This window comes from Balaenoptera musculus, chromosome 8 (genome assembly GCF_009873245.2).
Source record: "Balaenoptera musculus isolate JJ_BM4_2016_0621 chromosome 8, mBalMus1.pri.v3, whole genome shotgun sequence".
Taxonomy (NCBI): Eukaryota; Metazoa; Chordata; class Mammalia; order Artiodactyla; family Balaenopteridae; genus Balaenoptera; species Balaenoptera musculus.
In genome coordinates, this window is record NC_045792.1 from 101609631 (window position 1) to 101855026 (window position 245396).

A 245396-nucleotide genomic window follows, 5' to 3' on the forward strand; every position below is an offset into this window, starting at 1 on the left:
AAATATTTAGAAACATGAATCAAAGTTCACGTGAAAACTGCTCTGTCTTGAAGCAGGGCAGGGTACAGGCCGGGTCGACAAGCAGGCCTGGAAGAAGAGCCATCGGAGTTTGAGAGGTAGGTTCAGAAGGAGCTGGTGGTGGGTGAGGTCAGGGTCACGGTCAACACTCACCAAGTCTCAGGGCAGAGTGGAGCGGGGAGGAGGGCAACGAGCCAAGCCCGGGGGGGCGGGGCCAGGCAGGGCGGAGTGGCAGAGCCCGAGGGGAGGAGTTTCACCAAGGAGGAGGAGCCCCAGGGAGACCCGAAAACTGGGACTGCTCTCCACCAGCCTCAAAGCCGATGGAACAAGACAAAGCAAGTCATCAGAGGCACCCTGCCCCGCCACACACGGAAAGAGAATGAGCCGCGCAGCCACCAGTATGGCAGGGGATCACTCCCCTTTCTCCCTGCGGCTCACAGTTCAGATACCTATTCTAGACCAAAGGGGAACCCCAAATCCACGACTGCCTGGGGATGGAGGGGCTGCCCTTTTAGGCACCAGAACGCTATCCTACCCAAAGCCTCCAATAAGTATCTCTCATACGTCATGCACCTATGGGCTGTTACATCCTGGGCAAACTGGGCAGGGGTGGGTGGGAGCGGGGACCCTTAGCATCCTCACTGTGGGGCACGTGGGGGGGAAGCAAGGACCAGTAACCTACATCCTTCAGGCTTTCAGCAAAAAGGGGGGCTTTACCGTCAGGATACAGGTAGACTGGAATGAGACTGGACAACGATTGACGATCCGCCCCTCTCTGCAGACCATCTGCTCTCACAGCCCACGTGGTCGTGTTCCCGAGGAGACGCAGCCCCTCTCAGGATCTCCACTCCATTCTCCCCTGGTTTCAGGGGACAATCTTGGAAGTATGTCTCATCCTCCATTCTGGAAGGAGATAGCGGGGTTGGCTTAGCTAATTACCTCCCAGACCGTTGGCCAGAGCCCTTTGGGCCAGCCCCCACTTGAGGACGCTGGACACCTTTTGAGTGGCCAGCCTGGAGTCATGTGATCTTGCTTCATCCAATCAGTGCCGTCCCCTTGCCATGACGTCACAACCCTGTTTCCCTGAGCAGGAGGGCTCGCTGTGCCCTGTCAGCTAAAGGAGCTTCAGATGAGGCCAGCATAGTGAGTAATGCAGTCGTGCATGGTGGCAACAGGAAGAAACGTCACTGTAACCGTGCTGCGGCTTGTGGCTTCTCACCTAATCCAGTCTGTTCAGGGTGTCAGAAAATCAGACCCAAGTGCCATATGACAGTCATCAAAGCCAGGGCTGGCGGGCTGGGGATTCTGCTTGTCCCTGTACTGTGCATGAAGCTGCTGGGCAGGAAAGAGGCCAAAGTGCCCCCCAACTGTGCAGAGAGTGGGGCAGGGGCAGGCCACACACCAGCCTGCTGGCAAGCAGGACCACAGCCTGGAAGACATACCTTTTTGGTCTTAACTGTGTTTGTGTTTATGTATATGTAATTTTTAAAATTTATAAAAGGATATAAAATGAAAGATAAGCCTCTATACTCCCCACCCCCATCCCCTAGCCACCCAGGTCCCCTACCTAGAGGAAACCTTATCAATTTCTTTCTTTTTTTTATAAATTTATTTATTTTATTTATTTATATTTGGCTGTGTTGGGTCTTCGTTGCTGCGCGCAGGCTTTCTCTAGTTGCGGCGAGTGGGGGCTACTCTTCACTGTGGTGCACGGGCTTCTCATTGCGGTGGCTTCTCTTGTTGTGGAGTACAGGTTCTAGGCGTGCGGGCTTCAGTAGTTGTGGCATGCGGGCTTCAGTAGTTGTGGCTCGCAGGCTCTATATAGCGCAGGCTCAGTTGTTGTGGCACATGGACTTAGTTGCTCCACAGCATGTGGGATCTTCCCGGACCAGAGCTCGAACCCGTGTCCCCTGCATTGGCAGGCGGATTCTTAACCACTGCGCCACCAGGGAAGCCCAACCTTATCAATTTCTGATATCCTTCCTGGAATATCTTAGACTACATATACTTTTTAATGAGTTTTCTTAAATCTTATATCTATATAAAAGAACAGTCATAAGTGTAAGACATAAGAAATAACAATAAAATACCCACGCACCAACACCCAGTTGAAGAAATAGAAAATCACCAATATCTTAAATAAGCCCCATGACACAAAAAAGTCTGTACACAAATGTTCACAGCAGCATTATTCGTAATTGCCAAATGGTGGAAGGATACTGATGAATGGATAAAAAACATGGGTAGGGACTTCCCTGGTGGTCCAGTGGTTAAGACTCCATGCTCCCAATGCAGGGGACCCAGGTTCGATCCCTGGTCAGGGAACTAGATCCTGCATGCCACAATTAAGAGCCCGCAGGCTGCAACGAAAAAGGTCTCGCGCACAGCAACGGAGATCCCACGTGCCACAACTAAGACCCAGTGCAGCCAAATAAATAAATAAATATATTTTTTAAATGGGTATATATCCATACAATGGAATATTACTTGGCCATAAAGAAGAAGGAAGTAATAATTCATGCTACAACAGGGAGGAAACTTAAAAGCATGCTGGTGAAAGAAACCGGTCACAAATGCTACATATTTTAAGATTCTATTTATATGTAATGCCCAGAATGGACAAATATATAGAGACAAAAAGTAGATGTATGATTGTTTAAGACTAGAGGCACAGGCAGTGCTCGGAGGTGATAGCTAAAGGGTATGGAGCTTCTTTTTGAAGTGGTGAAAGTGTTCTAAAATTGATTGTGGTGATTGTTTCACAGCTCTGTGAATATACCAAAAACCACCGAATTATAGACTTTAAATGGGTGAAGTGGATGGTATGTGAATTCTATTTTAATAAGCTGTTATAAAAAAATTAACCCAATCACTCTCCCTCCTAGTACTGTTGTAGCCACTCTCCTGAATTTTGTGCCTATTAATGTCTTGCTTTTTAAAAGTTTTTACAAATAAAAAGGTATCCCTTAACAATATTTTTTTAATTTGGTAAAAACAGAATCAAACATCATACATTCTACAACTTGATTATTTTTGCTCACGATTAGGTTCCATGCTGACGGATTGTAGCCATTGTTCATTCACGTTCACAGTATTCCCTTTGTAGAATGCAGCACAGCTAATCATCCTGTCTCGGGTCAATGGACATTGGGGGTGTTCACTGTTGCTGACAAAACTGCCACGAGCGTCCTCATGCAAGCCTCCTGGAGCACCGGGCGGCTCTTCTCTAAGCAGAGGCTTTCAAACCTTTTTGACCAAGACTCACGGTGAGAAATACACTTTACAATGCATCAGGATATTGATGTATACAAGCAAAAGTCTTATCAAAAAATTTGCCAAAAAACAGGATGAAATTCACTCTGACAAATCCTATTCTCTATCATTGTGTTTCACTGAATGATTTTTAAAATATTGACTGTGACCCACTAAATAGAAGTTATCACTCACTAAAGGAGCACAGACCAGAGTTACTGGGTTGTAGGGTATGACCTTCAGCTTTATTAGAAAAAGAATGGAAAATTAAGCTTCCTACCAGCAGAATACCAGAGATGTAACTGCTCAATATTTAAATATTTGTCAACATGGTAGCTGTAGATTAGGATCTTTTAATTCACATTTCTATAATTACTTATGAAGTGCCCCATTTTGTCATGTGTTTATTTGACATTTGTATTCTCTCCTCTGTGGAAAGCCTGTTAATATATTTGTCCACCTTTCTGTTGGGTTGTCTTTTCCTTATTTATTTATTTATTTTTAATAGATTTATTTATTTATTTATTTTTGGCTGTGTTTCGTTGCTCCCCGCGGGCTTTTTCTAGTTGCAGCGAGCAGGGGCTGCTCTTCGTTGCGGTGCGCGGGCTTATTGCGGTGGCCTCTCTTGTTGCAGAGTACGGGCTCTAGGCACGCGGGCTTCAGTAGTTGTGGCACGCGGGCTCAGTAGCTGAGCCTCGTGGGCTCTAGAGCGCAGGCTCAGTAGTTGTGGTGCACGGGCTTCGTTGCTCCGCGGCATGTGGGATCTTCCCGGGCCAGGGATCGAACCCGTGTCCCCTGCATTGGCAGGCGGATTCTTAACCACTGCGCCATCAGGGAAGCCCTCTTTTCCTTACTGATTTGTATGAGTTATTTATATATACTAATCCTTTGTCAGTTTTTGTGTTACAGGTATCTTCTCCCAAGTGTTGCCTATCTTTTCATTTACTTTATTATCCTTATTTGATGAATCAAATTTACCTTTTGGTGCTTTACTTTTTTCTTCTGTATTATTTTGTGCTTATGAACTACAGAACGGTCATAAAAGTGTTCTCCTATATTTCCTTCTAAAAATTTTGTACTTTTGCCTGTGATGGTGAATTTTGAGTCAACTTGACTGGGCCAAGGTATGCTCAGATAGCTGATAAATCATTATTTCTGGGTGTGTCTGTAAGGGTGAGTCTAGACGAGATTAAGCATTTGAATTAGTAGACTGAGTAAAGATCAGCTCTCACCAATGTGGGTGGTGTGAAATGTGAAATAAAATGGGGTCACTTATGTCAAGGGGTTTTTAAATGGAACCAGGAGGCCATTAAGGAGGTGGACTTTACCCACATCCTCCCTGAGCAGAACCTGAACTTTTGAATTGGGTGAAACCACAAATATTCCAAGGACTCTGCAAAAACACTTGCAACTTGTCATAGCAACGGGTTATTACCTCGCTCTAGTGATAGCCTTAGCAATCCTGTTCAACCAAGACTAGCTTCTGCGTCCAGCTCCAATTAAAATTCTTTGCAATGCAAACCTTCCTTCTTTGCCTTTAAAAACCCATGACATTAACTCCCTGGTAGGACACTGTTTAGGTTGCTATCCAAATCTGTGTGCCCTGCATTGCAGTTCTTTGATCCCAAATAACTGCTTTCTGCCTGAATATGGCCTCCTAGTTTTATTTAGGTTGACAGTGAGCATCAACCCATCCGCTGAAGGCCTGAATAGAACAAAGAAGGTGGAGGAAGGACAGTCTCTCTCCTTGAGCTGAGAGGTCCATCTTTTCCTGCTCTCAGATATCAGAGTTCCTGGTTCTCTGACCTTTAGACCCCAGGACTTACACCAGCGCCCTACCCTCCATGTGCTCAGGCCTTCACTGGGACTTAGACCATCGGCTCCCTTGGTTCTCCGACCTTCAGACTTGGACTGAATTACATCAAGAGCTTTCTGTTCTGTGCTTGCAAATAGCAGATGGTGGGATTTCTCAGCCTCCATAGCCATGTGAACCATTTCCTATAATAAATCTCCTCTTGCATCTATCTATCTATCTAGCTATCATCTATCTATATCTTCCATCCATCTGTCTATCTATCTATCTATCTATCTATCTATCTATATCCTCCACCCATCTGTCTATCTATCTATCTATCTATCTATCTATCTATCTATCTATCTATCTATCTATCTATCTATATCCTATTGGTTCTATTTGTCTGGAGAGCTGCAACTTATATATTGCCTTTCACATTTAAGTCTGAAATCCTCCCCAAACTGACTTTTTCTGTACAGCGCAAAGTCCATATGATTATGCAGTTTTTTGAGTACCGTTTATTGGTTGAGGATCAGCAAACTATGGCCCACAGGTCAGATCCAGCACTTTCCCTGTTTTCATACAGCCCAGTAGCTAAGACTGGGTTTTGCATTTTTAGATGGTTGAAAAAAATCAGAAGTTAATATTTCATGACCCATGAAAAGTACATGAAATTTAAATCTCAGTGTACATAGATAATGTTTTTATTCTTTTACAAATACAGTTTTATTAGATACACACCCATGTATTACAGTACATAGACGTGAATTGACTATGGCGGCTTTCCTGCTACAACAGCAGAGTTGAGTAGTTGCATCGCTTTGAGGCCTACCAATATTTACTCCCTGGCCCTTCACAAAAACTGTTTGCCAACCCTGAATAGTTCATCCTTCCCCACTGATCTGCAGTGTCACCTTTGTTGTAAATTAAGGTTTCATATATTTGTGGGGTCTGTTTTAGAGGTTCTACTCCATTCCATTAGTCAGCCTAACTATCCCTGCACCAAAAATGCACTATTTTGATCACAATAATAATTTATAATAAATCGATATTTGATAGTGCAAGTCTACCTGCCTGGTGTTTCTTCTTGGTAATGAAAAAGCTAACCTTGCCTCTTTACTTTTTCCAGGTCCATTTTAGAATCTGGTTGCAAATTTCAGGAAAGACCCTGTTGGAATTTGGTTTGGAATTGCACTGAATCTAGAGATGAATTTGGAAAGAAACTGACATATTTATGATATTGAGGTTTCCTAGCCATGCAAAGTCCTTCGATATTTTCTCCAGAGAGATCTCATTCATATATTGCTTGAATATTTGGGGAAACTCCTCTGTAAAACCATCCAGGAATGCCATTTCTTTGTGGGACAAATTTTAAATACTGATTTAATTCCTTTAATGGTAATAGGACTACTTAGATTTTTTTACTTATTCTTGGTTCAATTTTGATAACATGTTTTCCTTAGAATGTATTAATTCCATCCAAATTTTCCAATTTATTGTCATGAAGTTATTTATTGATTTCTTGTTTTTTGATCTCCTTAGCATCTGTAGTTATATCCCCCTTTTAATTCCTAAAACATTAACTTGTGTATTCTCTTTTATATGCTTATTTTGATTCATTTCTTTTGGTTCATATCTTTTTACTTTCTTCCTATTTTTTTCCTTTTGCCTCTTTCTCTCTCTCTTTTTTTTTTTTTTTTGGTATAATTGACATACAACATTCTCTTAGTTTCAGAAGCACAACATAATAATTTGATATTTGCATATATTGCAAAATGATCACCACAACAAGTCTAGTTAACATCTGTCATCATACATAGTTACAAAAAATTTTTTTCTTGTGATGAGCACTTTTAAGATCTATTCTCCTAGAAACTTTCAAATATGCAATACAGTATTATTAACTATAGTCACCATGTGGTACATTACATCCCCATGACTTATTTGTCTTATAAGTGGAAGCTTGTACTTTTTGACCCCCTTCACCCATTTCACCCACCCCCAACCCCCAGCTCTGGCAACCACCAATCTGTTCTCCATATCTATAAGCATGATTTTTTTGAAAGATTCCATGTATAAGTAAGATAATACAGTATTTGTATTTCTCTGTCTGACTTATTTCGCTTAGCCTAATGCCTTCAAGGTCCATTCGTGTTGTCGCAAATGGCAAGATTTCATTCTTATGACTGAATAATATTCCGTTCTATATGTATACCACAATTTCCTTATCCATTTATCCATTGATGGACACTTGGCTTGTTTCCATATCTTGGCTGTTTAAATAATGCTGTGACAAACATGGGGGTGCACATATCTTTTCAAGTTATGTTTTCCTTTTCTTTGGATAAATATCCAGAAGGGGGATTGCTGGATCGTATGGTAATTCTATTTTTAATTTTTTGAGGAAACTTCATGCTGTTTTCCATAGTGGCTGCACCACTTTACATTCCCACCAACAGTGGACAGGGCTTGTCTTTTCTCCACATCCTCACCAACACTGGTCATTTCTTGTCTTTTTTTTTTTTTAAGAAATTCACGTTCTTTTATTTATTTATTTATTTATTTATGGCTGTGTTGGGTCTTCGTTTCTGTGCGAGGGCTTTCTCTAGTTGTGGCAAGCGGGGGCCACTCTTCATCACGGTGCGCGGGCCTCTCACCATCGCGGCCTCTCTTGTTGCGGAGCACAGGCTCCAGACGCGCAGGCTCAGCAATTGTGGCTCACGGGCCCAGTTGCTCCGTGGCATGTGGGATCTTCCCAGACCAGGGCTCGAACCCGTGTCCCCTGCATTGGCAGGCAGATTCTCAACCACTGCGCCACCAGGGAAGCCCTCTTGTCTTTTTGATAATAGCCATGAGGTGATATCTCATTGTAGGTTTGATTTGCATTTCCCTGATGATTATTCCTGTTGAGTATCTTTTCATGTACCTATTGGCCATCTGTATGACTTCTATCTTCTTCAATTGGATGATTAACTCATTAATTTGTACCTTTTTCTTTCTTAATGTAAGCATTCATGCTACACATTCCTTTCTAGGTATCCCTTTACCGGAATGACCCAAGTACTGACCTCTAGTATTTTTGTTATCCAGTTCTAAATATTTTCTAGTTTCCATCATGTTTTCTTCTTTGACTCATAATTGATCTAACAATGTGTTCTAAAATTTCTAAAAGGATAGAGTTTTTCTAGCTATCGCTCTCTTATTGATTTCTAACTTAATTTCATTATGGTTAGAAAAGATGATCTCTATGTTACCAGCCCCTTGAAATTTGTTGCGACTTGCTTCAAGGCCAAGGGCGTGGTCAGTTTTCATGAGCATTCCTTTGTGTGTGGTCAGAAAGAATCTATATTCGACAATTGTACTATATGTGTTCATTAAATCAGCTCATTGGTTTTTCAAAATTGCTGTATCTTTTGTGTCTCCTTGATTTATCAGTTCCAGAGAGAGGTGTATTTAGATCTCCCACTGTCATGGGGAATTTGTCATCTTCTCCTTGCAATAGGCCAAAATTTTCAGTATCTATTTTAGGACTTTTATTAGGTGCAAACAATTTTAGAAGTATTATACCTTCCTAGTGAGTCGAAACTTTTTTCAGAAACTTTTTTGGAGCCTTTTTCAACACCAACAACTAATTCTCTGATTTCCCAGATACCAACTGGGTGTTCAACAATTCAGTTCAGTTTTGACACTAACCACTGGGAGCTGGCACAGACCTCAGAGCTTAAGTGCTCGGTCCCCTAAGACTGCCCTCCTTCACCTTTAGACACCTTTCACCATTCGCAAGACCCAGGCCACCTGTACTTCTGTCAATGGGCTAAAAATCAGGGGTTCCCACAACTCTTCCTGAGGTTCAATAATTTGCTAGAACAGCACACAGAACTCAGGAAGGCACTTTAATTATGCTCACCGGTTTATTATAATGTACGGAACTCAGGAACAACCAAATGGAAGAGATGCATAGGGCAAGGTGTGTGGGCAAGGAGCTTCCATGCCCTCTTCAGGCAGCCACTCTCCTGATACCTCGATATGTTCACCACCAGGAAGCTCATCAAGTCTCCTTGATCAAGAGTTTTTATAGAGCTTAATCTTCAGCTTGCCCACCCCTCACCTCCCCTTCTTAGAGATCAGTAGCCTGAAAGTTCCAACCCTCTAATCACTTGGTCTTTCTGATGACCAGCCCCACCTTAAGGTTATCTTAGTGTCCCCACCCTAAGTCACCTCATTAGGACAAACTCAGGTTGATCAAAAGGGGCTCCTTAGGAACAGGAAAAGACATGCCTATCACTCAGGAAATTCCAAGGGTTTTAGGAGCTCTGGCCAAGAACCAAGGATAAAGACCAAATGTATTTCTTATTATGCCACACCTTTTATCTTTTTTCTGTCTAGTTATCATTTTTGGTTTAAAGCCTATATTGTCTGATATTGATATAGATATACCAGCTTTTAGTAAATTTGTATTAACTAATTAACCAGTTTTTAGTTAGTATTTGCCTAGTATATCTTCTTTTAATTAAAAAAATTATTATATGATTTATTGAAATAATTTCAAAAGTTTCATTTTATTTAAATTTTCAAGTTCAAATTTCAGATACTTTTAAGATGCTTACTAGGTAAAAATTTTAATATACAAAAAGTACTAGAAAGACTAGTACAGTGGTTACCCATATACCCGATGCATAGATTAAAAACTTGTTTTGTCATATTTGCTGTATCTGCATCTATTTTGTAATAAGGTCATGTGTTGTACATAAATCTCATACCATTTTCACACTTCATAAGATTCATAATTTCTTAATATTCTTTTTTTTTTTTAATTTATTTATTTATTTATTTATTTATGGCTGTGTTGGGTCTTCGTTTCTGTGCGAGGGCTTTCTCCAGTTGTGGCAAGCGGGGGCCACTCTTCATCGCAGTGCGCGGGCCTCTCACTATCGCGGCCTCTCTTGTTGCGGAGCACAGGCTCCAGACGCGCAGGCTCAGTAGTTGTGGCTCACGGGCCTAGTTGCCCCGCAGCATGTGGGATTTTCCCAGACCAGGGCTCGAACCCGTGTCCCCTGCATTGGCAGGCAGACTCTCAACCACTGCGCCACCAGGGAAGCCCTCTTAATATTCTTAAATACCCAGTCCATATTCAAATTTTCCCTATTATCCCGAGTTGCTTTTATAGTTGTTTTTCACACTTAGTTGTTTTGTCTCCAACATGTCTTTCAGTCTAGGACAGTTTATACACACCGCCAATTTTTCTCCTTGATAACATTAATGTTTTAAAGACATCAGATGAGTTATCATGCACAATGTCCATCTTTTTAACTTCAGTCTTTGTGTCCTTATATTTCAATTGGATCTGCTGTAGACAGTGTTCCCTGGATTAGTTGTCTAATCCAGCATAATGTTTGTCTTATACTTGGCAAATTTAGTCCATATATACTTATGGTCATTACCAATATATTTGGAATTAGTTCTTCCGTCTTCTCTGGTCATTTCTACACACCCCACTTTCTGTATGTAATGTTTATTTTTTAATTGAACTGGGTGTTTTCGTTTTGCTTTCTTGTGTTTATTCTACTTCATTCTTTTTTACTCGATAATTAATTTGGAGGTTTATGCTCCACGCCTCTGCATCACCTTATGCCATGCGACAGAGGGGGCTTCAAGAAACCCACCCTTTAATTTGGGCCTGTGTCCCTTGGGTTTGGGGAGCTTGAGAACTGGCACGACATGTGACATCAATAGAACAGAAACAAAAAGAAAGAAAACTACACTGGGAGACACTACTCTTACATCAACACTGGGACATGAACGGGCACAAGCTTATCCTGGACCAGGTGTGGGCCAAGCAGGAGGGAGCTGGCCAGGAGCCATTTGTAAGTCCTGTCCAGGATTCCAAAAGACTGATGGTCCCCAGACAACCAGGGCTGACGAAGGAAACATTCGCAAGCAGACAGAGGAGAAGACTTGCCCTGTGGAGGGAAGGACAATCGGCCCCAGCAGGGTACTTCTGAGGAACCCACAAAAGCCCCTTTCAGGAAAATGGTCACTTTGAACACCTGCCAAGCCCAGCGAGCAGCAGCAGGAAACCTCAAGCGACCAACCACGAAGGGTCATGCCTTCTCCCCCAGACCCTCCCCCGAGGGCTCAGCAGCACCTGCATCAGTCATGGGACCAGCCACACCCCCAGCCCGAAAGCCCCGAGGCAACCTTGTACCAGGTGACCTGGCCCCACTGGGCAGAGCTGATTGGCCTAGTGGGGCCACCTGACCCAATGGCAGCCAATCAATCAGTAGGCTGAGTTAAGTGTGGTGAGCTGAGCCAATCAGATTCTCTCCCAGGAGCTTGCGCTGGGAGCACCTCGCAGGCCACGGGGAGGGATGAAACTGAGCAGATGTGGGGAGAGAAGCCGCAGGAGCGGGTGTGGGATCAGAGACTTGACGGGGAGGGGAGAGGGGGAGGGGTGTCGTGACAGCCCAAGTGGAGAGGACGCAGGAGTGCTTCGGGGTGGAAGTGATAAGGCTGGGAAAAGCTGTGGAGATCAGGGGGAGATAAAGGAGGTTTTAACAAGATTGGCAAGAGCATATAGTCTTTCCTTATGGCTGAGGTTTGAACCCCGCGGACATAGACTCCACTACTGAGTCCTGGAAGCCAGCCTGGGTCTAGCTCCAGGCCAAAGGTCCTGGGTGTGCAGTGGTCCCTGTTCTTGCATATCAATCGGGTTTGTCTGTCTCCCTTGCTGACCACCTGTATCCTCACCACTAGAAACCCCCATTACTTGAGATAACCGGAGTTGGACTTTGTTTCCTGCACGTAAAGAATGCAGCCCACAAATAGAAAGTGGGAGAAAATCACCAAAGAGGCAGAGAACAACATGGCATCAGCAGGAACAGAGCGCAGCTGCACCCTCAACAGACTTCACGCCAGGCAGTTCTTGCTGCATTTCCCCCAATAAAATCCTCCTTCATTGGGCTTTATTTTATTCTGTGAAAATAAGCCTTATTGTAAAACAGAATAAATCCACAAACCAAACCTCAAACCCTCTAGCAAAGAAGGCCCCTTTAATGTATAAATTCACTGCTGACAAGAGAGTCCCTTCAAGTCATTGCTTTTGTTTCTTGTTTCTTGAGAACATGATTCCAATGAGGCCCATGGCTGCCAGGCCCACTCCTGCGATGCCAGCTACCATGATGGCATCTCTGACCTGGAAGAGAGAGGAGGGTGGATGAGGTTGTGTGTCAGGAATCTGAGTACACGCCATACATTCAACAAGAACATCCAGCTCAGGGAGCCTCCTGTGCCCCTTGGCCTTCTTGACAAACTCAGGAGTCAACTAATATTGGCAGGGAAATGGGGAGAAGAGGGCAGGATGGGGAAGGAGTGGTGGATGGGGCCAGCTGGCCAATGACATACACAGGTCTGAAGAGGGAAACTCACTTCACCCTGTGAGTACTTAAAGCACACATCCGCAGAGGGTGGCTGTGAAAAGGACAGGGAGATGAAGCCAGATGGCTGAAATCCTGGCTGGCCAACAGGGAGCTCTCGAAGTAAGTGTGAAGTTGAAGAGTCATTGCTATTGAATCCTCAATAAACTGTGACCTCCGTCAGAGCAAAACCCTCACTTGCCTTCATCTTCGCTGTATCCCCAGCACCCGGTCCTGCCAGGCACAGAGGTGCTCTTTGCATGTTCTTAAATGACTCAACTACGAAGAGTAGTAATGTTATACTTTAAATTATTAAGATATCTGACTTGTATTGTTTGTACTAGAAAAAAAAAACTGTTGCAAAAGTAAGAATAAGTTTCAGGGTAAAAATTGAACATGTATCAAATTTCACTCTTTCCTAAATCCAACTAAAAGTAAAATAAGGCATTTGTTTTAGGCATAATTCCACTAGGACCCAGAGAACACTAAATGCAGTGAAGGCACAATGCCCGAAATCATGAAAACTGTACTTTTTCCCACTAACGGTATCATGAACATGGATCAAGAAATCTCACCCTAAAACCAAGCCAAGCATTTAAGCAGAACCAAGAACTGCAAAGGAAAAGATTCTTAATGATTTTACGCCAAGAAGTCCAATGAGACAGTGTACTAAAAATCCCAGTAATAAAAAGGATGAAAATGTGGACTTGGTACCCCAAACACACATCCTTACATGACACCGCCAACTCTGCCCTTGGTACCCTAAGCACAGAGCTTGCCTAGGTTGTGTATGTTGTGGCCGAAAAATTCCCACATGCCCACCATAGAGAAGACTTTGAAAAACTTCAGTGGTTAAAAAGAATATCTGTTGGCACTGCCCAGGCTTATCTGAGCCATAAACGTGTCCAGCATAGCTGTGTGAAATGCCAGGAAATACACCAGTGTAACTAACATCACAAGGTACCCAGAACACATGTCAACAAAAGTTTGAATGAAGCTACTGACCTAAGGTTTGACTGCCGGTCAGTCTTTAGACCTTCCTGTTAAATTAAAGGTAATTAGGCTTGGCTTTGCAGCAACCGTGGTCCTGTTGGGTTCTTGCTAGGGAGCCTGCATAAAACCACTTGTACCCAGTGTTTTCCTTGCTAAGCTATGTGTCAAGGTGGGAGAAATGGTTTGCAGATAATGGAGTAGGAACAATAAGCCCCCAGTTCTTTACAGAACCTCATAGTGTGAGGAGAAATGCTGATGGAGCCGGTTCATACAAAAGGTACTTTGTCAAGGAAAACAACAATAGCCTCATTGTTTGTGCTCATGCTTTGTACAGAGTCAAAGTGTGTAACTGAATACAAGAAAGTAGTATTTAGTTAGTCCTGAGAGTGCAGATTTTACGGAAGGAATGATCTTCCCAGGAGAGGCAGAGCTACCTACAGATGCCATTGATGATTTTCTTGTTGTAAGGCTGCTGGGTCCACCCCGGCCACTGTGCTGAAACTACAACAGTTCTGATCAAGAAAATGGGCTACATGGTGTGCACCAGAGGTCTTCAATCAGAATATTATGAAAGAGAAAAACTGCCCCTCGTTATCTTTTCTTTAAAGTGGGCAAACAGTAATCCTATCAGACTGCGGACAATTAGCTGTTTATGCTACACGTCTACTATGAGTTAAGCCCTGGAATTGTTTCTGGGAAAAAAGACAATTCTAATGTGCTTTCTTCACTTTCAGCAATGTTCTAAGTGGATATAAGAAGAGTAATATTATTCAGAAAGCAATTGAATTCAGACTATGAGAGGTTATAAAATAACAATGGTTATAAAATATGTGTACAGAAAGTTGGCTTTAATATTTACAGTAATTTTTAAATAATACCCTGTAATTTATCCAGGTTTATGTAATATACACAATACCATTGGCCACATCTTCAATTTCTATTTATCTTAAAATTTTATCTGACACAGAGTAGACTTCAGCATGAGTGTAGCTCCTAGTTGCTTTTTGCTAGAGTACTATTCAGTACAAGAGCTTACTAAGTATACATTTTTTGAAGCCTGAGTATTTTTAAGTAGGTAGGTGGAAAATAGGACCATCTTGATTAGAATACTCTTAGGCATGGAAAGCACACACAACATTTTAGTTTAAATCCATTGTTTCCTTTTCTAACTGGAAACTTAGATGAGTCACATATAGTCCGTTGAAGGAAAATCTAGTCTGCTTCAAAGAGCTGAACACAAATAAACATAATGACCAATAAGATCCTTTTCACACAGAAAAATATCCTCATGAGTTAAGTGAAAAAGAGAGCTGCTGCTTTGATGGCTCTTACAAAAAAAAGTACTGCTGGACGTTATCCAGCACCCACTAAATCCACCCTCTCTAGTGAGATGGGAGAAGTGCAGAAGCTACATTATAATTTGGCCACGCCGTGTATTATGATCATTACTCACCTCGGCCAGTACTTCCCAAGGGGGTACAGGCTTGCCCTCTGGGGGAAATTTGGCAATATCTACAGACATTTTGGTTCTTACACCTGGGGGCGGAGGGTGCTACTGGCATCTAGTTGGGAGAGGCCACGGATGCTACTAAACATCCTGCAATACACAGGGCAAGTCATAACAATGAAGACTTATCTTCATTGTTAATGACCCAAAATGTCAATAGTGCTGAGGCCGAGAAACCCTCATCTAGGCCAAGAAATGAAAGAGGAAATCTTTGGAAACAGTATAAATGGCACCTCTTTTTGTTTTGTAGTATGTTCTGGTTTCGTGTTCTGTGAGGGGGTCCAGTAGAATTGTTGATGCTGTTTTATCATTGTTGTGTTGTCATGGTTTTGCCTCTTTCAGGTGGCTGGCTAGTGCATCGGGCTAAAGCCTCAGGAAGAGAATGGGATGTGCCCAATTTGTATTGTTTCATTTTGCAAGAAGGTGCTTGTAGAAAGAGGAAATGATAAAAAATATTTCTTGGTTCTTTCAGTATCTCAAGGTTTGGAATTGTATTTAAATGCTCTAAATATTATTTGTGCAAAATGGATTAAAGACCTAAATGTAAGGCCAGACACTATCAAACTCTTAGAGGAAAACATAGGCAGAACACTATATGACATAAATCACAGCAAGATCCTTTTTGACCCAGCTCCTAGAGAAATGGAAATAAAAACAAAAATAAACAAATGGGACCTAATGAAACTTAAAAGCTTTTGCACAGCAAAGGAAACCATAAACAAGACCAAAAGACAACCCTCAGAATGGGAGAAAATATTTGCAAATGAAGCAACTGACAAAGGATTAATCTCCAAGATTTATAAGCAGCTCATGGAGCTCAATAACAAAAAAACAAACAACCCAATCCAAAAATGGGCAGAAGACCTAAACAGACATTTCTCCAAAGAAGATATACAGATTGCCAACAAACACATGAAAGAATGCTCAACATCATTAATCATTAGAGAAATGCAAATCAAAACTACAATGAGGTATCATCTCACACCGGTCAGAATGGCCATCATCAAAAAATCTGGAAACAATAAATGCTGAAGAGGGTGTGGAGAAAAGGGAACCCTCTTGCACTGTTGGTGGGAATGTAAATTGATACAGCCACTATGGAGAACAGTATGGAGGTTCCTTAAAAAACTAAAAATAAAACTACCATATGACCCAGCAATCCCACTACTGGGCATATACCCTGAGAAAACCATAATTCAAAAAGAGTCATGTACCACAATGTTCATTGCAGCTCTATTTACAATAGCCAGGACATGGAAGCAACCTAAGTGTCCATCATTGGATGAATGGATAAAGAAGATGTGGCACATATATACAGTGGAATATTACTCAGCCATAAAAAGAAACGAAATGGAGGTATTTGTAGTGAGGTGGATGGAGTTAGAGTCTGTCATACAGAGTGAAGTAAGTCAGAAAGAGAAAAACAAATACAGTATGCTAACACATATATATGGAATCTAAGGAAAAAAAAAAAAAAGGTCATGAAGAACCTAGTGGCAAAATGGGAATAAAGACACAGACCTACTAGGGAATGGACTTGAGGATATGGGGAGGGGGAAGGGTAAGATGTGACAGGGTGAGAGAGTGGCATGGACATATATACACTACCAAATGTAAAATAGATAGCTAGTGGGAAGCAGCCGCATAGCACAGGGAGATCAGCTCGGTGCTTTGTGACCACCTATAGGGGTGGGATAGGGAGGGTGGGAGGGAGGGAGACGCAAGAGGGAAGAGATATGGGAACATATGTGTATGTATAACTGATTCACTTTGTTATAAAGCAGAAACTAACACACCATTGTAAAGCAATTATACTCCAATAAAGATGTTAAAAAAAAATTATTTGTGCATACTGACATATGTATTTTACTAAATTACATAACAATTTTGTGAAGAAATGTTCTACTTATATTAACTTGTGACTCTCTTCTTTAGTCTATTAATAATCACTAAAGGATAACTAAAAATGAGATGATTTGGAGATATTTTATAAATCTACCAAATCTTCTTAAAATAGCACCCTGAATTTGGTATCTTATACTTCCCAAATTTGTATAGTAATCTCTATTTGGAGTTTATTGCTGCATAGCAGGGTGGACATTTACCTGAAGTAGAAGCCAGGTGTAATCAACACCTCAGTTGTTATGCAGGATCACCCATGAAATCAGATTTATTTAGCATATGTTTCTCTGTTTTATGCTGATATCATCACTGAACTTCTACTGTACCCAGATCTACCAATAAGTGTTAGTTTTCTCATTGAAAAAGATAAATAATTGGAAAACAGGAGAGAGAAGAAAAGAAAATCAGAGGAGCAGTCTAGGGGTACAACCTCTGAATAATCAGTGTTCCCGAATGAGAGAAGAGAAAATGGAAAATTTCCCAGAATTGAAGGAATAGGGTTTCCACATTGAAAAGTGTCATCAAGTGCCCAGCACAATTCATGAAAACAGATCCACACAAGGTTTATCATAGTGAAATCTCAGAACACTGAAGATAAAGAGAAGATTCTATAAGCTTCCAGAAAGATAAAATTGATCACATACTAAGGATCAAAAATCAGAACCAATTCAGACTTCTCGTAAACAATAGCATAAACTAGATGACAATGGAGCAATACCTTCACATTTTTTAAAAAATTCTTTTCAGCCTAGAATTCCATACCCAGCCAAACTATCAATCAAATACGAGGATAAAACGAAGACATTTTCAGGCATCAACAGTCTTTTTAAAATGCATCCTTTCTCAGAATCTGTTAGAGGTGATATTCCACCAAAACAAGAGAGTAATCCAAGAAAGAGAAAGATGTGAGTTGCAGAGGATAAAAGCATTAATACAGGAGAGAACTGAAGGGCATCTCTAAAGGATGCTAGTAAAGAGAGATACCAGGATGACAGTATGCATCAAATGTGACTCAAAACAAATGTTTTGAAGGCCATTATCCCCCCTAGATAGATATGTTGAGTGTCATCATCACCCAGATTCCTTCTGGTTGCCTCACACTTGTAATCTGAGTCATGAGGTTCCTCTCATGGACCCGCCCACTGACTTTCCCAGAAGGAGCCTCTTATAAACCGTCAGGGAAACTGAAACTAGACTCTGACTCAGAGATTCTGGGACTCTTCACCAAACATTGGCAGTATTGCCCTATCCTTCCCTAGCTAGGTGTGTACTTGCTACTAGTCAATTTTTGTATTAATCATCTTTCGCATTCATATATATATATACACACACACACATATTTATTGTATGTATGTACATATATGTATATGTAAATATATGTATCAAATATACATGTACTTATATACATTTTTATATATTTACATGCATGTTTATTGAATAATAATAACATGAGTGATTGAAGAAAAAAAATAAGAGAATACCCATTGGAAGATATCTACTGTATCATCACAGAGCATAGGATGAACTAACCAACATGCAGGTCAGTGTAGTAAACACAGCTGATTATCAGCAGTATGAGGAAGGCTGAGCATGATCCTTGTAGGGGGTGTTGGTGGATGCCTCCCCAGCAAGTCACTGTGGCCCAGACAGGCCAGTGGACAAGACACTGGGTGAACCAAGAAAAAGAATGAAGATGAGGACCATTATGACTACTTCAACTATTACAATTTATTAAGTGTATTTTCTGAGTTGCCACTCTGCTAGCCTAAGGATGCTCTTATTTAATTCACACAGTAACCCTCCTAGATCAGTATTATCACTTGTACTTTACCAGGGTTTAGAGAACATGAATCAATCTGTCTGCCAGGCCATGCCCTTGACCACCACAATGACCAAGGAAGAAGAGACCAGATCTCAAAAAATTAAAAAGTACTGAAAATCAACAACCTGATGGATCTTAAACTCATCCTTTACTGAAAGAAAAAAAAATCATACTCTTTTGCATCAACAGGCATCCAAGAACTTTTTCAAACAATTTCTCACACACACACACACACACAAAAATGAGGGGGCTGCAGGGAAGGGCCAGAAAAGGAGAGCAGAAAGTGAGAGAAAATGGGAAGGAATTTAGTTACCCAGGTGAAAAAGCAATTCAAAGAAGAGAGTGGCCATGGCCAAAATCAACTAAGTAAATAAACACACCTGCATCCCCTGGGGCCTCCTGGACTGCCCCTTGGCTTAAGGCAGGGCTAAGCACAGGGCTTTTTATAAGTCCCGGCAGACCTGGGCTTCAGATCCCACCTCTGCTACTTATCAGCACAGTTGGAGACAACTCTCAGGAAAAGAGACAACACAGATTTGTTTGATGAAATGAATGGCCATCAACAAGTGCTGTGAGCCTCAGTTTCCACATCTGTAAAGCGGGATAGTAAAACCTGCCTCTGAGGTTGTGGGAAGGGTACATCTCAGGGCCAGGCAGCCAGGGAGGGCTGGGCACCAGGCTGACAGTGAAGGCTGTGCTCACACCCTCGGCCATCGTCCCCCGACCACACTGGTCCGCGGTGCCCATCTCCCCACCCTCCTCCCCACCCCAATTGTGACATCCTTGAGGGCAGGGTTCTGCCTCTGTTATTCTGTCTTGTTTGTGCCCCTGTCTCCAGCCCAGCCCAGCCCACACTGATGCCCAGGTCAGCTGAGGAAATGGTCTGGTTCCCAGGGATGGGGACACACTGAGGACGCACCTGGTCACTGCGGGGGACCCCGTAGCGCAGCTCGTTGACGAAGTGCTCGCAGTTCTCGCTGGTCAGCTTGTAGAGAACTTCCTGGCCCACCAGCTCCTCCGCCCGCTGGACAATTTTGTTGGGAGGCAACGGCGCGTACTTGCCATCGTGCTTATTGTTGACCTGGTACCGGTCTCTCCCGGCCACGTCGCACAGCCGATCCTTCTTCACTACGGCCTTGTCGGCCAGCGCAGACATGACACTGGCCATACCAGCTCCCGCGATTTCACCTATGGATTCAGGATGAGAAACAGCGGGACTGGTCCTGAGCCGGCCCACAGGGGCTCAGAGCAGCCCCAAGCCTGGCATCCACCACATCCACAAGGGGATGAGCAGATGTGAAAGGGCCACAGCGGTGTGGCTATGAATAAGGCGCTTATGGTCTCTAGGCCTTGGTTTCCTTATCTGAAATGAGGAGGAGTAAAGTTCCATGATTTGTTGTGATTATTTTTAACCTAGAGAAGCTGGCCTCGTACACCCTCTTGTTTGTGCAAATATGGGCCCTGAGCACACCCACCTCCTGGGAGGAATAGAGTGTGAACTTTTTGTGATCCTAAAAATGCTACACTTCCTTGACACATACAAAGCTGATTACTGCAGAAAAGGTAGATGGATTTGCAGAAGTGGATCCCATCCTTCTTGGAGCAAAGGGACCAAAACCCCACAGCTGCTCCCAGAGGTGTGACACCAGGGAGGTCCACGGGGAGGGGCTGGAAGAGGCAACAAGTTTCCAGAAATGAAACTGCCTTGAAGCAAGGGATTTTGGCTCAGTGGAAGGACCAGGATAGTTGGGAGGGAAAGCTGATGCCAGCACAGAGATTGGGCATAGCTCCTGAGGCAGCCAGCCTACACCGTGGGGGGAGGGGCAAGCTTTTGGTATGATGGCTGAAGAGGTGGGCTTGCACTACAGAGGCGGACCCCAGGGAACATCGCAGAGGAGGCTCACTGTTCCTCAAAGAGCCTCTGTGGCCCTGCCGCGATCGATCGGGAACCCCCAGGGCTCTTCTCAGCAGGGGAAACATCCTATTACACTGGGCAGGACCCATCTTCCGCTGTGACACCATGTGACAGCAACAAGCAATGGCAAGAGGGTCTGACCAGAGGCCAGGTCCTGTTCTGCTAGGCTTTCCAAAGAGGACTAAACCCCTCTGCCCTGAGCATAATCCTGAGATTTTAGAAAATCAGAAGAATTCAGACTTGCTACTAATAGGGCACGAGGTGCTTGAGGATTCAGTGAAGTAAATAAAAGATGGTGCTGTGTTTGAGCCCCGAGTTTGTGGAAAGGCTCAGTGTGGTGATCGGATCAGGGGAGCTCCTGAGACCCATCCACCTTCAGCCCCTAGGCGCGTGGGTGGCAGGGCTGGGACTGGGGCGAGGCAAGCAACGTGCCTGGAGCACAGAATTTCAGGAGGTACCGACTCTCAGGGATGCAAGTTCAGAGTCAACACCTAAGAGTGAGGGCTTCCTTACACTTCACACCCTGGGTGCCACCCTGGAGAGTGAGTGCACAGGCTGACAGTCAGAAGCTCTGGGATCTGATTCTGGCCCCATCACTGAATGGTCTTGACACGTCACTTAACTTTGCTGAGCCAACACTGGGAATCCACAAATACCAGCTAAGATGGATTCACGGACACACATCAATATAGGAATTTAAAGTTCCTTTTAAAAGAATTATTTTACTTTTTAAAGTTAGTCTATTAAAGAAAATACCAATTAAATAATTGGAGAGAGGACACAAGGATATGGCAAGCAATCAGTGACTAAATTTTGGGAAACCTCAGACTTGACAGTATAGCAGCATGTGTAAGGGCAGGGAACAGAGAGTCAGATAGCCAGGGTTTGAGTCCCACCTCCACGACTTTCCTGCTATGTGACCTTGGACAAGTGGCTCAATTTCTCTGAGTCCACAATTCCTTGTAGAATAGGGTCAGTTCTACCTGTGCCTACAGTACTGGACGGGGAGCTGCAAGGATTAAAGAAACTGACTAGGTAAGGTGCCTCCACCAGTGCCTGGCACAGGGTGAGTGCCCAGCAAGTGTCCGCTCTCATTAGTATTGGGTTGTTCTCTAAGCTTCCTTCCAACTCTAATTTCCACCGTTTTCTCAGTAGCAGGAGGTCAGTCCTCCTTGCCTCACCTATTTCACGGGGCTCCTGTGAAGCTCGAGTGAGAAGATGCAGATAGAAGCATATTTCCCTCTAAGGAGCATCACTCACCCAATGAAGGGTGTCACACCTGTCCACCCAGATCCCCTGTCATGCCGTTCCCTGCCTCCTGTCCAGCAGTTACACCCACTCAGTGCAGTCAAGCAATCCTGAGGCCCTACTACGTGCCGGGCCTTGTCCAAGGTGCTGAACACAGACATGAACTAGACAGCGCACCTGCCCTCAACTAGTTTACACTCTAGTGAAAGGACACTGACAAGGAACAAACAGAAAAAATAACACACTTTCAGGTACTGGAAATGCTATGGAGAAGATTAAGTGAAGTCACATAGGAGAGGATGACCAGGGCAGGCTGGTCTCACTCGGGGTGGGGAGGGCCACGCCCAGAAACAGGCATTTGAACTGAGACTTGAACGATGAAGAGGAGGCCGCTGTGCTGAGAGCCAGGAAAGAACATCACAAGCAGAAGGTAGAGCAAAGGCAAGGACCTCGGGAAGAAAGGCACGTGGCATGCTTGAGGCTGCGAGGAGGCCAATGTGGCTGAAGTCTAGAGACCCAGGAGGAGAGAAGAGGAAGCTTCAGGAAGGTCAGAGAGGCAGGCAGAGGCCAGACCACGGCAGGCTCACAAGCCACAGCGCAGATCTGACACTTATTCTACGTGTGACGGAAAAGCCAGTCGAAATTAAAAGAAGACGAGTGACATACTCAGATTTATACTTTGGAGTGATCACGCTGGCTGCCCAGTGAAGGAAGGACTGACCGTAAGTAGACAAGAGGCAGAGAGACCAACCAGAAGCTGCAGTAGCATCAGGTGAGAGAGGATGGTAGCTTACCCCAGGGCACAGCAGTGGACATGCTGAGAAGTGATCAGATTGGCGGTCTGCTTTGGAGGTAAAGCCAATAGGATTTCCTGATGGATTAGACGCGGGCTGAAAAGGATCAAGGATGATGCCCAGACTTTTGGCCTAAGCAACCGGATGGTATTGTCCACTGGAGCCCCCCATTTGGGGTGTGTCAAGTTCAACATGCCAACTAGACACCCAAGTGAAGATGCCAAGTCGTCAAGAGGTTACACACGTCTGAAGCTGAGCAGGGTTAAAATCAAGTTAAGGTAATGGTCTAAGGGAGACACCGACAAATAGAAGGTGTTAGAAGCCAGGGGACCGGATGAGGGAGGAGGAAGGATTAGGGGGATGGGAGAGGAGGAGCCCCCCCACACACAGGAGGCCAAGAAGGAAGGGCCCAGCGGGAAAGGAAGAAAGGCAGCGCCAGGTGAAGAAAAGAGAGAGGCCACTCGTGTTAAATGCTGCAGAGAAGCCAAGTAAGCCGTGACCAGGATATTGATTGTACTGATGTAGCCTTGATAAGAGCTGCTCCAGGAGGGGGGCAAATACTCCCTGGTGGAGGGAACGGAAGAGAGGATGGGAAGTGAGGAACCAGCAGGGGCCACGGCAGACAAGAGATCTGCTCCATGGGAAGTTAGCTAGAGAGGATGTGAGGTCGAAGGGGTGTTTGTTTGTTTGATCAGTGGGAGATATTCCAGTGGTTTCTAGGCCAATAGGAATAATACAGAATTATTATTAATTTGAGGGCACAGTGCTTGTGAAAGTAAGAGAAGGGGGTCCAGGGCCCACACCTAAAGGCTGGCTTTTAAAATAAGGGCAGGGGCACATTTGCACTGTAACAGAAGAAAAGGCAGATTATGTGGTTCTAGATGTTGGTGGTTTGGTTGATTAGGGGTGGGGATGGTGACATCTACCCTGGTTACGTCTGATTTCTCTATAAATACAGGGTGAGGTCATTCATTTTGCTACCATTCTTGGTCAGCAAAAGACACATCCAAGAATGTCCACAGCAGCTGCACACAGAGCAGCCCACTAATGGAAGCATCTGATGCCCATCAGCAGAAGAACAGATAACAAACTGGGCGATGTCCATATAACCAAGGACACGCAGCAATGGAAAAGTAAGAACAACACAGATGACCTCACGGGCCCAGGGAAAGAGCCAGACACAAAAGAGCACAGGCTGTGTGATTCCTCTGCTCTGAAGTTCTACAACAAGCACAGCTAACCGACGGCAGGAGAACCTAGAAGAGTGGTTGCCTCTACGGAGGGAGAGAGCACATTGAAGAGGCACGAGGGGGTCTTTTCGGGAAGTGGAAATGTTCTAGATCTTGATCCGGTCATTGTCACATGGATGGATACATTTTTTTAATTCACTGACTATACACTTGACGATATTGTGCCCTTTACTGTATTTCGGTTATACCTCAGTTTAAGTAAAACGTTTGAGAAAATGGGTGGGGAATTCTCCCAATAATCCTCCACATTAAGGATTCTTAACGTCAGTTTACAAATGAGGAAACCAAGGCCGGAGAGTGAAAATGGATTCACAGCCAAGTCTGCTGTCCAAACACCAGTGCTCCTCCCAGGAGATTTGCACTTCAGGATCGAATGTGTTTTATACAAAGTCATAATACATAAAATACATGAAAAGCAGAACTGCCCCCTTGGAAGCCCACCTCAGTCTCTCTGCATGGCCCTGGTGTTCCAAGGTGCAGAGTCTGAAAACCACTGCCTCACACCGAGCTGTCTTCTTGTAGCACCCAGGAACCAACCGCCAGTTGGGGGCGAAAGAAGAATGTTGGGGTCCCCTGTGAACCCCAGCTCCCCCATCTCCCTCTGCTCCCAGCCCCAGCACAGTGGAGCCCTGGGCACCCTTACTTGGGGGGGCCAGGTGGATCACATATCCATCGCCAACGTAGATGGCCCAGTGTCTGTAGAAAGGGCGGAAAATCTCGATCAGGTCTCCAGGCTGGGGCTCTGGCTGCAAAACCAAGAAGAGGACTGTTTCAGGTGATACGAGTGCTTGGAACCAGGGGCAGGGCTCAGCTAGGAGGGTGCAGCTCCGCGGCCTCCAGCTAACAGCTCTCCAGGGTTTCCTCCTGAGCCCCGCCCAGCCAGTCCAATGCCAGTCCGACTTCACAAGCCTGTGTCCCAGACCTGCAGGGACTACGGGCCTGCCCACCTGTCATTACAACCTGCAAAGTGCATGCCTAAAGGGTTTCTTCATTAGCTGGGGTTTCTGCCTTATTGTTCCTCTTTCTAGGAGTATTATTTATTGAACTCTTACTCAGAGCCAAGCACTCTGCTAAGTGTTTTACAGGCGTAGCTCAATAAATTCACACAACCCTCCTATGAGGTGGGCACTGCTGTGAACCCCATGTTATGAACGAGGAAATCAAGGCTCAGAGATGCAAAGGAATGTTCTCAAAGCCACACAGCCCCTGAGTGACGTGGCCAGGACTCAACGCTAGGCTGCCTGATTCCCAGGCCCAGCGTCTTGACCACCACACTGACCGTCAGGCAACACCACAGGTTATTTGATTAGAGCTGTGCATCTGGAGACTCTGCCGGGGGGTCAAATTGGGGGGTGTCACACAGACACTCCCCGACCTGGCCCAGGGCCTGGCAGAGAACTGGTGTCAACCTCTGGCAGTAATGTCCCCCTGACTGCTCATCCCAAGGATAAGAGGGTGTATGTGTGTGTGTCAGTGTGTGTGCGTGTGTGTGTGCGTGTTGGGGTGTGTGTGTGTGTGTGTGTGTGTGTGTGTGTGTGTGTGTGTGTGTGACAAGCAAAGGAAAACTCTCCCCTGCACTGTGCCCGCACCAGTACTCCTGACACTGGATGGTGGGTTTTCCACGCTAAGCGATTCCATCCTCGGTGCACGCTGACCGGCACCCACAGTTTACCTCAGTTCTGACACCAACGGCCCGGAGTTAGCACAGACCCACAGGCTTAGTCCCAGAAGACTGAGGTCCCCCCACACACTTTAGACGCCAACTGCAAGTTGCAGGTTGTTAGCTGTGTTCTGAACAACCGGCTGTAAATTGGGGGCTCCCACAGCCCCCTCCTTGGGTTCAGTACTTTGCTGGAACACCTCATAGAACTCAGGAAAACAGTTTACTCGCTAGATTACCAGTTACTAGAAAATATACAACACAGGAATAGCCAGAAATGCAGAGGGCACGCTGTGGCAGGAGGGGCACAGAGCTTCCATTACCCCTCTGGGGACCAGCACTCTCCAGCACCCCCGTGCTTTCACCAACAGCCTAGGTTAGGGGTTTTATGGAGGCTTCATTATGTAGGCACGATTGATTAAATCATTGGCCATTGGTGATTAATGCAACCTCCAGCCCTCTGATCACCCGGTCGGTTGAAAGGGGCTTATTCTGAATGACGAAAGACATTCCTCTCACCTCTACTGCTCAGGAAATTACTCGGGTTTTAGGAGCTCTGTGGCAGGAACCCGGGAGCAAGACTAAATATCCATTTCTCATTATATCACAGTGAGCGTGTGTGGGAGTGAGGGTGTGCACGTGTGTGCAGGGGAAGGTGGGAAGGATGCTGAAATGCTCCTCGGAGCCCCGCCCTGTTAGGGGAGCACAGCAGCCCAGAGCCTGAGAAAACCTGGGGAGGTTCAAGAACACTTTCATTCAACCTATTGAGGTCCCAGTGCCAGACACTGGGCTAAGTACTGCAGGTGGGGACACTCTGACCTGGACCAGGATCAGGGCTGATGAGCTTCTGTGGTCCAAACCAACCTTAAATCTCTTTAGAACACCTGGAGACAGAGCCCATCGGTGGTCGTTCCAGCCCTCTGTCCTTTCCTGCTCACCTGCTTGCTCTTAGGGGATAGACCCATAGGGGTTTGCCCACATCCCACTGCCAAACTCTGTGGGCCTGACTGAGAGATTCCATCAAAGATGAGGGGGGAGCATGGACTCTCCCTTGTATGGCCTCCCCTGGGATAAGAATGATGGGCAGTGGAAGAGCCAATCACAACTCTATAATGGCTAGGAAGCAGGGTCAATGACAGTTCATTTCTACTTATAGAAACAATAAAACTGCAAACAAACATCCCACGTGGTAAGAAAAAAATCTTTTCACAGGAATTTTACAGATAAATCATATTGTCTTATTGCAGTGATTATAATTTATCTTCCCAGAAGAAGGCGCCCAGAACTTACTGGGAAGCTTTCAGAACACTGGACAATGGTCACAATTGATGAATCCCATTTGTTTTCCAGAATAAAAGAAAAAGTATATATTAATTGTTTGGTGAGAGTTATGGGGTCTTCAAGGATCCCCAAAGGGCAATTTAACTGGACATTTCCATGAATAAGCCAGGACATAAAAGCAAGGCAGAGACCCAGCCCTCAGGGAGGCTACTGATTAGAAAAGGAGACAGTTGGGACATCAGTAATATGACGTCAAGTAATAAGCAGCCAGTAGGTACACAGACCCAAGGAGCTCAGGAGCTCACTGTGTTCCCGACAGATATCAATGAAAGATATTGATATACAGAGAAACATGCTTGCAAAAATAAATAAATAAATATAAATACACACACACACACACACACACACACACACACACACACACACAGTCACAAAAATATCTACAAAGAAACTCAGACTTTATAACACTAAATACTGATGCTAAGTGAAAGAAGCCATACCAATAATCTACATACTGTGTGATTCCATTTACATGTCATTCCAGAATAGGCATCACCATAGGACAGTAAAGTAATCAGTGATTGTCAGGGGCTAGGAGTCAGGAGAGGGGTTGACAAGAAAGGGGAATGAGGAAATTTCAGAGCAATTAAACTTTATGTACTGTCCTGTATTTGATGGTGGTGAATGGTTACTCAGTTGTCCATGTTAATCAGAACTCATCGAACTGAACACTAAAAGGGTAAATTAGACCTTAACTTTTTTAAACACTAATTTTTTTAATAAATAAAAATTTTTAACTTTAAAAAAATGGATATCCACAATTTGAAAGCAAAAAAGCTGTGATTTTTTTTTTAATACTCAGTCATGTTGCCTGTCCCTTGTAAGGGCAAAAGACACATATTTCCAAATATGCACTAGCTTAAAACATGACACCACTCAAGGAAACTTCTTTTAAAAAATGAAGTGAAAGGTGCTGGACTCGCCCACGGAGCCCTGTGCACTAGTTAGAAGCAAGGACTCGATGTTCACATGACCATGTGGATAATCTTTTAGATACAGTGCTGAGTGAAAAAAATGAGATTGAGCTCCGCAAAATACCACTTATACATATTAAAGATATCCACACACAAACCAATAATACATGACTTAACCAGAACCATACCCAAAAAAACAATTTTTAAAAACAACAACAAAAGAATCTAAAGAATACATATTAAATATATTACAATGCTACATAGCCATTGGGAAGATGGAGAGGGAGAGGAATGATGATAAAAGGGAACTTAAAAAAAAAAACAGAAGACAAGGGGTCTTGCAGGGACCAGTGAGAACAGGGTGCCATGAACAGGGATATAAATAATTCACACCCTTTCACTAAACTCTAATAGGAGAAACAACTGCTTAATGATACACACAGCCAACTGAGCTGAATCAAAATTAAGAACTCAAGAAAGCATGTTATAAAATTAGAAATATGAGAACAAAAGTCCTTGGGCCAAATTTGTGCCTCTGCTTATTTTTGTATGCAGGCAAAGAATGATCTTTACATTTTTCAGTGGTTGGGGGAAAAGTCAAAAGAAGAAGAATATTTTGTGACACATGAAATTATATGAAATTCAAACTTCAGTATCTATAAAGCTTTATTGGCACAAAGCCACTCCCATCATTTACCTTGTGGCCGAGGCTGCTTTCTCTCTACAGCAGTAGAGTAGTTGCAACAGAGACCAGAGATAGTAAAATATTCACTCTCTGGCCCTTCAGTTTGGATCAACAGTGATCCTTCTCTCACTCAGCTTGATCCCCAGTCCCAGAAACCTAGTTGTACCCTGTTGTCAGGTGGTTCTTCCCCCAGGAACAAGGTGAGCCAGCAGGAAGCCAGAAACTCTCCAGAGCACAGTAACCAGGGCTCTCCCACACAACACAGCCAATGACAGTGGCAAAGCTGAGACCCTGCACCAGGATTTCAGAACAAAAAGTCTTTATCCTCTCCACAAAAGCACGGTTTACAAAGAGCTGTGTAACAGCCATTTTCCTTAGCAAGCAAATGGAGAACAATACCTGGCCTCTGCAATTCACACTGGAAAAACCACCTAAACGACCGTTAATAAGGACCAACTAAATTAATTATGTTACATTTATATGTACAAACAGCCAATAGAGAGAACAAGTTGGATTTACGTAAGCAGACATAGAAATAATCAAAACAAGTAAGTTGGCAAACATTATCCCATTTTTGTTTAAAAAACATTGTTATACATTCACATGCAAAGTGTATTATACACTATGTATGAGCTGAGGAAAATACACCAAACTGTTGTGTATTATATACAGTGGGGGTTGGGATTCAGAGACTTTTATATTTTGCTATATTATTTTATTATTTTCTTACCAATGTGAATTATTTTTATAATAAAAACTTTTATTAAAAGAGTTTTAGATGGGAAAACATCCTTCATACTGATGAACTTGCAGTTTTTTAATTGAAAAAGGTGGATGTTATCTGTCACCAAAACCTCTTGAAACCATCTCCCATCTGGAGCCTGTAAATATTACCATGTTAATGATGCTTAAAAATCATTAACACTTATATGTAACACATAAAAGCATAAAATAAAATTTAAAATAATATAGATGGATATGTTTCAGATCTTAGAATAGAGGAAGAAATTCTAAAGATAAAGTCCAAAGAAAAAGGCATAAAGTAAAAGATTGAGAGTTTTTACAATTGAAAAATGTTACAGTTCTTATTAAAAGTTTCTATCATTGCCTGTTACGTTCATACTCCCTTTTAAGAGAAAATGACCACCCACAATCCCGACTGCCCAGGCAGCCATATTTTATATCATGTGACCACTTCATCCCAGCCTCCATCAGCTGGACTAGAAAAAGGCACGGTTCCCAAGCAGGTCACCATCCTATGATCCTCCATGATAAGTGGACCTGGGCCAACCAAATTTTCTCTCTCTCTCTCTCTCTCTCAAAAATCTGAACCAAGTAATGAAAAAGAAAATAGCTTTTGGCAGAGAGGCTAAAATTGAAAAGTCATGACAAAGAGGAGGCAAGGGAGACCCCAGTGAACCACAGGCCAGACCAAGGGTTGGAGTTCTTACACCCACTCTGACCAAGTAGAAGACCCCTGTTGACAGTGGGAGAGAAGGAAGCAGGCACATCAAGAACAGCTAGCTGAGTCACACCAGTGGTGGAGCACTAGAGGAGAGATGCACAAACTCCAGCTGCTGAGTGCCTGGAATCACCGTGATCCTGAACTGCCTCCCAGCCCCTGGGAGGCCCAGCCTTAATACAGCTCCTATACTTAAATTTTCAAGAGAATCCCCTTACCGCTCCACATGTGTCCTTAGAATAAACTTTTTTCACTTGAGCTAGCTTAAGTGGGCTGCTGGTTACTTATAACCAAAAGAGCCAGACCAACTGGAAGAAAATGACAGCTTTAATACATAAAGAGTTTTTATGAATCAATAAAAAATGTAAACACCAAAATAGAAAAAAATGGAGAAAGGGTATAATAAATAATTTTAAAAGGAGAAATACATATTACCACTAATACAAGAAAATACATTCTATCTCACTAGTAATCAAATTAAATTAAAAACTGGTTTGGGGGAAGATTAAAATACTAATACTAAATATAGGAAAAGATGCAGGTAAACAGGCACCCTCAGTCACTGCTGGTAGGAGTATAAATAAATACAACTTTTCTGAAGGTCAATTTGGCAATCTGTATCACTAACCTTAAAAATATTCATATCCTTTGACCCAATTTCTATTTATAGACCAGATCTTAAGGAAATAATCTGAAATACCTACAAAAGATGTCACAAAGTCACATCTAATGGCAAAAAATTAGATACCTAAATATCCTACATAAAGAGATTAGTTAAATATTGCCATAATTATATACTAATATACAGTTATGTTTTAAAAGTTATATTTAAAAGAATACTTAAGGACAAGAAATGTCCATAATATAATGGTAAGTAAAAAAGCTTTACAATCAACGATAACTCAATTTTTTTAAGTAAAAATAAAAAAAGCTTTACACAAAACGGTATTTTTTTTAAACTTTGTTCAAAAAAGATAACCAACACATTTTTTTTTGAAAACTGTGGAAATACACCAAAACGTAAACAGTGTTTATTACTAGGTGGTGAAACTTGGGGTATTAATTTTCTTTTTAATTCTGTTCTAGTTTTCCAAATGTGTAAATACATATATATTTGTTTTAGAATCAGAAAACAATGTAAGGCTTGACAAACACCAGTGTGTTCAATCTGGGGTAATCCGTACAATTACTATTATGTAACAAAAGAAATACACACAACAAAAAACTAGAAAGATGTATACTAACATCCTAACAGAGATTCCCGCCAGGGGCTGGGGCTAAGTGTGGTTATTGTGATTATTTTGCTTCCTTCTATTTTTCTGCATTTTCCAGCTTTTCTGCAATGAGCAGAAAAGTTTATAACATGCTTTGCAACACTGTTATGAAAATTATTCAAACATTAGTTTGAATTTTCAAATGTTCAAAATTGAAAGCATTTTTCAGTAAACATCTGTATACCCCACCACCTACATCTACTGTTATGCTACTGAATTTGCTTTATCACAAATATGTCCACCTATTCCACACAAATTACAGGAGGGGAGGTTGCTGGCATGCGTGCAGAATCACCCTGCCCTTAGCAAACACCCTCCCCCACCCCAGGGAAACAGTGTAACTGGTCAACGGCACTCCTTGAGAATCCCTTCACTTTGGGGATACCCACCTCTGCCTGAGAGGGTCAAGGAACTCTTTCATTTGCTCATTCATTCTACAGATGTTCACAGAGCCGGGCACCTGGGCTACGCCTATGAACAAAAGCCGAGATACCTGACTTCACGGAGCTTTTGTTCAGCATCAAGGAGAGAGACAGAAATTTTTTTTCAATTTCTTTAAAGCCTTAGTAAATGAGTAAATCATACAGAATAGTAGAAGAGATATCAAATAAAAACAAAAAGAAAGAAAGAAAAGGTAGGGCAGGGTTAAGGGGCTGGAGTGGGATGGGAAGGGGGAGGGGATTGCAATAGTAAAAGGGGGTCAGGGAAGGCAGAGAGTGGGCCCTGCAGATGTTGAGAAGACCCAGGCCGAGGGGACAGCCTGAGCAAAGGCCCCAGGTAGGAGTATGTTAGGGGAACAGCCCGGAGGCCAGCGTGGCTGGAGTGGAGTGGGGAGTGGAGGAGGGGAGGATGGAGGTTGGAGGATGGAGAGAGAAGCTGATGGCTCAGACAAGATGGGGGGAGCAGGGGATGAGAAGTAATGCATTCTGGATTTCTTTGAAGGCAGAGCCAACAGGATTTGCTGTTGCAATGAGGTAAGGTGTGAAGGAAAGAGGAGTGAAACGTGACTTCAAGGTTTTGGGGAGGCTGAATGGGCAGGCTGCAGACACGGAGGGCACGCTGGGTTGAAATAGCCACCAGGTAGCCACCTGGAGAGGCAGGGAGGCAGCTGCATGCGCGAGTCTGGAGGTCAGAAGAGGGGTCTGGGGTGAGGGTCACTGTCGATCTTTAGGAGAACAGCTCCTGTTGGGAGTTGGAGGCAAAAGCCGGCTGAAATGGGTATAAGAGAGACTAGGAGAGGACCTCCTCCTAGAAAAGGGAGCAGCTGAGATTTTGCTGAAGTCTTAAAAGATGACAGGGAGCGTGTACATGGTAGACACAGAATTCAAACCCAAATCCTGCACTTTTGTTTTGTTTTGTTTTGTTTGGCCACACCTCAAGGCATGTGGGATGTAAGTTCTCCCACCTGGGATCCAACCCGTGCCCCCTGCAGTGGAAGCGTGGAGTCTTAACCACTGGACCACCAGGGAATTCCCCCAAATCCTTCACTCTTTTTTTTTTTCCATATATATGGAATCTAAAAAAAAAAAAAATGTTTCTGAAGAACCTAAGGGCAGGACAGGAATAAAGACCCAGACGTAGAGAATGGACTTTAGGACTTGGGGAGGGGGAAGGGTAAGCTGGGACGAAGTGAGAGAGTGGCATACAATACCAAATGTTAAATAGATAGCTAGTGGGAAGCAGCCGCATAGCACAGGGAGATCAGCTCGGAGATCAGCTCGGTGCTTTGCAATCCTTCACTCTTAACCCTCACACTCTCCTGCAATCAGAGGAGGCAGTGGGGAGGAAGCGGCCGGAAAGGGGAAATATGGAGACGGGGCAGACAGGAGCAAAAGCACAGCGGTGCGGGTGTCTCCAGGTGATCTTGCGGTTGGGTCAGAAGCAGGATCCCTGGGGTGGAACCCAGGCCTGGCAGTTTTGTAAGCTTCCAGGTGATTCTACCGTGCAGCCCAGAGAACCACAGGAGAGACGGGTTAGGCAGAGAGGGGCAGTCATACCTCACTTTGCAGGTGGGGAAACTGACGCTAAGGGAATGAGGTCACTTATCCAGGGTCAGCCCGAAAGTAGCAAAGCAGGAACTTGAACCACAGCCTGGTCCCCAGCACAAGGAGAATCTGCCAGTCTTCTGGCAGATTTCACCATCTGCCCCTGCATGTTAATCCACATTCACTCCTGCAACTCTGAGCCAGTGTGAGACCCTCAGCCGTGGGCAATGGACAGGACCAGATGGAAAAGTAAGGGCACTTCCAGAAGAATTCTCAACCCAAGGGTTGAAACAAAACAAAAAGAATGTTTTTCTTTATTTTTTTTAAATTTTACTTTGAATGGGGTACCTATATTTTTAGTTAATTTTACTTATTTATTTTTTAAAATATTTATTTATGTATTTATTTTGGCTGCGCCGGGACTTAGTTGCGGCACATGGGATCTTCGTTGCGGCAATGCAGACTCTTTAGTTTCAGCATGTGGACTCTTAGTTGTGGCATGCATGTGGGATCTAGTTCCCTGAGCAGGGATCAAACCCCGACTCCTGCACTGGGAGCGTGGAGTCCTACCCACTAGACCATGAGGGAAGTCCCTAGAATGTTTTTCTTTCATTCAAGGCCACTAAGGAAGCATTCCAATCTGCCTACACACAGCTCCATTTAGCCTCCTCATCAGAAGTTTGCAATTTTTTTATTTTAATGAAATATTTCAGGCATACAAAACATACAGAAAGTAGGCTAATGAGCGTTACTGCTCTGCATTTAAATTAGGATGCATTTGGTTTTCAGAAACTGCATACTGATTACAGCCGTGGGGCTCTGAAGCCAGACAGCCTGGGTTCAAATTCTGACTCTGCTACTTAACTAGCTGGATAGCCTTGGGCATGTTACCCAACTTCTCCCAGCCTCAGTTTCCTCAGCTCTAAAATGAGGATAATTATAGCACCTGATTCATGAGGTTGTCCTGAGGATCAAATAAATTAGTACCTATAAAACACTCAGCAAATACTACCTGGCACATAGGTAAACAGCAGTATTTGCTGCCACTGTTCTTGGGGGTGCTTTTATTATTTTGGATTTGGAAAGGTCAGAGGCAGCTCCAGGAGTAGCTGGAGACACTATGGAGGTTGTGAAACCCAGCCTGAGAGCAAGTTCTTGTTCCCAAATCCCATGCTGTGGTGAGTGTGGAAATCCCCCACCTCACCCACTTCATTTCTGATACTCTGGGGAAAGCATCTACAAGCATGTAATTCAAAAACCTGAAGTCCAGGGAGGGTGCTGAAAAGGGACTTTTCCAGCAGAGAGTTGGGAGTTTTGATGCCAAGGCTTTAAGAAGAAAAGAAACCCCCGAAGAGCCCACCATCAATCCTGTCTATCTGAGGCTGTGTTGTCAGAAGCAGGGCCCAGGCCCCCTGCAAGTGAGGCCCCTCTGCTCTATTGCTGTGTGACCTTCAAGAATCATTTAACCTCTCTGAGCTTCTCTGGTAAAACAGCGCCATTAAGATCCATCCAGCAGAGTTTGTGTGAGGAATAAGTGAGATAATGGGGGTGAGAAGCTGCAAAACCCCTTAACGCTTATTAGAGGGTTGAGACACTGTGCCCCAGGCTGTGTGGTTCCGGGGAACTCGAGGTGGGGGGCAGACTCCCCAGCCTCGGGCCCAGTGAGAAGGTAGAGGAGGGGTTGGGCTGACACATCACCTCTTCCCTTGCCAGCCTCTGGGAGAGGGACAGTGGCAGCTCCAGTGGGTACCAGGTCCAGCCACAGCAACCCAAAGGTCATGTGTATCCTGGAAAAAGGAGGCAAAACTCATTCGCCCTCCCAGGCTCTTGACCTCCAAGCCTCAGACCTGTTCTACATGTTGAACCTCACCCCACGGGAACCAGGATTCCCCCTGAACTCATGTGGGAACCACCACCGCTGTCACCGTGCACTCCTTGGGGTTTTCACAAGTTACCTGAAATCCTTACAGCAGCCCATTTTACTGACCAGAAAACAGCTCAGAGGTAGGAAGTAACTTGCCCAAGAGAACTCCCTGAGAAGCAATGCCAGGATTACGCTGCAGGTCTTCCTGCATCCAAAGGCCAAGTTCTGTTCACGCACCCGGTAATTCACACGAAGCTACTGACATCTGATCAGCATCCCCATGGTGAGCTTTGCCTCCACATCACTGTGTTCTAGTCCTGAAATGCCCCTGACTGTTCAATGCCAAAGTCCTACTCATCCCTCACGTCTCCACCTCCTCAGTGCCTCCTCCAGACTCCAGGGCAGACAGTGTTTATCAGCCGCAGCCCTGTTTATCCGATGACGATAATTGTTGGGCTGAGCCCCTGGGAAGGAATGATCAGTTTCCCTGCCCAGCTCTCCAGCTGGACTGAGCAACCAGCCAGGCACATACAACATTCTCAGCAGAGGTTTGTGGGCAAGAGGGACACACTGCTTCCTCCTCAAGCCCCTCCCAGCCTCTGGCCCCACCCCCTCCCTTTTGCACCTTAACTAACCCCACAGAGATCTGTCAGATCATCCGGCAAACCTAGAGGGTCATAAAGAAGTCAATAAGTGAGTCTAGAGTCAGAGACCAGAGCAGGCCCATCGATTTCTGCATATCTGGAGCCTCAGATACCCTTTGGAGCTTCACGTCCCCAGCAGCCGCTGCTCAACAAGCCACAGGTTTAAGGGCAGGGTGGGTGGAGAAGGGAAGGCAAAGCTCCTGGCCCACGAATTCTAAATAAATTTAGAACACAGAGGGGAGGGAAATGGTCAGTGCTGGCCCTGACCAGGAGGACTCAGGGCTGGGCTAAAGGGCTCGGAGAAACGTGGGCCCATATGGTAGACACACAGCCTCTCCGTCCCAGGGAGGTCCAGGCAGCTGCTTTAACAACAACTAACATTTGTCAAGCCCTAAGAGCCAGGGAGTGGCACAGTCAGAGTGGGAAAGTGAGAGCCGAATCCTCTGGGTGCAGACAAATAGGGGAGAGTTGTCCATAGAGAATTTTAAAACCATAAGACACACCTCTGCTGTTTATTATCACCATGTGCCAACACTTTTAAACAATATCAGTGATATTGGTCTAAGTTCTAACTCATGCAATTCCTGTTGAGAGTTAATAATATAGGGACTTCCCTGGTGGCACAATGGTTAAGAATCTGCTTGCCAATGCAGGAGACACGGGTTCGAGCCCTGGTCCAGGAATATCCCACATGCCGCGGAGCAACTAAGCCCGTGCGCCACAACTACTGAGACTGCGCTCTAGAGCCCACGAGCCACAACTACTGAAGTCCGCGTGCCACAACTACTGAGCCCACGTGCCACAACTACTGAAGCCCGCACGCCTAGAGCCCGTGCTCTGCAACAAGAGAAGCCACCGCAATGAGAAGCCCGCACACCGCAGCGAAGAGTAGCCCCCACTCAACGCAATTACAGAAACCTGCACGCAGCAACAAAGACCCAACACAGCCATAAATAAATAAGTAAATAAATTTATTTTAAAAATAATAATAATAATATATATGTGAGCTTTAAATTAGCACACTTTCATTTCTTATTCTTTCAGTCTTCTCTGTGGAAGTTTAATCAGAGAACACCCAGCTATATGGTCAACCTCCAACACACACAGACTCAGCTACATGTGTCTGTTCCAACAGTAAGTTCTGAATGGCTCAGAATGGTTCAAGTTCACTTTCAGCACAGTCTGGGCTGCCAACCCCTGTGGTCCTACATTTTCCTGTGTTTAAACAGAAGACAAGAGTCTGCTCTCCCAGCGCCAGAAGAAAAGTGTTTGAAAGAGAAGTGTTTGGAAGTCTGGACCATTTTCACCAAGAACTAGACTCTCATTCTAAAGCAATGGATTAAATAAATGTCAAAGTTCACCATCATTCAGCCATTTTCTCTGATTTTTGCCAAGGAAGAAAAACTGGGGAGAATTTTGCCGAATAAGATAAAAGCTTACAATGAATTTTCTGTTGAATATGTTTCAGTGAAAATGTTTTAAATGTGGATATATTTAAAAGCCACTAGAATGAGGACTTCCCTGCTGGTCCAGGGTTAAGACTCCACGCTTCCGATGCAGGGGGCCCGGGTTAGACCCCTGGTCAGGGAACTAGATCCCGCATGCCGCAACTAAGAGCCTGCACGTGGCAACTAAGACCCGGCATAGCCAAATAAATAAACAAATGTTTTTAAAAATAATAATAAAAAATCAAAATAAAAAAAATTAAAGCCATTTAATTACAACAAATGTCCTACTGTATAGCACAGGGAACTATATTCAATATCCTGTGATAAACTATAATGGAAAAGAACATGAAAAAGAATGTATATATGTGTATAACTGAATCACTGTGCTGTACAACAGAAATTCACACATTGTAGTCAACTATACTCCAATAAAATAAATTTTAAAAATAAAAATAAAAAATCGGGAATCCCTGGTGGTCCAGTGATTGGGACTCCACACTCGCACTGCCGAGGACCCAGTCCAATCCCTGGTCTGGGAACTAAGATCCCATAAGCCATGCGGTGCGGCCAAAAAAAAAAAAGAGAGCGATATCTAGAGATCAGCAAAAATAAATAAAAATAAAAAATAGAAGCCACTAGAATTAAATTTTTTAAGACATAGGCAGTGTTGCAATTTCTCCAATTTATTATGAAATGGGATTTTTATGAATTTCTGACAAACTTATCCTAATGTTTAAGGTTTTTCCAATTTGCATATCTGTTGTTTCATATGAGAGAAGCTTTTGAAATTAAAATTAATAAAAAGTGTCTTCTCGACATATACACACTACTATATATAAAATAGATAACTAATAAGGACCTACCGTATAGCACAGGGAACTATACTCAATACTCTGTAATGACCTATATAGGAAAAGAATCTAAACAGTGGATATATGTATATGTATAATTGATTCACTTTGCTGTACAGCAGAAAGTAACACAACATTGTGAATCAACTATACTTCAATTAAAAAAATTTTTAGTAAATTTAAAAAGTGTTCTTCAACTGTGAATAAAGATAAATGGACAAATCAAGCTCTACTGAGTGTTGAACATGAATATGCAAAGAAGATCAATTTTGTCAAAGTCAAGGACAACTTTTCAGAAATTAAAGTTCCAAAACAGAAACTGTAATGGCATTATTATTCACTACTGTGACCAACCTATATGTAAGAATACGTTTTCTTCAAAAATAAACTAATGCAATTAAAAATTATTAACCCATTACTTCTATTTTTCTCTATAACACCTACTTTATTTTTCAGTTTTTATTTTTTCACTGGCATGATTTCATATACAAAGCTCAACAGAAGAAACTTGACTGTGTTTCTTTTCTGGCCATTATTACTATTCATTTCATGATTATTACTGAAAATAATGTTGCTAGATAAAGGAGAGGATGTTTTCAAATGACCGCTCCAGACATCAAATATTCCAGGTACACCATAATACCAGGCACTGTGCTAAGCCCTTTACATGGATTAAATCATAATCATAATAACAACATAATCATAATCATAATAACAACAGTGAATTACAGTTGAGCACATAATATGTGTGTGAAGCACTGTTCTGAGCACTTCATAAGTACTAAGTCATATAATCCTCACTCTGGGGAACAGAGTGGATTTGAAACTTGGTCAAAGTGCCACAGCTAGGTGCTCAGCAGGAACACAATCCCGGGGGGAGACTACCTCAAAAGCCGGGCTCAGAACCTCTCTGGAGCAGGTCCAGCTAGGCTGAAAGGAAGCATTTGCTAAGCCCCTTTATGATTTCTGAACCATAGGAAAAGTGAGAGTTGGGAACTTGCTGGCAGGGCTGGTCATGAGGTGCATCAGCTGAGGCCAGAAGAAGCACCTGTTGCCAGACCCAGGCGCGGGGGCAGCAGGTGCAGCCCCAGACACTCAGCCCCAGGAGCCCATCCAGGTGTTCTGGTCTGACTCGGGAAGGCAGCACAGGGCCTTGGTGGGGCAAATCTCTCCTTGCTGCCTCCCCGCTCCTGGGGGCCTGTTTCAGGCAGGGCGGCCTCCCAACCCACCCACGCAAGTACTCACACTGAGACAACTCCAACGGATACCCACCGACGCGCATCTCACACCTGATGCCCACTGGCCAGTGGGGCATCCACATCTGGAGGCCACATCCTCAAGGACCCTCTCTCTTAAGTGATGACTCAGACCCACCGAAACACGGCTCCCACCCCCAGCCCACTCGCGCCCCCCCCAACTTACCGTGGGGGCGCGCATCTTCTTCGGTAATGAAGGCCCTCAATTTCACGCTGGAGTTGGCTTTATCAGCTGCGTAAACGCCTGAGGCAGCGGGGGAGCAGGGATTCATGGTCAGTAGCAGGAAACAGCGTCCCCAAGACCCCAGGGGACTGTGGCTTCTGGCGAGGGAGACCGTGCCCGGTTGGTCTCTAACCCCTCCGAGAACAACGGGCTCACTCCCTGCCAATTCCTCGCCCGCCCCCTCCCTGCCCCTGCACTTGGTCGTGAACGGATGAATCCCTTGCAGGGGGCAGGGAGGTACACCTGATACCGGAGAGCCGGGCGGCGCAGCGGCGGGGAGCGCGAGCCGTGTCACCTACCAGGGCGCGCTGCGCCCCCAGAGAGTCAGCGGGGCCGCCCTCGCGCCCGGCCCTCCCTCCCCGGCCGCTGCCCTCAGCTGCTCCCTAACTTGTTTACTCCCGCCTCAACCAAGCTCTCCATCCCCCACACAGCCTGGAACACCTGAGAGCCACCCCAAGCGTCTCACCCTTCCTTAAGCTCCGGGAAGTACCGCTCCACCCACCTCGAGGACTTGGAATGCAGTGCGGCCTCCACTGCAAAGGGAACCGGCTAAATGACCGCAGAGTCCAGGCCAGCGTGAGGTCACCCGGCCCCTCCCCGTGAGGCTGACTAATTAGAGCCTCGCAGAGCTCCCTGCCCCGGCGACAGTGACAGCCTGCTCCCGCCTCTGGGGCAGACAGACCAGGACGCTCCCCGCTCACCCCGAAACCTCTCAGCACACCCTCCCCGCGCGGAGGCGCCTCCAGAACCCAGCGCAGGGCCACCGCCTCCTCCCCTCGTCTACACACGCGCTGCGGCCCGCTCAACTTAAGTTCTTGTATACACATCACACTGGCGTGTCATCAATCTGCTTATTTCCTCCACTCAAGTGGGCTTATACTGTAGTTTAAAACTACAATAGGCCCCCGTTATCCGCGGTTTCTTTCTCTGCAGTCCGCTGGGTAACAAACAGGGAGACAACACCGTGGGTAAGCGGGGACTATCTTAACGGTTGCGTACTTCCTGCGGTTTCAGGCATCTGCTGGGGGCCTTGGAACGTATCCCCCTAGGAAAAGGGGGGACTACTGTATATTAAGAATATACAGTACTACTGTATATTAAGCTTTAAAGCCATTTAAAGGCAAGGGCATACCAGAGAGAAAGTACTTTTTTTTTTTTTTTTTTTTTTTTTTTTTTTTACAAATTTAATTGTGTTAACCTTTTATTGAGTGTTCACTGAGGCCCATCAACGGAATTACATACGGAAGGGGAAAACAAGTAGAAAACCTCCATAGAACTTTCTGCTCTGTGATAACTATCTGGGGGAAGTAATGTGCCAATTAGACTAAAACAAGAGGGAAGCTTAAATATTATCTGAGTGATTTTGAAAACTGTGCTATACAATAAAATAATAATATACATTAGGTAACCCAGCTTCCAATTCATGCCATTCCATGTTTCATTGATTCTCATCATCCTCTAGAACTCCAATGGAGAACACTCTTCCTTTCAAGGATATGATTTGCTGGTGGCCCAGTGGTTAAGACTCTGTGCTCCCAATGCAGGGGGCCCGGGTTCGATCCCTGGTCCGGGAACTAGATCCTGCATGCCGCAACAAAGGGCGAGGTCATTAAATGAATGCAGCGCAAGGACACAAGGTTTGATAGGGTTAGCCTGGCGGTCTCCGGCCGAGGGGCCGGGCGAGGGGCTCGGGGGTCGCGCGAGGAGGCCGCCGGGCCGCCCGCCGCGGCCCCCACCCTCGCTCCCGCTCCCGCTCCGGCTCCCGCTCCCTCTCCCGCTCCGGCCCGAGAAAGTACTTTTAACTGTTGGGTCTTAAGCCATTAGATATCCCCAAAACCTGGCACCCACCTGGCACACAGTAGGTATTTCATGAATGAATGAATGGATCAATGAATCAGTGAGTGAACGAGTGACCAAAGACAGGCCCTTCCTGTGCACTGGTCTGTGACTCCGCAAGGGTAGAAGCAGCTCCTGTTCATCTCTATTTTCCTGCCCCCTCCCGCCGGCACTGAGCTTGGAATCAGGACGCGTGGGCCAAATCCTGTCCCTGGCTACCTACAGGGTCCAGGGCACCCTTCCCTCTCTCAGCCTGTTTGTTCATCTGTCAGTGGAGTGGTGATGATACTGTACAATATATAAGATAATATTTAAAAAATACATTCCCCAAAGGGAAAGCAACAGATGAAATGAGGCTTATAAAGTGGGAGCCCGATGTCTGGCTCGGGTCAAGTTCTCACTGGGGACCCGTTGGCTGTTGTTAACAGGAAGAAGGAAATGTTCATCAATCACGTTATTCACCAGCTTCCCAGCAAGGAGAGTCAGAGGCACTGTAAATAAGCTTTATATGCATTACTACTCACTCAACAAATTGTTACGTGTATTGAGCAAGACACTACCTGTAAGGCAGTCAAACCCAGGATGGAAAGGTTCGGTTTTGAGGAAACCACACTGATTCTGCCTCTTCTTACTCTCTGCTTTCAGTATTGCCCAGATGTCACTTCCTTTACTTTCTTATTCTTCCTTCCTTTCTTCCTTCCTCCCTCCCTCCCTCCCTCCCTTCCTTCTTTTTTTCCTGTTGCTCTGCCAGGAAAAACAAAATAAAAAGAACACTGAGGGGCGGGGATGTCAAGGAAGTGATTTTGACCTTTCACACAGCTCTCAAAAGTGGAGCTCTGTAAGAAAATCCGCAAGAGAAGATACCATGTGATGCCACCACCATCCCCAGCAAGACAGTCTGCCCTTAAGCCCCATTCCAAGTCTAAAACAATGATTTGGGTGGAGAGCCAAGATCAAAACAGCCAGGATCAAACTGCTATCTGCCCACGAAGCCTCCAGTCTTTTCTGCAACCAGCTGTGGAGCCCCGGTCCTCTTCTTGTGACAGGTGGAAAATATTAATTTTTAATTCTTTGCAATCTCTCCATTCTCTGCCTTCTGACAGTTCTCCTCCAGGAGATCCATTGTCGTGCTGCCTCTGAGGAAGAAGTAACTGAGAAAGTGGGAGGAAATGGCACGAGGCTAAATGCCGAGCAGGCCTAAGAGAACCTGTGGGGATTCTGAGCAGGTGGGGGGCGGGTCTGAGAAGCAAGGCCAGGCCAAGAGGAAAGGGGGCGGGGGAGGAAGAGTGGGCAGCAAACCGCATCTAAGGGAGCAGAATCCACAGCAGGAGCATTTCATGATAACATGAGGGCTCTGACGCTTAACAGCAACTCAAACCTGGAGCACCCCTCAGGGGAAAGGTGCTCCATCAGCCAAGTGAATGCAGGCTTTTTACGTGTATCCAGGCCACTCTGGGCAGGCTTTGAGAATATGCCGATTTTGACAGTTCATCCTGGCTGGAAAAATCAGGATTTTATGAAAGGAAGGTGAAGTATAACTCCCTTGTGAATTGCCTCTCTCTGCAACCCCTCAAGCCCTACTGAAGGGGTGAGAATAAACCCCTCTTGAGAGGCCCTGAAGAGCTTCCACTGCATAAATGCGCAGTATCACCACGTCTATTTCCCCTTAAAAGCACATTCCCGAGATGTTGCAGGCTCTCATTCCACTACGCTTGTTAAAAGGCCAGTCTGGGGAACTGAAAACTGCAGTGGACATTCGTTTTTGTCCAGCAGTCTCTCATCTGGTGACTCCATGTGGTTCTGGTGGAGCCGCCAATCACAGTACCCCCATCACCCTGAGTAGGGACACATGTGACCTACATATGGCTGGTTATCATGCCCCAGCCCTCAGGTTAGGCAGTGGCCCTGGAAGGAGCGTATGACCCAAGCCAGACCAGTCAGTATCTTTCTCTAGGATGGAGGTGTGTATATACATATAAAATACACATTTTTGAATAGGCAGTGGGTCAAAAAGCCTCTTTCCTCTGGGGACTTAAAAGAGAGATGATGCAAGCCTGGAGCCATTTGTTCCTGCCCTCCCCAGCAGCACGGAGGAGATCTATCTGCAAGAGCAAATAATGCAGCCACTGCATACAGGAGATAATAGTCCTGTTGACATTTGAGTCCTTCCAGGGCCTCATGCTAGCTTAACTTCTAGACAGCCAATTATAAGACTTTTTCCTAATTACATTTTTTTTTTTTTTTTTTTTTAGTTATTAAGCTAGTTAGAGTTGGACTTATCTTTGGCAAACTGTTTATGGTCATCAAAGGCAACAATGCCAATGCACCAAAGACAAGCCACAGTTTGCTTGACGTCTCCCCACACACACATGACCACTTTTCCCACCCTGGTCCTTCCTTCCCCCCAGCCTGATGGAGGAATCATCACTCCCCATACTCTTCGTATCACATCTACTTGTGAGTTTGCCCCTTCCCTACTAAACTGCGATGAACTCAGTGCAACACCCAGCCTGGTAAGATCAGGGATGGATGGATGGATGGATGGATGGATGGATAAATGGGTGGATGGATGGATGAATGGATGGATGGATGGATGAATGGATGGATGGATGGATGGATGGATGGGTGAATGGATGGATGGATGGATGAATGGATGGATGGATGGATGGATGGATGGATGGATGGATGGATGGATGGATGGATGGATGGATGGATGGATGGATGGATGAATGGATGGATGGATGGATGAATGGATGGATGGATGGATGGATGGATGAATGGATGGATGGATGGATGGATGGAGGCTACTGACCCCACCCAGTGTATGTTTCAAACTAGGAAATAAATCTTTTTATTGTAGGGCTAAATTGGGTATGTAAAGTGATTAGTCAATATTTGAGAAGTTCAAACCAACTTCCCCATTGCCTCCAAGGTCGTCAGTGAAAGGGAAAGCTTTCAGTAGAGCTTTCTTTACCTCACCCCACTCCCAACAAGGAACCACTAACCAGTTAGCTCCATTTTACCCAATACCTCCAACAGCACAGCTTGCTCCAGCATTATGCTAGTAAGATACTAGTTCAGTATTGTTTTGCAGGACAGAGAAAGCTGACTCAAACCACGTTACCACTGCCGCCTTTGACCCAAGTTTTCATCCCCTCAGAGATCCTATTTGCTTTGCCAAGCCCAAATGTACTTCACAGATCCTCCCATGTTAAAGAACAGAGAAAGAAGAAACACAAGTAACATGGTGCTGTGATCTTTATTCCATTAAATGACCTTAGAACTAAGAAACAGAAACATGCTTTTAATACACTAATAGCATAATCTAATCCATTGCACTTTTTAAAAAGTATATTAAATTTTAAAGCCATTCAAAAAGGGTCTAGGAGAAAGAAAGTGCTTTGAACAAATCATTTTTTTTTGAAGAAAAAGAAATCGGAGAGGAAATTCTATATATGCTCAAAATTAATATTAACTCCTTTAAGGCTTAAGTCCATGAGAGCATTTATTCATCTAAATTGGAAACTTTGGGAATCAAATGCAACCTTCCCTTGATCATAAAACACTACATTTAAATTTTAGTTCTGGCACCTGAAATTCCTTTCCCAGGAAGAAAAATTTCTTCTAAAATCTTTCTGCCCTTAGATCTATCTTGAAAGTCCCTGGTAAGGCCTATTTTGTGGCTAATTTTCAGAGTTAGGATCTTCTCCTTCCTTTTTGTTCATTTTTACTTAGGCTTAAGGTTTTCTGTGCATAAAAGATTTAGAGGTTCAAGTCACAGTGCTGAATTTTGCTTTTTAAAAGAAAAACAACTTTCAAAATAGTTTTTTTTTTTTAACCCTAATTACACCCGTTAGTAAATAGGATACTTGTACATTCATTTCTCAGAGAAGGCACTAGGGCTTCCTAATCTAGAAAAACATTTTCACAGAACTTAGATAATCCTCTAGACTAAAGGCATCCTTATTACTCCGAACACTGTAAACTCTCAGTGATTGTATCTGGCAGTAGACCACCTATTCTGAACCTCAGGCAAAAGCCATCCACTTGCCTCCAGACAATACTGAATTGCACTTTCCCATCCCTCTGAGCAGTCTCTCTCGCTGTGGTCTCTGAACCACCTGTGATGCTGTTTTTAAAAGTGGTGATTCCAGGGCCACAACCCAGACCCAGACCACTGAGGCAATCCCTGGGTATAAAGTTGGGAATTTGAATTTTTTAAAATATGCCTCCCAGGGGTAAGTTTTATGCACTTCAAGATAGACGAGAACCACTATCCAAAACATAGCTACAATAGGACTTAACAGAAGGAAAACAATTCAAATGCAAAATGGTCTCTTACAAATCGGCTTTTGAATGTCATTTTAAAACACCACCTACACAAACAGTTTGTGTTTTAGTAACTGAAGCTTGTCTTCATTATGCCCTTATTCTTGACTGAAATTTTGTTGGATCTAAAGGTAAGCCAGAATGATGCAGCCCATGTTTGCGACATTAGATGGCAGCCATCCTAAATAATCCTAAATTACATTTCAATAGTTCTATGAAGATGTCCATATAAGTTACATTATTTTTAAAAAAAATACTCTAGGGAAAAGTAAAACTGTTTTTTAATCACTTTTGCCTGGACTTAAATCAACTACTTAATTTCTCTGTAACTCATGCATACGTACACACTCATCCAAACTCACCCTATCCAAGACACCATTTTCATAAGCCAGGTGGAACGCTGGGTATGACCTGTTAAAGAAACGCACTGCCAGTACAAGGCAGTTTGTCTGTTTGTTCGCATAAAGCATTTTACTTCATGAAAGAGAAAAAAAAAGAAAAACCAGGTAAAACAAAAACAATACTCACAGGCAACTCTACCAAGTATGAAGTAGCTCTTACTATATAAACCTCTGCGGGACAAACAGATCTGTTGGTATACTGCTAAAATAAGGTTATGACTCTAAGGATGTTTTATCACCATACATGATCGTTTTCCCTCATTTTGTCTACACACCTCAGTGAAACAATCGAAATTTTGATTCTATTATTTTTACTTAGAAGCTAACTGGAAGTATTAAGAAAACAAAAAACTTAACAATATGTAACCTCTCCTAAAATGAAGTCTTTTCATAGAAAATTCTGAAAACCTTTTATATGTTAATAGGAATGTGCCCCATATACTGTTTGGAATGTGCAAATTAAAAATGCTTGCATGGGAAGGCAGGAGTGGCAGAGCAACAAACACCAAGCAAAAACTTAGTCCTAAGTAATGTCCCTGACCCACAAACTAACGGCTGAGGGGAGATATGGGGTAAAAGACATTCTTTTCAACCTGGTTATAAACCTCCCCAGGACTATTTATAGCCAGCAATGAGAATGTACCTTTTATTGGAAAAGCTGACATAAAATCATCAATTTTCTGTTAAAAAAAAATGAGGCCAAAGGAAACTCATAAAAATCCTCACTGAGAAAATTTTATAAACAATTTCCAGAGGCAGAATAAGTTAACTGATAAAGACAAAAAAATAAGGGTTCCCCAGTAATTAAACAAAGTTATTCCTTTAAGATCAAAACAAAAATGGTGGATTTAAACAGTAACTAAATTCTAAGATTTCATTAAATCATACATCATATATTTTTTATTTTAAAAAATCTAATATTTTAGTATTAAAATAAAATTTAAACACAGCATCCTTTTCTCACCATTAAAAGTAGGATAATTCTAGACAATATTTCTGAAATCTATAAATGTGCTTATACAAATGCATTAAAAGCTAAGTATCTCAACATCTGTAAGGCCTTTAGCAAATAAGTATCAACCTTCAGGAAGATGAGAGGCCACCTGAAAATGCACCAAAATTTTAAAACTAAGCTTTTAATTTATTGATAATAAAGCTAAGTATCACTGATATGCAAGTAAACAGTTTTTAGGACAAGCTGGAATTTTTCTAAAATTTAACCACGGTTGAATAAAATAGCAAGAACTTCAGGGCAAGATGGTATGTAAATATGAAAAAATACATAAAACACTTGGAATTAATTCATAACTTGTAAAAATACTTGAGTGGTAAAGTGTTAAAACAGTCAAGAGAAATATTCTTTGACAAAGAGATTACATGCTAGAAGAGACTTTTTCTACCTTCCATTCATACTTCGTGTATAAAGAATTTACACTCAGAATTTGCCTAAACCTCCCTACCTCCCTCCCTCCCACAGCAAAAGTTAAATTATCTTAAGAATTAAGGCTCACATACCTGAATGTTTATATAAATACCTGCAGGCAAGTTTTATGAAGTTTTAAAATCCACAACAATTCACCATTATAAAACCAAAGGAAAAGGCAACTGATAAAATTTTTTATCACATGATCAAGGTAAATGAAGAATTCTTAGATACTTCTAGATATTATATGTCCATATTTGGGTGGGACTTTGGTCCTTACTAAGCCAAAGCTATTTTAAAGCTACCAGACTAGTCATGTATAAAGTTAAATAAGGGATGATTCACTAAATAAAACTGACAGTTTTAGCTCCATTATTAAAAACATTAGACAGTGAATAGGAGAATGCAAATAAACATTGTGGATAAAGACCTGATTTACTGCTAAACCACATGAAATAGGATGTCAGTTAAAGGCAGTATGTTTGGTAAATGTCTTTCCTCTAATCCTTGATAAAGATCTGTTCTCATACAGAACTCTAAAAAACAAAAACTCTCAAATGACAATTGTGTGTGAGTTATGTATAATACATACATGTATATAAACCTACAATCAGTGAATCTGACCAAGGCACAAGTTCAAATGACTTATCAGAGGTCACATGGTTCATTTAAACTCAAGCTTTTTTCTTAAAGTATGAAAGCTCATTCCTTTTATTACAAGCTGCTCTGGTTTCTCAAGCCACGTTTGTCTCTTTTCTAGAAAGAAGCTATAGGAATGAATGAAGGCAAAAAAAAAAACAGAATATGTTCTAACAAAACTGCCAGACTGTCAGGAAACAGACCTTAAATTTCAGTGTACAGTAGAGTTAAATACGATATAATTTTTCCATACTATGTGGCAAAAACAATTCTCTAATATTGTAAGACTTTAAAAGTGTAATGGCATCATTTTTAGTCAGTCTTTAGTTCTGAAGCTTTTGCAAGTTTTGTAAACTTTAAAAAAAAAAATCCTTTTCAAAAGAGTAAGGGACAAAAGAACTGATAATTCACCAAAACAGCATCTTTCATGTGGTTATCCTCAATCCCCTCCCTATTGTGTCCTCAAAAGCATGGATTCAACCTTAAAAGGCACTAAATGGCACATATAGGACAAAACCGCATTTCCATTTTTTCTTTTAGCTTTTTCCCCATAAAGTGCACAAAGCAGAGAGTAATAAGAAGACAGACATAGGCTTGGATCTACACCAGCAAGGAAAAGAAATGCTTCCAAGAGAAATGGAAGTGTGTTTAAGAATTTGAAACCACAGGAAAGGTCTGTTCATTTATTAGTGCCATGTTTCAGCTCTTCCCAGATGGTCCCAGGTCTGCGTTCCTTGGGACCTGGACCTGTGGCCGTGGCAGAAGCCCAGAAATCAGAAGGGGCTGGCCGGGGTCTTGTTGGATCCTCTTGTCAAGATGCTACTGAGCTTTTTTATCCAAGGATGGCCTCCCAACAACTGCGTCCCTCACAGCAGCCTGAGTGGAATTACCAACGTGAGAAGTGGCCTGCAAAAGTCCATTTATTCAACATGTCAGTTAATAAAATACAGCACAGCATCAAAAGAGTAAGCCATTGGAGACAAACTTTCGAAAATCTCTGTCTACACTGTTAGTATGTTATAGAAAATAAGGGAATGAAAATGCAGGGGTCGGGGAGCCTGTGGCAGCTGCTAACTCCCCAGAGAGTCCGTCAGCTGAGCCTTTGCTACCTTACTGGAATGGGGTGGGCAGCTCTCCTGGCTTTACCACAAGCTTCTAACTTAACTGATATGTTCCTGCTACTCAGAGAGAGAAAGCCGAGTCTCAAGGATCTATAAACCTAGAGATCATGTCAATGTCAAAAGCCACTGGCTTACTGAATGATTTAAGTGAAAGACATGCCATCCATTAGTAGGTCTCAAAATAGAACAGTTTGTTAAGTTCATATTTTTCATAGCTTGTGACTTTCAGTGAAGCAAACTAACCTTGGATGGGGGAGAGACTCACACAGGAATTATGTCTGATGAACACGCAGTTAAAAGTTTCCCATGAAGAACACAACATATGTTAAGTTGGAAATTTTTTTGCATTAAAGAGCAGTTTTTAAACATGGAAACAAAATATTACAAATAAACATTAATATCCTAAAGAAGGATAATAAAACGTAAGGCCTATTAGAAAAAAAAAAATGGCCAGGGGAAGTTTCTCATGCCTTCTTTCACTATTGAACTCTTCCAAATGGAGATATTTTACAATAAAAGCACAAATATCTGTCCATTACCAACCGTCAGCCTGCTCAGCTGGCACCACTTACCTGCTCTAATACATATGCTGCACCAGAATCGATAGCACCGCCCAGCTCACGATACTGACCAGAGTACCTGATGTACCCCCAGGTGAGAAGCGCTATTAACAGCAGTCCAACCATACAGTTGAACAGCTGGGCCACCACCTCAAGACCAATAAAGCCAGTGAGGCCTGAGGCTATGTACAAAGCCACAATGCCTGTGAAGAGCACTGCAGGGGTTCGGAAGGTGCTGAAGACATTCTTGCTACCATTGTGCTTGCAGAAGTTCTCATAGAGTTCCTTGATCTCCTCCTCCAGCTCCTGCTGGTAACGAAGGCTAAAATCCTTCCCACCCATCTTTTTTATCTTCTTAAAATGGTCCAGAGCAAGTTCTTTGAATTCACAGTGCTTCTCCTCTAGAATGTCTGGAGACAAATAAGGTTTGTCGCCCCCAGAAACCTAAAAAGAATAAAGACACAATGTGAAGGGTGAAGAACCCTTCAAAAACAAATGCCAAATAAAACAAGTGAAAACACTGAAAAGCTTAGAATATTTTAAGATATTAGAAATTAACTTTAAAATGATGACCAAGACCAATAGAGGTCTGGCTTCAATTCCTCAGAAAAGCACACTTAGTAACCAGGGTGATATTGATTAGTGAGAGCAGTGACACTGTAAGAAAGCCTTGCTTAGAAAGGGCCATAATTAAAAGGCCCCAATAAGCAGGAAGACCTGAATGTTGCCTCATCATCATAAGATACACTAAACGGGATCAAGTTTGGACTCCTGAAGTCAGCAACATGCCCAGTTATAGATATTTCAGAATAAGACAACTGCCCAGCACACCTACCTCTTCCATGTTGTTATAGTACATGTCCTTGGCAGAGGCTGCAGCTGCTAAATTGTTGGCTTCAGCAGTGGCCTTTTAAGAAATGAAAGCATAAACCGTAAATCCTTTCTCTTTTAATATTCCTCCACAAATAACCAAGTAAAAATTTTCTCTCACCCTATTCCCCATTCCCCCTTCTTTATTATTCTTCTGTTTTTCAGCTTTCCATATAGCCCAATTTATGAATTAAAATACATCTTTTCTGCCAAATTTTCTGCCAAAAAATGTTCTCATACATAAGAATCTTTATCATAAAATTAAACCTCTGAAAGTATTTCCTTTGCTTCGATTTTATGTGTTAAAAAATAGATGTAACACAGAAAAGAAGAGGAAAAATTTATCTTTACAACATCAATCCCAATCTCTAGCTCCCTTTGTGAAAATGTTATCCTACTAAAGAAATAAACATTTGGGGTTTCCCTGGTGGCGCAGTGGTTAAGAATCCACCTGCCAATGCAGGGGACACGGGTTTGATCCCTGGTGCGGGAAGATCCCACATGCCACAGAGCAACTAAGTCCATGCGCCACAACTACTGAGCCTGCGCTCTAGAGCCCATGAGCCACAACTACTGAGCCCATGCACCACAACTACTGAAGCCCACGTGCCTAGAGCCTGTGCTGCACAACAAGAGAAGCCACTGCAATGAGGAGCCCGTGCACCGCAACGAAGAGTAGCCCCCGCTCGCCGCACAAGTAGAGAAAACCCTCGTGCAGCAACAAAGACCCAACGCGGCCAAAAGTACTTAAATAAATAAATAAATAAAAGAAATAAAGATTGGCAATAAATGGCCTTATCTTCAGCACATGAAAGTCAGAAATTATATGTTTTAACAAAATGACATCTTGGAAATATCAAAATGTTGGAAATAAAACTATTTGCAAATTAAAAACCTGATTAGTAAACAGGAAATATTTAGATACATCGGACATGTTCTATGAAAAGAGACAACAGGTAACAGGAAATGATTTGTCTAACAGAACTGGGTATGTTTAACCTGGGAATAATAAAACACTGTTTTCCACAGTATGTTTTGGGGGAAGACCAGGCCCAGCAAGAAGCCATTCTGTTCTAACTTCACCAGCATGAATACAGACGAGAAAACCGGAAGGGAGTCACACTGCTGGAAAATGTGCTAAACATGAACGGACCTCAGCATAATAAAAAGGGGGGGAACCAACAGCATTCTCTCTTCTTAAAGGACTCTGCTTACTGTATACGGGTCAACTCAAGTAATCAAAGGATATCATTTAGGATGCCAAAGAACTGCTTACCTGAAGCATGGATTTGGGGTGAGGCAGATCTTCTCCTTGGTAAATTTTAATATATGCCTTAGAATATAAACATAAAAACAATTATGAAAAATGGCATTCTGTCATATTTAACTGGACTTTAATTTTTAGAAACAGTGACCATACAATTGCATTTTCCTAAAGACCTAGATCAACACCCAGGAATTAGCAAAAACACAGCACACCTCTGAGTGCATGTTAGCATTTTTTAGTTAACTGAAAATATTCTCAAAGCAGCACAAGTCTAGGACTCCCACCAGGCTCCCCACGCACACTGGCCTCACCACTACCTGTGGGCAGAGTGACCATCCGCCTTGAGGTAGTCGTGTCACATCTAGGTGCCGTCTCCTCCTACTCACAGCAACTTCCTAACCACCTCCTGTCCACACCATCTTCCTTGAGGAACAATCTTCCTTTAGCCACAGTAATTACTCCTCTAAGAGAGTGCAAACAACATCCATTTGGTTCTTAGACCGATACTGCCACCCAGTGGCCCACTCCTGGGAGGACACTGGAGTCTCTCAAAACGCCTCTCACCATCTCCCCCTTGAAACTTTCCCCCAGGCTTTAAAATATTGAAACCAAGTTAGTTTATAACCTAGATCAGTTTAACCAAAAGTCAAACATTTTAATAATTAAAACCCACATTTACCTTAAAATATTCCAATAGCCCCCGACAGGTGACTTTTGAGCCATTGATCTCCTTTTCCATTAAGTTAGCTGGGTTTAATACATATGGTATCAGTGTCTGTAACTGCTCTTTGAATTCACTGGCAATATCTGTTCACAGGACCAAGAAAAAGGAAACAATAAACCCAACAGATTTATCCAACCAAGGGGAGCATAACGCACAATCTTCACACTCTATCTAGTTGTTCTAACGTTTGCTAGCTGAAAGACAGGGGCGGGGGTCCCAGACTGTGAGTCTGACACTTGCTGACAATGACCAGATTGCTGACGGGTTTCTGTTCTCATGTACCTGTATTGTCTCCTTCCCTTCTGCAGTATTAAGTCCTCTCTAGTCCAGAATAGAATATGCAGAATATCCCTACCCTGCTTTCCATTCTGGGAGATTCAGTCTACTCCCTAGACTTTCAAGAAATTTCACTTTTTAAAGAATTTCATTAACAGGTCTTCAAGAAAATCAAGTATCAACCCCTCAGGTTCTCCCAAGCCAGGCCTTTGCTGTACCCTCACTCTCCCCCTTAAATCCATTAGATTTCACTATTCATCCACGTGCTTTATTTTTGTTCATTTTCTAATGTTAAAGGAAGTAAAAGCACCTGGACCCCATGATATGTATTTTCTATTATCTCCTCAGAGAGGCCCTCTGGGCCACCCCAAAGGGCAAAGGCTACTATCTCAGGGAAAGTGACAGCTTCTACAAAGTTCTCACAGAGGGTTCAGGAGAACCATTAAATAGAGCTCTTTCCTAAAAGTGAGAATTCGCTGGCCCAACTATGAAAATGCAAGGAATCTGATTTATATGGTCCAACTTCTTCCTAGGTTCCCAACTAATTCAGACTATCAACTGAAAAGAAAGTAGATGGGACCCCACATCAAGATAGGAACTCTTTCAACAGTCCATAACCCAAATTTACAAAATTGAGACATTCTTATTTATTCATTCAACAGTTTTGGGGCACCCTTTTGTGGCAGGCATTGCTGTAAGAGTTGGGGATAGCATAGTGAATAAAACAAAGTGGTTTATAAATTTTTCCAACTACAAATATCACCATAAAAATCTCCATAGAAAAAACTTCAGGTTACTTTTACCTCCTTAGATTATAGGGTCAACTAAGAGAAATTACTAGGTATGTGACAACAATGTAGACTCCTGGAAAACATTCAAAACTATTTTTAAAAAAACAACCATACATAAAGCCCACCATCAGACAATCACAATTAACATTTAAAATATCCTCCTTCCTTTTTAAGGCTCTTATATATTGCTAAACTGCTTCTGTAGAAGACTGTACCCATTTATACCCCTACCACCAATGTAGGAGAAGACTTGTTTACTACTCTGAACACACCGAGATTTTTATTGTTTTTAAAACTTTTACTGACTTGATTGGTGAAAAATAGTATCTTGCAGTTTTGCTTTGTTTTGTTTTTAATTTATTTATGTTTTGGCTGCACTGGGTCTTCATTGCTGCCTGGGCTTTCTCTAGTTGAGGCAAGCAGGGGCTACTCTTCATTGTGGTGCGCAGGCTTCGCATTGCGGTGGCTTCTCTTGTTGTGGAGCACGGGCTCTAGGCACACGGGCTTCAGTAGTTGTGGCATGCGGGCTCAGTAGCTGTGGCACACTGGCTTAGTTGCTCCGCGGCATGTGGGATCTTCCCAGACCAGGGCTTGAACCCATGTCCCCTGCATTGGCAGGCGGATTCTTAACCACTGCACCACCAGGGAAGTCCCTATCTTGCAGCTTCTGCTTCTGACAGTACTAAAGACTAGAGAATCTGAAGGGACCTTCTTCCTAACAAGATCCTGCACACAATATATTCCATTACAGTGTAGACTTCGAAGTAAAAGAGAGCTGCAAGGGGCTGAGCAGGTAAGCAGTGAGCTGAAACCAGAGCACTGAGCTAAGTACATGCGAAGCTGTGGCTCATTTGAGGCCATTCACTGCAATGCGGTGACAAACTTTGGGCAAAAATAACTCCTAAATTAAGTTGGATCATGAAATGGGGCTGGAATGGTCCCAGGTGGGTAAGCCCCTAGCTCCCCAAAGGAGCAAACACAGATCTCCTCTGGAGGAAAAGAGATCTGAATAATGTACCAAAGAGCAGCACAGAGAGATGATGATGGGAAATAAGGAAGAAAATTAAGATATGGAAGACAGAATAAGATTATTTAATATATGTCTAACAGGAGTCCTGGGAGATGAAGGAGAGTGAATCAGAGGCAATAAGAGAAGGGATGATGGTTGAGAATTCTCTAGAACTGATGAAGTACATGAATCCACAGCTTCAGAAACCACAGCATATAACAAGGCAGTTAATAGAAAGAAATAACACATATAACAAGTTAAAACTGCCACACGGCAAAACCTTCTGAAAGAAGGAAAATGTTTCCAGAAGGAAGGTGTGCAGGACAAGAAAGTGATAACAAAGAAATTCTTTTAAAAATGTAAGAAAGCTAAACAAATATTATCTTATATAGTAATAATGACAATAATTGATGAGGTTAAAAAGAAAACAAACTGAAACACTAGTTGGAGGAAGGTAATCAGGTTAATCTGTTTGTAAGCTCTGTATTGTTCAGGAAGGTAGATTAAGTTATTTCTTTTACATTTTAAATAAGTACATGTGGTAAAGTTTCAAGGTTAACAACTGAAAGAATTTTTATGGGTGGTATAACTTCTATAAGAGGACGGGACTGGAATAAGAAAACTAACACAATTTGTTTTAAAAAGACAAATAGGAGAGGGAAAAAAGCATAGAAAGAGTAAAACTAATAGAAACCAAAAGGCAAGATGGTAGCTCTAAAACCAAATATTTCAGAAATCAGAAAATGGACTAAACCCACCAATTAAAAAAACAGAGGTTATCAAATTGCATTTTTGTTAAATCCACGTATATGCTGTTTACAAGAGACACACACACCTAAAACATACAGTCACAGAGAGGTTGAACATGACAGAAAAAGATATACAGACAAATACTAAGGAAACAAAGCTAGAATAGCCTATTAATAAAGATAAAAAGCTCAAACAACAACAAAAAAGGGTAGTAGGGATAAAGAGCGCTACTATATAGGCCTCAATGTACCAAAAAGATGTATCAATTCAAAACTTTATTAAAATAGCCTCAAAATATGTGACAGAAACAAAAGGGAGCACTGACAAATCCACCAAAAACAGTGGAACATCAATACATATATGTTATTGATACTCAAGGAGACAAAAATTAGTGAAGATTTTTAAATGAACATAATTAACAAGTATGATTTAGAGATAAAAATGAACCTTATACCCCAAAATTAAACAAATGTCCACTGTGCTCAAGCACATATGGAACATGTATAAAAAGTCTAGGTCATAAAATACATATCAGCAATGTTTAAGACTCAGTGTCATAGCATTCAAACACTATCAAAGTATTCGATAAAATGTGTCAATAAACGCATCACCAAAAGCTTAAGTAGCAGAGAATTAAATTTAAAGTTTTTTACTTCACCTACCATTTGGAAGTTACAACTCATACTTCTAAATAACACATAGGTCAAAGAAACCATAAAAGAAATCAAATACTACATATTTAGAAGTGAATGATAATGCAACTGTCACCTAACACCAACCATCTAAACTGCACTAAGAGAAATTGACAAGCCTTAAAATCTTACATTGGGACTTCCCTGGTGGCACAGTGGTTAAGAATCCGCCTGCCAATGCAGGGGACACGGGTTTGAGCCCTGGTCCCAGATGATCCCACATGCCACAGAGCAAATAAGCCCGTGCACCACAGCTACTGAGCCTGTGCAACAGAGCCCACAAGCCACAACTACTGGGCCCACGCACCTAGAGCCCATGCTCCACAAGAGAAGCCACCACAATGAGAAGCCTGCGCACCGCAACGAACAGAGTAGCCCCCGCTCACTGCAACTAGAGAAAGCCCGCGCACAGCAATGAAGACTCAACACAGCAATCAATCAATCAATCAATCAATACGTAAATAAATAATCTTATATTAAAAACGGAAAGAAAACTAAAAAACTAATGACTAAAACTGAAGATAATGAGTTTAACTGAATCAACAGTGAAAAATATTCACACACACACACAGACCTGAGGAGTTTCAGAGGTTTCTTCTACCACTTTTAAACACCTTAATGTGATGTGAACTCTTCCAGAAAACAGGGTGAGGAGAAAGGGTGAGACCAGTATGCCAAAACCAGACAACGGCATTTGTGACCAGAAAATTATAGACCAATCTTGCTCATAAACTTAGATACCAAAATTCCATGCAAATTATCAGGAAATCAAATCCAGCGACAGATACTTATTTTAAAAAGAAAGAAAAAAGATAATATATCAGGACCCATTTATCCCAGAAACGCAAAAGTGGTTTAGTTTAGCATTAGAAACATCTGTATCATTCACCACATTAACAGACTAAAGCAGAAAAACCACATGTTCATTTCAATAAATGCAGAAGAAACATGTGACAAAATACAATACCAATATATAATTTTTAAAATATTTTTGGCAAAATGGGAATGGAAGGGAACTTCCTTAGTTTAAAATGGATATATACTAAAAACCTACTGCAAACAATAATGGTAAAATGTTAGACGCATTCCCTTTAAAATCAGAAACAAGATGAAGATGCCTATTATCATTGCTTCTATTCAACACTGTACTGGAGTCCTAGACCTACAAGTCAAGAACAAAATTTAAAAATATAAAATCCGATGTGGAAAAAAGCAAAAACTCCATTCTCCATAAATTACGTAGATAATACCTAATATTTACAGATATATTACTAGCAATAATGAGAGTTTAGCAAGATGGGTGAATTTATCATATAGAAAAATCAAATGCATTTCAACATACTAGCATAATTAGGAAAAATAATTTTTAAGATGTCTAACTTCTAAGGAAACTTCTAAAATAAATCTAACAAAACATGTATAAGACCTTAATCAAGTTTTTATATTCTTCATAAAGAAACTAAAAAACCTAAATAAATGGAGAGAGATTACTCTGTTCAGGATAAGAATACCTTCCCATTGTCATAAATACATGCCAATCCCCATCAGACCAATTTATAGATCCAATGCAATTCCAATCAAAAACCAAACAGAGACATTAATAAACTTGATAAACTGATTCCAAAACTTACACAGAAGAGCAAAGACTAAAGCATAATTAAGACACTCCTGAAGATGACTACAGGTAAAAAAGGGAGGGAATCGTTCTACCAGATATCAACTCTTATTATAAAATAACAGTAATTATGATAATGTAGTAATGGCACAGAGCTGGACAAAATGACCAGTGGGACAGAATTAAGAGCCTAGAATCTGACCCATGCATTTATAAAAGGATTTTTTTAAACATAACAGAAATTGCAAAACAACAGGAAAAACAGAGTATTCAATCAATGATGTCAAAAGTATTGGCATCTATGTACAAAAATAGAAAACGGATCTCCACCTCACATACACAAAAATTAATTCCCAGTCGACTAAACACAAATATGAAAGACAAAATTTAAGAGTGTTTGTATGCATGTGTGTGTGTGTAGAGAAAGGAAAGGATTTTCTAAAACAAGACTTAAAAAGTACTACATAAAATCAAAGGTGAATGAATTCGACCACATTAAAACTAAGACCCTACTACTAAAAAAAAGAAAAGGCAAGACACAGGATGGGAGAAGATACCTGCAATGCATAACCAACAAGGCTCATATCTTTTTTTTTTTTTAATAAATTTACTTATTTCATTTATTTATTTTAGGCTGCATTGGATGTTCATTGCTGGGCGCGGGCTTTCTCTAGTTGCAGAGAGTGGGGGCTACTCTTTGTTATGTTACGTGGGCTTCTCATTGCGGTGGCTTCTCTTGTCGCAGAGCACAGGCTCTAGGTGCGGGCTTCAGTAGTTGTGGCTCACAGGCTCAGTAGTTGTGGCTCGCGGGATCTAGAGCGCAGGCTCAGTAGTTGTGGCGCACGGGATTAGTTGCTCCGCGGCATGTGGGATCTTCCCGGACCAGGGCTCGAACCCGTGTCCCCTGCATTGGCAGGTGGATTCTTAACCACTGTGCCACCAGGGAAGCCCAAGGCTCATATCTTAAAGTAGACATACAGGATCTTTACAGTGCAGAGAAAGACAACCCAATTAAAACTGGACAACAGGAATTTCAAAGGAAAGGAAACATGAATGGAAATAAATACATGAAAAGATATTCAATCCCATTAGTAATCAGGGAAATGCAATTTAAGATCACAATGAGATATTTTATATCACTAATTTAGCAAAACTAAGATGTCTGATAATACCAAGTGCTGCCAAGGATATGGATCAATGGGAATTTTTATATACACTGATGAAGGGACTATAAACTGGAACAAGAACTTTGGAAAACAATTTGGCATTATCTAGTAAAGGTGAAGCTATATTACATATTCCAATATCCATCAATCCCGCTTTTAAGCACATACCCTTGGGAAATTCCCATATATCCACACATACAAGAATGTTCATAGGCAGCACTTGTTCATAACAGCAAAAAAAACTGGAGAAAACCATTGAGAATAAACTGTTATATTCACAGAAGGCACTATTATACTACAATGAAACTGAATGAAATACAACTACATGCAATAATACAGATACCTTAAAAATAAAATGCTCAGTAAAAATTCAAGTTGGTCACATATTATATTTTTATAAAGTTCAAAATTAAAGAAACTTAGCAATAGACTGTTAAGTGAAACCAAACACAAGTAATAACTTTTTTTAAATTCAAGGACAGAAAAGCAAAATTTACAATAGTGGTATTTCTGTGGAGAGGCAGGGAGATGGGAAGAAGCATACAGGTATAGAAATAGTACTTGTAATGTTCTGTAGTTCTGGAAAGCTACAGCCCTTGGGCCAAATACGACCTGCTAACTATATTTGTAAAGAAAGTTTATTGGAATACAACCATGTACATTCATTAATACAACTGTCTATGGCTGCTTTCTTGCTACAACAGCAGAGCTGAGTAGTTGTAAGGCCCACAAAGTCTACAATATTTACTATTTAGTCCATTACAGAAAAAGTTTGCCAATTCCAGTTCTAGATAGTAAGTTGGGTAGTGGGTTGATGATGTTCATTAAGTGATGTTTCATACCTTACATATATACATTACGTGTATCCTTTCTTACATGTAATACTTATGCTTTCTTTTGGATAGCTAATAGCATATTTAAAAATTTAATGGTAGGTCATTATTTTAATTTGCTTTTATTTCTTTTATTACTAGTTAGGCCAAACTTTCTCCCATATTTGTTCATCAGCTGATTTCCTTTTCAGTGAACTATTTATTAGGGCCTTATCTTAGAATACAGTCACTCTTCAGCAAGTAAATAAATATGTTATCCTTATGTGTACCATGATAACTAAAATATTTTCTCCAGTTTGTTTGCCTTTTTGTAAATATGCATAAGATTAATTATTATGTATTTAAAACTACAGCACTTTTCCTTGATAATTTCTTTTATTCTTTCTAATTTTAATGAGTCCTTCCCCAATTCCAGAGGTCTAATAAAATTTACTTTTCCCCCATGCTTTAAATTTTATAATTAGAATTTATTTATGGCTCCTAAATTGAAATCTACATGAGATTTTTCTCTAAATAGTAACATATACTTCTAATCACTGATTTCCACCCCATCTTAAATAACTAATCAATCATAAGATCTCTTGACATCAAAAAATTTTTTAAGTTTTTCAATGTCCTACCTAAGTAAATGGGTACCAATCTCCATCTAAATACTCTTAATTCTATAGTCTTTGCAGGATGGCGCCAAAATATGGCCTATATCAACTTTAAAAAGGGATTGATCCCTATATTACACATTGATTAGTAGCCTTAACATTTGATAAAGGTGACATTTCAACCAGTGGGGGAAAGTTGGACTATTCAACAAATAGTGTTGAAACAAATAGGTGCCCACTCAGAAAATAAGCTGGATCCAAACTGGATCATAAATTATAATGTGAAAAAGGAGGGCTTCCCTGGTGGCGCAGTGGTTGAGAGTCTGCCTGCTGGTGCAGGGGACACGGGTTCGAGCCCTGGTCTGGGAGGATCCCACATGCCGCGGAGCGGCTGGGCCCGTGAGCCACAACTGCTGAGCCTGCGCGTCTGGAGCCTGTGCCCCGCAACGGGAGGGGCCGCGATGGTGAAAGGCCCGCGCACCGCGATGAAGAGCGGTCTCCGCACCGAGACGAAGAGTGGCCCCCGCTTGCCGCAGCTAGAGAAAGCCCTCGCACGAACCGAAGACCCAGCACAGCCAAAAAAAATAATAAATAAATAAAAAAAAATAAAAGTAGCTATTAAAAAAAAAAAAAAAATGGAACCGCAAAATTTCAAGAAAAAAAAGTGGGACAAATTCTTTATAACCTTGGAGTGAAAAACACATAGGATACATAAAATGCTATCCCGTGTATATTTATATTTGCTTTGCATATACTAAAAGAAACTCTGGAAGCCTACAAAAATGGAAGAGAGACTTTTTACTAAATACTTACTTCTTAATCTTTTCTGGGATTTTAAACATGTGAGTGCATTACCTATTCAGAAAAAAAAATTTTTTTTATGGTTTCAACGTTCATCACACTGAAAGAATGAGAGCTTCAGCAATTATTTCACAAAAGACGCAGCAGGATCTAGACACCACAGACTGTATTATCCATGTTTTTACCCAGATTTCATAGACCCTCAGCTATTAATGTTTCTATGAAGGCTGTACCAAAATATGAGTTTTAGACTCAGAACAGACAAGAACCCTCTCACGACTGAGACAATCTCAGTATCTCATGGCATCCAAGAAGACTGCTCCCTACAATCTCTTCTGTTTAATTTCTAAACAATTCAGTAGTTACTGTATTAGGTCTCTCTGCCCTAGTAAAAAGGAAGACAGTTTTCTTTATGGTGAAGACAGTCGTCCTGTGTCGGATGAAAAGGAGTCTCAAAAATGAGCTCATCTCCTAGCTAACTATTGTAGGAACAGCAGCTTAGCACTGATTATACCAAAACTGTCTGGCAGGTGTTCACCTCTGAATAAATGGTTATTCTTTTTAAAAAAAAATAAAATAAAACCACTAAAACAATCCCTAAAGTACTTAGGGGAACATTTGCAGGAAAATAGCTTCAGAATGTAGTCTTAATAAATTTAAATGTCCTACAGAAACTACATGAAGATCCTCTTCTGGATTAAACCGTAAACATTCTCAGGCTAATGGTGTCTTGCCCAGGTTATATGGGGCGGGGCTGCAGAACCTCAACCAAGTCATTGTACAAGAATATACTTGAGAAAATATATTGAAATGTCTAGGTATTTTTCTAACTCTGAGAAATGTATCAGCTCTACTTAAAGATCCCCCCCCACAATGAAGTTTATGTGGTTCTCAATCAAGCACTTGCCAAATATTCACAAGTCACCTACTATTTGCAATATAGCATCCTAAATTTACTCTTCACTCAAAACCCTTCAATATCTTGTTTAAAAGGTTCCCTAAAATTACAAACTACCCAACTCCAAAGCTAAAAAGTACATACATGTTTGCAGAGCTAAGAAGAATTCTTCATGAACAATCCTCCTAATGACTATAGTTCCCTAAATAGACACACAAGGGCAAACTAATATTTTTTTTTCTAAGGTGTTTTTTTTTTTTTAAATTTATTTACTATTTATTTATTTATTTGGCTGCTCGGGTCTTAGTTGCAGCACACAGGATCTTTGCTGCAGCATACGGGATCTTTCACTGCAGCGCATGGGCTCCCTAGTTGTGGCGCGCAGGCTCAGTAGCTGGGGCACAGGGGCTTAGTTGCCCCGCAGCGTGTGGGATCTTAGTTCCCCAACCAGGGATCGAACCCGCATCCCCTGCATTGGAAGGCAGATTCTCAACCACTGTACCGCCAGGGAAGTCCCAGGGCAAACTAATATTAACATACTTTTAAAGTGAAATAAAAAAGGAAATGTTTATTTTTCAAATCTTTCCTTTTAAAAACATCCTTATATGTACATATTTTTAGGATCTTACAATATATGCTACTCTGCAATCTTTTTACATTTAATAACATATCATGAATAACTTTCTATATAAATACAAATAGATCCATTTATCTATCTTATCTTTTAAATGACTTCTTTTCATTCCTTTGTGTGATATACCATAATTTAACCAATTCCTCAAAAATACATATTTGGGTTGTTTCCAATTATTCACTATTATAATAATAATGCCACAGTAGTATTATTCTTGTCCACATATTTTTATCTACTTACATATGGACAGTCCCTTAGGGTAATCTCCTAAAAGTGAAATAGTGGATCAAAAGACGTGAACATTTAAAATGTTGATACTGTCACATAAAGACTGTGTACCAATACACTTGTACTTTCTTGATTACTGTTATGCAACACATATTTTCATGAATATGTCTTAACCATTTGTATTTTTTCCTTTGGGACTTGCCTTTTCATGTAGCAAAGGAAAATTTTTAACCCTATAAATGTGTTTTATAGTTCAATCATGCATTGGGGAAGCAAATAGTACATAATTATGAGACTAAAGTTTGCTTATAGAGAATTTATTCCTTATTTTATAAATAAAATACGAAACTTAGCACACTTAATATTTAGTGATAAACCCTTCATATCTGTAAATATGTGTATGGGGTTGAGCAGTGTCCCCCGCCTAAAATGCATGTCCACTGGAATCTCAGAATGGGACCTTATTTAAAAATAGAGTCTTTACAGATGTAATTAGTTAAGTTGAGATCATACTGGATATGGGTGGGACCTAAATTCAAAGAGCAGTGTCCTTGTACGAAGAGAGAACACCGAGAGAAGGTGGCCATGTGACCACCAGAGACAGAACATCAGAATGCTGAAACTAAAAGCCAAGGAATGCCAAGGATTGCCAGAAACCACCAAGAGAAACACAGGACAGATTCTCCCTCAGAGCCTCCAGAAGGAATCTACCCTGCCAACACCTTATTTTCGGAATTCTGGTCTCCTGAGCTGTTAGGGAATGAATTTCTTTTCTTAAGCCACCCCGTTTGTGGCACTTTGTTACAGCACTCCTAAGAAACTAATACAATATGCATATTGTATTACAATATGCATTACATATTGTATTGCAATACAAAATTTCAAAAGTCAGGGTTACAGAACTTTAAAAAGCTCTTCCTATTTCCTGGAATACCATGATAAAAATGAATTTTAAAACAGAATGTTCTGGGGGCTTCCCTGGTGGCTCAGTGGTTGAGAATCTGCATGCCAACGCAGGGGACACGAGTTCAATCCCTGGTCCGGGAAGATCCCACATGCCACGGAGCAAGTAAACCCATGTGCCACAACTACTGAGCCTGCACTCTAGAGCCTGTGAGCCACAACTACTGAGCCTGCGTGCCGCAACTACTGAAGCCTGCGTGCCTAGAGCCCGTGCTCTGCAACAAGAGAAGCCACCACAATGAGAAGCCCGTGCACCGCAACAAAGAGTAGCCCGCGCTCCCCGCAACTAGAGAAAGCCCACGCACAGCAACGAAGACCCAACACAGCCAAAAATAAATAAATTTTTTAAAAAAAGAAAAAAAAAGAATGTTCTGAAATATTTAAATGTTTAATAATACAGAGGAATGTCATTCTGCATGTTTATGCCCGATAACCTGAGACCACCCTAAGACAAGAGGAAAGGCATGAAGAGTCATTCTAACCCACCCTCTCCTAAACATCCTCAGTTAAGAATTCCACTGGGGGCCTTCCCTGGTGGCCCAGTGGGTAAGACTCTGCACTCCCAATGCAGGAGACCCAGGTTCGATCCCTGGTTGGGGAACTAGATCTCGCATGCATGCCACAACCAGAGTTCGCATGCTGCAACTAAGACCTGGTGCAGCATGAATGAATGAATGAATGAATGAATTTTTTTCATTCAAATGAAAATCAAGTACTTAAAAAAAAAAAAAGAATTCCACTGGACATCTTCCCTACCAGTGATGAACAAACCAGAGCTTAGGTTTGGTAAAAGTATGTCTAATAATGGAACGTTATAACCCTAAAAGAACACATCACCTACACACTCAACTTTCTCTCCTACCTAACTCACAAAGTGTTGCCTAAGCAGATTTCTCTGCAAAGCCAGGCCCCAACCTTGGATTTCTGAATTGCCAACCAACAGGCTGTGGAAGTTTCCTGCTCAGGAAAGCTGCCAAACACATAAAAATATCACACAGGTGACAAATAGAAGGTAAAGGTAAGTCTCTCAAACTCGGTTTCTTTTGCAATATTAAGACCAGCTGGAATGTAAATCTTAGGTTGGACAAGCATATTAACTTTCTTGAATCAACTGAGCCAAATAAACTGAAAAAGATGCATTTTACGTTTAATATGAGGCTATGAAAAATTCCCACTTCAAAAGGCAAGTTCTCCTACTAACTAAACAGTATATATCCTCTAAATGACTTCCCCAATGTAACAGAACTTCTAGTTTAGCACAGTAAGGCTTTGAGGCAAGAAGGACGGGGATGTGAATCTCTGCCCCACTACTTACTAGCTGAGTACTTTGAGCAAGTTGCTTAACTTTCCTAAGCCAGCTTCTTCATTTTTAAGATAAAGGAAATACCAACTCCATGGAATTACTGGGAACATAAAGTATAAAAGTAACGAGCACAGTGCTGGTGCTATTGTCTGAATGTCTGTGTGCCCCTAAAACTCATATGGTTGAAATCCTAACCCCTAAAGGTGATGGTATTAGTAGGTGGGGGCTTTGGGAGGTGATTAGGTCACGAAGGTGAAGCCCTCAAGAATGGGATTAGTGCTCCTATGAAAGAGATCCTACAATCAGAACTCTTGAGACCAGAAAGAGAACCCTCACCCAACCATGCTGGCACTCGGATCTTGGATTTCCAGCCTCCAGAACTGTGAGAAATGAATTTCTGTTGCTTATCAACTACCCAGTCAATGGTATTTTGTCATAGCAGCCTGGAGAGACTGACAGTTGGGAACACAGCTGGCCTCTAAAAACGGCAGCTATTATTATTTCTACTTTACTCGGAACCTAAGAAGCTCAGATAAGTTTATAAACAAAAGCACTTAGTTTAACACATGTGTAAACTGAGGACTCGCCATTAAATGACTCAAGGTCTCAGTGAAAAAGGAACAAAAATAAGGTAATGGAACCCAAGTGTCCCCCCTCTGATTTCTCTAAGCTACCATCTAGTCAGCACTTCCTGATATTAACTCATGACCCAGCATCAAGTTTTGCTATAATCACAAATAAGACGAAAACAATAGCCATGCCGTGCATCATGCTACCTTTGGGAATTTAATTTTACATCATAAAAATGAGCTAATGATAAGTTTTCCCTTTTTTAGCACTTTTATCTCTTGTAAACCAGTAATCATAACATCTCTCTTAGAAAGATCATTAATGGGTATTACCACAACCATTCCAGATGGAGAAACTATGGTCACAGTAAGGCAGGAGCAAAAACTGAACTAGATTCTAAATACTGTTCTTTCTAAGAGAACATACTATTTCTCTTAGCATTTACTATTCACAATTGATATTTTCTGGTCACTATTTAATTCCCAACATAAAATCACATGTATAAAATAACATCATTTGAAACACACCTTTCACTTTGCCATCAAAGTCAGGGCTTGTGGCGACCTGGAGCCCTGGATGCGGTAGCAGAAAACAGGTGACACTGGAGAAACATGAGTGAATGTGATTTCGGACATTCTGAATTTCTTCATGTTGATGTTCTTTCACCTGCCAATAAAGGCCGACAATTTACAAAAGACCATTTGATTTTCCTCACCAGCAACCACTAGTATATGACAAAGGAAAAACTTCCCAATTCTAATGGATCGTAGTGGCCTAGGTGTTATCCAGTGAGAAAACTCAGAACCCTAAGAAGCAATAAATGCACAAAATCGATTAACCATGGCTTGGCTCCTAGAGCTATCAAAGAACAGCAACTAAAGAGTTTCTTAAAAAAGAGTATTGCACAAGACTTAGGAAGAATAAGGGAAGGTTTGTGGGCATGAAGCAGGGTCTAACCAATTAGCAGTGATTGACAGAGGCCTCCTGTGTTTTTTTGTTTTTGTTTTTTTAATAAATTTATTTATTTTATTATTTTTATTTTATTTATTTATTGTTTCTGGCTGCGTTGGGTCTTCGTTGCTGAGCGCAGGCTTTTTCTCTGGTTGCTGCGAGTGGGGGTTACTCTTCCTTGCAGTTCCCGGGCTTCTCTTGTTGCAGAGCATGGGCTCTAGGCGCGCGAGCTTCAGTAGTTGTGGCACGTGGGCTCACTAGTTGTGGCTCGTAGGCTCTAAGCGCAGGCTCAGTAGTTGTGGTGCACGGGCTTAGCTGCTCCGTGGCATGCGGGATCTTCCCAGACCAGGGATCGAACCTGTGTCCCCTGCACTGGCAGGCGGATTCTCAACCACTGCGCCACCAGGGAATCCCGACTTCTGCGTTTTGAAGCCTGTTTGTATCCACACCAGAAACAAAAGGCACATATGGACCCACGTGTAAAATGTGAAACGGAAATTGCAGTCAAAGCTTGGGCTTTTGCACGGGGCTCTGCTCTCCAATCCCTGTGAGTTATATACATGGGTTCTCTAATCTTACCATGAATAATATTATTGTGTGCTAATATTCCGGAGTGTTCAACACACAGGGTAATTTTCCATGATGTGCTTTAAATACAATAGCTAAAGGCAAATGAGAAAGTTATCACTACTTTAGGTAATTCCTCAGAAGATTATATTTCTATTTACCTGTAGACGCTTTTCCAAAAACGACATTCCTCCCTGTAGTCCATAGTTGTATTCATAAGGGAAACTCCAGTCTCGAACCAGAAACATCAGTGTCTATTTAGAAAGACAGCAGAATGTATTATAATACTGCATAAATGTATTTTCAAAATAACCATTCAAATACTTCTTTGCATAATGCCAGCTTCTTCAAAGGGGGCAAGAAAATGTGCTAAAGGATTTATCAACTCTGTAATGTCTTAAAAACCTTATAAACACTAGCAGAACATGTATAAACCATATGTGAGGTCAATATCCCATCTGATATTTTTGTTCTCATGGGTTAATAGGAAGAGACTGATGAGAAAATGTTAAATTCGGGGCTCTGCTCGAAACACAAGTATGAGGAATGTGGTGGAGCACAAGAAAAACATATGGCACTAGCTACTCATAAAATGATATCTACTTTTAACATCAGAAAGGAAAAGAAAACTAAAAACAATAATACTTAGAGATCCTCTAATCTACTGAGGTTACTATGCATTCTTACCCTCATAAAACAATTAGCTAAAGCAGAGGTCAGCAAAACTTTCCGTAAAGGGCCACAGAGTAAATATTTCAGGCTGCTGTAGCAAGAAGCACCCATGGACAATACAAATGAGTGTAGCTGTCTGTGTTCCAATAAAACTTTCACTGTGGACACTGACATTTAAATTTCAAATAATTTACACATGTCATGAAATATTATTCCTCTTTCGATTTTTTTCAACCATTTAAAAATGTAAAAAAGAACATTCCTAACTCACAGGTCATATGAAAGCAGGCAGCTGGCCAGATCTGGCCTGTGGATTGTAGTTTGCTCATCTCTGAACTAAAACAAAGATATGACTTAAATTTATAGTTAATATTCTACCTGGAAGGGTTTTTGGAAAATTTCATCCATCGCCAGACGACCATATTCTGTGAAGAGCTTTAAAAAAGAAGAGTTATGGTTTGTAAGGCAATATTACATAAAGTATTTCTATGGCTATTCTATAGCAAATAATTCATTTAACAGACTGAACAGTACTTATATGAGACCAAAATTCTACAGTTTCAAAAGCCCGCAGGAGTCATGAACCTTAAAATAATCTTGACTATTCCTCTCTCTCACATTTCTTATCCCAATTCATTAGCAAACCCAAAATCCAACCACTCACAACTTCCATGTGGCTTACAATATTGCAATAGCTTCTCCCGCGTCAGCCCTTGCCCCCCACAGACTCTTCTCACTACAGCAGCCACGGTGGCTCTGTCATACACAAGGTTAGTCAGACCACATCATACCTCTGCTCAAAACCCTCCAACCTCATTCAGGATAAAAGCCAGTCCCTACAGTGTGATCCAGCCACACTGGCCCTCCTTGATGTTCCTCTAACCTGCAGGGCACACTGCTGCCTTAGGGCCTTTGTTTTCACTCCTCCTTCTGCCTGCACTGTTCTTCCCCCAAACATCTGCACAATCAGCTCCCTCACCTCTTCAGGTCTTTACTCCAAGGACTCCTTCTCAATGAAGCCTCCCATGGCCATCTACCTAAAAAGATTACAGTTTTCCATATAATATTTCCTACCCCATGCCCTTGTGAAATTTTTCTCCTTCACCTGTCTCACTACCTAACATAATATACCTTTATTTATCTTGATTAGTGTCTGTCTTCACTACTAGCATTTAAACTTCGTGAGGGCAAGGACGTTTGTCTGTTCTGTGCACTACGGGACCTCCAGCAGCAACAGTAGCATGTACTGGGCCTGTAGGATGCATGCCATTCAAGTGACCCAATGAATGAATTCTTTAAAGTCAGGGTTTACACATACATTTACCTCTATTTCTTCATGAAGTCTTACTAAAAAGTAAAGCAAAACGAAGTTTAAAAATTGTAAACTCGGGGCTTCCCTGGTGGCGCAGTGGTTGAGAGTCTGCCTGCCAATGCAGGGGACACGGGTTTGGGCCCTGGTCTGGGAAGATCCCACATGCTGCGGAGCAACTGGGCCCGTGAGCCACAATTACTGAGCCTGCGCGTCTGGAGCCTGTGCTCCGCAACAAGAGAGGCCGCGATAGTGAGAGGCCCGCGCACCACGATGAAGAGTGGCCCCCGCTTGCCGCAACTAGAGAAAGCCCTCACACAGAAACGAAGACCCAACACAGCCATAAGTAAATAAATAAATAAATTTAAAAAAAAAAAAGATATAAAGCGGTAATCTTTTAAAAAAAAAAATTGTAAACTCAAAAAAAAAAAATTTGTAAACTCACAGGACAGAGAGGATCAGAAATGATATGAAGAAGAGGAGTTGTCACAAACACGCTGGAAGGAAAACAAATGAGAACTGTCTCGGGTTTTGGCTTTCTCCGCCCTGCTAAGAAATCTGTGAGGCAGGGGCCAGAAAGGAACAAGCAGAGTCTCTCAGCAGAATCCCTGAAAGGCTCAGAAATTAGAAGCACCAGTCACCCTGAAGGAGGGCGTGAGGGAGCTGGGCTGACAGCTAAGGAAATGGCTGGAAGTCTTTGGAGAGATCACCGACACTCCCAGATCCTGCTCCCTCCCCCTGCTTCAATCCCCTTCCTGCCCCCACAGAAGATGGGAAGTGAACCAAAAAGAATTTAGACTTTGAAACCAAACTCAGCTGAAGATGGGAGTAAGTCCCCTACCTTACTGGAAACAGGTACTTAAGTCAAGTCTACATGTGCCACAGTGAGACTCCTTGGGCCTCTCACCCTGCTGGAGCCACAGCAAGCTTTACCTACCCAGGCAGGAGTTTAAAGATGTCTCTGGAGAAACTGACAACCCAAGAATAATAGTCTGCAAATACTGACATTTAGGGGCTGCAACAAAATAACTAAATAATCTGCCCAATGATCTCACTGGTGATCCAAACCAGTACAAAAGGCCCACTCTCTACCAAAAGCTCCCAGTTGGTATTTTAGTGGCTCACTCTTAAATACAGATGACCAGGGACCAACACACCTTTGAGAAAGCTTATAGCAGGGAAGACAAAAACTCATGTCTTTCAATTCTAGAACATCATCTTAATCCTTTTATAATTTCTTTCCCTCCATTTTCTGTGTTCTGTTTTACTAATATCGATTACCAACATGTTAAACCTCTCCTGAATTGATCCTCAAATTTTCCTATTTTTGGTGCCCTCCCATTTTCCCTCTCCTCCACCCCTCCCTCTCCTCTCTTCCACCCCTTTCCCTTCTCTCTCCTCCCCCCTCTATCTCTCTCCTCTCCTCTTCTCTTCTCTTGATGCTCCCACTGCCCCCCTGCTACTGATTTCTACTCTCTGTCTTTTTAGTCAACCCTGTTAGGAAAATTTTCTCCATTTACCTTCTAACTCCTCCTGTACTGAATTTTCCATTTTTGCTGTCATAGTTGTAATTTCCAGGAGCTCTTTCTGGTTTTTTTTTTTAATTAATTAATTTATTTATTTATATTTTTGGCTGTGTTGGGTCTTCGTTTCTGTGCAAGGGCTTTCTCTAGTTGCGGCAAGCGGGGGCCACTCTTCATCACGGTGCGTGGGCCTCTCACTATCGTGGCCTCTCTTGTTGCAGAGCACAGGCTCCAGACGCGCAGGCTCAGTAGTTGTGGCTCACGGGCCTAGTTGCTCTGTGGCATGTGGGATCTTCCCAGACCAGAGCTCGTACCTGTGTCCCCTGCATTGGCAGGCAGATTCTCAACCACTGCGCCACCAGGGAAGCCCTCTGGTTTTCTGAAGGTTGCTTTATACCAGCATCCTGTTATTTCTTGGTTGTAACAGTTGCAACATCTTATTTTTCTGAGGACATAAGTGTACCAAGAATGAAGAAAAAGCCCACACTAAGGTACATAACCATGAAAATTCATGCCAAGAATCAGAAGACCTTAAAAGCTTCAGAGAGAAACAAAAAGGTCACATACAAAGGAATCAGATGATGTGGGACTTCAGCTGAGACACTGGAAGCTGGAAAGTAATGAAACGATGCCTTCAATTCTAGAACAAAATTATTTCCTATAATTCCAGGATAAAATTAACACATGCTCAGACTTATTAGACCTCAAAAATGTTATCTCCTATGCAGCCTTTCTCAGGAAGTTACTGGAGAATGCATACAATGATGGACAGAATAAACAAAAGATTAAATGGAATCCAACTGAGAAAGGAATTGAAAAGAAATTGCCCGGCCCTGATTTCAAACTATATTACAAAACTATAGTAATCAAAACAGTACGGTACTGATATAAAAACAGACACACAGATCAATGGAACAGAACAGAGAGCCCGGAAATAAACCCTCATATATATGGTCAATTAATTTTGGAAAAGGGGGACAAGAATACACAATGGGGAAAGGAGAGTCTCTTCAATAAATGGTGTTGAGAAAACTGGACAGTTACATGCAAAAGAATGTAACTAGACTACTATATTACACCATACACAAAAATTCACTCAAAATGGATCAAAGACTTGAATGTAAAACCTGAGACCATAAAACTCCTAGAAGAAAACATAGGTGGTAAGTTCCTTGACATAGGTATTGGCAATGATCTTTGGATTTGACACCAAAAGCAAAGGCAACAAAAGCAAAAATAGACAAGTGAACTACATCGAACTAAATAGCTTCTGCACAGCAAAAGAAACCATCAACAAAATGAAAAGGCAATGTACCAAATGGGAGAAAATATTTCCCATTCCCAAATCATATGTCAGATAAGAGGTTAATATTCAAAATATATAAAGAACTTATGCAACACAACAGCCAAAAAAAAAAAAAATCTAATTAAAAAACAGGCAGAGGATATGAATAGACCTTTTCCCAAAGAAGACATACATGTAGCCAAGAGACACATGAAAAGGTGCTCAACATAATTAATCATCAGGGAAATGCAAATCAAACCCACAATGAGCTATCACTTCACACCGGTCAGAATGGCTATTATCAAAAAGACAAGTGTTGGAGAGGATGTGGAGAAAAGGGAGCCCTTGTCCACTCTTGGTGGGAATGTAAATTAGTGCAGCCACTACAGAAAACATTATGGAGGTTCCTCAAGAAATTAAAAATAGAACTACCATATGATCCAGCAATCCAACTTCTTGGTATATATCCAAAGGAAACAAAACCATTATTTCAAAGAGATATCAGCACTCCCATGTTCATAGCAGCATTATTCACAATAGCTAAAATACAGAAACAATCTAACAATCTAAGTGTCTGTCAATGGAAGAACAGATAAGAAGAATGTTATATATATTATATATATATACATAATGGGTTATATATACCACAAGGGAATTTTTTTCAGTCTTTAAAAAGAAGGAAACCTTGTCATCTGTGGCAACATGGATGAAACTTAAGGGTAATATGCCAAGTTATATGCAGATTAACCCTCCATGTTGTTCAAGGGTCAACTGTAGTTAATAATACTGTACTGTATACTTGAAAGTTGCTAAGAGTTTTAAAAGTTTTTATCACACACACACACAAAATAATAAAAATAATTTTTTATTAAAAAAAGAAAATAGGGGGCTTCCCTGGTGGCGCAGTGGTTGAGAATCTGCCTGCTAATGCAGGGGACACGGGTTCGAGCCCTGGTCTGGGAAGACCCCACATGCCGCGGAGCGGCTGGTCCCGTGAGCCACAGCTGCTGAGCCTGCGCGTCTGGAGCCTGTGCCCCGCAACGGGAGGGGCGCGATGGTGAAAGGCCCGCGCACCGCGATGAAGAGCGGTCCCCCCCGCACCGCGATGAAGAGTGGCCCCCGCTTGCCGCAACTGGAGAAAGCCCTCACACGAACCGAAGACCCAGCACAGCCAAAAATAAATAAATAAATAAAAAATTTTAAAAAAAGTAGCTATAAAAAAATTAAAAAAAAAAAAAAAAAAAGAAAATAGGGACTCTTCCCTGGTGGTCCAGTGGGTAAGACTCCATGCTCCCAATGCAGGGGACCCATGTTCAATCCCTGGTCGGGGAACTAGATCCCACATGCGGGCAACAACTAAGAGTTCACATTACGCTACTAAGAAGTCCACAAGCTGCAACTAAGGTTCTGCATGCCGCAACTAAGAAGTCCACATGCCGCAACAAAGATCCCGCGTACCACAACTAAGACCTGGCGCAGCCCAAATAAATAAATAAACAAATAAACAAATAATTGTAATAAATAAATAAATACATAAATAAATTACTAGGATGACGGCTATGCCCCAGGTCTAAAAGAAGCACTCCAGACTAAAGGAAGAAAACACAGGCCAAGAAGTCATGCCTCCCCAAGGAAAAAATAAAACAGAACCTAAAGTATTAAGATCAGACTGAGACATTTTTTGAGTCTCTCCTTTGCAGACACATTACTGATAAGCACAGAACACTAAACTAATGAAAAGAGTGATATAAGACACCTCAGTTATGAAGAACATATACATATATCCATATAATAAGGCAAATACAAATACTTTTTTTTTTATTTATTTATTTTAATTAATTTATTATTTTTGGCTGTGTTGGGTCTTCTTTGCAGTGCGCGGGCTTCTCATTCTGGTGGCTTCTCTTGCTGCGGAGCACGGGCTCTAGAGCACGGGGGCTTCAGTGATGCGGCATGTGGGCTCAGTAGTGTGGCTTGTGGGCTCTCTTAGAGCACAGGCTCAGTAGCTGTGGCGCACAGGCTTAGTTGTTCCATGGCATGTGGGATCTTCCCAGACCAGGGCTTGAACCCGTGTCCCCTGCATTGGCAGGCGGATTCTTAACCACTGCGCCACCAGGGAAGCCCACAAATACTTTTTTAACCAAAAATTGCAACGTTAACTACTGGGAAGATGAGAGGAAGGAGACTGAGTGAGGGGTAGGAGTTGTAAAGAGAGAGAAATCCTAATTTTATATAAGAAATAATACTTAAGTTTTTTAAATCCAGAAGGAACAATATAAGCACGTTCTTTAAAACTGTAGACACAAATAGCAGAAGACACAGCCAAAAGGAGTACAAGGGGCTGCCTCTGGAGAAAGGGAATGGGACGTAGAAAGGATGCTCATTATGAACACTGCAAGACTACTGACTTTTAAACTATGAATACAGATCACCATGTTAAAAATAAATGTTTTTTTTAAAAAGTACAGGTTTCCCTGGCGGCGCAGTAGTTAAGAATCCACCTGCCAATGCAGGGGACACGGGTTCGATCCCTGGTCCGGGAAGATTCCACATGCCGCGGAGCAACTAAGCCCGTGTGCCACAACTACTGAGCCTGCACTCTAGAGCCTGTGAGCCACAACTACTGAGCCCATGCGCCACAACTACTGAAGCCCGTGCACCTAGATCCCGTGCTCTGCAACAAGAGAAGCCACTACAATGAGAAGCCCATGCACCGCAATGAAGAGTGACCCCCGCTCACCACAACTAGAGAAAGCCCACACACAGCAACGAAGACCCAATGCAGCCAAAAATAAATAAATTAAATAAATAAATTTATTTAAAAAAAAAAGTACCTGGTAAATTAAAATACTATATATAAAAAAAGACAAACACACACTATAAAACTATATACAACTATGATTTCCTATCTGTAATTCTGAAATCCAAAAAGCTCTAAAACCCCAAGTTAAGCAGCAAACTCATTTGGAGGAAAGTCTGCCTTAAACTGATGTAAGGCTTTAAATAGGTTTTATTTATCCTATTTCATATAATTAGTCACACATTTCACTGCAGAAATATTAATGTGTTTAATTAGAAGGTATTAACCAAATGCCCATTCCTATCCTAGACATCATGCTATAATATATGCACCATATTATCTATCTAAACTCCAAAAACGAGACTTCCCTGGTGGTCCTGCGGTTAAGACTCCGTGCTCCCAGTGCAGGGGGGCCGGATTCGATCCCTGGTCAGGGAACCAGATCCTGCATGCCGCAACTAAGAGCCCACATGCCACAACTAAAAGATCCCACATGCTGCAACTAAAGATCACGCATGCTGCAACTAAAGATACCGCACGCCACAACCAAGATCCCAAGTGCCACAACGAAGACCCAGTGCAGCAAAATAAGTAAATTTAAAAAAATTTTTTTAATTTTAAATCCAAAAAAATTTGAACTCCAAAACACCTGTAGCCTCAAAGTGTTTGGATAAGGACTTGTTGTCACATGTCATATATTTCCTATAGGGATACATACCTGTTTACAGAAACGCAGGAAAAGAATAGAAAGGATATATTCAAAACTGATCGGCATAGTGGTTACCTCTGGGAAGGGGGAGAGGGGGACTTCAGCCTTATCCAAAGTGCCCAATTTTTTGAAAGGATAATACTTCTAATTTCATAAGTAATATTATACATTATTAACTTTTAAAAAGAGAAAAAGTATTACAATGATAGATATCATCTTACCCATTTAGAGAGCTTAATTCTAGGCTCTATGAAGAAGGCACAGAGTGAAGGGAGTATCTCCACCAGGAAACCTTTCCCAATCCCCCAGGCTGGGACCTCTGATACCTGGGCATCTCTCTCCCTCAGCACTTAATAGGTAACGAACTCCTGTTCAGAACCCTGTTTTTGTAATTTACATGGAATCAAATCTAGCCACTTTTTTTCTTTTGTCTTCTTCCTTTTGACATCTTGCTTAAAAAATTCTCCCTCGGGACTTCCCTGGTGCTCCAGTGGTTAAGAATCTGCCTTCCACTGCAGGGAATGTGGGTTCAATCCCTGGTCAGGGAACTAAGATCCCACATGCCGTGGGGCAACTAAGCCCACATGCCTAAACTAGAGACCCCACGTGCCACAAAACACAGAGCCCACGCGCCCTGGAGTCCCTCGCACCACAACTAGAGGGCCCGTGTGCCACAACAAAAGATCCCACGTGCCACAATTAAGACCCGATGCAGCCAAATAAATAAGCAAATAAATATTTTTTTAAAAATTTCTCCCTCAGGGCTTCCCTGGTGGTGCAGTGGTTAAGAATCCGCCTGCCAATGCAGGGGACACAGGTTCGAGCCCTGGTCCAGGAAGATCCCACATGCCGCAGAGCAACTAAGCTCATGTGCCCCAATTACTGAGCCTGAGCTCTAGAGCCTGCGAGTCACAACTACTGAAGCTCATGTGCCTAGAGCCCGTGCTCCGCAGCAAGAGAAGCCACGGCAATGAGAAGCCCATGCACTGCACGGAATAGCCCCTGCTCACCGCAACTAGAGAAAGCCCGCGTGCAGCAATGAAGACCCAATGCAGCAAAAAATAAATAAATTTATTAAAAAAAAAATTTCTCCCTCAATATTGCATATTGGCCTATTTTTTCCAGTTATTTATGGTTTTTTTTTTTACATCAAAATATTTAATCATCTGGAATTTATTTTCGTATATAGCACAAGGTAGGCATCTAATTTCTATTGTATCTAAATACATAGGCAACTATCCTAACATCATTTACTGACTGATCCATCCTTTATGTATTATATATTCTTAAGTAGAATGAAATATATGAAAATGTACTGTATCATAAGTATATATCACATTAATCTATTTTTCCCTGAACCAGTGCCCTGTTGCAGTAATTATAGCCTTATAAGATGTCCTAAGTCAGTTTTCTCTTATTTCCCCCACCCCTTGTAATATTCTTGGCGGTTTTACAATTTAACTTTCCAAATGAATCTCAGAACAATTCTGTCAAGTTCCCAAAAGAATACCTTTATGATTCTGTTTAATGGGAAAGAAGTAACAACTTTATAATACTCAGTCTCATATGAGGTTAACATTTATAAAATACACAGCAGTGTCTGGTACAGAGTAAGCAATAAACGTGTTAGCTCCACATATAGAAGATACATATGAAATATAGATATTTACAGAAGAAACAAGGTGTATTCCTGCATGTGGTTAAATCTTTTATATGCCTCATACAACACTGAAGTGCTTCATACAGGTCTCCTTAAATTTATTCCAAGTTGTTAATATTTTGCTACAGCAAATGTTTTCCATTACATTTTTAAACTGGTTAATGTTGGTGGATAGGAAAGCCTAGCCTACAGATTTTTGTATTTGTACTTTGTGATTGGTACCCAATTTTTTTTTTTAGTTCTAAATAGTTCACCAGTTGATTCTTGTGAATTTCCAGGTACACAAGAAAATTATTGTCTCCTTCATAAAATTTATATTTATTCAATTTCTAGATCTACCATCAATCAGCCTTGTCCAATGAGACAAGGCCTCTGGCCATTAGGCCCAGCGGTCACCCTCCATAGGCGTAAAACCCATCCAACCCACCATCCCTGTTCTCACTGACCAGTGCCCTAACCCTAGTCCCATCCCCCCTCCAGCTTCACAGTCGAAGGCACTGGCACGGTCAGCCACTTAATTCTCCGGTCCCCCCTCCCCCACCCTCAGACAATTCCACCGTTTCTCCTGCAACTTCAGAGCCACAATGAACACTCTCCTAAATTTCCAGCTCCTTCTCTGAGAATTTCTTCTACCTCCCTGCTTTAACAAAACCTGAGGGCACAATTTTCCCCATAAATATCTGAAGTAGCAGCTGTTATTCTCTCACATCCCATGTGTCTCCAGATCAAAAGGTGGGGTTGGTGACTTCCCTGCTCCCCTTTATCACTTCTCAACCATCATCCTCCATCTTCTGGTAAAAAGCCCTACTCCTTTAGGATTTGCGCCATTCTGTAGAATAACCTCTTTCCCCATTCTTTATTGCCATCCATCTGCAAACCATGTGGTCATTCCCTATCATTCATCAAGCACTTTGACACCTGTCCCAGTCCTCTTCATCAAAGCAGGCACTTCCATTCAATCCCTGCTTCAGCCAAGAACCTACGATGAGTAAAGATTTTTTCCTCCCCTACAGTAGGACATAATTAACAGAATCAGGAATGTTTAGTTTTGAAATGATTATGGGAAAGACATGTTTAAACACATCTTGGGTTTGAGGAACCAGAGGATGGTGGAGCTCTTGAGAATAGTATCAAAGGAGAATTGCGTAACTGCATCATAATCCTTATCACCTGTTATGGAGTTGTGCCCACCCCCCAAAAAAATAGGTTGAAGTCCTAATCCCTGGTACCTGTGAAATGTGACCTTATTGGATGAAGGGTCTTCTCAGATTATTCAAGTTAAGATAAGGTCATTAGGGTAAGACTTAATCCAATATGACTAGTGTCCTTATAAGAAGACATAACAGAAACACAGGGAACAGAATGCAACGGGAAGACAAAGACACACAGACACAGGGGGAAGACAGCCACATGAAGACAGAGGCAGGAACTGAAGTGTTACAGCTGCAAGCCAAGGAATGCCAAAGATTGCCAAAAAACCACTAGAAGCCAGGAAGAGGCAAGAAAGGATTCTCCCCACAGGCTCGCAGAGACTGTGGCCCTGTCAACCACTTCATTTTCAACTTCTAGCTTCCACAACTGTGAGATGATACAGTTCTACTGTTTTAAGCCACCCAGGTCGTGGTACTCTGTGACAGTAGTCCCAATACATCACCCATGCCTAGTCATTTAGGTACCCTCTCACTGACTGGACTACAAAATCCATAAAGAATCATGTCTACCTCACATACTATGGTATCTCCAGCACTTGGTCCACTGCCTCACACAAATTAGGCACTCCAAAAAAAGGAGCTTAGAAAGGAATAAGTTTCAGGTGAAAAGGTGTCAAACTCAAGTTTTGAAGGATATGTACTATGGAGCAACAGCTCTCAACCACTGAACGATGGCATTGGTATAGAACCACCAATTATGAAGTACAGGTAACTGCTAATAGTAACATTAAGAACCAAAATTTAGGAATTATTTCCTTTTTTTTTAAAAAGAAATAGAAATTAGAACTAATTCAAGGTAATTTCTATAATAAAAGACACCCCCACTCTGGTATTGATATGTTTCTTGAATGCCGGTGGGAGGAGTAGAATTAGAGAAGCATGCCAAATTGCATCCAACTCTGGAATTCTCAATGAAGAGGATTTTACAAGAAAAATGTAGAAGAACTGCTACTATTGGGACTTCCCTGGTGGCAGAGTGGTTAAGAGTCTGCCTGCCAACGCAGGGGACACGGGTTCAATCCCTGGTCTGGGAAGATCCCACATGCCGTGGAGCAACTGAGCCCGTGCACCGCAACTACTGAGCCCGTGTGCCACAACTACTGAAGCCCGCACGCCTAGAGCCCGTGCTCTGCAACAAGAGAAGCCACCGCAATGAGAAGCCCGCGCACTGCAACGAAGAGTAGCCCCCACTCGCAGCAACTAGAGAAAGCCCGCACGCAGCAACGAAGACCCAAAGCAGCCCAAAAAAAAGAACTGCTACTATGGAGAAGAAGAGACAATGACTAATAACAGTAGCAGTGATAGGTATAAATAATGGCTAGCAGTTATTAAGCACATACTGTTTTCCAGGCACATGATCCTATGCATTTTATAAATATGAATTTATTTAACCTCGCCTGAATTATTGCAATAGCTCCATAACCAGTCTCACTGAATGTGCACTTGTGCCTCTAAAAATCTATTCTAAGCACAACAGCCAGGGTGATCCTTTCATAATATGTCAAATAATATCACTCCTCTGATCAAAACATGGTTCCCATCTCACCCAGAGGAAAAGCCCAAGTCCTTACAAAGGCAGGGCATCACTGGAAGCGGAATGCCTCTCTGACTTCATCACTTGGCCTTCTCCTGTCTCACCCTCCAACCCCACCCACTGGCCTCCTTGCTGCTCCTGGATCCCGCCAAGCACACTCCACCTCAGGGTCTTTCTTCCTGCTGTCCCCTCCCCTGCACCACTCCCCACACCCCTCCCCCCAACATATCTGCAGGACTGAGCCACCCACTTTCTTCTGGTTCCCAGCTCAACTCACTAAGGCCTTCCCTGACCACTCCAGCCACAGATACAGAGTGCAGGATTACCATGAACCCCAAGCCTTCCTCCAAGTTTCAATCTTTGGCTGAAACTACTCAGTTGTAAAACTTATCTTAGCCTTAAAACTTTTAAATGATATGTTAACATTTTTATGAGAAATATATACCTGTAGCTGTTGAAGATCATCTTCCTGAATGTTCTGGGACAAATTATAAATCTAGAAAACAAAAGTCCAGATTTATTCTACTCTAGCTTACTTCAAATGAATCCCAAATAAGCCTAAAGGACTGAACAGAAGCTTTGTACAATTAAAGATCTGCATATAAGAATATGAGGTCTGTTTAAACAGTAATAACATCTGTCTTTTGGAAAACTATGCATATAATGTTGAAATCACATAATCTTTCCTTTACACTTTAAAATATAGTTTTCTTCAATTTTTACCAAATCTACATTTCCTGTATGATGTAAATGATATAATTTCGATTTTCACTTTTCAGACTTTTCTTGGAATATACTACATATATTTATGACCAAAATGGAAAAATAGTTTAGGCTCCTTCTCAAGCTTGTAAGAACTTAACTTATATCTGCAGTCTAAAAAGAACATTTACATATCACCATAGGAATGCTGATAACAGAACAATAACTGAAACTAGATGTATTCTCTTCATCTTATTTCTTCTACAAACTTTTTTCCTAGTCAAATGGCCTTACCTGAACAGAACTAGTCATGGTACTTAGAGCAAAGATGGTAGCACAATCTTTCACAGTGGACTGGCTGTCAAATGCCCCCTGGGTATCCATCAGAACAACTGCAACCTATGAAAAAAAGGAAACACAAACAAAATATGTAAAAGTGAGAAGGGAAGACATGCAAGGAGAAATTGAAAAGTACAGGTAATATTTAAATGAGGCTTAAGCACCCGCTCGTAGGTTCTATCAGAAAAGTACAATTACAGTTGACCCTTGAACAACAGGGGTTTGAACTGCGCAGGTCCACTTAATACGTGAATTTTTTTCAGTAAATGGAAGTAATCAGCTGCCTTCTATTTTTGAACAGAGAACTTTGCTGGAGAAGATTATCTGCTCTCACCCGGTGATATGATACAAAATAGAGGTATACAAAGCAATATGAAAAGAGGGGAAAATCACCCTAACAATCAAAACAGCCAAATGTTGAAGTCAATTAGCTCACTTTCGAAGCCAGTCATTTGGACTGGCTAAGTCAATTAACTAATTGACTTAGTTTAAACTTAGGCATAATCAAAAAATAAATAAATAAAACATATGGTGTGGGATATTTTTGGCATTTACCTGCAAGGCTGCATTCTTCTCTCAAATTTCTAGAGTTTTCTGGTTGTTTGATAAAATAAAATGAACATTTATTTCAATCTTTATGAAAGAGAGACCACACCACAGATGCCAAATGAAAGCAGGAGAAACTAGGCTATCATTCACTCTATGTAATTTGGTTTCATGAAGCCTTAATGAACGTTCCCACCTTAAAAGTTAGATGTATGCAAAATGTTAAATAAGATATAGTACCTTATAATCCTTATACAACTTGCTATAATTTTCAATCATATAATTTAAAAATAAAACTTTTCAAACTCATGTATAACTGGTTCCAAAAGAGGACAGGGTTTAACATGTTCAGAAAAATAAGTAAATTCATCAGCAAGTGCCTAGTTCTTTACCAATACCGAAATTATTGCAAAGGCCAGAAGGGAAGCTTTCTATGAAGCTCTATTGAATACAAGAAGAGAAATGCCATAGTCAAAAACATTTTTAAGTAAGATTTATGATAACAAATACAAATCAAAATTTTTATTCTTAGAAATGACATTTTTATTACTTAGAAAAGTATTTTTATTCTTAGAAATGATAATAAATCATTTTATATAGTTTATATATCAGGGCCCATTAATAACATATATTTATGGATTTTCATATACCCAACGCACTACTGTGATTGAATACATATGACATAAATTCAACCAAAAGAAAGCACTATTCAGAAAAAAAAGATCCATTCAAATGAAAGGAAGTTTCTAGCCTGAATACACTGAAACCTAATGATAAAAGACTTCATCTACCCATACTTTAGCGGTTTTGTGAAGAGGATACTGTCAAACTAAACGACCAATCAAGACTAATCATGGGGACTACCCTGGTGGCGCAGTGGTTAAGAATCTGCCTGCCAATGCAAGGGACACGGGTTTGAGCTCTGGTCCGGGAAGATCCCACATGTCGCGGAGCAACTAAGCCTGTGGGCCACAACTACTGAGCCTGTGCTCTAGAGCCCACGAGCCACAACTACTGAAGCCTGCGTGCCTAGAGCCCATGCTCCTCAACAAGAGAAGCCCACGCACTGCAATGAAGAGTAGCCCCCGCTCACCGCAACTAGAGAAAGCCCGCACGCAGCAACAAAGACCCAATACGGCCAAAAATAAATAAATAATAAATGAATTAATTAAAAACAAAAATAAAACTGAAGGTTTAAAAAAAAAAAACTAATCATGGCTGGAACAAGTGGATTTCCACATGTGAAAGGATGGTTTTGGATCCCTACCTCACATCATATACAAAAATTAACTAAAACAGATCAAGACCGAAATATTAGAGCAAAACCCACAAAACTCATAGAAGAAAGCATAGGTGTAAATCTTCATGACCTCAGATTAGGCAATGGTTTCTAATATATGACACCTAAAGCACAATAAACCAAAAAAAAATACACAAACTGGACTTCAAATAATTGCAAATCACATACCCGATGACGGTCTAGTATCCAGAATGCGTAAAGAATTCAACAACAAAAAGACAACCCAATTAAAAACTGGATTTGATTTGAACAGACATTTTTCCCAAGAAAATACACAAATGGTTATGTGAAAAGATTCTCAACATCATTAGTCATTACTAGTGTTACATCATGGATGGGCCTTGAGGGCACTGGGCTGGGTACGAGAGGCTACACAAACGACCCATATGTTATGTGACTCCATCCGTAGGAAACAGCCAACATGGAGGAGGAAAGTAGATCGATAGTGGCCATGGGCTGGGAGAAGAGGGAAATGGGGAGTGACTGAGTTTCTTTTGGGGGTGATGAAAATGTTCTGGAATTAGATGGTGATACCTGCACAGCCTTGTGAGTGTACTAAAAACTGCTGAATTATATATTTTAAAGGTTGAATTTTATAGTATGTGAATTATACCTCAATGAAAAAGAGAACATCATGGCATCTGCTAATGAGAAAAATGAGGCCAAACAGAGGGAAAAAGAAGACATACTAAAGAGAAGCTCTTTGAGGAGTGGGAGTCATAAGTATACTTAAAGTGCTGCATATTTCAGGGAAATAGTATTCTCATATCATGTAGTGGAATAGTAAAATACCATAACTACCTTCAAGAACAATTTGGCAATAGCTAGAAAAAGAGGAAATGGGCATTCTCAGACCCAGTAATTCCACTTGTAGGTGGCTTTCTAATTAGACAAGCTCTAAGCTAAAACCTCACCAAGTATAAAATAAGACAATCTTGCTAAACTTTTATTTGGCTAACTTCTAAAGAACTGCTTATCAGTATAGCATTTATCCAATATTAATTTTTTTAAATTGAAGTATAGTTAATTTACAATGTTGTGTTAGTTTCTGGTGTAGGAATATTGATTTTTTTTAAAGCACTCCTGATCCTGCTAGATGTCTGAACGTAATTTTTTTTAAAACACATTAGAAACTCAACAAGGTATCCCTACACACCAGAAAATTGACAATACCAAATGCTAACGAGAATATGAAACATCAGGACCTCTCACTCATTGCTGGAGAGCATGCAAAATGGCACAACTAGTTTGGAAGACAGTTTGGCAGTTTCTTACAAAACTAAGCATAATCTTACCATACAATCCAACAGTTGTACTTCTTGGTATTTACCCAAATGAGTTGAAACTTATGTCCACACAATAACCTGCCCATGAATATTTACAGAAGCTCTACTCATAATTACCAAAACTTGGAAGCAAACAAGATGTCATTCAGTAGGTGAGTGGATAAACTGTGGTCATCCATATAGTGGAATACTATTCAGAAATAAGAAATGAGCTATCAATACAAACAGATGTGAGGAACCATAAAAATATGTACATTGCTGGGCTTCCCTGGTGGCGCAGTGGTTAAGATTCTGCCTGCCAATGCAGGGGACACGGGTTCGAGCCCTGGTCTGGGAAGATCCCACATGCCGCGGAGCAACTGGGCCCGTGAGCCACAATTACTGAGCCTGCGCGTCTGGAGCCTGTGCTCTGCAACAAGAGAGGCCGCGATAGTGAGAGGCCCTCGCACCGCGATGAAGAGTGGCCCCCACTTGCCACAACTAGAGAAAGCCCTCGCACAGAAATGAAGACCCAACACAGCCAAAAATAAATAAATAAATAAATAAAATTTTAAAAAAAAATATGTACATTGCTAAGTGAAAGAAACCAATCAGAAAAGGCTATATACTATATGATTCCAACTATATGACATTCTGGAAAAGACAAAACTATGGGGACAGTAAAACAATCAGTGGTTACCAGGATTTCAGGGAGGGGAGGAGGAACAAACAGGTGGAGCACAGAGGATTTTTAGGGCAGTGCACTTCCTCTGTTGATATAGTAATCGTAGCTACATATCATTATACATTTATCAAAACCCACAGAACGTGCAACACAAAGAGTGAACCTTAATGTAAACCATGGGCTTTAGTTAATGACAACCTATCAATACTGGTTCATTAATTATAACAAATGTATCACACTGACAAAAGATGTAAATAATAGGGAGAAACTGGAAGGGGGAACTCTGCACTTCCTGATCAATATTCCTATAAACCTAAAATTACTCTAAAAAATAAAGTCTATTAAATTTTTTTAAAGGGCAGGAAACCAAAATGATGTCAGTAAACATGGAGCTCTATAGAGGAGTCAATTCAACAAGATAAAAAAATGAGGGCACTATAAATGTCAGATAACTAAAAGCAAAGCCTGCTTACTACTAACACTGTAGAGATTTCCTAAACTCTTAAGGAGAATTAATACACCACATTCCCTCAAAATTAAAATGAGGCCCACCAGTTCTGTACAAAGGGATCACAGAGTCAACAATAATTATTTATTCCTAAAAACAAATTAAGAAAGCATCTACCGGGGGGTGGGATGAATTGGGAGATTGGGATTGACGTATATACACTACTATGTATAAAACAGATAACTAATAAGAACCTACTGTTTAGCACAGGAAACTCTATCTGTGGTGACCTAAATGCAAAGGAAATCTAAAAAAGAGTGGACATATGTATGTATAACTGATTCACTTTACTATACAGCAGAAACTAACACAACATTGTAAAGCAACTATACTGCAATAAAAATTTTAAAAAAAAATGCCTACCACACATTACCAGAAATGTAGAAACAGAACATGATACAGAAAACAAGAACTGAAATGAAGGTCATAGGGCCTTGTTGTGGTGCCGTCTCTAAGAGTCGCTATGTTACCCACAACAGGCCCTTAACTCACTGGGTCATTTTACAGTATCTCTAAAATGAAGATTCGACTTCCATTTCCAGTCAAAATGGAATAACAGACTGGATCTACCCTCCCACCTAAAACCAAACATAACAGACGAAATATATGAAACAACAGTTTCAAGACATTGGACATCGGGTAACAAAGGATAATGATCCTTGAAAGAAAGGAAACAGATGAGGTGAGCTTTACAGTTGACCCAGCTAACTGGCCAAGGCACAGGGAGGGGGAACCCAGGCAGAGCCACCAGATTCTGAGTCAGGAAATACAGCTGAGAGTCAGGAAGACCAAGGAAACAGGAGTTCTTAGGCAGAGCACCTGAGAAGAGAGCTACAGAGACAAAGAACACCAGGGATCTACAGAGGGTACCCATCAAGTGTTCAGCTGAGTCCTGACCAGCCCATGTGAATAAGGAAATTACCTGAGGCTGGAGAAAGAGCCATTCAAAAGGGTTAGAGGGAACACTACCTAAGGCTCACAGAGGGCCAAGAACAGCACCTGTTCCCTCCAGTCAGACTACAAAAACCCCATAAAAGCAACTAGACAAAAAGACACGTTAGACACACAAGAACAATGATAAGGATAACAGCAATTTCTCAGCAGAAGTAATGTCAGCAAAAAGGCAGGGGAGGGACTCCCCTGGTGGCGCAGTGGATAAGAATCAGCCTGCCAACGCAGGGGACACAGGTTCGATCCCTGGTCCAGGAAGATCCCACATGCTGTAGAGCAACTAAGCCAGCGAGCCACAGCTATTGAGCCCATGAGCCACAACTACTGAGCCCATGTGCCACAACTACTGAAGCCTGCGCGCCTAGAGCCTGTGCTCCGCGACGAGAGAAGCCACCATAATGAGAAGCCCGTGCACCGCAACGAAGAGTAGCCCCCGCTCGCCGCAACTAGAGAAAACCCGCACGCAGCAACGAAGACCCAACGCAGCCAAAAAAATAAATAAAATTAAATCTTTTTTTTTGGCTGCGTTGGGTCTTCATTGCTGCGTGTGGGCTTTCTCTTGTTGTGGAGCACAGGCTCTAGGCACACGGGCTTCAGTAGCTGTGGCACACGGGCTCAGCAGTTGTGGCTCACTGGCTCTAGAGCGCAGGCTCAATAGTTGTGGCGCACAGGTTTCGTTGCTCCACGGCATGTGGGATCTTCCTGGACCAGGGTTCGAACCCGTGTCCCCTGCATTGGCAGCTGGATTCTTAACCACTGTGCCACCAGGGAAGCCCTAAATTAAATCTTTAAAAAAAAAAAAAAGGCAGGGGAGTGACATCTTTGAGGCACTGAAAGACAAAACTGCCAGCCTAGAATTCTATACCCAGCATAAATATTTTCAAAACAAAGGCAAAATACTTTTCAAACATAGAAAGAAAGCTAGAAGAATTCTGCACCAGAAGAGCAGCACTACAAGAAATATTAAAGAAGTCCTTCAGGCTGAAGGAAAAATGAATGCAAAAAATAGATAAAAATCTGGACACAAAAAGTGAAGAGCAGTTAATGGTAACTGCATGGGTAAATATACGGCTTTTTTCTTATTATTTAAATATCTTTAAAAGATAACTGACCACTTAAACAAAAATAAAAACAATGTTATTAAAGTAAAACAGTGACAAAAGCACAAAAGCTGGGAGGGGAGAAATGGAACATCAATTAAATTTCAGTAAAGCTGTTAAAAAATTAAAGGCTGGATAAAATAATATCTAAAGATCCTTCCATGCAAAAGTTTCTAATGTTATATTCCAAAAACTCCTTATTCTCCTACATTCTCTTCTCTTAAAAAAAAATGTGTGATAATCTCCCCATTTTGCTATGCATTTCTGCATGTGTATCTATGCTAAAAAAAAAAAAGGAGGGTTTTCCAATATACCTTTCTCCTGAAACTTCACTAAAAAAAAAAAAAAAGAGAAACAAATAAAACATTAAAAGAATAAGGAAATTTATAAGGAAAAAACACAGAAGCTGTGGAAACAGTGATCAAGAGTCATTCATCAGGGACTTCCCTGGTGGTCCAGTGGTTAGGACTCCTAGCTCCCAACGCAGGAGGCCCAGGTTCGATCCCTGGTCAGGTAACTAGATCCCGCATGCTGCAACTAAAGATCCCGCACACAGCAACGAAGATCCTGCGTGCCGCAACTAAGACCCAGCGCAGCCAAATAAATAAATAAATAAGTAAACATTAAAAAAAAAAAGTCATGCATCAACTGTCCAGCTCTCAAAATATTTAATTACTTAACATCAAGGAAACGGCTGAAGCTGAACAACCTGAAGGGGGGATATGAAACCTGAAGCCCTGGAAAGACTCAAAAATGAGAGGCACAAACAGCTGTGAAGGCATGCTTTAGGGTGAGGCTAAAAACAGAAGGAATGGGTTAAAGTCTGTTGAAGAAACAGTCATAACCCCAAATCCCCTCTTCCACTTTAGGAGACACATGACTTGCCCCTGCTGACCCTTACAAAGAAACCTGGGGAGAAGCTCTACAACTGAAGCTTACTAGGCTCGATGAGGTGGGTAAGATGCCCTGCTGACAGCTGGAGGAGTGGGGGGAGTGAATGCTCACAGGAGTAAGAGTGTAAAGAACAGAAGTAACATCTGAACAGCTGAGAGCATTAGCCTCTGGGAAGTGAAAATGAGCAGACGGAGGACTAGGGCACCTGACGGCTATTTTTCGTTAGAAGCCTTATGTTACTCTTTGACCTTTTAAACTATATTCATGAATTAGTTTTAAACGTGCACTTATATCATTCTGATAAAAATCATTTTTAATTGGATTATCAGGCTACACATTAAAGTTCTCATTTTGTTGTGTTTGTTAGTTTATAAGTCTTTTTCTTCCTTACCTTCTTCCCATCTGGCTTCTCCACAGTGAAAACCTCACTCCAGATCTGAATCCCAGTGGTTTCTGGGTCAGAGCCCCCTCTCCATGAAAACCCTGTTAACGGTTCTTCTGGGTCACCCAACCAATTTGAACGGCCACCTTCCTTCTATAGGAGAAATAAGAAATTTCCATTAAGTCTAAAATTTCGAGTAACTTTACACATCAAGGATAATTCATGAGCTTAGTTTGCTCTTTTGGACATAACAGTCTCACTTTCTAATTTGAAATGAAATAATTCTACTTTACCTGGAAATATAAGTATCGTAGCATGAAGTCCAGAAAGAAGGACTTGCCCTTTCGGAAGGCACCAGCCACTGACACCACCACCACATCAAGGTCTCGGATGTGTTCCTGTAAGAGGATGCTGGCCAAGGCTTTCTCTTCTAGCTCAAAGGCATGTTGGTCTTTCTGAACCAAAACAACCTGCACTGGACAAGGCTTTGCACTCTCCATAGCATCACCTATGTTGTTGTAGAGAAAAAAAATTAGTTTCAAATATTTTTAAAATATGTATTTTTTAACATGGGAAGAGTAAAAACTTCTTAAACACGGCACAAAGCACCAAACCATAAAAGAAAAAAATGACAAATTCGACTTCATTAAAACTAAGAATTTTTGTTCATTAAAAGACATCCTTAAGGGAGTAAAAATGCAAGTCACAGGCTAGGAGGAAATATTCCTAACACCTAAATCCAAAGGACTCATATCCAGAATCATTATAGAAAAAGAAAAGAAAAAGACAACCATTTCACCTTTAAAAATAGCAATGGGTAAAAGATTATGAACGAGCATTTCATTGAAAAATGATATCCAGGGCTTCCCTGGTGGCGGCGCAGTGGTTGAGAATCTGCCTGCCAATGCAGGGGACACGGGTTCGAGCCCTGGTCTGGGAAGATCCCACATGCCGCAGAGCAACTAGGCCCGTGAGCCACAATTACTGAGCCTGCGCGTCTGGAGCCTGTGCTCCGCAACAAGAGAGGCCGCGATAGTGAGAGGCCCGCGCACCGCGATGAAGAGTGGCCCCCGCTTGCCACAACTAGAGAAAGCCCTCGCACAGAAACGAAGACCCAACACAGCCAAAAATAAATAAATAAGTAAATAAAATTTTTAAAAAAACAAAAAACTACAAAATTCCATGTCCAAATAAAGGAGATTTAAAAAAAGGGATATCCAGGACTTCCCTGGTGGCACAGTGGTTAAGAATCCGCCTGCCAATGCAGGGGACACGGTTTCAATCCCTGGTCCGGGAAGATCCCACATGCCGTGGAGCAACTAAGCCCATGTGCCACAATGACTGAGCCTGTGCTCTAGAGCCCGCGAGCCACAACTACTGAGCCCGCGCACCTAGAGCCCGTGCTCCGCGACAAGAGAAGCCACCGCAGTGAGAAGCCCGCGCACAGCAACAAAGAGTAGCCCCCACCCGCCACAACTAGAGAAAGCCTGCGCACAGCAACGAAGACCCAATGCAGCCAAAAATAAATAAATAAATAAATTACTTTAAAAAAAAAACATAATGAGATACCACTGCCCAACCATCAGAGTGGCTAAAATTTCAAAGACTGACAATATCAACTGTGGGAGAGACTGTGGTACAAACTGTAATTCTCATACATTCTGATAGGAATAGAAAAAACCGTTAGGCAGTATCCACTAAAACTAAACATAACTATGATAAAGCAATTCCACTCCTAGGTATACACCTAAGAGAAATAAATGTGTATATCCACCAAAAGACATATATACAAGAATGTTCACATCAGCTTTACTCAAAATGGTCCAAAACTAGAAATAACCCAAACGTCCACCAATAGTAGAAAGGGTGACTGCCACTGCTAAGTGTGTATTTTTGGGGTTTTTTTTGGCCGCAACACGTGGCTTGTGGGATCTCAGCTCTCTGACCAGGGAAACCCTAACCCTAACCCTAACCCGCAGCCCCTGCAAGGGAAATGCAGTCTTAACCACTGGACCACCGGGGAAGGCCCTAAGCCTTTTAAATACATCATTTTACTTAATCCTCAGAACCCTACGAGGTAAATAATACTGCCCCATTTGAAAAATAAAGAAACTAAGGCTTACAAAAGTTAAGCATCTTTCTCAACAGGTTCTGGAGAAAAGCTTGAAAAGATCTTTAGGTGGCTATGTTTTGCAAATCACTCTTAATAACCTAGTCAAGGTTTTAGGGACAATTAATTCTTTAGTTCAAAATTAAGCACTAACCAGTAGTTTCTCTTCTAGAGTTGAAAGCACAAAGATATTAATTCTTTGAAATTCAGAGCCACTTAGCTATGTGGATTTATGGAAGGTTTACAAAAAAACAGCAGTGGGGCCAATGAAATGAGGCAAAGCACTATTTCCCTTCCCTAAGTGTATGTACTAAAGGAGATGTTTTTAGGTAGTTAAAAGGACACTTGTTTTAATAATTACGTATTTTAATGACTATTAAACATTAGGAAACAAAACCATGTTTTAATGGATTATTGCTTAGAAGGAGGCTAAGTTTTAAAAACTAATCAATATAAAGTAAATTGAAGGACAAATATTAAGTTGAGCATAGAACAGGTAGGCAGATTTGGCCAAAATCATACACATGGTCCCAGAAACACTTTCATCTGGGAAGCACTGAAGGCTGAATGATCACAGCAGGCAAAGTCGACAAAACAGCTTGACTGCCAGACTCTAATCTTTAAGTATGGGAATTGCTGCTCACTTTTTATTTTTTATTTTTTATTTTTTTATTTTTTTTTTGGCTGCATTGGGTCTTCGTTGCTGACCATAGGCTTTCTCTAGTTGTGGCGAGCGGGGGCTACTCTTCATTGCGCTGCGCGGGCTTCTCATTGCGGTGGCTTCTCTTGTTGCAGAGCACAGGCTCTAGGCACGCGGGCTTCCGTAGCTGCAGCACACAGGCTCAGTAGTTGCGGCATGCAGGCCCTACAGTGTGCGGGCTTCAGTAGTTATGGCACGTGGGCTCAGGAGTTGTGGTGCATGGGCTTAGTTGCTCCGCGGCATGTGGGAGCTCTCCGGACCAGGGATCGAACCCGTGTCCCCTGCACTGGCAGGCGGATTCTTAGCCACTGCGCCACCAGGGGAGTCCCGCTGCTCGCTTTTTATACTTACTGTATCAGACAGCAACAAAAGGGTTCTTGCCACTTTTTAATTTTTTGCAAACTGTTGGAAAACAATTTATAAACATTGATTCAATGTCATTCTAGCATTATAATACATATATACTAATACTTTTCTTTCCCATTATTTCCTATTATAAAAAGGAAACATTTCTGTAAATAATCTCTTAGAGTTCTTATTGCCATAACAGCAGGTGCATCCAGGACCTGAAGACCTTCAGTCTTTTATATCAAAGAAGAAATGAGAACAATTTATTCACACCTTATGGATAAGCCACAAGGTTAAGCACTGTGCAGTACTCAAAGCAATACCAAAGTCCCTGAGATGGCCGGTTGCTCCCCCAATATTCATTTTCTCCTCCTGCTATGGTAATATATTTTTAGCTGGGCATATAAATGCTCAGAAGAAACACATTTCCAACCCAACCTTGTATGTAGGGTATCACTGTGTGACTAAGTTCTGACTGGAAATGATATAGCAACTTCCATATCATGCATCTTCCCCCTTCCTGCTCGCTATATGTGAAAGTGGGAGCGAGTCACCCTGGACCAGGCACGTGAGGGCAACACCCTAGGAATACTGGAGCAACAAGAGAGGTAGGGCTGAGGACTTGGTGTAGCAGAACTGCCATGCTGGCTCACTTTCATATGAAAGAAAAATGTCTACCTTGTTTAAATTACTTATTTGGAGGCTCTATGAGATGTAACCAATACAGTAGTCCCCCAGGAGTTCACAATTAAGTTCATGGTACTGGCTCTTTCAATTTTATCTATTTCACTATTAAAGTTTACTGAGCAGTGTAAATGTACTGATACAAAGCAGGCACACAATAAACAACTGTAAAAAGGATGAATGATATGTACCGTAATACAGTTACGTAATACAGTTTCTACAGTTAGAAAGCTACCACCCTAAGGATGCAGGTGATGTTGTCAGGGCAACAGGTATGGAAGATAAAGTTACCTGGGCTACAAACAAGATAGAATAATCACATGACAAAAATGTATGCAGTTGTAGACAACGAATTGCACTTCAAGAGAAGATGAAGACCACTAAGAAGGACAGTTTAAAAAAAAAGTGATAAAGCCTTCCCTCATCTCTTCCTCTTTCTGCCTATAGCAAAGTGAAAAAGAAGAGAACCAGGCTATATTTAGTTGAGGGAGCTGGGGTGATCCTGCATTTCTCTCCGACAGTATACTGGGCACACCGGATTTTAAAAGATCTTGTTCCTTTGGTTTGGATCCACTTAAGGGAAAAATCATTTTAAACTGTACACATCACTAATAATTTAATTTAAACAAATAGAGCTGCTCATTTTTCACCACACTATCTTTATCTCTCACTTCCTAAGACAAGAGAACTATATTATTGATCATCCAAGTAAAAATCTTATTTCCACTCACCCTTTTCTAGATATCATGTAAATTTCCTTTGCTGATTTATCCTCGCATCTCGGACAACCTGCCCCCCAATCTCATAGATCCCTTAATCAAAACCTCAGGGCCCTCTCCTTTAGCCATGTCACCTTCCAACCTTTCCTGCCTGTTAGGTTGATCACGCAAGTCAACATCCCCGAGTGTTGCTTTAAGGATGTTACCTCATCCTTCAGGGATGAATGCCTTCATTACAGTACATAAACATATCATGACAGCAACTACATAAAAAAAATCAAGGACTTCCCTGGTGGCACAGTGGTTAAGAATCTGCCTGCCAATGCAGGGGACACGGGTTCAAGCCCTGGTCCAGGAAGATCCCACATGCCGCGGAGCAACTAAGTCCGTGTGCCACAACTACTGAGCCCATGCTCTAGAGCCTGCGAGCCACAACTACTAAGCCCGCGTGCCACAACTACTGAAGCCCGCACGCCTAGAGCCCATGCTCTGCAACAAGAGAAGTCAACACAATGAGAAGCACGCGCACCGCAACCAAGAGTAGCCCCCACTCGCAGGAACTAGAGAAAGCCCGCGTGCAGCAACAAAGACCCAACGCGGCCAAAAATAAATAAATAAAATAAATAAAACAAATTTATTAAAAAAAAACTACAAAAACATTTTATGGATTGATGGCTGAAAGCTAAAAAATCTCCATCCTGTAAGTCAAAGCCTTTCACCATTCGCCCTACTGCCTTCGTTCCTCTAATTCTTTATTCTCCTCATCCTCCCAGGTAAATTTATACTCACTGGTCTTCCTCCTAGGAGAAAGTTAGGATTCACGTCCTGTCCTGTCTTGATTCCAAATTTTCAAATATACAGCCTATTCAACCATTTGTTCTCACAGCCTGAAATGTTTCTTCCACTTGATTCCAGCAAACACTTGCTCATCCTTCAACAATCACCTTCACCCTCCCTCTGTCCTGATCGCCCACCCCATCCTCTCAGAGTCCATCACTTTGCACGGTACACTAAAAGCGATCAAGAGAGACAGCAGGGCTTAAATCCTTTCTTTCTCACCTCTAGAATGTAAGCTCCATGAAGGCAGAAATTTTTGTCTCTTTTGTTCAATGCTATATCCCCCAAAAACCAGATCAGTGCCCACAGAGAGTAGACATCCAATAAACAGTTGGGGAATAAATGAAAAACTCCACCATTTAGTCACAATGTGACTGTGGATAAATTTCTAACCATTTGTAGCTCCATTTATTTATAAATCTAATACCCATCTCAAAGCACAGTGTCTGACACATATTAGGGACTCAATAAAAAGAACCCACTTTCCTATTTCCACTAAAACCTTTACTATTATTCCACTCATTACAACATAATAATATTGTAATGAGCTCCTGGGAGCCCCTGGGGAGTAGGGAAACCACCACATTCAGCCCCAGTATCTACCATAGAATAATAGCTTCCTAGTACTGTAAACACTAAACCCTACAGTACATGTAAAGAACCTCAATAAAAGTCAGTTTCTTCCCTTTCTCCTCCCAGTCTCCTTTCTTTGTCAACCTCCCTGAAAGTGTGTCTTCATCCACTTATCTACCCATTCCCTTCTTATCACCTTGCAATCTGACTTTCCTCTCAGTCTCTCTGTTGAAACCATTCTCTAGTTCATCAATGACCTCTCCTGCCAAATCCAATAGGCCTTTCTTGATTCTCATTCAACTCTGCACCTGTGATATAACACATTGGCCAACCACTTCTAAAACTTCTTAAAACTTTTGGACTCCACAACAGTGCCCACTCCTAGTTCTCTTCCAGCCTCTTTATCATCCCCTTTCACCGGTTCTCCTTTTCAGCCTCCTGTGATACCCACCAACGCCCTGCTTTAGCCTTCCGCAGTTCTCAACCTCTCCCTGAATAAGCTCTTTATTCTTATAATTTCACTACACCCTCTATTTTGGTGATGCAACTTCATTAATTTCTAACCTGCACTTAGGTCCAAATGTGCAATTGCTTAAGGGACAGATTCACCTGGATATTCCACCATCAGCTCACTCTCGGAGGAGTATTACGGAGAAATATATGGGTATAAGAGTCAGGAGAGGGCTTCCCTGGTGGCGCAGTGGTTGAGAATCTGCCTGCCTGTGCGGGGGACGCGGGTTCGAGCCCTGGTCTGGGAGGATCCCACATGCCGCGGAACAACTGGGCCCATGGGCCACAACTACTGAGCCTGCGCGTCTGGAGCCTGTGCTCCGCAGCAAGAGAGGCCACGATAGTGAGAGGCCCGCGTACCGCAATGAAGAGTGGCCCCCACTTGCCGCAACTAGAGAAAGCCCTCGCGTAGAAACGAAGACCCAACACAGCCAAAAAAAAAAAAAAAAAGAGTCAGGAGACAAGTTCCTGTTCCAGTTCTACCACTAACAACCTGTGTGATTCTGGGCATGTCTAGTCTTCAGTCTCAACAGTAAAATGAGTCAAGATTTAACCTCTAGCAACCCTTTCAGTTCTAACATTTTATAAGTCTACATTTAGCATCATCAAAATGAATCCTCTCAGCTGCTCCACTTCTCTCAAATCTCCACCTTTCAGCCTTCACATCTTCCCTGACTCCATCTTCCTATATGAAACATACCACCAGACCCTATCATTTCTTCCTTCTATGACTTAAGCTCCTGGTTTGGCAAAGACTGTTATAACAGTGAAGGCGTATCTACAGGAGAAAGGCCTTCCCTAACAATCAGGAAAAGACCAGATTTCTGGGCCCAGTTTCGTACTAACGGTAACAGCGTGAGTAAATCACTTTACTTCTCTGTGTCTCAGCTTCGTCCACAAAATCAGGCAGTTAGGTAAAGCCATTTTATAGCTCTAAAATTCAATCTCTCTTGAACAACTGAAAATTTCCTGAATATCTAAATTGGCCAAACTTGCTGGGTAACGTATTCATGCCTTGGCTTAATTTAAAATTGTATAGTCCTGGCTAAAGAACAGATCAAAATTTACGATGATAAAAACATGAAAGCAACTTGCTCAGCAAGGACCCCACCAAAGACTTGGGGGTTTGTTTTAGGAGTTTTTTAAGGGGGAGAGATACTCCATTTGCAGTGAAATTACTCCCATGTCTCAGTAATCTTATACTCTGGAGATCTAACCTCCAGGGACAGTACTAGAAAAACCTTTAAGTGGCAACCTTATATGCCTTCTCCCTTTAGCGAAGCAATCATTTCCCAAGGTCTAGATATGCATTCTGCGATGACAACAACAGTAAGGCTCACTTACATGAACAGTTAATGTTCGATATGAAGAGGTAATGCTCTATTATGTTCATTTACATGAATACCAGATGTGACATTTTATACACATACAAAGATATGGCCTGACCACAGTCACATCTACCACCTGTATTTTTGGCCACACCACGCAGTTTGTGGGATCCTAGTTCCCCGACCATCTGTATACATTTAAGTGAACTTAAAACCTAAGTTTAGGGAAAACCTAAGTTTAGGGAAAACCTAAGTTTAGTGAACTTAAAACCTAAGTTAAAAAAAAAAAAAGTGAGTGGTAGAACTATATCATACTGCCAATTCTGATTAGTGCTGTAAATAGCTCATAGCAATACTGCATCAGCCATCATTTCGAAGTATGTAGAAATGTTGAAATATTTGCATAATTAAAAAGGACTCCAATAGTTGATGTGGAAGCTACAACATTTTTTCTAATTACTTTTAAAGTACTGACGTATCCTTTACTTTGGACACAACACACCTTAACCCAGACTAACCAATAGGTTTAAGTATGCCTATTCAAACAATCGTTGTATCATTGGATTCAACGAAGAAGCTCTGCACTAAAACAAAAACAGACAACCCAAACAGAAGGGCTGAAAGACTAACAAGTGAAATTAATTATTATAGGGACAAATTTGTAGAGATCTGAGCAAATTACAGCGCTGATTCTTCCTAGAATTATTTCTGAATTTTCAAAGGACTGAAAGAAAGAAAAAAAAAAAGCAGCTGCACAGGCTAAATAAAAGTAGATGAGACTTCTGAATTATAATTGGCCTTCCTGCTCCTATGGAAAATGTAAATTTTAAGAAATAAGTTCTATCAGAAAAAGCATTATGGGGAAAAAAGTTTAAATGTCCCTCAAATACTTGAGAAGACCATCTGAACAGTGATAAATTCAATGAAACTAGTTATTTGGAAGCAATTACAATTGCTATTTCAGATAATTCAGACAGAATTTAGTAGATCAAGTCAACAGTTTAGACCAGGGTTTCTCAACCTCAGCACCACGGATATTTGGGGCTGGATAACTCTTTGTTGTGGGGAGCTACCCCATTCACTGCAAGATATTTAGCTGCATCTCTGGCCTCTACCCACTGGATACCAGTACAGCTACCTCCTGATTGTGAGACCCAGCAATGTCTCCAGACATTGCTAAGTGTCCCAACCAGGCAAAATCACCCTGGGTTAAGAACCACGGGGGTAGAGCCAGCCTCAGTACTCATCCTTACTGTCCAGAGAGTTTTGAAAACCAAATCCTAACTACAGTTATAGAAACATTTCACTGAGTAGCGTGCATGACTCAGGGTAAAGTTATGACCTGAGTTTTCCACTCTCCTTTTGAAATACCACATTTTCTAAAGGGCAAAAGCAACACACCCAAAAACAGAAGCATACCATTTTCATGCCTTGTTCTTACTGGCAGTCTTTAAAGTTCCTAATTCACAGAAAAGGCCAAAGAAAACACATCATCATATGTAAGGCTAAGTACACTAAAGCCCTCAGCCAACTCTACAACTGCTGGGTGTGGCTCTTTTTTGGTGATGGTGAGGGAGTGCTTTTATACACTGTTTTGTCTCAAGGCAGTAAGCATGCCGGTAGATACACGTATATTTTTAATGTTGTTTCAGTGAAAATTCTATTTAAATGCAACTTAACAGAATAGTAGGGGAAATTTGTACCTTAGCACAGAATGCTGAACAAAACCACATTTTCTTTATCAATTTAGAATTCTGTAGTGCTTAATGGATTTATGAAGATCAACTATGACTAAACAGTATTAAAGATTCAGAAATGCAGAGACTGGGCTGAATCTAAAAATGATGCCAGGCTATACTACAGGCATCTAATTTAATATAGCCATTTAATAGAATAGATGCCAGGCTATTCTATTAAAAAGATAAAAATCTTTTTAATAGAATGAATTCAATATTCATCTTATTTGACTTTACCCTAAAAATAAGAACACCACCAAAATCAATCTGGTTACCTGAAGGTTTTAATTACCTGTATTCCAGTTGAATAAGACTTTCTTAACTGGCAATATTTGATTTGGAGTCCTTATCATTTCAAGACAAAAAGAGTTAATCTACTTCTTTGCTTAGTCACCTACTATACCACTAAAACCTATTTTCTGATTTGTAATATATTGATACTTTATCTGTGAAACATATGTAACACATTCTAACAATCAAAACATATTCTAACAATCAAAACACATACCAATAAAAGGCATTCTTTAGATATTTGCATGGAAGAGTATCAACTCAATACAAAAATACTGATATTACAAATTATACTTCCTATAAAGTAATAAATCAATTCAAATTAAGCAACCACCTACAGAGAAATTTGTATACGTTAGTATAGAAATTAAATTACTTGGGTTTTGGGGTTTTTTTTTTTAAACTGTTGCTTGGCCCCTCAATATATTAAATCAGAATCTGTGAGTGGGCCCCAAGCATTGGCAGGTTTTAAAAACCCCAAGTTATTCTAATGTGCAGCAGCAGGGCTGAGAACCACAGCTCTACAGCAATTAAAAGACTTTTTTCGTTTAACTAAAATCTTTCCCCTCACTTTTCCCCCTTGATATTTTTTTAGAGAATATGCTCCTAGAATCTCAAAGATAAGTTAGGAAAATGTTCTAAAATTCAGACTAACTTTAAACTGTAGTTTTGTTAAACAATTTCTCAGTATAAGACACAAGGCCATAGAAAGTTTAACAGGCATGCCGAGTCACTGCGGGTAAATTTTAAACAAGTTCACACAACCTAGGGTTCCCTAAGGTACTTGAAAGAAATCTTAGAATATATGACCAAACTGTGAGTAATGACTACCACTGGGGAACTGGGGAAGTAGAGATGACTTTATATTTCTTGCTTCTTACAATTCCCTATTATTTCATTTTAAATAATCAGTGTGAGTATACCTTTTATTTTATGACTTAGGAATCATAAAAATGAAAAATGCATGTGCTACTCCATAGAAAACCAATTCTAAAAAAGCCTAATCTAAACAAGTCCTATTTAGTGAAAACTAAGACAATTATGCTAGTACACATCATCACATTTATCCCCTACTTTTTTTTTTTTTTTTTTTAAATATTTATTTATTTATTTGGCTGCACCGGGTCTTAGTTGCAGCACATGGGATCTTCGCTGCCGCATAGCAGGATCTAGTTCCCAGACCAGGGATCAAACCCAGGCCTCCTGAATTAGGGGCACAGAGTCTTAACCGCCGGGCCACCAGGGAAGTCCCTATCCCCTACTTTTTACTACTTTTCTTAATTTTATGATTACTCCAGTAAGACAGTAAACAACAGCTAATAAAACAACCTGCTCTACTAGTGTAATGCTTCATTAGGTAGAGGTCTTTTTCAATCAAGCGTTTTCTTTACAGGTGTTAAAGCAGCAACAGAGATTTCTATACTATGAGCTGGTTTCTGTGGGGATTGAAAGAAAACACTAATTTGAAATTCAGTACACTGCAATGCTGAATACTTGTCGCGGTTTAAAACTACGTAGGTTTTGCTTCTCCAAAAGCCAGCCAAAATGTGAAACCACGTTTTTGGTCCGTTAGTTTTCTCTCCTTCCCAAAACATTCCATCCAACTTCGTATTCAAATTTGAGGACTAGGATTTATTGAAAGAGTCTTCAATGTTCTTTTCTTCTTTTTTTTTTGCCTTTAGATTTCACAAGTGAAAACTTCCGGCCATTTCAACAGCACACACAGCAAACAAGAATAAAGTCAGGTAGAATGACAGATGAAATTAAAATCCATGAGTTTATGGTGACTATTTGTTTTTTCTTTAATACTTTCACTATGCTTTGTGTCTTCAAGAAAGCAAACGAACAAAGTACTGTACCAAACGTACTAAAATAACTTCCTAAAAATCAATTTAGGCCACATTCTTTTATCTCCTTTAGGGAGATAAGTGCGGGTTGAAAATCGACTTCCCTAATACCTCCTGTAACTCAAGGTCTTTAGGATAAAAATAAAGCTTCCAACTCAAAGACGCTTCGCAGCCCTCTAGAGCTTTTTAAAAGGCTGAACAATAAAGCATCTACCTTCCCCACTCCCTGGGCCCGTTAATACGGCCAGAGCCACTCGGCCCGAGGTTTCCCGGCCAGCGAGCGAGCGAAGCGCCCTAGGCAGGGAGAGGGCAGCAGCCCGGAGCGCCCAGCTCAGCCTCTAAACGCCGCCCCAGGACCACCGACCCTCGGGGTCCGCCCCAGGTCGGGAGGGGAAGGGCCAGATGGGCGGCGGCACCCCCGAGGGGCACTAACGGCCTCCTCCGGGCCCAGGGCCCGACCCCCGAAGGCGGCCGCTCCCAGCCGGTAGCGGAGGAAGGCGCCGCCCGCGTCTGACTGGTCCGGCCCCGCGAGCAGCCCCCGGACCCGAATTCGTCGGCCAAGGGACCCCAGCGAGAGGCGCGCGGTCCCAACACCGGGACGAGGAAGGGCGGCGGCGCGGGCGTCCGGTCTCCTCGAAACTATAGCAGGGAGGGCAGCGGGGGTGGCCACGGAGCGGGCTCGGGGGAAATAGCGCGCCTCACCTGCTCCTCCCGATGCAGCCGCTACCACTCGCTGAGGGGACAACATGGAGCCTCCGCCTCCAGCAGAAGGAGCAGGGGCTCAGAGAGGGGCGGACTGGGGCGGGAACGAACCAGGCCCTGGAGGCGGGAAACGGGCGTGGCCTGGGCTCTACAAAAAACTAGGGAGAAGGAGAGGCGCGCGAAACCACGAGACGGCGCGTAAACAGCGGACTGGCGAGGATCAACCGGCACCCCAAGGTGCAGGGAGCGCTGAGCGGGCTGCAGCGGGAAAGCGCACGCCGCCGAATTCTGCCACCGCCCGACGCGTGTGCGCGTGCGCCGGAGTCCGACACCCGCTGCCGTCTACCTGGGGCTGCGCCCTGGGGGCAACCGTCCGTTGGGAATTGTAGTCCCACGCTCTTTGGGTATCCTCCAAAGGTTCCCATTCTGCGCACTCATCCGGGCGGGGAGGAAGCGGAAGAGAGGGATGGGGATTGCCGCGGCTCTTCGACGACTGAACTACAACTCCCAGCAGGCTGTGCAGGGAGCGGTGGGCCGCCCAGTCATCCCCGCCCTGCCCTCACTTAGCCTTGAGGCCAGGCCCCCCAGCGGAGGCGTTGGTGGAACCGGCCTCAGACCCTTGCCGGCCGCGTTTGAGACGGTTTCGGTGTTTAACGCTGGCCGGAGCCGTAGGTCGGCGGCACTCTGCCCTAAGGACCGAAGGGAGGCCTCAACCCTGGGTGACGTGAGCATCGCTGTTCTTTTAAATGATTTTGACTTCACAAGGAGAGGAGGTCGTGACTTCATCATCACCATCAGCAACTTAGCCCCATATTCCCGTCCCTGTCCAAGCCTGATGGCGCACCATAGCCACTCTAATAGCTAACGTAAGAACTTCCAGGCAAAGTCCTTCCACTGGCTTTGTCCAGTCTAAGCCATGGCCATATTTTGTAAATCTCCGGCTTAGAGGAGCTTGTTTCGGAGCTGCTTTGGCAATCACACTCTTACTTAAACTGTATGGTAGATCAATACAAAACTGGGTTCTCCAAAAATGCTTTTATTCACGCTTCACGTGTGATTGAGAAAATCTCAGTTGTCACAATTGAAGAATATTGTTATTTTGGATTCGTTGGGGTAGGGGCAGTTGTCTTGGGGCTAAATAGCTGGTGGAGCTTATGAGAGGCTAAAGCCTCTATCTCCCTCCCCCCCACTGCTACCACCTCTTGGCATCACCATTGCCTCATTCACTCGACAAATTATTCCACTTTCTTTCTTCTGCCTCTACCTTAACTATTATAACCTACCCAGAACCTCCTTCCAGCTATCTCTAGGCCCTGCCACGCCCTTGAGCTGTTTTTCACTCCCCGAATGATTAGGCCAGAAGTGAAAAGGTAAAGATAATTCTACCTAATCTTACCTGAAGAGGTCCTGTTTTGGTTTCTTTTCCCCTGCACCTTCTGATTCTCTGCAAACTCTCAAGATTATTTGAATACCCTCGTCCAGGCTTTATATTTGAGTCTAGGTTAGATCTAAATTAACTCTGGCCAGCAAGAAACTAGATGAGAACCTCAAGACAAGTGGTTCCTGGGGTTTCGCATTGGGTGTGCAGTAAGCAGGACCTACAGGATGTGACACAAATCCAGGGCATTATGAGGCATGCTCAGAAGAGAAAGGGGCCAGAGGCTAATGACTTGTCACAATTGCAACATGCAGTGTAAGAATTTAAAATTGAGCATACCTCCCAGCATTCTATATTCCCCTTCCCCATCCTTCTCCATAAGACTTCTCACCATCTAACTTTAAGTTTTACTTTTATTTTTGTTTGTCTCTTCCCACTAGAATATAAGTTGCAAATGGACAAGAATTTTTGTTTTGGTTCACTGCTATATCTCCAGTGCCCCCAGACAGTGCCAGGCAGATGGTAGAAACTCAAATATTTATTGAATGGAAGAATAAAGAAGGTATACGTTAGGGACTTACCTGGTGACGCAGTGGTTAAGAATCCACCTGCCAGTGCAGGGGACATGGGTTCAATCCCTGGTCTGGGAAGATCCCACATGCCGCAGAGCAGTTAAACCCGGGTGCCACAACTATTGAAGCCCGCGTGCCTAGAGCCCGTGCTCCACAGCGAGAGAAGCAACCACAATGAGAAGTCTGTGCACCGCAACAAAAAGTAGCCCCTGCTCGCCGCGACTAGAGAAAGCCCACGCACAGCAACAAAGACCCAATGCAGCCAAAAATAAATAAATAAAATAAATAAATGTTTAAAAAAATACATTGCGTCTTTCTCAATATAACATCAAGGTCAGTGCCAGCACATCAGCCTCCCCATACACTGTAGAAGTTTTGGGCACTTAGAACAACACTACAAATTATAGGTACACTTTAGGATTAGTCACAGCTTAGAAAAAAAACCCTGTAAACAAGAAACCTGTTTTGTTATTGTTGTTTCCTTCTCAGGTATCCAGGGTCATCAAAACAGTGGAGGTTCAAAATGCTAAAAATTGATGAGACTGATTTGAGCCTGCCTTCAACCATCTCACTCTGAATTGAGTCATGTGGTATGACCAGAGGCTGAGCTTTCCTTGTGGTTTTCCAGAGTAGGTGACATGTAGACATGTTTGAATGGTCAGGGCCACTGGCTTTGTGGTCAGACTGAGCTGGCTCTGAATTCTAGCTCTGATGCTCACTAGCTGGGCAAACTTGGGTGAGTTCGTTATCCTCTTTGAACTCGTTTTATCATCATCTGCCAAATGATTTGAATACTCAAGTCACAGAGTTGTAGGTTAAATGAGATGTAAGTGTTTGGCAATTAGAACTGATGCATAATTAGTGCTCAAAAATTGGTAATCATTATATTCATTCTGGAAAAGCAAAACAAAGTCATAAATATTCGAGATACTGAATTACGTTACAAAGCACAAAAATAGAAAAATTGTTTTCTGCAATAATATCCACTGTGACTCAGGATCCACAGCTTTCCAAAAATAGGGTGTTTATTGCGTGCCAGGCACAGTGCTAGGCAGTAATGCTGCAACAATGCATAAGACACATTCTTGTCCTCCAGAGACTCACAGCCTCCTGGGGTAAACAGCCAAGTAAATAATTGTCACTCACTGACTGTGCTGACAGCTCAGCCTCCTCTCCTACCACCTACTTGCAGGATCCACATTTAAGCAACAGACTGGGCACTCAGAAAAGACAGACTGGACTACTGGCCAGTCTGGGTGTCATTTAAATACCTTACTTTGCTCGTGTATAAAATGGTGTATAGGGCTTCCCTGGTGGCACAGTGGTTAAGAATCCGCCTGCCAATGCAGGGGACATGGGTTCGAGCCCTGGTCTGGGAAGATCCCACATGCCACGGAGCAACTAAGCCCGTGCGCCACAACTACTGAGTCTGCACTCTAGAGCCTGTGAGCCACAACTACTGAGCCCGTGTGCCGCAACTACTGAAGCCCGCGCGCCTAGAGCCTGGGATCCGCAACAAGAGAAGCCACTGCAATGAGAAGCCTGCGCACCGCAACCAAGAGTAGACCCCGCTCTCCACAACTAGAGAAAGCCTGCACGCAGCAACGAAGACCCAATGCAGCCAAAAATAAAAATTAAAAAAAATTAAAAAGGATATAGATTTGCTATATTCACCTGTGCATTTGCCACAAAAAGCTCCTAACAGTAGTCCTATGTGAGTGTAGAGGGGGAGACCAGTGGGTGGAGAGGGGTTGGTGATAGAATAAAACTTTATAGTATATATACTTTTGAATATAAACACATATATGGCATGTGACTATATTAAAATTTTTAATTAAATAATTTTTTTTCTAAAAGTCAAGAAAAAAAAATAAACTGGGTAATAAGATGGCCTAGAAAATGATGTGGGAAATTAGCTTTGTAAATACCTGTCCCATAAGGATAGGAGCAAGAAAGAAGATTTCCCAGCTCAGTGCCTCAGCAGTAAAAATTGCTCAGAACTCCTGAGAAATGGCTGTACTTCAGTGAGCACTTTAACAATCCCACCTGAGCCCTTCCCTGCCTGAAAACTTATGCTGAATCCCCATTAGCCTTAAGATGAACCCTCAGTTCTTTAAGGCTCTGTTACTGCTTCTCCACACTCTGGCCCCAACCCATCTTCCCCATTTTATCTCCCTCTTGTCCTAATTCAAGCCCTTGGCTCTAGCCAACCTGGGCTAACCGTACCCAAAACATCTCACACTTCTAGGCCTCCAGCCACCACAGAAGGCTGTGTTGTGTTGTGTTGTACTAATGCAGCCTGTGGAGGGGAGGGGCAAGATGGGATCAAATCTAGGCCAAGTTCTGCTAGTCAAGCCAACATTGACGTGCATCATGGGCTGGGCTGGGAGGAAGGGGTGCTTTTTTGTGATTGGTCTGCCCAGAAGGAGGTGTTATTGTATACTTGCACAAAAACAGCCCATGCATTTGCTTCACACCATTCTCCCTTGCCTTTAATGACCTCCTTACCACTCCAAACTCCTGACTTAGCTTCTTCATAAAACCTCCCCAAGTCACTATAACTCCATAGTGATTCCCTATACTCTTAAATTCATACAATTCACTTGTCATCTAATCATAGCATTATAATTTTGTGTTGTTTTTGGTTGCTATTTAATTTGTATTTTTTTTAACTTTATGTATGTTCTAAGCCCCAACTAGCTTGTAAGCTCAGGATAAACATATTTTTTGGATCCCTCCAAATTTCCCAGGATACCGTCATACACACAGCAAGTGACCAGTAAACATCTGTGGAACAAACCATGTATACAAATAACATCCCAAGCAAGAGTCAGTCTCAGGGAAATTTACTGGTACAGCAAATGAGAGCAGGAAGGAAAGGCAGCTTCAAGAATTGGATCTAGCACAAAGGCCTCTTATGTAAAAAATCTGAAGGGTTTGAAGAGACCACCAAGACCACACCAATGTCTTGATTTTTATCTTCTTTTCTCTCTTTCTAGATATGGAAACAAGATTCCTTTCCAGCCAGGGTCTGCAGATCCTAGCAATTGCTGTCAGAGTTAGGGACCAGCCTCATTCATTTCCTTATCCAGCACCTAATAATGTAAATTTTTAAAATTTATGCATTTATCAGAATGGGTAGATAACTGGCTTGGTTATCAGATTGGATTGCATTTCTCTTTGTCATCTAAGAGACAGGTTGCTGCAGTGTCAACTGATGCTGTTAAGTGCCAGAGTTAGATATTTGCCACAAAGTTATTTTGGGAAATATTCTCTGTGCCTTTTTTCAGAGTGTTTCAATGGCCAGGAGTTTTTTTCCTGTCTGGGCTTTACCTGACCTTAAAAACTGTCAAGGACAGATGTAGTCCACTGACTGTTCTAGATTTCCTCTGGTCAGATCACTTTTCCTCTCTGTGGCTGCTTGGCTGGTTACCTCCCCCTTCATGAGGTTGCATCTTTACAGGATCTGCTGATCCTGCAATTGCCCTTCTGGTCATCGATTGCTGCTTTAGTAATAACAAAGCCTACAGTCTTCATCTTTATTACTTCCAGTTTACATTTCCGTTTTTAAAAGAATCAGGCACATTTCAAATCACTTGACCAGACGTAGGGAGAAGGCTTTGAATTTTGCAAGCCGACCAAAGAGAAGCCAAAAAGTGAACAAAATCCAGTATAAGCTAGATATCTGGTTTCAAATACAGTTTTCACTAAGGACCTCTTTTAGGCTACGAATAAAATTCAATTACGTGTCTTTTGTGCCATATTCTCAATTTTTAGTACCCCATTTTACCATCCTCCATAACCACAGCCAGGTTGTCTCCTGGCTCTTCCTTTTTCATTAGCTCAGCTTTTTTTTCACTCAGAATGTGTCTTCTCTATCTGTTAGTCTATTTAGAGGAAAGGACAACCTTAAGACCCAAAGTGGATACCTCTTTCGGAACAGTAAAGAGATAAGAACATGAAGCAGGTTCTGCGGCTGCATTGCAATGTGATTGGAATAAGTTATAGTTTTTCACTCTGTACAGCATCTTTCTCCACCTACCAAATGGGAGATCGTGCCATTTCTGCCTCATGGTGATGAGATATTATGACACATCCAGAAAAATTCATAAAGCACCTTGCAGAGTGGGCCTACACTGTGGTTTTCACCATTGGGGTTAAGAGTGGGAACGCATCAGACAAAAAACATCGGCTCTGGAATCTGTGGGAAAGATATTCTCCACTAATGGAAGCAAAAAGAAACTTCTATCGTTAAAACACATAATCAGCCTACGCTAAAACATTCACAAAAAGAGCCGTGAAGCAACAGTAAGCCGCAGGCCCCCTCCCACTTCGGCCGCAGTGGTGGGCGGGGCTTGATTCTTGGCCACGCCCCTTGCGCCTGGTCCCCGAAGGGCGCGGCCCACCCCAGCCACCGGCCCGGGCGTTGGGCGAAGCCGGTTTTGCCCCTCCTTCCCTGCTAGAGCGCGGAGGGACAGTTCTTGCGCCTGCGCTGGGCGCCTCAACTCGACCGCCTCCCGCCCACGCCGCCAGCCCGAGGGCCCTTTGTGCGCCTGCGCGCTCGCGCTTCCGCCCTCTCGTGGCGCTCGGCTAAGGCAGTCTGTCTGTCGGACTCTGTCCTTGGAGCACAGAGAGGCAAGGCGACTTCGGAGAGCCAGCCGCCCGATTGTTTTCCTTTCCCTCCCTCTCTCCCGTCCCACATCGCTATTCACCCCTCTCCCGCCTTTGCTCGCGCAGCCATGGCGGAGCCGTCGGCGGCCACTCAGTCCCCATCCGTCTCCTCGTCATCCTCCGTGGCCGAGTCCTCTGCGCCCGGTGGCGGCGGCGGGAGCCCGGGAGCCTGCCCCGCCCTGGGGGCGAAGAGCTGCGGCTCCTCCTGTGCTGGTGAGGCGCGCCGGGGGACCCCGACCTCGGGAGGGGGGGTCCTTCGGGGTCAGGGACTGCAAATCACCCTCGCGTACTGGAGGCTTCAGCCCCCGGGAAGGAGCGTTTGGAAATGGGGGTAAGGGGGAGGGGAGCGTCAGGTCTTGCAGGCGGTGAGGAAATAACGGGGTGTGAGGAAAACAGGTTGGGGGAGGGGAGGTACTCTCGAGAGTGGGCGTTAATGCCGAGACTGGGCAGGTGGGGAAAGACACGGGTTCGGGGGGAGCCGTCCTCTGAACCGGGGTGATTTAGTGGAGGATTAGAGAGATTGAGCGGATTGGGGCAGGTTGGTGGTAGGAGAAATGACTCCTTACGATTTTGAGGGGATGGTGGTGAAAGGGTTGGGTTGCATTGCAGGTTTTGCAAACAGGTGTTGACATAATCAGCCATTCGTAGTCTTCCAAAAAGCATGGATTTTTTTGGTTGCCCGTGGGAAAGATGAGGAAGTTTAATGGAAACACTGAGGCCGTTTTCTATACTGTTTTCATCTGCCTTTAATTTTTTGTGGTCAGACACCGAATGCCCGATTTTTCTGAGGCGTGATGAGAATAGCTCAGGGAAGATTTGGGAGGGAGCTGCTGATGGTCCAAGATGGATCCGTGGCTGCATCTGCAACACAGCCTGCTCTTCACTGGCGCGGCGTGGGGGTGGGGACACGAGGGTAGCTGCTTATATTCTAGAAGATAATAGGTAGAGTCATGCCAAGCCATCAACATATTTTAATTTCATGCTTTTTGTCGGCTATGATTGATCCAAGTATAACAAAAGGGGGTGTTTCCCGCAGACAAGGGGGAGGGGGAGAAAAGTCAGACAAAGCAGGGGCTGGTTGAACCCCCTTCTGCCATCTCTGTGAAAGACTAGGAGGGAAGCTGCAGGCCGCTTTCAGTTTCCATTGTATAACGCGTCCGCCTGGTGGTGGGAGCTGGCTGGCAAGCTCCCCTCGTGCAGAGATCTGCAGTGCAGATGCCTTCTTGAGGGGAAAAAAAAAAAAGCACCACGAGCAGGTGGTGGTTCTTAAAGGAACTCAGTCTTCCAAGAAGAAGACCAAAAAAAGCTTTTTGTCAAAAGAAGGGCCATAAGCTTGGCAGAGTACAGATAATTTTGCTGTTTATTTAGTTACCTTAAAGGATTTTGAGACGTTTTAAAATGCTTCATCGTCTCCTTTGCCAGAATCTTGGGTTGATTGTTCTAAAGAACAAAATTGATCTTAGCTTTAAATATATTCTCTACGTGTTTTTCGAACAGTGGATTTCCACGTAAGAGCTTTGGTACTCATTTGGATTTTCCAGTGTGGTTATGGCCATTTCAGTCGAAACAGTATCAGAGGAAGCTTCTGCAAGGCCAAGATTAGCTGTCCAGATAAAGGAATGAGGCAGCAAATTTAGAACCCTTGTCCCCTTTAAACTACCACTGTTTCTCCTCCAAATTTTTGTGTTCTGGGCAAAGGTCCAGATGAACAGCAGCTTCCTTATATATTTAGCAACTTGGTGTTTTGGCTCTAATCATGTGTCATTGGTTACTCTTTGGTCTTTGGCCCTTTTGTGCATACCTTTTGATTTTTCTTGGTTTTAAATTTTTGATACAGTTGAAAAATAAATTAGATACTCTTTCCACCTTAAAGTCTTACCCACTGCAAATATGTATTACTATTATGTGAAAATCATTAATACAGTTTTAGTGGGTTCAGTGCAAGATCCTCATTTGTCAGGTCACTACTGGAAAAGTTTAGCTTAAGATACTGCAGTGTATAGTCATCATTTCATTGCAGAAGCTCTTCCTCCTTGCAGAATGCTTTCTCCATCTCTCAGAGGAAATGTCTCAAGCTTTTGCACCATGAAAATTGAGATGAAGTCTGTTATTCCAAAATTTGACTCATTTAAAATGGATTCTTGAAAAATATACCTTGTTTTAAAAATCTGTAAGTGTTGATGTCAGCCTTTAGCTTCACTTTCATTCACCAAGCTCCTCTTGGTTTTAGAGACTTTAAAAAATAAAAAAAGAAGAGGAAGTGGTCACTTGGTGCCTGCAGGAGACAATTGTGTCTTGACTGACCTGTCCGAATTTTAGAGATTTAGTTCCTACCTAAAGGTGATTAGCAATAGCACTCTCTCTTCCAGTGCATCGGGTGTTAGTGCAGCTGGCAATGATGTACGCTTGGAGAAGGTCGGGGCCAGGATTGGCTTCCCAGATTTCTGCCTTTGAAGTAAAGCGAGGATTTCAAAGGCAGAAATTTTAGGTTGAGGTAGAAAATACGTAAATAATTAGTGCTCTTTTCAGGATGAGGGTTGCCTTATTAGACATCAAGTATAGATACCTGTCTATTGTCTGAAGTTTAAAAGTGCTTTAATAGCTTGTTGTCTATAGCCTTTGAAATTCTATAACTTGCTAGAGACTGTTCTTTATTACTGCTCAGAAAATCATGGTGTCAAAATAAAGCTACATTTCTTGTGTCTGTTTGTGGAAGTTAGCTTAAAGCAAAAACAGCTTGGACAACTAAAAAATATTTTAATGCTTTAAATACTTCTTTTTCACTCATGAAACTGAGTTGCTCTGTGTACTTTTTAAGGCATCATTTTTACGCTTTGTTCTAACACGTCAATCAATCATATGATTATGTAACTTGTATTTTCAGTCTTAACTCTTAAGTAAAAAAGAACTCTGACCACCTGTTCAACACTGACATCTGTATTGTATTCATGTCAGATTAGCAGTGACAGTATAACATCGTGATAAACACACAGACTTGAGCCCCAGAGACACCTAGATTTCAATTCTGTCTCTCTCGTTAATTGTATGACCTTGTGCACATCCTAAACCTCAGGAGTGTGACCTAGACAAATTTGCTTTGCTGCCCTTAGATCCTAACTTTGATTGAATAATGATACCTAGTACTTGATACATCTATTCGCAGGTTTGAAACACATAGATACAAAAAACAGTTGAATTACAAGTGAGAAATCATTTAATCTTCCTCCCAGTAAAGGATGCTCTTATATCTTTTTCTGCTTTCTAAAAGCGAGTCAGTTGTTTCAGCTTTTGACCCCTCATATTAATAAGAGCTGCGACTCCTTTCACTCACCTGATCTGTTAAAGACGTTGGGAGGGAGCCAGGATGTTTCATAGATCGCTTGGCATCAGTATGCTTAAATACTTTCTGCAGCATTCTGACCATAAGTATAGTTATGATACATTGTGAAACTCCTATCAGTGGAAGCAAGAGTACAGGAGACAGCAAGAATGCTGTCAAGAATGGTCATGTCAGTATGGTTCACAAATGCCTGCTGACTAAGGTGGTTTTTATTCCCCAGGAATAGAAGATTTCTTTTAATGCTGTTTTCTTTTAGAGTCAATTCACAAATAGTTTAACGACTATGATCAAACAAACCAGTCTACATATATTTAACACTTACACCTTCCTTAAATTGAAATCTCTTGGGAATTGTTTATATAGTAGCTGGTAAGAACATCAGTGTTTTTATTTTTATTATTTTAGTGATGGTCTGAAAACAAAATAAAACTAATATTATTGCTTCTATTGTATTCTGTGGTGAGGAAATTATATACTGGTCCTGATATAGGAGGCACCTGTTTAATCCTGTGCAGGTTACAAGCATTTGTAAACAAAGCTTGGCAGTGAAGGAATTGGTGACGTGCCATTGAAGGGCCAGGGGAAAGTTAAGGTTTCCAGTTTTGTGTGAGCCAAGAGGTTGTTTGTTCTTTAGGAGGGCACTTCTCTTTAGACTAGCCATAAACCTAGAATTTACCATTTTTGTAATTCTGAGCAGAATTACAAAAGCTCCAAATAAATGGTTAGCTATGCATATTTGTTGCGTGTACCTAGCTTATAGTTTGTGTTCAACTTTATTGTTAATGATGAATTTATAACTGCCTCCTAAACTGTACAGACTTGTGAAAAATATATAAATTTCATAGTAAAACTTTTAAAATAAAATCTACCAAGTCGATATTATGTTCATATCATTTAAGACATTCAGGAGTTGTGCAGGAGACTGACAGCTTTTATTGTTTATTCATAACAGCTATTCTAGAATTAATTTGGATCATTGGGTATGTTATAGGTGTTTTGAAAAAGTACGTATGCTACATAAGTTTAGCTGTAATCAGTATTGCTTGTGATTACATCACTGAAGTCTTTTACTGCATATCTGACTAGTAACATCTGTTATTAGAGTATGACATGTTACTCTAATACTGCAATTTCAGAGAGAATCCCTTTATTTCTTTTTTTGGGGGGGGGGGCGGCGGGGGAGGCTGCACTGCACGGCTTGTGGGATCTTAGTTCCCCGACAAGGGACTGAACCCGGGCCACGGCAATGAAAGCGCCGAGTCCTAACCACTGGACCGCCAGGGAATTCCCAGAGAGAATCTCTTTAAATACTGTATAGGATTTGCATTTCTGTTTTACGTTTTGGTGGGCGGGGGGGGGGGTGGGGGGTGGTGGTAATTGTTACCAGTTAGCCTCCTCTTGTGATGGTCTCTTTAAATTTAAAAGAAATATTCGTATCTGTTTTTTCCAATCTACTGGTTTAGTTTTGCCTGTAAGCACATCATCATAACCTAGTTGGGGAGGCGGGTGGGGGAGTGGCAAAAGGAGCTGTTTGACTTGTTCCTCACTGGCAGTTTGCCCTTGAGGGTATATTGAAGGGTATTCTGAAAAACATATTTAGCAAAACTAATACAGAGCCACCTGAAGGCATTTCAGCAGTGAGCATTGTCTTCTTTTTACATAAAGGTGGAAATATTTGATTTTTTATATCTTACCTTTGTGTATTGCTTTATGGTTTAATTTGTGCCCATACATTAACTTAATTCAACAAATGTTTGAGCATACATTAAAGCTCTTTGTTAGGTGCTGTGCGTACAGCATCTCTCTAAGAGGCTGTATTCAATAGGAGAAAGACTTATATTTTTTATCTGTGAGGTGGGTAGTGAAATAAATCTCACTTTACAGATGAGGAATCAGAGAAATTAAGTGATATGCCCAAAGGTTTGTGTCTGTGAAGTTGAAGATAGGATAAAACAGGGATTGAGGACCAACTCAGTTCTTTCAAATATGTACACTGCCTCTCTTTGAAATTTGAAACAACATGCGATAAAAACGGTTCAGTCACCCTCTTGAATTCAGTTACTGGTTAACTGAGTCCAGTTAACTTAGAAACCGTCACTTCTGGTCCCATGGTTCCTAAGCCGGGTGCCTTTTTGCTCCAAAGTTCTACAGAAACATCTCTTGTCAAGTTCACCAGTTATTTTCCACATTGTTAAATCCAGTGGTTACTTCTCTTCCTCATTTTATTTTATTTTATTTTTTTAAATTAATTAATTCATTTATTTATTTTTGGCTGCGTTGGTTTCTTTGTAGCTGTGTGCGGGCTTTCTCTAGTTGTGGCGAGCAGGGGCTACTCTTCGTTGCAGTGTGTGGGCTTCTCATTACAGTGGGTTCTCTCATTGCGGAGCACAGGCTCTAGGCGTGTGGGCTTCAGTAGTTGTGGCACACGGGCTCAGTAGTTGTGGCGTGCAGGCTCAGTAGTTGTGGCGCACGGACTTAGTTGCTCCATGGCATGTGGGATCTTCCCGGACCAGGGCTCGAACCCATGTCCCCTGCATTGGCAGGCAGATTCTTAACCACTGCGCCACCAGGGAAGCCCTCTTCCTCATTTTAAATGCCCTTGATTCCTCTCTTTCCTTCATACAACAATCAGCAAATCCTATTGGTTCTGCCTTCAGAATATATTCAGTGACTACTAGTTTTCTCAAGTTCCCGTGCTACCACCCTGGTCCAGGCTGTTATCATAGCTCTCCTGGATCAGGAGAGCAGTAGAGGCAGTTGTCTCCTAAGTGGTCTCCAGACTTTCTCCCTTGGCTCTCTTCAGTCTTTTCTCTGCACAGCAGCCGGTGTAAGCCTGCGAAAAATATAAGTCAGATTATTTCACTCATTGGCAAATGCTCCAGTAGCTTCTGATCCCACTCAGATTAAATGCTGAAGTCCTTAGAAGACTTATGAAGCCCTACAATATCTGGTCCCAGCCTCCCCCTTGCTCACCCAGCTTTAGCCACGCTGATCTTGCTGTTCTTCACACCAGGAATACCTCTCTACCGCAGTCTTATTTGCTGTTCACTGTACCTAGAATGCTCTTCCCTCATACATTCTCGCAGCTCTTCACTCTCTCACCTCCTTTAGGTCTTTTCCTGGCCACCTGATCTAACTTGCACAAGAGAAAACACACCTTATAGGCCTTTCCTGCTTTATTTCTCTTACCACTTGTCATAATCTATCTTACGGTATTTGACTTATTTATTTTGTATATTGTCTGTCTGCCACGGTAGAATAGAAGTTCCATCAGAGTGGAGATTTTTGCTGCTTTATCTATAACCCTGAGCCTATTTATATTGGTAAACAGTTTCCTCTTTGATATGCCTTAGACAACTTATTTTTTAGTGGAAATTAATATAAAGAATTTCTTCTCTGTTTCATTCCCCAACCAAGTGGCATTTCATGTAGTCCTTCAGTCCTTTGATTTTTGCTTCTCCAGTCTCCAACATCCAATGACCAAGTCCAGGCCATTCTGTCCTGTCGTATCTATCCCCTTATTCCCATCTTCACTGCCTTAGTTAAGCCCTCATGTCTTGCCAAGATTATGTAGTAGCTTTTCATTTAAGTCCATACTCGACCCTGCTGCCAGAGTTCTCTTTAAAATACATGTGATATTGTGAATCCCTTACCTTCAGTGACGCCTCATTATACATAATGTAATCTAAATTTCATTACATGACATTTAAAGCCATTTGGAATCTGATCAGTTGTTCCTTCTCTCCAGAATGCCTTCCCCTGTCTTGTTCACGTGATGAACATCTCTTCTGCCTCTGCTGCATTCCCATAATGCATACAGTTTTACTGGTTTGTCTTTTTCAGTTGCTTGTGCACAACCATCATCTCTGTGCTAATACAGTGCCTAGACCTAGCTACTTGAAGATAACGTTTGATTTAATTAATAGTATTTGAGCAGTAAGGTTGCCTTTTTTGGGTTCAGTTGCCTGTAGCATAAATATGGCATATGAATACAACATGGTTGTGTAAGTTAGAAGACCTCATGCAATATTGTTGCAAACTACTACTGGTTATCTGTGTTCTGTATCAAAATAGATGCTATTGCATAAAACTTTGTATGTCGAAATTTTCCATTAGGAGGGGTGTCGGGTGGATAGGATCTTTTTTGTCATCAGGCTTATTTATTAGCATTTGGATTTTCAGATTTGTTCAGTTGGCAGAGATTTAATGTTGCAGATAATTGCATACAGAAGTGAACCCATCTGGGGGGCTTCCCTGGTGGCACAGTGGTTAAGAATCCGCCTGCCAATGCAGGGGAGACGGGTTTGAGCCCTGGTCCAGGAAGATCCCACATGCCGCGGAGCAACTAAGCCCCGTGCACCACAACTACGGAGCCTGCGCTCTAGAGCCCGTGTGCCACAACTACTGAAGCCTGAGTGCCTAGAGCCCGTGCTGTTCAACAAGAGAAGCCACTGCACTGAGAAGCCCGCGCGCCACAACAGAGAGTAGCCCTCTCTCACCGCAACTAGAGAAAGCCCGCGCACAGCAACGAAGACCCAATGCAGCCATAAATAAATAAATAAATTTAAAAGAAAAGAGATGAACCCATCTGGAAACATTAAAGAAATAGATAGAAATGCTTGCTTTAACAAGGAAAGGCGAACTGTTTTTCATTTGTAGGAGTAAATGTGATGCTTCATTTTAGGATAATTAAAAAGTAGTGAATTTTAAAATTCTGGTCTTGAGTTACTGAATTACTGCCTCTTGTCCACTAAATTCTGCCTTGGTGTTAACATGTTCCATGTCTGTTGACTAAATAGTTTGCTTTTTTTAACTGAAGTATAGTTGATGTTCAATATTATGTACATTACAGATGCACAATGCAGTGGTTCACAATTTTTACAGGTTATACTCCATTTATAGTTACTATAAAATATAGGCTATATTCCCTGTGTTGTATTTAGATTAGTACTTACAGATATAGTGATGGCCCAGTCCTTTAAAGCAATCTCCTCATTTTAAGTGTATTTCTAATATTTGTGAAAACATTTTTATAATTGCAAGAAAAAAGACGTTAAGTGAAGATCAGTATATTTAGGGGCACTTTTGGAGGGTTTTGTTTTTCACGTGCTGTTTTAATTTTTTTTCCATTTTTACCAATGGCAATTTATATTCTGTTTGATTATTTTTCTTTTAAGGCCAAAGGTTGTAGTGAAAAGCAAATCTCCCTCCTGCCCCAGACCTCAAAGTCCCTTTTGTTGCCAGTTAACAAATGGAGGCACATGGTATGCACTAAAGTACTTTGGGTTTTTTTTGTTTTTAATTAATTTATTTATTTTTGGCTGTGTTGGGTCTTCGTTTCTGTGCGAGGGCTTTCTCTAGTTGCGGCGAGCGTGGGCCACTCCTCATCGCGGTGCGCGGGCCTCTCACTATCGTGGCCTCTCTTGTTGCGGAACGCAAACTCCAGACACGCAGGCTCAGTAGTTGTGGCTCACGGGCCCAGTTGCTCCGCGGCATGCGGGATCCTCCCAGAACAGGGCTCGAACCCGTGTCCCCTGCATTGGCAGGCATATTCTCAACCACTGAGCCACCAGGGAAATCCCCAGTACTTTGGTTTTTAATTTAATATATCAACATATATAGCTGTACCTCATTCTTTTTCATAGCAGCAAGTATTCCATTATTTGGATGTAACTATATAAGTAGACGTTTATTGATGGCCGTTTAGATTATTCCTAGATTTATAACCAGTGCTCTTATGAATATCCTTATATACGTGTCTTTGTACATGTATGCAAATATATCTGCCAAGTTAAAGAATATGTGCAGGAGGTGTCAGAGAAAGTTTATGCATTTAAAATTTTGATATATGTTGCCAAATTTAGAGAAGTGTAATTTAAGATATGGAAGATTTCCCATGTTGGTCCTATTTTCCCAGTGGATTAATTGTGATTAAAAGTATTTAATCATTAAAAGTATTCAGGGTCAATTTTACATGTTTGCCAACTATAATGTTTAGTACTCATATTCGTGACTGACTCCTCAAAATGAAGTTGAAAATGGTTACAAGCAAAATCAGTACACAGATCCCTGTTTTTCCTTTCCCACATGAAGTTGCAGACGAGCATTATCTTTCTTGAGGTTATACTTGTTTAAAAATGCTAGGGGTTCCTCTTTTCTTCCTTTGCAGGTGAGAATATTTGACCAAAAAATTGAATTGATTACCTTTTAGAAATGCATCTTGAAAATGAAATAAGGTTTTGTTGCCAGGTGAGTGAAAACAGTAATTGGAAGTATAGATTTGGATTTTCTCATCTTGCTTAAACCCAGTGAAATTAAGGTGCTTGGCCAAAAAAAAAAAAATGGAAAGTTAAAGTTCAAATTCCTGTGTGAGGTTGTCAAATTCTCACGCTGTATATTTTCTTTCAGATTCCTTTGTTTCTTCCTCTCAGCCTGTATCTCTATTTTCGACCTCACAAGGCAAGTCTGTCATTTTTTGTGTGCATTAATAAAAGAAAAATGTTGAGAAAGAGGCTGTAACTGGGGATATGAGGTGCAGGTTTTCTGTTACCCCCAAATCCCCTAAAATAAAAACCAAATCCAAGCCAGTGCTTTCTATTTAGCAGTTTCTAATGGATTTCCTGTAAAGCTTAATAAAATAGAATGAGGCTAGGTGGACCCTTTAACATAGCGTAAGCTTTAGGTGTAGTTTTGAGTATTTCTTAAAAATTAAAAACTTGCCCACAGAACTTGGAGTAGATAGAATTGTGGCTCAGAAAACACACCACGTCCAGAATGCATTTGACCCATAGATTTGCGGTTATGTAACTGGTTTGGATAGGTAGTAGATTTGGAAAAACTTTTAAAGTGTGCTTCCACTGAACTAATACAGTGTCCTAGCTAGAATACTTTAGTGTGAACCTATCTGAGATTCGTCCCAAGAGGTAGGCCAATTCCAAATTGCCTAGGAACATTGAACAAGTCGGTTGAATTTTTGGCAAGCAGGGCTTGTTTTCCTAGAGATTAAGTTGTGGTGTTTTGGGGGGGTTGTTTGTTTTTAATCTGTCAACCAGTGAGGAAGGGAATCAGAGTCGTTAACTCTGTGTTTGTAGGGGAAGCACTGCCAAGAACCTGGAAGAGAGAGTGTGCTTCTTTGATTTGCGCTAATAATAAAGTGCTGTTTCATTTGTGCTGTTGTGCTCCTCCTCGAGTATAGGTCAGTGGAAAAGCATTATCTGAAAAAAGGTAATTAAACTCACTAGATAGGTCTAAGAAGCCTTGTGCAAAGAGTTTATTGTCCTAGCTGGAATGCAAAGTCTGGGTGCTGGTTTGTTGGGAAGACTTTGACTTTATAGGAATAAAATCATAAATGGGATAAAATGAACATAGTAAATGTTTTTCAGAGTTTCTGCTTCTTAGGAAACATGATAGATAGATAATTTGTTGGTTTTAATTCAGACTGATGACATTCAGAGTCCCCAGCATTTTTATAATGTGCCTCATTGTGTGAATTTGGATATCTTCTGGGTCAGATCATGACCTTTGAAATTAAAAAAAATTGTTTACATTAAAAGATATTTTGTGAATGTTAGAAAGTAACTCAAACATACAAATTGATCCTTGACATCTGGAACCCAACCAGATTTATATTTCTAAGGGTTCTTTTTTTTCCTCATGAGAAATTCAATAATTTAGGCAAATAGGTATTACATTTATTCTACTCTGGAAGATAAATCAGTAAAAATATCATAGTGTAAATAGAACAAATAATTGTATTTTCTCTGTTGTATTTCAGATCTTCTAAAATACATTCTTCATAGTCACTTTTTTCATACAGAAAGGGAATAATTAATATCCTAAATAGTGTAACAGTACAACCTAAGCACAACATACCTAATGTATAGAATGTTGAGAAAGATAAGTGTCAGAGTTTAAAAAATTACTTTAATCCCTGTTAGGAGAAATTACATATACACTCAGGTAAAATGGAGGTAAATAAAGAGGATTTTTGTAATTAAAAATGTTTAAGTAGGCTTCAGTTTCAGTGAGTATGAGAGTTTGTTAAAGAAAATAGATTTGTCATTCTTCCTTTTTCTTATAGTTATTTCGACCAGTGCAGATTCAGGGTAGTGTTATTGTTAAAAGGGTATTGCATTGTAAAGAAGCATTTAAAAATGTCATATCCCTGAAGGTGTTCCAGTGTAGCCTCTATTACCAACATTTTCTCCTGCAAAAAAACATAATGGAAAAGCAACCCAGTTGGTGCTCTACTTCATTGGCAGGTCTAGAGATCAGCCTATTCAGTTTTTTGAGGGTACTCCTTGGCAAGTGATTAGGTGTGTTCTAAGGTAGCCAAGTCTGGTAGCTTCTAGTCTGCCTTAATAAAACTAAGGGAAAGGAAGTTGTTGGTATACTTGGTTAACTGGATTAAAACCCCTGGAGAGAATAGCTAGGACCAGTTCCACCCAACCGCAGGCCTTTCAGAGTGACTGTCACCAGCAGGTACCTTGAGTCCATCATTGGCACTAACCCAACTAATCTGTCTCTGGCTTCCATATCCCTTAGCCATTTAGCCTTGGAGGATTGTGCCTTACTTTTATATATCTAAACCATATCAAGCAATATGTAGCAGTAATTAAGTAGGACATTTTCATATTTAAGAATGACATTTTTAATCCTGAAATATATACTTATCATTATTGAGCTTTAAGGAGATGCATGTACTAAAAGTTGTTTTTTTTTTTTTTTTTTGGCCACACCTTGCAGCTTGTGGAATCTTAAATTCCCCAACCAGGGATCGAACCCAGGCCCACCGCAGTGAAAGTGCTGAGTCCTAACCACTGGACTGCCAGGGAATTCCCAAAGTTGTCATTAATTTGGACTGAGAAGAAAGGGCAGTTAAATCTTTCAAAAGGAAATTATGTAATCTTTATTAAATTGTACTACCTTGAAGTATACAGCTACTTAAGCTAGTAAATTAAGCTTTTTGAAAACTAACGAATAGATTTGTGATGAGAATATCAATGGAATAATCAGTTCCTTCTTAAATAAGTTGTACTCCTGAGTAGGTGCTTTGCAGTCTTTTGCTTATTGAGTCCTTTTTTCTCATCAAGCAGAGTTTAATTTCAGCTTAATCCCCAGGCATCTCAAAATAGGGGAGTAAATTTTAATGATGTTTTCCTGTACTGTTAAATAAGGATATTAACAGAGGTATGGATGTGGTATGTGGCCAATTTTTTTTTTTCCCGAGCTTTTACTGTGCTCAGTACTTTATGTGAATCATCTCATTTAATCCTCACAGCCAATTTTATGGAGGAAAGGTACTGCCTCTTTTACTAATTGAGGAAACTGGGGTTTAAAATGGTGAAATAACTTGCTCAAGGTCACGCAGTAAGTGACACACCTAGGACTCCACCGTCCATGCGCATAACCACTACCTACAGTAAAGATGATATATTAGTTGTATTTTAGGGTTTACAGGTATTTTTAGAGATGTCATTTTGAGGTTAATGTTAAAATCATGAGAGCAGAAGAGGCAGAAATTACTATTTTAACCATATTATTGCTATTAGTGATGTAATTTAGCATCATCTGGGGGATGTACTCCATCAGACACAAAATCAAACTGAAATTTGGTTTCTACTTTTGAAATCTTTGACAAAAACTGGAGGCTGGAAAATACTACAATTTTCTTTAGAAAACATTGGAAGAAAAGTGGGTGAAAATAAGATTAGAAAGAGAGGATCTACCCACCATGTAGAATTGGAAGTACATTTGCAGTAATGAATATTTGCGTTCAGTTTGAGTAATGCAGTAGGCATCTGGAATAGGAAGTTAAGCACTGAACTTTGGGGCAAGCGTTGAGGAGAAAAAATATGCCAGTTACAGCCTTTTTTTAAACAAAAGCAAAACATTTTTCTTTGTACAAAAGAGACTTTTTGTTTAGGATCTAGCTTGGCTGCAAAGTGTCTGCTGGCTAACTTCCTATTTTGATGCTTTGGCTGAAAGTTGCTGATACTGTTTTGCACGATAATTTGTCTTTCCCTCTTGTTTTGTGAACATGAGAAAATTCAAGTGTAGAAAAATCTATACCTGAATATTTCAAGCCTCCCTTGTATGAATATGCATAGTATGTATGTGAAAAAGTAACTTAGTGGTTTACTATAGGCTGGCACCCTTTCTTCGCTGATGTGTATGCTTTTTCCTTGTTACAGGTATCCTTTGAGTTAAAAGAAATGAATTTCCTGAGGGGGGTAGTAACCAAATGGTAACTCCAGTATAGCATAATTCTAAGTTATTCACTCTTTTAAGGAAGAAGTCTCATATAACATTCATTATTGCTTACTTGTTTCTAGATCACATTGTGTTTTCATTATTAAGTTATAAAACACTTGAATAAAAAAGTACTAAACCTTTTTCTAAAAGACAGTTTGGGGAATAAGAAACAAAGTAAAGAGAAGGGTGTTTTTTGTTTGTTTTGTTTTGTTTGTTTTTTGCCACGCTTGTGGGATTTTAGTTCCCCGACCAGGGATGGAACCCAGGCCCACGGCAGTGAAAGTGCCGAGTCTTAACCACTGGACCGCCAGGGAATTCCCTCAAGTTACTGTACTTTAAAATTAGTATATGGAAGTATTTAAAGCAGGCACAAAAGGATCACCCCTGCCCCATGCCCTACTAACCTGTAAGTTGTGCTCCTGGACAAAGAGAATCTGTGGTGAGTGAGAGTGAAGAGTGCCAATCTCTACGCCTGTGGAATTTTTACAGGGCTAAAGTTCTGAAGTACAGCTTGGCTTTTCTACCCCTCGAAAACTAATAAAACGCTGTAAAGCTGTGGTTCCCAAACAGGGTTCATTACTGGCAAACTTGTAATGCAGATTCCTGAGCTCCATCCTACTCAGTCAGAGAGATAGAGCCCATGAAGTACTAGTAGTTGTTCTAAAGTTTGAAAAGGACTATAAAAGATGGTGCCAAGGGCTATTTTTATACTAGGTTGTTAAATTGTTCAGCTAGTTGTATGTTGAACTAAAATATACTTTGATGATAGTAAAGATCATTTGCTGAAACATTTTGTTAAGGAAAAGTTCTTTTATCTTTCAGCATTGACTTAGAATTTTTTATATGTTGGGTTGTACTAAATGTCTTTATCCACATAGTACTTTGCACAGTTCTTGGAATGTCATAGGCATTTGGTTTGTACTAGATGATTCAGAAGTTTCATCACCCCAAATTTTGAAGTAGATAAAAGCTCTTTAAATTACTTCCTTTTATTTATGGCTGGTTGGAGGGAAGTGTCTAAAACTCTAAATGAGGATTTTCTTTATTTTATACCACGTGAAGGTGGTTGTGATTTGGCACTATGCCTTTTTTCTCTCCCCAAACAAAAAGGCATATGGTCTGGAGTCTCTATGTTAGGAGATACTTTTTGGAGAATATGGTGTTTGGGGACATTTTTTGAAGATTTATTAAGTGCCAGATCCTGTTCTAAGCACTTCACATGTATTAACTCATTTAATCCTCACAGCAGTTCTCAAGTTAGGTGCTTTAGTATCCCAATTTTCAATTTTCAGATGAGATTAAGCAACTTTAAGATTAAGGAACTGAGATTAAGGCCACACGATTAGTAAGTGTGATGAAAGGATTTTGCATCTTTTTGGTTTGGTTTTTTTTTTTTTTTTGGCTGCGTTGCGTCTTCGTTGCTGCGCGTGGGCTTTCTCTAGTTGCAGCGAGCGGGGGGCGGGGGGTGCTCTTTGTTGTGGTGCGCGGGCTTCTCATTGCAGTGGCTTCTCTTGTTGCAGAGCGTGGGCTCTAGGTGTGCGGGCTTTAGTAGTTGTGGCACACAGGCTCAGTAGTTGTGGCTCGCAGGCTCTAGAGCACAGGCTCAGTAGTTGTGGCGCACGGGCTTAGTTGCTCGGCAGCATGTGGGATCTTCCCGGACCAGCTCTCGAACCCATGTCCCCTGCGTTGGCAGGCAGATTCTTTTTTTTTTTTTTTTAGTTGTTTTGTTTGTTTGGTTTTTTTTTATACTGCAGGTTCTTATTAGTCATCAATTTTATACACATCAGTGTATACATGTCAATCCCAATCGCCCAATTCAGCACACCACCATCCCCACCCCACCGCAGTTTTCCCCCCTTGGTATCCATATGTCTGTTCTCTACATCTGTGTCTCAACTTCTGCCCTGCAAACCGGCTCATCTGTACCATTTTTCTAGGTTCCACATACATGTGTTAATATACGATATTTGTTTTTCTCTTTCTGACTTACTTCACTCTGTATGACAGTCTCTAGATCCATCCACGTCTCAACAAACGACTCAGTTTCGTTCCTTTTTATGGCTGAGTAATATTCCATTGTATATATGTACCACAACTTCTTTATCCATTCATCTGTTGATGGGCATTTAGGTTGCTTCCATGACCTGGCTATTGTAAATAGTGGGCAGGAGGATTCTTAACCACTGCGCCACCGGGGAAGACCGGATTTTGCATCTTTTAATAGGAATTTTTGGTTTGGTAGTGGTCTAGAAATTTAGAATATGACTGCCAACTTAAATTCCTAGTCTTATTTAAGATAATATACTTAAATGGAGACTTCTGAATATTTAGAGTTTAAGAAGAAATTGAGTAAGCAAGGAGCTCAGTACTGAATACATTTGGGAACATTCTCATGATTGTTGCGGGGTTATGACATTTTTCATCTCTTACCATATATTGATTCCCTTTTTGACAAATCTATTAGATGTGTAACTCTTGCTTGTATAATTAGAATAATGCTATATTTTTAAGTAATTAGACTTTTTGAAAATGAATGTGCACATTAAATTGCATTATAGCAAATAACTAATCTAGAAAATATTCATAATGAGATTTTTGACAGACATTTGTTTTGAGTAATGTTGAAAATATCTTGTAGTGCATGTGAAGGGCTGGATGTTTTGAAAAAGGAAAGGTAGTAGACATTTTCTGAGATGTAAGATAATCCAGAGTTATTCCATCAGGCAGTTTTGCAGGGTATAGTATTTTTAAAAACTAACACCCTTCAAACTCCCTGGAGTTTTCTGCTGTTTTGCCAGGTACAGACTTTGACAACACTAATGACTATTAAGTGTCATACTGACTAATTGGAAGAGTCTTTACTTATGGGAGCTTAGTTTCTAAAGGCTTATTAGATTCTGGTCTTTGTTTTATTTAATGTTTTCATGCCATTATAAGTTCTTTACTTCCAGACCAGTTTTTTCCATTGTCTTTGTACAAGTCAGCTCTGTTCAAGTTTGTGAGGGTTTCAACTAGCCAAATAAACTTCTTTCCATTTGCTGAAATTCTAAACAAGATAATTATTAAAATTAAAACAAAGATGAAGATGCTAACTTATTTTGCTACATGTGGGAAACCTTGATTGACAATCATGAGAGCTAATATCTGCATCTCACAATCACTGAGGAATGAATGCGACATCATACTCTGTTTACCCCCTAAACCTGTGCCCTGAAAACACTATCCACTGCAAGTATTAGGTCACAGAATTGTTAGGGAACATGATTAAAGTTCTTTTGTATATATAATAGTTACATCATATTGACAGATCTTTAGTAAAATGTTTGAAGTCTGTCAAGCAGTCATGGCATTCAGTACAGAACTTGTTATTCTGAGAATATGATTTCTAACCTAATCTTCTAGCTTTACCTCAGATTATTATATACCTAACTCGAAACTTTTGGAGTATTAAGAGTTCAAGGAGGGACTTCCCTGGCGGTCCATTGGTTAAGACTTCACCTTTCAATGCAGGGGGTGCGGGTTCAATCCCTTGTCGGGGAGCTAAGATCCCACATATCTCTCAGCCAAAAAACCAAAACATAAAACAGAAGCAATATTGTAACAAATTCAATAAAGATTTTTTAAATGGTCCACATCAAAAAAATCCTTAAAAAAAAAAAAAAGAGTTCAAGGAAGTTAAAAAAGAAACAAGGCTTAGAAAACGGAAAAGTTTGTGTCCTGACAAAGCAAAACATTTCTACCATGCTTTTTTTTTTTGGCCGCACTGTGTGGCTTGCGGGATCTTAGTTGCCTGACCAGGGCCCACGGCAGTGAAAGCACCAAGTCCTAACCACTGGACCGCCAGGGAACTCCCTACCTTGCTTTTTTGGTTTGTAGTACTGTGTGCATTCTTTCACTAGCATTCAATGTAGGTTGCTCTCTTTTTCATTTCATCGAATCCACCTCCACGTCATCATCATTTTACTTATTGATTTTGCTTATTTTCTGTCTCCCGCTCTGTATTGTAAGCTCCACAAAGGCAAGGATTTTTTTCTGTGTTGTTCACTGCTTTTAATCTAGTTTCTAAAACAGTGTCAGGCACGTGATAATGGCACTCAGTAATTACTAATGAATTATTACTAATTCATTTTGTCCACTTGTTTCTGTAAAATGACAGGTCTAAATCTTCTGAAATCTCAGTCTCTATAAAACATAAGCTGAGCCTTCCCTCTGAGGTGGAGTCAGTTTTGCTCACCTCAAGGTTCCATTCCTGTTTGTTTGTTTGTTTTTAAATTTATGGCTGCGTTGGGTCTTTGTTGCTGCGCGCAGGCTTTCTCCAGTTGCGGCGAGCGGGGGCTACTCTTAGTTGTGGTCCACAGGTTTCTCATTGCGGTCGCTTCTTCTTGTTGTGGAGCATGGGCTCTAGGTGCACGGGCTTCAGTAGTTGTGGCACATGGGTTCAGTAGTTGTGGCGCGCGGGCTCTAGAGCACAGGCTCAGTAGTTGTGGCGCACGGGCTTAGTTGCTCTGCAGAATGTGGGACCTTCCTGGACCAGGGCTTGAACCCATGTCCCCTGCATTGGCAGGCGGATTCTTAACCCCTGTGCCGCCAGGGAAGCCCTGTGGAATATTTCTGATTTAAATGTAGGCCACAGTTCTTTAAATTTCAGGTTTTTTAAAACATTTTAACCTACAGTGGTGAGCTTCATTTATCCTTAATCCAATCTTGCTGCGTAGCCATACTATAGAGTGATAGCTGCAAGCCGTGTTTACTGCATTAGAACTAAATATGAATTCCAGCTTACTTCTGTCTCACTGGTACACTTTGTACCACCAAACTTTATTTTTCCTCAATTTACAAAGACTTTCCCTCTCCCCTCCCCCCTCCCCCCCCCCCCCCCCCCCCCCCCCGCCTCCAATGATTACAGTTACACTGTTCTAAAAGTCAGAGATCCTATTACATCAGATTTCAGTGATGTGTTAGAATAGGGGAACTTTATCTGGCATTTGGAAACATTTTTATAATAGTGGAATTTTATTTCTTGCAATAAGATATTATTTCTTTTCATCTTTATAAAATGGTTTTGAATAAATCATAATTTTGCTTTTGTCTGGTTATTATTCAGCTTCTCACTGAAAAAGAACATAAGCTGAGTAAAAGTAATCCCAAAGCTTTTTCTCTTTCACATCTTCCCAATTACTCATTCACACTCAAGGAAGGCATTGCTGTCCTGAGCCTACTTAGGTCTCATCTGACCAAGCTGAATCTTTGATTCATTCATTTGGAACTATTTATTTAAGACCTACTTTGTTCCAACTCCAGAGATAAAACAGTGTGTAAGAAAGATAGTGCCTGCCCTTGGGACAGTTGTTTTGAGCTTTTCCCCAGTAAAAACTTCCTAGATTGGTTAGTTGGAAAACAGTGTGGTAAATCAGTGGCTACTGTGATATTAAAAACTGTTAAGACTTAATTAGTGTATTGCTTTTAGGGAGATATTTTCTGTTTTAAAAGGATTTCTGAAGTTTACTCTTCTTCATAAAGGAAACCAATTTACACAGTTCAGTTTTGTTGGAATTGGCAAGGTGGTGCAAGAGATTTTGGAACAGACCAACCTTTTCAGTGCCCTTTAGTTTAAGACATTGAGGCCATCTGTACCTGGGGCCCATCTTCCCTGTGGATGGAATAGACTACTTCTAGTCTGATTTTTAGGCTTAGGAGGGGTCCGCTATATCTCTGGTGGTGGTGGGGGAACTCTGGTCACTTCTTTTTTTCCTTTTCAGACTGTCATACTCTAACAGTGGTTTTATAGAAGGTGTGTGTCCTGAATTGTTCCCCCTACAGATGAGAGCATATCAGTACTTCATAATATCAAGTTGTTTGTTTTATATGGATTACATTGTTTCTGTTGAATAGCTATACCAAATACCAAAGGAAAGACACTTCCCCACATTATCCATCTTATTATACCCTTCTTCATGCTTTACCATTAAAGGGAAAAAGTAAATTCAAAAGTATTTTATCTTGAAAATTTTTTGTTTTTTGCAATTTGTGGCATGATAAGCCTTTTCTGTTTCACTGCTGACAATTTTATGCATGTCTTATAGGATAACTGTTGATCATTGTTTTGTTATATATTTATGTGTGTGTATATATACATCCTGTGTGTATATATACGAATTTAAAAATAAAAAGCATGCTGCTTGGCCTGACTAGCTAATGTGTAATTGTACCTGGTAAACAATTGTTTTTTCTTTGAAATTCTGACCATAGAGGGATTGAGCTCTCTTTGCTCTGATGAGCCACCTTCAGAAATTATGACTTCCTTCTTTTGTTCATCTTCTGAAATATATAATACTGACCTTACAATACTACATGGAGAAACAAGCAAAGTGTTAGGCAGCCAGCCTATTTTAGCCAAAGAAAGAAAAGACTGCTTGGCTCTTCTAGATGTGAAAAAGATGGAAAAGCCTCAGGAGACCAGTAAAGACATAGCAGACTCCCCAGTTTCTGTTGCAGAAGGAGTTCACTGTAACCGTCCTTCCATTCCAGACAGTTTCCCAGATCATCCTGCTTTTCTCTCAGAGGAAGTTGGTCAAATGCAACAGCAGATAAATAAAGATCAAGAGTCCAAGAACCCAAATGAGGTACCAAGTAGGGACGATAGAACTGCCTTGGATGCAGATGACAAATTCACTTTGCTAACAGCCCAGAAGCCACCCACCGAGCAGTATAAAGCAGAAGGTATTTGTACGTATTCCTTGTCCCCCTCTGAAGTTTCAGGAGGTGGTATTATGGAAAAGGATTCCCCTGAATCACCATTTGAAGTAATTATTGACAAAGCAGCATTTGACAGAGAATTTAAAGACGCATATAAGGAAAACATAAATGATTTTGGTAGCTGGGCAGTGCACACTGATAGAGAATCACCTGCAGACATTTCTGAGTCTAATGACAAAGTATTTCCACTGAGAAATAAAGAAACAGGGCGTTCCCCAGCTTCTGCCTTGCTCACTAGGCAGTTTTCACACACAACTGCAGCATTGGAGGAGGTATCTAGATGTGTAAATGATATGCATAACTTTACTAATGAAATATTGACTTGGGATTTGGTTCCCCAAGTAAAACAGCAGAGTGATAAATCTGACTACATCACAAAAGCTGCAGGACCTGACATGGGTGAATATATTTCAGAAATTCCAGTTGTAAGTCTTAAAAGTAACACTCATCAGAAAATTCCTGTATGTTCTATTAATGGGAGCACTACTATCCCTAAATCAACAGGTGATTGGGCAGAAACATCTCTCCCACAGGAAAATGCTATGCCAGACCGTCTCAACTCTACACAGGAAATCAGTATCAAAGGTGTGCGAGGCAATGTGCAGAAAAGAGATGACACACTTTCAGAGTTACCTGGATCTCCATTTGAGAAATGTGTCTCTCTTGGTTCTGGAGTGGCCACAGTGAAAGTGGTTTTACCTGATGGCCACCTGAAAGGTGCAATGAACTGGCAGACCTCTGTGTTGGGAGAGGTGACAGAGGCTGGTAGTTCTGGTGAATCTGATGACACGGTGATAGAGGACATCACAGCAGATACTTCATTTGAGAGCAACAAAATTCAGGCTGAAAAACCTGTTTCCATCCCAAGTGCTGTTGTAAAAACAGATGAAAGAGCAATGAAAGAGATTCTTAATTGTAATAGGGAAGACAAAACATCTGGAAACTTTGACAGGTCCATCAGTGACTCTGCGCCACGACAAGTTCAGCCTGATGTTCTTGGAAGGAGTCCAGCTGGTGAGGCAGAATGTTCACAAGTACCTAATATGAATGTCACGTCAGAAGATGTGAAGCAGTCAGATAGTATGAGTGTAGTTGCTCCTGAAAAGCTTGTTGCAGCTGAGAACCCCAAACTTCCTTCAGAAGCATCTCCAAAGGTTTTTAATGATAAGACAGAATTCTCACGAAATGTGACAACCTCTGCCTATTTGGAGTCATTGCATGAAAAAAGTGTTAACGATACAGATGATTCTTCCCCAGAGGACCTGATAGCAGCCTTTACAGAAACCAGAGAGAAAGGAATAGTAGGTAAAGGTGAAGGAAATACCTTCGAAGCAACATCAGAGAAAACTAAGGACTTTAAAACAACTCTTCCGGTAGATGTTTTACATGAAAGTGAGTCAGGTGGTTCTGAAATTGAAAACATAGAAGGCAAATACAGTGAACAAAGCAAAGAAACAGATGGGAGTGAGCTTCTGGATGTTTTCCCTACCCAGGGTACCCCAGTGGCATCTCTTGATTTAGAGCAGGAACAGCTCACAATCAGAGCACTGAGAGAACTGAGTGAAAGGAAGGTTGAGAAGTCCGCTTCTGCACAGGATAAAGTAGAATCTCCCGAAGAAATACTCAAGCAGACTTTAACATTTGCTCCAGAATCTTGGCCACAGAGATCCTATGATGTCCTAGAACACAAAGATGTTAAGACTGGATCTGATCTCGGGATTTCCAAGAAGCCCACTATTACCAAAGAAGCTACTAGGGTAGATACCACTTCCAGCCTTAGCAAGACTGAACTGGTAAACAAGGATGTCCTAGCAAGACTTCTGACAGAATTCTCAGGTAACTGTTTACATTAGAAATACTGCATGTGGTTAATTCTGCTATGATTGATTATTTAGAGTGCTATTTTTTTAGTCTCTGATTTATATCACCAAAATTATAGCTAGAATAAAAATATACAGTAAAATGGGGAAAGGTAGATTTTTTTAATGGTTGCTTGATTTGGTTTTCTTTTTTTTTTTTTTTTTTTTTTTTGATTTGGTTTTCTTATACAAATATTTTCCAAAGCAGTAGACTACTTGTTAAAATTAATATTCTCCTAAAGAAAAAATTTTATGGTCCAGTTTTTTCAAGGTTCTGCTTTCCTTATACATTGGCCCTAGGGGAGATGGCTGCTTTTAAGAATATCGCTAGGCTCTTATTTATTTACAAAGCTTATTTTTAAATCTCTGTGATAGTAGCACTGCTTGGCACTTGGGTTTTTTGCTATGGGCCTTGGAAAATCTATTTAGCAATCAAAGATAAAGGAATCCCTGCTGGGAAGATAGTAAATGAAACTTTTAATTAATTTGATCTTACACCACAGAGATTTTATGCTCTGAAAGTAGGTAACCAGTATCGTAGTACAACTTTGTGAGTAATACTTAGAGAACTCATGCATTCTTCTACTTTGGACCTTGTTTATCGTGCTTTAGGCCAAAACCCAATATATGGTACTAGAAGCCCTTCCCCTTGTCTTCTATTTATTTGAGTGATTACTTTCCTAGCGGTTGGCCTTCAGTTAAATTATTTCAAATGCTCTCTGTTCTGGTGTCTTAGAAAGTGTGATGAAAAAAAGGATATATAAAACCCTCAAAAAGTGACCCCCAACCTCTAATCTGATACCAAGTTCTGCACTAACTGTATGGTCAGTGTTAGGTGCTATGTAGGACTCTGTGATTTTCCAAACTTTTTAAACAATAGATCGCTTCTTTCAAATGAAATCATATGCAGAGTTATAATATTTAAAACAAAAATGAGATTTTTGTTAGGATAAATTTATAAGTGAGATTATACCATTTACCTTTTTTTTTTTTCTGTTAAGGTTTTTATTATGCAGAGTAAGGAGGGAGGCTCAGCCCTTAGCAGCCACTTTCCTCTCCTCATAGTATCCGGAACACTGCCCAGCTCCTCCAGCAGGGCCACTCCTTGTAAGGAGTGAAGCCCCACGCCTCTCAGAGCTTGTCCCTCACTAACTTGCTTTGCTTGGTAAGGTGCCCTGCTGGCGTCTGTGGGTCATCTTCCTTGCTCACGTTCTGGGTCACCTTGAAGCCCATAGCCATGGGCTGCTGCAGAGCCATGGCCGCTGCCCTTAGTGCCTGCAGCAGAAAGGCACTGTTTACTTTTTATAAAGACATTTCCTTACTGAAGACCATGGGCAGATTATTTAATCTTACTAAATTTTAATCCTTAAAATAGAGATAATAATGGTGCTTACTTTATAATAATAGTGAGAGGGTTACATGTGAAAATGCAGGTAATGCAGGGCCTAGTATATAGTGAATATTCATTTAGCACCAAGTACAGGACCTGGCATATAGTAGGTACTGGATAATTATTTGTTAGTGAATGAATTGTTAATAATCATCAGTGAAAACATCGAGGCTTCTTTATAAACTCAAAAATTTGAAATGGCAGTTACAGATAGCTGTTATACTCTAGTAATTGAAGATCGTTGAACTTGGATAAAAGAGAGCTGAATTATTGTTGCTTTACAGTGCCTAGAAGTGTGACTTTAAACAATTACATTAATCGCCTTTTGGGACCTCAGTTGTAAAGTGAGGATGTTGAAGTAGGTGATCATCAATATCATTTCAATAATATGATTCTCTGACTCTGGTATAGTCTAGCTTTCTTCATGAGTTGTTGTCAAAATTCTTAAAGGTAATCCTTTTGAAATATGAGGCATGTAGAAATTAGGCAACAATCCAGAGTCTAATTCTGGCAAATACCTGCTTTAGTGTGACCTTAGACAACTGGCCAGATTGCTTTGGCATCTTCCTGTGTTAATATTGTGGTAGTTATTTTGCCCTGCTTCATAGTGCTGTAGTAAATAAAGTACTGTGTACTAATTATCAGTAAATCTCAACTGAGTTATTTAATCTAGTGTGACAGGTAAAAAGGTATGGAAGTTTAGGATATTTGTCACTGACCAAATTCTGTGATTAGTAGATATTTTTAGATGATAAGTAACGAAGACTAGTATCATTAGACCAAGAAGCTAAAAGGTCTTCCTTAAGGTTTCAGAATTGAAAACCTTTTAAAATTGTCTTCATGAATAAATCTTTTAAAATATAAACTATAGCAAAATATACCAGAGTCTAGTTCTAAGTAGTATATCTGAGTAGTCTTCCTTTCTAAATTAAAACCAGTTCTGTAATTATGTCCTGCCTAAAGTTGTTGGGGAAAATAGGCAAAAGAAACAATGAAAAAATTAATGGTATTTTATTTTTCTTTTGCTGTTTTATGGTATATATGACAGTATATAACAAAGAACTAGAAATGACCTAGCAGTTTTGTTTCTAGGTATGTATTCTAAGTTAAAAAAAAAAAAAGCATTTATGTGCAAAAACAACTACAAAGATGTTCTTTGTAGGGCTGTTTATGATAGTGGCAGATATCTCAGTATCTTAACAATTAGAGATTGTTTGAGTATCTTTTACTATATTTGTGCAGTCGAATACTGTATAGCCATTGGAATTATTATAGGTTGGTGTTTCATTTTTTTTTTTTTCAGAAATGGAAAAATATAGAAAAGTACAAAAAGACATACACTTGTATTTCTACATTTTAGAATTAACTCTGTTAATTGTTAATTAGTGATAATATTTGCTTCCAAACTAAAGGACCCTTTGATTATCACATGACCCACTCCTTCCCCTTGCCCAGAGGGTAACTACCGTCAGTGGAGCTGATAACATCCTTCCACTACATTTTAAATTTGTGCATGTGTGGTATTGTTTTGTACTTTTAAAGCTTTGCTAATATTATTTTTGTTATGCAACTTGTTTCATTCAACATTAGGTTTTTGTAACTCTTTTCATGTTGAGATATGTATAATTCTATTTAACAGCTGTGTAGTAATCCATTTTATTACTATGTTATTTCCCTTTTAATTAAGATTTGGATTATTTTCCATTATTTACTATTATAGACAGTGCTGAAGTTAACATCCTTGTACTTGCCTGTTTTTACACACATGCACATATTTCTCTAAGGTCGTTGTGCCACTGCTTATAAGTTTCACTTCTGGGTATGTGCATTATTTTTCTAGTTACTGTCAATTTGCTGTCAAAGTTGAAGTTTCTTCTGTTATGTGAAAATGTTCATAATTTATTAATAAAAACTATATTATTGAATATAGCAGAGTTTTTATTACATGATGAATGCTTAAAGTAGAAAAAAACAACTTAGAAAACAAGGTTTTCAGAATAATACCTACTTTGGTATCATTAAAAGTGAATCTGTATACCTACACACAGTGATTCTGAAGTAAATTTTTAAAAACAAGATCACGATGACTTTTCTTGCAATACGGCCAAGTAGGCTTTCACTGGACCTGATCTTTCTGCATGTAACTATGTCCTCTGGATAAAATTGTTGGGGCAGTGAGGGAGACCTGAAAACACTGGAAAATGAGCAAAAGCAGACAGAGTCTGAAAAAAGGCTGACACTTTCAGGAAGAGATAGCATGAAATTAATTTTCCATTTTTACTGCTTTTAGCCAGGGGAAGGCTGAAGTTGGCAACTGGCAGCTTGGTTTAAAACTTAATAGAAGGGCTTCCCTGGTGGCGCAGTGGTTGAGAATCTGCCTGCCAATGCAGGGGACATGGGTTCGAGCCCTGGTCTGGGAAGATCCCACATGCCACGGAGCAACTGGGCCCGTGAGCCACAATTACTGAGCCTGCGCGTCTGGAGCCTGTGCTCCGCAACAGGAGAGGCCGCGATGGTGAGAGGCCCGCGCACCGCGATGAAGAGTGGTCCCCACTTGCCGCAACTAGAGAAAGCCCTCGCACAGAAACGAAGACTCAACACAGTCATAAATAAATAAATAAAAGAACGTGAATTTCTTTAAAAAAAAAAACTTAATAGAAAACTTATCAGAGGACAGAATTCAGGTCAGCCACAGCCATTCGACCACTGAAAAGTGAGGGGAGGAGGAGTCCTGGAAAGGAGAGATCTAGAGAGTGACAGCCTAAAATTCTGAGTATAAGCTCTCTATATAAGCTTCTGTTTAATCCCTGCACCACAAAGATAACAGAACTGAACTAAGATTTGAGGTATTGATTGCCCAGAGAGTTTGCAGTTTGGGTCTAGCCAAATTTAATTGCATATTGAAACAGAAATATTGGTACTCTCCAGAGGAATATAACAGAGTCCAGAGGCTATACAGCATAATATTCACAATGTCCAAGATATAATCTATAACTACACAACATTTTTAAAACCAGGAAAATATAACTTAGTCTGAAGAAAAAAGACAGCCAACAGAAGCGAACTTCATATGTTAGAATTGAGAAACAGGTTTTAAGGCAGCTATTATCACTGATCAGTTGAAGTAAAGAAAAATATTCTTGCACTGAATGAAAACAAAGGAAATCTCAACTGAGAAATAGAAACAAAAAAGAGCAAAGTGGAATTCTGTAATACAGCAGCTAAAATTAAAATTCACTGAGTAGCCTTAACAGTAAAACAGAGATGATAGAAGAGTCAGTGAACTCGATGATAGACGAACAGAAAACTACCCAACCTGAAGAACAGAAAGAAAAAAATATTACCAAGCTTCAGGGACTTTTTTTTTTTTTTTTTTTTTTTTTTATTTATTTATTTTTGGGTGTGTTGGGTCTTCGTTTCTGTGCGAGGGCTTTCTCTAGTTGTGGCAAGCGGGGGCCTCTCTTCATTGCGGTGCGCGGGCCTCTCACTGTCGCAGCCTCTCTTGTTGAGGAGCACAGGCTCCAGACGCGCAGGCTCAGTAGTTGTGGCACACGGGCCCAGTTGCTCCGCGGCATGTGGGATCCTCCCAGACCAGGGCACGAACCCGTGTCCCCTGCATTGGCAGGCAGACTCCCAACCACTGCGCCACCAGGGAAGCCCAGCTTCAGGGACTTTTGGGACAATATTATAAGAGCTAACGTGTATAGTTGGAATCCCAGAAGAGAGGAAAGTGAGAGGCTGGAGAAGAACATATTTGAAGATAAAATGGCAGGAAAAAAAACCCTCAAATTTTATGAAAAACATATTTACTGGGGCTTCCCTGGTGGCGCAGTGGTTGAGAGTCTGCCTGCCAATGCAGGGGACACGGGTTCGAGCCCTGGTCTGGGAGGATCCCACATGCCGCGGAGCGGCTGGGCCCGTGAGCCACAATTGCTGAGCCTGCGCGTCTGGAGCCTGTGCTCCGCCACAGGAGAGGCCACGGTAGTGAGAGGCCTGCGCACCGTGATGAAGAGTGGCCCCCACTTGCTGCAACTAGAGGGAGCCCTCGCACAGAAACGAAGACCCAACACAGCCATAAATAAATAAAAAATTTAAAAAAAAAAACATATTTACTGATTAAAGAAGCTTAGCAAACACCTACTAGGATAAGGATGAAGAAAACCATACCTCGGTACGTGTGTCAGAGGTTCCCAAGACCACTGTCAGGCTCAATGATTTGCTAGAAGGACTCCCAGGATTCAGAAGCTGTTATACTCACTGTATACAGCAAAAGGACACAGATTAGAATCGACAAAGGGGAAAGGCACATGGGATAAAGTCCAGGAGGAACCAGGTGCAAGCTTCCAGGTGTCCAGTAGAGTCGCACAGAGCTGTCCTTAATTCTCCCATCAAGGACACATGATAGCATGGGCAAAGTGCTGCCAACTAGGGAAGCTCACCCAGTCCTGGGTGTTCAGGGTGGCACGCAGTACCCCCATGACTGACCTCAGCTACTCAGACCCCAGCCACCTAGAGCAAGAACAGGTGTTTGCCATAAATCATATTGTTCAGGTAGACTTAAGTGGTCATGCTGGTACAGCATGGCCCAAGGCCCCAGGTATGCAAAAACACTTATCAGCCAGAATATGCCAAGGGCTCAGAGTTCATCTCCCAGGAGCCAGGCAAAGGCCAGTCCTGAAGACAGACCTTTCTTTGGCATGTTCAGGGTTTGAGCATTCCAGAACTGCCAAGTTAATCCTTTCCTTCCCAGTATGTCTTAGTCAAATTGCTGAAACGAAAGATAAGGAGAAAACTGACACATATAAAGGAATGACAATTATAACTAGAGCTTACTTCTTACCACTAACCACAGATGCCAGAAGACAGGGAAATAACATCTTTCAAAGTGCCAGACGGGGAAAAAAGTCAACCAGGATCTCTGTTGAGCAAAAATGCCTTGCAAGAATGAAGGCAAAATAAAGACATTTTTAGGTAAAAGAAAACTAAGAGAATCTATCACTAGAAGACCTGTACTACAAGAAACAGTAAAAGAAGTTCTTCAGGTTGAAGGGAATTGATACCAGATAGAAACTTAGACCTTCAGGAAAGAATGAAGAGCGTTGAAAATGGTAACCAGCTGAGTAAATATAAAAGACTTATTTTTTTCCTCTTCTTTAATATACGTAAGACTGTTTAAAGGAGAAATTATAATGTGTGCGGAGATTATAATGTTTATTTCATGTGACAATTTATAACAAAAGACAAGAGTATGTGAATCTATACTATAGCAGGGGTTCCTACATTTTTTATGAAGTGGTACAATATTTTAAGTAGATTGAAAAGTCAAGGGTGTATGTCTCCCAAGAGATGGGAGACTTGGTGCAATCACTGTGTTAGTGGACTGAAGACTACAATCAGAGTGACAGACTGCATAAAAATGCAAGACTTATTTATATGCTGACTATAAAAGATATGTATTAAATGTAAAGACACAAGTTGAAAGGAAATGGATGGAAAAAGGTATACCAAGAAATATATAAACGTATGCCATGCAAAAGTAAGCATAAGAAGACAAAGGGTATTACCAGAAGTAAAAAGTGACGTGTTATCATGATAAAAGATATCAAGACATCTTGACAGTTATAAATGTATATGTGCCTAATAACAGCTTCAAAATAAATGAGGCAGGACTTCCCTGGTGGCGCAGTGGTTAAGAATCTGCCTGCCAGTGCAGGGGACACGGGTTCAAGCCCTGGTCCGGGAAGATCCCACATGCCACGGAGCAACTAAGCCCACGCGCCACAACTACTGAGCCTGCGCTCTAGAGCCTGTGAGCCACAACTACTGAGCCCATGTGCCACAACTATTGAAGCCCATGCACCTAGAGCCTGTGCTCTGCAATAGGAAAAGCCACCTCCATGAAGGTGAAGGAAAAGCCACCTCCATGGGTGAAGCCCATGCACCACAGCGAAGAGTGGCCCCTGCTTGCCGCAACTAGAGAAAGCCTGTGCACAGCAATGAAGACCCGATGCAGCCAAAAATAAATAAATAAATAAATAAATAAATAAATAAATAAATAAATAAATGAATGAATGAATAAATGAATAAATGAAGCAAAAATTGACAGAATTAAAGGGAGGAATAGGGAGTTCTTTAATCATAATTACTGGTTTTAATACCTCTTTCTCAGCAATTGATAAGCCAACTACACAGAAACACAAAGATGTGAACAGCACAATCAGCGACTTTGGCCTGCATGATACTTACAGAACACTGTGCCCTACAGCGGCATAATACACATTCTTTTCCAGATGCACAAGGTATACATTCACCAGTATAGACAATATGCTAGGCCATAAAACAACTCAGTAAATTTAAAAGATTAAGGTCATACAAAATACGTTCTCAGACCGTAATGAAATAAAAACTTTAAACAATGAAAATAAGGATATCTAGGAAAATTCCCAAATATTTGGAAATTAAGCAAGTCACTTTTATATAATCTATAGCTCAAAAGAAGAAATCATGAGAAAAAAATGTTTATGTTTTAAACTGAATGACAGTGAAAATACAATATATCAAACTTGTGGAATGTAGTGCTGAAAGGGAAATTTATGGTTCTAAGTGCACGTATTAGAAAAGAAAAATATCTAAATTCAGTGATCTAAGGTTTCAACTTAAGCTGGAAAAAGCAAAGCACATCCAAAGGAAGTAGAAGGAAAGAAAGAATAAAGATAAGAGCAGAAATTAAAAGAATAAAAAATATTAACAAAGCCAAAATTTGGTTCCTGAAAAAGATAAACAAAATTGACTTCTTGACTGATCAAAAAAAAAAAAAGCAAATACAGATTACCAATATTAAGCATGAAAAGGGGGTTATTTCAGATCCTACAGATATTAAAAGGACAATAGAATATTATGAACAACGTTATGCCAACTTAGATGAAACAAATTCCTTGAAAAATACAATTTACCAAAGCTAACACAATTTCTATTAAATCCATTATTAAAAATCTCACCAAAAAAAGTCGAGGCCCAGTGGTTTTACTGGGGAGTTTTTTCAAGCATTTAAGGAAAAAGGAGGAGAGAACACTTTCCAACTCATAGACTAGTATATGTATATTAATACCAAAACTGGAGAAAGACACTACACAGAAAATTATAGACTAGTATCCCTATGGAACATAATAAGATGAGAAATCCTTCACAAAATATTAGCAAATCAAAAAAAACAAGGTAGCAAATCAAATCCAGCACTCTGTCAGATACAGAAAAGGTATTTGAAAAAGCTCAACATCCTTTTCTGACAAAAATTTTCAGCAAACTAGGAATAGAAGGTAATCTCCTCAGTCTAATAAATGATATCTATTGAAAACTATAGCTGACATTATGCTTAATGCCAAAATATTGGACACTTTCCCGTAACATTGGATACAAGGCAAAGATGCTCACCCTCACCATTTGTATTCAGCATCATACTGGAGGTCCTCCCCTTTGAATTAAGACAAGAAATAGAAATAAAAGGAATGACTATTGGAAAAGAAGTTGTTAAGCTGTCTTAATTTGCAAATTACGTGATTGTGTACATAGAAAATCCTAAGGAATCTGTTGATACAAAGCAACTACTAAGACTAATAAGTGAATTTAATTTAGCAAGTTTACAGGATTTTAGGTTAATACACAAAACTCAGTTTAGTTTGTTATATACTAGCAACAAATAATCAGAAAATTAAAAAGTTTTAAAGTTCCATTTACAGTAGCACCAAAGCATAAAATAGGAATAAATTTAACCAAGAGAAAAAAATGTGTAAGACGTCTATACTGAAAATTACAAAACTGCAGAGAGAAGCTCAAGAATTGTCTAAGAAGAGAACCATGCTGTGTTCATGGATTGGAAACCTCGATATCGTACCCAAATTCACCTATGGATTCAGTACAGTTCAAAGTCCTAGAAGAATTTTTCAATAGAAATTGACAAGCTCATTCTAAAATTTCTTTGGAAGTACACAGACCTAGCAAATCCAAAGCAATCTTGAAAAAGGACAAAATTGAGGGCTTGGAATAGTCCAAGACATTATAAAACTCCAGTAATAAAGACTGTGGAACTTGCAAAAGAGGCAAGAAGTAGATCAAAGAAACAGAGAATCCAGAAATAACACATTGCCAAAAATTTGGCAACTTAGCACAACGTTATTATCTCACAGTTTTCAAGGGTCAGGAGTCCAGGCACAGGTTAGCTGGATTCTCTGCTCAGGATCTCACCAGACTGAAATAAAGTGTGATTCTGAAATCACCAGGTGTGAACCAGGGTTGGGATCTCATCTGAGGCTCAGGGTTCTCTTCCAAGCTCACTGATTGTTGGTAGAATTCAGTTCCTGGAGGTTGAAGGACCGGATCCCTCTTTTCTAGCTTGCTGGCGGTGGGGCGGGGCTCGTGCTCAGCACCAGGGGGCTGCACTCAGATCCTGGTCTTGGGGCCCTCTCACAACACGGCAGCTTGCTTCTTCAAAGCTGTCAGGAGAATTTCTCTCTGGTCTGCTGCAGGATCTTATATAACTGAAACTTAACCACGAGAGTGACTATCCCATCATATTCACAGGGTCTGCTCACATTTGGGGGTAGGAGGAAGTATTATATAAGGCATGTACACCGAGGAGTAAGAGTCTTGGGGCCATCTTAGCATTCTGCCTACCACAATCCCTACTGCATATGATATGCAGAAATGAACTTAAAATGGAACATTAAAAACTAAAATCATGAAACTTTTAGAAGAAAGCGTAGGAGAATATCTTCATGACTTGGAGGTAGACAAAGGTTTCTTAAGTCACAGAATGCACTAGCCGTAAAATAAAGGATCGCTGAGTTAGACTTCATCAGAAGTAAAACTTGCTCATTAAAAGACACCACTAATAGGCAAGCCGTTGACTAGGAGAAAGTATTTACAAAACGTGTCTGATGAGGGACTAGTATCCAGGAAATATTTAAAGCTACATTTCTACACTAAAAGTGCAAACAACACAATAAAAGAAATTGGGCAGAAAAGATTCTGGCACTTTACAAAAGATATACAAATAACCAATAATCCAATGAAAATGTGTTCAACTTCACAAGTCTTCACGTAATTAAAATAAAAATAAGTTATCATTACACATCCACCTGAATGGCTAAAATTAAAGACTGACAACAACTAACTCTCAAACTATTGGTAAGAATGCAAAATAGTACAGATATTTTGGAGAAAGGTTGGCCAGTTTCTTAAGAGAACTAAACATGCATGTGTCCCATGACCTAGCAACTCCACTGCAGAGAAATGAAAACATTGATACAAACACTCGTATATGTTCATAGCAGTTTTATTCATCACAGCTCAAAGCTATTCATCGATAAAGGAGTAGATAACCTGTGGTATAGCTAGTTATCTTTTGATACTTGCAACAAATACGGATGAATCTCAGAAATTATGAATAGTGGAAGCAGCAGTACAGAAAGGATTCATACTGCATGATTCCATTTATATGAAATCGTAGAACAAGCAAACTATTCTATGTAGGGAAAAGAACCAGAGCAGAGCAGTGGCTACTTCTTGGCGTGTTGGCTGGGAAAGAACATGAGAAAACTTTTTGGGGTGATGATAATGTTCTGTAGTTTGATAGCATTACATAGGTGTGTGCATGTGTCCAAACTCAGCGAATGTCTTGTATATTTCATCGTATGTAAATCTTATATCAAAAGAAAAACAGTAAATATTGAACTTTGTTAATGATATGCAAGCTGAAGATAATTTCCTGATATTTGTTATTTACTTTGAAATATATTTTAAAAAATTGGGCTAGTGGATAAGAGGAACAGATACATAAGTATAGTAAAACATTAATGATCATGGTGATGGTTACACAACAATGAATGTACTTAACGTCACTGAACTATATACTTAAAAATGGTTAAGATGGTAAATTTTATGTTACGTATATTTACCACAGTAAAAAAATTAAAGTAAGACATTGCTAGTATTGAATATAAATCTAGGTAGTGATTATATGGGTGTTCACTCTAAACTGTTTTCAACTGTGCTATATGTTGGGAGGAAGTTAAATGTTGGGGGGAATAAGGCAGAGTGGAGAAAAGCTGTCCCAGTTACCGACCAGATTCCCATTTTTTCCATGAGGGAAACACTCAGTAGAGCTCCCAGGAAAATAGAATGAGATCTCAGAAGTCAAGGGTATGTATATTACCCAATACTTCATTTTTAAAATTTCTTTTGCTTATTACTGGTAAAGATTTTAGAGACTGTGAGCTGTTTTTTAGAAGAAAATAATTTTATCACTTATTATGATAGTCTGAAACCATGTCACTTACCTGCATTACTTAACAGACTGTCAAAGAAGCATGCAAGTCCAAGTGTATTGTAACCATAGGAGAAGTGTCATGTTACCAATAACAAGACTAGCATCGGAAGATTGAATTAGAAATAAATGTGTGCAAAGGGCATAAAATCACTTTTTAAGTTTGGGCTTTCACAGTTATTAGCAATTAGCTAGTGTTTTGTTTAATTTTAGATTGGATCTGGTTATCTTCTGCAGACTTAAGTCTAGACTTTCTTAGTTGGAGAATTAAGTAGTTTTCAAACATGTGCAAATAACCAACTGTACATAGAAGAAAAAAAAGGATAGAAAACTAAAGCCAGAGTTTTGTGCCTTTATCCTTTCCATCATGATTCAGCACTGCATTTATTATCTTTAATTATATTCTTTAGATAACTTAGTTCTAAAGTTCGCATTTTCAGATCCACCTAGTTATCCTGTTGGGCAAGGGTAGTCAAGGCCATTTTGTCTTCTGTGCTTTTAAAATCTGAAATTGAAAGCAAGTGGGGTTGTTAGGTTATTTTAATGAATGAAAAACTTTTCTTGACAGTCTTTGAGAAGAATGCTAGCTTGAAAGGGGTTCCTACAAATTTCTTTGGCCTGCTGCCAGGTGCATCCGTGGCCAAAGCATGTATGTTTGTCTTTGACAGTGACAGTTTTGTATTCTGTCAGTGATCCTTCTGTGCCATTTTGAGCGGAGTGTCTTTGGTAAGCATAAATCTGTAGTAGAGCAGACTATTAACCCATTTCAGCAGCCACAGAATTTGGATCTGAGTTTATAAACACGTTATCCACAGTGTCTTTTGCAACTCAAAAAGTGGCTTCACTTATTATGAACTATTAATGCAAAAGTGACCAAAGAAAAGAATTAATCAATGTGAAAATGTCTGCATACTTTTCTTTACATAAGTAATTATTCATATAAAAAACTGAACTGCCCATTTCCATTTCCCCTTTTATTACTGAACAGTTTCCCTTTTGTGGTCATAAATCCTTTTTTTTTTTTTTTCTTTTAGCTCTTTCAGTTACATTTAAATCTTAGAGAAGATATATATTTACAAATTTTGAAAAATTAGTGCACAGAAGATAGAACATGTTGTATGGATCTTTAGTTGGTGATTTATTCTTGAAAATGAAAAAGCTGATAGACTACTAAACCTTGAAATTTCTTGCACATTTACTCCTTTTCAGAATAAGCATTTGAGCAGCCTTTCTTTTCTTCCTTTGAGGTGTATACTTGGGAGAGTAAAGTTTGAGAATGGCTTTGGGAATGGTTGAAGTTGTCATGAAACCAAGAGATTTCCCCAAATTTAGGAATGAAAATCAATGGTGCTGCTGTTCTTTGAATTGGCAGGAACCAATTTTTTCCCCTCTGCCTTGAGATTACCTTTGGATGTGTTAGTGCCCTCTTTTGGCATAAGGACGGTACTGCATCTTTAAATAATACGGGCAAGAGATAGACGTCCTTAAAAGTTTTTAAAATAAAAAGTATGCTCACATTATAGAAGATTTGGAAAATAAAAGGAAGGAATGAATCAGTCATAATTCTACCAGCAATATAAACACTCTTGGTGAATACATACATTCATTGTCAGATGCTTTATCTGCCGTTAGCAAAATAATTAAGGTAACTGAGAAATTATTGACTTTACTTATATAAACTTATACAAAAAAGCTGTATTATATATTGATGGATTCTAAGAAATACTTAGTACAGCACAATACTTTAAACATATTGAAACATAACTAGAAAAAAGGGTCTTTCAAATGAAAATAAATTTTAGGTCATGTGATAATAATGATAAAGTTATAACTGGAAAGTAAGGAAAACACTGACTTTGCACTTCTGAGAACTTTTGGCTTTCATTTTTTTCCAGTACCCATTGAACTAGCTTGGGTCAGTACTCAGGACTTTGGAAGAGGCTAGCCAAAGCTTAATTCTGTCTGTCAGGTAGTGTACTAGAGTGGCAGTTTGTTAGCCCACTGGCTCTCAATTAAGATATTCTTTTCCTGTGGATAGGTTCAAGGAGGTAGACTTTGTCAGGCCACGGTGTTTGGATGTGGAGGGTGAGGGAGAAGGAGTGGTGAGCCCTCTTTCCGTAACTCTGTCTTGGGTTACTGCATGGAGGGTAGAATAAATGGGGTTTGAGGTGTTATGAGATGCCTCTAAGTGATCTCTTCTGTTCCCATGGCTTTAGGTTTCCACCTCTATGTTGAAACCTCCTGAATCTGTGCTGGTCCAGCCTGCCCTGTTGGCCCACCTGTCGTATTGCATTTACCTCCTGGCCCTCTGCCGCCCTCTGACCTTTCACAGGCCTTTCTCTTTATTTAATCATAGTGCTGACAGTGCAACTTCTTTTTCATCGGAAATTTTATGTGGAAGCTTGGTATGTAAAATAGATCAAAGGAGCTGATTTGGTTGAAAGGGTCCCTAGTAATCCTCCAATCTTAATTTCTTAGTATCATAGCAACAAAGAGGAAAGGAAAAAAACTTTACTTCTCTGTAGCAGATTTTAACTTTAGTTCTTCAATTTTCCATTTTAATCGTAGCAGGAATTGACAGTCAAATGAATAATAATAATAATAGCTAACATTTGTATTACTACCTAATCAATAGTGTTCTGAGCACTTCTACAGATTAACCCATTTAATGCAGGCAACATCCCTAAAGACCAGATACTGTATGATTCCATTTTGCAAATGAGGAACCCAAGGCACAGAGAGGTTAAGTGTCTTGCTCAGAATCACACAGCTAGTAAATGGAAGAGGATGCAAACCCAGGCAGTCTGGAGCAGAGTTTGTTCTTTGCCGTACTGACTCTAAAGCTGGGGATAAAGCGTGTCACCAAGTAGGGATCTGGAGCCAAGTGGAAGCCAGGAGGCATGAAGGGGCTCCAAAGAGAAAACTGGAATAATCCCTAAAATAAACATCGCTTAATTCACAATTGTACCTAAAGCTGGATCTAACTAATGCCTTTCATAATCATCTCTGATGTTGCCTTAGCATCCAGGACCATAGGTTGCTCATCTCTGACACAGTAACCAGATTTCTAGAGTAAAGTTTTCTTTGTTGGTAATTTTTAAATAAGATTTAATCTTTGTAAGTATGTGTACATTTGTTGTTTATAAATAGTACTTCTGAGTCGTTTAAGGGGTTGGGAAACTGTTCTGTTATTTATCAGACATTTATAGACGATACAGAGGTAAGCTTGGTTAGATTATTGTGAAGTCTGAATTCATAGTAAAAGACTTCAAATTAAAAAGGTTTTACTGTACATTAGTCTTCCTTTTCCTTTGATTCTGTCTCATGCATAATTGTTAAGTTTTTAATTTGTTAGGATAACCACTTGAAGACCAAAAATGATATATATTACCTCGTGGTCATTTACGTTTTTTTAAAAAAACAACTTTATTGAGGTATAATTGCTATGCAGTAAATTGCATATATTTAAAATATACAATTTGATAAGTTTTGACATATGTATACACCCATGAAACTATCACCACAATCAAGATGAACATCTCCATCACACAAAAATTTCATTGCTCCCTTTTTTAATCTCTCCCTCCTGTCAGACAACCGCTGATCTGCCTGCTGTCACTAGATTGGTTTGCATTTTCTAGAATTTTATATATATGGAATCATAAAGTATGTGTACTGTTTTTTTTTAATCTGGCTTCTTTAACTCAACCTAATTTTTTTGAGATTCATCCATATTGATGAGTGTATTACTGAGTAGTTTTCCATTGTATGGATATACCATTTGTTGACAGACATTTGGGTTATTTTCCACTTTTGCTGAATTTTTGAATTTTCAGTTTTGCTTATTTATTTTACAAATAAAGCTGCTATGAACATTCATGTCTGTATATGGACACAATGTATTCTTTTCTCGGGTAAATACAAGTGAAATGGCTGGATCATAGGATAGTCTTATTTAACTTTGTAAGAAACTGCCAAATTTTTTTCCAAAGTGGTTTGCATTATTTTATATTCCAGCCAGCCATGTATGAGAGTTGCGGTTCTTCCATGTCCTCACCAACATTTGGTATGGTCAGTCTTTTAACACTAGACATTGTGCCAGGTACATAGTAGGCTCTCATTGTGGTTTTAATTTGCATTTCCCTAATGACTAATGGTGGTAAGCATCTATTCATGTGTTTACTTGCTATCCATATATCTTCTTTGATGAAAAGTCTGTTCAAATTTTGACTAGTTTTTATTGTGTTTGTTTTTGAGAACGGGTGTGTGTGTATGTTTATACACATTCTGGATACAAGTTGTTTATCAAATACATTCTTTGCAAATACTTTCTCCAGTCTGTGGCTTATCTTTTTATTCTTTTAACAATGTCCTTCAAAAAGAGCAGAAGGTTTTAATTTTGATGAAATACAGTTTTTCAGTTTTTTCTGTTATGTATCAAATGTTCATTGTTGTATATAAGAAATTTTTCCCAATTCCAAGGTCACAGAGACTTTTGTTTGTTTGTTTTCGTCTAGTAGTTATATAGTACTAGGTTTACATTTAAGTCTGTGATTCTTGTGTGTTAATTTTTACATGTCATGTGAGGTATTGATAAAAGTTTGGGGGTTTTTGCATATGTATATTCTGTTGTTCTGGCACCATTTGTTGAAGACTCTCATTTCTCCCCTGAATTGACTTTGCAACTTTGTCAAAAAATAGTTTGTCCATATATGCGTGGGCCTGTTTGTGGACTTTGTATACAGTGTCATTGCTCTGTTGCCTGTCTTTAAGCCAATACTACACCATCTTGATAATGGTAGCTTTATATTACCCTTGAAATCAGACAGTGTTAGTCCTTCAACTTTGTTCTTCTTCACAGTTGTTTTGGCTCTTCTAGGTCCTTCGTATTTCCATAGGAATTTTAAAATCAGTTTGTCTATTTCTATTTTAAAAAGCCTACTGGAATTACTTAGAATTATAGATAAATTAACACCTTAGCAATTTTGAGTCTTTTAACCCCTGAAAACAATATAGCTTTCCATTAATTTAGGTCTTCATCTGTTTCTCTTAGCAGTATTTTATAGATTTCAGTGTACAGGTCTTACACATCTTTTGTTAGATTTATGCCTAAGTATTTCGTATTTTCATGCTATTTTAAATGGTGTTTTTAGCTCAGTTTCCTATTGGTTAATACTAATATATGGAAATATAGTTAATTTTGTGTCCTGCAACCTTGCTAAAACTTATTACCTTTTTTGTAGATTCTGTCAGATTTTCTACATAGGCAGTCAAGCCATCTGTGAATAATGACAGTTTTACTTCTTCCTTTCCAATTTGATGCCTTTTAATTTATTTTTCTTGATTTACTGCATTGGCTAAAACCTCTAATACAGTGTTCAACAGAAGTAGTAAGAGAGAATATCCTTGCCTTCTTTCATTAAATATGATGTTAGCTCTACGTTTCTTGTAGATTACCTTTATCAAGTTGAGGAGATTACCTTCTATCACCTAGTTTGCGGAGAGGTTTTATCAAAAGGGATATTGGATTTTGTTTTTCTGTATGTTTTGAGATGATCATATGGTTCTTCTTCTTTAGTTTGTTGATATGATGAATTATATTGACTGATTTATGAATGCTAAACCAGTCTTGCATTTTTGCAAAAAAAACACTTTACTCTTTTTACATATTGTTGGGTTGCATTTGCTAAATTTTTGTTAAGAACTTTTGCATCTATGTCCATGAGCAATATTGGTCTATAGCTTTCTTTTCCTGTAATGTCTTCATCTAGTTTTGGAATCAGGGTAATGCTGGCCTTATAAAATGTGTTGGTAAATATTACCTTCTCTTCACTTTCATGGAAGAATTGTGTAGAATTGCTATTATTTCTTGTTCCGTGTTTGGCAGAATTCCCCAGTGATGTAGAATTCCCCTGGAGTTTTCTGAATGGGAAGTATTTTATCTATAAGTTTTGTTTCTGTAATAGATATGGGACTATTCAGTTTATCTATTTCTTGAGTGAGCTTTGATAGTCTGTGTCCTCTTCATCTAACGTGTCTAGTTTATTGGCATAACATTGATCATAATATTTCCTTATCCTTTTAATGTCTTTAGAATCTGTAGTGATGTCACCTCTCTGATTCCTGATATTGGCAATTTGTGTATTCTTGCACTTTTTTTTGATCAGTCTAGCTAGAGTTTTATCTATTTTATTGATATTCTCAAAGAACCAACTTTGGTTTCACTGATTTTTCTCTGTTGTTTTTCTGTTATCTGTTCATTGAGATCTGCTCTGGTTTTTACTCTTTCCTTCCTTCTGTTTACTTGGCGTTCAAGTTGTTCTTTCTCTAGTTTTTTAAGGTTGAAACTGAGATCACTGATTTCTCATCTTCTTTTCTAATATAGGCACTTGGCTGGATCCCACTGATTTTGATTTTCATTCAATTCAGAATACTCAGTAATTTCCCTGTTGATTTTTTTCTTTGGTCTGTGAGTTGTTTAGAAGCATATTTAGTTTATACAAAGTTTATTATTGGTTTTCCCAGTATCTTTCTGTTATTGTTTCTAATGTAATTACATTATAGTCAGAAAACATGAAAGCGTCTTGAATCCTTTTCAAGACCCAGAATTTAGTTTATCTTGGTAAACGTTCCACATGTATTTGAAAAGAATGTATATTCTGCTGTTATTGTGTGGAGTGTTCTTTCAAACGTCAAGAAGGTCAAATTGGTTAATAGCGTTCAAGTCTTATATTCTTATTGATTTTCTGTCTACTTATCCTGCCAGTTATTGAGAGAGGTGTTGAAATCCCTGACTATAATTGCAGGTTTGTCTGTTTGTTTTTTTAACACCTTTATTGAGATATAATTCACATACTATACAATTCATCCATTAAAGTGTACAGCTAAATGGTTTTCTGCCATCACCACTATCCAATTTTAGAACATTTTAGTCCCCCCACATAAAAGAAACCCCATACCTGTTAGCAGTCACTCCCCATTTCCCATCACCACCACCACAGCCCTAAACAACCACTCATCTACTTTCTCTCTCTACAGATTTTTTTTTTTTTTTTTTTGGCTGTGTTGGGTCTTCGTTTCTGTGCGAGGGCTTTCTCTAGTTGCGGCAAGTGGGGGCCACTCTTCATCGCAGCGCGCGGGCCTCTCACTATCATGGCCTCTCTTGTTGCGGAGAACAAGCTCCAGACGCGCAGGCTCAGCAATTGTGGCTCACGGGCCTAGCTGCTCCGCGGCATGTGGGATCTTCCCAGACCAGGGCTTGAACCCGTGTCCCCTGCATTGGCAGGCAGATTCTCAACCACTGCACCACCAGGGAAGCCCTCTACAGATTTGCATATTCTAGGTGTTTTATATAAATGGAATCTTACAATATGTGGTCTTTTGTAATCGGCGTCTCACACTTGGCCTAACGTTTTCACGTTTTGTCTGTGTTGTAATATGTAGCATCAGAACTTTATTCCTTTTTATTGACAAATAACTATTGCATTGTATGGATATACTACATTTTATTTGTCCATTCATCAGTTAATGGATGTTTGGATTGTTTCCACTTTTTCCCTGTTGTGAATAACGCTTCTGTGAACATTGGCGTACACAGATTTTTGTGTTGTATGTTTTTATTTCTCTTGGCCATTTGCTTAAGAGTGGAACTCCTGGGTCATATAATAACTCTATGTTTAACTTTTGAGGAACTGCTAAATTGTTTTCCAAAGCGGCTGCACCATTTTTCATTCCCACTAGGAATGCATGAGGTTTCTAATTTCTCCACATCCTTGCCAATATTTGTTATTGTACTTTTTATTATAGCCATTCTAGTGGGTTCACCGTGGTTTTGATTTGCATTTCCCTAATGACTAATGATGTTAAGCCTCTTTTTATGTGCTTATTGGCCATTTGTATATCTCTGGAGAAATGTCTATTTGGATCCTTTCTCTCTTTTTTTTTTTTAACATCTTTATTGGAGTATAATTGCTTTACATTGCTGTGTTTGTTTCTGCTATACGTATACTTATATCCCCATATCCCCTCCCTCTTGTGTCTTCTCATTTTTATTATGTTTTTTATTTTTTTCATTCAGACTGTTCTTTTTATTATTGAGTTATAACTCTTTATTCTTATATATATTTTGGACACAAATACCTTATCAGATAAGTAATTTGCAAATACATTCATTCTATGAGGTTTCTTGTCATTTTCTTGGTACTACTTATAGCACAAAGGTTTTTAATTTTGATATAGTCCAATTTATTTTTTCTTTTGTCATTTGTGCTTTTGGTATCATATCTGAGGAACCATTGCCTAATCCAAGATCAGAAAGATGTGCTCCTGTGTTTTCTTCTAAGAGTTTTAAGACACTTTCTCAATTTTCTGAAACAACCATTTCATATCTTTTTCTCTCTCCATAAACCGTCTTCACCCCCCTGCCCTCTTCCAGCTGATGACCTCAGCTCCCTTTTGTTGAGAAAATAAAAACATTCAGACAGGAGTCCCTCCTCTTCCATTCTTCAGATCCGTGAATGGGCCTGCGTCTGTGTCTCTTCATCCTCTTCACTACGTTACCCTAACAAGGATCAGTCCCTTCACCTGGGCTCTGGATCTCCATCCCTCCTTTCTCGGGGACTTCACTGCCTATCTTCAGTCTCCCTTTGCTTGTGACTGCATAGAAGCGTGCTTTAGTGTTTCCCATCTGTTAAGCCATCCCTTGGCTCTGAATGTCTCTACTCCCCTTCACAGCCAAACTTCTTAGGCATTTTCTTTCACACTGCCTGCGTGTCTCACCACTGATTCCTCTTCAGCCCCCACCAGCTGTTCACTGAACAGCTTTGATCAGATCACCAACTATCTCCATATTGCGAAGTCCATGATCACTTTTTTCCTTATTCAACCTCAGCAGAATTGGCCCGTTTCCACAAAGCACTCCTTTCTCAGCTTCTATGATGCCATACTCTCCTAGTTACCCCCTGCTTCCTTGGTTATTTCCTCTGTTTCCTTTTTCTAGTTCTTCTACTTTTACTCAGCTACTAAATACTGGAGTACCTCAGAATTAAGACTGAGCCTTCTTCCCTATCAATACTACATAACCTCTTCCATTTCTGTGACTTCCTTTTTTTTTTTTTTTTGGCGTAGTCGGCAGTCTATGACTCTTAATATTATTTGTGTGCTGATGATTTCCAAATGTGTATCTCCAGCTCAGACTTGTCCTGTTTGCTCCCCACTGGTAGATCTAACCACCTTCTTTATGGATGTCTCTAGACATCCATCCCAAAACTAACATGGCCTATACTCTGCTCTTTCTCATCTCAGTAAATGACACCACATCCATCCATTTGCTCAGGCCCCAAAACTAGGTCTCATCCATATTTCTTTCCCCCATCACCTCCCATATCCAGTTCATCACCAAGTTCTGTCTGTTCTGCCTCCAAAATATAGCCTGTCCACTCTGCTCTATCCTGACCTAATCTAAATGACAATCATTTCTTATTTGAAGCCCTGTGTTAGCCTCCTAGGGAGTCTCTCTGTCTGTACTCCTGCCCCATCCCAGTCCATTTTCTATACAGCAGTAAAACTGTTCCTCTTTTTAAAATGTATCATGTTGGGACTTCCCTGGTGGCGCAGTGGTTAAGAATCCGCCTGCCAATGCAGGGGGCACGGGTTCGAGCCCTGGTCCGGGAAGATCCCACATGCTGCGGAGCAACTAAGCCCCTGCGCCACAACTACTGAGCCTGTGCTCTAGAGCCCTCGAGCCACAACTGCTGAGCCCACGCGCCTAGAGCCCGAGCCCGTGCTCCACAACAAGAGAAGCCACCACAGTGAGAAGCCCACGCACCACAAGGAAGAGTAGCCCCCGCTCGCCGCAACTAGAGAAAGTCCGTGTGCAGCAACGAAGACCCAGTGCAGCCAAAAATAAATAAATTTCAAATATATATATATATATATATATATATATATATATCATGTTATTCCCCTGCTTGGCATTCTTTAGTGACTTCCCATTTCACCTGAGGTAAAAAGTCCAAGCTCCTTACTTTGCTCTGTGAAAATACTCCATGATCTAGTCCCTGCCAGTCTCTCCAGCCTTATTTCACGCCGCTCTCCCCTTCACTCACTACATACCATCTACACTGGCCTTCTGCCCTCGCCTAAGGAATGCCAAAGCCCACCACCACCATCCCCAAGAGCCTGTGCACATGAATCTTCTAGCCTAGAATACCCTTCCCCTGGCTTTTTGCATGGCCTGCTTCTTATCCTTCATGTCTCACCTTTAGTGTCAACTCCGCAGAGAGGCTTTTCCTGACCACTCTACCTACAGTAGTGCATGTGTGCACACACATTACCCTCATCATAGCACAATCGGTTTATATTCTTACCAGCCTCGGTTACAAGTGACATGTATCTTGTTTGTTATTCCTTGCTTCTCTTCCCCACTGGAATGTGAGTAAGGACCTTGTTTGCTTTGTTTACTGTTGTGTTGTATTCCCAGTTCCTAGCACTTGCCTGGCACGTGCTAGGCACTAAATTAAAGCTTACTGAAAGAGAGAAGGATGGGAAAGGAAGGAAAGAAAACACATTAAAAATAAGGAATTTCCTGTTTTAAAAAGTCTTACACTGACGTAGTAAGAGCAGGTGAATAAAAGTAGAAGAGAAAAAGAACATTTCATGGAATCGAACCATTGCAACCTCTTGCTGGTTTCCTGGTTATGAAATAAACACTAAGTCTAGTGGCTTCACATTTTAAACTTTTGGCATCTGTCTCCTTTCTTGCTTTTCCTACGTGTGCTTCATCCTCCTAACTCTCCCTCAAGGATCAGAGAGGAAAATGTTTGCAGACTATGCCTGTTTCCTTTCTTTGATATTGTGTACTCAGAATCCTTGGTCCACTGTACTTGGTAGGAGTTAGGTGCAGAAACTTGACTACACTGAGAGGGATTATCAGAAAACAAAGTTGTGATTATGCCATCTCTTGGTCATTAGCTTAGTTTAGCTCATGTTTAAGTATTCAACAACAGCTCTGAAGAGCCTGCTGTGAGTAAATAAAGTGACAAGTGCTCTGAAGAAAAATAAGGCAGAATGAGGTGATAGAGAGTGATGAAAGGAGAGGATGTGAGACAGGGTGGGCAGTCTCTGAGGCGGTATCCCATGCACCAGGACCTGAATGGGGTAAAGGAGCAAATTGTGGGAAGTTGTGGACAAAGAGCATCCCAGAGGTTTGTTGTACTGAACCATCTTTTCCTAGCTTTCCCTCTGTTAGCCCCCTTCTAATCAGTGTGTTCCTGCTTCTAGCCCAGACCACAATTCTACCGTTGTTTTTAAGGCCGAGCCCAGGGCCTTCCATACTGTTATGCAGTTTGTATACTGCACACCTATAGGGGGCACCAGTCACATGTGTTATCATTGTAGGTTTGACTGTTTCGTCACAATTTTCCAGCAGATGGCAGTAAAGTTCACGAGGAAGGGTGGCTTTTTCTAATTTGCACAAAGGTAGATTTGCATTTAGGCTAACGTTTTTATGCCTTTTTCCTTCTCTAATACGTTAAGGTCTTTTTCTCTCTAGGCCCAGCCTTATCCTCTAAGCTTTTCTCTTTCTGTCCTTCTTTCAAATATTTCAAACTTAAAGAATTGTAAGCATAGTACAAAAAAACTCCCATGTAACCTTTGCTCTAGTTCACCAATTGTTAACATTTGACCACTTTTGCTTTATCACTCCCTCCTTCTCTCTATAGAACATGTTTTTTCCTGAACCATTTAAGAACTGCTTGCAAACGTCCTTCCCCTTTACCCCTAAATATTTTGGAGTATGTTTCCTTCAAACAGAAATTGTTTGGAGTTGTTTTGCGTAGCCACAGTATATTTATTGAATTTAGGAAATTCAACATTGATACAGTACTTTTATCAATTATATAGTGTACATTCAATTTTTTTCACTTGTCCCAGCGATGATCTTTATAGCTGTTTTCACCCGCTTATCCAGTCTATGATCACACTTTGCATTTATGTGTTGTCAAGTCTCTTTACTCTCCTTTAATCTGAAATGAAAAAGTTCTTCAGCTTTTTCTTGTCTTTCATACCATTGATATTTTTGAAGAATACTGGTCAATTGTTCTGTAGACTTTTCTCAAACTGGTTTTATCTGGTGCTTTCTCATTAGATTCAGGTTATATGCTTTGGCAAGAATACCATTGAAGTGATGTGCCGTTCTCAGTGCATTACATCAGGAGGCACATGGTATCTGTTGGTCCATTACTAAGCATTCTGTGTTGAAACGGTTCTTGTAGTCATATGAACTGTGACATACATATATGGATTATAGTTAAAATTTGAGTGTTTACCATGTGTTGTGTACGGTGCTAATAAGCGTTCTGCATACGTTAGCTTTATATGTTCCTTAAAACAGCTCTAAGAAATAGATGTCACTTTCTTCATTTTATAAATGAGAAAACAAAGGTTTAGAAGGGTTAATTAAGGTAACATGGCTAAAAATTACCAGAACTCAAACTCCTGTCTCTCCAATTCCAAAGTCCTTACTCTTCTTTAAAAGGAAAGAGTAGCACAGAAGAAACTTGCATAGGGCTATTAGTGTTGAAGTTAGACTTCATGGATTGAAATTCAAATGTTGTGTCATTGCTAGATTGGAGGTAATTGCTAGCCCTCACACTCGGAGTTTTTGAGGTGTCTTTAAGGAGAGGAACTTAGCTTTTTCCAGTTTGGATTTACCAACCATAAGACCCACTTGCCTGAGACAGTCTTGGTTTATACCTATTTCCTAACAGTTATTAATAGTGTCCCCATTCATTTTCAAAAGTATCATCGTTTAGTAATTATATGGTCCCCTACCCATAATCCTTCCTTGAGTTCTCTTCAGATGAACATAGAGACTGGTGTTTCATTGTAACCAACACTAACAGGACTTGGTATATTTTTATAAGCATGGTTTGCTTAATTTAGTCAACAGTTAGCAAGATTTTCCCACAGTTGCTCTACTGAAACATTTAAAGTAAATGATATTTTACCCCATCGTACTTCAGTAGCCATGACTAAAAAATCCGTTTCTAAGTTTCTGTAAACCTATCCAGAAACCAGAGGTACCTTTGGCAGTGTGAATCATCACCCCTGATGTAATTTGATTTCCATTTATCATTGTCTTAAGGAGGGGGTGCACCTGTGATTGCATGCTAGTGTAATGCTTCTCCAGTGTGCAGGACACAGCCAGGGAGAACAGGCCTGGCCTTGTGGCTCATGGGTGTTCATATAACTTATGTTCCATTTTCTTTTGGCAGTGCACGACTTAATTTTCTGGCGAGATGTGAAGAAGACTGGGTTTGTCTTTGGCACCACACTGATCATGCTGCTCTCCCTGGCAGCTTTCAGTGTCATCAGTGTGGTTTCTTACCTCATCCTGGCTCTTCTGTCTGTCACCATCAGCTTCAGGGTCTACAAGTCTGTCATCCAAGCTGTACAGAAGTCAGAAGAAGGCCATCCGTTCAAGTGAGTTGAAGTATCACAAGTAACACTCTACGATTTAGGGAAGGGATTCACTGAGGCTGGTCAGATCTAAATCAGACCTGTTTAAAAATTAAGAATTACAGGGCCTAACGCAGCCGATCAGTGGCATGAAACATCAACTTGAGACCGCCTTATGAAGTGAACAAGTTGGGAGCCAGGAACTTTTTAACCAACTAGAGGCTCACCAAAAAGGACTGTCTGAATTCCTGAGCAGGGTCAGTAGGGAAAGCAGAGCATCTAGGACAGCACTCAGATGGGGTCCCAAATACATGTTTAAGCCGCCACATAGTTAACTCTTAAAACAGCCTTGAAATCTTGGTGTTGAGGCTGCATTCTTGGAGATACCAGAACTCAGTGTGTTTACTCTTGGTTTTATTACTGATTTCCTTCCTATCTCTCCTTTAGTTTCCTTAATACCAGGGGCAGGTCTTGATTAAGTCAGTAGGTCATGCATTTCTAGAATCCAGTTGCTAACCTTTCCTGCTGTGCTATGACTTTAACAAATGTTTTCCTCACACTTTTCCTCTTGAAAGTCTTAGGCCATAAAAACTTTAACATCAGCAAATGACAGGTTTTTTTTGTTTGTTTGTTTTTAATTTACTTTCAAAATGACAGTTTTTTAAAACCCCTTCTCATGGATAAAGAAACACTTCTATGATCTCTCAGAACTGTGACAGAATAGGTGTCTGGCTGCAGCTCTGGTCCTTGTATTTTCTCCTGGTGAAAATAGAAGCAATAATTTAAACTATATATGACATTAAAAAAGTTATTTGCAAATTAGTTTTAACAAATCAGTAGTTGGTTGGTTGGGTGGATAAATTTTACTGTTTTGCCACAAGTTCCAATGTGTTAGCAGGGTTTTTTTTCCCTTTTGCGTGACACTGTTATGGATTTATAAAATGCGTTTTGCTAAGTTGTATTAATTACAGCATCTAATTTTTATAACTTTTATATTTGGTAAATATTTTCTTAATAAATAGGAAAGAAAAACATGTCTGTTACTCTTCTGTTTTTCCCACAAGACTATCGGCTCTTTAAGGCAAAAGCAGTTTTATCTTTCCTGATATCCCTACACCTAGCAGAGGGTCTGGTGCTCAGTAGGCGCTCAGCACGTACTGAGCGAATGAACAGATTATGAGCAGATGGTTATATCTCAATTCTGTAATGCGTCTGGGGACAGAACCCAGGTCTTTTTGGTTTTTTAACAAATATTTTATAACGCCTCCTTTATCATTTTGAAATGAAATTCATAGATAATATACCATATAGTATAATGTTATATATAATATACCATATAATATACCATTATAACAACATTTTAAAAATTGATCATTATTATAAAGAGTGATAAATAGAGAGCCATTGACAATAAAATAATATGTATTCCAGTCAATATTTAATTGCTTGGACATAACTACACCAAAAAAAAGCCCCATAATAAAGACTTGCACACACATGTATAATCTCCCTTACAGGTGTGATTTTCTAAAATGATGGAAAAAGATCTTAGTAAGGTTTTAGCGTAAACAAAATACAGTTTTAGACAATTCAGGATATGTTAAAACTGTGGGAAAAAATATTTTGCTTTTATATGTTCTGGGCTCTTGATAATTATAAATAGGTTCACCTTCATGAATATCCTATGAGGCAGTAAAAGTTATGCAGGGCATAGGGCAGTTCTTTTTTGTGCATGACACTCCCACACTGCAGACATCTGGCAGCTTTGTCTCTGCCCACTAAATGACAGCGGTGCCCCCACCCCACCCCATGGCAGCAAAAAATGCCTTTTCAGATTGCTGAAACACACCCTTGGGGGAATTTCACACTCTAAAGAACTTCTGTGCTAACAGAAAGAGATCTTCTCCTGCCATGTCAAATGTGTGACTGTTGTTTCTTCTTCTGGAAGAGCCTACCTGGATGTAGACATCACTCTGTCCTCAGAAGCTTTCCATAATTACGTGAACGCTGCCATGGTGCACATCAACAGGGCCCTGAAACTCATTATTCGTCTCTTTCTGGTGGAAGATCTAGTTGACTCCTTGAAGGTTAGTTGGCTCTACAGCTTTTGGTGGTGAGGCTGAGGAAAACCAGGGACTAGGTTATAATTCAGAGGAAAAGCAGTTAATAGGGTTTTATCAGACAAAAGCAAATGTATGCTTTTCTCAATCAACCTGTAAAAATGGGGATAGGAGTTAGTAAAGGAGGTACCTCTGCGCCTGGAGAACTAACATCAGAACAAGGCTAATGTATTGATAATTGACAGAAATGCAGTTACAGTCTGTTTGGGGGCCTGAGAGAACTATAGAATTCTCTTATGCACCCTCAAATGTATAGTACAAATGAGGTAACCTTCATTTTGAAATTATTTATGGCATACATCACTAAATTTATGCAGACTCAGTTAGCTAGAGAAGAATGGCATCAACTAACCTGGATTTTGCATTACGATTATTCCTGCTTAACCCTCTGATGTTGGCCTTCACAGCTGGCTGTCTTCATGTGGCTGATGACCTATGTTGGTGCCGTTTTCAATGGGATCACCCTTCTGATTCTTGGTAAGATGGCAAGGAAAACGTCTCCAGGCTCTATGAAGTAATTGGTAAGAGTAAGAGCAAAGAGAGTTCTCAGCATGGCTCCAGTCCTTCCACATTGGCCCAGCCTTTAACATCCATAGAGACCTTGACCTCAGAGGAATCTGTGTGTATGGCCACAGGTTTATTAAATGGTCCTACCTATAAAGAAATATCCAGACAGCTAGAAATAAAGGAGAGTTTTCTAGATTTGGTTTAAATATGGGGATCTTATTTGTAGAAATCATTTTCATAATTTGGAAATTATTTGTGGTACAAAGAAGGAAGCCTGTGTACCTGTATCTAACTGTCCTTAATTGAGAGCTCTGGCCAGGATTTCTCATATTGAAGAAGATCTGTGTTTCCCTATATTTTATGAGGAAAAATGCTCCTGTTACTTGTGTCTTGAGACTTTGTGACCATCTCACATTTACACTTGCCATGTCTCATGATTCTGTCTTACAGCTGAACTGCTCATTTTCAGTGTTCCAGTTGTCTATGAGAAGTACAAGGTAAGCATTTGTCTGTTTCTAATCAGATATGCCAGTTGATGTACGACTAATTTTAGTTCATTTTTTAGGCATTGAAAGTTCAGAGCAATCCTTTTCCAACCATTTTTACAGTCTGATTTTATAAGTCAGGTACCTGTAAGAAACTGGTAATAGTGGTTTCCTTTAAGGAGAGAAGCTGAATGTCTAGGAGAGATAAGGGCAGGAAGGGAACTTACACCTTGCTGTGTGCCTTTTGAGTTTTTTGTTGTTGTTGTTGTTGTTTTTATTTGGTTGCGCTGGGTCTCAGTTGCAGCAGGCAGCCTCCTTAGTTGTGGCATGAGAACTCTTAGTTGCGGCATGCATGTGGGATCTAGTTCCCGGACCCAGGGATTGAACCCAGGCCCCCTGCATTGGGAGCGCAGAGTCTTATCCATTGCGCCACCAGGGAAGTCCCCACCTTTTGAGTTTTTATCACGTGGATCTGTTCCAAAAAAATAAGCTGAAAAAATGCTTAAATAAAAGCTGGTGTCTAAAAAGAAGCTTAAACTGTTAAGGCTATTGTGGGAATCCATCAGTATGAACAGATGTTTGCATCGTAGAGTGGTGTATACAGAGTATACTAGATGCTATGAGGTTATTCTTGATAGATTAAGTCATGCATCAGCAGACTTTTATTCATGGCTTTTTTTTTTTTTTTAATTTATTTACTTTATTTTATTTAGTTTTGGCTGCGTTGGGTCTTTGTTGCTGCGCCCGGGCTTTCTCTAGTTGCGGCGAGTGGGGGCTACTCTTCGTTGCGGTGCACGAGCTTCTCATTGTGGTGTCTTCTCTTGTTGCGGAGCACGGGCTCCAGGCACGCAAGCTTCAGTAGTTGGGGCACCCAGGCTCAGTAGTTGTAGCTCGCAGGCTCTAGAGGGCAGGCTCAGTAGCTGTGGCACACAGGCTTAGTTGCTCCATGGCATGTGGGATCTTCCCGGACCAGGGCTCGAACCCGTGTCCCCTGCATTGGCAGGCAGATTCTTAACCACTGCGCCACCAGGGAAGCCCTATTCATGGCTTTTTGATATTAAATGAATTAGTCTCACCCAGGAGTCAAAACACATTTTTGATTACAGAATATAGATTAGACACACAGTTTCTAGTATTCAGAAAATGCTATATACTCCAGTGTCTCTGAAGGAAATACCTAGCAAGTACTTTTTTTTTTTTTTTTTTTTTTAGCAAGTACTTTTTAAAACTGGGCACTATTTTCATTTTCCAGAATATTCCATAGTGTTTTTTAAAAATGGTTAAACTAGACAAAAAAAATTACCTTCAGGAAAATTGTTAATCTGTGTGTTGCCACAACTGAGTCGCTTTTCTTCGTTAAAGATCCAGATTGATCACTATGTTGGCATCGCCCGTGATCAGACCAAGTCAATTGTTGAAAAGTGAGTATGCTTAGGTTCCACATTTCATCATGACATGTGCTTTTCTTCCCCCAATTATTTTTAGTCTCCTGTGTAAAATGCTAATGCCAAAGAAAGTAATTTTTAACCTGGGGAAAGAGAAAACCTTGGTTAGTAGTTTGATTTTACTAAAAATTATTTCATCTGCTTCTTTGTAAAGCATGCCTTGTATCTTAGATTAAAAAGGATCAATGGAGTTAGGACCACTCTGCCTTTTTGAACCGGTTTTTAAATGTTCGTGGTTGTCTACTCACCTTCATTTATTTTCACAAATATCAATTTTATTTTATTTTATTTATTTATTTTTTGGCCGCGCCACGCGGCATGTGGGATCTTAGTTCCCCGACCAGGGATCAAACCCACAGCCGCTGCAGCTGAAGCGTGGAGTCTTAGCCACTGGACCAAGAGGGAAGTCCCCAATTTTCACAAATATCAATTTTAAGCCAAACTCTTCCCTCCCTTTTCAGAAATAAAAATTTTAGTAAATCAATGTATTAAAGTTCAAAGCTACTTCTTTTTTCTAAGACTACCAAATCCTTCTGTTTTAACCGATTTAATATTTAAATCAAGTAATAAAATGTTGGTAGACATTTTTATGACTCCCTATATCACGGAACTGTTTCTGTTTTTTATTTTCAATTATTTGTAACAAACACTGTGGAACCCAGCACTTTGAATTAAAATGTTAATATTTTTCCATATTTTCCATATTTTCTTCAGATATTCTTTAAGAGAAAAAACATCACAAGCATTTAAATCCTCTTTGTGCCCACTCCCACCTTTCACACCCCAAATTTTAGTGCTTTTTCCAGCTTTGGTAAGAGGAAATCTTGACTATATCCAGAGAGCTCTGGCTTGATGCCAGGATCTTTACCTACTCTTTTGCTTTCTTAGGTAGACATTGGAGCTCAAGCCAGACAAGGGCAGTTAGGACAAATTTGTGTATGGTTGCTGTTTACTCCTTATTGTAAAAGATGATCATAACTTAGCTTTAAACCTAAAGTCTTGATTAGCAGTGTGAGCTGATTTGGCCCACTCTGTGTGATGTATCGTTTGTGGGGAGTAGCTTTGACATTAGCTGAGGGATGTGAATGTCCCTTGGTACCCTTAGTGATGGGTAACCTCAGTGCACAAAATAAAGGACAGCTTTAGTGTCCTGTGAGGGGCGGGGAACTATTGCCAGCTCCTGTAGTTTTTTTATATGTGACCTTGACCCTTGACTCGTAGTTCCTTCTGTGACACTAATGGGTAGGTAACCTGGCATTCCAAGAGAAATGGGCTCTTGCACTGCCATCATGTAGAGCACAGTCAGCAGGCATTAAGCCTAGATACATCTCATTCTTCTCTGGAAGCCCCAGTGGAGGAGCCGGGAGGTTCAGGCAGAGGAGGACAGGCAACAGGCGCGGCAGCAGGCAGGGGGACGGGTCTCGGTGCACTCAGCTCATCCCAGGCCAGGCCCAGCCCCCTGCCGCTTGTCATCCGGAGGAAGCCCTGCGGAAATGGGAGTGTTTTTCACATGGCTCCGGTAAATCCAGGAGTGTGTCTTCTAGCATCAGTGTTAAAATAAAAACGTAGAACTAATGTCTATATTTTCACCCTTTTTTTTTCCTTTTCCTCAATAGGATTCAAGCAAAACTCCCTGGAGTTGCAAAAAAAAAGGCAGAATAAGTACATGGAAACCAGAAATGCAACAGTTACTAAAACACCATTTAATAGTTATAATGTTGTTACTTGTACTATGAAGGAACTGTGCTCAGTGTCAGCTTGAGCCTGCATTCCAAGCTTTTTTTTTTTAATTTGGTGTTTTCTCCCCTCCTTTCCCTTTACCCTCAATCAAGAACAAGAATTGTTGGACTTAAAAAAGAACTGATATCTTAGAACCCAAAAGAATAAAGAAAGAATCAAATTAATAGGATAAATCAATACCTTAATGATGGTGGAGCTTTACCTGTAGCTAGAAAGGAGGGGAAAGATTGGAGGTAAAGGAGAAAATGGAAAATAAAACACATCTCTTGGGTTCTTCTATTCAAATTTCAAGGACTAGTCAGTCTTACATAGCTTTCCATCATAGTTTTGCCCTTATTTTTAAGTTAAGAAATAATGATTAACTTATGAAGAAATTATCTGGGGACAAGAATGGGATTCTTTCCCTCTTTTTTGTTGTTGTTGTTGTTGTTTTGTTTTATTTTGTTTTTTGCAGCCCTGTGATCCCATCTTCCTGCCCCACAATGTGAGCAGCTACCCCTAATATTCTTCTTCTTCATTTAACGATATAACTTTCAACTCTATGAATAACTTATAGTTGATAGTGATAATTCCTGATTCTCAGAATGCCATCTGATAACCAAGAATGGAAAGTAGGATGAGCAGGAGCGCACAGGGGTGCTGCTGCGACTCCCGCTCACCCTTAGGAGAGGACAGGCTCCGCCATGTGGGACGGTGGGGTCTGTGTCATTTCTTTCGGACACCAGTTCTGAGCTTTAGTTTGAGAGCTTATTCCTGAATGGGCTTTCCTCCCTCTTTCCTACCCTCAAGTTTAATAAATATGGTTGTACTTTTCTTATTATAAAATAAATGTCTGTAACTGCTGTACACTGCTGTAAACTTGTTAGAGAAAAAAACTAATCTGCATGTGGGCTCCTCAGTTATTGAGTTATTGTAATCCTGTCTCAGTCCTTGGTGGGGAGACATTCTCAAGGGGTGAACTACAGAAACACAAAGGCCTTTTTTCTCTTTTATCTTTTCCTCCTGCACATGGTACATCTTTAACCTGTGCTCATCGTTTTCCCCTAAGGACCAAAGCTGAGCTGGCTTGAGAGGAGATTGTGTCTGTGGTTAAGAGATCACAGATTAGTGTAAGGAAGTGCATTTTGTGATTCATATGGAGTTTTAACTTGGAGGCTAGCTTATTGGGTGTGTGTTGTTTGAGGGTTCCTTTCATTTTCAGGCACATAAAATGTCTTGGCACCTCTACCATGGTACAGGGTGCTCCTTTTGAGAGTATTTTCCAAGAAGCTTTAGGTGAGGGTGATCAGGCAGGGCCAGATTGTGTTGACAGGCTCCGTGCACAATTAAAAGACAACAAAACAGTTCATGTTGACATCAGATGGAGGGCGTTTGGGAATCTTTGATTCCCGTTGGAGACTTATAAGTGTCTTCCTCCCTTTCCAACATGAAAATTCAGTAAATTTGAAAGAAAATCATCTGTGAGTTCCTTCAGGTTGTAACTCATAGTCGTGATAATCCAGAGGGAATATGCACTGGTGACTTTAAAGGCTACAATCTTTGACAGTCCCAAAGCAGTGCAGCTCTGTAGAAGGTAGTGGAAGGAAGTTTTCCTTCTATTTTGTTGAGGAAATTACTTAGGAATTTAGATGGGTAAAAGGTACCCTTGCCTTACTCCACTCTCTTATTTTCTTAGCCCCCTTTCCTTTTGAAATGTTTAACTGATTTCATGTCATAGTAGGGAATGCATTCTCCATCCCCATCCTTTGCCCTCCCAGGAAGTAAGTGTACTGATCATCTTTTTGGGCTTCCCCTCCAAAGGACCTTTTTCTGCACTGGAAGCCTCCACACCTAGCTCTTTGTTTTGTTAGTGCTGTGTTTAGATTAATTTGGACAGATCTTTGTGCCACACAAGAATTTTTTGTTTTTTTAAGAAAAATCTATAGGTGAAAAATTACTAATGAAACTGTGTGCGTGTATGTGCGTGCAACATAAAAGTACAGTAGCGCCTAAGGAGCTTGAATCTTGGTTCCTGTAAAACTGCAAATTGATGTGGTATTAATAAAAATAATAATAAAAAAAAGAACACAGTGACTGTGGTGTCATTCTGCTAACTTTATTCTTTATACACAGTTTGGGTAAAGTAAGAACCAAACAAGGCTTCCACTGGCCCCCATCCCCACTCCACTTTTGAGGCTTTAAAAAGCGACTAATAGTTGATACTGGTAATGATTTCCAAGACTGTAGAATTTCCATAGTAGAGCAAAACTGTGCATTTGGTTTCTGAAAGAAAATAAGAGACCCTCTAAGAGGTGACCTTAGGAGAAATATGATGAGTGGAAGGGGGCCAGAGGGGTCTGTTGTCCCAGTTTACACCAACCTAGGAAGGTTCCCCCACCTGCAACATGAAGCAGCCTATAACTCAGTCACAATGTACTTAAAATGAGAGTCAGTCACCATGGCAAATGGAAACTTTTCCATCAGGTTTTTGCTGAAAGAACTTGCGTCGGATTAGCTCTTTCCCAAAACTAAGGCTGCCATGACCCTTAAGCTGGATTTTTAAAATTTATTCAACCATACCTCTTAGAAAACTTAGGCTGAAATTTTTTTAAAATAACTGATGCAAACAACTTCACAAATACGCATACAAATGTTCAAATAATATCACTAACATGGTATATAAATATGTATTCAGAGTAACATTTACATATTGGCCATAATAGCAAGCATACCATTAACAAAAAAATTCATGAAGAAACTTCACCTGTTCATGTCAGACTCCCAAGGCAAGGAGGAGGCACCTAGAGATGGGGACCACCTCATCTCCTAACTCATGAGGCTATAGCTGCAAAGTAGTCATCACTACAGTGGCACTTTCTAGATCAGTGGTGCTCAGAACTTCAGCGTGCCTCATGATCACTGGAGGGCTTTTCAAGACGGACTGCTGGGCTCCACCCCAGTTTCTGATCTACAAGGTGGGGCCCAAGAATTTGCCTTTCTACTAAGTTCCTAATGGGACGATGCTGTTCTGGCGGCCACTTCTGAGAACCAGTGGAGTGCTTGGCGCTGCTGCTTAATAAAGACACCCACTCCTGCCCTCCCAAGTCCTCTCGCTATCGAGGGGAGAGACCGTTCCCACCCTGCTCTCTGCCCTGGCTTACCTGAACTTCGGCAGAGGGCTTGGATGACTATAATAATTGCCCCAGTTTGCCTACTGTTTTTGAATAGGCAGAGTAGCAAAAGTGGCAAAACACTCCTTCTGGATCTGAAAACAACATGCATGAAGGAAAGTAAAAGAATGGCAGTATCCAACCTGGTGCCATCCATAATCCCTGTTCTGAAGCTTTTAATACTGTCTCAACAAACCTGGAGGTTCAGACACTCTAGGAATTCACTTTTCAGTCAACTGACAGCCCATGCAGTATTTCCTGAACCCCTGGTGGCATCAACAACACGACACCAGAGCCTTGCCCAGTAGAGAGGCCTTGGGCCGGGCGGCAGTCAGCCCTACTTCGGGAGTTCTGATGGAGAAGGCTGCTGCTGGTGCCCTCCAGCTGAAGCCAGTGGTGGCAAGATTGCCCTGTAGAATACTCATTCGTTACAAGGAAGTGTGCTGTTCTTTGCCATCCCCCGGAGGCCACAACTGCGCTGAGGGCCTGCAGCACCCAGCACTGGTCATCCTTCAGCAGGCCTAACGGTAAAAGAAATTTTAACTTACCAGAGATTGGGAGGCCGTGTAGTGTAGTGCAAAGAACACCGAATTGGGAGTTGAGATTTTTCTTCTAGTCCTAGTACTATTCCTGCCTGGTGTGTGATAATTTCAGTTTCCGGGCTTCATTTTACCTATCTGTGAAAGGGGTGGGGGCAGGTACTAGATCTCCAAGGTCCTTCCAACTCAGACAATCTTGAATTATATAAAAATGCTATAAAATCCGTGGTATAAAATTCAATTCCCAATCAGGAAGAGTCAAAGGGACTGGGCCTGAGGCACTTGAACCTTGGGCTCTGGCCTGGGGGCACTGGGATGAGAGGAAGGGCTTCTTTGCTGTCTGCTTTCCCACCCACAGAGGCAGCTCCTGGCCCCAGGTGCCAGGGCCCCTTCCCCTCCAGACCCAGCCCTGAAGTCCCAACCCGCTGACCTCCCCACTCTCAGGCTTTAAGACCAAAGGAACTGGCCTATGTGAAGAGCAGACAGTGGGTACCAGAGACTCCGAGGAGGGGCCCGGTGAGGCACACATTAGTCTGTGATGTTTGGGGTCCTCCCATCCGCGCCTCCTCGCACCTCCTCCCTTTAGGTCCTTCCTCCACCACCTCACAGCTTATCTCTGATACACGCATAATAAATAAGACATTTGCACATAAGGGTGACGGACAGCTCTCTTCCCGCCCCTCCCCCTCTCATATAAAAGCATTAAATACAGTTTCAAAATAAAATACAAAGAGCAAAAAGGGCCTGATCTTGGGGCCACCTGTTCTCCACAGGAGAATGAATCTACACATCCCTCTCGGACCTGCCTGGGAGATCGTGGGGCCCACTCCCGGCCCCTCAGGACCTGGCGCTGCCGCGGGGAAGAGAAACGAAGGCCGAGGCCCGGCCCCAGGCCCTGGGGGTGGTGCGTCCACCGCGTACAAAAGGGGACAGGAACAGAACGCCAACTGCCGGGACCTCCAGTGCCCCGGGCTCGGACTGACGGGCGCTGAAGCACGAGCGCCTGACTGAGCTCAGGGTAAACGGAGGCCCTCGGAGCAGGAGAGGAGCAAAGGAAAAAGTGCTAATCCCTTTACAAGATCTCGGTGCGGGCGGCCGTGGTAGGGGCCGGGGAGGCGGGTGGGGCGATCCCCGGAGAGCCCGCCCCGGAGGCAGGCACAGAAGGCGGGGCCCGGCCCAGCCCCGCCCCCGCCCCGGGCCACCGCCCCGCCCCCCGCCCCGGGCCACCGCCCCGCCCGACCATCCGCGGTACTACGCGCCTTCACCGCGGGCTGGCTCCGCAGCCCCGTTGCCTCTCCTCCCGAGGAAGGCCCTCGTCCGCAGTCCTGGCCCCGGAGCGGTCGAGAAAGCCAGTAACGGCTGGGCAGCAGCCGCCCCGACCCGGGAGCCGTGCCTGCCGACGTGCAGCTCTGAGAGCTGGACCCCCCGGCCGTGAAAAGGGGTCGGTGCGTCCTTTCTGCCTCCCCCACCTACTTGGGGCCCTAATACTGACTGTCGGTGCCCCCGTCCCGGCCTGGCACAGGATCGCCTCGCGGGTGCGGCCGGGGCCCAAAAGCTCTCCGTGCAAACGCTGTGGCTTCTCAGGAACGTGGGGCCCTGAGCGGCGAGGGCCTGGGCTCCGGGTCCGAGAAGAGAGCGCGATTCCTGCGGCGCCCCGACTAGCCTGGGGAGCTCTCTGGAACCCAGCGCAAGCCGGAGACCCCCACCCAATCCCGAATCTCCGCCCGGCCCGGCCAGCGGGGGGCAGCGGCAGCGGCCAGGGCCGCGGGAAGCTGGGGCTCCCAGCCGGACAGCCAGCTGGGCACGGCCCCTCGAGTGCGAGTCCTCTACGCCCGACACACGGCGCCCGCCTTGAGGTCCGCGCCGCCGTCGCGCGGCGCCGGGGCGGGCGGTCCAAAGCCCTCGTGGCCGTAGCAGCGTAGTGCCGCCTCCTCGTAGGCCTCCAGGATGGTCTGGCGCTCCTCGGGCGTGAAGTCCATGGAGAAGGGGTGCACCTGCAGAATGTGCCGCTTGATGGTGCTGACCTTGAGCGTGGCCAGCGCGCCCCCGCACACCATGCACACCAGGCCGCGCCGGCTGCCGTCGTAGTCCATCAGGTACTCGCCCCGCCAGCGCGGCTGGTAGTTCCGCCGCTGTTCTCGGCTGCGGGGCGGGGGCGGCGGCGGCGGGGGCGGCGGCGGCGGCGGCAGCGGTGGGAAAGCGAGTCCCCCGGGCTCTGGGCCGTCCTCATCGTCCTCCTCTTCCTCGGCGGGCCGCTCCGACGGTTCTCCAGGGGAAAGCGGGACATCGCCTAGGACGGATCAAAGGACCTCATTGGAGCGTCTGGGCTTCGTAACCCCCCACCTTTGCCCTGTCCCACCCTCCCCTCTCCCCTTCGACCTTCCACTCTCCCCACCCCCTTCTACCCTGGCCCCTCTCCCTCTCCACCTGCTCTGGCCCTCCGCCAGCTCACCCCACCACTCCTCCTCCTCCTCTGGCTCCTCCTCCTCTTCCCCTCCCCCCTCCTCGGAGGCTGCGGCTGTGCTGGGGGCGGCAGGGTCCCTGGGGGACTCGGGGCAGGGCAGCCCCAAGGCCAGCAGGTGGGCGGCCTTCTCGCTCCACTCCTGGGCGATGAGGGCCCTGACTGGCCCGCTGAGGCGCGTGGAGCCCGGGTGGCGCTGGCGGATGTGCCGCTTGATGGTGCTCATCTTGAGCGAGGCCAGCGCGCCCCCGCACACCATGCACACCAGGCCGCGCCGGCCGCCGTCCAACTCCATGAGGTACTCCAGCCGCCAGCGCTCCTGGTAGTGGCGGCGGTGGTCGCGGCCCCGCGGAGACCGGCCCGGGATCCCCACCCTCTCGCCCTCCTCCAGCTCCTCCTCCTCTGCCGGCCCGGGCCTCTCAGGGACCCAGCCAGCCTCTTCCTTTACGTCTGGGGGGCTGAGATCCTGAGAGGAGGGGGCTCCAGCAGCGGGGGCCGAGTCCCGGCTCTTTCTGGTCAGGTCCTGGGGGACGAGGTCATCGTCTGTTGGGGAATGGGTGAGGGAGAGGGGCTCAGCCTGCTGGCTGGGTTGCCCTTACCCACACAGAGGGGGTCCCTTGCTCCTCACCCCAGCCCTAAGCTAGAGGCCCCAACCAGAGAGAGGGAGAGAGAGGGAGAATGTGTGTGTGCGTGTGTGTGTAGGGGGGGGAATGAGTCCTCCGGTTGTGTGTGTGTGTGCGTGTGTGTAGGGGGGGGAATGAGTCCTCCCGGTTGTGTGTGTGTGTGTGTGTGTGTAGGGGGGGATGAGTCCCTCCCGGTTCTGGCCACAGACCTCACTTTGCAGCCCTTATATGGAGGGGTCCTGGCCCTAGGATGGGCCTCGCACCTGGTGGGGAGGGCTGGGTGAGCTCAGACAGTGCCTCAGGCTGGCCACCCCAGGCTTGCAGCAGGGCGCTGCGCTGGGGGCCGCTGAGCCCCAGGGAGCTGGGGTGCACCTCCAGCACGTGGGCACGGATGTCATCCAGGTGCAAGCTGGGTAGCGCCCGGCCACAGGCCATGCACACCAGCCGGTTCCCCCGCGGGTCATAGTCCATGAGACACTCTGCCCGGAACCAGTTCTGCAGGGACTCCTTCAGCCTCCGCTCCAGGCGCCGGGCACCCAGCCCCCTGCTGCCCCCAGCCCTCCGGGAGGCAGACAGGCGCCGACGCCGAGCCCGGGGTGCCCCTGGGCCCCCTCGCCGCTGGCGCCGGCTGCCCCCACCAGCTGGGGCTTTGCCTGAAAGGGTTGGAGGAAGGGAAGGAACTGAGATGCTGGCCCTCCGGGGGAGCCCCCGCCACCGCAGCCAGGTCCTCCATTCATAAGCCTCTCCCTCACGCTCTGAGCCCTCTGCCTAAGCTTTACCCTTCCTTCCCTTCCTCTCCCCTCAAGTCTTAACTCCGCCACCTCCTAATCCTCCTGAACACAAACCCTCAGCCCACCCGACTCCTCCCCCAGACCCAGATTCTAGCCCCTTCCCTAGACTTCACGGTCAGTCATACCTTTCCAGTACCCTCTGCTCCCAGACCTTCCCCTGCCTCTCTCCCCAGCCTCCACTCCCTGGATCCTTCTAAAACCACAGAACGTCAAAGCTGTCAGGGACGCTGGAGACCCCCTCATCCCACTGTCTCTCCCCCACTATTGTCCAATAAACAGACCTCACCCCAAAAAGGAGCAATAACTTGCTCCAGAAAACCAGCTAGTTGGCTAAGAAGCCCAGGCTGTCCCCACCTGGCCCCGTCCACCACCCAGGCCCTTGCTTCCCCATGTCCAACATTACCTGGGCCCTTGGGAGGGCAAGCCTGGAGGCCGGCCCCTTCCTCCTCCTCTTCCTCCTCCTCCTCCTCCTCCTCCTCAGCCCCCTGGGCCCCTAGGCCCTCAGCCTCTCCACAGGCCCCCAGCCCCAAGTGGGCATCCCAGCTGTTGCTGATGACTTCCTTCTCCCGGGGACTCCAATGCAGGGAGTAGGGGTGCTTTTGGCGGATGTGTCGCTTGATGGTGCTGAGCTTGAGAGTGGCCAGGGAGCTGCCGCACACCATGCACACCATGCCGTGACGGGCAGGGTTGAAGTCCATCAGGTACTCCAGCCGCCAGTGGTCGTGGTAGTAGCGCCGGTGGTCACGGCCAGGGATGCGGCTCTTTCCAGGCCTCGAGGCCCGGGCCTCGCAGTGGTCTGAGTATTTCCTGCCTGAGGATGCTGGTCCCCTGGCCCTGGAGGAGGGCAGGGGGGCACTCCCCCAGGTCCCCAAGGCACCCCCTTCCAGCTGAAGATCTTGCCCTGAAGAGGGGGAAAGGGAGACAGTTTTTCAATCTCCGATTTCCAGGGAAGGAACCTAGGGCTTCGATTTTGCAAGAGAAGGGAGGTGGGAGAGAGGTCATTCAGGGGCAGGAAAGGGATGGCAACAGCAATAAAAGGGAGGTGGTAGAGCAGAGCATCAAAACATCGGTCCTTTACAAAGAGCAAGACCCCTTTAAGAGAGGATCAAGAACAAAAGAATGCAGGGCACAGCTCTGACTTTTTAAAAAATAAGGTGAAGGCCAAGGAGGCAGCAGGCTCTGCAAGGCACCCTTTTTGGATGAGGGCTGTAGGGGTACAGCCAGGAGAGCAGCATGCCGTGGCGGTTACAGCCGCAGCAGGGTGAGAAGAACAAAGGGGGCATCTGTCTGCATCCAGGGCTGCACACAGGACCCACTGCCCAAGGCCCCAGCCAGGAGGGCCCCACCCAAAGATGATCTTCTCCCTTTTTCCAGTAATGCCTCAAATACACCCTCCTGAGAATCCCATTTTAAGGGGCACTAAGCAATGTCAGTTCCCCAAATTTAGAGACCCACAGGAGGGATCCCCATGACAAAGCTGTCAGCACCTCCAGAGAAAGGAGTTTTTAGGACTCTGACTTTCCTAGAGTCTGGGAGAGCTGATGACTGAAAGGGGATGATGGCAGGAGGGCCACCAGAGTGGCTACTGAAGACTGCAGCAGGGAGTGGCCACCACCCACTGGAGTCCATTAAGTCTTTCTGGGGATTTATTTTTTGCTCTGGCCGGGAGCCGGCCACTGCCCAGCAATCAGAGGGCAGTCAGTGGAGAGGCCACCAACCCAGTGGTGCTCCCTGTTGCCAAATAGAGACACTGAGCAGTCCCCCACTTTCCCTACAGTTTGGACCTTATTTTATTTAGAAAAGGGTCTCCTGGACAAATAGGCTGAATAGACAGGTGTGGTCATTCTCCCAGTGGAGAATCCCCCGGTCTGGGAAACAAAAGGCAGGATCAGAGAGGGCTCCTGTCATCACTGTGTTTTTGTTTGGTTTTGGTGTAAGTAGATCCAAAGAAAAAGAAAACACTAGTTTCAGAGTCAGAAACCTGGGTTCGACTCCTGGCTTCACTGGTAACTTGCTCTGTGACCTCTGACAGGTCATGTCCACTCTCTGGGCCTAAGCGTCTTTGTCTGCTAAGGCACTGGATAGCTAGCTGGTCTCTGAGCATCCTTCCAGCGCTGGATCTGTTAGTCTAAGGTGGACTGGCGCTTTAAGAGCCGAAAAAAGGGGAGGAGCTGGGATTCTTTAAAAACAAAAGGGGATGGGGAATTTCTGGGAGGGGAGCTCAGGGATTAGGGCTGAGTCTCCCTAGCCTGGACAGAAGCTTCATGGGTCTTAAGGCGTTGACCCTGAAGCAGAGGGATGAAGAAAAACAGTCTCCTTTGAGAGCAAACTAAGAGGACTGGCTGGTCCCCCTATAGCTGACAAATTGTGGCAAAATTTTTGAAAAGAAGGGAGGGGGTAACGCGCGGACAGGAGGGGGTGTATGCCTTTGTGGGCGAGCCCATCCCTTTAAGAACTGCCCGCCGTGGGGAAGGTACTGGTAGGTCCCCAAGAGGCGCAAGCCGTGCTCTTTCCCAGGGAGAACGTAGGAAAAAAGAAAAAGGGTTCTTTTCTCTAAGCAAGGCCACAGAGGAGAGGACAGCCCAACTTAAAACAGCGGAGTCCCCAGCTCAGTTCCTCTGGTGGGAAGCCCGGAAAAGGACCCAAGGTCTGGGCAGACTTTTAAGAGACAGCCGGATAAGGGAGACCACCTGGGAGTCTGAAAGAGAAAGGGGCGGGGGCCGCAAGTCCAAGAGCCTAGAGCGCGAGCCCCGCGGCGCCAGGCCAGGCCCTCTGGGGCCCCTCCAGCTGGGCCTACAAGGCGGGGGCCTCGGGGCCCTTTAAGGGGGAGGGGATCCGCCCGAGCCCCGCGGGCCAACCCCGGGAGCTGGGCGGGGGGCTCCCCCGCTGGCCCTGCAGTCGCCATCCGCGCCCGCCAGGTGGCGCCCCCGGCCGCCCTGCCCGCGTCCCCCCCTTTGTTCGGCGGAGGAGAGGGGCCCGGAGCCCGGAGCCGCAGCCCTCCCCTCCCCCATGCCGGGGCCCCCGCCCGAGCCGCCGGCCCCAGCCAACTCTTACCGCCGTCGTCCTCCTCGGGCTCCGCGCCGCCGCTCGATCCGGCGGGCGGCAGCCGTCGGCCCCGTGCCGAGGCCGCTGCTGGCCCGGGGCCGCCCCTGCCGCCGCCGCTCCGGCTCCGGTGGTCCCCGCCAGGCTCCATGCGCTGCGCTGCGGAGCGGGGCCCCGGGGCGGCAGGGCGCGGGGCCGCGGGGCCGGCGGCGGCCCGCGCGCGGCGCTCGGTGCGCGGGGCCCCGGAGCGCGGGGTGCATGCACTGGGCGGCCGGCCGCACGGACGGCTGACTGCTAGCTCGGCGGCGCGGGCTGGACCGGGGTGGGGATTCCTGTCTGGGGCCCCTGGGGCTCCTTTAAGGGCTCCTGGGTAAATTTAAAGGGGCCGCGCGCTATTTCCTCCTGCCAGCTCGCGGGGGGCTGGGGGGAGAGGCGGGAGGCGACCAGCCCGACCAAGGCTCCGCAGCCTTCGCCCGCCGCGGACGTTAGGAGCACGGACCTCGCCGTCCTCGCGGGCCCGCGCCGCCGCCTCCGGGGCTCGGGTCCCGGCTCCTGAAGGGTCACCGAGGCGGCCAGGGGCGCCGCGTCCGTTGCGACGCGCTTCCACCCAAGCTCGGCTCACAGCCACTGCCCCCTCGGGGCATCTAAGCGCCCGGCTCCCCGCACCGGCGCTGGCAAGGGGGTCGACCGGTGGGGAGGCCCCGGTCCCTGCCAGGGACTGCCTCCTCCCGCGCGAGCTAGGCGCGGGCCCCAGAGCGGACACGACTGGCAGGGGCCCCAGATGGCCGCGTCCCCGCAGAGAGGGTGGAGCCGCGGGGGCGGCCGCGCCCCCTCCCGCGGGAGCCGCCCGGGAGCGCTGGGAGCTCGGGCTTCAGCACTGGAGGGCGGACGGGCCAAGCTCCCCCGGAGCTGGCCGGGGCGGGGACCGCGGCCGCGGAGACTCAGGCGGAGGAGAGGGGGCGCGCAGTAGACCGCGGAGAGCGGGCTGCGCCGGGGCCCGACGCTGCCGGGCGGAGGTGGCCCCAGGATGGAAGCCGAGAGGGGAGGGCGTGCGCCGCCGTGACTCAGGCTTCTGCCCCCGCAGGCCTGGGGGTGCGACACGAGGCCCTAGACGCGGTCCCGGACCCTCTGCCCCGCACGAGGAGGGGAAGAACGCTGACCCCGGGCGGGGAGTCGGGCATCTGGGGACCCGCGCCACCACGGCTGGGAAGCTCTGGGGCGGACCCTGGTTGCGAGCCCCGGGATGCCTCGGAACCCCCAGGTCCCAAGAAGTGGAGAGAAGGGACCTGGAGAAGCAGCTAGGGGCACGGCAGCCTGGGGTCCTTCCTCGAGGACCGGCTGGAGAAGCAGGTGCTTTCTGTGCCTGTTGTTGGTCGCCCACAACAAAGGCGATTCCTAGAGATCCAAATTACAGGGTGCGGGAGGCCATACAGGGTCTCATTATTTAGAGGTGGGTTTTATTCTCTTTTTCGGGGAGGTGCCCAGCAACCCGTTAAAGAAGTCACTCTTGACACATTCATTTGCTCACTCTACACCTATTGTGTGCCAGCATGCTCCCAGGCGCTGGGCAGACAGCAGTGAGCAAGATGCGCGAGTCTGCTACTGTTTCTGACTTAGCACCCACAGCTTATAAAAAGGAAACGATTCCAGTCCTTGGGGAGCCATGGGAAATATTAAATTACTTGGAACACAGGAAGGCTGCTTCCTAAGTGTTCGTGAAGAGGGACCAGGAACTAAAATTTTTGAAGTGTCTAAAAGGTGACTGTCCCATTGGAGATGTTGTCCCATCTCTTCCTCAGTCCCCATGATGGCCTGCGAGAGAGTACAGCCTGGGGTTGAAGTACAGTGGAGAGTGCTCTCTCCACTACTGGCCTTGCTGCACTCCACCCACTTGGGTGCCCACCAGGGGCCCTGGTGCTGATGTGGTGCCAGATGGGACCATGAGATGGGGGATTCCCTTATTCATATGTCCTTCACCTACGCCCGGCCAGGGACACAAAAGGAAAATAAGACACAGACCTGGCCTTCACATGTTCCTAAGTATGTTTTTTAAACAATTACAAAGACAACCCATGTTCAGAGCTGGCCACTGAGAGACACTTTTGGTAAATGTCCTTCCGGTTCTTTTTCTCTGTGTATAAATAGGATAATTTTGCTTGTTACCAACAAAAAGGTATCGACACCACCTAGAGCCATTTTTAACGACCTCTGGCTCCTCTCCTTGCTCACATCCTGCGTAGCTTCAGGACCGGCTCCAAGCTCCACAGGTCCAAGGCATCTTCCACTCACCATCTGATCCTCACAGCCACCCTACAAAGATGAAGCTTTGCTTTGCAGATGAAGAAACGGAGACTCAGAGTCAAGAGTCTCACTCAAGTCCATTCATTCATTTACTTATCCACTTATTCAGAAAGCATTGACTGAGCCAGTCCTAAGTACGTAGCACTGGGCTGGGGATACAGAGGTTTAAAGCTTACATAGCACAGCCCTGGGAGGTTCCATTCCCCACTTCCTAGGAACTCTCAGTCTACTGGGTGGACAATGGCAGTCAGGGTCACATTAAGACTTTTCATGGATCCTAGGTACTTTTGCCTCCATGGGCATCTTCCTCTAAAAAAAGAAAAGAAAAAGGAAAGGAAAAATGATTTAATGGATTTTTATGGGCCCTACAATTTTTTTTTCTGGTGTGAGAAAAAATAACACATTTTCTTTGACCCTTAAAGTTCTTTTTTTCTTCTGATTTTTAAATAAGTTAAAATAGTTTCATGAGCCCCTAAGATTATCAAGGGCTCTAGGCACTGTGCTCCCGGTGCCCAATGTCTAGACAGCCTTGATTGCAATACAGGGTGACAAGTGCCAGGGGAGAGGCTACCCAACCAACTGGGGAAGACTTCTTAGGGAAGGTATGGCTTGAGCCAAGTCTTGAAAGGCCAGGAGGTATTGCCAGGATGAGAAATAGAGGCAGGGAAGCTCTGGGGTGAAGGAAGATTTCCGGTGGGAGAGGCAGAAAAGGAAATGGAAAGAGCAGGGACAAGAGTCTCGGGTGCCTTGCTGACAGTCCGCGTTTGTCCCGGAGGCCTGGGGAGTGCCTGGAGCCAGTGTGCAGGGCAGTCAGCAGGCAGCCCTCAGAACACAAGGGAGGAGGACGAGAAGAGAGAGAAAGACTGGACGCAGTTGGAGCCGTCCACGCCAGCCACAGAAAGGCTGTAAGGCAGCAGCTACAGGGTGGATGGAGAGGAAGCCAAAGATTTGAGCAGGGTCCCAGCACATTGTGATGCCATCTTCATTGCACACAGAGACACTGGAGGGGGGTGTGAAATGCCACCTGTGCCCCCAGCTGAGCCAGGAGGAAGGTGCACCTCATCTCGCCCACAAGCTATTTGTTAGCCAAGCGTGTACCTGAAAGCTGCCTCCACCTAGAGCGAGTGTCTTTTCCTATTTCACTAGCGCAGAGAAGCACCGCACCCTTTTTAAAATGAATGTGATTTTTAAAAATATTTATTTATTTTGGCTGCGCTGGGTCTTAGTCGCGGCACGCGGGATCTTCGTTGTGGCATGAAGGATCCTTCGTGGCAGCATGCAGGATCTTTAGTTGTGGCGTGCGGGCTTCTTAGTTGCAGCATGCGTGCGGGATCTAGTTCCCCGACCAGGGATGGAACCCGAGCCCCCTGCATTGGGAGCATGGAGTCTTACCCACTGGACCACCAGGGAAGTCCCCAGAGAGGGCCCTTTTAACTAATTTCTAACAAAGGCCCTGTAGATGCCAGCAGTGGCCCTAGATTGAGCTATATTAAGAGGGTAGAACCTACAGGACGTGGTGACTGATGGAATGTGATGGCAAGAGAAAAGCCTGGCTAGCTCCCAGTGTCTGCACTGGAAGGGCAGGGTTAGAAAAAGAAAGATTTGCGGGCAGAGACAGAATGAGGTCACAAGTGGAGACCTTGGAGCCTGAATGGAAACCAGAACTCCTCGTTTTTGCACCAGGCCACTTCCCCTCCATTCTCTGACACAGATGCTTAGGCCACCGTCTGTGGTCCTCAGCCGGCAGCACCGCAGGCTCCTTAGGGTGGCTGGTCCCAGGCTGCAAGAGCCAGAGTCTCTCGGGGCAGAATCGGAGTGTCTTTCCAGGGCCTCAGTGGCTCCTCTAGAGTCCCGCTGAAGGAAGGGCCTCCCTAGTGACTAGCAGGGGGTACTGTGGAGAGCGTTCCTAAAGGAAGTTTTTCAGGCCGTAAATACCATCCACCTCACTAGACCCAAATTTGCCACAAATTCTAGATTCTACTTTTCGAAATGTCTCAGAACTGTAAAACGGGTTCAGAAAAGTAGGTTTTCAGTGTTCCCTAGAGGGCAGACCTAAACCCTTTCAAAGAACAAAAGTCAGTGGGTCATATAGCCTATGACTGTCAAAGGGACTTTCCATGTAGACTGTACATTAAATCATCCCTTGTAAAACTCCAAAGGAATTTCAAACCTAAAGATTATCTCCAGGGCTTCCCTGGTGGCGCAGTGGTTGAGAATCTGCCTGCTAATGCAGGGGACACGGGTTCGAGCTCTGGTCTGGGAAGATCCCACATGCCGCAGAGCAACTAGGCCCGTGAGCCACAACTACTGAGCCTGTGCGTCTGGAGCCTATGCTCCGCAACAAGAGAGGCCGCAACAGTGAGAGGCCCGCGCACTGCGATGAAGAGTGGCCCCCGCTTGCCGCAACTAGAGAAAGCCCTAGCACAGAAACGAAGACCCAACATAGCAATCAATCAATCAATCAATCAATCTTTAAAAAAAAAAAGATTATCTCCAGGTGTAAGGTAAACTTCAAACTTTATATGTGCATGTTGAGGGGAGAGAGAGGGGAGGAATTTCAACCCCAGGCACTCAAATTTGCAAATAAAACCGCCAATGATGTCTCTGTTTTTAGAGAAGAGAAAACTGGCAAAAGCTGTTTCCCAATGTTAACTTAGTCCAGTGTTCATTGCAGGTGAAGAGGATGTGAAATATCCCAAGAGGGAGAGTCACAGGTGGGAAAGGAAGTAACTTGTCCAAAACACAGCTAGTAATTGGTGAAAGGAAGACTTAAACTCCAGCCTCCCGGTCTCCAAAACCCTGACACTTAAAAACACTTTTTTTAATTATAAAATATTTCAAACATACAGAAAAAAATTATATAAGTACCTATGTACATATTCTCATACCTCCCAGCTTTAACAACTCTAAACATTTTGATGTATCTGCTACATAACATTTTTTAAGAAAGAAAATATCACAGAGACAGTTGAAGCGCCAAGGCAAGCCTTCCTGCTCCATGTCCTCCCTCCCTCCCCAAGTTCACCCTTCCTGAAGCTGGTGCTTAGCCTTCCCATACAAGTTCCAGTACTTTCACTGCCCATGTATTCATAAACAATATAAATCAATGACTTACATGTTTTTAAGCTTTAACTAAGTGGAATTACTCCATACGTATCATTCTGGAACTTTCAAAGTTTCTTGTACTTACCCACACTACACAGTTTATTCTCAAACACATTCATTTATTCATTCATTCTTTCATTCAACTCTTGTTTATTGAATGTTTGTTATAGATATCACCACTGAGGTTGACTCACAGATGAAAACCCTAGGTCTCACCTTCTGATTTCTGATTCTGATTCTGGAGGAGCTGGTCCAATGAAACATTCTTTTATTTGTTTGTTTTTAAGTTTAAAAATTTTTTGTTTTTATACAGTGTTTAAAGGTTACTTTCCATGTATAGTTATTACAAAATATTGGCTATGTTCCCTGTGTTATACGATACCTCCTTGAGCCTGTCTTACACCCAATAGTTTGTACCTCCCACTCCCCCCACCCCCAGTGAAACATTCTTAATGCCCAGGCTGTATAACTATTTATTGGGGTGACGTGATCACTCAGAAAATACAGGATAGCATTCGTGTTCTTACCTGTTGGTGCCAAAGGAAGAATAATTCTAAGGACCATGGCTCAAGTGGCTTGAGTTCCCACTAGTGCAGAAAACCATAGATGCATCAAAAGGTCCTCAGAACCAACCTCAGATGCTGGCCTGCTGCTGGGTCCCCAGCTCCTCATTGTGGGGATGTCTTCAAGATGGTCTCAGTGTCCTACCCTCCTGATCTGGTATAAACATTTGAGGATTTTAGTCTTCCCTCTACTTCACCCCACTAAGGAGAGACAAGTCTCATAATGGTCCAACTCCCTGACCCGGCCATGAGCAGAAACAGGCAACAAGAAGTAACTGAGGGACTTCCCTGGTGGCACAGTGGTTAAGAATCCGCCTGCCAATGCAGGGGACACGGGTTCAAGCCCTGGTCGGGGAAGATCCCACATGCCGCAGAGCAGCTAAGCTTGTGCGCCACAACTACTGAGCCTGAGCTCTAGAGCCCACGAGCCACAACTACTGCAGCCCGCGTGCCTAGAGCCTGTGCCCCGCAACAAAGCGAAGCCACCGCAATGAGAAGCCCACACACTGCCACAAAGAGTAGCCCCTGATCGCCGCAACTAGAGAAAGTCCGCATGCAGCAACGAAGACCGAACGCAACCAAAAACTAACTAACTAACTAAATAAATAAATAAATAAAAAAGAAGTAACTGACCAGCAAGGCCTTCATCCCTGTCCCTCTTTAAATGTGTCAAAACCAGACATGTGGGAAACTTCCTTGGTGGTCCAGTGGCTAAGAATCCACCTTCCAATACAGGCGATGCAGGTTCGATCCCTGGTCGGGGAACTAAGATCCCACGTGCCACGGGGCAACTAAGCCCGCCACAACTACTGAGCCCACACGCCACGACTAGAGAGAAGCCTGCACATTACAACGAAGAGCCCCCGCGCCACAATGAAAGATCCCATGTGCTGCAACTAAGACCCGACGCAGCCAAAAATAAATAAATATTTGCTTTATAAAATGCTTGCTTTATAAAAAACAAACAACATCAGACATGTGGGATTTCTTTGTCCCTTTTCTATAACCTGTCATCCAACACAGAACATTCCAGTGGTTACTTAATGTTTCATTAATCCTGTGTCAGTATGAGTCAGCACACTTTTATTGGTAAATGATGGAAAACACAACTTAAATTTGTTCAGTATTTTTTTTAAGGCGGGGAGAGGGTGTATTTGTTCATGGGACTGAAAACTACAGAAGAGCTGTCTTCAGATGTGACTTGACCCAAAGCTCAGTAGTGTCACCATGATCTTAGTGTCTCTCTGTCTCTCCCCTTCTTTGTTTTTATTTTTTTATTTTAAAAAAAACATTTATTTATTTATTTGGCTGCGCCGGGTCTTAGTTGCGGCATGCGGGATCTTTCTTTATTTATTTATTTATTTATTTATTTATTTTTAGCGGAACTGCTGGGTTTTAAGTTTTTGAACTGCTTTTGGAAGTGGCTACACTATTTTACATTTCCAACAACAATGTATGTTCCAATTTCTCCACATCCTCACCAACATTTTCTATTGCCCATCTTTTTTATTATAGCCATCCTAGTGGGTGTGAAATGGTATCTCATTATGGCTTGACTTGCATCTCTAATGACTGATGATGTTGAGCATCTTTTCTTGTGCTTATTGGCCATTTGGATATCTCTGGAGGAACTTCTGTTCAGATCCTTTGTCCATTTTTTTTAAAAAATTAATTAATTTATTTATTTTTGGCTGTGTTGGGTCTTCGTTTCTGTGCGAGGGCTTTCTCTAGTTGCGGCAAGCGGGGGCCACTCTTCATTGCGGTGCGTGGGCCTCTCACTATCGTGGCCTGTCTTGTTGCAGAGCACAGGCTCCAGACGCACAGGCTCAGTAATTGTGGCTCACGGGCCTAGTTGCTCCGCGGCATGTGGGATCTTCCCAGACCAGGGCTCGAACCCGTGTCCCCTGCATTAGCAGGCAGATTCTCAACCACTGCGCCACCAGGGAAGCCCATGCGGGATCTTTAGTTGCAGCATGCGGGATCTTCGTTGCGGCATGCGGGTTCTTAGTTGCGGCATGTGGGACCTAGTTCCCTGACCAGGGATCGAACCCGGGCCCCCTGCATTGGGAGCACAGAGTCTTAACCACTGGACCACCAGGGAAGTCCCTCTCTCTTTGTTCTTACCCTGCTTCCCTGGTTCCCTTTCGGACAGGTCTTTCAAATGATGGCCCCTAGCAGTTCCAGACCTGTTACTTCGCCACTTCAAGGCCCTCAGAAAAGAAAGATCTTCCTTTCTCCAGCAATGTGAACAAAATCCCAGGTCTAACTCTCATTGGCCTGAATTGGATCACATGCTTAATCACATGTTTATCCCTCAACCCATCACTGTGGCCACACACATGGGATGTGTCACCTCCCTGTACCTGGGGTCAGATGCCCTTTCCGGGAGGAGTCAGCATGGGGACTGAGAAGGGTGGATGCTGTAAGGAAAAACCATATGAAGTTAACAAAAGAAGGGATGCCGAATGGCAGAAACAAGATGTCTAGTCACTCATGTTGAGAATCTATTGTCATTCCAGCTACTAACAAGACACCAGTAATACAGGGGCAAGGCACATTTGGGGGGTCATCGCTCCTATTCTATCCATCACAGTCCTGCAGGAGCTGGCTGTCCTCTGGCTCTCTGCCCAGCTCACCCCTCCCCACCCAGAGTGGGAGCCCCCAGCAGCCACCTTTCCTCCATACATTCCAGCTTAAGAGCCTAGAGGTGACCGTCCAGTGGAAGTGTCACCCTGACCCATGCAAAGTCAATCAGATCCTCTCTCCTGACACTTTTTGGGATTTCATAGACAGCTAGATGATGGCTGAGGGTGGGTGGCTGAAGCTGCATCGATCAGGACCAGGCCTCTCCCACTATGCGGAACAGAGTGAGGAGACCCAGACCGTGGAAAGGGGAAAAGATGCTGCCTGCCCTTCCTGCTTCCAAACCCTGAAGAGGCCTCATTACATGCATACTTGGGTCCCCTGGGATACATCCCCTTTTTCATTTCCTTAAATTAATCTCTGATTCTTGCAACAGAAAGCACCTACTATGTGCCAGCAGTGACTATGACATAGCCCTTCCCCTCACAAAGTTACAGGGTCTTACAATTCAATAAGAAAAACTCATCATACACTTAAAAAAAAAAAAAAAAAGGTCAAAGGCTAAGAATAGGCAGTTCATAGCCCAGGAACGACAGGTGGCCAGCAAAGCGTAGCTCAGCTTTACTTGTATTCAGGAAACTGCTGATTAAACAGCAAGATACTGTCAGTCACCCAATTGATTGGCAAAGATTTTAAAGTTTGATACTATCAGGAATGGGGAGGGTATGAGGAAAGGGGGACACACAGCTGGGAATGTGTCAACTACTAGGGCCAATTTGTTTTTGTTTTTTAAATTTATTTATTTATTTATTTTTGGCTGCACTGGGTCTTCGCTGCTGCGTGCGGGTGTGGGATTTCTCTAGTTGTGGCAAGCGGGGGCTACTCTGTTGCAGAGCACAGGCTCTAGGCGTGGGGGCTTCAGTAGTTGTGGCACGTGGGCTCAGTAGTTGTGGCTCGCAGGCTCTAGACGGCAGCCTCAGTAGCTGTGGCACACGGGCTTAGTTGCTCCGCGGCATGTGCGATCTTCCTGGACCAGGTCTCGAACCCGCGTCACCTGCATTGGCAGGCGGATTCTCAACCACTGCGCCACCAGGGAAGCCCCACTAGGGCCACTTCGGAAAGCAATTTAACCAAATCTATTGAAATCTAAAAATGCACAGACTCCTAAAGGCAATGTGGTATCCTGGATTGGATCCTGAAACAGATAAAGGACATTAGTGGAAAAGCTAGTGTCATGGACTGAATTGTGTCCCCTCCTAAATTCATATGTTGATGACTTAACCCCCAATGTGACTGTATTTGGAGACGGCCTTTAGAGTGGTAATTAAGGTTAAATGAGGTCATAAGGATGGGGTCCTAATTCCATAACACTAGTGTCCTTCTAAGAGGAAGAGATACCAAAGAGCTCTCTCTCTCTCCCCATGCAGGTGTGCACAGAAGAAAAGCCGTGGGAGGACACAGGGAGAAGGTGACCATCTGCAAGCCAAGGAGAGAGACCTCATAAGACAACCCTGTTGGCGCCTTGATTTTGAACTTCCAGCCTTCAGAACTGTGAGAAAATAAATTTATGTTGTTTAAGTCACCCAGTCTGTGATATTCTACTATAGCAGCCTGAGCAGACTAATACAACTAATGAAATCCAAATAAAGTCTAGAGTTTAGTTCACAGTAATATGCAAAAGTTGTTTTCTTAGTCTTGACAAATGTACCGTGATAATGTAAGATGATAACATTAGAGGAAACTGGGTGAGGGATATATGGGAACTCTCAGTACTCTTTGCAACTTTTCTATAAATCTAAATTTATTCCAAAATTTTAAAAAGTTTATTTGCAAAATGCACATACTCTCTGATCCAGAGATTCTACACTAGAGAAACGTACATGTACAAGAAGACATGGATAAAGGGTGTTCCTTGCATGTCAGGTAATGACAACCCAGGAGTTACCTCACTGTCCTTCGGCAGGGAAAGAGCTGAATAAGCCAGAGAATGTTCATGCTATAAATACTATACGGCAGTAAGAAAGAATGAGGTAGAGCTATGTGTAGTAAAGTGATAAAAGTAAGATGCAGAAGGATTGAAGTTATTCAATAAAATACTGTCATGAGAAAAAGAGGAAGAGTTGGGGGGAGATGGAGCAGCTTGGAGGCTGCTGGGGCTTTCAAGTGGGTGGGCACCTCTGCCCCCTTGGCCACTCGGTGCCCACTGCCCCTTGGGCACGTCTCCTCCTTCCTGTTTCTCTGTCTTCTTTCTTCCCCCTAACTGTTCACTAAAAACAGTCATTGTATTTCATTAGGTTATATTTGCCCAATTCTTAGGGAAAGACAAACACTTTTCTGATTATCTCCCCACTTATTCATGCAATATATACACAATTACTATTTCTTGTATGTGGCCTTCAGGAAGTTCTTTGAAACAGCAGCCCTGAAACGTCATGTTCTCTATAATCAAGGACTCGCCCAGTGTGCAAAGCTGGCAGCAGGGCAGGGATACATAGAAGCTGCCGCCTGAACTATTGGGACATTTACATCCTTTGGGGGGTCCTATCGGTTTTATAATGTTGGGGAATGTGAATGGTCCCCAACATTCCATGTCCAATCACACAAATGCCTTTAGATTCTAACTCCTAAGCGTCTCTCCCCTGCTGACCGAACTTTCAGAGCCTGTTGTTAAAAGGTATTGAGGCGGGACTTCCCTCGTGGCGCAGCGGTTAAGAGTCCGCCTGCCAATGCAGGTGACGCGGGTTCGAGTCCTGGTCCGGGAATAACCCACATGCCGCGGAGCAACTAAGCCCATGCGCCACAAGTACTGAGCCTGCATTCTAGAGCCCACGAATCACAACTACTGAGCCCGCGTGCCACAGCTACTGAAGCCACACACCTAGAGCCTGTGCTCCGCAACAAGAGAAGCCACCGCAATGAGAAGCCCGTGCACCGCAACGAAGAGTAGCCCCCGCTCGCCGCGACTAGAGAAAGCCCACGCGCGGCAACGAAGACCCAATGCAGCCAAAAATAAATAAATAAATGAATGAATAAAAATCAAAAAAAAAAAAAAAAGATACTGAGGCACATTAAAATTTTAGGAATTTATTTGAGAAAAAATCCATCCAAATTGGTCATCATCAAATGGGAAGTGGTTAGAAGCACTCCACAGATGGTAGCCGGGGAAAAACTTTTATAGAGAAAAGGTGGAAACAAAGTAAGGAAATTACTGATTGACTATAGCTTAAACGCTATTTGGCTGTTAATGACTGGTTGTTAGGTTTTGCTTTCATAACCTCGAGGTATTTACAGGTTAACATTTTGGTTTGCTTACGTAGGTGCTGAGGCACTAGAGCCACCTCAGTCTAATGGTCTCTTTGTTTAATTTAACAATTCTCCCTTTTGATCATCCGGAGGATGAACAAAAGTTTAGTGTTAGCCCCATTCTCAGTCACTATGAGAGTTAAATTGCTCTTATCAGGTTATGATGTCAGATCCATAGAAGAATTGCTTTTGCTGTTTATTCCATTGTACATCTTGTTTCTGTTTCTCCAAGCACAGTGAGACCAACTGATTTGCTGCTGATGGCTGCAAACATGCATTTGAGATCTTTTAGGCAACACAGCCCACCAGGGAGACTGCGATGATGACTACTGGGGGATAATACCAAAAGGCTGAAGTCTACTCCTTAGCCAGGGCCCCCACGAACCAAACCAGTTGGTATCAAGTAAATCAAGGAATGTACCTGACGTGGTACCGATCTGTTTTAGCCAAGTAGCTTGTTTGTTAATTTCTTGTATTTGAGTTTTTACAACACCAGAGGTGTTAATTCAGGTACAGCAGGAGGTGTTAGCTATGGCACAGACCCCTTGTTCAGCCAACAAATAATCTAAAGCGATTTTACTATCTAAAACCACCTTAGCTAGAGAGCCTAGGTACTTTTGTTGTGCAGCCAAGGCCTTAGCGGTAGACTCAGCTATGGTTGCCAGAGTTAAGAATAAGTTTCTAAACATATGTTTGTTTGTACTAACTCCAAGCCAAGGAAGAAGGGACCATCCAAATGATGCCCATCCAAAGGTGTTAACATCTGCTGACAAACTTCTTTTTGGTCCATAGTATAAATTCAAGGGAGTGGCCAACGTTGAGTTTCTGAGGTATTATGAAGGGACAATGGAACACTAAATGCAGCAAGAGCACAGTGCCCTGGGACTTCCCTGATGGTCCAGTGGTAAAGAATCCGCCTTCTAATGCAGGGGACGCAGGTTTGATCCCTGGTCAGGGAACTAAGATCCCACATGCCGCGGGGCAACTAAGCCCACGCGCCACAACTAGAAAACCCACATGCCACAACTAGAGAGAAGCCCGCGCACCACAGCTAGAGAGAAGCCCGTGCGCCCCAACGGAAGATCCCGCATCCCGCAACGAAGATCCCGCATGCTGCAACTAAGACCTGACGCAGCCAAAAATAAAAATAAACAAAATATTTTTTTAAAAAAAGAGCACAGTGCCCTTTCATCCTCCAGCTGTCAAGACAATGAGTTGCTCAAGCATAGAGGCCAATACCAAAACTTCCACATATAAAGCCATAGCCAGGAAGTGTACATAGGGCTCCCTCGTGAGTATTAGCATCTGTGGGCTCATTGGCTGGTACAGAGGCGTTAGCACCATCCTACCAAGACCCAACATGCTGAAAGACCACCTAAATACATGGGCCTGTCAGCAAGCCTATAAATGGTCTGATTTACATTGGCTGCTCTGCAGTGTTTTTTATATATATATATTGAGTGAATCTCATTTTCCCATCCCAGGGTTGGATTAAATTGAAGCAAGGAATGGGGATATGTAGATTTAGTATTTTTACCTTTATAAAAGGGAGCTGCCGAACAATTCAGGCACACGGTGGCATTTGGGATTTCAGTGAAATTACTTATAGGGTAAACTAAAGGGTCTCTCCCTTCATGTACTGATTTTGGTTTAGCATGACAAATCCAGCAGTTAGTTAAGTTTCCTGCAGTAGCTATTGTTTGTGAAATCCTAATTATAGTGTTGTCTTTCCATGCATTAATGAAGAGAAAAAGGAGATAGCAAGTAGGTGAAAGGGATAAAGATTTCATACTGGAGATAAACATCTTGATCTGTGATCTTGAGAGAGCTGTCCACCTCAAGATGTCATTTGTTTCTGGGGAGGAATCTCCCAATTTTAACTTTAGATTTCCGGCTAGTATGCAGTTCCAAGAGTTTGGAGGAGCCCTTTACAACTGGCAGGTGTGGACCCAAGGTTCAAGTCTCTGAAGTTTGGCTGCCATCTCGGTAGTGAGGAGAACCTGAATGGTCCCTTCTTTTTTTTTTTTTTTTTTTTAATAATTTTATTAATTTATTTTATTTTTATTTTATTTTTGGCTGTGTTGGGTCTTCGTTTCTGTGCGAGGGCTTTCTCTAGTTGTGGCAAGTGGGGGCCACTCTTCATCACGGTGCGCGGGCCTCTCACTATCGCGGCCTCTCTTGTTGCGGAGAACAGGCTCCAGATGCGCAGGCTCAGTAGTTGTGGCTCACGGGCCTAGTTGCTCAGCGGCATGTGGGATCTTCCCAGACCAGGGCTCGAGCCCGTGTCCCCTGCATTAGCAGGCAGACTCTCAACCACTGCGCCACCAGGGAAGCCCCTGAATGGTTCCTTCTAATGAGGTTCAAGGGCAGTCTTTCTCAGGTGTCGTTCCCTGAGAAGAAGACCCACTCTCCAGGTTCTAAGTTGTAGAACGCTCGACAGTCTGTAGGAGGGTCATGGAAAGCTTCTTTTACCTGGTGGAAATACACTTTGGCATAATACGTTAAAGCTTTACAATATTGAATCATGTCAGAATTTGAGTACAGGAGACAGATGTGGTTCTATCACCAAGGGCACAGGTTTTCCTGTCACTATTTCATAAGGCATTACTTTATCCTTTCCCATAGGTGTTGATCTAATCACCATTAAAACGAATAGTAGAACTTTAGGCCAGGGCAGTCCAGTTGATTCTGTTAATTTAGCTAGCTTTAGTTTTAAGGTACCATTTGTCTGTTCAACTTTACCAGCTGACTAAGGACAACGATAATGCCATTGAGTCAACAGTGCTTTGTTTAATTTTTTGTCTGGTGAAATGAGTTCCCCTATCATTGAAGATTTCTCTGGGGAAGCGTCATGAAGGAAATATATTTTCTAAAAGTTTCTCGGCCACAGTTGCGGCATCAGCCTTTCTGCATAGGAAGGCTTCAATCAATCCTGAGAACATACAAGCAATTACAAGAACATATCAATAACCCATTGAGGGAGGCAAGTGAATGAAATCCATCTGTAAGTGTTCACATGGCCTGCCCAGTAGGTGGTGAGAACGCTCCATCTAATACCTTAATAGTCTTTCCAGGGTTATGGGTTTGACAAATCAGGTATTGGTGGTAAACCAAATTTGTGACCTTGGAGTAGTCATTCCACCAATACTTCTTCATAATTTGGATCATTTTATCTGTGCCACGATGAGTTGCAGAATGTAGAGCTTTTAGTAATGGCACTTTCAAGGATTCAGGAAGAACCAGGCAACTGTCCTGGCCCTCAGTGAATTGTTTAATAGGAAATTTGCACCCTTGTTGGTCCCAACATTGTTGCTCCAGCTCAGATGCCTGATTTTGTCTTTTATATAAATTATCATAAATAATTTGGTTAGAGTCAATCTTATGGAGTTCATTCAAGTTGCGTATTGGTACAGTTTTAGTGCTGGCTGATTTAGCATGGAAGTCTGCTAGAGCATTTCCCTGATACTCAGGTTCTGTCTTTCTAGTATGAGCTTCAGTTTTAATCACTGCAATTCAGTTAGACAATAGAATGACAGAGAGCTGTTCATTTACTTGGGGCCATGGTTTGTTTTTTTCTTTTTTTTTTTGGTCACCCTGAGCAGCATGTGGAAATTCCCCGACCAGGGATAGAACCTGCACCCCCTGCAGTGGAAGCACAGAGCCCTAACTACTGGACCACTGCGGGAGTGCTACTTGGGGCCCATTTTTTTTTAAAGATTTTAATTTTATTTATTTAGTTTTGGCTGTGTTGGGTCTCTGTTGCTGCGTGCGGGCTTTCTCTAGTTGCGGCGAGCAGGGGCTACTATTCGTTGCAGTGCACGGCCTTCTTACTGCCGTGGCTTCTCTTGTTGCGGAGCACAGGCTCTAGGCGCACGGGCTTCAGTAGTTGTGGCACACAGGCTCAGTAGTTGTGGCTCGCGGGCTCTAGAGCGCAGGCTCAGTAGTTGTGGCACACGGGCTTAGTTGCTCCGCAGCATGTGGGATCTTCCCGGACCAGGGCTCGAACCTGTGTCCCGTGAATTGGCAGGCGGATTCTTAACCACTGCGCCACCAGCAAAGCCCTGGGGCCCATTTTTGATCAGACTTCCACCAGCAGTGAGGAACCTCTCTGTTTCCATAATATACCAAAGTCGTGGACCACCCCAAAGGCATATTTACTATCTATATAAAGGTTTACTGATTTTCCTTTGAATAGCTGACAACTCCGAGTGAGAGCATATTGTTCTGCTGGTTGAGCAAAGTTAAACTGGGGAAGGCTTCACCTTTCCAATAATTCCTATTGAGCTGTCATAGCATATCCTGATTGATTTTTCCCTTCCGCATTCTTAGCACAGGACCCAGCGACAAAGAGTATCAAATCTTGGTTTTCTAACGATGTGTCCTGTAAGTCAATGCAAGGGGTCAATAACCATGACACCACGTCTACACAGTTACAGTGATCTGTACCATTGTCTGCAAGGGCAGCAGTGTTGAGAAAGTTGCAGCGCTCAAGAAGAAGCTTAGATGTATAGCACAGGGAGAACAGCTTGATGCTTTGTGACAATATCGAGGGGTGGGATAGGGAGGGTGGGAGGGAGGTTCAAGAGGGAGGAGATATGGGGATATATGTATACATATAGCTGATTCACTTTGTTGTACAGTGGAAACTAACACAACATTGTAAAGCAATTATACTCCAATAAAGATGTAAAAAAAATATGTATATATATACACACACATATATGGGAATGAAATAAAACTATAAAATGAAAAAAAAAGATGGAGTTTAGAAAGTGAAAGGAGGGACTTCCCTGGCGATCCAGTGGTTAAGACTCTGCGCTTCCACTTCAGGGGGGATGGGTTTGATCCCTGGTCAGGGAACTAAAATCCCACATGCCGCGCAGCTAGGCCAAAAAAAAAAAAAAAAAAGTGAAAGGAGAAGGATCTCATGTTAGTCGGCTTGCTGAAAAATGTTGAGTCTGATGGGAGTTTAATAGACTCTCAACAGCATGAGGTATAAGTCATATCCTAATATGAAATGGAAAAATTCTTAGAAAAGTACAACCTTCCAAGACCGAACCAGGAAGATATAGAAAATATGAACAGACCAATCACAAGTAATGCAATTGAAACTGTGATTAAAAATCTTCCAACAGGGACTTCCTTGGTGGCACAGCAGTTAGGAATCCACCTGCCAATGCAGGGAACAGGGGTTCGAACCCTGGTCCAGGAAGATCCCACATGCCACGGAGCAACTAAGCCCATGCACCACAGCTACTGAGCCCGCGTGCTGCAACTACTGAAGCCCATGTGCCTAGAGCCTGTGCTTTGCAACAAGAAAAGCCACCACAATGAGAAGCCCATGAATCACAAAGAAGAGTAGCCCCCACTCACCGCAACTAGAGAAAGCCCTTGCACAGCAATGAAGACCCAACGCAGCCAAAAAAAAACAAAAACCTTCCAACAAACAGAAGTTCAGAACCAGATGGCTTCACAGGCAAATTCTAGCAAACATTTAGACAAGAGCTAACACCCATCCTTCTCAAACTGTTCCAAAAAATTACAAAGGGAGGAACACTCCCAAGCTCAGTCTATGAGGTCACCATCACCCTGATACCAAAACCAGACAAAGATATCACAAAAAAAGAAAATTACAGACCAATATCACTGATGAACATAGAAGCAAAAATCCTCAATGAAATACTAGCAAACAATCCAACAACACATTAAAAGGGTCATACATCATGATCAAGTGGGATTTATCTCAGGGATGCAAGGATTCTTCAATATACGCAAATCAATCAATGTGATACAACATATTAACAAATTAAAGAATAAAAACCATACGATCATCTCAATAGATGCAGAAAAAGCTTTTGACAAAATTCAACACCCATATATGATAAAAAAAAAAAACTCTGCAGAAAGTGGGCATAGAGGGAACCTACCTCAACATAATAAAGGCCATATACAACAAACTCACAGCAAACATCATTCTCAATGGTGAAAAACTGAAAGCATTTCCTCTAAGATCGGAACAAGACAAGGATATCCACTCTTGCCACTATTATTCAGCATAGTTTTGGAAGTCCTAGCCACGGCAATCAGAGAAGAAAAAGAAATAGAAGGAATCCAAATTGGAAAAGAAGAAGTAAAACTGTCACTGCTTGCAGATGACATGATACTATACATAGAGAATCCTAAAGATGCCACCAGAAAACTACTAGAGCTAATCAATGAATTTGGTAAAGTTGCAGGATGTAAGATTAATACACAGAAATCTCTTGCATTTCTATACACTAAAAATGAAAAATCAGAAAGAGAAATTAAGGAAACAGTCCCATTTACCATTGCAACAAAAAGAATAAAATACCTAGGAATAAACCTACCTAAGGAGGCAAAAGACCTGTACTCAGAAAACTATAAGATACTGATGAAAGAAATCAACGATGATACAAACAGATGGAGAGATATACCATGTTCTTGGACTGGAAGAATCAATATTGTGTGGGACTTCCCAGGTGGTCCAGTGGATAAGACTCCACGCTCCCAATGCAGGGGGGCCAGGTTCCATCCCTGGTCAGGGAACTAGATCCCACATGCACGCTGCAACTAACAGTTTGCATGCCACAACTAAGGAGCCCTCCTGCCGCAACTAAGGAGCACACATGCTGCAACTAAGGAGCCCTGGAGCTGCAACTAAGGAGCCCTGGAGCTGCAACTAAGGAGCCCTGGAGCTGCAACTAAGGAGCCTGCCTACTGCCACTAAGACCCGGTGCAACCAAATAAATAAATAAATATGTATTAAAAAGAAAAGAATCAGTATTGTGAAAATGACTATACTACCCAAAGCAATCTACATATTCAATGCAATCCCTAGCATGTTACCAATGGCATTTTTCACAGAATTAGAACAAAAAATTTTACGATTTGTATGGAAACACAAAAGACCCCGAATGGCCAAAGCAATTTTTTTTTTTTTTTTTTTTTGCCTGTGTTGGGTCTTTGTTGCTGTGCGTGGGCTTTCTCTAGTTGCGGCGAGTTGGGGCCTACTCTTCGTTGCGGTGCACAGGCTTCTCATTGCGGTGGCTTCTCTTGTTGTGGAGCACAGGCTCTAGGCACGCGGGCTTCAGTAGTTGTGGCTCGCGGGCTCTAGAGTGCAGTTTCAGTAGTTGTGGCGCATGGGCTTAGCTGCTCTGCGACATGTGGGATCTTCCTGGACCAGGGCTTGAACCTGTGTCCCTTGCACTGGCAGGTGGATTCTCATCCACTGCGCCACCAGGGAAATCCGGCATTCATACACTTCTGAGAGTTAAGGGCTTTCATACTTTAGAGTCTCAATTTCATCAATTCCTGCTTGCAGAGAGCAGAACACCTCAGGTTCAGGAGGGTCAGGAAATTCCTTCTGAGTTAAATTTTATGTAACTCTTTATTTTAGAATGCAAATCTCATCCTAACAGGCTTACTGGGGCCACGTCACACAGAAGGAAAGTATGGTTTCCCAAAAATGGCCCTAGTGTCATCTGGGCTAGTTTAGTTTAGACACAAATACCCTTTGCCTTTGGCTAGAAACCCCCAGTATGGAAATACTTTACTCCAAGGGATTTGCTGTTTTGTGAAAGTCGGTTTTAATATAGATAAAGTGGCAATGGTAAACCCCAATACTGTGCCGTATTCTGCATTGTTTATCTTAGTTTCCCTTTTCTCATTTAGAGGAATCCTGGGGAGCAACTTACCAAAGGATCCCTCAGAGCCCCATCAATGCTTATTATTTCAGTAATCAAATTTTTTGACTTCCCCCAGTGGAAAGGCAGTCTGGACTAATAGGTGGAGGTCTCTTAAACGATGGGTTCAGCAGGGGGCATTGCTTTTTTCAGTGCCCCACTCGTTTACAGCAAAGGCAGACACTTCAGGGCACAGTATTCCTGAGTGGAGAGTCTCTAGGTTCTGGCTTGAAACGTGTTCATGGAGGTCCCCTTGGCCCTTGGAACTATTGTAACTTCAGGGCCATAAATTGGTTGGCTTTTTGAATTTCATCTTGCTCCAAGGTTTTTTCAAAATGCTTAGCTAGGGCTATTAATTCAGCAAGAAAGGTGGCTTCCCAGCACAGCTTGTGTCTCTTTATTAGGCTACTTAGTTCAGCCAGAGCTTGCTAATTAATAAGGCAGTGAAGGTGTTTTCTGAGCCTTCGTTTAACAAAGCAAGCCCAGAATTTCACAAACAGGGCTTCCAATTTTGTCTTATGATCCGAGACTGCTTCATTCTTTTTTTGTTGTTTGCAAGATTGACTGATAGACGCGTCAGTCTTTTGAGGAAATACCTTATCAATACTTTCAAATAGGCACTTTCCTGGTGGCTCAGTGGTTAAGAATCCACCTGCCAATGCAGGGGACACAGGTTCGAGCCCTGGTCCGGAAAGATCCCACATGCCGTGGAGCAGCTAAGCCTGTGTGCCACAACTACTGAGCCTGCGCTCTAGATCCCATGAGCCACAACTACTGAGCCTGCACGCCTAGAGCCCATGCTCTGCAATGTGAGACGTCACCGCAATGAGAAGCCTGCGCACCTCAACAAAGAGTATCCCCCGCTGTCGCCGCAACTAGAGAAAGCCTGCGCGCAGCAGCAAAGACCCAACGCAGCCATAAATAAATTAATTAATTTTAAAAAATTTTTTCACGTAGGTCTTGAGCTATTTTTCTAGAGTCTGTTGGGCCATCCCTGGCAGAGCAGTTTGCATGTGGGTCTTTTTTTTTTTTTAATTTATTTTATTTATTTTTATTTTTGGCTGTGCTGGGTCTTCATTGCTGCGCGTGGGCTTTCTCTAGTTGCGTCGAGCGGGGGCTACTCTTCGTTGCGGTGCGCGGGCTTCTCATTGCGGTGGCTTCTCTTGTTGCGGAGCACGGGCTCTAGGCACGCGGGCTTCGGTAGTTGTGGCACGTGGGCTCAGTAGTTGTGGCTCGCGGGCTCTAGAGCGCAGTCTCAGTAGTTGTGGCGCACGGGCTTAGTTGCTCCGTGGCATGTGGGACCTTCCCAGACCAGGGCTTGAACCTGTGTCCCTCGCATTGGTGGGCGGATTCTTAACCACTGCGCCACCAGGGAAGCCCTGCATGGGGGTCTTTAATATCACTCTTGGGGTCTTCCCACTGGGCTTCAGTCATTTATTTTTGGGCATTGCTAGGTCCTAATGTCATATGAATAAACTGGCAGCAATCTGGGAGCCCATATCATAGGCTGCAATTAGAATTCTAAATTCCTCATAAAAATTTTGAGGATTCTCTTGAGGATTTGGAGAACCTTTTACGATGGCCCTAATTCAGCCTTTGACCATGAGAAAAGATGGTTACATTTAGTATTCAAGGCTCAGCAGAGGGCCTCACTTTAAAAGGCAATTGAGTGGGACTTCCCTGGTAGAGCAGTGGTGAAGACTCCACGCTCCCAAGGCAGGGGGCCTGGGTTTGATCCCTGGTCAGGGAACTAGATCCCACATGCATGCCACAACTAAGAGTTCACATGCCTCAACTAAGGAGCCCATGAGCCGCAACTAAGGAGCCCATGAGCCGCAACTAAGGAGCCCATGAGCCGCAACTAAGGAGCCCATGAGCCGCAACTAAGGAGCCTGCCTGCCACAACAAAGACCCAGCACAACCAATAAATAAATAAATTTTTAAAATAAAATAAAAGGTGTAAAGGGATTGGTAGGTTCAGAAAATTTAGGGAGGGGAGGTTTAAGGGAAGGAGCAGTTGGAGTCAAGTTAGTGTGCACTTTTTAGATTTTTTTAGATTCACTGTCAACTTGTTGCTTAAACTTTTCATTTGTGTTTTGTAAAGAATCTTTTAAAGAAGCAATTTTCGATTCATTGAGTTTCTAAGATGCTTCAGCATACCAGTAAAAAAAAAAAAAGCACCCCATTGTTTGGGGGAGATTTGGGACCCTTTTATTCTCTAGAGCACCTTGTAAAGATATGCTTGTCTAGGTTAAAAGTTCCCTACTGTGACCACTGCAATTTAAGGTTATCTTTGGTAAGGTTAACCCACTGGTTCAGAAAAACACAGATTCTGGGCCCATAATTTTATACATATAGTTAGCCAGGGTCCCAGACAGAGGAGTCCCAGATTTTTTGGACTCAGGGAACCAATTTTTCTCTTTTTTTCCCCCTTATTACCTGAGGCCTCACACTGGACCTGTTGCAGGAAGGGAGACCCCTTCCAGGGCCCAAGAGTGGGCTCTTGTCTAACATTCGGAAATGAATTGTCCAAGGAGACACACGTGCTGATAAAGCAGGAGACATTATTGGGAAGGGGCACCCGGGTGGAGAGCAGGAGGGTAAGGGAATCCAGGAGGACTGCTTTGCCACGTGGCTTGCAGTCTCGGGTTTTATGGAAGTGGAGTTAGTTTCTGGGTTGTCTCTGGCCAATCATTCTGACTCAGGGTCCTTCCTGGTGGTGCATGCATCACTCAGCCAAGATGGATTCCAGTGAGAAGGATTCTGGGAGGTTGGAAGGAGAAATGGACTGGCATCTCCTCTCTCCTTTTGACCTTTCCTGAATTCTTCCAGTTGGTGGCAGCTTGTTAGTTCTGTGGTCCTTACCAGAACCTCCTGTTTAAAATAACTCATGCAAGTGGTTACTATGTTGCCTGGCCAGGGAGGGCAGTTTCAGTCAGTATTTCCCCTAACAGACCCAGTCCAGCTTAAGTCAGACCTAAGCTGACCCTGGACCCAGTCCAGTTTTTTTTAAGTCAGCTGGCCCCCAGACCCAGTCCAGAGAAAGAATGCTCGAATAAATTCGGGGAGCTCTTTCAAACACAAAACCTGCAAACCTCAGACATGAAAGGAACTTACCCAACTTTCAGATGTAGCAAGAAAGCAGTGAGCTAAATGGGCTCAGCGGGTACCTCTGTCTGGTTGCTTGTTGCTCCTGTGAGCCATTTGGCATCTCCTTTGGATCCCACTTCTGACACGAGAACAGTTAAAAGATAAACTGAGGCATACTAAATTTTTAGGGAATTTATTTGAGCAAAAATCAATTCAAATAAGGCAGTGCCAAACTGGAAGTGGTTAGAAGTGCTCTGTTGATGGGAGCTGAAGAAAACTTTTATATGGAAAAACTGGAAGGAATGTATTGATTGGCTATAGCTTAAATCCTAGTCGGCTCTTTGTGGTTGTTTGTCTTTACATTTTGCTTTCATAACCTTGAGATATTCACAGGCTTAGATTTTGGTTTGCTTCCATAGGTGATGTAGCATTAGAGCCCCCTCAGGCTAATGGCCTCCTTGCTTAATTAATTTCACACCGTCATCTCTCCTGCACCACTGCATCAGCCTCCTCCTCTATCTCCCTGCCCCAGTCTTGTCCCCTGCAATCCATTCTCCACACAGCACTAGAATGATCTTTCTAAAGCAAATCTGGTGCAGTACCTCCCTTGCTTAAAGCCCTCTGGCTTCTTATTGCCCTCAGAATCAGAATCCATTCCTTCACAGCCCAGCTTACCCCTTATCCTCATCTCTAACTACTAGCACTCCAGGACCCCTCAAGGAGGAGGCTGTACACATACAGCACCTGGAATGCATTTCTCGCCCTGCTCCTGGTTCAATTGTCCTCATACTTTAGGTTTCCTGTAGGCATTTCAAGGACCTATGGTGGTCTGCTGCAAAACCCAGTCAGGAAAACACAAGAATATAATTACCTTCTTATTTGTATGTCAAAATAATGTACTGAAATGTTAATTTGTCTTCTGTTCTCACTGCTATGGAAGAATTAGCCGGTCATTGATTTGAAAGCCTGGGTTCACAGAAGCAAAGCAGCTGGATTGTTCCAGAGGGGAAGGATCTCAGCAACTGAAGGGAATCCTGGCAGGATTCCAGGGGAGGCAGGGAAGAGATACCTGTGGACATCTCCTAGGTCTTGAGAGCAATGGAGAGGGTCTCTGTGGACAGGAAAAGGCTCACCTGAGAAAGCCAGGATAAAGGAAAGATCTGAAGGCAGAGCAGGAGTGCGTCAGGGGAGTAGAGGTGGGGAAGATCATTCTAGGCATTCCAGCATGTGCAAAGGTCCTGTGGTGGAAGGAAACAGACTCATATAAAGAGGAAAGTGGCATGGATGAGATATGGCTTGAGGCAGGGCCAAGCATGCAGGGTTTTAAAGGCTTTGTTAAGGATTTTGGTCTTTTTTCTAAGAGTAAGAGGAGGTAACCGAAGGGTGTTTAAACATTGTGGGGGAGGTTGACATTATCAGATTTATATTTTGAAAAGATAACTGTGGAAAGATATTGCAGAGGAACAAAGAGTAGAGGCAGGAGATGGATAGAAAGCCTTTGAACTGGACCAGGAGAGAAAAGAGGAGCTGCTAGGAATACGACAGTGGACGTGGAAATGTAGAATGCAGGCAGATTCCATAGTCACTGAGGAAGTTCAACAGAAATGGGGGAGGGACAGGGGGAGGAGAGGGAGGCTCCAGTGATGACGTTGAAGTTTGATTTGCATGAAAGGAAAGGTGATGGTGTTATTATTGAGCTGTGGGACATCGGGAGAAAAGCAGGCTCAGGGGAGGGAGCAGATGAGCTGGGGAGCATGTGTCTTCAAGTACCAGAAGGCAGAGGCTAAATGATAAGGCTGTTTACTGTTTACAGATGAAGCCCGGAGGTTGGAGTTTCCAGAGTTTTCTCAGACTCTTTCCACTCTTCAGCCCCGTCATTTTTTGCATGCTGGCTTTTTACTCCTATGTTTGTTGTCTCATGACAGACATAGCTCCATATATCATGTGCTTACACCAGCGTTCCAAGTAAAAAGTAGGGTGCAGGGGCACAAGGTCCTTCCCTTCAGGGGCTCTGTCTTTTTATCTGGGAAGCAAAATCCTCTCCAGAAACTCCCCAGCAAATTTCCCCTTGCCTCTCATGGGCCAGAACTGGCTGCATGACCATACCTGGACACAAAGGAAGCTAGGAAGATTTGTATCAGTGACAAAGATTCTTCCTTGACAAACTCCAGTCAGGCTCCTTTGAACTCTATTCTCAACTATGCCCTGACTTTTGGGCTTCTGTATTCATCTCTGCATCGTTCAGTTTTAGCAAGACTCTGTTAGGTCGGTTTAGCCACAATCCCGCCCTCACCCCTGAGGTTTCCATTTAGTAATTTTCCATCCACTGACCCCCACCCTGCTCCTTGGCTATAAATCCCCACTTTTCCTTATTGTGTTCGAAGTTGATCCAGATCTCCCTCCCCTAATACAAACCCTCACTGTAGTAGCCCCTTGAATAAAGTCTTACCGGATCATCGTCAACAATTGTCATGAATAATTTTCTCTTTAACACCAGTCATTTGGCAAAAAAGAAAAGGATTATCATTGGTAGTTTAGAGTAATCATAATTTATCCCCCGGGGCTGAGGGCAGAGCCTATATTCCTAAAATCAAGGGAGTGCTATCTACTTCCTGTACCAAATGGGGATCTCTCAGCAGGGATAAAGGAGCTGGGGAAGGGCTAATGGGTCGCAATGAACGGGGTGTGCACAGAGAGTATCAAGGTCAACTATCATTTGTGCAGTCCACATCCATGCTTCTTTCTGGAAACAGCACCTCCATTTTTCCTTCTGGAATTGGGCTTCTCACACTTAAACCAAGTGGTTTGGGTGTGGTTGATCTCATCCCCCACATTGTGGGACTGGTGTATGACCCAGGTAATGTTGCCGGATAAAGTACAGGATGCCTACTTGGGACATATGGATCTTCACATTTTATTTATTATTTATCTGAAATTCAAATGTAACTGAATGTCTCATATTTTTATTCATTAAATCTGGCAACTCCAGATCCAGGCCTACCAACAGGACACAGACATTGGTTTGGAAAAGGCCATGAGTCCTAAGCCAGGCAGATGAGAACCCCCTTCAAACATTTGATGGAGCGCTCAGGAAAGAGGCTTTTTTATTTCACTGGGTTGCAAAGCTAGCAGAACATAACTTCAGCTGCAGGAGTCAGCCTAAGACCTAGATCTGGCTCATCCAAAGATTCCTTCTCCAAATTACAATGACTGGTTCGTAGCAAGGCACAAAACCCAAGCAAAGTCAGCAAGACTCGAGCCTGGAGTTGATGATGGAATTATTGGGAAAGCAGAATCTCTGTCTGTCTGCTGGAGTCACTGAGCAGGAAGCATGTAAGCCTGTTGGTGCTGGTGACCATCTCACCCTAATGTGAGGAGGGTAAGCCTAGAAGTTAAGTCAGCAGAGGGAATTCCCTGGCAGTCCCGTGGTTAGGACTCCGCGCTTTCACTGCCGAGGGCCTGGGTTTAATCCCTGGCGGGGGAACTAAGATCCCACAAGGTAAGTCGGCAGAGAAAAAAAGCAGAAGCAAGAGATGGAAAAACAGATACTGTGTCTTGTCAATATTATTGAGCCTCTAATATCAATCAGCCAGGCCTGAAGTCATCCTACCCCTGGACTTTTCAGTTAACTAAGCCAATAATCTTGCTTTACGGCTTAAACCAGTTTGACGTGGAGTTCTGCCACTTGCCACCAAGGGAATACTGATTAGGGGAAGATCCCTGGTTCAATTTTGGACATGTTGAGTTTGAGATGCCTCTGATGTCAAGTAGGCTGTTGCATGTGTGAATCTGAGCTAGAGGTTTAAATTAGTAAGCCTCCTTTTTAGAGTTGGTGATTGAATTTCCCATGCCTAGAACCCAGCCTGGCATAACGTAGGCATTCAATGAATATTTGATGAATACGTGAATGAATGAATATAGCAGTCTGATAAATTCTTAGTAGCCCTTCAAAACCAGAAGTGCTGATCAGTCCAGGTAGATGGCATAAATAAAATGAATACAGCTGAAGAAAATATTAGTGAACTGGAAGACCAAATTGAATAACTTTCCCAGAAGGAAAATTCAAAAAAAATTAGAAAATATAAAAGAAATAATATAAGTTACAGAGTATTAAAGTAGAAGTAAAAATATCCGGATAATAAGACTTCAGAAAGAGAAACAAAGTTGGAGAGGAGAAAATATTTGAAGAAATAATGAAAGTAAATTATACAGAATTTAAGAAAAGATCAAAAGACTTCCGTTTCTAACCAGGATATAGAGGTTTTCAGCAGACCAATGCTCCCACTGCAGAAATTAGAAGAAAAACAAAAAATTGCAAGAACTGTTTTTTTAAAGTCAGCAGAGAGCTATGACTCAATGAGATGAACTAAAATTCCAAAGAGAGAAGAGCTTTCATTCCTGAATAAGCTGAGGATCACTGGTCAAATATTTTTCTCTGGAGGCATTTGCCAATTCTGGACACAAAAGCTTAGCTCAGGCAAAGGAACATTACTGGGAGAAAGAGAAACCAGCAAAGATTTTTTTGAGGAGCTGGAGGCTCCTGGAAGCCCCTGGAAGCCCCTAAAAGGTGGAGGGAGCAAAATCTTCTGCAGTTGCGTGGTGTTTAGGAGACAAAGTCCAATTACAGAAAGAGGGCCTGCCTGAAACAAAGGGGCCAGATTTTGAAGATATGTGGGGCGGGAGGTGGGAGAGTTAAACTCAAAACCTCCAAAAGACAGAATAAAACCTCCCACAGCCCACAGGTTGAGACAGAGAACGTCTAGGCTCTCATTCAAAAGCCCAGAAGGCTCATGCCTGAGAAATGAGGATGAAACAAAGGTAGATAGAGTATTCATAAAACTGGACCTTATCCCCAATCCAGTTCAATCCCTAACTTCATGTGATCAATTTCTTAGTGCAGGAGCCCAAACAGTAAATGTAGAACATCCTCTGGTGAAAGATTAAAGTCATCTGGATAAATGATAATGGTCCTTTGGGTGCAGCACATAAGAAGCTTGGAAGTTGCTAGTCTGTCCTAACAGCAAATAAAAAGGTGAACAAACTGAAAAATCAGCAACTTTTCTTGATGTGTAAGAGAAGTGAGGTCACAAGTGACAGAAGGTCACAGAGGGCCAGGGACCTTTGACAGTGAGGTCACAGAAGTGAGGGCAGCAAACTGCCACGCCCCAAATTGGAGAGAAAGACAGGCAAATACGGAGAATCAGATCTACCCAAGCAGAAACCCACAAGCTGAAACGTCCATGGGCACCAGTGCTGGGTAGGGAAACCTGAATTATAGTTGATGAATTGCTTGCAGCTCAGAGTGGACACTCCGAGTTAAAATCTCTAGGGGGACCCTGTCATAGGAGGATCTACTTATGGGAGATTTTCCAAGGGCTCTACCTGGTTCTCACAGTGAATATCAGAGAAAAAACCCTCATGCTCTGGTAAGGGGAGGGGAAAAGGAACCACTCTGAAATATGCCAAATATTCTGTTCTTAACAAGGTCTGCCTTCAGGAGAAAATGTTGAACCAGAGCCTAACCTGCTGGGGTTTTATCAGAACATAACTGACCTTGAGGAAGGGAAGTACCCAACTCCAGACAATTCTAGGCATCCTGTCCCACCCTAGAGGGGTAAAAAAACAAAGAAACACATGTGAAGTTCACAGTCCAGAGGCACAGGCTCACTAAAAGAGTGAGACCTAATCATGGGACTATAGAATGCTTCCCCCCCACACACACTTTATCATCACATTACTAAAGGCTGATTTACAGCAGTTCCTTTTACCTAGTACATTATGCCTGGCTATCAAGAAAAAATGACAAGACATGCTAAAAGGAAAAAACAAAAACAAAACAAACAAAAAAACCCCACTACAGTTTGAAGAGACAGAGCAAGCATCAGAACCAACCTTGGCAGGGATGTTGGAAAGATCAGACCAGGAATTTGAAACAACTATGATTAATATGCTAATATGATGTCCAAAAGGGCTCTAAAGGATAAAGTAGACAGCATGCAAGAACAGATGGGCAATAATCAGAGACAAGGAAATCCTAAGAAAGAACCAAAAGAAATGCTAGAGCTCAAAAACACTGTAATGTAAATGAACAGGCTTATTAGTAGACATGACACAGCTGAGGAAAGAATCTCTGGGGTTCAGGAGACATCAAGGGAAACCTCCAAAACTGAAAAAGCAAAAAGAACAAAGATGGAAAATAACAAAACAAACTACCCAAGGACCGTTGGACAACCATAAAAGTTATAACATACACATAATGGGAATAACAGGAAAAGGAGAAAGAGAAAGGAACAGAAGAAATATTTGAAACAATAATGACTTTTCCCAAATGAATGTCAGATACCAAACCACAGATTCAGGAATTTCAGAGAACATCAAGCAGGATAAATCCAAAAAAAATAATAAATAAAATAAAACTATACACAGGCATATCATTTTCATACTACAGAAAATTAAAGATAAAGAAAAATACTAGAGATCCTAAGCCAGAGAGGAAAAAAATACCTTACCTATAGAGAAACAAAGATTAGAATTATATCTGACTTCTCAGAAACCATGCAAGCAATAGAAGAAAGTAGAGTGAAATATTTAAAGTGCTGAGAGAAAAAAAAAACCAACCTAGAATTCTGTACTCTGTAAAATTATCCTTCAAAAGTGTAAGAGAAATAAAGACTTCCTCAGACAAAAACTGAGAGAACTTTTTGCCAGTAGACCTGCCATTTCTTTTTAAAAATGGTAAAAGAAGTTCTTCAGAGAAAAGGAAAATAATATAGGTCAGAAACTTGGATCTACATAAAGAAAGGAAGAATATCGAAGAAAGAATAAGTGAAGGTAAAATTAAAACTTTCAGTTTTCTTATTCTTTTTTTAAAAATGCTATTCTATTCTATTCTGTTTATTTATTTATTATATTTGGCTGTTTTGGGTCTTAGTTGTGGCACTCGGGATATTCGTTGCGGCACGTGGGCTTCTCTCTAGTTGTGGAGTGCGGGTTTTCTCTCTCTAGTTGTGGCACACGGGCTCCAGAGCACGTGGGCTCTGTAGTTTGTGGCATGTGGGCTCTCTAGTTGAGGCACATGGGCTCAGTAGTTGTGGCGCATGGGCTTAGTTGCCCTGTGGCATGTGGGATCTTAGTTCCCTGACCAGGGATCAAACCCACGTCCCCTGCATTGGAAGGCGGATTATTTACCACTGGACCACCAGGAAGTCCCCCAGTTTTCTTATTCTTAATTGATCTAATAGATAACAGTTTGTTCAAATTAATAATAGTAACAATGTATACATATATAATGTATATTTATATATAAGTGACATGAATGACAGCAAAGGGACAGGAAGGAAGGGTTATGATTATTTTGCTATTGTAAGAAACTCATTACCCATGAGGTAGTATACTGTTATTTGAAAGTGGACCTGGATTAGTTGTAAATGTATATTACAAACTCTAGGGCAACCACTAAAAAAACTAAAAAAAGAAGTATAGCCTATATGCTAAGAAAGGAGAAAAAGTGGAATCATATAAAATGCTCAGTTAAAACCATGAGGGACTTCCCTGGTGGCACAGTGGTTAAGAATCCACCTGCCACTGCAGGGAACATGGGTTCGAGCCCTGGTCCGGGAAGATCCCACATGCTGCAGAGCAACTAAGCCCGTGTACCACAACTACTGAGCCCGCGCTCTAGAGCCCGCGAGCCACAACTACTGAGCCCAAGTGCCACAACTACTGAAGCCACACACCTAGAGCCCATGCTCCACAACAAGAGAAGCCACTGCAATGAGAAGCCCGCACACCACAACGAAGAGTAGCCCCTTCTTGCCGCAACTAGAGAAAGCCCAAGTGCAGCAACAGAGACCCAACGTAGACAAACATTAATTAATTAATTAATTAATTAATTTGAAAAAATAAAACCATGAAAGGCAGAAAAAGAGTGGAATATAAAAATAGGAATAAAAAAGAAGGGCAATAAATAGAAAACAGTAACAAATATGGTCTAAAGGAACCAATCAAAAGACAGACATTGTCAGAGTGGCTCACAAAAGACCCAGTTATATTTTGTCTACAAGAAACCCACATTAAATACAAAGACATAGATTAAAAGTAAGCAGATGGAGAAAGATATTCCATGTTAACACTAATCAAAAGAAAGTAAAAAAAAAAAAAAAAGAAAGAAGAAGAAAGTAGTAGTAGCTATATTAATTTTAGACAAAGCAGGGATAAAGAGGGGCATTACATAATGATAACATAATATTGTACATCAACAACATTTCAATTTTTAAAAATTAACACAAAACTAATCAAAGACAAGTGTAAGACCTAAAACTATAAAACTCTTAGAGGAAAATATAGGGCAAAATTTTCATGACATGGCATTTGGCAGTGATTTCTTGGATATATCCAAAGTCACAGGCAACAAAAGAAAAAAAAGACAAATTGGACTTTACAAAAATTAAACATTTTGTGCACCAAAAGCCAATATCAACAGAGTAAAAAGGCAACCCACAGAATGGGAGAAAACATTTGCAAATCATATATCTGATAAGGGATTAATATTCAGACTATATAGAGAACTCCTAAATCTCAACAACAACAAAAACTAAACAACCCAATTCAAAAATGGGCAAAGGACTTGAATAGACATTTCTCCAATAGAAATTTCTCCAACTAAATAACAAGTTAGGGACTTCCCTGGTGGTCCAGTGGTTAAGAATCTGCCTTCCAATGCAGGGGACGCGAGTCCAATCCTTGGTCAGGGAACTAAGATCCCACATGCCACAGGGCAACTAAGCCCACATGCCACAATTAGAGAGAAGACCGTGTGCTGCAAGCAAGAGCCCACTCACAGCAATGAAGATCCTTCATGCTGCAACTAAGACCCGACGCAGCCAAATAAATAAATAATTTAAAATAAATAAATAAATAAATAAGTAACAAGTCATTTAATGCGTATCAACAAACTGATTCTAACGTTTTTAATGGAGAGGAAAAGATCAGAATAGCCAACGTACTATTAAAGGAGAAAAACAAAGTTGGAGGACTGACACTACCCAACTTACCGTAAAGCTACAATAAACAAGACAGTGTGGTATTGATGAAGGAATAGACAAATAGATCAGTGGAACAGACTAGAGAGCCCATAAACAGACCCACATAAATGTAGTCAATTCATCTTTGACAAAGGGGCAAAGGCAATTACAATGGATAGAAGCTAGTCTCTTCAATAAATAGAACTAGACATCCACATGCCAAAAAAAAAAAGAAAGAAAGAAAGAAAAAGGCGCAAACCTTACACCCTTCACAAAAATTAACTCACAATGGATCACTGACCTCAATGTAAAATGCAAAAGTACAAAACTCCAAGAAGATAACATAGGAGAAAATCTAGATGGCCTTCCGTTTCTAAATGACTTTAGATATGACACCAAAGGCACAATCCATGAGAGAAAAGATTGAAAAGCTGGACATAATTAAAATTTTAAAATTTCTTCCATGTAAAAGACACTGCCAAGAGAATGAAAAGACAAGACACAGACTGGAAGAAAATATTTGCAAAGTACATATCCGACAAAGGACTGTTATCCAATGTATACAAAGAACTCTTAAAACTCAACAATAAGAAAACAAACGACATGATTAAAATATAGTCCTGGGGACTTCCCAGGCGCAGTGGTTAAGAATACGCCTGCCAATGCAGGGGACGCGGGTTCAAGCCTTGGCCTGGGAAGATCCCACATGCCGTGGAGCAACTAAGCCCATGTGCCACAACTACTGAGCCTGTGCTCTAGAGCCCGCGAGCCACAACTACTGAGCCCCATGCCACAACTACTGAAGTCAGCGCGCCTAGAGCCCGTGCTCCACAGCAAGAGAAGCCACCGCAATGAGAAGCCCACGCACCGCAAGGAAGAGTAGCCCCCGCTCGCCACAACTAGAGAAAGCCCACGTGCAGCAACAAATACCCAATGCAGCCAAAAATAAAATAAATAATAAATTTATTTTAAAAAACCCTCAACAATAAGAAAACAAACAACATGATTAAAATACAGTCCTGTCTTAGTCCACTTTGGCTGCTACAGCAGATCATATATTGGGTGGTCTATAAACAACAGAAATTTATTTCTCACAGTTCTGGAGGCTGGAAGTCCAAGATCAGGATGTGACTATGGTCAGGTTCTGGTAAGGACCTGATTCCTGGTTCATAGATAATCATCTTCTCACTGGAACCTCACATGGTGGAAAGGGAGAGGGAGCTCTCTGGGTCTTCTTTATAATGGCACTAATACCATTCATGAAGGCAGAGCCCTCATGACCTAATCATACCCAAAGGCCCCCACCTCCTAATGCCATCACACTGGAGGGTAGGATTTCAACATATGAATTTTGAGGGTATGCAAACATCCGGTCTACAGCAAGGCCAAAAAGACTTTAACAGACACCTCACCAGAGAAGATATAAAGCTGGCAAATAAACACAGTAAAGGATGATCTGCATCATTTGTCATCAGGGAAATGCAAATTAAAACAACAATTAGATAACACTACACATCCATTAAAATGGCGAAAATTCGGAACACTGATAACACCAAATACTGGCAAGGATGTGGAGCAACAGGAACTCGTATTCATTGCTGATGAGAATGCAAAATGGTACAACCACTTTGGCAGTTTCGTACAGATCTAAATATACTCCTACCATATGATCCAGCAATTGCACTCCTTGGTACTTATCCAAAGGAACTGTAAACATATGTCCAGACAAAAACCTGCAGAGGGATGTTTATAGTACCTTTTATCATAATTGCCAAAACTTAGAAGTAACCAAGATATCCTTCAGATGAACAGATAAAAACTGTGGTGCATCCATACAATAGAATATTATTTAGCACTAAAAAGAAATGAGCTAGCAAGCCATGAAAAGACATGGTGGAACCTGAAATGCACATTACTAAGTGAATCTAAAAAGGTCACATACTGTAGGAGTCTAACTATATGACACTCTGGAATAGTCAAAACTATGGAGACAATAAAAAGATCAATGGTTGCCAGAGGTTAGTGAGAAGAGAGAGGGGGATGAATAGGTCAAGCACAGAGGATTTTTAGAACAGTGAAATTACTCTGTATGGTACTATAATGGTGGGTGCATGTTATTATACATTTGTACAGCACCAGGTGGGAACTCTAATGTAAATTATGGTCTTTGGATGATAATGATGTGTCAATGTAGTTAATCTGTTGTAACAAATGTACCACTCTGCTGGGTGATATTGATAATGAGGAAGGCTACGCATGTGTGGGGACAGGAGGTATATGGGAAATCATGGTAACTTTCTCTCAGTTTTGCTATGAACCTAAAACTGCTCCAAAACACAAAGTCTATTTTTTTTTAATTTATTTATTTGGTTGCGCCGGGTCTTAATTGCAACAGGCGGGCTCCTTAGTTGTGGCTCCAGGGCTCCTTAGTTGTGGCATGTGAACTCTTAGTTGCAGCATGCATGTGGGATCTAGTGCCCTGACCAGGGATCAAACCCGGGCCGCCTGCACTGGGAGCACAGAGTCTTATCCACTGCACCACCAGGGAAGTCCCTGAAGTCTATTTTTTTTTTTAAATAATTGTTCTTTTGTACAAAATATCCAACACACAATCAATATTTACTAGACATGCAAAGAGGCAGGAAAATAAGACCAACATTCAAAAGAAAAAAGAAAAGAACAGAAATTAGAAGCAGAGTCACAGATAATTCAGAAATTGCAATAAGTAGACATAGACTTCATCATTAATATGTTAAAGAAAATACAAGAGAAGAAGAGAAAATGGATGAAAAGATGTAGCAGAATTTCCCTAGAGAATCAGAATCTATTACCAGAAAAAGTCCAATGGACAGATATAATTTCTGAAATTAAGAACTCATCGGATGGACGTAGTAGCTTTGTGTTGTGTTTTTGGCTAAGATGGAAATACATGTTCCAAAACCCCCCTTTCTTTTGTGGTCCTGGGTCAGAGTTGGCCCAAAGAGACAACTGTGAGAGTTTGAGGAAGCAGAAGTAATGAAGCAGCCCTTGCACTTTGGTTAAAGATGCCGGTGGATCCCAGACTGTCCAGCTCTTCTTTCCAACCGCCGGCCCTGCGACCCAACAGCAACACCCAGCCCAGCACCAGATGCAGAAGCAGCAGCCTTCCCTAGACATCTGTACCAGCTATGCTTTCTGGTCCAAGTCTGGCAGCTGATGTGCCCGACTTCCCAGATTCCCATGGTGCCTACTCTAATACACTGCCTCTTCTCTCTCCCTATAGCCTGATGGGGTATTCCTATGAGCAGCTAACCAAGGAAGAAAAACTTTGGGCCTGGTTTACAAGCGGTTTGGCATAACATGTTGACACTGTCTGAACTTACACAGCTGCGGCACTACAGCCCCACTGAGGGCTGGTCCTGAAAGACACTGGTGAAGGGAAAGACTCCCAGGAGACAGAAACTTGAGAAGCACACTTTGTGGCTCACTTTTTCTAGAAAGAGAGATAGCTAACGGTACGGACCTACACTGATTCATGAAGAGATAACCATGATTTAATCGGATGGCCAGGGACTTGGGAGAGATGTGATTGGAAAATTGGTAGCAAGGAGGTCTAGGAAAGAAATAGGTGAATGGACCTCTCTGAAGTGGCACAGAATGTGAAGATATTTTGCTCTGGATGAATGCTCACTGAGAAGTCAAACAGCCCACTAAAATGGGCAAAAGGCTTGAACAAGTTCATCAAAAAAGAGGACATTCCAGGGAATTCCCTGGTGGTCCTGTGGTTAGGACTCGGCACTTTCACTGCCAGGGCCCAGTTTCGATCCCTGGTGGGGGAACTAAGATCCCGTCAGCCGTGCCACACGGCCAAAAAAAAAAAACAATTGTGCACTTTATTGCACACATTTTAGCCTCAATTTTAAAAATTAAATTAAAACCTTACAGAAAGCATCATCCTAAAAAGAAAAACATTAGAATTATTCCCCTGGAAATCAGGAGTGTCTTAGTCAACCCAGGCTGCCATAACAAAATAATAGAGACTGGGTGGCTTAAACAACAATTATTTCTCACAGTTCTGGAAGCTGAGAAGTTCAAGATCAAGGTGCTCACAGATTCAGTTCCTGTGAAAACCCTCTTCCTGGCTTGCAGATGGCTGCCTTCTCACTGTGTCCTCACAAGGAGGAGAGGGAAACCTGGTCTCTCTTCTTCCTCTAATAAGTACACTAATCCCATCATGAAGGCTCCACCCCTATGACATCATCTAAACCTGGTTACCTCCCAAAGGCTCCACCTCCAAATCCCATCATACTAGGGGTTAGGGCTTCAACATGAATTTTGTGGGGACACATTCAGTCCATAACAGAGCCCAACTGTGTCTTTAATAGATTCACTTAGGCTGCATTTCCCCCAATAAAATTCTTCCTGTGCTTTTTTTAGCTCTATTAAAATAAGCCTAAAGGATCACAGAGAATGAAATCAGTAAACCAAATTTCACGGCCTGCTGGCTAAGCAAGACTTCTCCATACTAACTGGTTGCAGTCAGGGCAATTCCTTGGCTTTATTGCTTTTCCCACTTGCTTCTGTCCAGCAGGATCCCAGTGATGCCTATGGCAGCCAGGCCCACTCCTAGGATGCCTGCTGCCACACTTACTATCATGACCATGTCAGTGACCTCCAGCAGAAGAGAAGGAAAGGTTCACACTCAACATCGGGGGTCTGATCATGGATACATACACTCATCCTAAAATCCAAATAGAATCTCAAAGAGCTCCAAATAGCCAAAACAATATATTTTTTTAATTTATTTATTTAATTTATTTATTTTTGGCTGCATTGGGTCTTTGTTGCTGTGCGTGGGCTTTCTCTAGTTGTGGCGAGTGGGGGCTACTCTCTTCGTTGCAGAGCACGGGCTCTAGACATGCAGGCTTCAGTAGTTGTGGCACACGGGCTCAGTAGTTGTGGCGCACGGGCTTTGTTGCTCCACAGCATGTGGGATCTTCCTGGACCAGGGCTCAAACCCATGTCCCCTGCATTGGCAGGCGGATTCTAAACCACTGTGCCACCAGGGAAGCCCAGCCAAAACAATACTGAAAAAACAAACAAACACACAAAAACAAAAAACAAAAAAACCTCAAAGTCCTAGGACTTATACGTCCCAATTTCAAAACTTACTATAAACCCATAGTAATCAAAACAGCATGGTATTGGCATAAAGACAGACGTACAGATCAATGGAATAGAATTGAGAGTCCATTAAAAAAAACATATATCTATGGTCAACTGATTTTTGACAAGGGTGCCAAGAACATTCAGTGGGGGAAAAAATAGTCTCTTCAAGAAATGGTGCTGGGGCAGCTGGATATATCCACATGCAAAAGAATGAAGTTGGACTCTCACTTCACACCATATGCAAAATTTAACCCAGAATAAAACATGTGGGTAAATCTTCATGACCTTGCATTTGGCAGTGGTTTCTTGGATACAAAACCAAAGGCATAGGGCTTCCCTGGTGGCACAGTGGTTGAGAATCTGCCTGCCAATGCAGGGGACATGGGTTCGAGCCCTGGTCTGGGAAGATCCCACGTGCCGCGGAGCAGCTGGGCCCGTGAGCGACAATTACTGAGCCTGCGTGTCTGGAGCCTGTGCTCCGCAACAAGAGAGGCCACGATAGTGAGAGGCCCGCGCACCGCGATGAAGAGTGGCCCCCGCTTGCCACAACTAGAGAAAGCCCTCGCACAGAAACGAAGACCCAACACAACCATAAATAAAAAAAAAAATAAACAAATACTTAAAAAAAAAAAAACCAAAGGCACAGGAAACAAAAGAAAAAAATAGACAAATTGGACTTCAAAATTTAAAACTTTTGTGTATCAAAGAACACTATCAAGACAGTGAAAAGACAACCCACAGAAGAGGAGAAAATATTTGCAAATCATACCTCTGATAGGTCTAGTATCCATAATGTATAAAGAATTCTTACAACTAACCAACAAAAAGAAAATACTCAATTAGCAAATGGGCAAAGGACTTGAATAGACATTTCTCCAAAAAAGATATACAAATGGCCAAAAAGCACATGAAAAAAATGTTCAGTGTCATTGGTAAGTAGGTAAATGCAAATCAAAACCGCAATAAAAACCACTTCACATCCACTAGAATGACTATAATCATAAATACAGAAAATAGCCAAGTGTTGGCTAGGATGCAAAGAAATTAAAACCGTTCTACATTGCTGGTGGGGATATAAAATGGTGCAGCCACTGTGGAAAACACTTTGGCAATTCCTCAGTAAGTTAAACACAGAAGTACCATATCGTTCCACTCCTAGGCATATACTCAAAAGTGAAAACAGGTGTTCAAACAAAAACTCATACACGAATGTTCATAGCAGTATTATCCACAATAGCCAAAAGGTGGAAACAACCCAAATGTCCATCGCTGATGAATGGGTAAATAAAATGTGGTATATCCATACAGTGGAATATTATTCAGCCTCAAAAAGAAACGAAGTACTGATACATGTTGCAACATAGATGAACCTTGAAAACATTATGCTAAGAAGCCAGATACAAAAGGCCACATACTGTATAATGATTCTATTTATTTGAAATATTCAGAATAGGCAAATGCAGAAAATAGAGCAGGGATGGCCAGAGGCTGGGGCAAGGAGAATTGGGATTTCCTTTTGGAGTGATGAAAATATTCTGGAACTAGATAGTGGTAATGGTTTCATACATGGTGAACATACCAAATACCACTGAGTTATACACTTTAAAGTGGTTAGAAGGTCCCTGCTGGAGTGCCCCTGCGCCCCCCGAACCAGCTTCTGGGAGCTTGGCAGACACACATGAGAGACACCACCAGAGCTTCATTGTTGTGCTTCTGGGGACTTGTTCCCAAGAGAGCAGAGCCCCTGAGGAAGAGTAGGAGAAGCAGGAGAAAGAGGAAGAGGAGGAAGAAGGAGAAGGAGCAGAAGAAGAAGAAAAATCCAAACAAAAGGCCAAGCTGCAAAGGACCGCTTGAAAAAGAGGATGTCACGACAGGAAAAGGCCAGCCACGAGCTAATTCCCCTTAAGGATTTTATCACGCCTGTGAAGTTCCCAGGGAAAGTGAGACACCCGCCTGCGGTGCAGCCTCCCTTGGAGGAGAGCGAGCAGAGAGCTCTGCTTCTGAAGAAGTGGTCGCTCTACAACATGGAGATGGAGAAGGACGCCGTCAGGTCCATGCTTGAGGCCCGGCAGGGAGTCTGCAGGAGCTGCGGCTCACATCCCTGGAACGCCATAAGGCGGCCACCGAGCGGGACCCCAGTCTGCTCCCCTTGAGAGACAGGGGCAGAGTACACGCCGCCGGTCCCCAACTACCAGCCCCCGAAGGCAGGTACCACGACATCACCAAGGGGTACACACAGGTGGAGTTCAAGAGTTAAGAGCTGCAGGCAGCTGTCCACAGAACACGCTGGCCCTGAGAGCCGGAATGACCAGGGCTCAATGCTTGACTTGGGCCATTTGGACATCTCCGAACATATTGATCTATTACAGAGGGAGTCATTCTGATTGCACAGGATGAGCAAGAAATGTCTAGTACACTGGAAGCGTGGTAAGATGCATGCAGTTTTTGTTGTTTTTTTAATTGAGGTGTAGTTGATGTACCATATTGCGTGGGTTGCAGGTGTACAGTATAGTGATACACAATTTTTAGAGGTTGTGCACCATTTATAGTTATGGTAGAATATTGGCCGTGTTCCCTGTCTTGTACAGTATATCCTGTGGCTTTCTTATTTTCTTTTTTCTTTTTTTGGCCATGCCACGTGACTTGTGGGGTCTTAGGTCCCCGACCAGGAATTGAACCCGAGCCCTCGGTAGTGAAAGAGCTACGTCCTAACTACTGGACTGCCAGGGAATTCCCTTCATCTATTTTTTTAAATTGAAGTATAGTTGATTTACAATGTTGTCTTAGTTTCTGGTGTACAGCAAAGTGATTCAGTTATATATGTATATTATATATATATATACACACACACACACATATATACATATTCTTTTTCAGATTCTTTTCCATTATAGTTTATTACAAGATATTGAATATAGTTCCCTGTGCTATACAGTAGAACCTTGTTTTCTAATCTATTTTATATATAGTAGTGTGTATCTGCTAATCCCAAACTCCTAATTTACTCCTCCTGTCCCCTTTCCCCTTTAGTAACCACGACATGAAAGCAACCTAAGTGTCCATCGACAGATGAATGGATAAAGAAAATGTGAGATAGATAGATAGATAGATAGATAGATAGATAGATAGATAGATAGATAATGGAATATTACTCAGCCATAAAAAAAGAATGAAATAATGTCATTTGCAGCAACATGGATGGACCTAAAGGTTATCATGCTAAGTGAAGTAAGTCTGACAAAGACAAATATCATATAATACCACTTATATGTGTAATCTAAAAAAATGATACCAATGAACTTATTTACAAAACAGAAACACACTCACAAACATAGAAAACAAACCTTGTAGCTTATTTTATACATAATGGTTTGTACCTCTTGATCCCCTGCCTCTGTGTTGCCCTTCCCCACTTCCCTCTCCCCACTGGTAGCCATCAGTTTGTCCTCTATATCTGTGAGTCTGTTTCTTTTTTGTTGTGTTCACCAGTTTGTTTGTTTTAGATTCCACATATGGGTGATATCATACAGTAAAAACAAACAAAAACAAATAAAATAAATTGGTTAAAATGGTGAATTTGATGTTTTGTGTATTTTAGCACAATTTTTTTTTTAAGTCAAGAGAAGGTACTAAGTCTGGGTAATTCAGCTTCTCAACAAAGGCAGATTGATGCGTTGGCTTCTCTGTGAATCTCACTTTCTCTTCATGGTTTCAAGATGGCTGCCACAGCTTTAAGCTTCTCATCTTCCCATGACAATATCCAAAGAAGGTAGGCAGAGGCTTCTCCTTGATGTCCTCACTTATTTTCTCAGGGAGGAAAATATTTCCCAGGAGCGCTCCAGCAGCCTGCCCCTTAGATTCTCATTGGCTAGAGCCAGGTCACATGCAGACCCACAAACCAATCACTACAATAGGGATGGGATTCCAGGCCTTGGGTTAATCCAATTATGATTCATCCCGAGGCTGAGTGAGGGGCTCTCCTTCCCTTATCATCTTGCTGCCTAAAAAAAATTTGGACTTTGTTAGCAAGGAAGAAGAGGAACCTAGCTGGGACTTCCCTGGTGGCGAAGTGGTTAAGAATCCGCCTGCAACTGCAGGGGACGCAGGTTCGAGCCCTGGTCCGGGAAGATCCCACATGCCCTGGAGCAACTAAGCCCGTGCGCCACAAATACTGAGCCTGCGCTCTAGAGCCTGCGAGCCACAACTACTGAAGCCCACGCATCTAGAGCCCGAGCTCTGAAACAAGAGAAGCCACCGCAATGAGAAGCCTGTGCACCGCAACGAAGAGTAGCCCCCGCTCTCCGCAACTAGAGAAAGCCCGTGCGCAGCAATTAAGACCCAACAATGAAGACCCAATGCAGCCAAAAAGATAAATTAATTAATTAATTAATTTTAAAAAAAGAGGAACACAGCTATTTGTTAGGCGATGGTGTATGCCACATCCTCCTCTTACAATAATATCACCTTAAATATCCTTTGGAAATACCCATACATCACTCTCAAAAAAGTCGTTCATTTGGGGTGATCCCACCCCCAAAGCATCAGAAGTGGACAATAAGCCAAAAGGTTGGTCCAAGATGGGTATATGACCTAGCCTCACTAATAATAGGCATCCTCTGAACTTTCCTAGGATTTACTGGACAAGTTGCATTCACTCCCTGCTGAGCTTGATAAACTACCAGATTATAAACCTGAAGTCACTATGTGTTCATCTCTGCCACCACATAGTGGATTCTCCCTGGAAATGAAGCCAATACAGAGGACAGAGCCTGGAGATAGAGAGAAATGACATTCCCAAAAATATGTGTGCTTCTGAATCCAGCTGTGCCTGAAGCCAGTGTAGCTCAGAACTTTTCATATATATGGGCAAATACTTTCTCTTTTTCACTTGACCCAGTTTGCATTTGGTTTTTTATCATGTGCAGTTAAAGAGTCCTTAATAATACAAGAGACCAGCAGGGACCAGATCATAAAAGGCTTGAAAGTGAGGCTAATAATTTTGGACTTATCCTTGAGTAACTCGGAACCATGGATGAATTTTAAGTAAGGGAAAGACATGAACAGATATGTGAGACATGGTCCCTATTGTGGAAACTGAGGAGTCCTTCCCTCTGCCCTAGAATAAGCCAAAGTCAGATCGGCCACATGTTATACTGTTTAAATCAGGAAGAATTACCAAATCCCCCAACCCCACCACTATCAACTTTATCAGAGGGAGACTCTAAATCAAAAGAACTAATGAAAACTACTCCCTGGGTCATAAGTCAAGTAGCCATTGAAACTGGGTATGGATTGGGACTTCCCTGGCAGTCCAGTGGTTAGGACTCCGCAATTCCACTGCAGGGGGTGTGGGTTTGATCCCTGGTCGGGGAACTAAGATCCCACAGACTGTGCAGCGCGGCCATAAATAAACAAACAAATAAATAAAAGTGGGTATGGATTAATGATGCCCCCAAGACCCAAGCAGTGCAGGAAGGAATACTTTCTGAAAAGAGAGAGAGCCATGCAAATGGGGAAAACATTTTTTTAGACATTTATCCTTACTGCTTCCAGAAACTTTTTGGGGGTCTTTGAAAGATGTGCATACCTAGGAATAAAATCTAATAAGGGAACCAGCAGGCCCTGCAGCTCTCACTCTTCCAACTGAGCTAATAAAATTGGTGGGCCCACTATAGGCATCCTTGCTCTGGGTCCTAGAGGCCGTTCATCACCCATAGCTTGCTGGGCTGGCAGGAAGCGAACATCAGTGCCCTTCCGGCTGAAGCCCAGGACCCTGCTCTCTTTAGACAACAGGATGCAGGAAGGAACCCAGAAGGAAAACCTCCTCCTGTGGAAGAGGGCTGGAGCCTTCCTTAGGAAGAGAGAAGTCGTCTTACATAGAGACTAAGAAGGAAGTTCATGCATACATGCTTGGTGCACCTGAGGACGGGAACGCCAAGTCAGAAGAGGAAAAGCGTCCATGAAGATGGAGACAGACAGTCATACAGTGCTTTTCTGTGTGATGCGAGGCAATGTTCAAGTGTGCCAGGGCTGTGATCTCTGCTCCTCTTATAATGTAAATTCCTTCAGAAAACGCCCTAATTCAGTGTTTTGCAAACTTGTTTAGTGTGCATAGGAGTCACCTATAGGGCTCGTTACACATATAGATTCCTGGGATCCTTCTATAGATTCTTTTTTAGTAGAAAAAGTGGGTAGCTGTTGTTTATACCTGTTCAGTATCCTTCACCCCTTCTTTTGGTATCCTTGGGGAAACAAAGTGAAGGACAAATGTGTAAGCACTTATTCATTAGCTCCCATCCCTGTTGGTCAACGATGGCCCCAGGGGCATACATTCCACCCTCTTCTAGGGTGCACATATATTAGTGCTGAGTGGGTCTCCAAGCATCCCACACTGAGGGGTCAGAGAAGCCCCAGAGCAAGAAGTGAGAGGTGTAAAGTATGGGCAAGGTGCAGTCGGGCTGTACCTGTGCGAAGTTGGCAACAGTGGCTGGTAAAGAGGTGTGCCTGAGAAGATGTGAAGTAATGCACCAGAGTTTCCTGTATGGTCCACATCCTGAACTCTCAGATCTGTTCAGGCCCTCCATTAAGTCCAATCCATTACAAGAGCATATACAAGATAAGCTATATTAATTATCCTCCTGGTCTATACCCATTCCTGATTTCTCTCGCCTACACCCAGCATTGTGCTCACCTGGCAAGTGACCCTCAGGTGAAGAAAACACCACCATTAAGTGGTAGCACTAGTGGGCATTTGAACCCACACAGTTTGTCTCCAGAGCTTGGGCTTTTAACCACTACAATGCCTATAGCACAGTGTTGAGGAAAGTTTCCAGGTAGGTGGCATCCAGTTTCAGTGAGAAAAAAATGCCATAACTGCTTCGGGATGTCGACCACAAACAAGGAGGCTGGTAGACACACCACCAAAAGCAAAAGTGACCAAAGAAAAATAAATTGGACTACATCAAAACTTAAAACTTTTGTGCTGCAAATTAAGAGAGTAAAAAGACAATTCACAGAATAGAAAATATTTACAAATCATATATCAGAGAAGGGTCTAGGTTCCAGACTGTATAATGAACCCTTACAACTCAACCATACAAAGAGTAATAACCTAATTTAAAAACAAGCAAAGAATTTGAATAGACATTTTTCCAAAGGAGATACACAAATGGGGAAACAGCACATGAAAAGATGTTCAACATCATTAGTCATTAGGGAAATGCAAGTCAAAACCGCTATGATATACCGCTGTGCACCCACTAGGATGGCTGTAATATAAAAGATAGACAATAACAAGTGTTGGCAAGGACGTGGAGAAATTGGATTCCTCTTACGCTGCCGGTAGGAATGTGCCGTGCAGCAGCTGTGGGAAACAGTTTGGCAGCTCCTCAATAAGTTAAACATAGAATTACCGTATCACTCAGCAATTCCACTCCTAGGCATACACCCAAAAGAACTGAAAACAGATGTGCAAACAAAGACTTGTACATAAATGTTCATAGCAGCACTATTCACAGTAGCCCCAAAGTGGAAACAACCCAAATGTCCACTACTGATGAAGGGATGAGTAAAATGTGGTCTATATATACAACTGAATATTGTCCAGCAATAAAAAGAAATGGAGCACTGATACATGTTACAACAAGGATGAACCTAGGAAACATGCTAATTAAAAGAAATCAGCCACAAAAGGCCATACTGTATGATTCCATTTATATGAAATGTCCAAAATATGCAAATTTATAGACAGGATGTAGATTAGTGGTTACTGTGGGATGGGGGGTGGGGACAATGGCTAGTGACTGCTGATGAGTCTGGAGCCTCTTTTAGGAGGGACAAAAATGTTCTAAGATTAGATTGTTGTGACGGTTGTACAACTCTGTGACTATACTAAAAAAACATTGAATTGTACACTGTAAATGAGTGAATTGTATGGAATGTAAATTATATCTCAATAAAGCTATTTTAAAAAACCTGCAAGCCCCATGTCCTAGGAAACCTCTCAATCACTCAGGCAAACCAAGAGGGTTTGTCCCCCTAATGCCACCCTCAGCCATATAAAATTTTTTTCAAAAAAGAGCAAGGGGATTGGGGAGAAAATGCAGGGTCTGGAGTGTTATTCAGCTTCTTGCTGTGGCAAGGCTGTGTAATAAACAACCCCAAAATGCAGTTGTTTAGAAAAGCAAACACTGGGGACTTCCCTGGAGGTCCAGTGGTTAAGACTCCGCGCTTCCACTGCAGAGGGCTCGGATTTGATCCCTGGTTGGGGAACTGTGATCCTGCATGCTGCGTGGTGCAGCCAAAAAAAAAAAAAAAGAAAGAAAAGCAAACATTTATTTCTTGCTCACAGGTCTGTGGGTCAACTGTGCCTCTACTGGGCCAGCTGGACTTGGGTGTCTCCCATTCTAGGACCCAGGCTGAAGAAACAGCATTTCCCTGGGGCATGCTCTTCTCATGGTGGATGGCACAAGCAGAAAAGGCCAAGGCATGTCACACAAACATGCATGAAGCCTCAGCTAGGATATAGCTTACCTCATGCCCGCTTACACTCCATTGGACGAGGCAAGTCTGCCAAGCCCAAAGTCAGTGGGATGGATAAATATTCACTGCCTAATGAGAGGCACTAAAAAGTCTCAAGGCAGCGGGGCTGGGCCTGTAATCTTATTATGGGGGGAGTGGAATAGTTGGAAATAAGCCAATCTACCGCAGCCAATGGGCCAAATACTTGCCATTCCTGCACTATGAGACGTTTGTCTAATGTCTGCTGCATTTGGGAGCCTTTTTTCTTTAATAGAAATGACTGTATATTAAATTCTGATTGTAAAAGTAAAAAAATCAGACAATACAGAAAACTTTAAAATGTAAAAGCTATAATCCCACCATTCAGGGTTAACCAACGTTAACAGCTTAGTGTTTATTGTTATACAATTTCTTACATATATATAATCACACTGATGTTATTTTTAACATAATTAGGATTACGATATACATACCGTTTTGTAATCTCTATTGTCAGTTAAAATTTCATGAATACCTTTCTATATAAAAATATGTCATCGCAAAAAAAAAGAAAAATATGTCATCGCAATTTTTAAAATAAATTTATTTATTTATTTATTTATTTTTGGCTGCGTTGGGTGTTCGTTGCTGCGCGGGGGCTTTCTCTAGTTGCAGCGAGCAGGGGCTACTCTTCGTTGCAGCATGCAGGCTTCTCACTGCGGTGGCTTCTTTCGTTGCGGAGCACGGGCTCTAGGCACGCGGGCTCAGTAGCTGTGGCGCACGGGCTCAGTTGCTCCGCGGCATGTGGGATCTTCCCGGACCAGGGCTCAAACCCGTGTCTCCTGCCTTGGCAGGCGGATTCTTAACCACTGCGCCACCAGGGAAGTTCCTATCATCGCTATTTTTAATGTTTATATTTTTTCACCAATAATTCTGCCATCATAGCAGACGTATTTCCATTTCTCATGTTTACTTCCAATCTGTAGCAATGTTATTCAATTTTTTGCTTCAACATAATCATAGTGTACAGGTGGTCCCTGGCTCACGATGGTTTGATTTATGATTTTCGACTTTATGATGGGCGGAAAAGGATATACATTCAGTAGAAACCATGCTTTGAATTTTGAATTTTGATCCTTTCCCAGGCTAGCTATATGCAGCCTCTCTCGCGATGCTGGGCAGCGGTAGCCACAACTCCCAGTCAGCCACATAATCACAAGGGTAAACAACCATTCCGTACTCAGACAACCATTCTGCTTTTCACTTTCAGTACAGTATTCAATAAGACATGAGAAATTCAACATTTTATTATTAAATAGGCTTTGTGTTAAATGATTTTGCCCAACTGTAGGCTAATGTTTAAGAAAGGCTAGGCTAGGCTACGATGATCACTAGGTTAGGTGTATTAAATGCATTTTCTACTTACAATACTTTCAACTTGAAACAGGAAGGAAGGGGGCAGGGCACGATCTTTATTTATTTATTTATTTATTTTAATTTATTTTATTTATTTTTGGCTGCGTTGGGTCTTCATTGCTGTGCGCGGGCTTTCTTTAGTTGCAGTGAGCAGGGGCTACTCTTCATCACAGTGCGCGGGCCTCTCACTATCGTGGCCTCTCTTGTTGCGGAGCACAGGCTCCAGACGCGCAGGCTCAGTAGTTGTGGCTCACAGGCTCAGTAGTTGTGGCTCGCGGGATCTAGAGCGCAGGCTCAGTAGTTGTGGCGCACGGGATTAGTTGCTCCGCGGCATGTGGGATCTTCCCGGACCAGGGCTCGAACCCGTGTCCGCTGCATTGGCAGGCAGATTCTTAACCACTGCGCCACCAGGGAAGCCCACGATCTTTAAAAGAATGACATAGCCATAGGACATAACAAAAACTGGTTAGAACCAACTAGGTCCAAGATGGCGGAAGATTCGACTTCCAGTAGACCTTGAGCCTCATTATGTGCTCACTGTAATACATTAGCATATGCTAAATGACACACCCACCAGTGCCTTGGCAGTTCTGAGGCTAACCATAAAAGGTCAAAAAGTGGGCGGTGTCCCAATCCCTGGAAATCTCTGCCCCTTCCCCAAAATAGTTGGAATAATCCTCCCTCTCGTTAGCCTATGAAATTACCCAGCCCATAAAAACTAACCACAGCATAAATATTTTGGGGCCTCTCGCCTTCTAAGATGGCCCACACTCTGTCTGTGAAGTGTGTTTCTCCCAAGGCCCTTCTCACCTTTTGAGACAGACCGCGTTCGTCTATGGAATGTGTATCTCTCTAAATTAAGTCCACTTCTTAATAAATCGCTTTGTCTCTCACTGAATTCTTTCTGTGATGAGACATAAAAAACCTGAGCTTCATTAAGTCCTGAGGCCAGCTGTGTGATCTCAATTAAAAGACCGTGGGTTCAAGTCCGAATCTGAGTTACACGGTTTCAAACTTAGGATGGGTTTATGGGGATGTAAATCGAGGAAGATCTGTGTATGTTTGTGGGTTTGCACACTTAACATTATTCCATAAATGATCTTCCATGTTGTTACAATCTGGAAATTTGTTGTGGTGCTACCACACCATCATTTAATTAGCCAATTCCTATTATTGGGCGTTGTGGTTATTTCTAGTATTTTACTATTATATTAATTCATTCCAAAAATTCCTGTTGCATTCGATTGGCTGAGTTTTTTCTCCCTTCTTTTCCACCATTCTTCCCCTCATGTCAAGTGGAGGAGGGATGGCCACTGGCAGTTCCCAACTGTTGAGTTCAGTAGCGGTGTAGTAGTTCGGCAGCAGGAGCTTGCTGGTATAGATGTGTATCGTTCGTAGCCACTTCCCTATACAGTTACTGATAGCTGTCCTGAGTAGGGATGGCTTCCAGAAATTCTCCTAGTGCCCACTAAGCTGACTCAGGTCACTTTGTGACACCAAAGTGCAAGCCCAGAAGTCACCTGGTGATAGGAGTGTGGTCCACAGTGCCTGGCACCCGAGGCCCATGTGGGCAGTGGAAGAGAAACAAGGTTTGAAATGTACTGAGCTAGAAGCTAGTGGATGGGAAATGGTGGGAAATCTCCTGCTAAATGGGAAAAAAAAATATCTAACAAGGAGAGAATAAGGCTGATGCACAGAAAGAGGCGGAGACCAAGATGGAAAGATCCTACTGGTGGCGTTTGCGTCCTGCCTGTCTCCCTGCCCTCCCCATGATCAGGCGTTCAGCCCTTCCCTGAATTCATGAGCCAATAAATTCATTTTGTTTGAACAAGAGCTTTGCGGTGTAGACACCGAGCTGGTGCTAACACCATAGCTCCTGGAACAGTGCTGGAGCTAGAAAGGTAGACGAGAAATAAACCTGCCCCCTGGGAACCCACAGACTGAGGAACTGGGAGATGCTGACAAGTGATTATAGCACGAGTTACACAGCAGAGGTGTTGAAGCTGACTCAAGAACCAAGAGAAGGGGACCCTGGGCTACACGCAAGAACTGAATAAGATTTCAGCAAGGAGTGAGAGTCTAAGTTTTAGGGAATGAATAGTTCAAGCAGTGACCGCTACTGTGACACCTTTGTTAGGTTATTTTTCTGCTTTCAGATGACTTTAAGGTAACCTATGGTAATAGGATTATTGAGCTAAAGAGCATGGACATATATTTATTATGGCTTTTGTAGACAGCTACAAAATGCCAAGGAAGTTAGGAGTGAAGCCACACCCCTCCTCTTAGCCTTCAAACAGCCCTCTCTTCATCTAGCTTCATTTCCCACAGCAGCTCGCCCCACCCGCCCCGCCCCGTCCTGTCTCATCACCAAGGCCCCCAATGCCAACAGTAAGAGCTGTATCAAAAGGAAATGCTTCCATTCCATGTCCTGTAACAACCTATCATGGAAAAGTATATAAATGTATATATATAGGGGCTTCCCTGGTGACACATGCCAATGCAGGGGGGACACGGGTTCGAGCCCTGGTCTGGGAAGATCCCACATGCCGCGGAGCAACTAAGCCCGTGAGCCACAACTACTGAAGCCCGCACACCTACAGCCTGTGCTCTGCAACAAGAGAAGCCACTGCAAAGAGAAGCCAGCGCACGGCAAGGAAGAGTAGCCCCCAATCACCGCAACTAGAGAAAGCCCACGCGCAGCAACGAAGACCCAACGCAGCCAAAAATAAAATAAAATAAATTTATTTTAAAAAACAAATAAATATATAAAAGTCACAACGATACCCATTTTAAAAAATATATACTGAACAATAAAATTTGAAACAGTTTGAATCACTTTGCTGTACACCTGAAGCTAACAACATTGTAAATTAACTACAATTTTTTTTTTTAAATGTTAAACAAAAAAAAGAGGCAATGCTTCATCCCAGCTTGGGCCTCCAACCCAGGGGATGATGTGGGGAATGGGCTGGAGCAGCTAATTACTGCAACAGAGGCCATTGTTTTCAACTCTCCTATCTCTAGTCTGTCCTTCCCCTGTTTTAGGAATCTCATAATCCAAGGCCAAACTCACAAGTTGCAGACATACCTGTCTAGTAAATCTCTATCCTCTCTCCTCCACACGGGGCTAGCTCAGCAATTAAAATTCCAATTCCTTCAAAAAGGACTCAGCACGGACTACATAGCTGGGATGGGAACTGGTAACAACTCCATCTAAGATGGTCCAGAGTTTCCCCTCGGATGCTTGGTGCAGAGAGGGCTCCCTCAGCAGCAGGCATGACGGAAAAGAGCTGAAGCTTTGCAGTCAGAATCGCTCTGTGACTTGCAAGTCATTTGATCTCAAATGACTTATTTCTCTCGGATTCAGTTTGTGTGTGTGTGTGTGTGTGTGTGTGTGTGTGTATAAAAGCTAATAATATCTACTCTTTCATTCATTTAACAACTATTTAAAGTTCACTGTGAGGCAGCGTGGTGGTGCTGTAGTGGAAAGAGCAAGGCCAGGGAACTGGCAGAACCAGAGTTGAGTCCTGCTTTTGCAACTGATTGGATTACATTCAATCTAGGGAAAGATGCAACATGAACCATTATTTTAGGGAACCCTAACAAAAAACGCTGCCAAGTTCTGACACAATAATTTCTTATCTCTTGGAATTGTATTTTATAGTTATTAAAAGAGGTCTTTAGACTTACTGATATCTTGAGGTAGATTTTTATCATATATCATTCTTCATATATCTAAAAATAGAAAATGTAAGCAAAATAAATTGGTTAAGGTTGTCAAAGCCCTTGACCAAAGACCACCAGAAACACACTCATAGTCAAAAAAAGTCAGGTTTATTTAACTTGAAGCAGTAAGGAGAGTGCATCCTGGGGACACCCTTGTGTGTATCTCCTTAAATCTGGGCTTTTGTTCCACGGTTCTGCGGAGGGATTAGGGAAGTGGGGACCAGTTCTGGATTAAATGCTGTCAAGAGGAAGAGGCAATTCAGACTGGGTATCTTTATAATGCTTACCTAGGAGGCAGGAGGATTCACAGAGGGCTAGAGTTGTATCTTTGGTAAAGAAGCACCAATCGGGAATTCCCTGGTGGCCTAGTGGTTAGGATTCCGGGGGGACCCAGGTTCAATCCCTGGTCAGGGAACATCCCACAAGCTGCGTGGTGTGGCTAAAAAAAAAAAAAAAGGACCCAGTCACTCAGAGAAAGGCGAAGTCATTTTTGTGGTCACAAAGTGGCCCCATCTGAGCATCTAAGCATGTCTCATTCTAAGCACTGATAAATAACAAAATTCAACTGAATAAATCTGAAGATTTAACTGGCTTTATTTAATGATTCAGCATCCTATCCAGTAAACAGAAAAGTGCTCCACGGAATTGTACAAAATGGAAGGGTTTTACAGAAGGAAGGACGGGTGGCTAGGGAAGTTATTAACAAAAGGAAAGAACTGTTTCAGGCCAGGTCATATTCTTTTTTGGGGGAAGGGGACGGAAGGGGTCTTTATGCAGATTACCTCACTAGTGCTGATCAGGAAATTTCAGATTATCTGTTTATAGGTCACATTCCTGGGAGAGATTAAAACTGCAATTAAGTCTTGGTTTGCTGTCATGGGGGCAAATGACTCTGTTCTGGGGCCTGTTGTTTCTTCTTCTTCTTCCTTTTTAATAGCATGGTTTATGTTCTGCTGGTATCATCACTATCTGAATATCAGAAGGGCCATCTTACACTTTCTTAGCTCCGGACCAGGGATCCAACCCACGCCCCCTGCAGTGGAAGCACGGAGCCCTAACCACTGGACCGCCAGGGAAGTCCCCATCTTACTTTCTTGGTAGTCTTAAAACTTCACATTGATGTCCATTAGAGAAAAAAGCACCCCCATTTCAAAGATGTTAAAATGTAGGGGAAAATGTTCATGCTAGATTTGATGAAATAGGATTCATGCTGTATTACCCTGGGCAAGTAATTTAACCCTTTAAGGCTCAACTTCCTGCTCTGTAAAATGGGAACAACACAATCTACTACATAAGACTTGTGAGGTCTAAGAAATAATGTCTACAAAGTGCCTGGTATAATACTGGCTGTATCGCTCAGGGTCCAACCAGGCAAACAGGAACCACTCTAAGAATGTAAAAACAGAGAATTTAATGCAGGGGATTGGTGACACGGGTGACAGGGGTGATGGAAGGGCTGAGAAGCCCAACAGCAGACAATGAGGCAACCCAGAGATTAGCAAAAACCAGAAGCTGCCCACACTCCTTAACTGGAGGGACAAATAGAGGAGGTGGAATTAGTGGACCCTGGCAGGGAGGACCACCATCGGAAGTTGGAACCACAGCAGCCTATCCAGTAGGAGGTGGCGCCACAGGGGAGCCTCGCCTGCTGCTGGAGACCTGCCAGAGCCTGAGCAAGAGAGAGAAAGAGAAGAAATAACCTGGCTTTTTCATACCTCCTAACTTCCAGTCTCCTGCCAATGTCTCCCATTGGCCAAACCCAAGCCTGAAAGGCAGCTGTCCTGGAAGCCTGAGAAACTACACCCTGCAAGGCAATACAGAGCAGAGCAGAAGCGCAAGGAAGGGATCTGCAGCAAAAGGGTAGAGAACAACCATTAGATAGAAATAGGTTAAACAGGCTTGGTAATGCCTTTATTTGTAAAACCTTTAAAGTACTGGATACACGTGAATATAACAAAATCATTCACTTAAAACCATACCATAATCCACATAAACTAGTTCACATCTCCCCTCCCACCCCAACCTACTACATTATTCTGATTACTGCTGTGTCTGGTCTAATACAGTGGCATTTTAAGACGGATTTTCAGTGTCAGGCATGTTCTCCACTGAAATCTCCTGAGGGTTTCTACAGCAGAGGGAGATGCCCATTCTATGTCACAGAGGTCAAAGCTCAGCCACAGTAGAATTATGATGCAGCAGCGTCATGGCAACTGGACGCTGATCTTGGAGCTCTCAAGGACTTCTGCGAGACCTGTGGGAAGGGTCACAATCTCTGGACTCACTTTTAAAAAATGGAAATCACAACCCTCGGGGTGGTTTACGCGCGCCCACAACACTCCACTTGGCTCTTCATCTTTCCATTCCCTTGTCCAGAAGGCTCCACAATGTTCTTTGAAATAAAGGATAAACTTGTCTAAGAAAACAGATAACGTACCCAAGATCACAGAGCTAGCAAATCGGAAGGAATTCATTCTCTACTCTTCCCACGCCAAGGCGCTTTCCGCTCCCCCACCGGTTCTTTTCGCGCCCCGGACATCCTCTGGCGGTGGAAGGCTTGTTCAGGGAAAGGCAAGAGAGACCCCGCTCAAAATCCTGGGGCACTTGGTAGCGCTCTTCGTGCAGCCAACGTGCCCGACTGGCGTCTCAATAGAGGGCGACCCGCCAGGCTCGGCCGGCCGGCTCAGGACGCTTCCGGCTCGGGGGAGCTCAGGGTCCTCTCCCGCAGGCCCGCGACCCCCACCTCCGCGCCAGGGGGCAGCCGGAAGCCAGCTGCCCTGCCCGCCCCCTGCGGGTCGCGGGGTTTCTAACGGAGCCGCGTGCCAGGGGCGGGGCCACGTGCGATTGGCCGCTCGAAGTCGGGGGCGGGCCCGCAGCGGGCCGGTCCGGCGGGCGCCGACAATGAGCCTCCATAAAAGGGAGCGGCGGGGGGCTAGAGCCCCGGATTGAGCCCTCCCCGCCCGGGGTCCCGACGCTCTAGGTCTCGGGGAGGCCCAGACGCGACCGTCGCAGGCCGGGCCGGCGAGCGGCGGGCGGCGGGGAGGGGGCTGCACGGGGCGGGAGGCGGGAGGCGGCCGCCAGCTTGCGCGCAGGCCTGCGCGCCAGTCCTCCGGCGTCCGGTCACCGAGAGCCCCCCCCCGGCCGCGCCATGGCCGTGAAGGCCGAGGGCGCCGCGCTCGACTGCTTCGAGGTGACGCTCAAATGCGAGGAAGGGGAGGACGACGAGGAGGCCATGGTGGTGGCCGTAATCCCGCGGCCCGAGCCGATGCTCAGAGGTGAGAATGGGAGGGGAATCCCACTTTCGCGTCATGGTCCGGGATTCGGGCTTCCCCCCCCACCAGTCGGGGGTCTGGGTACCCCCTCCCGCACCTCCAGTCTGGGGCCCAAGCGCCCCGACTCCACTCCGGCCTGGTGCCCGGGCGCCCCCTTCCCCCTTCTGTCTGAGGCCCTGGCGCCCTCTTGCTCCACCCCCAGCGGGGTTTGGAATCTCAGGCCTCCCCGAATTCCCCCTCCCCCGCCCCCGCCCAGGGTCTGGAGCCTTCGATCCACGCCCCGCGAGCTCCGGATCTTCCGGTGCCCGAGCGCCCCCTCGCCCGGGCCCAGCACGACGGCTTCGAGGTGACGCTGGCGGGTCCCGCCCCCCCCCCCCCCCCCCGCGGAGGCAGAGGCAGAGGCTGGCCCAGGGGCCAGGCCGTGTTCTAGGCCGAGGGCCGAGGGGCTGCAGGGCCTCCACGCCGGAGCTAGGGGCCCCGCACCTTGGTGTCCGGAGCGATTCGGTGGGTGGAGGCAGGCGCCGCTGCAGCCCGCCAAAAGGTGGATTGTAAGGGCGCTCCGTGCAGAAAGCTTTCCTACGCCCCCCTCACCATCCCCGGACCTTGCACTTGCATAAGCCACAGGTGTCAGATTCTAGCGCTGCAAGGGTGAAAGGGGTTGCATACGACACCTAGTTTTGGAAAAGGAGTGCTTGCTACGGGCGCCCTCAGCCACTCTAGAAGGGGATTGGCCTGGGGAGGGGGTTTGAGGAGCAGTCTGGAAGCACTCGCTTTCCCCTCCTCCCTCACCGATTTCTCCAGTCCTCAGGATCTTGCAAACCCTAAGAAAACAAAGAGCCACCTTAGTGGAAGACACAGTATTCATGAAAATGCAGAATCTTTTCGTTCCTAGATACCCCGTCCCTCAGGAGGACAGTACCCAAAAGGTTGAGAGCAAGGCCATTCATTTAGCCTCAGCAGGACTTGATGATGTTTCCCTGCACTGCCTCTCCTTTTTGGAATCAAGAGTGCTATAAAATGAGGGAAATAAAGGCCACTACCCTTCTCAGAGCTTTCAATCCAAAAGAGAGGTTCTTTCTGTACTTCTGCTAATATTTCTCGAGTGCTCAGTGCCAGGCTGTCTCAGTTAACCCTCTCAACAACCCTGCGAGAGTATCCTCCTTCCCCAGAGAAGTGAATTCATTCAACAAGTATTTGGGGGCACCTCTTATATGTCAGGCACTGTTTTAGGCTGGGCATGCTAATCGCTATAAACAAAGTCGAAACTCTGCTCTTCTGAAACTATATGTAGACACTAATGACCAAAGTATATGTAGACACTAATGACCAAAGATAGATGAAGATAAATAAATGTATAGCATGTCAGGTGGTTCAGAGAACAGGAAATCAAAGTAAGGAGAAAAGAGTGAGGGTGTTTCATTTGGAATATCAAGTGGTCGGGAAAACCTTCTCTAATAAGGTGAATTTCGAACACAAACCAAAGGAAGCGAGGGAGAGAACCCTGTAGATAATTGGAGGTTAAGAATTTTTGGCAGAGAGACTAGCAAGTACAAAGGTCCTGAAGCAGAAGCTTCTTGAAAGATTTGGGGTGGGAAAGAAAAACAGACGAATTCAAGGGTTTTGGCCTGAGCGACTGGAAGGATGGACTTCCCATTTGCCGAGATGGAAAGACTGGAGTGCAGGCCTGCGGGAGATGGGGAGTTAAGGTTTGAACGTGGCAAGTTTGAGAAGTTTATGACACATTCAAGCACAGATGTCAGATGGTAAGTAAGACATGTGAATCTAAATTTCCTGGGAGAGTCTGGTTAGAGGTATAGACGTGGGAGTTGTCAGCAGGCAGGCACTGGGATGAGACCACCAGAGGAAGGAGGTACATAAAGATGGGGTCCCAGGACCACTGTGGAATGCTCCAGTGATTCCAGTGTGGAGACTGAGTCACTCCTCATCAAACACTGCTGAATGCCACTACATGCCAGGCACTGTGCCGAGTGCTGGAGATACAGTTGTGAAGGATCAAACATCCATGCTGTCTTGGACCTACAGTGTAGTCAGGAGACAAAGGGAACGAGTAGGAAATGAAGCAGTGAGGGGAACAGGGAGCTCAGGTGGGGCAGGTGGCAGCTTTCTAAGGGACGGCAGACAAGCCTTGGGTGAGAAGACAGTTCTGTTCCGGAGAAGAGACTGGCACGGGTGCCCGAAAAAGAGCCCCAGTGAAGTAAGAGAAGAACCAATAGAAGGTGGTGCCCTGGAGTCCAAGTGACAAAAATCAAGATGGAAGAAGCCATCTGTCAAAGGACAAAGTTGAAGAGCTGACCGCTGTGTTTAGCATTGGTGACCTTGACGAGAGCTGTTTTGGAGGAGTGGTGGGAAAGAAAGCCCAACTGCAACCAAGAGATTCCTGCCCACGGTCACATGGGAGAGGGGTACAACCCAGCCTTGGAGCTAGACCTTCTGAGACCAAGCCAGTTCTCAGACCCATTTCAAATGCCACCTCTGCCAGGCAGTACCCAGGTGTTAGGGTCTCCCATATTTGTCTTTCGCTCCATCTTCACAGGTGGGAGGGAGGTGCAGCCACGAGGGATCAGAAGCGCTGAGCTGCCAGGCTAACGTGAGTCTGAGCCTGCATCCTTTGCTGAGCTGAGAAGGGTTCCCGTCCTGTCGGAGCTTATGGTCCACGTGCACAGGGAACAGGTGCCGTGTCGACCAGTAGGGACGAGCGAGGTCACCGCTGCAAAGGCTTTGGGAGGGGAGGCTATTTCCGACAGGATGGGAGGCCTCTTGAAGGGGCCTCAACAAGTGGAGGAACAGGCATGGATGCCATTCACTGACCCGAGAAGGCTCATTGAGCGTCTCCTCTCCTACGTGCCAGGCCCTGCGGGGACAGTAAGATGACAACATTTACCATTCTTGTCTTCAAGGAAGTGCTTCGCCGTGGCCTGGTAGTCGCATATGGATATAATCACCTGCCAGGGGTTGGAGGTCAGGAAGGCTTCACAGGGCTGAGGGTTTGAGCAGGGCCATGAAGGAAGTAGAGGAGTTTGCCAGACTGATGGGCTGCCAAGGCCGAAGACATGCAGGAACGCAGTCTGTTGGACTGAAATACCTGTTGGACCTGTGGTCCGAGACTAGATTGAGGTAGCAGGATGCCGAGGCGTGTAGGCTGTGTTTATCGTGGCTAGTGCCTTGTGGACTCCAGGGGAGGGGAGAAAGAGACTCTAGGTGGGAAAGTTCCTTCCCTACATACGCCACCGGGTTTGGGGAATCCTGTTCTCTATATTGTTGGTTGTGGGCACCTTCACTGACAATCCCCGCCCCCTCCTCTCCCTCCGTAGTGGCCCAGCGGGCGAAGTCCCCACCGCCAAGGCCCAGCCTGCTAGAGGCAGGTGGCGATGGCTGTGAGGAGCCCAGGCAGCAGGTGTCTTGGGAGCAGGAGTTCCTGGTGGGGAACAGCCCGGGAGGCAGCGGGCGGGCGCTGTGCATGGTGTGTGGGGCCGAGATCCGGGCCCCCTCGGCGGACACGGCGCGCGCCCACATCCTGGAGCAGCACCCTCACACCCTGGACCTGAGCCCTTCCGAGAAGAGCAACATCCTGGAGGCCTGGAGTGAGGGGGTGGCCCTTTTGCAAGACTTCAGGGCCGAGCAGCCATCCCCGCCCCATTCAGGTAGCGGGGCTGGGGGAGGGGTGGGGGGGAAGGCAAAGTCAGGACTCTTCGTTGCTCACTGGCGTCTGCCCCCTTCAGACTCAGGCCAGGAGGTCGAAGTGGACCCAGACTCCGACCCGGACCCTGCCGAAATGCCAGCAGAGATTGTCGTTCTCCTCGACTCCGAGGACAACCCCTCCCTCCCTAGAAGGAGCCGGCCCAGGGGACTCCGCCCTCTGGAGCTTCCTGGTCAGTCATCCCAAAGCCTTGGAGGCTGGGTTGGGGGGGAGGGGAAGCATGGGCCCTGCCATCTGGGTGGAGAGAGGCTGCTGGGCAGGCACCTTCAGCAGCCCTGTGGTTACGGCAATCAGGCCTCTTAAAAAGGTCTTGTCTCTTGCAGCGGCCCCTGTCCCAGAGCCGGTAAGCAAGAAGCCACGTGGTCAGAGATGGAAGGAGCCCCCTGGGGAGGAGCCGGTCAGAAAGAAAAGAGGCAGACCCATGACCAAAACCCTGGACCTGGACCCGGACCCGGACCCAGGTGAAGGCGAGGAAGGTGTGGGCTCCAGGAGGAAAGCTAGGACCCCGGGGGGGCTGGGGGGATGCGTGGCAGAGGGCACCTGCACCTCAGCTGAGGCCGTGGGCTCAGCCCTTGGGAGTCTGACCTCACAGTTCCATCCTGTCCTCCCTTCCAGATCCCCCCTCACCCGACTCACCCACCGAGACTTTTGCGGCTCCCGCCGAGGTCCGACACTTCACCGACGGCAGCTTCCCCGCTGGCTTCGTCCTCCAGCTCTTCTCCCACACCCAGCTCAGGGCCTCAGACAGCAAGGACTCGCCCAAAGAGGGGAGAGTGGCAGAAAGAGGCCTTCTCCAGCCGGAAAGCCCCTCCCCAGGTGAGCTCCTGAGCGGGGATGACAAGTGGGGGGTCAGGAAGGCCACATCCCGGGGGTCTGGCCTCCACGAGGCTGCTCGGCAGCAGAGCCCAGGGTAGAGGTGGCTGGTGCTCCAGTCCCCTGGGAGCGGGGCCGAGGGCAGGTGGATTTAAATACAGCGGCCAGCCAGAGAGCTGAGTTTTTCTGCGAGCTCCTTGGGAGCGTCCTGGCTGGTTGCTAGGTTGGGTTAGGCCAGTGCTCCCCAAAGCCCGACACCCATCACCACAGTTAAGGTTGATTCCAGCTGGAGCCTGAGGTGCCCTCCTTGGCCCCGGTGGACCAGGGGCCTAACTGGGACCGATAGCAGAATAGACGGGGCGAACACTCAGCAGACACCTCAGCTCAGTTTACGTCTAATAATAGCAGTAAGCGCTTGTGTTTTTATCATGTTCTCCGATTTTAAGAAACTTTCATATGCAGCTCATCTGGCCCTTATAAAAGTATCTTTTCCAGATGGACCGACTGAGTCTCAGAGAGACGGTTCCTCCTCTACGGTCCTTGTATTCATTTCCTGAGACTGCTGTAACAAACTACCACAAACTTCGTGGCTTACAACAACACAGATATACTACTTTTTAGTCCCAGAGGTCAGAGGACTGGAACGGGTCTCACTGGGCTACAATCAGGGTGTCAGCAGGGTTGAGTTCCTTTCTGGCTCCTAAAGGAGGAAGTCTTGCCTCTTCCAGCTTCTAGCAGCTGCCTGTGTTCCTTGGCTTGTGCCCTCCTTCCATCTTCAAAGCAGGCCGTGGCCAGTGCAGTCTTCCTCAGGATGCCATTTTTGGGTCTGACTCTTCTGCCTTCTCCTTCCCCTTTAAAGACCCTTGTGATTACACTGAGCCCACCCAGATCATCCAGATCTCTGTTTTATTTTAAAGTTGGCTGATTAACAATGTCAGTTCCATCCGTAGTCTTAATTCTTCCTTGCCATGTAAGATACTGTATTCACAGGTCCTGGGGATTAGGACTTGAAATGTTTGGGGGACCGGTATACTGCTACCGCAGTCACGTAACCCAGCAGTAGCAGAATTGAGATGAGACTGGCCTGTGTTCCAGCAGGGCAGGGCTGAGCCTGGTTCCTCTCTCTCTTCGTCTCGCCAGGCCAGGCCCTGCTTGCAGCATCTCAGGCGCAAAAAATGGTTTTTCTTTTTTTTTTTTTTTTGGCTGCGTTGGATCTTCGTTGCTGCGCACGGGCTTTCTCTAGTTGTGGCGAGCGGGGGCTACTCTTCATTGCGGTGCGCAGGCTTCTCATTGCGGTGGCTTCTCTTGTTGCGGAGCACAGGCTCTAGGTGCACGGGCTTCAGTAGTTGTGGCTCGCAGGCTCTAGAGCGCAGCCTCAGTAGTTGTGGCGCACGGGCTTAGTTGCTCCGCGGCATGTGGGATCTTCCCGGACCAGGGCTCGAACCCGCGTCCCCTGCATTGGCAGACAGACTCTTAACCACTGTGCCACCAGGGAAGCCCCAGAAATTGGTTCTTGAAGGAGTGAATGTGTGACACAGAGAGTGCCTCGTCCCGCCTGCCTGAAATGGGCGTTTGGAGTTGGAGCCCTGAGAAAGATGGCACACGGGGTGCTGGAGGCTCCCCAGAGCAGGGCTCTCAAAAAGGAGGTGTACTTTTTGCCTAAAGAAAAAGGCAAACCTGTCACTTCAGCCCACATCACTCAGTGGTGACCACTGTCAAAAATTTGGCTTGCATCCTTCAGACCTTTTACAAAGCTCTGTGTGCACGTCTCTGCACGTGTGCTTTCATCTATTTATCTTTTACCACTTTTTCTAGTCTGGAGGCAGGCCTCACCCCTGTGAGGTTTTAACTGTCTCAGGTTTCAGCTTGAGTCACCTTCCAGTCCTGCTTCCCCAGGACCGTGCTCTGCCTGGACTTGAGCGTTTCCCAGGCCCCTCGTACTGTCAGCGGACCCCTGCTCTCAATGGCTGATCTCTTCCACTGACTGATGAGGCTTCTGGATTCATTCTTGAAAGTGGGGCCTTTATTTTGACCCCTGGGGTACCCTGTGCCCAAACCCCACCTGTGTGGAGTGACCAATAGGTGAGAAGGGCATCCTTGAGATCTCAGGTTTATTTGGGGTGAATGGGCAAAGCCTGAGATTTGGGGTTCAGCAAGCTGATTGAATGATGTGAGAGGGATGGAGGGGGCTGAGAGGTGTTCTCGGCAGAGGCAGGGACCTATGGAGGTTGGAGACGGTCCAGAAACTGCAGGAGGTGCTAAGTGACACAGCAGCAAGTGTTCCTGCAGCCCAGCTATGGGAAATGACAGGAGTGCCACAGCCTTTATCGCCACGAAACTCACAGTCTGCCTAAGGGTACAAGTCAGCAAATAGAGAATAGTGTGGTGCCCACGATGGTTCTGTGCAGAGCACAGGCTCCAGACCAGTGGTTTCAGGTTGGTTTGGGGTTTTAAGTACCCAAAGCTCAGATTTCTCAGGAACCTGTGAGGCTTCAACCAGAATGTCTCTACTTTGAGTTGTTTTATTTATTGAAGCTCTTCAGAGATCTTATTTGAGTAAAGATCCTACCACTTTAAAAAAGATTAAAAATCAAGGATATAGAAGTTGGGGGGCGGGGAGTCACTGTGGTCGGGTCAGCTGACCTGATGGATGTGAGTGTGACGCAGTCAGGGACGACTTGCTGGACTTCCAGGGGCCTCCCAGGATGGAGGCGGGGAAGGCGTCCCGGCCAGGAGAGGAGGTGAGCCCTGAGGGCCCACTTGCAGACAGTGGAAAAAAGCCTCCTGCTGGGTGGGGGTGTGTGTGTGTGTGTGTGTGTGTGCGTGCGCAAGAGAGAGAGCACCTAGAACAGGGCCTGGTGTGTGTGTGTGTCATCACCTAGAACAGGGCCTGGGGTGTGTGTGTGTGTGTGTGTCAGCACCTAGAACAGGGCCTGGGGTGTGTGTGTGTGTGTGTGTCAGCACCTAGAACAGGGCCTGGGGTGTGTGTGTGTGTGTGTGTCAGCACCTAGAACAGGGCCTGGGGTGTGTGTGTGTGTGTGTGTGTGTGTGTGTGTGTGTGTGTCAGCACCTAGAACAGGGCCTGGGGTGTGTGTGTGTGTGTGTGTGTGTGTGTGTCAGCACCTAGAACAGGGCCTGGGGTGTGTGTGTGTGTGTGTGTGTGTGTGTCAGCACCTAGAACAGGGCCTGGGGGGGGTGTGTGTGTGTGTGTGTGTGTGTCAGCACCTAGAACAGGGCCGTGTGTGTGTGTGTGTGTGTGTGTGTGTGTGTGTCAGCACCTAGAACAGGGCCTGGGGTGTGTGTGTGTGTGTGTGTGTGTGTGTGTCAGCACCTAGAACAGGGCCTGGGGTGTGTGTGTGTGTGTGTCAGCACCTAGAACAGGGCCTGGGGTGTGTGTGTGTGTGTGTGTCAGCACCTAGAACAGGGCCTGGGTGTGTGTGTGTGTGTGTGTGTGTGTGTGTGTGTCAGCACCTAGAACAGGGCCTGGGGTGTGTGTGTGTGTGTGTGTGTGTGTGTGTGTCAGCACCTAGAACAGGGCCTGGGGTGTGTGTGTGTGTGTGTGTCAGCACCTAGAACAGGGCCTGGGGTGTGTGTGTGTGTGTGTGTCAGCACCTAGAACAGGGCCTGGGTGTGTGTGTGTGTGTGTGTGTGTGTGTGTGTGTCAGCACCTAGAACAGGGCCGTGTGTGTGTGTGTGTGTGTGTGTGTGTGTCAGCACCTAGAACAGGGCCTGGGGTGTGTGTGTGTGTGTGTGTCAGCACCTAGAACAGGGCCTGGGGGGTGTGTGTGTGTGTGTGTGTGTGTGTGTGTGTGTGTCAGCACCTAGAACAGGGCCTGGGGTGTGTGTGTGTGTGTGTGTCAGCACCTAGAACAGGGCCTGGGGTGTGTGTGTGTGTGTGTGTGTGTGTGTGTGTGTGTGTGTGTCAGCACCTAGAACAGGGCCTGGCACCAAGAAAGCCCTCAGGAAAGATTTTTTGACAGATGAGTGGATGGCGGCTGCCTTCACTTGTCATTCTGGTGGTGACATTTCCAGAGTCTCTGCTCAGAGACAAGCCTTAGTGAGAAATGAGAGAAGTGGGCCCCAGCCACCCCCTGGAGAAGGTGTACACATTTACACACACATGCACAAGTGTGGAGGAAGGGGAGGGGGATGAAGCTGGGGAAGCAGAGGGGTTGGGCCAGGAGGGAAGTCGGGGTGGTTCTGGGGTTGGGGTGCTGAGGGGACTCAGCTTGTCCCAGGGACAGAGAAGTCCTCTTGGCTTGCTCTCTGATGGCCCGGGGCTCTGCTCATGCACTGCTTCTGAAAGAAGATCTCTCTACCACACCTCAGGCCTCGCTCTCCTGAAACTCCCCTCCCCACCACCCACCCCTTTGCCCTCCCTGCTATCAGGAAGAATTGGCACTTAATTCCAATGTACTGAGTTCTTTTAATATATTATTTCCTGAAATCCACAGGACCACCTTATAAAGGATTATTATGTCCACTTTACAGAAGAGGAAACTGAGCCTTGGGCAGGTGTGTTTCGCCCATGCGGCACCCCGCCTGCAGTGAGGGCCAGGAATCAGTTCTCTGTCAGACCAGGAGCTGTTCTTTCCTCTGGGTCTTCCCCATCAGCCTACGCAAAGCTGTTGTTTCTCCCTTCTTGACCCCTCATCCCATCGTAGCCACTGTCCCATTTATCCCCAAGCCTTTTCAGCAAAGCTGGAGAGCTCTTCTGTACTGTCTCCAGTCTGTCTTTAGAAGCCACTTGAGTCAAACTCATGCTCACCACCCCACACTAAAATGGCTTTTTTTGGCAACATTGCCATTGACTTCCATAAAGTTAGATCTGGTGGTCAGTTCTCAGTCCTTATCTTTCCTGACCTGGCAAAAACAAGGAACCCCTCCCTCCTTCCCTCCTTCCTGGAGACCCTTTCTGCCCTTGGCCTCTCAGGCAGCAGCATGCCTGGGTTGCACCTGCCTCTCTTGCTTGTTCTTTCCTAGCTCCCCAAATGGGGATCCTGTGGTGGTTTTTCTTCCCGTTTCTAGAACATATGCTCCTTTAGGTCAGGATGTTTGCCTGTTTCATTTACTGTGATATCCCCAGTGCCCAGCACGGAATAGGTGCTGCTTCTGTATTTGGTGAATGAATGAATGACCCAGCCGTGGGTCAGGATCTGCACTCACGCCCTGGGTGATCCCGTCCAGGCTCACAGCTTGAAGTACGGTTCTCGTGCTCATGGTCCCACCTTTCTCCTCCACCCCAGACCTCTCCCTCCGGTTCCAGCCTCTCTCTTACCCATATGACGTGTCTGATTGGTTGCCTAAAAGATCCCCCAAACTCGGAGTTTCTGACGGCGTTTCTGAATGGAACCCCCAGTCTCCTCCCCTCACCTCCAGCCACCCTATTCCCCCCCAGTCTTCCCTTCCCGAGGAAGCTGGCAGCCCCGTTCTTCAGTTCGCTTGGACCAAACCCTCAGAGTCATCTTCTGTCTCTCTCAGACCCCACATCCGTCCATCAGCAAATCCTGTTAGCCCCACCTCCAGGATGCTCAGAATTGACCCCCCTGTCACTACCCCCTACTGCTGCTACTTTCATCCAAGCTTCCTTAACAACCTTTGAACTTGTCTCCTGGCTTCTGATATTTGCCCTCTGTGGTCGGTCTCATACAGCAGCCAGAGCCCCTGTTGAAAACCCAAGTGGGATCCTGGCACTGCTCTGCTCAGAGCCCTCCAGCGCCGTCGCTGTCGCACTTCAGATAAAAGTCAGAGTCCTCGTGGAGACCGGTGGTCCTCAAACCAGGATCTTCACCTCTTCTGCCCACCAGGGCATCTGCATTTGCTCTTCCTCCCGCCAGGAATGCTGTTCCCCAGCTAGACACGCCGCTGACTCCTCGCTTCCTGTACGTTTTGCTCACGCGTCAGCTCTGTGAGGCCCTCCCTGCTACCCCGTCCCCTTCCCTGGTGTACTTTTTTACTTTGCTTCTGTCTGTATATATCGCATTGCATTCTTGCTTTGCTCATCCTGTTTATTGGCTCTCACCACTGGAATGTCAATTCCAGGAAGGCCACTTGGCCTGCACCATGTCCTGGGGAACCCCCAGCAACTGGACTAGTGTTGGGCACAGTATAGTTGCCCAGTAAGTTATTGTTGAATTAAGGAGCCAATGAGTAGGCTCCCCCTGCCCTCAAGGAGCTTAGAGTTTGTCAGGGAGACAAACCAGCTCGTGTGACTACAAAGCAGAATTTGTTCGGTCGCACGACCCAGTGGCAGCCATTGAGTCATTTTAAATCCCGGCAAACAGTACAGCAAAATTGTACCTGTTTTCTCTGCCAGATTTTAAATCACTGGGTCTCTAGAAACAGTGCAGAAGAAAACCACAAATAATAATAGACACCGCAACAGTTACAATCACCATTTTCTGGCTTTGTTTTTTGACGTAACTTTTGCGCATGCCCATGCCGCACCGGACATTTTGGTACCTGAACGGTGGCTGTCAGCAGTTCACGTTCCCCTGTCTTAAGGCCTGGTTCTGCCCCTTGTGAGTAGCTTCTCCACGCTGCTAAGGTGGACGTCTGACCCCTGCGTGGTAGGTATTGACTCGGGAGGTGAAGAGCCTGGTTGAGGTTCCAAAGCAGAGCTGGATGTTAACCCGGGACTCTCCGTCCAGTGCTCTCTCCTCCGCCCTACATATTCACCTGGGAGCTCCTTTGTGGGCACAGTCATGTCTTTTTCTGCTTTGGGGTGCTCCCCACCCCACCACCTCTGCCCACACAAGGCAGAACCCATCAGGCTAGGGTGCCCAGTAAGTTCTAGATGAAACAGAGTCAGCTGAAGGTAGTTGAGGGGAGCGGAGTACAGCACTAAGCATCCGTGTGCCAGAATCCATGAGGGAGGAAGGCCGCAGAGGGCCTGCGCTGATGCCTGAGGAGGCGTGATGCCCTTGGGGTTGGTGCTGGTCCTTGGATGAACTAGGAGCACAGCCTCCCACTGTCCCCGTGCTTCTCCTCAGACCGCAGGGTCTGGGCTATGGAATTGAAGGCCAGGAAATGGGGGCGTGGTTTACAGAGACCCTCGGGGGACATCCTCAAGGTGGATTGTCTGGAGGGCCCTGACTCTCTCTCTGCTCCCATCCTTGCCCAGCTCCCCCTCCGGGGCTTCGCGGGACGCTGGATCTCCAGGTTATCCGCGTGCGGCTGGAGGAGCCCCCGGCAGTCAGCCTCCTGCAAGACTGGTCCAAGCATCCCCATGGCACCAAGGGTGTGGGAGCAGGTGACAGCCCAGACTGGCCCGCGGTTCTGTCGGAATCCAGCACCACTGTCGGGGGGCAGCCAGAGGCAGGGAGTGGCCTGTAGGTTCTTGCTTTTTGGGGGGGTGGGAGAGGAGGCATTGTCCCCCTTCGGCTTATCACTCAGAGCTGCCCAGCTCGGCCACCTGATGGAGAGTAAAACCAGGTGCCAAGGCAGGATGGAGGAGAGGAAGGTGGGCAGCATCCGCTATGGCTCGGGGACGCTGGAAAATGCCTCCCCGAGGTGAGGCGTGAGGCCAGGCCCTGAGGGGGACGGGGGTGCCAAGGGCTGTCGTGCGGTAGGGCATTGGGCCTATGGAGAACACCCACCCGATCCTTTTGCTGACCCAGACCTCTCTGTCCCCTGACCTCCTCCCACCCTCTCAGCCCCCCACCATTCTCCCTTGGCACAGTGCCTTACGCAAGAGGTGGTCGTGACGGTGTTGAACTGAGTCCCACTACCTCGGGGGACGCCCCTCCTCCCCCACCTGTTTAGGCTCCTAAATCAGGAGGCCTCCGTTACCTCTTCCTGCTCCATCCCTGCAGGTGGCTGAAGCAGCCTACCTGGGGGCTCGGTCACTCACACTCTCCTCTTCACCCCTTTTCCTGTTGTATATATCTCCTTTGTTGACAATAAATTATTTTTTTTTATTAAGAGAGTTCCGTCTGGGCCATCATTGGGGGAAGGGGTTTGCTAGCAGGATATCCGGCCTCCTGGAGTGACCTTGAGGAGGGCTAAGAGGTGGTCCTGGGTGTGAGCCAGAAAGCTGCTGCCCCAGAGGCTGGAACAGGGTCAGGGCAGGCTTTGTTGGGCCAGCAGACCGAGGCTGAGTCAGTCAGCAGGGCACCTCGCCCCCTCCCCTTACCCGTGCCCTCCAAATGGGGTCAGAAACACCTTTAACATGTCGTACCTTCTGACTCACTTGGTAAGCCTCTGTCTGTCCAAGACAGGCCACGCTGGGGGGCCCCGGGGAGGAGCTGAGACTTAACATGACCTTTACAAAGTGCCCTGGCTGTGGCCAGCGTGCAGGGGAAGAGAAACCTCCCCTCCCCCTGCCCCAGGAAAGGAAGGCAGGCGGTGGGGTCCTGAACGCCCCCAACCTTTCAGCGCTGAACACTCGGCCTCATGGTCTGCCCGCCCTCTCCTCGGCTTAATTACACCAAGCCTTTGGCTGGTTTTCCTGTTCCCCGACTCTTCACCAGACTCCTAACCCCTTATCCTCCTAAGTTAACCATCACCAGCCAAATCTGTGTAGGGTTGTGGTTTTCCTCTTTGGTGAAGGGGGCTTTCAAGAGAGGCACAGAGGGCTCTCAGATCCCAAACTTCACTGTCCCGTTCAGAGTCCAGGGGTGAGTGGGATAAATAGGGCCATCCACCCTCTGCAGCTGGACGGCTCCACTGCTCCTGCTGGATCCCGTGCAGCCGGGGAGAGGCGGGGCAGAGGCAGGACTCACAGGGCAGTTGTTCCTGTATGACACCAACCCCGTCAGGTTTTGAGACTGACCAGAGAGCTGGTCCCTAAATTAGGAAGGGTCTGGGCTTGAGCGCGCTGTGCTGTGTGCCTGCCTGAGCTGGTGTCACCCGTGGGCTCAGCCAGGTGTGAGTGATCTCAGCGTGGTTGGCTCATGGGAAGTGGTCCTTTCTCCCCATCTGACGAGCTCGGGAGAAAGAGCCCCGGGACATCTGGGGCCCTCTTCCAGGGGAGACCAGAAGATTTGTGGTGTGGTGGGGGGAAAGAGGGCAAGGATTCAGGACCCCTCGTGTCTAGGGCGGCTGCACCAGCGCGTGATGTTGGGGGGCCATAGAACTACCCTGTATCTCTACCACCATTTCTGCAAATTGGCAAAACTTGTATCCTTCCTAATAGGAAGGAATGAGTAATGCTGAAAGTCTGACTCTGAAACACAGACTATGAATTGTCACAGGTGGTCGCTGTCCGTCCTTTCAATCGTGTGACTGTGTTTACATTTATGCCAATGTGCTTTTAAAACAATGTGGCTGTGTTGCTGGGTGGTGACAGTTGGGAGAACTTATATAAAAGCTCATTGTGCAATTGTGAAGCTACATGCACCTTCGCGGCTGTTAATTATGATGGAAGTTTTGGCCCGCTAGACTGTGAGCTCCTTCTGGGCGAGGGCTGGATTGCATTGACTTCATTTTCCTAGCGCCCTGCATAGGGCCTGGCGCATAGTAGGTGCTTAATAAATGTTTGTCTGGTGCCCTCTTGGTGTGTATTCCTATGCGACGTTTTTGCAGTGCAGGCCGGTCCCTGCAGTGTGGTCCTCTGCACGAGGTGGCTGCCATGGTGACTGCTGGTGACGTGCTTGTTCCATGGCTTAAGCCCCACATCCTGGGTGGCAGGGATTTGTCCAGCCTCGGCCAGGACCCCAGGGACTCTGTGAGCATGTTTGGCTGGGAGCTGCCTGTGGGCACCTCTGGGCTTCCAGGGAGAGGCGGAGAGAGTGGAGCCAGGGGCGTGGCTCCACCCAGAGTGCAGAAGGGAGTTTCTGAACGTAGGTGAAGGATTGCTTGGGGTCCGCCGCCTGGGCCAGAGCCACAGTCCTAGAGCCTGTGACACCAAGAAAGCCTCCTTTGCAAATATCAGCGACCTGAGTGGCTGATGGTGGTGACGTTCTCCAGGTGTGATGCCGAAGTCCAGCCACGACCAAGTGAAGGAGCGGGGGAAGAGGATGCCGCCGCCCGACCCCTGAGCCGTACCCCCGCCCCTAGTCCCCAGTACTCCTTTGTGCTCTGAAGGCGGCCCCCTGCCACCCTTCACAACTGCCCTCCTTGGGGTCCAGTCAGGGAGCTCTTTTTGGAGACCAGTGACAGCCCTGAGGGCAAAGCCAGTCCGAGACCAGGGAAGAAGTAGCCCCTTCCCTCCTTGAAGAGAAACTGCAGCGTGTACGGCCGTGGTTGGAAAGGAGGGAGCACGGTTGGAAAAGGAGGAGGCTCACTGGCTGGGCCCCCGTGCAGCGCCCAGTCCTGTCACTGCTCTGGTCCGGACTCCGCGGCTCCTCCAACCCGCTCGCCCTTTCCAGGGGCCCCCCACCCCATTCCTCACACACACAGCCAGGCTGCAGTGTGGCTGGAATGAGACTGCCTTCAGGGCCCTTTGTGAAGTCCTGCGCACCCCTGAGGTGTGGAGGAGGCTGGGGGCTGGGGTGGGAGAGCGTCTCTGAGGGGACTGCAGCCTCTGCGTCTGTCCCCACGGAGGGTCTTTCGGGAAGGGGGCACCCAGCTGACCTCCGCAAGGCAGGGTGGAGGCTGCCGCTTGCAGGTGTGACAGGTAAGGTGACTCCACAGCACGCCAGTGTGTCTGTTTCCCACCTTCCTGGAACCAGGTGCCTTCATATCACCGAATCTGGCCTGTCCCTTTCTTCCCTCGAGCAAGTAGCCTCACTCCGTGGACAGAGTGCACCACGAGAAAGGAAGAGAAAGGAAACAGAGCCACCTCTTTGGCCTCCCTAACACCAACAGCAAAGCCTCAGGTCTCCTCAGGCCCCGCATCTAGGAGGCCCGGGGAAGCAGGGGCTGGGACGAGCACCCTGCAGGGTCAGCTTGCACAGCCGTGGATGAAGGCCCCTGGGCAGCCACGGTGCTGGGAACTGTGGGGTGCAGACAGGACACCTGCCCTGGTCTCCACTGTGGGTCACCCCACCTTGTGCCCGTGATACAGGTGAGGAAACTGAGGCACCTTGAGCTGCATGTGGTACCTTGCCTGCCATCCCAGAGCGGCTAAAGGAGCAGAATCTGGCTGAGCCCAGGTCTGTCTGACTGCAGAGCTGTTGTCTCCGGCACGCCATGGCCTGTTTGTGCTTTAGGAAGACCCTGACACACCTTCCCTCCAGAGCCTGGGGACCCACGGTAGGTTCAGGGCTTGGGGCTGGAGTGGACGCAGATGGGAGTCGGGAAGCTCGTTCGAGACAAGTGCTCACACCTCCTTTGCTCAGGAGCATGATAGTGGTGCCTAGTGCCCCTGCCTTGCCAACTTCCAGAGTCCTCCAGGGCCTGGCCCCTGCTGGGATCATGCCCTGTGCCTGGCAGTACCCACTGGAGGGGCTCACGGCAATGTGGACGGGTGCTCATCACACCTGTCTCAGGCGACGATGTCTGGGAACCAAGCTGAGGGCTTTGAGGGTGTAGGGAGTCCTGTTCCTCACCTGCCTCTTTCTCCTGAAAGGCTCCTGGGCCCCTGGTGGGTCCCGCCTGCTGGCCCTGGCCTCCCTCAGCGACCTCTGACCCTGGCTCAGGCTGGACTTGGTATTTGGAGGCTACAAAAGCAGTGCCAGGTGCAATGATGTCCACATGAGCTTGGACTGCCCTCAGGGACAGGGCAGAGGGAGGGGCTTCTTCTTTCCAGACCCTGCCCTGTCCCTTCCACTCCGTCTCCTTGACCCGACCACTTGCCCACCATGGCACCCACATCTTCCTGGGTGAGCGGTTGGCCTCAGAGAGACTAGTCCATGGCCCTCCAAGGTTAAGATCACTGTGCTGTTCAAAGCTCAGGCTCAAGGGGCCACGCAGACCCAGGCTCACAGCTGCCAGCTGGATGAGAGGCATTCACGGATCAGGTGTTTTGAATATAGCTGTGAACAAGAGAGACAGCACCCCGGCTCTCCCCACACCCCCATTCCAGGGGAGGCAGACGGCAAACTAGGCGCTTCTCAGTGTGTCCAGCAGGGAAGAGCACTGGGCGTGACGGAAGGGCACTATTCTTTTTTCTTTTCTTTTCTTTCTCTTTTGATCATGGACATTTTTTTTTTTTCCCCCACACTGCGCGACTTGTGAGATCTTAGTTCCCCGACCAGGGATCAAACCCGGGCCCTCGGCAGTAAAAACGCGGAGTCCTAACCATTGGACTGCCAGCGAATTCCCAATGATGGACATCTTCAAACACACCCAAAAGGAGAGAGAGAGAGAGAGGAACAATGAACCCTGATGTATCCCAGCTTCAACAAATATGGCCAATTGGGGTTTATCTTTATCTCCCCACATCTCCTTCTCTTCTGGATTATTTAAAAGCAAATCCCAGACCTTGTATCATTTCGTCTGTAAATAGGTGTGTTTGTATCTCTAGGAAATTCAGATTCTTTTCAGTAAAATATATATCACACTTTAAAAACTAATAATCCCTTAATGTCGTTTAACATCCACACAGTGTTCACATCCCCCAATTGGTCCATGAATATTTTTTAAAAAAAAAACCTTTTTTTAATTGTGGGAAAATACACATAACATGAAATTTACCATTTTCTTTTTTTTTTTTTTTAATTTAATTTATTTATTTATTTTTGGCTGTGTTGGGTCTTCGTTTCTGTACGAGGGCTTTCTCTAGTTGTGGCAAGTGGGGGCCACTCTTCATCGCGGTGCGCGGGCCTCTCACTATCGCGGCCTCTCTGGCTGCGGAGCACAGGCTCCAGACGCGCAGGCTCAGTAGTTGTGGCTCACGGGCCTAGTTGCTCCGCGGCATGTGGGATCTTCCCAGACCAGGGCTCGAAGCTGTGTCCCCTGCATTAGCAGGCATATTCTCAACCACTGCGCCACCAGGGAAGCCCCAAAATTTACCATTTTCAAGTGTCCAGTTTAATAGTAAGCACGTTCACATTGTTGCGCAACCGATCTCCAGAACTCTGCCATGAATCTTTTCACAACTGATTTCTTTGAATCAGGGTCTAAGTACATTCCACACACTGCATTTGGTTGATGGGTTTCAACCTGTAACAGCCTTTCTTTCCTCTTTCTCCCTATTTCTTTTCTTTTTTCTTAAGAACACAGTGGCTTGTTCTGTGGACAGAATTTCCTCCGTTCTGGATTTGGCTGATTGCATTCCCATGATATCCTTGCATGTTCATTCGTCAAGGGGTGCAGTTTTGAGTTGGGGGCTAGAGAGGGCTTCCTCTGGAGACATTTAAGCACAGAGAGAGCCATGCAGTTACATAGGGAAAGGGAGTTCAGGGCAAAGGGGACAAGGAGGGCCAAAGTCCTGTGGCTTTCGTTCCCCAGGGATTCACAGACAGCCTGCTATGTGCCCAGCACTGTTGGAACCACCAAGGACACCGCCAGGGCCAGAAAATGTCCCTGCTGTCCTTGGGGCTGGGGACCTCAGCCACTGTCCTCCCTAGGGAGGATGGGGAGGTGGTAGGGAAAGTGGGAGTGTTCCCCCAGACACACCTGCTGCCAGCCAGCCAGGAGCAAGCATGCAGCTTTGGGTACGTGGGGACATCATCTCAGACACTGATGAGTCATTGGCCGGCCTCCCCCGCCCCTCGTCCTCCAGGAGGCCAGTTACAGCCAGCTGGTACCGACTCCCCTCTGCCAGCTCCAAGTCTGAGGCTGCTCTTGGCCCATCCCCATGAGATGGGAACTCCTTGAGAGCCGGCCTCCTCCATGCCTCCACGGGCTGCTCCTATTTCCGTCAGTCGTTCCTTGCAGTCCTCTGCTTCTCCTTGGGGTCTGACTCTGCATCACCTCCTCTAAGAAGCCTTCCTTGCTGCTTCTTCCGGTCCCCATGCTCCCACAGGCCCCAGATCATCCATTTTGGGTATCCCCCCTCTGAGCCCCAGTAAAAACTGCCCATTTCTGCTTTCCCCTTTGCCTCCCACTGACATTGCTTCTGCCAACGTGGCAGCCTGGCTTTCCATCCAGAATGCCCAACCTTCTTAGCGATGGAGGTGGCAGAACTCTGCCTGTAGACAGTGACCCAGTATGGGAATGTGAGTTGGTCCAAATGGCACCTCCTCCCAGGAGAACAAACACTGAAGGTGGCCTCCCTGCCTGATGCCCCTTCCTCTCCCCCTCCCCCCTCCTCCCCCCTCCCCCCAAGTCGGTATACAGTGACCTCCATGGGCAGCTGGACTTTCCTGCTGCGCTAGGCACATATGAGCAAGGCTGGCAGGAACACTGTCTCCTCCACCCCAGGCACAGTGCCAAGTCATGGGCGAAGAAGGACAAGAGTGACATTGTCGCTGGGTTAGGGTTTGGGAGATTATCTTAGTCTGTCCAGGCTGCCGTCACAAAATACCATAGACTCATGGCTTATAAACAACAGACATTTATTCCTCATATCTCTAGAGGCTGAGAAGTCCAAGTTCAAGGTGCCACCAGATTCAATGTCTGGTGAAAGCCCACTTCCTGGTCCATAGACAGCTGTCTTCTTGCTGTGTCCTCACTCGGTGAAGGGACCAGAGAGCTCTGTGGGGCCTCTTTCATAAGGGTCCTCATCCCATTCATGAGGGCTCTGCCTTCATGACATAATCACCTCCCGGAGGCGTCACCTCCAAATACCATCACCTCGGGGGGATTAGGATTTCCACATATGAATCTTGGGGGGCAGACACACATTCAGTCGACAGCATTATGGAAGACCCCGCAGAGAGCAAAGAAGAAGCCTGAGGCCCCAAGTGGGCAAGGGGGTTACCTAACGGCCCACATGATCCGTTAGTGACAGAGCTGGGGCCAGGGTGGACTCTCTTCCATCTGATCCAGTGTTGTGCTTCCGGGACGTGGGGAGGATACAGTAGAGAGACTTGAAAGAAGCCTCAGGGAGGCTGGCTAGTCTGCCTAATAATAACAGCAGCCCACACAAAGCGCCGGCTGTCCACCAGGCTCTGTCCTAGCCTGTTTCATGTATCATCTCATTATAGCCTCACAAATCAGCCCTGTGAGGTAGGTACTTTTATTATCCCCATTTAACAGATGGGGAAATTAAGGCAGAGAGACGTTAAGAGGCTTACTTAAGATCACAGAGCTGCTAAGGAGCAGCCTGGCAGTAGGGTCTGTGTGTTTGCCCACTACCCTACACAACCCACCTCTCATGGGCCGGGAAGCCCAAAGTTCATTCCCCTGTTCCCACTCCCACTGGCAAGGGACCAA

The 245396-nt window shown here is 43.7% G+C and overlaps 5 protein-coding genes, 1 long non-coding RNA gene, 1 other non-coding gene and 1 pseudogene across 24 annotated transcripts; 4 read left to right on the forward strand and 4 right to left on the reverse strand.

Annotated features, from left to right (window-relative positions):
• The first annotated feature begins 2270 nt into the window (after nt 1-2270).
• On the forward strand, nt 2271-2343 carry TRNAW-CCA. The gene has a single exon. It is a non-coding gene; the product is annotated as a tRNA-Trp (tRNA).
• Nucleotides 2344-11987: 9644 nt separating this feature from the next.
• Nucleotides 11988-40173, reverse strand: PLAAT3 (phospholipase A and acyltransferase 3). 3 transcript variants are annotated; one of them, XM_036861166.1, is made up of 5 exons: nt 40018-40173; nt 39459-39536; nt 24552-24654; nt 19621-19889; nt 11988-12257 (listed from the first exon to the last, which is right to left on the reverse strand). In XM_036861166.1, the coding sequence occupies exons 2-5, from the start codon at nt 39471-39473 to the stop codon at nt 12156-12158; spliced, it is 489 nt and encodes a 162-aa protein (XP_036717061.1). In that variant the 5' UTR covers nt 39474-39536; nt 40018-40173; the 3' UTR covers nt 11988-12155. The 3 variants fall into 3 exon arrangements, with proteins under 3 accessions (XP_036717061.1, XP_036717060.1, XP_036717062.1); XM_036861165.1 differs by having other exon boundaries at nt 39982-40134; XM_036861167.1 differs by lacking the exon at nt 40018-40173 and adding an exon at nt 39759-39782.
• Nucleotides 40174-44596: 4423 nt separating this feature from the next.
• On the reverse strand, nt 44597-101482 carry ATL3 (atlastin GTPase 3). The gene is made up of 13 exons (XM_036860561.1): nt 101089-101482; nt 88997-89211; nt 88713-88856; nt 81028-81132; nt 80477-80527; nt 68379-68435; nt 67490-67582; nt 66338-66476; nt 52641-52768; nt 51971-52027; nt 50660-50731; nt 49837-50268; nt 44597-49049 (listed from the first exon to the last, which is right to left on the reverse strand). The coding sequence occupies exons 1-13, from the start codon at nt 101132-101134 to the stop codon at nt 48963-48965; spliced, it is 1626 nt and encodes a 541-aa protein (XP_036716456.1). The 5' UTR covers nt 101135-101482; the 3' UTR covers nt 44597-48962.
• Nucleotides 101483-107566: 6084 nt separating this feature from the next.
• On the forward strand, nt 107567-163303 carry RTN3 (reticulon 3). 6 transcript variants are annotated; one of them, XM_036859654.1, is made up of 10 exons: nt 107610-107922; nt 117458-117508; nt 127553-128023; nt 128564-129895; nt 154904-155111; nt 157036-157174; nt 157615-157684; nt 158165-158211; nt 159562-159620; nt 161261-163303. In XM_036859654.1, exons 1-10 carry the CDS (start codon nt 107778-107780, stop codon nt 161304-161306), a joined length of 2568 nt encoding a protein of 855 aa, XP_036715549.1. In that variant the 5' UTR covers nt 107610-107777; the 3' UTR covers nt 161307-163303. The 6 variants fall into 6 exon arrangements, with proteins under 6 accessions (XP_036715548.1, XP_036715552.1, XP_036715547.1 ...); XM_036859653.1 differs by having other exon boundaries at nt 107567-107922; nt 127553-129895; XM_036859652.1 differs by having other exon boundaries at nt 107609-107922; nt 127832-129895.
• Nucleotides 163304-166873: 3570 nt separating this feature from the next.
• On the reverse strand, nt 166874-172140 carry C8H11orf95 (chromosome 8 C11orf95 homolog). The gene is made up of 5 exons (XM_036859658.1): nt 172002-172140; nt 169351-169848; nt 168420-168809; nt 167525-168076; nt 166874-167362 (listed from the first exon to the last, which is right to left on the reverse strand). The coding sequence occupies exons 1-5, from the start codon at nt 172138-172140 to the stop codon at nt 166899-166901; spliced, it is 2043 nt and encodes a 680-aa protein (XP_036715553.1). The 3' UTR covers nt 166874-166898.
• Nucleotides 172141-210362: 38222 nt separating this feature from the next.
• Nucleotides 210363-211065, forward strand: LOC118899607 (annotated as a pseudogene).
• An 11347-nt stretch (nt 211066-222412) lies between these two features.
• Nucleotides 222413-225192, reverse strand: LOC118899771. Of its 2 annotated transcripts, none has more exons than XR_005020990.1 (4): nt 224887-225192; nt 224165-224296; nt 222737-222888; nt 222413-222458 (listed from the first exon to the last, which is right to left on the reverse strand). It is a non-coding gene; the product is annotated as an uncharacterized LOC118899771 (long non-coding RNA). The 2 variants fall into 2 exon arrangements; XR_005020989.1 differs by lacking the exon at nt 222413-222458 and adding an exon at nt 222569-222643.
• Nucleotides 225193-225335: 143 nt separating this feature from the next.
• On the forward strand, nt 225336-238177 carry SPINDOC (spindlin interactor and repressor of chromatin binding). 10 transcript variants are annotated; one of them, XM_036861421.1, is made up of 8 exons: nt 225336-225724; nt 225978-226067; nt 229054-229383; nt 229462-229611; nt 229763-229915; nt 230055-230255; nt 235905-236134; nt 237376-238177. In XM_036861421.1, the coding sequence occupies exons 1-8, from the start codon at nt 225598-225600 to the stop codon at nt 237766-237768; spliced, it is 1674 nt and encodes a 557-aa protein (XP_036717316.1). In that variant the 5' UTR covers nt 225336-225597; the 3' UTR covers nt 237769-238177. The 10 variants fall into 10 exon arrangements, with proteins under 10 accessions (XP_036717316.1, XP_036717317.1, XP_036717320.1 ...); XM_036861422.1 differs by having other exon boundaries at nt 229763-229900; XM_036861425.1 differs by lacking the exon at nt 229763-229915.
• Nucleotides 238178-245396: the final 7219 nt, after the last annotated feature.

Coding starts and splice junctions, on each gene's coding strand:
- PLAAT3 (XM_036861166.1), bottom strand. Junction 19,890..24,551: donor GATCCACCTGGCCCCCCCAA/GTAAGGGTGCCC, acceptor CTGAATCCATAG/GTGAAATCGCGGGAGCTGGT. Junction 12,258..19,620: donor GGGTCCCCCGCAGTGACCAG/GTGCGTCCTCAG, acceptor TCTCTCTTCCAG/GTCAGAGATGCCATCATGGT.
- ATL3 (XM_036860561.1), bottom strand. CDS start 101,134: ATGTTGTCCCCTCAGCGAGTGGTAGCGGCTGCATCGGGAGGAGCAG. Junction 67,583..68,378: donor TTTTCCAAAAACCCTTCCAG/GTAGAATATTAA, acceptor CTTTCTAAATAG/ACACTGATGTTTCTGGTTCG. Junction 52,028..52,640: donor GGCTATTGGAATATTTTAAG/GTAAATGTGGGT, acceptor TTATATTCTAAG/GCATATATTAAAATTTACCA.
- RTN3 (XM_036859653.1), top strand. CDS start 107,778: ATGGCGGAGCCGTCGGCGGCCACTCAGTCCCCATCCGTCTCCTCGTCA. Junction 158,212..159,561: donor TTGTCTATGAGAAGTACAAG/GTAAGCATTTGT, acceptor TCTTCGTTAAAG/ATCCAGATTGATCACTATGT. Junction 159,621..161,260: donor ACCAAGTCAATTGTTGAAAA/GTGAGTATGCTT, acceptor TTTCCTCAATAG/GATTCAAGCAAAACTCCCTG.
- C8H11orf95 (XM_036859658.1), bottom strand. CDS start 172,140: ATGGAGCCTGGCGGGGACCACCGGAGCCGGAGCGGCGGCGGCAGGGGC. Junction 169,849..172,001: donor GCCCGAGGAGGACGACGGCG/GTAAGAGTTGGC, acceptor CCCCCTCTTCAG/GGCAAGATCTTCAGCTGGAA. Junction 167,363..167,524: donor GGAGGAGGAGGAGTGGTGGG/GTGAGCTGGCGG, acceptor GATCCGTCCTAG/GCGATGTCCCGCTTTCCCCT.
- SPINDOC (XM_036861421.1), top strand. CDS start 225,598: ATGGCCGTGAAGGCCGAGGGCGCCGCGCTCGACTGCTTCGAGGTGACG. Junction 225,725..225,977: donor GCCCGAGCCGATGCTCAGAG/GTGAGAATGGGA, acceptor GCCCCCGCCCAG/GGTCTGGAGCCTTCGATCCA. Junction 229,612..229,762: donor CCGCCCTCTGGAGCTTCCTG/GTCAGTCATCCC, acceptor TGTCTCTTGCAG/CGGCCCCTGTCCCAGAGCCG.